The 281,091-nt window shown below is 50.7% G+C and overlaps 8 protein-coding genes, 4 long non-coding RNA genes and 1 pseudogene across 27 annotated transcripts in view; 6 read left to right on the forward strand and 7 right to left on the reverse strand.

Annotated features, from left to right (window-relative positions):
* Positions 1–13,471, reverse strand: part of Endou (endonuclease, poly(U) specific) — an 18,300-nt gene extending 4,829 nt beyond the window's left edge. Inside the window, exons 1-6 of the mRNA XM_048444735.3 lie at positions 13,281–13,471; positions 8,168–8,290; positions 4,335–4,397; positions 3,762–3,899; positions 3,152–3,323; positions 2,579–2,778 (exon numbers count right to left, since the gene is read on the reverse strand). Of these exons, the coding sequence (XP_048300692.3) occupies positions 2,579–2,778; positions 3,152–3,323; positions 3,762–3,899; positions 4,335–4,397; positions 8,168–8,290; positions 13,281–13,335 (751 nt within the window). The 5' untranslated portion in view covers positions 13,336–13,471. The remainder of the gene's footprint in view (positions 1–2,578; positions 2,779–3,151; positions 3,324–3,761; positions 3,900–4,334; positions 4,398–8,167; positions 8,291–13,280) is intronic.
* Positions 13,472–23,943: 10,472 nt separating this feature from the next.
* Rapgef3 (Rap guanine nucleotide exchange factor 3) lies at positions 23,944–47,247 on the reverse strand. The gene is made up of 28 exons (XM_087899215.1): positions 47,111–47,247; positions 46,479–46,691; positions 40,297–40,350; positions 40,096–40,202; positions 39,782–39,903; positions 39,436–39,604; positions 38,780–38,864; positions 37,697–37,757; positions 37,535–37,611; positions 37,215–37,361; positions 36,784–36,896; positions 36,436–36,524; positions 36,108–36,186; positions 35,743–35,902; positions 35,573–35,655; positions 34,972–35,011; positions 32,649–32,733; positions 32,220–32,366; positions 29,619–29,716; positions 29,123–29,248; positions 28,862–29,043; positions 28,511–28,601; positions 28,349–28,399; positions 27,541–27,628; positions 27,165–27,229; positions 25,996–26,050; positions 25,846–25,917; positions 23,944–24,587 (listed from the first exon to the last, which is right to left on the reverse strand). Exons 1-28 carry the CDS (start codon positions 47,114–47,116, stop codon positions 24,469–24,471), a joined length of 2,784 nt encoding a protein of 927 aa, XP_087755341.1. The 5' UTR covers positions 47,117–47,247; the 3' UTR covers positions 23,944–24,468.
* On the forward strand, positions 44,259–53,514 carry LOC125407283 (uncharacterized). 7 transcript variants are annotated; one of them, XR_015735694.1, is made up of 6 exons: positions 44,259–44,772; positions 44,920–45,044; positions 46,400–46,793; positions 47,139–47,318; positions 47,400–51,395; positions 52,730–53,514. XR_015735694.1 is itself a non-coding variant. In XM_087899217.1 (5 exons), exons 1-3 carry the CDS (start codon positions 46,495–46,497, stop codon positions 47,704–47,706), a joined length of 522 nt encoding a protein of 173 aa, XP_087755343.1. In that variant the 5' UTR covers positions 46,401–46,494; the 3' UTR covers positions 47,707–50,570; positions 51,137–51,395; positions 52,730–53,514. The 7 variants fall into 7 exon arrangements, 5 of the variants coding, with proteins under 5 accessions (XP_087755343.1, XP_087755344.1, XP_087755345.1 ...); XR_015735695.1 differs by lacking the exon at positions 44,920–45,044 and having other exon boundaries at positions 46,400–46,529; XM_087899217.1 differs by lacking the exons at positions 44,259–44,772; positions 44,920–45,044 and having other exon boundaries at positions 46,401–46,529; positions 47,400–50,570; positions 51,137–51,395.
* Positions 53,515–59,129: 5,615 nt separating this feature from the next.
* LOC148119010 (uncharacterized) lies at positions 59,130–63,958 on the reverse strand. The gene is made up of 2 exons (XR_015735696.1): positions 63,761–63,958; positions 59,130–60,030 (listed from the first exon to the last, which is right to left on the reverse strand). It is a non-coding gene; the product is annotated as an uncharacterized LOC148119010 (long non-coding RNA).
* Positions 63,959–66,210: 2,252 nt separating this feature from the next.
* Positions 66,211–75,343, forward strand: Slc48a1 (solute carrier family 48 member 1). Its single transcript, XM_087899222.1, has 3 exons — positions 66,211–66,454; positions 72,481–72,648; positions 73,291–75,343. The coding sequence occupies exons 1-3, from the start codon at positions 66,319–66,321 to the stop codon at positions 73,425–73,427; spliced, it is 441 nt and encodes a 146-aa protein (XP_087755348.1). The 5' UTR covers positions 66,211–66,318; the 3' UTR covers positions 73,428–75,343.
* On the reverse strand, positions 75,315–111,084 carry Hdac7 (histone deacetylase 7). 9 transcript variants are annotated; one of them, XM_085678750.2, is made up of 25 exons: positions 110,915–111,084; positions 91,959–92,149; positions 91,771–91,861; positions 91,358–91,469; positions 90,733–90,848; positions 90,245–90,370; positions 89,787–89,878; positions 89,487–89,597; positions 89,176–89,356; positions 88,789–88,985; positions 88,404–88,577; positions 87,269–87,470; positions 85,302–85,435; positions 85,048–85,168; positions 84,511–84,560; positions 83,146–83,253; positions 82,367–82,422; positions 82,164–82,251; positions 80,983–81,102; positions 80,696–80,793; positions 79,399–79,517; positions 78,655–78,788; positions 78,353–78,437; positions 76,545–76,680; positions 75,315–76,388 (listed from the first exon to the last, which is right to left on the reverse strand). In XM_085678750.2, exons 1-25 carry the CDS (start codon positions 110,931–110,933, stop codon positions 76,343–76,345), a joined length of 2,907 nt encoding a protein of 968 aa, XP_085534876.2. In that variant the 5' UTR covers positions 110,934–111,084; the 3' UTR covers positions 75,315–76,342. The 9 variants fall into 9 exon arrangements, with proteins under 9 accessions (XP_085534876.2, XP_085534875.2, XP_085534878.2 ...); XM_085678749.2 differs by having other exon boundaries at positions 88,404–88,598; XM_085678752.2 differs by having other exon boundaries at positions 88,488–88,577; positions 110,915–111,082.
* An 8,477-nt stretch (positions 111,085–119,561) lies between these two features.
* Positions 119,562–123,658, forward strand: LOC146891016 (uncharacterized). Its single transcript, XR_014998156.2, has 2 exons — positions 119,562–120,077; positions 123,530–123,658. It is a non-coding gene; the product is annotated as an uncharacterized LOC146891016 (long non-coding RNA).
* A 9,948-nt stretch (positions 123,659–133,606) lies between these two features.
* On the reverse strand, positions 133,607–168,734 carry Vdr (vitamin D receptor). The gene is made up of 9 exons (XM_087899223.1): positions 168,659–168,734; positions 165,239–165,481; positions 156,371–156,501; positions 149,375–149,559; positions 149,057–149,165; positions 145,776–145,947; positions 138,367–138,518; positions 138,037–138,153; positions 133,607–136,665 (listed from the first exon to the last, which is right to left on the reverse strand). The coding sequence occupies exons 2-9, from the start codon at positions 165,454–165,456 to the stop codon at positions 136,406–136,408; spliced, it is 1,344 nt and encodes a 447-aa protein (XP_087755349.1). The 5' UTR covers positions 165,457–165,481; positions 168,659–168,734; the 3' UTR covers positions 133,607–136,405.
* Positions 150,113–153,353, forward strand: LOC146891015 (uncharacterized). The gene is made up of 3 exons (XR_014997947.2): positions 150,113–150,267; positions 151,752–151,911; positions 152,220–153,353. It is a non-coding gene; the product is annotated as an uncharacterized LOC146891015 (long non-coding RNA).
* Positions 168,735–228,717: 59,983 nt separating the features above from the next.
* On the reverse strand, positions 228,718–236,360 carry LOC125407278 (uncharacterized). Its single transcript, XR_007234162.3, has 3 exons — positions 236,077–236,360; positions 232,500–232,660; positions 228,718–231,853 (listed from the first exon to the last, which is right to left on the reverse strand). It is a non-coding gene; the product is annotated as an uncharacterized LOC125407278 (long non-coding RNA).
* Tmem106c (transmembrane protein 106C) lies at positions 235,154–241,108 on the forward strand. Of its 2 annotated transcripts, none has more exons than XM_048444716.2 (8): positions 235,154–235,280; positions 235,783–235,976; positions 237,417–237,480; positions 238,081–238,240; positions 238,332–238,472; positions 238,825–238,874; positions 239,323–239,376; positions 240,372–241,108. In XM_048444716.2, the coding sequence occupies exons 2-8, from the start codon at positions 235,793–235,795 to the stop codon at positions 240,466–240,468; spliced, it is 750 nt and encodes a 249-aa protein (XP_048300673.1). In that variant the 5' UTR covers positions 235,154–235,280; positions 235,783–235,792; the 3' UTR covers positions 240,469–241,108. The 2 variants fall into 2 exon arrangements, with proteins under 2 accessions (XP_048300673.1, XP_048300674.1); XM_048444717.2 differs by lacking the exon at positions 235,154–235,280 and adding an exon at positions 235,281–235,419.
* Positions 241,109–242,159: 1,051 nt separating this feature from the next.
* LOC125407174 (large ribosomal subunit protein uL5 pseudogene) lies at positions 242,160–242,730 on the forward strand (annotated as a pseudogene).
* Positions 242,731–244,901: 2,171 nt separating this feature from the next.
* On the reverse strand, positions 244,902–274,108 carry Col2a1 (collagen type II alpha 1 chain). The gene is made up of 54 exons (XM_087899224.1): positions 273,843–274,108; positions 269,941–270,144; positions 268,579–268,595; positions 268,176–268,208; positions 268,053–268,085; positions 267,895–267,948; positions 267,672–267,773; positions 266,682–266,759; positions 266,008–266,052; positions 265,852–265,905; positions 265,439–265,492; positions 264,714–264,767; positions 264,339–264,392; positions 264,160–264,213; positions 263,826–263,870; positions 263,244–263,297; positions 260,617–260,661; positions 260,176–260,229; positions 258,621–258,719; positions 258,276–258,320; positions 258,087–258,185; positions 257,897–257,950; positions 257,430–257,537; positions 257,009–257,062; positions 256,825–256,923; positions 256,619–256,672; positions 256,031–256,129; positions 255,647–255,700; positions 255,231–255,284; positions 254,880–254,933; positions 254,588–254,641; positions 254,335–254,379; positions 254,063–254,161; positions 253,616–253,723; positions 253,212–253,265; positions 252,849–252,902; positions 252,438–252,491; positions 252,078–252,131; positions 251,691–251,798; positions 251,140–251,193; positions 250,741–250,794; positions 249,926–250,087; positions 249,648–249,755; positions 249,331–249,438; positions 249,060–249,113; positions 248,834–248,941; positions 248,606–248,659; positions 248,410–248,517; positions 248,116–248,169; positions 247,590–247,697; positions 247,002–247,290; positions 246,489–246,676; positions 245,927–246,169; positions 244,902–245,480 (listed from the first exon to the last, which is right to left on the reverse strand). The coding sequence occupies exons 1-54, from the start codon at positions 273,925–273,927 to the stop codon at positions 245,334–245,336; spliced, it is 4,461 nt and encodes a 1,486-aa protein (XP_087755350.1). The 5' UTR covers positions 273,928–274,108; the 3' UTR covers positions 244,902–245,333.
* Between the last annotated feature and the right edge of the window lie 6,983 nt (positions 274,109–281,091).

The following is a 281,091-nucleotide window of genomic DNA, read 5'->3' on the forward strand; positions in this document are numbered from 1 at the left end:
CAGACATATACACAGACACACACATACATACTTACAGAGACACCACACACACATACACACATACAGACACATAGACACATACATGTAGAGGCACACACACATACACAAACATAAACACACAGAGACACACACATAAGCGTACACACAGAGACTCACATAAAGAAAACTCTCACAGACGCACACATACACATCCACACACATACAAAGACATACACACATAGACGCAAACATACACACAGACACACACATACACACTCACAGAGACCCACACATACACACAGACATATACACACAGGCACACACAGGCACACACACACACACACACACACCCCTAACTCCTGGGCTTTAGCATGAGAACTGAATGAATTGTGGTGATGATCAGGAGATGAGGCGACCCAGAGAGGAGCAGGTCTGGGGAAGAGGAGGAACAGTGAGTTCTCTATGCTGTGTTATGTAAATAACAGATAGCCAAGTGGAGCTGTTGAAAAGGCCACTGGGCCCCAAGGGAAAAGTCAGAGCTGAAGTTTTAAATCAGGGACTTCCAGAATTGTGTGGAGGATCCAAAACAGATACCAGGAATATTCTCTCCTTTCAAGGACTTAAAACACTGTTGGAAAACAAGACTGAGTAGACATGAACAGAATGGTTTCACAGCCCAAATAGTTACCCTTATTAGTACTTGCTGGGTGTCCCCTTTTGATGTTTTGCAAGCATCAACCTTCCAAGACCTTAAGGCACAGATAAGACCAGGAGAGGTCACAACGGCACTGTGCAGGTGTTTAGCTTGCCTCGTGTTGCTAAAATCAAATCCCTGTAGCCGCACAGTTTATAATTAATAAAAGTTTAGCTACCTCGCGTTCTGGAGTCTAGGAAATCAAGCAAGTCCTGGCATGTGAGAAGGGCCAGGCAAAGCAAGCATACTACAGAGAGTCAAATTCTCTAATAGAGTACTCTCAGTGATCCTCGGATCCACAGTGGGAGTCAGCTCCCAAAGTTCTCACCTCTAGATATCACTAACATATGGCACATATTTTTAATATGTGAAATTAGGGAGATGCCCTTAAACTATAACACCAGAATCACACCAGTGGTAACAGAACCAAGTGTCAAACGAAGTCTGTCTGGCTGAGCTATTCTGGGCTCTATTCTGATCTCTCAAAGGCTGGAGAGATGTGGCATGAGCCGTTGGTGCCTTTGTAAATGCAGCAGGCTAGGGGGACCTGGAATGCGGGAGCTGGGGTGAGTGCCGGGAAGTCTGTTCTGAGTACTGGAAGGCTGCCTCTGGCTCCTTGCTCACTTAGGTCTTCCAGCCTGGCTAGATTTCTGATTCTCTTACTGGGAAAAAAACAAACAAACAAACAAACAAAAAAACCACGGGTTTAGTTCAGTGGTTCTCAACTGTGGGTCACAACCCCTTTGGCAAACCTCTTTCTCCAAAAATATTTACATTACGATTCATAACAGTAGCAAAATAACGGTTATGAAGTAGCAAGGAAAATAATTCTATGGTTGGGGGTCACCACTATGTGAGGAACTGTATTCAAGAGTCACAGCATTAGGAAGCCTGACAGAGCATTAGCATGTCTCTTGTCTCTCGTGTGTTTACCACAGAGCAGACACCAGGGGGCATCACAGGATTACACGTATCTTAGAGAACCCCTCAGTGTTTCACCTCTAACAAGAATTAGTAAGTTACTCTGCTGTTGTCTAAGGTTGCAGGCCAAAAGCAGCAGGTCTGCCTGGACATGGTCCCCAGGGACAGCAAAGGAGACCTGTACGGATCCGTCTCTGAGACCGTACAGCTTGCCAGAGTTCAGAAAAGGAATCTGGAGGATACTAACAAACAGAACCAGAGCCAAGAAATCCCGAAGCCAAAACCTTTTTTGGTCTGATTTGCATGTATCTGTTTCTGGAGGTGGTCCAGTCAGACCACTTCCTAGTAGAACAGTGCTCCCTCAGCCTTTGCTGATTTTCCGTTGCCATCCAGGAGAAGTAGGTATGGAGAATTCCGCATACCCAAATGTAAGGCTTCTGACGTGACTCTGAAATGCATGAGGTGGCTGAAAAGTGCCCAGAGTCTGGATAGAGTTGGGGTGGGGAGCTCATTCCCTTCAGAAGGTAGGAAACTCATAAGATAACTGGTGTTTAGTCTAAAGATGGGGATCTAAGTCACAAGCCAGTCAGAAGGTCATCCAGCTACTGCTAGGGTACTCAGTCTCTATAGATTCTTTCTAGCCTTGTCTTTGATGCCTTCAGGCTGATGCTGGCCTCCATGCAGTGTCTCTTTGTTCTAGTACCCGCTCTCACACCACCACCACTACTACCACCACTACCGCCACCACCACCACTGCCCCTGTAGCCACCACCACCACCATCACTGCCACTGCAGCCGCCGCCACCACCACCACTGCCACTGCCACCGCCGCCGCCGCCACCACCACCACCACCACCACCACCACCACCACCGCCACTACCGCCACCACCACCACCACCGCCACTGCAGCCGCCACCAGAGACCTCAGCAGCGTCTGGCTCTCCTGGAGACACACCTCATCCCACAGCCTTGTGGCTCACTCACTTTGGTGATGGAGAAAACCATAGAGTTCCTTCATGACAGCGGTCTTCATGACCTCCCTGAGGAAGAGAGCCTGCTCCTCCAGCTCTTGGGCACCGAAGTGCTCGCCATGGCCGGTGGCCCGCTGGTAATTGTTGAGTAGGTTGATGAAAGCTGCATAGGTAGGCTTGGTGAACAGCTGCTCGTTGACGTAAGTGAAAAGCCTGCGGCAAGTGGATGGAGACCCATTAGGAGGCCTGAACATGCCGTAAACACTCTCCCAGGATCTTCCCACCAGGCCAGGGGCAGCACATAGAGGTGGATGGGTTCAGGGTTCAAGAACAAAGGCAACGTGAGGGGCTTTGAAAGGCAACTCTGAGGTCTGTCTTCTACCTCACTGATTGTAAGGTCAGCACTATCTTAGCCCGGCCAGTCACAGAAACCTTTTGGCTATCCACCCACCTACCCTCAAGGTGATTTCTTTGTTTCTGGAAATTAAATTGTCCCCCTCTCCTTTGAACTTGCTTGACTTGCGGAGCAAGATCTGAGGGTGGAGGCCAGACAGACTGAGGGTTGTGAGGGATGAGGGGCACTCACGGCTCTGGACAGCGGTCCACTTGGTTCCCTGTCTCTGATGGGGAGACACGGTTTTGACTGTTGAGGATAATGTCTTCCTTGTGGGCTTTATTGGTGTCCACCCTGTAGATGGTCTCAGAGATACTCTGAAGGTCCTCTTTGGTTACAGCATCGCTGCGGTGGGAGAAGCCCTCTAAGAGGAATTGGGAGAGGGGTGGTCTGAGAGCTGGAGGAAGGCAGGGCACTGTCTGAAGATCAATAGCATCCCCCTCTTGGCCCCTTCCGGAAGGAAGCTTGCTCTAGTGAGAGGGAACACCACCCAATACTCTGCAGTTAGAGGGCAAGATAGTAACAGACCGTTAAGGTCAGCCCGTATCATTGCCATCGTGTGCACAGAAAGCCCACATCAGGTTCCAAACTGAGGCAGGCATCAGAACCCCCTGGAAGATTTAATCAGAGTGCTGAACCCAGTCCAGAGTTTCTGAGCAGTTGATCTGGGGCACAGGCCTAGCGCTGGCCGCCTTGCCTAAGGGTTCTCAGATGCTCCTGATGTCATGGGTCCAAGGACCACACTGGGAGAACTCTAGAGAGTTCCCGTGTGTCTGGGGCTATGCTGCTGGAGCAAACTGACCATGGTCACCGCACAGGCTGTAAAAATCTTCACAGCAGTTCCCAAACTCTAGGCATCGGTCATTGCAGTGGCAAGGATGGTGCTTGTCGTAGGCTTCCCGGCAGCGGCCCTGGCAGGAGTTTGGTGCAGCGTACAGGTCTAAGAGGACAGAGAAGAGGGTGTGTGTGTGTGTGTGTGTCCCTAGCCACCTCCGGAGGGTGTGCTAGGAGCCGAAGGACCAATTCTCCTACCCACACCCGTAGCTGGGCTCCTTGCTAAAGGTCTCCTGGGGGCAGGGGACTAATCGCTTGCACACCCTGCAGTCAGGAAGTCCTTTGCTTTCTGATGCAGGACTCTACTCTCTGGCCTGTTGTTTTTATAATCTTCCCACCCTAAAAATAAAACCTCTTCTACTTCCCTCCCCAGGCCTCAGACGTTTTTCCTGGCCACCCTCCCCCTTGGCTGCTTGGATCACACCAGGGTCTCCTCTGGTCAGATGCAGCCTCATTCTTCTGGCTTGGGCCTGGGTCCTGGCCTCTGCTGTGGCACCCTCTCCCCTTGTCACCCCGTGTACTATCTGGAGTTCATTCTTACGGCTGACTGGGATCTCATCTTCTGGATCCAGGAACGCCTTTGGCTCTGGGGGGTCTTCTTCAGCTGTAATGCAGGAAAACAACGTCACCAACCATTCTGGGTTCTGGGTTCCCAGCCTCAAGGCAATCGTGTGTAGACAAACCCCTGACACTAAAGGCTCAGGACTGGGAATGTGAGGTATTTCCAAGGTCAGATTACTGAAAACTTAGGAAAAACAAAACTATTTCCCCCAGGTGACAAACGTCCTCCCATTTTGGCATTTGGGGCCCACTGTGCTCAGAAGGACTAAAAAGCAAAGTCCATAAAAAGCGGAGGAAGAGGCGGGCGAGTCCCGCCTGGACTGCAACCCAATTTGAGTTACCACATATGAATAGAGCGGTTCAGCATTCTCCAAATGACAAGGCTGTGTTCAGAACATCCTGTTCCTATTAAGAGAGCTGGGGAGGGGAGGGGAGGGACCCACGACTCCCTGGGGGTGGGCTGGGCAGGTGTTAAGTATTGTTGAAGCACTGTTAAAATCTGTTTAGAATCAGTTAATGGTAGGGATATGTTCTTCTAGTTCTTACTGTAAGCACTCCTTCGGATGTTTTCCTGTAAGCCAGCGGGGGATGGGCAGTTTGCCTCCCTAACTGCCAGCTATTGGACTCTCTTGCTGTCTCAGATGCTCAGGTTAAACCGCTAGCCATTCTAGCCACGTGCCAGCTCCAGCGTGGGACAGAAACTACTTGATGGTGGCAGCTGCTTACTCCACAGTCCCAGGCACGACCATTTCAAAGAGTTTACACCACAACTCGGTGCAATCACCAGCGTCTGTGAACTCTAGCTGACTCTGCCACAATTTCCACCCAAGCCAGAGGCCGAGCATTTCCCCTGCAGACCTAACCAAGCTTAACTGTGGGTCCCAGCCTCATAGGGGGTCGTATAACTGAATGTGTCATGAAGAATTTGCCAACAGTAAAATGTTTCTGAACTGGAAATGGCTGAAAATTAAACCCCCAGACCAAGCATAATGAATCTGAGGTGTTTCTGGCAGGATCCAATCATGTGTCATGTGACCTCTTTGCATCTTTGGTTCTGAACATACAACACACATTGCACATGTCATCACACTACCCAAAGCCGCCAATCACACAGGTCTGCTCTGGGGCAGGACTGCAGTATGTTGTGAATTACAATGTCCTTCGTTTGTTTTAATGCTATGTGAGACAGATCCTCAGGTAGCCCAGGCAGGCTCTGAACTCACTATGTAGCTGAGGGTGGTCTTGAACTACTAGACCTTCTGCTTCTATTTCCCAAGTGCTAAGGGTTACAGGCATGCATCACCATATGTGGTTATAACAGTAACAGTTTGATATGCATACCTGTTTTATATAGCTTTGTGCCCAGAGTCACATAGGCATAGTCTCTTGGCATAAAGGAGTCCCAAGCAGAGGGAGGAGTGATTGTAAGAATCTCAAAAGACAAAGCAATGACTGGAGTTAAACACCAAGTTTCGCGGTGTGGGCGGTTTGCTGTGCCTAGACACCTCTTCTCCTCCAGCTACATCAGGCTTAGGGAGCTGGGGAGAGACAGTCGCCCATCCTGCTGTTGTGATTAAACCCAACAAAACGTCTCTCCTGAGCATTTTCTTTTCCACTTTCAGGGGAGTGGGCTGAGCTGAACCCAAATTAAAAAGGCAACAACTGGACTGGAAAAAGAAGCCATCTGCTGCTGCGGCCGCTGCCGCAGCACCGCAGCAGCAGCAGGCAGCAGCAAGAGAACAGGTAAGCTGCAAGAGAACAGGTGGTGGGAAGAAGGGAATCATGGGAAATGTTCAACCCTTGACACAGGCATTAGCTCCCGGAGGTAAGGGCAGGGCCCACTGTGGATGGTGAGACCTGTGACCATTCCTTTGACTGGACCATTAACACAAGATTACCTTTCCTGTGGAGCCAAAGAGCCATGCATAAGGTATGTGAACTTCTCGCTGGCTAGCCAGCCCTGCCATGTGCTCAGCATTATCAGTCTTAATAAAAATGACCTCAGTTCAAAGTTAGTTCCCACCCTAAGTCTCATAGAACATCACCAATAGGGCCACTCGGCAACCTGGCAGTATCCTTGATCCTTGGAATCCCTCCCACTTTCTAGATCCTTTCTCGCCTTTCCTTAATAAATCCACATTGATTTAATTTAATAAGTCCACATTAATTTACGGTGCTGGCTCCTTCTCAGCCTTTCCTTACTCTTATTAGATGTGAAACAATGAACTAAGCAAGGATTCTATTAAAAAGTGGTTTTTCAAGGTCTGGAGAGGTGGCTCAACAGTGAAGAGCAATGGCACTTCCACGGGAAGTTGGATTTTTCCCTCACATGCGTCAGGTGGTCTCAACTGCCATGACTCTAGCTCCAGGGGACCCAAGGCCTTCTTCAGGCCTCCCTAGCTACAAGGACAAACACACACAGACACAGACACACACAGACACACACACGCACGCATGCAAACATGTGCACATGCACACAAATAAATATTTAAAAAAAGATTTGTCAAGAAGTATTTCTGTAGCTGAGCCTGGGCATAAGGGTTTGCAATTCTAGCTACTTAGCAGACTGAAGTAGGAGAATCACAAGTTCAAGGCCAACTTGTGCTACATAGTGAGTTCAAAGCTTACCTTGGACACTTCTTATCCTGTCTCAGAATAAAAAGTAGAAAATGAGCTGAGAATACAGTTCAGTGGATGAGTACCTGTCTCATATATCTGAGATCTGTGATTCGATCCTAGTACAGAGGGAGAAATGCCTTTAAATTTGTATCGGTAAAGAAACAAATGACCCGTTGGGGACGGGCATATGTTGTGGGAATTTCTTTCTGCCAACAGTTTTAGGGTACCAGTCTTAGTGGCTTCTTATGTGTGGACATGATCTCTTATGAGGGAGAAGAAAGGTCTCACTCTCTTGTGTGGTGATCAGATATCCGATTGTAGCTTCCAGCTGCCCTTCAGGGCAGAGGCCACAGTGGCTCCAGGGGCCCTCTACCTTGTTATTTGTGAATGTTCCCCAGTAAATATTTCATATCCCTTTATTTCGGACTCTCATGGACTCACCCACGCTTCCAGGCATGCCTTTGTTTTTTGTTTCGTTTTGTTGCTATTTTGAGACAGGTTCTCACTCTGTAGCCCTGGCTCCTGGAACTCTAAAGCAGGGGTTCACACCCTGGAGAAGAGTGGTCTGTGCTTTGACAGCCACAGAGGGAAACAGTCTTCCTCATGTCATGTAGATTGTGAGTGCTGCCTGCCACTTATGTGTGCGCTTTCCAGTGTGACTAACAGTGAACAAGATCATTTATACTAAGTGTTGTTTTATGGCTTAAACTTTCAAGACTCTGTTTTTTGGGTTTTTGTTTATTTGGTTTTTTTTAAGATTTATTTATTTATTATGTATACAATGTTCTGCCTGCGTGTATGCCTACAGACCAGAAGAGGGCACCGGATCTCATATAGATGGTTGTGAGGCACCATATGATTACTGGGAATTGAACTCAGGACCTCTGGAAGAGCTGCCGATGCTCGACCGCTGAGTCGTCTCTCCAGGCTCCCCTACCCCAAGATATTGTTAATCCTGATTGTTCCCTCAGATCTTCCAGGTGCCCTACTTTAATTTAGGAACTTCCTAGAAAACCCGAGACTAGAGACGAGCCGATCTCTGACCCTTGTCCCTGCCCTCCACACTCCGCTCCTCTGCCCTGAAACCCTCTCCTCGGTCTCCAGCCTTGCTCTGGACTTCTGGACACTAGCCCAGACTTGCACACAGGCTGATCTGCCATGTGCCCCAACCCTTCATCCCACATGCCGCCTCACCAGTGCACAGATGTCCATAGTCTTCACAGCAGTCATCATGTTGGGGACACTGACGATCACACTGGCAGGCTGCATCCCGGTTAAATTTCTCGTTACAACGAGAAGCACACGACTCCAGGTTTCCTACAACAGTCAAGATCACCAGTTCGGTGCTTCAGGGATCCTGTGCTTTTCCTAAATTGTCCCTGAAGGAGGGCTCAGGGAGGAACAAAAAAGGCCATCGCTGCCTACAGGACAGGCAGGTTTACAGGCTCCTAGCTCGGTATAGGCCTTTCCCACTCTTAGGTGCCCAGCATGACCTAGGCTCAGAGCACCAACCAGGGGCTCAGACTCAGGTGCCTGTTGGAGGAACCAGTGACAGAAACAAGCAAAGAAGCAGTGTGTGAGAAGTAAGATTGTCACAGACTCAACAGGGAGAGCCTGACTGGAGTCCACAGTCCCTTTCCAGCCGCAGGAGACATAGCCGGAGCCTCCAGGTTGCTGAAAGAAAACTTCATTCGGGAATGAAAATGTCTCAGATTTTAAACTTCCAGCAGGCTGAAGAAAGATGTCAGTAGCCAAGACGAGCTTCGTGGCCTATCCTGTGGCTGAGGGAGAGTCGCCACGGCTACAGTGGTGCCTCCTGCCCCTCCTGAGCCACCCCTCACTCTGCTCCTACCCTGTTTCTATTCTTTGTTCTCCCCTCCTTCAGCCTCTCTTCTGTACCCTATTTCTCCGTGTCACTCTTTGCTTCTTCCAGCCTCTGGAATGCGTTCTGTGCTTGGGTGGGGAATGAGGCCAATGTGGGTGAGAATTAGGCTTTGGGACAGGATTCTGTTATGCAACCACAGACCGCATCCCTTGCTCCAGACAAACCGTTTACAGAAGCAAGCTTTTGGTCACAAGGGGCATATGACCAGAACTTCTGTTTTGTTTTGTTTTGTTTTCTGAGGCAGGATTTCTCTGTGTAGCTCTGGCTGTCCTGGAACTTGCTCTGTAGACCAGGCTGTCTTCACACTCGGAGATCCTGCCTCTGTCTCCCAAGTGCTGGAATTAAAGGAGTGTGCCACCATGCCTGGCAATGACCAGAACTTTTGCAAAGAACAATACAAATACGCTGCTACTATGAAAGAGAAACCAGGTCCCACCATGCCCACAACAGCTAAGAGTGCAGGGTGGAGGGTAGGAGAGGAGTCTTTTCACACTTGACTTAGGGGTATTTTCATGGGGGCTTCTGAGGCCTGGGTGTCAGAAACACTGGGTTTTGGAGTCAGGCTGATGGCTACACAGAAGTCAGGGCCAGAGTCAGAGGTCAGGCACGTTGGTAATGCCAAGATTTGTGAGGTAGAAGCAGGAGGATCAGGTGTTCAAAGCCAGCTTTGGTAGAAAAACAAGTTCAAAGTCAGCCTGGGCTACATCAAATTTTGTCTCAAAAGAAGCAAAAACAAAACAGCCACAAGAAGCCAGGCAGTGGTGGCACATGCCTTTAATTCTAGCCCTGGGGAGATAGAGACAAGCAGTGAGTGAGTTCGAGGCCAACTTGGTCTACAGAGTGAGTTCCAGGACAGCCAGGGTGTTACACAGAGAAACCCTGTCTCGAAAAAACAAACAATCACAAAAGTCAGAGTTGCCATGAGCATCTGGATAGGGCCAGTGAGGAAATATAACCCTCACTTAGACCAGGGCTGCTACTGGCCTTGAACTTAGAGCTACAGTGAGGAGGAGCTTGCACTAAGTTGATTGATAAACAGCTTTGTATTGCTATTGTGTAGGGAATGGACTAAGATTAAACTTGATTTAGGGCTGAGCATGTACCAGCTCTAGAAAGGGAGAAATAATCCGAGTTTTGTCTCAGGTTAGACTTGGGGTTGGGATTACATCACACCTAATGAGGGGTACATAGCAGAACGATGCTGGACTCTGGTACCCAGCTGTCTGAGTTGGAATCCTAGCCATGATGCTTCCCAGCTGTGTGATCTTGGGCAGGTTATTTCACTTTCTATGCCTCTGTTCGCTTATCTGTAAAAATAAGAAAAAATCAGAGTCTATTTCATAGAATGTGCATAAGAAGTAAATTAGTTAACCTTGGCAAAGTGCTTCCTGGGGCGTATGACACAGAATAGAGCCACTTCAGTCTTTGTTATATAAATAAACAATGACCACATTCCATGTCCATACCAGAGACCGCAAATATCCAGACTGGTTTCAGCAGTCATCCCTGGTTAGGGAACCTGCCCACAAATGGCTTGCCTGACTCCCTTCCCCAGTTCAGCTGGGCCATGCTGTGAGGAGCTGAGGTGTTAGCAGGTGTGCGTTCTGGGATGTTTTACCAGCTGATGTCATTGCCACTATGAGTTTATTTGCAGCAGAGAGGTGTCAGGTCAAGGTTAAATCAGGTTCTGAGGCCATTGCATATTATGTGCAGGGCCTTGAACACATCCAAGAAGGCAGGGTATTGGTCCAGTGGATTGTCCTAAAGAAGGCCAAGCCCAAGGCCACTTTTCCATCCGAGCACACAGGGAACCCTTCATGAATCTTAAGTCATCTCACTTGGCACCTAAATGCTAAGGTCTTAAGAAAAAGTGTTTAGCTCAGGAGGAAGGCTGGGCCAGCTGCTTGCCCCACCAGCCTGGCAGAACACCCAGAGTCCAGAGGGAGAGAAAGTAAGCAAGTGGGGGCCTTGCTCTTAATGGGCCACTGAGACAGAGTCCAAGGGTGGAATTCACTGTTCTAGGGCTGGCAGGAGCTGAGAGAGAGAGAGTGAATAGTTGGCTGTGGAACTCAGGAGAGCACTCCCACTGTCTCCTGCTGTGTGGATTTGTCTTCTGCTTCAGAACTTTGTCCCCAATAAGAGCTCGATGCCACCAGGTCTCACATTCCTCTGTGAGTGTCTTTTGCTTCAGGGTAACCTTGGGACATGGGGGTGGCTGGCGTGGAGTTTTTCCTACAGGAACCTCACTGTGCTGTCCTGAGGACACTAGATGACTCCTCGTTCTGACTCCAGGTCCCCACCCTTTGACAAAAAGTCTTTATATAAGTCTCGCTCACCAAGCTAGGGCCCGGACCACTACTCCAGCAGCCTCTGCCTGTTGCTTCTCTGCCCAATCTCTCCCTCTCCTCGGCATTTCTTCATTTTACCTTGTCTCTCAGCCTCAGATTTTCCTACCACTCCTCATTTGGAATTCTGATTCCTTCCCCTGTTAAAAGCTAGGTTTCTCTGCCTCTTCGAAGACCGTAAGCCTGATACAACCTTCATACTCTTTCCCCACTGACCATCAAAAGCTTAGCACCAAGCCTGGATGGATACAGGATCCCTGCATGTCAGCCCTCAGGCCCTTTGACAACTGAAACATCCTCACACATTTTCTCTCCGGGAAGCCCAGATGTTATTTCCAGGGAAACCTGGTGAGCCAAAATCCTTCACCTCCAAGACCAACTGGAGTGAACTGCCTCTGTTCACTTGAAATAGCCAAGGCCTTGGAAGGCACCTGGCTGATAGGCCATGACCTGTGCCCCCATGACTCCTGGTGTGGCTCATACTTGGGTACCCAAGTCTGAAAATGCTGGATGCTAGGGCAGAACTAACAGGAGTGTGTTTTTAACAAAATTTCAATCATTCAGTTTTTATCAATAAAGACTCGGCAGTCAGATGTTGGGGTGAAAGCCTGCTAGCTTGTAGAAGCAGATAAAGCACCCAGCTGACCTCCCTCCTCCACCAACATGCCAGAAGCCTTCCCTTTCCTTCTATTTCATCTCAAACAAGACTTCTTACACTGAACTGGCTCCCAGGTCTTTATCGACAAAAACAAACGACTGAGATTTTGGTTAAAACAACACAGGAGTAGAGACTTGCCCCTACCTTCTGGTGTCTCTCCACTGTACTCTTGCTTCCCATCCGTCTACAGCAGAGGCTAACCAATATTTTCACCCAAGGCAGTCCAAAGCTGCCTGCACCTCTGAAACCACAAAAGCTGTGCCCTCAGGGACCTCCTGCAAGGACCAGATGTCTCCTGTGCCATCTTTTCCTGGGGCAGGCGTGTCCCAACCCTCTGATCACCCTAACACTGGTTAGTCCCACACGCCCTCTTTCATCCCTACAATGATCAGACCTGAGGTGAGGTCCCGTGCCTACCTACCCTTCCCTCTCCTTCTCTCCCTCTCCAGCCCCAGGACCCAGGCTGAGCGGAGTCCTCAACGAGGAACATGTAGTGTCATGGGAACAGCTTTTCTCATCCATGGCTCTTGTGTTTAGGAATCACACTTAGGGTCCCCCCTCTACACACCCGCATGGGGAATGACACCAAAAGTCAGCTCCTCCTGGAAATATCCATGCTAAAACCCTGACACGTTCCAAGGGGCTCGCTTGCTTGGTCCTGCTGCTCTGGCTTATCTGATCATGTAGATAGTCTGAGGCAGGAACACCCTGGGAGGGTGGAACTGCAGGAACTCTGGCTCTCCTGGGGCAGAGGAGGATGCTGCCCACACCCCTTAGCTCAGCCCCCTCCCTTGGCCCTCCTCCCTACCACCCACTAATCACTAATTAATACAGCAGCAACAGCTTTTTGCACAGCTACCCGACAGGAAAGCACTCCTTTCCTTTTCCAGCGGCCGCCTCCTTTCCCGGAACAACCTGCAAGTGCAGGGCACATCCCTTGTCTTTACTATTTAGCTCCCCTAACCTGGGGCGGGGGGGACTCTAATCATTTGTGTAGTCCCAAGTGGGACCGACCTCACCTCTGAGTCAGGGACTTAAGTTTCCTCCCAAGACCACCCACCTTCTAATGCCCACCTATCACCAGGCGCCAGAGGAGGGAGTGACCCGAGACAATCAGGAAATCCCAACTCAGCAACCTCCTTCCCTTTAACACCATGTAGTGGCCACGGGAAAATAAAACCTGGGCCAAGTATGGAGTCTGGTTATCCTAGTGATGGTAGAGGTGATCCCGGAAGGCTTCAGCTCTGCAATTCCTCCACATCACCAGCCGACTTCAGAGACACAGATCCCGTAACCTCAACCAAGGACAGGTCAAAGTGGCCCAACGAGTTAGGACAGCGTTAACCTCTGTCAAGTGCCAACCCTCTCTATTCTCTAAGCAACCCATCCAACTCCCATGCCCACCAGAGTATGACTTACCGGCCCAGGCCAAGCCACAGAGCATGGTCACTATCAGGGAGACACAGGCCTTCATGATGCCAGCTGCGGCAGACTGACCACTGGCCTTGCCACTACAATCAAAGTGAATGTCACAGTCCTCAGATGAGCCTTGGTCCCCAGGCAGATCCTTTTAAAGACACCAGGACTTGTGGATCTGGTGTGTCTAGATCCTTCCAGGAAGGAGAGAGGGAGGGAATGGATCACAGATGGACGGGAGGTGGAAAGGAGGTGGGGCCCCACAGCTGTTTGAAGCCAGAGAGAAGGTGACTAAGCAGACAGGTCACGTCAGATGTTTGAAACAGGTAATGCTGGCTATCTGTAGCTAGAAAATAGGCCACACTAGCAGACGCAGCAAGATGAACCTAGTTTGGCAGGTTCTTTACTCAAGTTAGGGACACCGATGTGCTCATCTTCAGGTGACCTACACCCACCGACCTGCAGTCACAGACCTGGCCTGCCTGGAACTGCAAGGCTAGACCCAAGCTGGGATTCAAGGGACGACTGCGGTCACATAGTTTCATTTCACATACATGTAGAAACCCCTTCCATGATGCCAAGTGCTTGTTGATCTTACACTTGAATGCCTCGCCGCTGGCAAGGTTGGGGCACATCCTCTTTGGACAGCTCACCTCCTCTCACAGATCCTATTCCCAACCCTTCCGACTTTTATAACCTAAGACGTGCTGGTAGACATAAAAATCGGTAAGGAATATGGGTGCGGGATATCAAGTCTCTAAGGGAGCTTTCATCAACCCATTCACGACTGGTGGAGGAGCTTAGATTCTGTGCTGGCTAGTTTTTATGTCAACTTGACACAAGCTGAGGTCACCCGGGAAGAAGGAATCTTAATTAAGAAAATGGCACCCTAGGATTGGCCTGTAGGCAAGTCTGTAGGGCATTTTTCTTGGTTGATGATTGGTGTGGGAGGGTCCTGCCCACTGTGGGCAGTGTCACACTTGGGAAAGTGGTCTTGGTTTGTATAAGAAAGCGGGCTGAAGCTGGGTGGTGGTGGCTCATGCCTTTAATCCCAGCACTCAGGAGGCAGAGACAGGTGGATCTTTATGGGTTTGAGGCCAGCCTGGTCTACAGAGCAAGTTCCAGGCCAGGCTCAAAAGCTACAGAGAAACCCTGCCTTGAAAAAAAAAAGAAAGAAGGAAGGAAGGAAGGAAGGAAGGAAGGAAGGAAGGAAGGAAGGAAGGAAGGAAACAGACTGAAAAAGTCATGGAGCGCAAGCCAATGAGCAGTGTTCCTCCATGGCTTCTGCTTCAGTTCCAACCTTCAGGTTCCTACTTGAGTTTCTGTCCTGACTTCCCTCAAAGATGAAACCTGAGAATCTTAAGATGAAATAAACCCTTCCCTCTTCAAGTTGCTTCTGGTTGTGGCATTTTATCATAGCAATGGAAACCATAACTAATCCTATACAAGCACGCAGAAAAAGCAGAACGTGTCTCCAACACTTTATCTGCTGGCCCATCTAGACACGAACCCCAGTGTTCCCCGTCTTTGACTCTCCTTCGAATCGATGCTAACGTAGGCTTCCATCTTGACGAGTTCTTTCCAGGGAGCCCTCATGGAAACTTGAGAAGACTGGGATCAAAGTGGGGAAGGAGCGCAGGAAGATACATGATGGAGGGTGATGGGAAAAGGGAGCCGACAGAGATGCTGAAGTCGGAGGTGGCGGACTGTGGCCTTTGTGACGATGTAGAAGAGGAGGAAGAGGCTGAGTCTGCTAGGGCCAGTGCCAGGGGCCAGCCAGCTGTAGGGATGTGGGAAGTGGGTGTTCTGCCAAGTGATTTTTTTAGATTTATTTATTTTTATCTTATATGCATTGGTGGTTTGCTATGAATGTCGGGTCCCCTGGAACTGGAGTTACAAACAGTTGTGAGTTGCCATGTAGGTGCTGGGAATTGACCCCCGGTCCTCTGGAAGAACAGTCAGTGCTCTTAGCCACTGAGTCATTTCTCCAGCCCCATGTATTTATTGAGCTGCCATTTTATGCTAAGAGCTATGTTGTAACTGGGTTTAGGCCTTAGAAAATTCTGTATCATCCATCCACCCAGCCACCCATCATTCATCCATCCACCCACCCACCCACCTATCTATCTATCTATCTATCTATCTATCTATCTATCTATCTATCTCTGATTCTGTTTCTCTTTCTGTGTATGTGTGTGTATGTTTTCATGTATAAATGCCAGCACATGCATGCCACAGTACACATGTGTAGTCAGAGGACAACCTGGGAGCTGGTTTTTGTCTTGTAGTTTCCCACTGTGTTCGCCAGGATGACCAGTCCATGAGCTTCCAGGGATTTCCTGTCTGCACCACCTCCCAATATCCTCAGAGGAGTTCTGGAACTGCAAACTCAGGTACTATGCTTGGCCTTTACATGCATTCTGGGGATCCGAACTAAGGTTCTCATGTTCCCACAGCAAGCCATCTCCCCAGTCCATGGGCTCGGGCCTTCCTGAAACTATTGATTTCTGCTGGTGCAGAGGACACACGATCTCAGAAGTAGTTCCCTTGTCGTTAGACTCATTGAGCTAGCACTGGGAGCCATGGCCTGCCAGGACCAGAGCATTGAGAGAGACTGGCTCCAGGAACAGAAAGGAGATACATGCTCCTAGGCCCGCCTACTCCACCATGTTGGTCCTGTGAAACCAAGACCAAATAATGTCAACAGGGAGCAGAGCCTAGAAGAACTCTCAGGTGGCCCAGCTCCAGGAGATCTGGATTACGTTTTTAAGGACACTCCAGATTCAGCTTCCAGAGGGATCCAAATACCTAAAGATGCTGGCTTTCTAAGCTGCAGTCCGAGAGCGCCCTGGCCCTAGAGGAAGGCCCAGCACAGCCATCCACATCTGGTCCCACTATGGCTCACAACTGGGCACATGTGGTTTCTCTCCTCCAGCAGTTTGAATGTTACACAGCACTCTCGGCTTCCCACTTTTCCCTTTGAAGTTTGGGGGCAGCCTGACTTTCCGCAGCATGCTTATAGGCTGGACACACACATCTCAGAGTCCTGGGCTGTGCATGCAGCTTAACCAACCACACCCACAAGTGACCTCTGTCTAAAACGCCCTCTGCCCGCTGGCGGTCCATCTACCACTCATCCTCCAGTCTCCAGGAACCCTCCTGCCACAGACTCTGTCCCAGATACCATCCCGTGCCTTTGGCACATCCTAGTCCCCTCTTCCAGGTACCAGTTAACCTCTGTAGTACCACTTAACCCTTTACCCACCCCACTGTTTCTGTAGCTCATCTCTGCAAGTCCTTCAGATGGGACTCCCACATCTCCTCGGCTGTTGTATTAGAGAACTGTCAACACATGTCAGGAATTAACATAAGAACGCAGGAGGGGACTGGGCCACCTTCCACCTTGACCCTTGTCACTAAGGACTTGAGGGAAGACACTGGGAAAACAGAGGTAGCAGATGGATTGTCCTGTGCCGTGAATTCAACAGAGTTTGTCCTGGAAGGGATTAGGTGGAAGTGGGGTCCAGGGATCCTTGCTGAAGTTCTATTTTTATAAAAGAAAGAACTGTTTTTCGCTATTGTGTGTACATTTGTGTCTTTGTTTGCTTTTGACACAGAGTCTCTTGTAGCCCAGACTGACCTTGAACTCACTATGAAGTCAAGGGTGACCTTGAATTCCTGATCTCCCATCTCCCAAGTGCTGGGTTATATATGCCAGATGAGAGCCTCCTGGCATATGTATTTATGACCAATGGAAACTGTGAGTGGGATCTAAGCTCTCAAGCACCCCCATACACACTGCCCCCCACGATGGCTGGGTTGTGATGTGTCCCTTGAGGGCTTATGGTTTGGAGGTTTCTTCCAGGTGTGTTGATGGGGAGGTGGTGGGCCTTTGAGAGGCAGAGCATGGGAGGTCACTGGGTTGATGTCAGCTGTCAGCAGAAGGGACTAAGGAGTTCCCAGAGGACCCCCACGGTTATTCTCCCTAGGGCCCTGTGATGCAGAAGGCAAGCGCGGCCTTTCCTCCTCATCTAGAGCACAAGTGTCTGGTTCCTACAAGCACTTCCTTATGATACCAAATGCCACAGGGTCCCCCGCAAAGACTGAAGCAACAGAACCACTCCATCTTGCACGTCTAGCCTCCAGCTTTTTTCCTAAGCCAGACATAGCATGCCTAAAATCCCAGTACTCTAGAGGGTGAAGCAAGAAAATATACGTGTCAAGATGAATGTTTGTTAAACGATTCATAGCAAAACCAATAACGACAGCAAAAAAAAAAAAGCCACTTTTTTTCTTTACAAACATATTCATTGTCCAGTGCTTTGCTGGAGCAGCATGAAACCAACACACCATCAGGGCATTAGTTTTGGCACTACGACTTCAAGAAGTGGTCAACACAGGGATAGACAGAACCCAGGATTCTATCAGCTTCTAAATTTATGACATAGCCTCGTACTCTTTTGGGTTCCAGAGTAATGACTTGAAACACTTGCAGAATGGTAGGCAACTGTGCCAATGTTTTTTTTTTTTTTCTGCTCCTCAACAGTGATGATGAAGTAAAATTACTATTGCAGGCTCCACCCGCTTTGGAAAGCACCTAGGCTCAGCAACACACAAAGACGTGGATGGGCCTGGCAGACAGAGATAAGGAGCCTCCAGGAGCCAGCAGGGCTGTGAGCAAAGGTGAGACAAAGAGAGAAATAGACGTGCCCCGGGCTGACCAGGAGCCAGGTGCTGGCAGGAGCCACCTTACCAGCTTCTTGCCCCAGGTGTGTTGGCACAGTAGACCTGCTCTGGCTTCTAGAGGATGGTGACGGCACACAGGACTGGCAGGAGCGGTTCCTGACCCACACATGAAGACTTACTCTGTTAAAATGACCGTGATTATTATGCTAGGGAGTCAGGTTATGAAGAATCTCGCCTCTCTCATGGATTCATTCATTCATTCATTCACGCATGAATAAGGTAAGAATAAAGTGTCACTGTGCCAGACATGACAACATAAAAGCTACAAGGTGAGCTCGCTGGCATCCGAGTGACAGAGGACACACTCTGAGATAGTCATATCTGAAGCTCTGGTTTGGGCCACTGGGGGCACAGTACGAGGACACTGGTCCCGAAGCTGAAACACCTCTGCAATCCAGCTCTGCCGCCGTTCACCACCTTGTCCTACGCAGCTTTCCTCATCTTCCCATCCTCAGTTTCCCTTACAGATGCAAAATAAAGGAAGCAAGAGACCCCGGCAAGGCTGCCATAAAGACTGAGGGACTTCATACTTGAACCTATAGAACAGTGCCTCACGCGTAACTAAACTAGGTTAAGTAATTTTATTTATTTATTTATTATGTATACAGTGTTCAGCCTCCATGTATGCCTGCAGGCCAGAAGAGGGCACCAGATCTCATTACAGATGGTTGTGAGCCACCATATGGTTGTTGGGAATTGACCTCAGGACCTCCAGAAGAGCAGTCAGTGCTCTTAATCTCTGAGCTATCTCTCCAGCCCTAGATTAAGTAAAATTAAAGAATAAAGTAGGGTCAAAGATGTAGCTCCTTAGGCACATGAGTCCTAGAGCCTGCCCTAAGCACTTCTTAAGCTGAGCACAAGGTGAGTGCCTGTGAGTCCAGCACTCTGGAGGCAGCGGCAGGAGAATCAGAAGTTCTTAGTGGAAGTAAGAGGGGAACAAGACAGGTAATGAGGGTGATTATTATTTTTTTAAAAAAAAATATATATGAATGAAAATTCCACAATGAAACCAATTGTGTATAATTAATGTATGCTAAGAAAAATGTTAAAAAAAAAAAAAGAGCGCTTACTGATCTTGCAAAGGACCTGGGCTTGGTTCAGGGTCCTCACAACTGCCCATGACTCACCCCAGTTCCAGGGGATCTGATGACCTCTTCTAACCTCGATGAGTTCCACACAAACAAATCAATCCTTAAAAGAAATTTGAAATCATCTTCAGCTATGTATCAAGTTCAAGGCCAGTCTAGAACATATGAGATCTAGTCTTAAGTGAGAGGAGGCTCAATTTAGACAGGATGACTAGAGAAAACCTCCTTTTGAGAGAGGTAGAGATAGACAGACAGACAGACAGACAGATAGATAGGCAGACAGAAAGACAGATGGATAGATGGATAGATAGAAGATGGATGGATAGATAGATAGATAGATAGATAGATAGACAGATAGATAGGAGAGAGATTTAAAATAGAGACATAAAGCATGATCTGTATTAAAAATAAATGTGAATTTTAAATGTAAAACAAGGACCCTCCATAATTGATGTTGGGGTTCAATGGCCCTTCAGTGAGTCGCACTGCCTAACTCTCCTGGTTAGAGCCTTCCTTCTGACTTCTGAGGTGCAGCCTGCAGCCATTGCTTACTCCTTGGAAGCCCAAAGTCCCTAACACTGCTGTGACAGCATTGACTGTCTTCACCTGCAGCTGCTCGGTGTGAAGACAGGACACAGGAGACACACGAGGGGCCTTTCCACCCATGGGCTCTCCATGCAGGATGCTGGGTGCATCTCAGGTCTTCCTGGCAGAGTCAGATGAGACTGGCTCTGCCTTGTCCCACCCCCACCCCATCCTGTTAGTCCCCAGAGCTGCTGAAGCACTCCATCTCTCCAAGTAACACCCTGGGCTTTGTCCCAGGACCCCTCTACTGCTATTGCCTAGTTGCTATTGCAACTCTGTTTGTCCCCAAATGACCACTGGAAATATTCATTAGAATGTTCCTAGGCTAAATATCTATATACTAAGTCTTTCTCTAGACAACCTGATCAAAGAGTAGAAAAGCAAGCAAACAGTCATCCACCCCTGCACACAGGCAGACTCAGAGACCTGCCCACTAATGCAGGCTTTGGGAAATGACAATTCCTAAGAGGTAGCAAAGGGTGAGGGCTCTTTAAATACTATATCTTACAGGAGACAAATAACAGTTTGCTTATCAACTGCATCACTTTTAAGTTAGCATATCGTGTATGAATGTGAAGCTGGGGGCTGGAGAGATGGCTCAGAGGTTAAGAGCATTGCCTGCTCTTCCAGAGGTCCTGAGTTCAATTCCTAGCAACCACATGGTGGCTCACTACTCTCTATGATGAGATCTGATACCCTCTTCTGATGTGCAAACAAACATGCAGACAGAACACTGTATACATAATAAATAAAATAAATCTTTAAAAAACTGTCTTGGCTTTTAAAAAAAGAATGTGAGGCTGAGCTCTGAGAGAAAGGTGCAGGATCCCTTTCTGGGAACAAAAACTCAGCAGGACTCTTACTCAGAGTGCTCACAAGCTTGATGTGGGGCTATGCAGGCTTCTGTACAAGTATACCATTTTCTCTTTGCCGAGTACTTTGAATTATGTGGTCACTGTTCTGAGACCCCCAATCCATGTCTACCAACTGATCTGAGGGCCACACTGGCCAGCCTCCATCTGTACAGCAACCAGAATACTTAGCACCCGGCACACCAAGCTATCTTCCTGCTTCCAGGGGTCCCAAAGCCCCACATTCTGTGTTCCCTCCACCCCTTTTGCCCTATCAAGGCTCCTGTGAGGAAGTCTCCTCAGGCCTAGGAGAGAAAGTGCTCCTGAGCAGCTGAGCCAGTGTGGCTTCCCACCACAGTCCAATTTCATCACCAGTACAAGGGACACAACCACCTGCCCTGGGTTGCAAGCCCTTCAACCTCAGGTGCCACCAAACTAGGCTAGGGAAGAACTACAGTTCACAGGGAGGGTCCAGGATCTGAAAGAGGGATCCCTGATTCAATTGGCGTACAGACAGGTCTGGTTGAACAGGTCCACGGTCCCAGCAAACATGAGACCAAGTCTTTGTCTGTGGGGCAGAACTTTAAAATACGTAAGTGCTTTCAGGTCTGTGGACGTGCGCAAGAGGGGACTTATGAACAACAAGATCAGAGCTGGCACCAGTCACCGACAGCCACACCTGTCTGAAATTCGGGCAGATCCCACTAGTGGTGAAGTGGGAGCATCTTCAGCAAGAGGCAGGGCTCTGCAGGCTGATGCGGGGAGGGTTTCCATGCTAGAGTAGTTTTGGGCCTCCAGTCTTCTGGTGGGCGAGAGGCGAACTAGGCAGTATAGGGCTTTTATTACCCCCTAAGTTCCTCTTCTGATAGGCGTTGGGGAATCAATCTGTGAAGGTAAGGGCAACTGACCCCACTCACAGGCCCCCACTCCAGCCTTGAAAACCAGATCCTAGCAACAGAGCCGGGAGAAAGGGCTCTACCTCTGGGCTACTCCTACAGAAGACAATGGGATCCAGGGAGGCGGCACTGGACACGCCAAGGACATGGCTGATACTTATGCAGTTGCTTGCTGCAGCCACCCTGTCATTAAGCCGTTAGGTGACCTTAGGCAAATCTCTCCGTGCCTCAGTTCCTCTGACTATGAAACAAGGTAAAAAAAAAAAAAATAAATAACCCGTAGTTCCTATTCTGTCATCAGGATAAAAATAAGACCGTAGATGTGAAAGTGTGATGGAGAGAGGCCAGAGGCACTATTCAAATCTCAGACTATTATTACCCTGACAAATCTTACCGACAGCAGCAGCGACATCAAAATGTCTAATTTTTGCTACCTGGGAAGCAGAGTGCTCTTCAGTTCAGGACTGTTGGGGACACAGAGCCAACAAGCCTGTGGAAGCAGGCCCGTTCCCACCCAGCTGAATTCTGAGCTGGCTCACAGGTGTGTGCCAATCCTCCTGTGATGGGCAATAAGGTTTGAAGGACAGGGGAGGGCTGGCTCCAACCCCTCTGCCCTCTCACCAGGCACTGTGCACGGCTGGAGAAGCATAACCTCCCCTGGTGAAGTCCAAGCCTGGCCTAGCCCATGGCTGTAGCCCTTACAGGGAACCATGCGGGAGAGGGGGAGGGCCACAGGCATGTGCAATGTCCACTCATGCTGTTCTCCCTCACAAGAAACACAGACACACACACACAGACACACAGACAGACACACACACACACACGCCTATGTTCTACCTCTTTAGGTAACAAGTTTTTTTTAAAGGCTAGATCTCAGGTCCCCTCCCTGTTCAGTCTCTCTTAAGCAGCCTGTGATCTTCCTCTCCTATTTTGGCCTCAGGTGCCTCCACCACCCACATATACACACAGTCTGGGAAGCCAGAGAGCAGGAGCGGTTTCCCACCCTCTGCCCGAACATCAGTCCCCTGTGCCCTAGGCGGTGACCTGGCTCATACATCCACTCCCAAGTCTGTTGTCCTGTGTGTCCGGGGCATTGTTCTCCTGCCAGAATCCTTTCCCAGCAGTGTCAAAGAGGTCCAGACTGAGGTAGATTGGCTGGATGCCTCAGTTGGAAGACCCATATGGAGCCCAGGATGTTGGAGCCCAGAAGGTAAGTGTGATCAGGGAGAAGAAGTGAAAGCAGGTGAAGGAGGCTGGGTTGGTTCGCCCTGCAGTCTGTGGAGATGGCGAAGGGCTGAGACTGACTGATGGCCTCCATAGAAAACTCTGACAATGGTCTTAGGAGACAGGAACGCTTCAGGGACTCCTGACTCACGGAGGCTTGGGCTCGGAATCACGATTGCTCAGTTCAGGATGCTTCCCTCAGAGTCTCCCTCCCTGCCCACGGGCAACGGAACTGGTTTGGTCATCCCACCAGTTGGTTCTAACCCGAGAGCTGTCTTGGATTCCACTCCCGGAGATGCGGCTTGTCCTCCCGGTCACAGACACAGAACTGTGACAGTCACTCTGGAGGAGGTGAGGCCTGCTGCCTTGTTTGTCACTGGTGATTCTATCACGTCCACCTTACAGCTGGGCAAATGAAGGCAAAGAATGCGCACTGGTGCATTCTTTGGGGGCAATGTCCCTGCGCTGTCTGTCTCCTTGCCAACAGCTTGGACCTCTCCTGGGATCAGCTGACATAGCCTCTGTGGCCTCCGGCTGAAGAGTCTGGCAGTGTGTGGAGGCCAGGGGGAGGTGGAGTATGTCAAGTCTGAACAGGCTGCTACACTACAGGATAAGCATGGGACTGCCCTAGCAGCCTCCGGCCCTTCTTCTGTAAGCACACCTCCTCCAGATGCCTGAGAGTCCTGGCTGCCCTAGAGTTTACTCAGGGTCATGGTGGAGGCTGTGGGGTTTCTTTCAGATTGGCCTACCACTTCCAGGCTCCCAACAAGGAGAGCAGAGAGGGCAGCATCCTGCAATGGAGTTTCCAGGCATGAACCTTTGCCTAGGCAGGTGCTGAAGAGGCATGGGAAAGAGATCCTTAACCATCATAGAATGTGCACCTGTGGGGGGGGGGGGCACTCAACATATCACCAAGGATAAATTTGTATTTCCTGGAAATCGGTTATGCCTTCATGTCTTCTGCCTGTGTCTCTTCCCTTGCCCCCGTGAGGCCTCTGCTCAGCACACACAGCACCCAACAGGATCAAGGGCAGATGAGGGAGCAGAGCTGGGAAGAAGGAGGTAGAGGATGCTAGCTGCATCTGGACTTTTATAGTCTTTTTTGGCAGAGAGCTGATGATCCCCAGAGTGCCGGGGACAGCACCGTAGCCCATCTGGGTAACAGTCGGCTTTCCTGGAGCCCAGCCCGAGGTGGTGGGGCTGCTTTCTGTACCCAGGGAACAAATTCCTCCTCCACCGGCTTTCCCTGTCACACGCCCAGGCCACAGAACACACATTATCTTTGTTAATTTATGGGAACAAGGCTGCTCCACAGGGACCACCACTCTAGGCCACCGCCCTGCCTACACCTCAGATGTATGGAGAGAAAAGCCAAACTCCCCCACCCTCTTCTAGGCAAGACCCCACCCAGTGCACACACATCTACAGATGTGAGCTCTCTGACCCCTGTGAAAAACAAGCGTGGGGCCTGGCGGCACAGCTGCATGTACAGATGGTGTAAAAAGCCTGGTGGGAGAGCTTTCTATTGAACCTTGGAGTCCTTGCACCTCCCAGCTCCCCTGCCCACTCCAGGGCCTCCATGTCCCCTTTTCCTTGGCCTTGTGGCCAGCTCAGTTCCACATCAAAGATCTCCTTAGCTGACAGTCCTCACAGGGGCCAGCTGCCTCTAGACTGCCCACTCCAGGGCCTTCAGTCCGCTCCACGGAGAGCCCTGCCCAGCTGTGGCTGGCCTCTGAGCCTCTCAGGGCCCCACAGGCTCTGGCGTTCTCTGAGAGAAGTGCCCGCTCCGTCCAGTCCCTCCTCATGGCTCCAGCTCCCGGGAGAGGCGGGACAGTTCCCGCTGGTTGTCGATGACCTTCAGCTGCTGGACGTAAGCCCAGGTGCTGGCTGGACTCCGGGTGCTCAGGGACTGCTCAGAGCCTAGGGGAAAGGAGAGCCATCAGGAGGGCACCATCGCCACCTCACCAAACCCACCGTTGCCCTCTCCAGCGAGCAGCCTCAGCTCTCAGGCTCCCATTCCCAACCCTGTATCCTCTTAACACTAGTCCTCACCACCACCATTGGATTCCAAGGACACAGTATCTGTTCTCTAGTTCAAAGGGAACTAAAACAGGTTGAATGTGGTGGTGCATGTTTATAATCCCAAGCTTCAGAAGCTGAGGCAGGAGGATGGACAGTTCCAGGCCCTGTTTCAAAAAGATAAGAAAAAAAAAAAAAGGCCACGAATAGTGGTGTGTGCCTTACTCCAGAACCAAGGAGGTAGAGACAAGGGGATCTTTATGAGTTTGAAGTCAACCTGGGCTACATAGCATGCGCTAGGCCAGCAGAGACTTTGCCTCAAAAAGGTCAAGAAAACAAAAACAAATCAACCAAGGGCTGGATGGATAGCTCAGGGTGTGAACTGTTTGTCTTGCAAGCATGAAGATATGAGTCCAAACCTCAGAACCGGCAAGAGTCTATGATCCCCATGCTGGTAAGGTAGAAGAAAGCAGATCTCTGGGGCCAGTTAGCCAGCCTAGACTACTTGGTAAATCCCAGGCCAGTGAGAGAGCTTGTCTCACAAAAAGGAGAGGGTGGGTACCTGAGGAACAACCCCCAAGGCTGTCCTCTGACCACTGCATACGTATGTACACATATACATGTGCATGTATGCATACATGAACAAATAAAATAAAACCTGAACAAAGTTTATTGTAATATGTATGAAGCATGTGGGTATGAGATAAGGCTATTTAAAAAAAAACAAAAAAACACAGGTTATGGCACAAACTTGGAATCCTGGCCTGGGCTACGAGGTAAGACTGTCTCAAATATCAATCGATCAATCAACAAACAAAATATAAAATACAAGACAGAGAGAGTAACTTCAAATTCACCAGAGTGGCAGCTGTAGGGGGAGAGAGAGTGGACAGTGGAAACCAAGCTGTCATCTGTGTTCTACCTGGACTGAGCCACAGGCTCAATTTATTATCAGCAGGAGTATCTGTGAACATGGGATGGGCATTGTGATACAAACCGTATGCTATGACTATTCTTTAACCACATACAACGCATATCAGATAAATACACAGGCTGGAGGTAGCACCTGTCCCATACAGTGCCAATGGACTGTACAAAAGCACCCGGCTCCACCCCTGGCTATGCCAACTACTGCCAGTACCCCTGTCCCATCACTTACAAGTGGAAATCCTTGATGCCTGGCTGTCCTCGTGGATGTGGGAAACTCGACTTCTGAGTGGTGACAGAGGCACTGGGTAGGGTGAAAGGGAAGAGTCAGGGAGAGAGCCATGCTGAGCCTCCCTGGGAGCACTGAGGGACCAGTTCTTACCTGTGCTGTGGCTCCGGCAGTGGTGGAGCATCCGCATGGCTCTGGCCATCATTCGCTGTGGGTGATACAAAGACATGAGATCTGCCTGTGAGCCCAGAGCGTGGCCTGCATATGGGAAGCTGGGAGTCAAGCCCCCTTTAAACTGTGTTAGGGACTAAGGGTCTATAAAAGACAGGGTGAAGGCTGCTTCAACCCAGCACACCCAGATGCTCAAAAGCAACAAGGCAGTAGCTGGAAGACAGGGAAGCAGCTGGCAATTAGGGAAGACTAAGAGATAAGGGTTCTTACTGAACAGTGTGATGCTTGGGACTGTCATTCCAGTAGTTCCAATAGGAAGGCAGACCCTCCCTCCCATGTGCAGTAGAATAAGGGAGGAGTGATTTAATAATAAATATTCTGTTCTAAGAAAACCAGCCTACAATTCACAATCCCAGAGAACCTAGACAATAATGAGGACCCTAAGAGAGACATACATGGATCTAATCTACATGGGATATAGAAAAAGACAAGATCTCCTAAGTAAATTGGGAACATGGGGACCATGGGAGAGGGTAGAAGGGGAGGGGAGCAGAGAAATATGTATAGCTCAATAAAATCAATTTGAAAAGTTTAAAGATAAATATTCTGTTCTAATTTATTTTTTTGAGACAGGATTTCTCTGTGTAACAAATCTTGGCTGTCCTGGAACTCTTTTGGTAGCCCAGTCTGGTCTCGAACTCATGAAGATCTGCCTGCCTCTGCCTCCCAAATGCTGGGATTAAAGGCATGCGCCAGCACCTGCCTGGCAAAGATTTATTTATTATGTATACAGTGTTCTGTCTGCATGTATGCCTACACACCAGAAGAAGGCACCAAATCACATTATAGATGGCTGTGAGCCACCATGTGGTTGCTGAGAATTGAACTCTGGACCTCTGGAAGAGTAGCCAGTGCTCTTAACCACTGAGCCATCTCTCTGGCCCCTTTAATTTTTTTTTGAAACAAGGTCTCTCTACAGCCCGGGCTATTCTTAAACACAGAATCCCCCTACCTCAGCCTCCTGTATCACTTGCATGCACACCGGGGTTCATATTCTATCAGCTGACCCCTACCCTACCCTGACCCTTCTTGGGCAATTGTCATGCTGACAACCTACACTGGAAGCGGAAGCCCACTTTCTTTGCACTCACCATCTTCTCAAAGTTGATGAGGTTCTCTACGAGTGTGTGGTTTCCCTCGTGGATGAAGGTCATATCTGCAAAGGGATGACTTCACTTACAGGTTCCCCCAGGAAAGGTGAGGGGCCAACCACAAGGACCACAGGGATCACAGGGCCTGTCCCACCCACATTCTCGGCCTCCAGCAACCTCCACGTCATTCCAATGCGCTGACGTCTCTTGGGATTTCAACCACAGCTCTCGGCGCAGCCCTACTATGCTCCTGTCCTAACTCCTAACTTAGCTCAGTGCTCCCTGAATACCAGCCCCTCAGCTGTCATCACCAGAGAGTGCTGAGGGAACATGAATCTTCCCAGGATGGAAGCAGAGAAGGGAGCACGGGTCCTACCTTTGAGTAGCAGGGGCATGAAGGGGATGACGGGAGGGGAGAGCTTGGTGAGTGCCAACCGATATACTCGGTGGTTCCACGATGGGTCCTGTGAGGAGAAAAAGCTTCCCTGAGGGAGATCTGCACACGAGAGCCTACCACAGACCCATCCTCTCCTGGGTCACAGGCCACTTAGGAGAGGCTTTAAGCCAGCTTCCCCCTCCTACAGGGTCTCACTGAGGCAGGGTCTGTGTCTCTCTGGTGGCTGTACTCTTCTGAACCCCCTGGATTCCAAGAGATGACCAGTTTTCTAGAGAACTCGTAAGACTGAAAACACCTTGGCGCTCTTCTCTCTAGACTCTACAAAACCTTCAAAGGTTCCAAGAAGCTCAGCTGCCGCCATTCCTCACTTTTGTCTTAATGGTTCAGCCTGCAAGCCCTTCAAGGGTCCTCAAGGGGACAACGACCCTCCTATCTGACGTACAATGGGTCTCCTGCTCACAGCCTCAAGGAACAGAAGACCACAGCCCTGTCTTGGCTGTCATGCTTGGCCATCAGCCTGAACCCTTGGACAGAGGAGCTAGTCACACCTGAATCTTAGACCCAGGACATCCCTGTACCTGCCGTGGTCTCAGATCCAGGGCAAATATCCCTTACATGAATACCAAGGGGTACAGTATACCACAAGGCCCCCCATCACTACGCCACACACCCTCCGCCAGCTTCTACAACCACAGGCCAGAGGGATCCAGGCCCTAGGTGGGCACTGAAAGCTGTGGAAGGCCAAGACTCAGTGTTCAGAAATGGCAGAGATGGGCCCAGCACTTACCAGCAGCCTCTCCAAGGCAGAGTACAGCTTCCGTACTTTATGGGGTAGGCGCTGTAAAGGTAAGACAGATGAGGGGCCATGACTGGGAAGAGAGAGTCACCCTAGACATCCCCCAGGAGGGCAGAGGCCTGGCTTTGGCACTGAATCCTCCTGGGCACCTACCTCCCAGGTGTGGGCCAGGCGGCTGATGGCAGAGTTGCTGAGGCCAAACATGACCGCAAAGAAAGAGTTGAGATTCTTCTGCTCCTTGAGGCTGTGAGCACAAGACCCAGGTACCCTCAGAGGAAACAGCCATGTCCCCAGCGCTGCCTTTGCAGAGTGGCTTAGGAAGCAAAGGCTCTTGGGGACCCGGGAACAAAGAGAAGGCAGATTGGGCAACACAGTGGGCAGGGAAGGGGGTTAGGGCGGTCGGCCACAGGGCTGGCAACACAGGGCCACTGTTTCCACACATCCCATTATCCCTCTATACCCCATCATCTCTCCGCAGAGCACACTGTCCCAACAGGCACTCACTGGGCAGCCAGCTTGATGAACTTCCGGAGCAGCTGAGCCCGGGGCCCAGGAACTGAGCAGAGACAGAGCTCGGTGGCCACCCAGTACTGCAACTCATTGAAGCGGCGCATGAAGCGCTCCAGGTTTGCGGTGGTGACATCCCGCAGGTGCTGGGGACCCAGCACATAATGGATCAGCTCCACCTGGATGGGGCAGAGACCTGGTCAGCGTGCTAGGCCTGGAGTCCTGGCCACGCCCCCTCCTGGTCTCCACCTCCTGCACCTGGTGGATCCTGTTGAAGAGGCTCCAGTCAAGCTCTGTCAGCTGCCCTGCCAGGTCCTTGGCGCTCACTAGGTCCAGCATCTCGGAAGAACCCAGAGTGGGCCCCAGCTGCTCGGGGTGTGGGGTCTGCCGGAGAAAGAGTGCTCAGATACGGGGAGGACCTGGGACAAAGGCTCTACCTGTGGTCAGAAGGGCAGTGGACAGACAAGGCACTTGAAGTGGAGGGGCTTCTTGGGTCTGGAAAATGTGCTCTCCTGAGGGGTACTGACGACTCCCTCGTGCTGGAACTCCAGTTTGAACCCCTGCGGTTCTGGAGTTAGGGTAGCCCCTCTTCTCCTCAGCCTCTCCACAGATGCTGAGGCCTTCCTTCTCTCTTCCCCGCGATGACACGGGAGCAGCCAGAGCCGAACACGCCCCTCTCTCCTCTGTGGCCCTCCCCCAGAACCCACCCTGCCTCCCACAGCTCCCCAGGCTCTGGCAACCTGCCAGTCCCTACCAGCTCATGAACTTCCTGTGGGTCGACAACAAAGAGCCGCTCGTTGAGCCCCAGGGATGTGGCCACACCGCGGGCATCTGGCTGCAGGCCAACGACATCTGCCAAGGCAAGAGGCAGTGTTGAGAGGAGGCGGTTGGGAGGGAGGCCAGGGGCCAGCTGGAGGCCCCTGCCTATCTGAGAGTTTTCTTCTGGCAGTGGCTGAGTAGAGACTCCAGACGTACAGGTGCACAAGCCTACACCTCAACACTGCCTGCAGCACCAGAGACTGGTCAGTCTTAGGGAAGACTTCAACTTCCCTGACCCTCTGCTTCTTCTTTCCTTAATCAAAGATGGTAGGACTCACTCCAGCAACGCCCTAGGTCACTTTTTTTTTAATTATTTTTATTTTATTTGCATTGGTGTTTTGCCTGCATGTATGTCTGTGTAAGGGTGTCAGATCTTGGAGTTACAGAGTTGTTAGTGTGGGTGCTGGGAATCGAACCTGGTCCTCTGTAGAGCAATTAGTGCTCTTAGTCACTGAGCCATCTCTCCAGCCCCCTGGGTCACTTTTAGAAGCATGGCTACTGCAAGTAAATGATGTGCATAAAAGGCCCTCCAACAATTAGGAAAAGCCCTATACACCTCTTGGTGTTGCTTTCATCAGTTGTGGACTGGACAAGGTGTTGAGTCTTCGAGTCTCCGGGCCCTTGGCCAGTGGCTTCCCAAGTCCAGCATACAAGACTACCCATGTGTCCAGAGAAGAAGCAGCTCCTCTATTTGATTAATCCATTTTCTCACCTGATCTGCATTTCTAGTTTCTGTATAGTTTTATAATCACATGTCAACAATGCGGTTTTTATATGTAACTTATAAGCAAATGTACACTTAGGGAGGTTTGTAATAGAACATTGGTTACTGGATAGGTGTTCATCAGTGATCTGAAAATGACTGCCACACAGTAGGGTCTCAATAAACTAGACTTTGGCCAGCGGTAATTCACCAGGTAACCACGAGGGGGCAGTGCTTCCTAGAGCTGAGCAGACAGGTGTGCTACAGAGTCTGCTCACTCTGGAAGGGAGAGAGGGCTTTTATCTTCGCCTGAGGCCCTGTGAACTTCAATTCCTGACTGCTGGGCTCTGGCCATGAGGCCCAGGATACATTTTTCAAGGATAACAGTGGCTTTTTAACATACCAAATTCTTCAAGAGCAGGTCCTGATAACCTAGATGATCGTCTAGGCAGAAATGCACTAGGTTCTGGGTGACATGCCTTGCAGGTATCTGTAGTCTAACAACTCCAGCTGTCTCTCATAACAGTACAGGGATAGTGCCCACTGGACAGACAAGGAATGGAGACTCAGAGAGGCCCAGGGTCCCCCAGCTGATTAGAGGTTAAATTGGAATTCTCATATAGCTCTGAGAGTCCAGTCTGTTGTCACCATCCAGCTGATCCATTGTAGTTTCTGTAGTAATCCAAGCACCTAACACATTGTGGCTACATAGCTGAGCCTCAATAATGTTTGTTGTGGTGGCTGAAGAGGAGGCTCAGTGGTTAAACACACTGGTTACTCTTCCAGAGGACCTGGGTTCGATTCCCAGCACCTGCTTGGTGTCTCAGAACTGTCTGTACCTCCATCTTCAGGAGATCCAACCCTCTCTTCTTACTTTCATGGGACTCAAACACATGTATGGTGGTGCACAGACCATACATATAGGCAAAACACCCATACACATAAAATAAAAATTATAAAAAAGAAACCAATTTTTAAAGTGTTTGCTATGCTAGTTGGTTCGTCAACCTGACACAAGCTAGGCCCATCATGGAGAGGGAACCCCATTTGGGAAAATGCCTACATCAGAGTGGCCTGTAGCAAGTCTGTGGGGGCATTTTCTTGATTAACGATTGATCTGGGAGAATCCAGCCTGCTGTGGGCAGTGCTACCCTGGGCAGGTGGTTCTGAGTGGTGTAAGAAAGGATGAGCAAGCTAGGGGGAGCAAGCCAGTAAGCAGCACCCCTCCAGGCCTCTGCTTTGGTTCCTGCCTTGAATCTCTTCATTTCCCTTCACGATGGGCTGTAAAATGAAGTGTGTGTTTGCCTCCCTAAATTTATTTTGATCATACTCTTTATTGCAAAAAGAAAGGAAGGAAGGAAGGAAGAAAGAAAGAAAAGAAAAAAAACGAAAAGCAAACCAGGAAATCTGCTGAAGGACTTAATGAATGAGGACGATCTAAAACCAAAGACTAGCCACATGCTCGCTAATGCTATTAGCTCAGGGAATATGCCAGATTCTCTGAACTCTGGTTTCCATGGTTAAAAAATGGGATGAAATTTCCCCTCGAGAGACGGTGATTAGGGATAAATGATTGTCTGAGAGTGACACGTATCAGACACCGTTCTAAACACGTTCCTCATTCAAGCCTCACAGATGCTCTGAGAGGCACAGCATCTCATTATCTGGGCATTCCAGGTGATGAGCTCAAACAGAGGGCTCGCACTCCCAGTTCAGGGAGTCACAGCCAGAGGAGATGTGGTAATCTTACCACAGGGCATGAATGCAAGGGTGTCGGTGTGGATCTGAGGGCGCCCTCCCAGGATGGAGTGTCGATCCAGAGACACAACTTACCGCCTGCGGAATTGACCTTTACCAGAACCTGCCCCTTGGTCCAATGGTCCTCACGGGCCAGAGCCGCCATCACCTCTCTCACGGAGGCCGTCACAGGCAGCTGCAGAGTCAGCACCGAGTGGTCAGGTCTGCAGATATCGTAGGGGACTGGAGAAGAGGAAGGGCTGAGATGAGGAGCAGGGCCATAGATCAGTAGCAGGACTCCCATAGAGGTCAGAAAAGAGAATTTAAGGAGAAGTCCACCAGGTCGGTGGGAGGGTCCAGTGGGGAGCCCCGGGCCTAGGGAAGGAGCAGAGGTCCCCACCTGCTTGGCAGCTATAGCAAAGGCCCTGAAGAAAACCACATTCCTCGCCACCCCTCATGCTGGGCAAGGGAGGCAGAGACAGCAATGCTGACGTCAGTCCACGCTTGGCTTGCTCAGTCACCCACCTTTGTCCCCAACTCGAATGGCACCACCAGTGCTGCTTGGGAGGGGTTCCTCCTGGCCAGGGAGCCAAACAGGTGCATTCCGGGCCTGAGACAAAAAAAGGACAAGGCTCCAGCATTCAGAAACAAGGCAGGGAGAGACAGGGAGGGCCTTTGTCACCACCTGCAGCGACCCCAAAGCGTCCTAAGGCCAAGGGACTCTGCTGCTTGGTCATCTGAATCCAAGCACAGGGAGGGCAGGGAGCCAGACTGGAAGAGACACAGAGGTCAGATGCAGGCCAGTCATCCGTGGGGCGGGGCAGGGGAGGGGGACGGTTCAGCCACCTCCACAAACAGGGCCAGAGCTGTTCTGGGATAAAAATGCCTGGACCCAGTTTCTTCTCTCCTTTCCTCACTTAGCATCTGCTACAAAGTGGGCATTGTTCTGGGCACTGAAACAGTCACAGTAGCCCTTGGAGAAAAGTATTTTTAATCCTCATTTTATGGACGTGATAAACGAGACTCAGAGAAGTTAAGTGGTACATCAGAGGCCACACAGCAACTGTTACGGGGCTAGAAACTTGCTATGCTCCCTCTGTGCCCTTGTCCTCCAAGTGCTGTCCTGACAGAGTGGGCTGCCAAGACCAGACACCTTTCCTGACGGCTGGCCTACTTACGGTGGGTCTTGTTGCCCCAAACTTCTTGCACCCTTCTCACAACCTGCTTTCACTACTTTTTGCAATTCTGGGTTCAGGCTCCTCCCTGCTCCCCAGACCTTGTCACTTCCTTCTGGGTTCCTCATTTAAATGAGCCCCCAGTGCCCTCTCTCCCACCCAGTATTTATTTAATGTATGTGAGTGCTCCACCTGCATGCATGCCTGCACACCAAGAGAGGGCATCAGATCTCACTACAGATAGTTGAGCTGCTATGTGGTTGCTGGGAATTGAACTCTGGACCTCTGGAAGAGCAGTCAGAGCTCTTAATCACTGAGCCATCTCTCCAGCTCCTAGGATGGTCTCTGAACTTCTACAGTAGTTCACTAAACCCCACCCCCACCCCTCAGGCCCAGCCACTCACTCCCTCTCATCCCCCCTGAGCCGAGAGAGGTACGCTGAGCCAGGGACAGAAGGCATCACTGTCTCCTCCAACCTCTCAACGGTTCACGCCGGGACCCTGGGAGGAGACAATCTGGCCCCTGCCCACCATCCTGGCCTCCTCTCTACCTCCAATGCTGCCCTGGGGCCCGATCTGTCCTCAGCTCAGCTCCCGGGACACTTCTCTAAGCCCTCATGGTAAGTCAGTAAGTCGGCTTTCTCCTCTTGCCTTCTCAGGCTCCATTGACTTCACACATCGGGAGACTATTTCACAGCTCTGGCCCACAAGTGACTGTGAACCCATGGCCACACCACCCAGCATCTAGCATAGTATCTGACATGCTGGCTGACCGACATTGATTCCCGGGTGTCAGTCACACGCAGTACGTAAAACAAGTAGAGATCCTGACAGGATGTGACAGACAGGAACGTACAACACACCCCGAGCTCTGCCGTGTGGGAGGAGCCTAGTAAAGAGCAGGATGAGGGGACCCCTGGGTATAAGGAGTTTGAGGTAACAGTCAAGGTCCCTTAGCAAACAAAGGAAACAGTCCGCAGGTAAGAATACTTGGAAGGAACCAGAGAGGACACACGGGGATGCTTCAGATGGGTAACGGGAGGGCCTCTCGGGAAGTCACCTTCTGACTCTGTTCAGAACAAAGAGCGAGAAAGCAAAGGAGCAACCAAAGAGAAGTTTGTGCAAAGGCTAAATGCAAAGGTCCTGAGGTGAGGCCAACTTTGACTAGAGCAGACAGGAGCCAGTGAGAGCCTCCAGCTGACAGGGCTGACTGAAGCCAAGGTACTGACTTGGTTCTCTTCCAATGCATCATTCCCACCCTACCTTCTCCTCAGACCTTTCTCCCACTAGTCTTCAACCAAATCTTAGCACCAGACACAGCTTCTCATCCCTCCCCAGCCCCAGCTAGGAGTGGGCTGGCCACCTGGACCCCAGAACGGGCCATCTTACTTTCTAAGCTCCTACAGTACCACCCACCAGAAACCCTTGTGTCCCAGGGTGAACCCAACCATCCGTCTCGTCTCCCAGCTACAAACGCAGGCACAAACCATCTCCCAAAGGAATAAAAGCCCCTTAGGGAAGGGATGAAAGTGTCCCCTAAAGCTTGTAGCTCTCGAAGAGGACCTCCCCTGATGCACCCATCACAGATCAAGGACCCTTTGGGCATGGAGGCAGGAGGGGCAGAGGGAAGAGGTTGGACCAGGCAGAGGGAAAAACAAGAGGCAGGGCAGGCACCTTGATTTGAGGAGACGCATTCCCACAGCCATTCTCCAACCTGCAGAGAGGGGTGAGAGAGGAGGTGAGAGGGCCCCTAAGAACCCCTCAGGCAGGACGCCTCTCAGGGTCAGTGGCCACAATGGTCTGGGTCCCATCTCGCCCTCCCCAGAAGCTCAGAGGGATGCAGAGGGGAGGGTACACAGGGCAGGGGGCAAGATGCACTTAAGACCTGGACTGGCTTTTGTGATTTCCAGGAGAGAGGGGGAGGTAGGAGGAGACACAGGCTCCAGGATTCTGAATGAGCTCTTGCCCTTGAACCCCAGTTGTCCCCATAGATGTCCAGGGAGGCATGATAAATGCAAAGGAGTCGATGGGCAGGGTGGGTGGAAATCGGTGCCATAGTCCATACCAGCTGGTCAAATGGAAGACGTGAACATGTGGGTGCATTCAACGTATAGATGAGCCTATGAATGACTGTAGCATGTGCGGGAATGGAATGGGGCTGACAAGAACACCTGAGTAAGCTAGGTGGCCTAGACTGAAGGCCCGGATGGACCAGTGCCAGCTGCTCAGCCCATGCTGCACAAAGAGGACAGATGAACTTCAGTCAGAGGGTCACCTGTGATGCCGCCTCCTCTCTGGCCACTGCTCCCTCAGCAAGTTGCTAAGTCGGGCATCCCTGCTCACCAGGTCTGAGAGTCTCTGTGAAAAGCTGAGCGTTAGCCCCTGGGGTGGCTGCTGCTGTATCTTCATGGGCACCCCAGCCAGCCCATCTGTACTCCCAGGTACCTGGAGGAAGCTGGTGGCCACGGGGTCTGAGTGGAGCATGGGGCCGTACAGGGCCACCCACCGGCTGACTAGCCGCAGAATCTGCTGCCTCTTGTTGCAGACGTAGGTGCTTCGTTCCTGTTCACCACCTCCAGCAGGCTCTGCTGGCTCCACGTGGAAGGTGGGCACCAGTCAAGGGAACCGCACCATGCCACTAAGGCCACCCACCACCCCTGAGCAGAGCAGAGTCAGGGACAGACTGGGCCAGGTGTGTGCAGGGCGTCGGGGAGGGGTTACAACAGCCACTTGGATGGGGATTCCTTCCCTCACCTCCTCCACACACCATCCCATCCGCTACCCACATCGCCCCGGGGCTGAAAGGATATTGATGCAAGAGAGCCGTGAAGAGCTGGGTGCTGGGCATGAAGACACTGTGGGTCAGCAGGAAGTCACTGAGGAATGTCTCTGTTGGGCAGGGTTAGGGATGGGAAGGGACTTCAGAAGCCAAGTCATAGCACAGCAATACAAGCAGTTGAAGCACACACCCCCAAGTATGGCACAAGCAAGGGGATCAATGCCCAGCCTGATGTGTTCTCCACCCCGACCAAGAGCACTTCCTGCCAACTTCCTACATGGACCAATCCAGCCCCGGATGAGGTCAGGCCACAGTGACCTCCTGATGACTCAGAGAAAGGTAGTGTCTTCTGACTCTACCTGTTGGGTCATGAGCACTGGAATCTGGCCGCATAGCTTCCAGCAGGAGTTCTAGGATCTTCTCTGGGGTGCCAGACATTACTGTATACCTAGAGGAAAACTAGTCCAACTATGGCACGTGCCCTTCCGCCATCACTCCTGTCCGCATAGACATCAATCACTGATCCCATCCTGCCTCCCGATTGGCCAGCCCTAATCCACCTTGGAGAGGGGGCATGGATACACCCCCCCCCCCAGTCCTTCAGTGCCTCCTACCCCCAGAACACAGCATGAGAAAGAAGCAAAGGCTGAAAGTGGGGGAGGTGTGTAAGTGGAGAGGTGTAGGGGGAGATACGGCGGGCTTGTTACCGATTTCTGCCTGGGGTCGGGGGGCGGGAAGGGCCGGTGCTCTGAGAGCTCCTCTCCAGAACCAGCACCACTTTCCCATGCTCTTCCAGCCTCATGGTTTTCGCTTCCACATCCTGGAGGAGCCACACAGGTGTTCAATGTCCTAGGCTCCTGTTCCGACCTCCTGTACCACCTCCCTTCCGAACCCCGAGCCTGTAGGCTTCTGGGGCTCCTCAGCTCTTCTCAAGACTCTCCTTCATCAGGCTTCCCAGCCTCAACCCCTCCACAGACCCAAATCCCAGCCTCTGCAACCCACCAGTCCCTGGTCTTTCACACCAAACTGAGGGTGTCCACTCCCAGCCAGATCCTAAGTCCGCTTACAAGCTCTCGCGCAGACATCAGTGACCCTGGGCCACACCACACCGTGTCCTCACCGCCCCCCACCATGGCACCTTGATGATGCGGTTGAAGTCCTGCTTATCCACACGCAGAAAATGACAGTTATTTTCTCGGAGGATGATGGTGGCTGCCCGAGGTGCGTCGTTCACCAGAGCCAGCTGTCCAAAGTCATCTCCCTCGTGCAATGTGGTCACCAGCCCCTAAAGCCAGCACTCAGTCACAGCCCACCCTCCCTCCAGCCCCTGCTGGGACAGACTCAGACAAATCTGTGGGAGCAGCAGCCCTGGGACTCTCAAGAGGCGCGTCCATGAGGACCTGAAGCAAGGAGCACTGACACTCCGGGGGACTGTGGTGGGAGGGAGGGAGAACTTACCTTGCCGTGGGTCACCACATTGACAGATCCCTTCCAGATAATGTACCACGAGGTGCCCTTGTCCCCCTGGCTGAACACTGACAGAAGCACAGATCACATCAGTCCTCTTCTGTCACCCACCCCTGCCCCCCGGGCCCTGACCCTGTGGCCAACCTGACTTACGCACAGTCCCTGCCTTGCTGTGTGGTTCAAAGAGCAGAACGGCAGCTAATTCCCGCTTCACCTAGGGGTGGGAAAAGGAAGATCAATAGTGTCAACCTGGGGAGAAGAGAGACAGACTGAGAAAGAGAGGGCAAGTCCAAAGACAAGGGACTGACGGATGGCGTGTGGCCAGGCTGCTTATCTCTGGGATGTGCCAGAGACAACGTCAAGAAAAAAAAGTGGCCAAGGAGGTGGGAAAAGATTCAGACTGAAGGCTAACAGTAAGAAATTAGGTAGAGAAACTGGAGGGACGGCTCAATGGTTAAGAGCACTGGATGCTCTTCCAGAGGATCTGTGTTCAAGTCCCAGCATCCAGATGGCAGCTCACAACCATCTGTAACCAGTCATTTCCAGGGAATCCAATGCTCTTTTCTAGACTCCATAGGCACCAGGCATGCAAAGTTTATACAGACATACATGAGAGCAAAATATCCATACACATAAAACAGTAAAATAATTTAAAATTGTAATAAAAAAAAGAAAGAAGAAAGAAAGAAAAAGAAGCCAAGGTGTGTGGCGCATGCCTGTTATCCAAACACTCTGAGTTGGAGGCCAGGCTGGTCTACAAAACGAGTTCCAGGACAACCAGAGCTGTTACACAGAGAAACTCTGACAAAAAAAATGGGGGGAATTTAAAAAAAGAAAAAAAGAAGCCAGGAGGTGGTAGTGCACACCTTTAATCCCAGCACTTAGGAGGCAGAGGCAGGCGGATCTCTGTGAGTTTGAGGCCAGTCTGGTCTACAGAGCGAGTTCCAGGTCAGTCTCCAAAGCTACAGAGAAACCCTGTCTCAAAAAAATCAAAACCAACCAACCAACCAAATAAATAAAATGAGAGAGAGAGAGAGAGAGAGAGAGAGAGAGAGAGAGAGAGAGAGAAATTAGCTGGAAATCTTCAAGACACAGACTTGAAAAGGTGGGAACTGTTCTTATACACACACACACATACACACACACACACCATCTAGCAGTAGGAGTAGGAGGTAAGAGCCCGGGGGCTCCCAGAGGAAGAGGTCTAGCAAAGGGCAAGCCCATGTGTGTACTGACGGAGTTGGAGAGGTGGGCCACTGCCTTGATGTGCAGTAGCTCTTCGAAGATGAGGTCCAGCTCTTCATCTGTCCGCTGACCTGGGCTGAAGGAGCAGAGGAAGTCCTGAGAACTGGGGCCGGAACCAGAGAGGAGCCACCCCACCTGCCTGCTGGGGCCGGGGACCTGGAGCCAGATGGCAACTCCGCAACTATCAGTCAATCCACTGTTATCAATAACAGGCTTTGTGGGTGAGGCCAGATCCCGGGCACTGTGCTAAGCACCTTTCACGCACTATTTCATTCCATGCTCAAACTATGATGGGGGCACTGTTATCCTCACTTGACAGAAGAGGAAGCTGGCTGAAGAGGCCCAAGGTCACCCGGTGAAAAGCTGGTTGGGCTAGAAGTTGAACCCTGACTCAGTCAAAAATCCACACCCTCTGTCAGTGGGGAGGGGGGTCTTTAGACCCTCTGATCCAACACCCACAGGAATAGAAGAAGAAACAGCCTGGGATGTGGGGGCTGAGGTCACATGGCAAGTCCAAGACAGAATGAGAGCTGAGCTCAGGCTTCTACTCCTGCCCAGGTTCTCTCCCCCAAATGAAAGTGAGCGCCTTTGGGGTATAACTGAAGGCCACATGAAAGTGGGGACAGAGGGCAGGGCTCTTCACTCACGGCTTCCGGAGGGCCACGGTGAGTAAGGCATCAGGCCCTCGCTGCGAGAGTAGAGCCATTGCCTCGACAAGCTCCTCTTCCACATCATGAGTCCCCGCAGGTTCTGACTCTGGTCCAGGGAACCTATAGAATTGGGCATCTCGGTCCTGGAAGGTCCAGTCATGTTTCACTGGGAAGCCGAGACCCAGGCAAGGCAGAGAAGAGAAAATGAGGCCAGGTATTGGACTTCATACTAAAACCCTCACCATGCCTTAAAGCCCCTTCAGAGTTCCCAACAGAGTCCAGTCCTCAGGTCAACCCTCCCTACCCCCACCCAGTCCTAGTGCCCAATCTGAGCTCAGCTCACCATGGCAAAGGGCACCCTCATCCAGCAACACCTGGCAGACACCCACAGCTTGGCTCCGTGAATGGATGCCAAGCCCCAGAGACAAGATCGCATCCACCAGCTCCCGGCCAGAGCAGCACTGCCTGCGGAAAGTGGAAGGAGGCCAGAAAATCAAAGTGAGAGTGAGCAGGATCCCTATCCAAAGTCACCGTCCGGGCCCAAGCCCAGTTCTTCCCCTACAAAGCAGGGCTGGGCCCCAATGCGTGGAGGAGAGCAGGGACGGAAAGCTGCCAGGGTAACCATCAAGGGCGGCAGGAGCCACACTTGCCACTCACCGATACAGTCGGAGATGGTATTTTCTGTCTCGGATGAGGCTAGGGTAGGTGGCCAGGAGGTGACGGTGGAGGAGCTTCCCTGCCTTGAGCACGCGCTCTGTCGTGGCCTGGGATGAAGGGGGGGTGGTGGTGGTGGCAAACTTAGGCCTGAACCCCGCAGCCTGTTGCCCCCCTCCCAGTTCTGCTTTTCTCTGCTCGTACCTGCTCCAGGCTCACACTGAAGTCCAGGGATTCCTCGCTGTTGGTGAGGGGTGTCTGAGGGCAGCAGGGAGAATTTGCAGATCAGGGAGTGGGAAGTGGGACCCGTCCCTGCCTTACTCCCTTCTTCCCTTGCCTGAGTCTCGGCCTCAATGCATCCAAGAGCCTTCACACCATAAACACACAGGTGTTGCTTGCCCAGTGTGAAAGACACTGCCTGTTCCCCATGCTGCTGCCCCTCTCAGACGACGGTTTTATCCCACACTGGTGTGCTGCGGGTGATAGCCCCCAAGACCCCCTATGCTGCTCACCCAGGGTCCCCCCATGCTCAGGCTACCAGGCAAACAGGCCCTGTGTGTGGTTGGTGGGAGTGGCGCTGGAGGAAGTTGGAACACATGATACAAGATTCATGAGAGGCCAGGGCACGAACATCTTGGGAGGCCTGGGAACATCAGCTTCCAGCTGGGACTGTAGGCTTGACCCCAAGATCAGCTCTGTGCCCAAACACAGGGCACTCTGGAGGGCTGTGGCTCACTTAATGAACACATAAACCCTGGAGCCAGACTCTGCACTGATGGTACAGTCCTGAACAACAGCTCTATGTACGAAATCTCTAAAGAGCAAGTCACAGAAACCCACGAGCTTTCGGCAGGCCCCGTCAGTCGTCACAGACTGCTTGTTTAACCATTGCTATGCCTACGGCTGTGTGTATGGTAGCTTCCATTATTCAGTGAGGCGCAGGTGGGGCTGTGGCTGGAAGGCTTGTTTCTTTCTAGGAGATACTGCAAGCCACAGCTCTCTAAGGGTGGGGAAAGCCTTGGCAGCTCATAAGACTGCTTTACCATGGAAACATAGGTTAACAAGGGTCTTGGTAGCAATGTTGCCACCAGGGACTCCAGGGCACCTGTGCCCTGGCATATCGCCACAAAGACCCCTCACAACCCTCTTTTCCAACCATCTGAAAATGGAGAGTTTATGAACAGCTCTGTGCAGGCTGCCCCGCTCTCTATGAGCCCTCCAAAGGCACCATTTACAGCTCACAGAGCACATCTACCTCCCTGATAGCACTGCATCCTAGGCGTGGTAGGCAGAGTAGGGATTGTCTGCTCCCTGTGAATTATGGGTAAACAAGTCTTGAGGTGAATTCGAGTACCCCACATAAGGCAGCCATGCACTCACAGGACTGCTAGCCAGTCACGGGTAGGCTGGAGCTCCCACCCAAATGGTTTCCTTACCAGTCCCACTCTAGCCACCTTACCTGCCAGCCAAGGACCTGGAAAAGCACTGGCTAGGGAGCTGGAATCCAAGTCCTCTCCTCGAGACTGGCAGGTCTTGGGCATAGGCATTTTGTCACTAGACCCAGGCAAAGACCTGGAGGTCTGGCATGGGCGCCTAGCCCAGCATGGAGCGGAAGTCACTAGGTGTCCCAAGGGTAGCCCTGCCCGGGTCATGGGGCCCAGGCCAGTGCCAGACACACAGCCCTAGAGACTTAAGGACAGGAAATGAGGAGGAGGAGCCAGGAAGGGAGGAAGGGCAGGAATGCTATCCAGCCAGGCCCTGTGTTGGAACAAACAGTGCCCGAGTGCTAATGACTTCTTGTTATTCATCTCAAAATGCCCAAGTCACCCTAGTTCCTGCCCCAGCTCCCTTTGGTGCCTACAGTCCAGGCTCTAGCGTGAGCTCCGTTACTGTTGTTAGATTTATTTGTGTGTGTGCGTGAGTGTATGTGTTGTGTATGTGTACGCATGTGCCCATAGAAGGTAGAAGAGGATATTCGAGTCCCTGGAACTAACTGGAGTTACAGTAATTATGAGATGCCTGACATGGTTACTGGGGATCAAACTCAGGACTTCAGCATGATGATGCTCTCATTCACAGAGCCATCTCTTCAGTCTCCGGTGGTTATTGTTGTATCTCTTCAGTCTCTGGTTGTTGTTGTTGTTGTATCTCTTCAGTCTCCGGTGGTTGTTGTTGTATCTCTTCAGTCTCTGGTGGTTGTTGTTGTTGTTGTATCTCTTCAGTCTCTTGTTGTTGTTTTGAGGCAAGGTCGCTTGCAGCCCAGGCTGAAGTCACTAAGTCTCTGTGGATAACCTTGAACTTCTGATTGCCTCGCCTCACTTCCTCAGTGCTAGGATATCAAGAATTGCCCCTATATAGGCTCCCGGCATGCGAAGCTCGCACTCTACCCACTAAACTCCATCCCTTAGCCAACCCTTCCTGGAATTATCCTGACCTAGGAGGCCACATGACCAAGCTGGTCACTTCCTGCCCTACCCCAAGGGATGGGCATGGGAGTCTGAGGGCAGTAGCCTGAGAGTGCAACCATAAATAAGGCATGTTATCTTACTTTAAAAAGCTGAAGCCCTCAGAGCCAAAGTCACTGCCTAGGGTCACACAGTTGCTCAGAAAGCGGTGATTCAGGTGTCGTCTCCATGTGAAGCAGGTGTTTGCATTCTATTTCACAGCCAGAAAAAGGTTGCATAACCCACGCTAACAGGTGGCAAACAGCATTCACACCAGAGCCTGTCTGAGTCCACAGCCCCCCCCCCCCGCCCCCCTGCATAGCTCTACCGTAATCTCTCGTGAGCTCAACCCCTGGACTTCCTCAGCCACAGAAAGAAACGGCAGAGGCATTCTGCCTTCAGGAGCAAGGGACACTCTTGTTAACATAGTTCTTCTGTGCCCCTTCAATGTTCTTGTGAATGGAGACCTTGGGAACTTGGGAGAGGACTGTTAATGAGCAGTTGTGGGCACCTGTGTGGCCATTGGAGCCAGATGGCTGGGTTCAAACGCTGCTTTCTGAATGGCAGCCAGGGTGCATGTGACCTTATGCTGACTTAAGTTCTCTGTGGACCAACTTCTTGTCCATGAAGGAGAAACTTATCCCAGAGAGTTATTATTGAATTATTGAAATAGGCTAATAATCTCAAGGCCATGGGATGGTGCCTGCCTTGCAGCCACTGCTTAGCAAAAGTTAATGCAGTAATCCAGCATTCTACTTCTTCTGTATACCTTCCGACTAACGAGGGATTCCCCTCTGTATGCTGTGAATATGTTTTATTATCATTGGTTAATAAAGAAGCTGCTTTGGGCCTGTGGCAGGGTAGACTAGAGCTAGGCAGTAAAACTAAACTGAATACTGAGAGAAAGAAGGCAGAGTCAGAGAGATATCATGTAGCCGCTGAAGGAGAAAGATGCCAGACAGAACTTTACCTGGTAAGCCACAACCTTGTGGCGATACACAAAGTAATAGAAATGGCTTAATTTAAGATGTAAGAGTTAGCTAGAAGTATGCATTAGCTATTGGCCAAGCAGTGTTGTAATTAATATAGTTTCTGCATAATTATTTCGGGTCTGGGTGACCGGGAAACAAACAAGCAGCCTCTGACAACATCTTACTGCCTTGACATATGGGCTATGGCTGGCTCTGGTCTTGATCTTATGACCCTTGAGTATCATTTTAAGGTTCTCAGTTGGAAAGTAATGACTGGAGTGGGTCAAGTGATGACCCTCGGCCCTTGCCTATTAACGCTTCTCAGCTGAGAGCAGGAAGGATTTGAGATGGCAGAGGGGTGCTAGCACTAGTCTGATGGCCGGCCTTACCCTCCATCTCTGTCACTAAGATTCAGAACTTAACTGGAAGGATAGTCAGGGAACCAGACAGCATGGAAATCCACCAGACCAGTTCCTTTGGACATGTCTAAAGTCCTAGGCCAGGTGTGCATGGGGCAGGGACCGAGAGCGGGTCAGAGCTATTCTGTAGGTGTCTCTTGGGTACAAAGCCCAGTTCAGCCACTCAGCAGCTGTGCAGCCCTTCTCCTGCTGCTTGACCTCTCTGTGCCTCCCTTTTCACATCTGTAAGATGAAACCATTAGCATTGACCCCACCAGGCTGTTGTGAGCATATTGAATGCAACAAAGATGAGCTGTTAAAGTATTGTGATCTTACACTATATTTGGATGGATTTGTCTTGAGAATAGAGCCACTTACCCCCAAACTGTCATATGAATGGAAGAAACATTCCAGGCTTGCTTGAGTCTGTGGGGCACACCCAAGGTCACCCTGATCTTTCTCCTATTCCCACATCCAGTATAAGACCTCATCTCGCCCTCATATTTTTCAAAAGTGCTCTTTACCCCCTGGCTGTACTGACTTAGCCATAGTTGTTAAATCCTTTCTGCCTTAACCGTGGTCTGGTCTCTGATGAACTCTTCTTCAGGCTAACCCTCTTTCCCCTGGGCTTTTTGAAGAGGTGGGTGTAGCCTGAACAACCCAGCCCTGTCTTCTTGGGCTCTGGGCTCACCTTCTTCACCCCGTACACGCACACACCCTGCTGGGACTTGTTCCCTCAGAGGAACACTTCATGAGTCAAAGGGGCCTTAAAAGCGTCAAGAGGTGCAGCCGCGAAGACAGCCAGGAGCTCCTGAACACACGCGGTAGACTGGACCTACCTCACTCCACCCCTCAAGGGCGAGCACGGTAGGGAGCTGGGGGACAGCGGTCTCTAGTCCTAAACACTTTAGTCAACAGCCCTCCCGCACTTCTGCCGTGAATGGCAGAGGTGGGCCTGCTTCTGAACCTCTGACACTGTTTACAGTCCAGCAACCCTTATTTTTATGTTTCCAGCCTCCAGTGCAAGCTGGTCCTTTCTTTCTGAGGTCTTAGGGGAGCTAGGAGACTGACCGGCGTCTTCCTCCACCCTCTCCCTGACTTTGGATCCCAAGAGAGTCCGCAGTGACCTCATTGTCCTGGTAACTGACCTTTTCCTACCTCCTACCTAGCTTCTCCAAGCTGGGAAGGGGACAGGAAATGCACAAGTAATTATAGCCTGAAGGGGAAGGCCGGAGGGAGGTTCCAGAGGCTAGATCCCAGCAGGAACTCCCGCCCTGCAGTGACCCAGAGCCTGAGCTGGGACGTGGGGTAGAACCAGTGCCCCTCCCACCCTATTAGAAAAATCCAGGGAGAGATACAAGTAGGGACAGGGCTCCAGTGCAGGGGTCTTCTCCTCTAGACACACCTGTGGCTTTCTCAACCCGGCCCCCTTTATTAGAAATGACAGTAGTGTTTGGACAAGGTAGAGAAAGGGGGCAGTGGTTTTTTACTCAAAGGGACTTGTTGGTAAGAAATGATCTTTCCAAGTTTGTCACCCACTCCTGCTTTCTCTCTACCCTCCCCTCTGTACCCCTTGCCCCAACACACACACACACACACACACACACACACACGCACGCACACACCACCCTCCACTCAGTATCCTCTGCCCCTACACACACACACACACACACACACCACACTCCACCCAGTACCCTCTACCCCATGCACACACACACACACACACACACACACATGTACAACCTCCACCCAGTACCCTCTACCCCTACGCACACACACACACACACCACACTCCACCCAGTACCCTCTACCCCTATGCACATACACACACACACACACACACACACACATGTATAACCTCCACCCAGTACCATCTACCCCTACGCACACACACACACACGCACACACCACCCTCCACTCAGTACCCTCTGCTCCTACCTACCACCACCCCCGCACACACACAGGTATACACAGCTTACAGACAGGACTATCAAGCCTGGTGGTTGGGAAGACAGAAGAGTATCCTGGGGACTGGCTTCTCTACCATGCACCCCCTCCAGCCCCCATCCTCCCCACTCCCTTCCTTCAGCAGACATTCTCCACTCTGAAGCCTCTTCAGTCCCCTATGGCCAGGTGCCAAGCTTTAGCTACACAAATACCTCACCCTAGGAGCAAAAAGCAGAATCAGCCCGGTTCAATTGTTCACCAGAGGAGACCGTTGCCACAGTGATGTGTCAAGAACAGTAACCAAGCTAATTTCACCCCCACTTGACCTGGCCCCACATCTCCCACTGCCACACAGAAAGAAATCACAACACATAAGTCCATGCCTGAACAAGGAGGTGATGGATAAAGAATAAAGCCCTAATGGGGGGGGGGGCAGATCAGCACAGCACACCACACACACAGGCTCTGATTATGTGGTCTGCCACACATACCAACTCCAAGCTGCCCTGCCTTCTCTCTACCCAAATGTTTTACTCCGCACCCCTAGAGCAAGCTGCCTGGCCCACCAGCACTGCATTCCGGACTCTTCCAGTCCTGGTCTAGACTGGTTGATGGAGGGTACTCACCCAGCGAAGTCCCTGGATGCAGCTGGGCCGCCTGTGCTCGAACACCAGCTGGTAAGAGCAGCACCGGGGACGGTGCATTCTTTTCAGTACCATATTGAGCAGCGTGCCCTCTGGAACCACGTCAGGGAGACTTCCCACCTGCGGTGCCCCCACAGCTGGACTCTCCACCACAGCTGGACCCACCTGCCAGTGGTTCTCACCTGGCCAGCTGACCTGTGATGTGAGGAAAAAAGTGGACAGCCATCGGCTGGAGGAGCTGGATCTCCACACTACACCACGTTTAGCGTGCTCTGCACTTGGACTGGTCAGGCGGAGGTGCAGCACGTCTGCCAGGAGCCGGGGGAGGGACAGGAAGACCTGCCCCGGGTCCTGCTGGCTTGGCGCACCTAGGGGTCTCCAGCTGGCTCACAAAGATGGGGCCCTTCTCAGTCCTCGCCTCACTGCCCGTGTCCTGCAGCCTTGTCCACCTCTCCCGGCTTGAGGCTGTACACACACTAGATCCCCAGAAGCAGCTTAGCCTCAAACTCTCCTCCCCGCCACCTTCTCCCACCCAAACTCCCCACGTGTCGGCTTCCTCTCCCGCCCTTTCCAGCAGCTTTCCTTGGCCCTGACCCGGGCCCCACCTTACCCACCTTCATGTTTCTTCTCCTGCTCACACAGCGGGGCACGCTCTAGCAAGAGGCTGGAGGATCCCTGGCGCGCTCCAGGGCAGCTCCAACCTGGAATCCTGGAGGGGTGTGGGTGTGAGCGACACCCGGGCGGCAGCGAAGAGCCAGTTCCCAGCAGGACAGGATGTCTGGAGGAGCAAGATGCAGGGCTAGGCAAAGGGGCTCGACCTGGGTGAGTAGAAGTCTGAGGGGAGTGGGGAACCCCCACCCCTCCCCAAAGACTAAGAACTCTGAGCCTTTGCCTCTGTTCCAGATGTAAGCGCCAGCTGGCACAGGGCGCTCAAGCGAAGCTGCAGCTGGCACTGATCCGGGCGGGAGCTGTCACACCCCCTGCGCTGCCCGCCCCTTCCCCTCCCCTGGACAGGCCGAGGGGGCGGGGAAGAGGCACAGGCTTTACGGTAGGGGTGCTCATAGGGGAAGGGGCCGGACCCACAGTTGATGGAGTCCCTACCCGGGTTCAGTCAGTGGGTTCAGGTTCCGGACCCGAAGCCCCAGCGGGTAGGAAGTGCCATAGGGTGAATGCCCCAGTCTCAGCCCGGGCGCCGGGTCAGGGGCAGTAAAGGCTGCACCCGCCGCCACGTGGCCAGGAGGAGAAATGCAAACAAGGAAACTAGGGAAGGGGGAGAGAGTGAGTCATGGCCGCCCCACCCGAGAGGGAAATCCGGCCTGGGGCTGCTTCCTGACCAGGGGCATCCGGCCTCCCGTTTGGGTTCAGGGTCTCTAGCAATCTTCTTGTGGGGAATCCCGCTGTCTGGCTTCCCACCTTTGCCCTCCCAATCCCGCGGGTTGAGAAGTTGAGGCTGGAGGGGAAGGACCATATTCTAGATGGAGAGAGGGACGAGCAGATACATAGATTGGGCCAGGGTTTAGATTTATAGTAAAGTTTCAAAGACAGGCTGGACTTTAGAGGGTCACGCCTCTCACTCCCTACTCCGCCCCCGGGCTCCCCTGTGCCGGGCTAGGTAACAGCCGAGGCCCCACACCTCCCTGGGCCTCATTTCCAGTGCCACACAGATGGCGGGCACTTCGTCTCACTCATGCCTGCTTCCGAGTGGACAGAGACTGTGACCTGGGACGGCGATTTCAGTGGCGCCCGATAATTGCTCAAGACATTAATGAGGGTTTAGAAGGCACAGGCCCCGCCCCCAGAGTTCAAGGACTCTTCCCTTACTTAGCCCATTCTCTTCTCCTTTCCCACTGCTTGGGAGATTGGGGGGGGTGGGTGCTAAATCCAGCACAACTAAGTCCATTTCCACCCAGAACTGATTTCTTGATGCGAGAATTTTAATCATCATTAAAAAACCCGAATTTCACTGCGTGTGTGTCTCAACGGCTTTTCTCTCCCAGGGCCGTTTCAGCATGAACGTTTTAACTACTCCAATTCTGATACCATCTTACTGGCATGACACGGAAAATCCGAACTTTGAATAAGCACTCCAGGTCATCTGTGGCTCCCACTCTTTGAGACACGGTAGTGAAGCTTTCACTGCCCCCCTGAGGAAAGAAGGGAACCTGGGAAGGAGTCCTGCCCACCACTCACGTTCTTAGAACTTGGAACAATGACTTGGAAACTTGGCCTAGAAGGATAAGAAATAGTCTCAGGAATGTTGTGGGGACAGGAATTGTGGTTGGGGGTGCCGAGGTGGCACTCAGGATACCAGATCTGGCTTAGAAGGTCTTGCAGAAGAGTTCCCTGGAACTGGCTGTGGAGTGGGAAAGTCCCTGTTTCCTACTCCCGTTGCCCCCTCTTAGGGCAGGAGGGAGCGATGCTGAGGGATGAGGCAGGAGGACACCTGCTTATCTGTTGATCTAACCATGTGCCTGCCCCTGCTTCCTGTCTAGTGACGCTCCTGTCCAGGCTGTCTGGCTCTGCTTTACCTAAGGGGAAAAGCTCTGGGTGCCTTTGGAGGTATTTTAGAGACAAGATGCACCTTGAATGAGGACAGCATGATCCCCACAGACCACCGTCCCTCGGTGGATGAAAAGTCTAAGTGACCTGAGTGTCACATTCACCCTTCCTGACTGACATGCAATGTGACGGCTAATGCCCCTGTCGCCACACCTTCTCCTTGATGGCCTGGACCTTCAAACTGGGGCTCCAACCCTTTCCTACACTGCTTTTGTTAGTTAATACACAGGAAGCACCTGAGAAAGTCATTCAAACGTCAGCAACGACTGCCCCAAACTCACTGGCCCCATCTTGCTCTCATTCCCTCTGTCCTAGGAAGCCACAATGCTGGATTTTGTGCTTACCTCGTCACCAGCGACCTGAGCCACCAAAAGAATTAGATAGCCCTTCTTGGCAGGAGTCAGGTCTTCTACCACCTGCCCATGCAGTGGGTCTTCCCGGGATTGATAGACGGGACCTAGCCAGTGCAATTACTGCTTGTTAGATGTTTCACTGAGGCTGAGGGCCACGGGACAGGGAAGGATGTCTGAAGAAGACATCCAGGCAGATGGGCCATCTTGGAGGTGAGCATGCCAGGTCCTGTTGCAGTATCCACCCTCCCCAACTGCCATTACATGCCTGGTAGGTGTCTTAGACAGAGAAATAATAATTATACTTAACAGGCACTAGGTCCTGTTTTTAATATACTTCATTTATATTCTTTTAATTGTCACAACAACCCTGTGAAATGACATTACCATTATCCCATTTCTCAGATGAGGAAGCTGACGCTCTCCAAGATGTTACATAATGTGCTCAAGACCTTCCATCTCGAAAGTGCTGGAGCCCTGAGGGATTCTACCCAAAGGGCCATTGAATCTGTGTAGTCCTACTCTAGAAACATTAGGAAAGCTCCTACAAAGACAAAAGCCCACATCTGGAGCCATGCTCCCAACACTGCCATTCTGGCTCTGGTGGTCAGAGAGGACCAGACAAGGGATGTGAGAGGCACATCAAATCCACTTGATATAGGCTGTCCCTTAAAGTGAGCTTCTGCTGGAATACAAGTCCCCTAGGACCCGCTGTCTCTTGGGTATATGGTGGTTCTCCTGGTGACTAGGTGTGGAAGTAGGAAATCTGGGGTGGGCGGGGAGTGGCTGAGAACCAGGCTTTGACTCCGGACTGTGTCTCTTCCAGTTAGGCCTCTTGGTTGACTTTGCACACACTGAGCCCTCAGCTTCCTGGATTTCTGCTGGAACCTTAAACATGCCCAACACTCTCTTCCTGCCCCAGGGAGCTCCTCCTCCAGCTAGCTTTGCCTCTTGGCTCCGGGAGTCCTGCCAGCCGCTAAGCAAGAACGCTGTAAGGTAGTACCCTTCTCCTACAGCCAATCAGGCACCTAGGCGGTTGGTTTAGCCAATAGCACGCCTCTCCTTTCCCCACTCCTGCTGCTACCACCGTGAGTGGCAGCCCACTTATCTTAGCATTCGCTCTCTCAGGAAAACCACTCTGCTGAGGGAACTGGAACATAGAAAGGTGAAGTAATCTGCCCAAGGTCACACTGACAGCAAACTGTAGAGCCATACTTGGGCACGTAATGACAGCCCATGTTCCCATCTACTATCAACCACCTCTCCCATCCCTGATTGTTGCCTCTGCCTCACCTCCCATCATCCTCTCAGTGTGGTGCCTTAGCATCATTACTAACAATCTTGAATTCGTTTGACATTTGCTGGAGTTGTCAGGAACTGTGCTGTAAAACCGGGTAGCTGATGCCACCCCCAAACTCTGGGCACAGGCTGGTGGGGTCGCCCAGCTGATAGAGTGCTGGTCTGGCATGCACAAAGCTCCAGAAACCATCGCCAGCAGCAAATAAATGGTGGTGGTACATGCCTGTAATCCCAGCACTGGAGACGTGGGGCAATAGAATAAGGGGGCCAAAGTTGTCATCAGCTATAGAGCAAGTTCAAGGTCAACCTGGACTACAAGAGACTGCCAGAGAGAGGGTGGGGAAAACAGAGAGAGAGTCAGATAAAACCCAACCAACTAAGACTTTCGGAACATAACATCCAGTGGGGTTATCTTTCTGTCTCCCTCACCAGCACAGTATGTGGCATAAATAGTTGCTTGCGTCGTGATTCTGGAAGGAGATGAAGTCAAGGGGAACTCTGGAAATCAGATGCCGCCTGCCACGGACCTGCGCTGTGCAGATGTGGGTCGGTGAGAAGCGTTGATCCTGTCGGTTTATTTTCAAGGTGTTGCCTTCCTCCGCGTTCCTTACTCCTTCACAAGCCTTCGTCACAGCGGTGGAGGTGGAAGAAGCTGTTAACGCGTGGCCTTCAGTGGAACTGCAGAAAAGAGGTAGCTTGGAGAGTGACACTAAATAAGCAGCAGAGGAGTTCAGGTCCGATGCCAGCCCTCTCCCAGGGTCCCTGGGCTTCTACCTTGGCTAGAACTAAGCAGTCATGGGGAAAGATTAAGACAAGCACCCAGCCCGCCCCCTCCCTTGTCTGGACTCTGCCTCTGGACTCCGGAAAGTTCTCTGAATCTTTTCCTAGGCTGCTTCTCCAAGTAGTGGTTCCAGTTCAGTTACTCCTCTCCTCTCCTGCCCATTCCTGGGGTGGGGGCAGAGGCAGGGAGCTGGAATGTTGATGGGCACGAAGCCAAACCTTCCTAGGACTAACAGGTCAGAACCGGTCACTCATGAGCCACTTTGGACAGGGATGTGAGCAGAAGGCTGGTCCCTGCCTTCCCTAAGTTGGGGAAATGAGCAAGCCGGGTCTACAGGCAGGTCTGAGGACTAGCAGCGAGCTTGCTGGAACACGAACAGGGACACGCTTCCTGCTGGTGCTCAAGATCCCGGTGGGTGGCAGAGGGGCAAGGAAACACTCGCTGAAAAGACCTGAGGTGATGACCAAAGTGTGGAGAGCTGGTGGGAGAAGACAGGCTCACAGAAGGCATAAGGCTAAGTCTAGAGGGGCCTGCGGTGGAGAGCAGGCCAGTTGCTCAGAAAATGTGTGCTACACCAAAACACATCAGATAGCCTGGGCTCTGCTTCTCTGGGAGGAGGGGAGACAGGCAAAGGGACGGACACACATGTACACACGCACATGAGCGCGAGAGAGTGTCAAATGTCCTGGAGACATCCCATTTGACCTTGAATGGTCAGTACTCAGAAATGGCTATTCCAGTAGGGACTCACTTTCCCCTCCTTCCAGTACCTTATGCCTTCCTCAGCTAACATCTCCCCACAGAAGACCGCCTGGCCATCTGCAGATCACCACTCCTCCCAGGGGCCCTTTTCCAGAGTTCCCAGACTTTATTAACCTGTTCCCATCCTCACCTATGCTGAGCCTTTGGTCTCTGTCCAGCCCTCCCTGATACCTGCTTTTGGATACTGGCAAAGTGGTGGCTGCAGGAGCCCAGGAGAGAAGTCCTGTTGGGTCGGCCTCCTGTGTCCCAGGCCTGACTGCTGGCTTGCCCCAGCTGTCCTGAGTATTGTCTAGGGTGGAGGAGGGAGGAATAGGGGAAGGAGCACAGCTTTGCATTTAGGCCAGGAATAGACTCTCTTTCCAGCATCAGACCTGCCCCAGTCCTGCCCCCAAATCCTGCTCAGGAAATGCTGGGGCCAGAGAGGAAGCTGCACAGGCCAAGACTTCCTGGCACCAGATCCACTGCCCATTTCCTCCCTTCAGAGAGGCCCTGATCAGAGACCAGGGGAGGTGCAAGGATGGAAACCAGAGAAGGAAGCAGAGAACCAAAGGGATGTCCACAAATCCAACCGAGAGACCGCCACAGACGACTTTGCCTGGGAGGGAGAGCGGCCTCAGTTATTCAGACTTCACGTTAGGACAACAAGGACTGCCTCCTGCTCCCCAGCCCCTCCCTCTTCCTCCTTCTCTTCCTCAGGGTTTGTTACCTTCAGGGGAAGGGGTGGGCCAGTCAGATGCTCCCCGTAGACACATTGCAGGAGTGGCCAGAATTCTGGCCTGATCCCTTGACTACACAGACACTTCAAGCCTCCATGGAAGTGCACTCCCAAATGGGCCTGGGAGTCATTACAAACCGCAGCCACTGCCCAGGTGCTTCCCCTGCAGGTGTCCTACCTGAATCGGCGTTGGCACTAACTGGTTTTCCTGTGTCAGCTTGACACAAGCTGGAGTCATCAGAGAGGAGGGAGCCTCAGCTGAGGAAAGGCCTCCTTGAGATCCAGCCATAAAGCATTTTCTCAACTAGTGATCAATGGGAGAGGGCCCAGCCCATGTGAGTGGTGCCATCCCTGGGCTAGTGGTTCTGGGTTCCATAAGCATGAAGGTTTAGGAAGCCATGGGGAGCAAGCCAGTAAGTAGCATCCCTCCATGGCCTCTGCATTAGCTCCTTCCCTCCAGATTCCTGCCCTGTTTGAGTTCCTGTCCTGACTTCCTTCAGTGATGAACAGCAATTTAGAAGTGTAAGCTGAATAAACCCTTTCCTCCCCCAACTTGCTTTTCGGCCATGGTGTTTCGTCACGGCAATAGAAATCATAATTAAGCCAGACTTCCCTTGGAGTTCGGTATTCCCTGCCCCATTCCTGACAGTCACTGTGCTCACTATTCCAAGAGTCCTCTGTGGGAGAAATCCATGGCCACTGAGCAGGAAATGGTTTTGGAATCCCTGTAAACCTCTCACCCACTACACTGGCTGTGCTTCAATCAGGTTGTGTGCCTCCCATACTCAGGGCAGCCTGTGGGGGGGGGGGTCATGCCCTGAGGTGAGAGGGGTCAGTGAGGTTCCCCTGGCCTTCCACTGGTCCTTTTCCCCCTCCCTTTGGCTCCCGCAGAGATCTATCTTGGTGACTTTCCACCCTGCTCATGGCTTAGCTGCGCTTCTACTGCCTCCCCCATCGCTGATGCAACCCTTCCTCCTCCAGAAGTGGTCATCAAGCATGGCCACTTGACCTCCCTCGGGTGCCACGCTTGGGTCCCTACACTGGAAGAAACCAGAGATCAACCAGTATTTAGGCTTTACTCACCACTGCCCTCATGACCAGAGATCTGCCTGCTTTTGGAGGAAGCCTCCTGGGGAGTTCCTCACGTAAAGAACCCATCCCAAATTCCAGTCTCAGCGTGAGTCTTCATCATTCCTTGTGCCAGGCTTTAGTGGCTGCCCTTCCACCTCATAGTTGCAGCCTGACGCAGCCTGACTCTTCCTCCACCCGCTTCAGCGAGCAACTCACCCAAGTGAATCAGCGCCATAGGCCTGAGGCTGCAGTCCTGCTGAGGTAAACACAGGATTCACCTGCCCTCTGTTTCCCATATACCAACACTCCCCACTCCCGAGGAGTGGGGAAGGAGAGATTCAAATGTGTCCTATAACTGGGGCCTCACTGATGTAGGTGGGCCTAGCACCTCACCCTGCTCTTCCTGGGCTCTTACAGTGGTAACATCATTCCCTTCCTTCTAATACCCTTTTAGCTTTTGTCAAAATAGCTGTGGCTTCTGTCTGACATCTTCTCACTCATCATCCTGGCCTCTGAAAGAACCTCTAGGCCAGTGGTTCTCAACCTGTGGGTTGTGACCCTTTTGGGGGGTCAAATGACCGTTTCATAGGGGTCACCTAAAGAGCATCAGAAAACTGATATTTACATTAGGATTCATAACAGTAGCAAAATTGTAGTTTTGAAGAAACAATAAAAATAATTTTATGGTGGGGTCACCACAACATGAGGTTGTAACATTAGGAAGGTTGAGAACCACTGCTCTAGGCTCTCAGGTAGGCAGAGAAGTGGGGGCTAACTGTGAAGGGAGACTTCAAGTAATTCTATTCCAGTCCTAAGACCCTGTTCTAGGGGCAGAAGGTCCCCCCAGACCTGGGAGCAGATTTCTAGGACCAAGATACTCCCTGTGATGTGGAATTTCCCTCTGTATGCTATGAATATGTTTTATTACCATTGGTTAATAAAGAAGCTGCTTCGGCCTATGGCAGGGCAGAATTTAGCCAGACTGGAAAAGATATAGAGAGAGAGTAGGTAGAGTCAGAGAGAGACGCCATGTAGCTGCTGAAGGGGAAAGACGCCAGAATAGAAGCACCCTGTAAGCTACAGCCTCGTGACGATACACAGCTTAATAGAAATGGGTTAACTTAAGATGTAAGAGTTAGTTAAATAAGAAGCCTGAGCTAATAGGTCAAACAGTGATGTAATTAGTACAGTTTCTGTGTGATTATTTGGGTCTGGGCGGCTGGGAAATGAAGGAGCAGTCTCCTTCAACACCTTGAATTTGGAGCCTCAAAACCTCAGTGATTGGGGCCCTACTTGCAGCCAGCCTTCTAGATCAGTTCTTTCTGAAGTTTTCTAGTCCACAGACCTGACCTCAGGATAAAAATGGGGATGCAGAAGTAGAGAGAGATAGCTGGGCAGTGGTGTCCCACACCTTTAATCCCAGAATTTGGGAAGCAGAGACAGGCAGATCTCTGTGAGTTTAAGGCCAGCCTGGTCTACAGAGGGAGATCCAGGACAGCCAGGGCTACACAGAGAAACACTGTCTCAAACAACAGCTGGGGCTACACAGAGAAACACTGTCTCAAACAACAGCCGGTGCTACACAGAGAAACCCTGTCTCAAACAAAGAAACAAACAAAAACAGAAGTAGAGAGAGAAATTTAGGTCCTCTCTCCTGTGTCAGACACAGCCTTGGGCTGCCATTACCAAGGGTGTCAGTTTTGAACTCCTTGGGGAAGGAGAGGACAGGGTGATGAGGTAAGATCTGGGCAGAAGAATCTAAAGAAACTTACAAGCTAAATTTAGGTCTACAGGTTTTAGTGGACCTGCATAGCTGAAGACGAAGGTTCAAGGCTGGGGAAGGTTGCCCCCTAGAGCCAGGATGGAATAATTCTGTATGGACAGCTAGCTTTTCTTTCCCTTCATTATTGCTGAGTTCCTCCCCACTGGGTCACTGGGAAACAGGAGGACTAATCATATGACTTGCTCCCGACCAGTGGTTCTCAACCTTCCTAATGTTATAACTCTTTAATACAGTTCCTCATGCTGTGGCGACCCTCAACCATACAATTATTTTTGTTGCTACTTCATAACCATAATTTTGCTACTGTTATGAATCGTAATGTAAATATCTGTGTTTTCTGATGTTCTTAGGTGACCCTTGTGAAAAGCTGTTTGATGCCCCCCCCAAAGGGATGATGACCCACAGGTTGAGAACTGCCACTCTAGACTGAGGGGCTTCCTGGGTTGTATGGCTTTTACTTGTAAATCAGGAAAAGTCAGTCATCAAGATGGCTTACAGATTAAAGATATTTGCTGCCATGCCGCCTGATGACCAAAGTTCAATCCCTGGGACCCACACAATGAAAAGAGAGAACTAATTTGTTCTCTGATTTCGGTGTATGTGCCTAATCTCTCTCTCTCTCTCTCTCTCTCTCTCTCTCTCTCTCTCTCTCTCTCACACACACACACACACACACACACACACACACACACACACACACACACACGGTTAGACTGTATAAAAAGAACTTAATAGACTGGCAAGTGTTACGGGAATGTCCTGCTTTAGAGAGGGGGTCCGAAATAGCCTTTCTGAAGAAGAAACATTTGAGCTGAGACTTGCACACATTAATCCCAAAGATGGAAAAAGAAAGACCAATAACCCATGATGGCCAATTAACTAAAGGAAGCTTTTTATTATTCATGTACAAGGACTGCCTCCCCCTAAGGCAGGGTTGGAGAGGTCAGTATTGGATGTGAGGAAGACAAGGTTTTTCTAGCTCAGGGATAGGGGTTTCTGTTGAAGGAAGGCTGCTTGTTTGTCCCAGCTGCTTAGCTCCAAAATAATCACACAGAAACTGAATTAATTAAATCACTTGGCCTATTAGCTCTAGCTTCTTATTGGGTAACTCTTACATCTTAATTTAACCCATTTCTATTAATCTGCATATCACCACAAGATCGTGGCCTACCAGCAAAGTTTCAGCATGTCTATCTCTGGCAGTGGATCCATGGTGTCCCTGACTCCATCCCTCTTTCTCCCAGCCTTGAGTTCAGTCCTCCCCACCTACCTGAGTTCTGCCCTATCAACAGGCCAAGGCGGTTTCTTTATTCATTAATGGCAATCACAGCACACAGAGGGGACTCCCACATCAGGTTTCCAAATGGGTGGATTGGCCGGCAAAATAGGAGGGGTTACAGGAGCAGAACATAAGCATGGCAAGTGAGTCATAATGATCTCCTGAAACAAAGACAAAGACGTGGCTGCAAGGTGAGTATAGCAAGGTTGTCATGATAACAGGTAGTCATAGCAAGATAGTCATAGGTGGACAAATAATGTAAGCAAAGACATGTTAGCAAGATGGTTATAAACAACTTTTTGAAGCAAAGGTATGGTTATTATTCTTGGAAAAGGCAGTACAGAGCCATTCATAGTTAGGTTACAGGTGGGGCATAGCCCAGTCCTTGAGAAACAGATTTAATGATAAACAGGAATGAACATAGTTTTCCTTTACTATAAAATGGCTTTTAAACCTAAAATGGAAGCAGGTTGGTTCTTCAGCATGATGACAGAACAACCTTAGAAGCATTCAAAGAGCTTTCTGGATACACTGAGCAAAGGCTCATGCCTAGGAACAAACGCAATGCTTTAAAGAAACCTCAGTGAGCAAAGGAGGCTGGTAGGAGCTGACACGGGGCTAATTGGTTTATTTATAAGCTATGGGAAGCTATGCAAGGATTGAAGCTGGGAGGACTATCCTGTGGTGTGGGGTAGAAGCGGAGTTAAAGGGGAATGACCAAATGGGGTTAGCTAAGAAGTTGTGGTAGGTGATCAAGGGAGTGGCTGGGATGTGGACAGAGAACAAGGTGGATTCAACTGGATTTGCTAAGGTGTTACACAAGACGGGGAGGGGAAGGGAAGACTCAAGGTGTGGAACCTCAATAAACAAGGATGAGCCCTCAGAGAGCATCTGGGGTTCCTCTGAGGAACTAAGAAGCAAAGAAGAGGAGGTCCTCAGAAGACCGTTAACTCAGTAGTCTGGAAGATAGCTCAGTGGGTGTAGCCCTAGCTCTGTGGAGAATAAAAAATGTCTGGTATGTGCCTTGGGGGTGGGTAAGGAAGGAATTTCTTAGGAGGCAGGGATGTCTGCAAAAGGGAGTTGCCAACATTGGTGGGAAAGTTCAAAAGTGACTTTAGAGCCCGGGATCAAAACAAGTGTTCTTGGGGATGGCTGAAGTGTAATGATGATAAAGCTGGCGGTAAAGACAACCCCCCAATCTCAGAGATGTCACTCAGTAAAGATGCACCCCAGCCATTGTTAGGGTCCAGTGAAGACCTGGGGAGGCAGAGGGGCTGCATCTGCCTGATTTGTTTACTCCTGTCTGGCAGAGTCAGCCTTTTAACACTCCTCTTTCGCTTTCGCACAGCCTCTGGGCTCATCACAACAGAAGGAGGGCAGAGAGGAGATTTTTCTGAGTCTTGCCTAGAAATGACATGTGCTGTTTCTGCCTGAATTACATTGCTCAAGAATCCGTGGCGTTCATTGATTTAACTCAGTTGCATACAGCAGGTCGGGGTAGAAGGACCTTGGTGTGCCTGGAAATATAAACATGCCTTTACCAGAGTCAGCTGCAATGATTACTTTTAAAATTTAAATGTATATTTAAATATATATTTAATTAATATATAATATATTTAATAAATATATTAATGTATTTTAATATATTAGTTAAACTTATTTAGAAATATATTTTTAAATAGATAGGTAGATAGATAGATAGATAGATAGATAGATAGATAGATAGATAGATATTTAAGACAGTGTCTTTATGTATCCCTAGATGTCTTAGAACCTGTGATGTAGACCAGGCTGGCCTGGAACTCATAGAGACCTGCCTGCCTCTGCCTCCTGAGTTCTGGTATTAAAAAGCAGGTGATGTGTCCTGAAGAGGCATACAGGTATTGGTGGTCTCTGCTTTAGACAAGGAGAGTGACTGTCTTATAGGGGACCAGGGTATCCGTCCTAGTTGGGATTGGCATCTGCTCTCTGAATGACACAGAAAGTGTCCCGCGCTACCGTCTCGCCAGCAAGAACCATGCGGTACACATAGGATACTTCTGCAGTAAAGCTTTAATGCCCCTTGGGAGAGCGGGCATCAGCCAACATGGCGGAGACCCAGATAAGATGGAACCCATCCCTTATATAGGAAACAGACCCTGCTTTGGACGTGTCACTCTTGGATTGGTCAACTGCTCCCAGTCCCAGGTGATACCTTGGGAATAGTGGAAAAATACCAACACATGTGAGCTTTCTAGCTCACCTGGCAGTGCAGCGCCATCTATGGTGGAGAGTGTGGTTGCAGCCTTCTACATCTCCCCCTAATTTACTTCTTTGCAGAAAGGCAACTCCCTCAAAAGGTAAAGATAGAGGTCGCACTTCCCAAAATGAAAACATTAAAATGGGCTTACACGGAATCTGTCCCTAGGCTCATGACACCTGGAACCTATCCGGCCTGCCCTCTGCCATTTTTCTGGGAAAGGGACTATACGGCAGGAAAGCCTTATGCAGAGCGACTTATCTCTCAGAGAGGGCCATTCTCTGTGCGATGCTTTTTAGCTCGACAACCTTTAGGGCTAGCTAAGCCAAGCACTCCACCCTGTGCCATGGACCACAGTCCTAGGGGTGCAGGAGCTGGTTGGCTTAAACCTTACTGCTTTAACATAGATAACCACATATAAGCAGAGGCTCCCTATTCCAGGGCAGCCAGCGCTGTGCAAAAACCACTTTGTCCCTAAGACTTTGGGATTTGAGTCAGCAGACCATCCAGAGAAGAAACACTATTCCATAGCGTAGGACCGTTCCAAAACACTTCCACCCCCACCCATTCTTTGAAGTAGGGGATGAAGGACATAATTCAGGACTGGAATCCTTCGGCCAAGCTTATGTCCACTCGCGTGGAGTTGATTGTCATGATGGACCATCTCAAGGAGGACAGCAAATCATCAAAATTCTCCTGCAAGATACAAAGACAATTCTCGGGACAAGTTAGCCACTTTTATAAAGTTCTCATATGGTACACTGGTCACACAAAAGGCTGGAGTTTTTCATTTATAGCCCAATTGGGCAAGCTGCCATAAGATAGCCACCTGTTCTTTATTCTACCTCTAATAGATGTATCTATGGTAGCCTGCTGATCTAGGGCTGTAGCCACTGTGGTCGATAACTGATTGAGGGTCTTTGTTTTTTATGATATAGGCCGTGCTGCCCCAGTGGCGCCTAGGAAAATCCCAGGCCCTGTTTGTTGATATAAGGTTTAAGATTTATTGGCTCCCTTATTTCTTGCCGGTACGGTGGCCTTGGGTTCCAGAGCCCGCCCGCCATCCAAGGGTCCAAGGGCTGTGTGCGGCTGCACGGCTCCGTGTGTCCCAGGCCAGGAAGTGGCGGCTCCACCCCCAGGCGCCCCTGCCTTCCCCGCGGGGCTAGCCTAGTTCTCTGAGGCTGTGTTGGTGGCGGAGTGTGGCGGGAGCCGACACTCAGACCGAGGCGGCGCAGGCCGAAAACATCTCAAGGTCCGCGCCAGAGCCGCTGCGGCTCAAGGGGCCGATGGGAGAGGCGGCGAACAGGGCCGCTTCCCTACTAGCAAACTCTCAACACCTGTGCCATAGCAAAAGCGGCTGTAAACTCTCACAGATCCAGCCAACGACCTAATCACCCCAAAATCCAAGGGCCCTTCGCATCCATCTCCCTGTGGAACCCGAAACACCAGACAAGCCAAGCGTACACATAGCAATCTTTCAGGAGGACTTGAGTTCTTAAAAACTTAAGTTGCACTATGTAGATGTAATACGGTACTGCCTGTTTACTGCGTCTAAACCTTAATTGCGCTTTTATTATGATAAATACGACCAGCCCTGCCTGAAGTCAGCATAGTTTAGCGTAGCCAAATGGAATCAGAGCCATTTTACCCTCAGAGACCAGCACAGTTTTAGGTACATTGTAAGCCTTTTGGCCCGGCTGCCTGTGGCACGGCTGTGACATCCTCCAGGCCAGGCACCAACCGAGCCGCACCAATTGAGCCGGCGCAACGTGCTCCCCACCATAGCCACAGAGCAAAGCTCCGCTCCAGCCGCAGCTGCACCCACTCCGAGCCCAAACCTGTGTACGGAGCAAAGCGGAACTCAGAGAAGCAGGCTTGCAGATCTGCGATCACTGAAAGGACCTCATTTAATCTTTTAGGGAATTTGGGCGTCGTTAGTCTCTTTGACTGCTTCCTGCTGTTATTGGGCCGCTGAATTTTAGGGGTAAACATTATAACATTTCAGGAGGTCTCGGTGATTCAAACCACATAAATCCCAAGTACACCCTTAGGCTCTCCTTTTCTGTGGAGACGAAAACAGAACCTCTTTTCCAAAACATCATATCCTTAGCAGTTTCTAAGTTTAAATATCTTTTTCCTATCCAGTACACAACAGACAACACAAACAACATAACATAAAGCTTTTGACCTTGTAAATCAGCCTTCTCCCCCATTTTTACTTTTTTAAAATCATTGGGGGGTCCTTTTTAACTTATTTGGGTGCGCGCGCACAACCTCCCACTGCTGCTCAGTTTCTGATATGCTCTCTGGACTTTAGAGCGTACCTCTCTGAGTATGCATGCCTGCAGTTCTGAATCCTCCTTGTGTCCAAGGGGTCTCCGGCGGTGCAAAGTTCTTCTTCTTCCTCCCGGGTATGGCACCAGATGTCCCGCGCTACCGTCTCGCCAGCAAGAACCACGCGGTACACATAGGATACTTCTGCAGTAAAGCTTTAATGCCCCTTGGGAGAGCGGGCATCAGCCAACATGGCGGAGACCCAGATAAGATGGAACCCATCCCTTATATAGGAAACAGACCCTGCTTTGGACGTGTCACTCTTGGATTGGTCAACTGCTCCCAGTCCCAGGTGATACCTTGGGAATAGTGGAAAAATACCAACACGTGTGAGCTTTCTAGCTCACCTGGCGGTGCAGCGCCATCTATGGTGGAGAGTGTGGTTGCAGCCTTCTACAAAAAAGGAAGCTGATGTGGGAAATGTGTGTACATGTGAGTATGTATGTGTGCATGTGCGTGCATGCATGTGCGTGGCATGTGTGTGTGTGTGTGTGTGTGTCCCACCAACGTGCTCTGAGGCTCCACCGGCCTTCTTGTTTTCCTAGTTCATGGTCTCTCTCCAGAGCGGATCTCAATTATCCTACACTTTACTACTTGTCTTAGGGTTACTCTTGCTAGGACTAAACACCAGGACCAAAAGCAAGTTGGGGAGGAAAGGTTTATTTGGCTTACAATTACACATCACTGTTCATCACCGAAGAAAAATCAGGACAGGAACTAAAAACAGTACAGGAATCTGGAGGCAGGAGCTGATGTAGAGACCATGGAGGGGTGCTGCTTACTGGCTTGCTCATCAGGGCTTGCTCAGCCCACTTTCTTACGGAACCCAGGACCATCAGCCTAGGAATGGCTCCATGCACCATGGGCTGGACCCTCCCCATCAATCACGAACTAAGAAATTGCCCTGGAGCCGGGTCTTATGGAGACATTTTCTCAGTTGTGTTTCCCTTCTTTCAGATGGCTCTAGTTTGTGTCAAGTTAGCACAAAACTAGACAACACACCACTAGAAATAGCCATGCAAGTGTTTCTCCTCTACAAGAAGGCTTCTGTAATCTAGACATGATAGTCTAACTTATCTCCTCACAGCGCAGCGAATATCATGTGACTTTTTTTAAATAGTGACAATAGACAGTCTCTATGGCAGTATTAGTGACTTGCTAATGAGTGGAACTCCTGAATGAGTACTTAGGAGGGGTCATCGTTCCCTCTAGAAACACGGAGCCATGGGAGTCCTGAGTGTTACAAGCTGCGCTGTCTAAAGTTATGACCCCTTAGCCATATGCAGCTATTTTAATTAGACATAAGTAAGAAAAACTCAGCTGCGTATCACCCACTCAAAGGCAACATGTGACCAGGGCCCCAGTGCACAGCACAGAGAGAGACTGGCTTTCTTTGTGGCCAAAAGTTATTTTGGGGTAACTTTGAGTTATTCCAAGGACCTGGCTTGGAAACTGTGAAGCTAAACCTCTGACTCTACCAGAGTCTCCAGCCTTTTAACAGCCCCTTGCTTTCTCCACATTTCCCTATTCACACACGTACATTTCAGCCTAGCCTTGTCCCCTTTGGAGAGCCCGGGGCCCAGGACTCTGTTACATAATCATCTCGTTATTTTCTTGCACAACTCTCTCGACACAAGCTCCTCTCCAGCCCGATACTCACGGTACATTTGCCATCCTCACTTCTGCCTACCGTGTGAAAGAGTTAACACCTGATCGTTTACATGAAAATGACTTTAAATATTTCTAGAATGGTTCCTTCTTTCCCTTCTTCTCTGCCCGAACCAGCTCTTGCCAGGGCAGCTTTTGGCTGCTACTAATTACACTTTCTGGCTTTTACTGAGAACCCATGGTGTGCCAGGAAGTTAACCAAGCACCGGCTGCTCCTCAGAACTCTTTGAAGTGAGTATGGCGGCTGTCTGTCTCCATTTCACAGCCGCAGTAAGCACTGTACTGAAGTGGGAAGGACACATCCCACTGATCCTTCTGCTTCTAGGCTTTTCACAGGACTACCGGGCTGTATCACTCCAGGCCATGGGAAAGGAGGTAGATGCTGCAAGGCCCTGGATACTCAGACTCGAAGCTCAAAACCCACCTTCAAATCCAATTGTCCAACTGCTGCTGTTTTCAGAACATTCCCTTGTGCATGTTTCCCTAGGGCTGTCTTCACGCAGACTGCTCCTGATTCCTAGGATATTGGCCACCCCGGCCAGCCCTGTGGGTATTTACGGCGGTGCCCTGGACCTCTAGGCGTTGTTCCTCTGAGTGACTAGCACTTCATCTCCACCCGCCTTCCACAAGAGGACTGAAATGAACTCGTACGTCAAAATCACTCCTTGTTAAAAATATACGCCGAGCCAGGAATGATGGATCGCTCTAGCACTTTGGAGGCCAGGCTGGGGGTTTTGGCTTTGAAGCCAGCCTAGGCTACAAAGCAGTGTCAAACCCAGCCTCAGCTATATAGTGAGACCTCGCCCCAAAGTTCGAAAGGCACCTAAACCAATCAATCAAAACGAACAAACACTTCAGCATTCAGATCTGAGTAAGCAAGAGCGGCACTGGAATTAGTTCGGATATTTTTAAAGATGTGCAGCCCCCACCCCAGATTATTTAGAAGTAAGGCAAATGCGGTTTACACCACTTGCTTGGCAGTTGCGCAGTCCTGCTTAGGCTGCTTGCCGGTAATGCATCGCTCTTTAACGCTCACCTCCGACCTTCAGCATCATCTGTTCGACAGATGTTCATTAAGGGAGTTTGGGGATGTCTGACACTCCGCATGGTATTGATGCCGAGGAAACTGGCACCGCCGCTGCACGTGGAGTTGAGATTCTAGATGGGCGGGCGAATCAGGCAGATCAGCAGCCCTCGAGACATATCTGAGCCCCTGTGAGCGGCGAGTACCTTACAGGGGTTTTGCTGAAGTGAGGACGTTAAGGATCTTGAGATGGAGAGATTAGTTTGGATTACAGTGGTCCTTGCGGGAGAAAGGGAGAAGGCGGTCTGGAGTCTTAGCATGCCTGCACCACCCAGAAACTGGAATAGCAGGCAAATTGCCGCTCTCTGCAGCCTCCCTGGGGAGGCTGCCCTGGAGTCCCCTTGCTTTCCGTCCAGTGACACTACTCTTTGGACCTTTGACCTCTGGCTTGTAATACATTTGTGCTGCTTTAGACCTCAAATTTTGTGGTAATGATTGCAGTAGGTGAACGGAAATAAGCGCGCGGAATTCTAGTTACTGACATTGTGGGGGTGTGGTCGGCCCTGCCAGAGGATTCTGGGTCCTGGGGTGCAGAACCTGGCTTCGGTTTTCACGTTCCCTGTTAGCCGTTCACAAGTAGGAAGCTGGGCTAGTCGGAACAGTGAAACTCTGCCATGGATTCTCTGCAGAGACCGGGACAAGCTTGCAAGGGATTTGGGGGTGGGGAGGCGGAGGTGGACATGAAAGTGTGTGGCGCATCTTGTGTGAGGTGTATAACTCTTGGGGGAAGGAATTCACTGGTTAGGAATATGGGTAGAAAGAATTTTTTGGTTTTGTTTTGTTTTTCAAGACAGGGTTTCTCTGTATAGCCCTGGCTCTACTATAATTTATTCTATAGATCAGGCTAGCTTCCAACTCACACAGAGATCCACCTGCCTCTGACTCTTGAGTGCTGGGATTAAAGGCATGTGCTACCACCACCTGGTTCACGGTCAGAATTAATATATTAGTTGTATATTGTATTATTTTAGGTTTTTCTATCTTTTTGTTTTACTTAGCTAGTGTGGGGGGAGCCAGAGAATCAAACCAACTCTGTTCAGGTCCCCCCCCACCACCAATCTCCTTATCTTGGTCACTTCCCAAGTGCCAAGATTATATGTGTGGGTCATCATACCTAATTTCTGTTTTTCCCTTGTTTTTTTTTTTGTTGTTGTTTTGTTTTTGTTTTGTGACCGTATCTCATTGTCTAGCTTTGGTTGCCCTCAAACTCACTGTGAACTATCTGCCCGCCTCTGCCCTGCCTCTGCCCCGTCTCTGCCCCTGCCAGTTTAAAGGCATTTGCCACTACACCTAGCTAGATTTTGTGGTTGTAACTATAAATTTTAATTTTAAATTTTATATGCTGATGAGTTTCCCGTTCTAAATTTAATCCCGGAACTCAGGAGGCAGAGGCAGGAGGGTCTCTATGAGTTCCAAGCCAGCCTGCTGGTCTACATAGCGAACTCCAAGACAGCCAAGGCTACATAGAGAGACTCTACGTCAGAAAATTCAAAGATATTTTAAAATTTTAAAAATAACCATGGCAGTTACCTGGGGTGAAGATTGATTCCCAGGCACACCGAGGACCCACCAAGGTAGATGGAGTCTGGGGATGAGCTCATGACCCTGCCCTTCCACTAGGGGTCGCCCGCCTTTGCAAAGCCTCGGTGGCCGGGTCAAGCTTGTGTCGCGAGCGGCCTCCGGCCGAGGAGGGCGCTGTGCCGACGGCACCGGGGAGGGCGCTGTGCCGACGGCACCGGGGAGGGGGGGGCGGGAGGAGGACGGACTGGGGGCGGAGCGCGGGACGCCGGCGGCTCAAGCTCGGGCTCGGGCTGGGGCTGGGGCTTGGGCTCCAGCTCGGGCCCTGCACCTGTGACTCGGAGGCGGCGCTGGTCCTCCGCTGCCGCGCTTGCTGCCCCATGGCCCCGTCCCGGCTGCAGCTCGGCCTCCGCGCCGCCTACTCCGGCATCAGCTCGGTGGCCGGCTTCTCCATCTTCTTCGTCTGGACGGTGGTCTACCGACAGCCCGGGACAGCGGCAATGGGGGGTCTCGCAGGTATTCTGGGGGGCGCGGGGCGGGCGGGGGTGGGGTGGGGTGGAGCTGTCAGCTACTGCGCGCGGCGGCTGGGGCGGCGCTGTCTCCGGGGCGGGAGCGTTGTTTACCCCGAAGAGGCCACTGGCAGCGCAGGCCCGGGTTCCTGGGCATTGCTCGGGCCTCTGGGACCTGATGCCTTGTGAACGTGGCGCGACCTAGGGTGCCGACTGTCGGACTCCGTCGTTTGCACAGTTGTCGCGTCCCGGCACCCTGTCGATCTACCCTCTGCCCAGGGACACTACAGCGTCCTCAGCGCTCCCACTCCCTGGCCACCCTGGCTCCTGCAACAAACACACTGCTTCTGCGCCTCTTATAACAAGTGGGGGTTCGTGGGGAAGCCCATCCAGTCAGCCCCAGAGGCCCTCAGCGGAGGCCAGGACTGTGCTGTGGGACCTAGTGTTACTGGACGTTTCCTTTGCATCCGCGTCCATCTGCCGCGGTTCCTCTATAGGAATTTGGTAATCCCCCAAGGAGGGGACAAGAGGCATCAGTATCGAAAGGCCCAGTGTTAGCAGTGCTCTGTACTTGATGTGCGGTTTTGGTCATGCCATTTAGTCTCTGTGCCATAGAACTGGTGTGAAGGCCAAGTATATTACCTGTACTTATTAACATAATTTAATAAATTATGCTGCGCTAAGCAGTCTGCTTACTCCCTTATTTCACTTAATCCTTATATTAGTCCTCTGAAGTAGGCATCATTGTGCCCATTTTATGGTTAGAGAAATAGAGGCTTAAGGTAAATAATTTGTCCTAGGTTACAACAGTCACATGATGGGCTCCAAGGTGGCCTAGCCTTGAAAGCCTGTCCATCTGAGTTCAGAACTTTGAACTCAGGAGATTTGAATCCCCGAGAGTTGTAAAAGTCCAGCCTCCCTTGCTAAAGACATTAAAATTCCTGCTAAGAAAATTGACCCACCAAGTGGTGGTGGCACACACCTTTAATCCCAGCACTAATCCAGGAGGCAGAGGCAGGTGGATCTCTGTGTGTTTGAGGTCAGCCTGGTCTACAGAATGAATTTCAGGACTGGCCTCCATAAGAAAGAAAGAAAGGAAGGAAGGAAGGAAGGAGGGAAGGAAGGAAGGAGGGAAGGAAAGAAAGAAAGAAAATTAAGCCAAAATTAAGCCAATTGTACAATAGCTGCAAGAAACAATAGTATGGTTAAGGATAACATTTGAATACACAGTGATCATATTCCATGACTAAAATCCTTGACAAAAAAGATGCAGAAATGGAATAACTAAAAATAACTAGTTCACACCAGGTGTGCCAGTCCTCTTCTTTAATCCCAGCACTTGGGAGGCAGAGGCAGGTGGATCTCTGAGTTCAAGGACAGCCTGGTCTACAGAGTGAGTCCCAGGACAGCCAGTGTCACACAGAGAAACCCTGTCTCAGAAAAACAAAACAAAACCAAAAATCAAAAACCAAACAAACAAACCAACAACAACAAAAACCAAACCAAAAAAAAAAAAACCCACTCATTTCCCCTGTATACACTGAGTGCCATCCTGAGATAAAGGAACCATGAGTGTTTCTGTTTTATCAGAAGGCATGCATGACTACTAAGCTGAAGCCATGCCAAGCAAGGCATTGGGGTCACCAAGAAGGTTCAGTGTGATGCCCTGGCTAGGAGTTCCCAGGCCTGCCACCTGTGGCCTTCCGAGGACAGCCAACACTGCCAACTGGTTTGTGTACAGGGCCTTTCTCTGAGTTGCCCTCCTCCACACTTCCTATTGGCTCTGTTGCTCCTGGGTTTGGAAGGCACTGCCAGGGCCAGAGGCTGGATGCTGAGACTTGAGATAAGCTCTTTGGTTGTGGGGAGGAGGGAGGATATTCCTGGGATCAGCTGGCTAGGTAAGAGTCTGCCCTGTGGAAGCAGGGGTGATCTCTACCTAGCTGTGTGAGGCACGGCCATGCCTGCTGGATTTCGACTTCCTTTTCTAAGAGTTGGAGGAGATGCCACTTCTCCTCTAGGTCTGCAGGGCCGTGTGCTGATGTCCACTTTCTCAGGCTTTGTCTCTAGCTGCTTATTAAAGAGCAGGGGAAGGTTCCAGCCCCCACTCCAGGCAGCCACCGGGGCCTCCCTCCCACGCGTTTTCTCTCTTTAATGGCCTTTTCTCACCTTGATGGCCTTGCTTGACCTGAAGCAGGCTATCTGTGGAGCTGCCTTGAGAGACAGGCACTTGGCATCAGCTAGCTGGAGCAGAGGCTTATCTTCCAGCTAGTCTGGCCTCTGGCAACCACCGTCATGGAAGGGCCAAAACTGCTTGGTGTTAGTGGCTGGTGGGCGAAGAGTTGTCAAGCCAAGGCCATATTCTTTCCCCACCCAGTGTGGGTTGTACTGAAGGGGTCCACGGCCGACCATACTTCTTCCTCTTTTGGGGTGAAGTGTCAGCCGGCTTCTGACTTGCAAGCACTCCACTACTGACTCAGCATTTTGCAGCCCAGAAATTGCTGAGTCACAGAGGTCCATCCCAGTGGGTTTTGTACAAGTTGGTCAATTGTGGCTGTTGGGCATGCTGACTTCTGGAACAGGGTCTGTATGAGTGCGTGGGGTGGGGACATCCTTATCCTGGCAGGAATCTGAGAGGAAGTGACTTTGCAAAAAGGCAGTGACCTAAAAAAAGGATGGGTTCACCAGAGAGACCTCATTCAACCCCCCCAACTCTGCACTGGGAGCGCTAGCTAACATGCCTGTTCTATGTCTGGAAAACCATGGAAAATAGGGTATTCGTACCCCACATCCAAACAGTGCCATATTCTTTGAAATTGAATTCTGACAGAGAGGAGCTCTGGTGTCCTGCGTCTTTTCTGTCCTCTGGGCTGGGCAACAGGACTAGAGTGTGTCCTCAGAGTCACATACCAGTGTCTGTATTTATTCCACAGGCGTCCTTGGGTGCTGCCAAGCCTCGCATCCAACCCAGCATCTGGAGATGCTTTCCCTAACCAGGCCTATGAACACAGAGGCTAGACAGGCCTAGCCTTGCAGCGGAAGAGTGGAGCCAGGATGAGGCTGTGCTTGCTCCTGCAGCCGGGTGGGGCTGGGGACTGGTCCATACTGCTCCAAGTTGTATAGACCAGCATCCTGGAGCCCTTGAGTATCCTAGGAAAGGGAGCAGAGCAAGACACGGTAGAGTTGCTTTCCTGGAGTATAGGAAGAGACCGGGGAGGGACTCTTTGTTGGTCATCACTTGCAGAGGAAGCATCTTTCCCAGGAGGACCAGGGTGGGAAGTGGCCTCCCTCCTGAGCGTGTTTCACTGGCCTGAGTCCTGGAGCTGGGTTTGGAGGAAGGGTTTAGCTACCACCTGGGACACCTCAAGCCACCCGCTTCCTTCTCTTCTCGTTCCCAACACTTCTGAGCAGATGTGGGGGCGAGCATTTGGGGGAACCCCTGGGTCACGCTGGTGGTCTGAGATGACATCTATACACTTCCTAGTTCAGCATTTCCTAACCAGACATTGCTGAGTCACCGGAATTGCTTTGACCTTCTTTTCCTACTTTAAGCTGACTTCTAAAATCTTCAAGTGGGAAAGGATCGTAGAACTCAGTTATTGCATCTCCTTTCGTGAGAAGAGGAGGGAGGACAAGCCACTGGAAGGATCTGGTCTGTTTCCGAAATACTCAGTGACAAAGGCTTCATCTCTTGGGGCCATTTAAGAGACCACATGCAAGTTGTAGAGGTGGAGCAAACACTATGCCCAGTGCCCTGGGCTTTAATCCTTAGCGCCCTTATAGATAACCCAATCAACTCCCCGCAGGTGAAAACTTCGGAAGGAGTGGGGAGACTGGTGTGGAGGTTGCTGGGATAAAATCTGAACCACAAAGGGCAGAGCAGAGATTAGTATTCTGGCTACCTCTGGCCCGCTGCAGCTTCCTGCCAAGGCAGAGATGGGAGCATGTTTGTTTCCATTCACCCAGAGCCCAGGAGTTATGGGAACCCATTCCAAGGAGCAAGACTGAAGGCTAGATTGGGCTGAACCGAAAGAATGGGAGTAAAGTGGATGGGTGTCAGCTTGGCGGGGTTGGGGGGCGGGTAAGCAGGGTGAGATAGGTTAGTGGGCTCATTCATGCTCTCAAGGGAGGAGTCCAGGTTTCCCTGCTTAGCCAGGCTGCAGGACTGCAGGATTCAACCATTTTTACATTTGACAGCGTAACAGTGCCTGGCCCTAAGTCTCTTGGTTTGTACTATCCCGGTTTAGTTTTTGCCCTGATTGTGATAATTAAGCTGGTCACCGTAGCCCCACAATAACTAGATTGCTCTGCTTGCCGCCCCAAACCTATGTCTCATAACTTTAAAAAGTATAAAGCGTTTTAGGCATGCCAAGAGGAGGAACAATTTAACAAAGCCTTGTGCTCATTACCCAGCTTAAGAGATAAATGCTTGGTGACTGTCAAAGAGTCAGCGTCCCTTTGCTTCCCTCTGTCCCTGAGACCTCCTTCCCAGTCAGATGTCTGTCCCTCTGAGAGGCCACAGCACTTGTACTATAATGCAGCTGATGATTTGAAAGGGCTCCCACCTTTTGGATGCTGGCAGCCTGAGGGGCCTGCCTGCACCCCATGACTGTGCTGAGAGCTTACAGCTGGCCATCTCTCTTTTCTTTCATCCCTTGCCTGGCTTCACGGCCCTGCTCTACGTCCTTGCCAATGGAATTGGTATTTGTTTCATTCTTTTTCTGTACCAGCAGGCACTGCCTGGTACTGAGGGTTGTATTGTGTTCTATTGTATTGACTGTGTGTATCATAGGAGAGTTGCCCACCAAACCCAGAAGGGTCTGGGATGGTAGCCTGCCCTTTGCCTCAGCCTGGAGGGATGGCATCAGGCCTAGCCTAAAGCAAGTAGGGCACGTGGGTGCTGGGTGGCCTCGGGGGCCTCATGACAAGGCTTTCTTTTTCTTCAAGGCCAGTGTAGAGTTGCGAAGAGCCCTGCTGCCCAAGAGTTAAGCTGCAGGCTCCAGGACCCAGAGGATCAGACAGAGGAGGAGTGCGGGAGGGGGCATGCTTCTCCGCATCTATGCCTTTGGATAGGCATCAGGAAGTCTCATTTCAGGAGCCTTCAATGTAAAGTTCTCAGAGTGAATGCCAAGTAAACTCTGGGTAGATTCTACCTATGGACATGTGCCATATCAGAAACTAAAACTGAGAACCTTTTAAGCATTTTATTCATTTATTTTGGTTTATATAAATATATAAATTACTCCTTATTTGGGTTTTTTGAGACCCCTGTGTAGCCCTGGTTTCTCTGTGTAGCCCTCCCTGACTGTCCTGAAACTCATTCTGTAGAACCAGGCTGGCCTCGAACTCATATATTCGTGTGCATCTGCCTCCCAAGTGCTGGGATTAAAGGCATGCACCACCACTGCCCAGCTAATACAATATTTCCAAACTGAATATGGTGGTGCATGCTTGTAATCCTGGCACTGGGCAGGCTGAGGCAGAAGGATCACAAATTCAAGGCTAGCCTGGGCTATATAAGACTCTGTCTCAGCCTTATGGTGGTACACACCTTTAATCCCAGCACTCAGGAGACAGAGGCAGGTGGATCTCTGAGTTTGAGGTCAACCTGGTCTACGTAGAACCTGGACAGCCATGGCTATTCAAAGAAACCCTGTCTCAAAAATCCAAAAGGAAAATAAAAAAGGACCTTGTCCCCCTCAGAAGAAGTAGAAGAGGAGGAGAAAGGGGAAATGAGGAAAAGAAGGGGTTGACAAAGAGTGGCATGGTTTTGTTTTCCACAAATCTCTTCAATTCCTGGCTTTCTGGAAGGCAGCTTAGTCCTGTGCTTCCATGTTCAAGTGGTAACATCACATTCCATGGACATCACATCATCGCCACAAGGACCAGTCTTCTCGGCATCACGGTCTGAATAGATCTGGCCTGGTGGACCTAAGGGTCCTAGTCTCAGTGCCGCTAGGCTAGAGGCCAAGCAAGAGGGGGCTGCAATATGACAGGCAGGTGCCTGGGTCCTGCTGACCGAGTCTGTCCCCACAGGTGTCCTGGCACTGTGGGTCTTGGTGACTCATGTGATGTACCTGCAGGATTACTGGAGGACCTGGCTCAAAGGGCTGCGCGGCTTCTTCTTCGTGGGTGTTCTCTTCTCAGCCGTCTCCATCTCTGCCTTCTGCACCTTCCTGGCATTGGCCATCACCCAGCGCCAGAGTGAGGATGGTCCAGGGAAAGGAGGAAGGGAGAGGGCTAGGGGGTAGGGAGCAACCTGGGAATATAGCCTGCCTGGGACTTCTGTCCAGTTTCTACAAGAGTGATTCTGAAGGAATACAAGGACTGAAATGGGTCACTTGGCCTCCCCTGCCGGGCTTCCTTTCTGTTAAAGTGGGGAGAATGAGAGCCCCCACCTCCTCAGGGGCAGGAGGATTCCAGACGGGTATGAAGTATTTGACAAGCCTGGCCCACATGAACACCTCCCACCCCAGAGTTGCTGGGGTCCTTTAGTCTCTGCCTAGCTCCAGGAGGGCAGCACCCCCTGGTGGCTCTAGTAAGAAGTAGCCAGAGGCCATCCCTGTTTGATGCAGGCTGGAAGTGGCCTGTGTGTGTGTCACAAAAGGTGAGTGGATGTCACGGACCTGCTGGCCAACTCTGACCTCCTCTCGTGCCTCAGCTTTCTCACTACACATGCAGGAATGCTCTAAGCACGCTCCACACACCAGTCTTTGGTAGCACTGGTTCAGAGGCCCAGAGGCTATAGGGATGTGGAGTGGGAAGGAAGGGGCGGGGTCTAGTCTTGGCTGGTGGTGGTGATTTGGGTAGATCTCTCAAGTTATCATTGGTTCTGTTCCCCTGCAGGTCTCATAGATGCAACCAGCTACTACCTCTCCTGCGTCTGGAGCTTCATCTCTTTCAAGTGGGCCTTCCTGCTCAGCCTCTACGCCCACCGCTACCGGGCTGACTTCGCTGATATCAGCATTCTCAGCGATTTCTGACCCAGGGAATGAGGTCACTCCAGCCTGGGGGCCCTCAGGATCTGTACTCAGCTTCTGAGTCAGCATGTGAGCCTGCCCCAGACCCTGGGAACTCCAGAACCGTGGCAGAGCATATACTGCGGGGGCCAGTTCAGTTTCCCAGGAACTGTTGAAGGGGCACTGCCAACCCATCAGCCTGGCTGGAGGGCAGCTTAGCCCTTTCCAAATGGATCTATTTTCTTAGTACTCTGAGGAATCTTTGTAAGCAGGGCCATGATAATGAACTCAAGGTGTCAAGGGGTAGGGTCTGAACACATGACTAGTAGCAGGGTTAGGGACAGGCGTCCTTGCTGCCCCAGACTTCATTAAAGCCATGGTGGGGGGGAAGCATTTGGAAAGGTTTGATCAAATAAGGAATCTCTAATAGAGATCTCCAATTCCATCCCAACACCTCCATCCTGTTGTCCTCAAGGGTCAGGTATCTGAACTCAGCAGTCCCTGGGGAAGTGACAAGTTGGCTTCCCCCTCCCCCCCCCCCCCCCGAGCTGCAAAACTGAACAGAATCCAGTGTCTCTCCTCCTACCTTCCCATTCAGAGTTTGTTTCCCATGAGGGTGCTAGAGCCAGCCAACCATTCCTATGTGTCACACATGCACACATGACCACAGATTACCAGAGCCAGACTCCTCGGATGAGGCTGGACCTGAGGACCACAGGAAACACCCCTGCACCTAGAAGGGCTTTGGAAGAGGGGGCAAGCTGGTGGGAGCCAGAGAGCTCTCCCTTCTGTACTCCTGAGTCTCCAACTTTGCTCTTCACCTGCCCCTCACTGCACAAGACCACACCCGGCCATGAGGACCTCCCCCCACCCCCGTTGATCTTCTTTATCTCTCTGCTGAATGGACACTGGCCAAGGCCTTATCTAAGTAGAAAGGCAGGGCCGGGACTGCTACACATATCCTTTATGTTAGGTTGCCATTTTGCACGTCCACTCTTCCACCAGGGTCCTGCCCCTTGCTCTCTGACTTACCTATGTCACTGTCACGGTAGCAGAAATACAGCGGCCATTTTATCAGCCTCAGGGTGTTTCTTTGGGGGTGGGGGAGCTCTTGAGAAGGGACTGTAAGAGTGGGCAAGGAGGGGGCTCTACCTATCTGATTGTTTCTTTAAGGTAAGCTCTGGGCTAGCGGGCAGCCTGCCCTCTTGGCATGAGACCACTCACTCAGACCTTTCCTCTCCCAGCCCTGCCCTATGTGACTAGGATACCCACAGCCCCAGCAGCCCCTGCAATCCCATCTCCACCCCTTAGGCCGGAGAAAGGGATTTTTTTTCCTCCTAAGCCCAGACTGCTTGGGGCTCCAAGATATATGGTGACCAGGCTGGGCAGACTTTGAACCAGAAAGGCAGGAGCTGGTACCCCCTCCGCTTATGCTGGGGACACTTTTTCTGTCCGTTGCCTCGTCCAGCCTTTTTACCTTACAGTAATGCTCACGATGTCATGGTGCTTTAAAGCAGGAAGGAGCCAGAAACCATGTCCCCATCTAGAACCTGAAGGATACAGGGGGCAGCAGCGACTCAGCTGAGTCCCAGCTAGGACTTAAGCCCAGGTGTGTTTGCGTCAAGATCTTTTGGGGTGTCTTGGCAAATTGAGTCTGAGAACTTGTCCCCGTATCCCACGGGGCCCACTGTGTAGTGCTCAGCCCAGGGTCATCGCCCTTTTCTCCTTGGTTGGTAAGCTGTATCTGGAGTGGGCTCTTCCTGCATGCGGCAGCCATGGAAGGGCAAGGGACCGGAGGGCCTGAGTTCGGCCCACACTTGCCCCCTTTCTTAGCCCATCGCAGGGTGCTGGGTGCACACCCCCTGCACTGATGATCTCTCACTAACATCCAAGAGGCGTACTCACAAGGACTTTAAAGCAAATAAAACATTTATTGTTCAGTTTTTTTTCCATTTTTTTTTCTTTTTTACAAAAACATGCATACATACACAAGGTATGGCAGTCTTGGGGAAGACACACACGCACACACTCTTACACGCACGCACGCATACACACAAACACTTTCTTGGCCCCAGGCCTGACCTCAAAAGTCTTGAAGACTTCTGGGGCAGCCTCCCCTCCCCCATGTCTGTCTATTCTCCCACCTTACTCCCCTCAGCCAAGCTAGTCCTATGTGGGGCAGCAGTCATAGTTGAGGTGGGGGAACCCCAGAAACAGAAGGCAGGCTCATTCTGGGGGCAGTGACCAGGCATCCCTGGGCTTGTGTTGTGCTTCTAAGGGGAGATGAAGGTTTGGCACCATTGGGTCAGGAAGCACAGGACTCAGCACCTGTCTGCTGCACCAAGGCACTGAGATGGTCCACATAGGGTGGCCTCTGGCAGGGCAGTGACCAGATGGGAGGCTTGCTGGTGACTACTCACAGAGAGAGCAGCTCAGAGTGGCTCTCAGAGCCCGGGGCTGCCAGAAGACAACTGAGGAAGCAGGTGAGAGGAACTCTCCTGTCCCCTTGGCTCCTCCTACTCCCCTAGCCCTGCAGAACCTGGGAAGGGCCACCCTGGCTGAGGCCAAGTTCACATTTCTGTATGGAGCCTAGGGTGGTGTGCAAAATCTGGGGCCTTCGGAGTTAAGAATAGTGGTAGTTATGGGTCCACCTGAACCAGTCCTCTGCTATGCAGTCCTGAGGGCTGGAGGCCACAGCTACGGAACTGGGTCCATTCTGAAAGAGCCCAGCTGGACCCTAGTGCCCAGCCTGCCTCCTCCCAGAATCCTTCCTGGTCCCCATCCCAGACCCAGTGGCCTTCTCAGTTCCCTGGGGTAGCTGTCAGGGTAGTTGTGCTCTGGACCTGACTACCTGCCCAGAGGATCTCTGCAGACCCAGGAGCAGGGCTGACAGCAGAGGTGAGGAGACGTCTGAAGGGCAGGTGATCTGCTCTGAAGCCCTAGAGATTCATAGGTTCTTCCTCTTCCACCAGCTGCTCTGAGGGCCTGGGGGTGGGACAAGGGCAGGGTGTTGGAAAGCCAGAGGGCTGTGTCAGCGCTACCCTCACAGCATTCACTAGTTCCATGAGTCTGGGCTCCTCCAGTTGGGAGGATCCAAGGGGATTCGAAGGCATGGGCCTAGGATTGGGGGTCTGGTCGTACCTGTCTTCAGCCAGGATGCCTACAGAGAGGGATGCCAGTGCAGTCACGGCTTCCACTTCTGCATCAGCCCCTGGTACTCTGGGCAGCCAAGAGTCTGGACAGGAGGCCAAACGTTGCATGCAGCCCCAGTATTTCCCTAGGACAAGAAGCTGGGTCAGTAGGGGAAAGACAAGCTGTTTGAGCTATATCCTAGACTGATACCATGGCTAGGGACACAGGTCCAGAGCCCAAGAATAGTGGTCATGTCATCAGCCCCTTCCTGCCCTCACCTCCCAACTTACCCCTTCCCTACAGCCCTGGGTAACAGAGCAGATTCAACAAGGCTAGAGGACACCTTCACAGATAACCAGGCCCCTCTCTCATCCTTCTTGGCTAAAATTCCACTCTAGAGGGCTAGCGAGATAGATCAGCAGTGAAGAGCACAGGTTGCTCTTCCAGAGGACCTGGCCTTGATTCTCAGCATATAACAATCTGAAACTTGGGTTCCAGGGATTCTGATGCTGTCTTCTGGCCTATAAGAGCATTGTATGCTCACAAACATGGGGCATTGCCATACACATAAAAACAATTTAAAAAATAAACCAGACACCTTTCATCTTAGCACTCAGAACGCTGAGGCAGTTGGATCACTGAGTTCGAGGCCAGCCTAGTCTACATAATGAGTTCCAGGAGAGCCAGGGGTTACATAGACCCTGTCTCAAAAAATCAAAAATAAATAAAGACCACTCCATAGATGTGTGGATTCTAAAAGCACCAGGAGGGTCCACTCGTCCCTACATCATGTTTATGACAAGAATTGCTCACATATACTTTTGCCTTGGCTTCCTAGAGCAACAGGGTCCCCCTCATGTGACCTCCATATTGCTCAGCCTACCCCTAGGAGGCCAGGCATGGTAGTAAATTCCTGTAATTCTAGCAGACAGAGGCTGAGGTAGGAGGGTCACATATACGTTGGAAGGTAGCCTGGGCTACTCAGTGAGACCCTGTAAAACTAAATAACCCAAGAGTTGGGTTATTTAGCAGTAGATTGAGAGCCTAGCGTGTGCAAGACCCTGGGTTCAATCACCAATATGGAAAGGCAGGGGGAGGGGGGAGGGATTACCAGGAGGTAAGACAATCGTGGTACAGAGCCAGGGCAAGCAGCTCTGGTCCACGGAACACCCATCACCCTGCCGTTCTGAGACAGTGATGGACATGGACCAGCTCAGTGCAGAACCTGGTCCATGAGAGGTTCTACAGGCAGCTATGGCTGTGGTTATATGTCTGCTTCCCCAACCAAGGCCCGGATATGGGGAAATCTACTTTATTCATCTTTGTATATCAATGGAGATCCGGGGCCTTCACAGTAAGTGCTCAACCTAGTTGAAGTTGAATCTTTAACATGTTTTCCAAATGTGAGCTCTTCAATATGGTTATATTCTGAGACCCAGGTCAGCCCTCCCCCAGGTCTCCAGTCACTGGGACCAGTGCTGAGGGGGCCAAGCCAAGCCTTTATAGCAAACAAGGCCTGAGTGTTGTCAGCCTGGCCCCTGGCCCAAGGTTATAGCCAGAGATGGGAGGCCAGTCCCGACCATAAGGAAGCCACTGTTGTGTCCATGCTGGGTCTAAACTGGAGGGCTAAGAGGTCATCGACTCATGGGAATATGACCACCATTACTTCTGGTGTGGTTTCTGGGAATCCTATTTGAGACCGTCAGTGTGCCTCTGGCCTGGCGGGCACTGGGTCTCTGAGACTCTGCCAGTGGGATGGTGAACCCTGGAGGCATTCCCAGGTTTGGACCCAGCAAGTATCCCAGGTCAAAACTCACTGTGCACCCTGATCACAGCTTCCAGAGAGCGGAGGGCATTGAGGTTGGGCTTCTGTTTCCAGCCTTCTTCTGAAAGGGGATCCACCTACAGAAACATTCCATCAGGGACCCCAGGCTCAGCCTGCGTGAACAGGCATGCACTGCTGGCTTGCTAAGGTCGGAAGACACTGGCCCTAGACCTAACCCGAGAAGGTTTCCAGCCCCACCCCTTCCCCTCTTATCTACCTACTCTTTGTCCTGGAACTGTGAGAGCCAGGCGCACCTGCCCCATGGAAGTATAGACAGCTGGGGGTGGAGCTTACCTTGTTGCCCAGAAGAGCAGCCACACAGGCCTCAGAGGCGTCACAGATGGCTGTGAGGTCATGACCACCCTCTAAGGCCAACACCACGGCACCTCCTGCCAAGTTCATCAGCTGCTGTGTCATGTACCCAAAACCTACATGGTTGAGGTGGGAGAAACTGTAGAGGGCGAGAGGAGAGGGAGCCCCATTCCCTATGCTGTCATTTCCCTGCTTGCTTCCTCCTTCGTAGATAGTGTCTTAAAGATGAAAACCCCATCTATATGCTTCACTCCAAGCTCTGAAAAGTCAAGGGTCTTCTATACAAGGCCCCACAACTAGCAGGTGGCAGGGCTGAGACTTGAATCCCAGCATCACCTCCGGTCCGAGTCTCTCTCATTGGGCCACCAGCTCTTTGTTCCCAGGCCCCTTGGCATAGTAGACGGCACTGACATTCTGTTCTGAGAATGCTTCTCTTTGAACTTCCTCTGAAGCAGCCGATGGCTCAGCCTGGAAGCCTGGCTTCTACAACTGGCCTTCCATCTGGCAGACCTAAGTCTCCAGGGGCCTGGTCCTAGGAAGTAGGCTGTGCTGTGCTAGGCTGGGAGAATCCAGGGAATCCCAGAGCCTGCAGCCCTGCTCCAGACCTTTCACGTGGCCTGGACTGTGGTCACTGCTTCCTACCCTTTTCATTCTGGCAGTGCATTCCTGTCCCCACACAGCCTGCTCTTACTCCCCATGTCTCCCCCATATCTAGGGCCCCCTTACATTTGGCAGAAACATGGTAGCCACCCAGCGGGGCTGGGTGACCCTCGGCAGCATCAAATCCAGCGGACACCAGGACCAGGTCTGGAGCAAACTCTCTGGCAATGGGCATCACCACTATCCTGAAGTTGCAAGGAGAGGCGTTATCCACCTGGGGCTCAGCACAGTCCATCCTCGCCCCTCCTGCCAACTTCACTGAGGGCACCTATCCTTAGGGGATGCCCTGATTTCTTTCACCCTGGCTGTGGCTCTGGTCCACCAGCCTCAGAACTCAGCCATACAGAGTTAACTAGCATGGGGCAAAATGGAGGAAAGATCTTTTTTTTTAAAAGAAGATTTATTTATTTATTATGTATACAACATTCCTTCCGTGTTTGCCTGCATGCCAGAAGAGAGCACCAGATCTCATTATAGATGGTTGTGAGCCACCATGTGGTTGCTGGGAATTGAACTCAGGACCTCTGGAAGAGCAGTCAGTGCTCTTAACGTCTGAGCCATCTCTCCAGCCCTGGAGGAAAGATCTTATGATGGGACGAGAGAAGTGCGTGTGTGCACGCTTGGTGTGTGGTTCGCACAGCCAGCTGCATTTGAGCTCGCTCTGGTCACTAAGCCTCAGGGACTCTGACTAAAGTTGAGCACACTCACTATGTTTAGAGCTGACCTGGGCAACTTGCCCCCTAAGAGTGTACCAGGGTGACCAGACCTGAGGTCCTGGGCTGCCAAGCTCCATCCTTCACCTTCTTCCCCCTACCTGCCCCTAATGCCCCAACCCAATGCTGGTGTCCATTTAGGCATTTATCTGGGCACAGACACCAGGGAGTCCCACTCAGGGTTCCTGAAGAATTAATTCTCATGGGGGAACCTCCAGAAAAGGACTTCCAGGTTTAATTGTAGAGTTCCATTTTCCCTAGAAACAGACACAGGGGTCTGGAATGGAGGAGACAAGGACTCCTTACAAGGGTCCAGAGCTCTTCCAAGAGCAGTTTTCTAAAGTAAACCCATCCCTCCATGTGAACAGCACTTAAGGACACCAAGTTTCTACTCTCGCCAGAGACCCCACCACCTCCAGGCAGTCTTTGAGACTAAATATGGCAGCTTTGTTCTACCCAAATCTCTCCAAGACGTGTGACTCTGACTTTCTCATTCTTGTGTGTCCTATTTCCTTATGGGAGCTGGCTTACGATGTCTCGTAACCAGATGTGAACAGATTGACAACTGGTCGCTTCCAGCCTAGGGCTGTGGGAAAGGGAGGAGAGACAGTCTTGCAGGACTGACTTCTTCTAGACCTCAGAGTGCTTACCTGAAGGCAGCGAGGTACTCAGGATCCCCCATGGGTGGATCTAAGCCCCCAGCCCAAGCCACATTGACATTGAAGCCTTCACCATTGCCAGTCCCCACCTGGAAAACAAGCCGCAAGGAAGACATGAGAAGAACAGAGTCCCAAGCTCATCTAGGTTCTTCACTTCCAGACAGGGGAGCTGAGGCTCAGAAAGGATAAGCCACTGCTAAGAACCACACAAGACGGGGCAGAGAGTGTCCAGGAGGAAAGTCAGTACGTGCCGGAAGATGCTGAGCCAGCACAGTTACCTCATCCACAGCCCCACTGCCTGGGAAGAAGTTGCCGTCATCATGGCGGTGCAGGGAAATGTACAGCACGCTGGGGTCCTGGTAGAACGTTTGCTGTGTGCCGTTGCCATGGTGAACATCCTGCACAACACAGCAGACGGCTGGTTAGGGTGGTCCACAAGCAGAAGGACTTCAAGGTCGGTGACCATTCTGAGACCTGGCATGCTAGACTGGTGGGGTCAGGAAACTACAGTTTCTAGGCTCAGATGACTGAGTTGCCCCGAGTAATCTACTGTCCGGCAGTGATCTCCATCTCCACATGGAAAGACTTCCCGTCTTGAGATAGGATCTCAATATTCAGACCAGGCTGGCCTTGAGTTAACAGAGACCCACCGGCCTCAGCCTCCTGAATGCTGGGATTACTGTGCCATCATACTTGGCAAAAACTCTACATATAGATTGTGTGTGTGTGTGTGTGTGTGTGTGTGTGTGTGTGTGTATGAAAGTGGGGGAGTAGAGGTAGAAATTATCTCTGTGGATGTAAACTCTTCCCACTATGCCTTGTGAGTGTGTGTGTGTGTGTGTGTGTGTGTATGTGTATGAAAGTGTGGGGGAGAGGTAGAAATCATCTCTGTGAACATAAACTCTTCCCACTGTATCTTGCACAAAGTCATGAGGCATAGCATGTGGCCAGCGATCAAGTTTAAAGGGACCCAGGCCTCTAGGAAGTGCTGGACTCTGCCTTGACTCACAAGACTACACGCATGTTCTCACATGCAAAATCCCCCCACTGTTCTCAATGTCTGCTTAGGAACGCTCCATTCACACCTGTCCATGCAGCTGAGACATGGTAGTTAGAGATGTACACTGAGAGCTAACTGGCCTGGGCTCCATTTCTGGTCTCACATCTCCTGAGGTGAGTGACTATTAAAGGCAGTAATCTCTGTATGTACTTTCCTCATCTGTGAAATGGGCTGCAGTCAGGACCCATTGCAGATAGAAAAGAGTCAGCTTCTAGATATGACTGATGATATGCTGATGCCATCAGATATGGCTGCTATGGTTACAGTGTGGAGAGGAAAAGGCTCACTCTGCCAAAAAGAAGCCAACAACAAATTCAGCCATGCAGCCCCATCTCTAATGCAAGGTTCAGGGTTCTGCTGGCAGGCGTGGGTCCGGTGACACCAGGAACCAGGACCTACCCAGTCAACAATGAGGATCTTGCTGGCCTTGCCTTGTTGCTGCAGCTGTCGGCAGGCGATGGCCACGGAGTTGAAGAAGCAAAAGCCCCTGGAGGAAGGAGAGACGGTTCTGCTAGCCCAAACCCACCCTTCTCGGCCTACAGGGAGGCTCTGGAGGCGGCCCCCACCTCACCCCACATAGGCCCGCCTCACCAACGCCTTACATGGCTGTGGAATGATCCGCGTGGTGTCCTGGGGGCCGCACCACAGCAAAACCGTTCTGAAAGGGCAAAGACACTTATCACTCCAACAGCCATCTCTAGCCTACATCTGCCTGAGCCCGTTCTCATCCTGGCCTCTTTCTCGAAGGAGTGAAAGGGGTGAGTGCCAACATGTCGCATCAAAGTGTCCAGACGCTTCATATACACGGCAGGCCTCTCACAGTGACTCTAGATCATAAGCGTCATCACTCCCCAATTTATAGATGAGAAATCAAACGACAGTGAATTAACCCAAGTTACATGGCTACAAACGGTGGTGCCGGGAGCCCTTATGAAGCCAAGGGCACACTGACTGCCTTGGGCTATAAGCGCTCAGACACCGAAGCTGCGTGCTTCAGGCAGATCACCCCGAGGCACCTGTCTGAGAGCAGTGAGCATAACCCTAACCTAATATGCAGGATCCCATCACTAAAATGAGTCAACAGGCCTGTGGTACTCCGGGTGGGCATGATGCACCCACAGCTATAAAACAGGTGTTAAGTGGTATTGGATGGTCAGGACTGTCTAAGACACCAAGGTTCTAGTGCGCGGTGGCTTGATTACCTGTGACATAAACTTAGGGGTCAAGCCTTACCTTGGTTTCAGCCCTGATTTCCCTTTCAAATCCTTGTAGCAGTATCCACAAGGAATGAGAGGTCTGAGGCTGGGATCTAGAAGCCCCACCCCACCATCACCCGGGCATCTCCTCCGGAGTTTAGCAGCCTCTGATCTAAACGTCCTACCTTCAGTTCCCTGGAAGCCACTCTGAAGGCGAGGTCGGTGACGCTGCCTGCGGCCCAGCGGGCTGCATTGGAGGAATGCAGCTCATTCCAGATGGTGTCAGTATCTACCTGTGGGGGCCAGGGTCGGGGACTGCATCATCCTATGCTTTCCACGGGAGACAGGGCCCCCTGAGGCAGTGCCCACCCCATGGCCAGGACCCCAGGGGCAGGGAGCTGGGCAGACAAAGCTGCCTCCCCAGTGCCCCACCGCCCAAAGGCAAGGCCTCCTGTGTCCCCAGTCCCAGCAGGACTTCTTCCCAGCACCAACTCGTGTGTGGCCAGCACTCTGCCTCCCCAGTCAGGGGAGGGGGCACGGCGTTACCTGGGCGGGATTGGGGTATGGGCCGGGAGGGGTTTTAAGCCCCAGCTGACTCTGCTCAGGCCCCGCGGGACGGTCGGAGCTGGAGGGGCCGTCTGCACCACTGTCTTCCACTCAGGGCCCCTAGCCCAGGCTGGGAGGCCCCCCAAACCCAGTCCCTGGGCCTCAAGGCTAGGGAGGGGCCGGGGGCCATGATGGGGAGATGGGAAGGGCGAGGCGGACCGAGAGAGGCGAGGAAGGCAGAAAGAGTCGCAAGAGGCTGGAGAAAGAGAGAGAGAAAGGACAGAGAGGGAGAGGAGGGAAGGGAGAAGAGAAGCAACAACAGTTGGAAAAACCAGAAAGTGGCAAGAAATGGGGAGTTGTGAACAGGGCTCTGACTGTCTCCCCAACAGCCCCCCTGGCAGTTCCCACTGCCCTCCTTGCTCAGCCTCCGCTTTATTTCTCCACACCTTGCCTGGCACCATGACAGGGGCATTCTGAGGCAGGGAGGCCATGCCAGAGGAAGCAGAAAGACCTCCGACAGGTGAGGGAGAGACGAGCAAAGCTGGGGGCTGGAAGGCTGTGTCCTGGGCAGGGACGTTCTAAACCTCTGATTACATGGGAGGCAGCCCACAGCCCCACACTAGGCAGTCCAAAATCTGGAGGTCAAGTAGGGGGACACCTGGAGCAAGCACCTGAGAGAGACCCACTCCTGGGCAGGCAGAGCTGCCAACTCTTGGAACACAATCTCAAGCCCCAATGTGACCCTGTCTCGAGCCTCACTCAACATCTACCAAATACCTTCTGTGAGGCGCTGGGCTCCACACTCACGGGGCACTAACAGGACTGGGGTATATCTATCACATGGAGCTTCCAGCCAGCAGAACATACTGGGAAAGGCCCTGACCTACCCAGTCTGGCAGAACCACAAGTCCCAGGTGGCAGAGGGGTGGGAGAGGGCCAAGAGAACCGAACGGAAGGCTGAAAACCCTTGGCAATGCCCACTTGAGATCTCTGGGCATACTTACCCCAACCCCGCCACAGGGTAGCATCACAAACATCCGCTGTGCCAGGAGGCCTGTGGGGGAGAGGGTCCAGGTCACATGAGTGAGGAGCACAGAGGCCTTAAGAGTAAATATGGAGGGGGCTGGAGAGATGGCTCAGCAATTAAGAGCATTGCCTGCTCTTCCAAAGGTCCTGAGTTCAATTCCCAGCAACCACATGGTGGCTCACAACCATCTATAATGAGGTCTGGTGCCCTCTTCTGGCCTTCAGGCATACATGCAGACAGAATATTGTATACATAATAAATAAATAAATATCTTTTAAAAAAGAGTAAATATGGAGGGAAAAGCAATACAGGGAGATATGGAGATGGGCAGTGGGGTGGGGGCAGCGGGGTGGGGGATTGGCAGGCAGATGACACACGGACAAGAGCAGGGCAGAACACTGGCATGGGGGTAGCTAGGCGGCTGGGCATACAGCTGGGGCACGAGTGCAGAACTGGGTGAGATGGGTAAGCTTGGGATGATTCGGGGCCGACATCACCTGTCTCCTTCTCCTACCTGTCAGCTTTCCATTATCCAGTTTGAGGCGGCTGAGGGGGTTGGTGCCATAGAGGAGCACATGCCTTTCAGAATGGACTGATTGCAGCTCCTCTAGAGAGGCCTTTCGACCCCGGAGACACTGAGGGAGGGTCCACAGAGTTCCTGAGGTTTGCTCACCCCGCCCTTCCACCACCCCCAGACCGCCCACTCCCTCATCCCTTGCTGACCTCAAGGCCTCTCGCCCCTTCCCGCGCACAGCCCCACCGCCTCACCTCACACTGGCTGCGGAGACCCCGCTCCTGCAGCCGGGACCAGATGCTCTGGATGCGGCCTGCATGCTCAGGGTGCTTGCTGTTGTCTCCACAGGAGCATTGGTGCTTCAGCATCACTGAGTCATACACCAGCCCTGCAAGAAACAGCTGTCAGGGCCGGCAGCGGGGGAGGGGCGGTCCACCATGGCTACAGATGGAGAAGAGCCCATTCCCACAGAGCCAGGCATGTACACATCCCTTCCTGCCACACGTGTGCATTCCCCGCCCAGCTCTTCTGTGGAGAGCCAGCCCTGTTTCCCCACGCACATGTCTAAATGCCTCAGACAGCCTGATGTACACACCAGGGCAATACTAGCCTACCTTGCTCTGTATGATCCCTGCCTTCTTGGTACTCTTACTCCTTCCTCACAAGGCCCAACATATCTCCTGTGCACTGGAGAGTTCATGCTCTAAACTGGAGACTTAACACAGGGCATCTCCCTCTCAGTGTCCCGACACAGAGAGGAAAAGCAATTCCAAGGAAACCTCAAGACTGGGAGAGGGGATACCCACAATGCTACTGGCCATGTGGCCAGTCTCCCAACTGCATATGGAAAACACTCAAAAAACTGGTTTACCTTGTAAGCAATATGCAAACAGCGTGAAAACTATTTACATAGCATCTACATTGTACGAGGTATTAAAAGCAAAACAGAAGTGATTTAAATATGTGGAAAGATATGCAGAGGTTAAACGCAAATGCCATTTTACATGACAAACTTGAGCATCTTTACAAGGTGGGCTGGGGTCCTAGAATCACCTCTCTGAGGGACTAAGAAACTGTATTTCAGCCTGTGCCAAGGGAAGTCTCCAGAAACAGACTTTGTCCATGCACACTGCTGTGGGACGGTCGGTGTCTGCACATCTCAGGATACCAGAGACTTTCAAAATGCTCACACCATTTGACCCAGGAATGCTACTCCTTAAGAATGACCCTTGAGAGATAATCCCAGACAGAAGTCTTAAGAAATTAAAGATCAGGTGTGGTGGCACACACCTTTAATCCTAGCACTCAGGAGGCAGAGGCAGGTGGATCTTGTGAGTTCCAGGCCAGACAGAACTTCATAGTAAGAGTCTATTTCAAAAACTAACAAGCAAAAGCAAATTAAAACTACAGCCAGGTGGTGATGGCACGCGCCTTTGATCACAGCACTCAAGAGGCAGAGGAAGGCGAATCTCTATGAGTTCAAGGCCAGCCTGGTTTGGACAGCCAGGGCAACACAGAGAAACCCCGTCTCAAAAAGAAAACAGAAAACAAAAAAACAACCAAAAAAGAAAAAGAAAAAAAGAAAAGAAGAAAGAAAAAGAAAAAAGGAAAAAAAGCCAAAAAAAGAGAAAGAATTAAAACAAAAAAATTAAAATTAACACTGAACTGAGCATGGTGATTCACACCTGCAATTCTAGTACGTGAATACCTGGCACCATTAGCAAAAAATAAAAAGGACTCAGTCAAACAGGATGCAAAACACAGCTGGAACGTCTGTGACATTAGACAGGTACGGAGGCTAACTTAAACCTATAATGAAATACACAGAGTTTAGGGCAACAAGACTCTTGGTGGTTTTTTTATTCCTATATTTCCTTGAATTTCTCAAAATGCTTGAAATACTTTTGAGCTCTTTTTACAAGTACAGCAATGGTAAGCGATGTTTCAGCTTTTGTTTTAAAAGGGCTGGTCATGGTAGACGGAGACTCAAATTCCTTCCTGGCCCGACTGCTGGTTCTGTCACTTAACCATAAGCCAGACACTGTCAACTTAGATTTCCTGGGTCGTGATGTCCTCACCTGCCTCACGGGCACCACGGAGCTCAAACAAGTTTAAGGCATGCTCTAAGGTCTCTGGAACCGTCCTGAAAACTGGCTACAGACATGGACTCACGCCGCAGCCTCTTCCTTTTGCCTCCCCGAGAGTCCCCTCTCGGTCTTACCTGTGGCAGGCGTCTCTGCGCTGTTGAGGACTTGGGTCTGACAGGTGGGTTCCGGGCTCAGCAGGGAGACAGGAGCTGCTGGGGAAGACTGGGTTCTGGACAGGGGCCGGTGTCCGACCTGGGCCAGAGGTAGCAACACAGAGTCGCCGGAGCTTCCCTGGGAGAGCCGCCCAGTTAGATGCTGCTGCTCCCAGAGCGGCACCTGAAAGAAACATGGCCACGGTTTCCAATTTCTCAGATTTGACCACATAAGGACTAAGGACTCTGCAGAGAGACCCCCTTTCTAGAAAAATTCCAGATATGCACTCTGGCCTTTCAACTCTCCAGCTCCCTGAAGACCAGCAAGCAGACTGATGCCCTCATTTCACAAGAATTCCTTGGCTCTGAGTCTATGCTGACCGAGATCACCTCTCCTGGACTGTGCTACTAACCACAAGGAGACCTGCCTGAGACACTAAATGTGTGTGAACTGTGATGACAGTGCCGCAAGTGCCGCTGGTAGAATCCCATTTCCCAAATTCATGAAGTCTTTAAGCCCCCATCTTTGGAAGTAAGGTCTTTGCAGGGGGAATCAAGTCATCACTGAAGAGGCTTGCCATCCCTCTAAGGAGGAAATCTGAGCAAAGGCCTACAGACAAGCCCTCCTCCACAGCTCAGAGCACACACTCCCACCCCACCCAACACATACACCTTGATTTCACCCTGTCAGCCTTCAGAGCTTCAAGGTGATCAGTATCTGCCTTTCAAAAAAACCTGTGTGTGTAGCTCCTGCTGCAGTGGTTCCCGCAAATGAACACTGCCTTGACCCCCATGCTATTAATCTAAAGCCCAGAGGACTACTGTTGTCCACATTTTGCCCCAGCTACCTTTGGATAAAAGACAGCCAGTTGTGGGGAGAAGTGTGAAGGGGGAGTATATGTGGTTCTGTGAAGAGCCAAGAAGCAGGCAAAAGAAGAGGGTCTACTTGAGAAAGCGGGATGCTGGTGTATATGTGCACTCGAACACACACGTGTGCACACACATGCATGCATGTGGGCATCTGCGCCTTGGTGTGGGTCTTATGCTATCCCCCTTCCTTCACCATTATGTCAAGCCTTCTGACTGAGCTTTGCAGAGTCCCTGGGCCCAGCCATACCTGCTGGTGCTGCTGCAGAGAAACAGGGCCTCTGCCCTCGGGAGGCCCGTGGCCTGACTCCCTATGTTCCAGGACATCACTCACCACGGGTCCCACGCCCCCACCATCTGTCTCTAGGTCCTCAGCTGAGGGTATCTGCCGCAGTCGGGGCTTCTCACTTGGCTTGGCAGGCCTCTGGGGAGAGGAGATGGCTGGCTGAGAAGTGGGATAAAGAGGCAGGTGGGTGGCGGGGCATGGGTTGGGTGAGGTCACATTCATCTTGCTAGGTCTCCAGCAGCCACCTCTCTTGTCTGCCAGGCCTTTCCTCCTCCTAAGCATCCTTCTTCCAACCCACAGGGGCTCACTTAGGCAGGCCCCTAGCATTCCCCTACCCAGTTCCTCTCACCTTGATCAGCTGGACGTGAGGTTTGAGCCGATCCTGGCGGGGTTGCAGGGGGCCCAGCAGAGGAGAGGCAGTGGCGCTGGGGGGCAAGGGCTCTGAGCGGGTCCGGTTAAGTGGCCGGTGGAGGCCTGAGCCGGAGAGCCGCTCGGTGGTCAGTAAGGGCTGGGCAAATTGGAAGGGCAAGGGCCCAAGCCCAGGCACTGGAAAGAATGAGATGTGTGTAAGGAAGGGATTCTGGGAGCCAGGAAAGAGACAGGGGCATAGAGTGGAAGTAGGGCTTGTCAAGGGGATATAGACAATAAGGGACTAGAAGGTGGGTCTTTCCCAGAACTTGGCCCCTTGGCAGGGTGCACAAATCCTGCCCATTCTGGGAGAAGCAGCAAGACTCACCAGTCCACAGTGGAGTGTGGGAGACTGAGGGATCCAGCAGGAGAATGGGCTGCAGGCGAGAGGGTAAGGTCCCCCCAGCCTCTGGCTCCAGACCATGGTGCAGGAAGAGGGGAGCATGGGGGTTCCCCAGGACAGGACCCCGAGGGCCCAAAGTCGAATGGGTCCTGCGGTCACCATCAGCCTGAAAGAAAGGAACGAAGTCAGAGTTGGACAGGATTCTGGGAAAGGAAGGTAAAGGAGAGGCAACAGGACACAGGCAGGAAAGAGGCTGGAGAAGCGCGGAGTGGGGGCAGGTCGCCCCAGCCACTCACCCTGGCAGGGGCAGGCAGCCCCAGTGTGATTGCGGGCAGCAAGGACATTGTCGGCAAAGCGAACGGGGCCAGAGAAGTCTCCTGCAGCCGCAGCCGCTGGCCCAAGAGCGCCTGCCATGGGGAGCAGGGTGACGGGTCACCAGTCCTGGAACTCTACCCCTGGTCTGCCTGTCCCCAGAACACCCAAGAGGTCCTGCTAGGGACTCCCCAGACCCTGAAGCCTCAGGCTAGGCCACATGCTGGAAAAAGGCCAAGACTCAGAACTGCCCCCAGGAAAGCCCAGTCCCAGTAAGGCCTTACCTCTGAGCCCAGGGCAGGGTTGGGGCCATGCTCGCTGTCATTGGGGGAGCTGCACCCTGAGGCAGGTGTGCTGCTACTACCGGGGGAGGAGTCTGAGGGGAGAGGAAAAAGAAAGGCATAGTCAGGGTCAGGATTCCTGGCCACAGTTCCTCCCTTCTGGGATGCGATTCTGCTTTCTTCCTGGAGGAACAGAAAGCCGCCAGATAGCCACCAGCCTGCGGCATCTCTGGGCAGTTGTTTTCACGCAGCTCCCAATTCCCCTGCAAATGCCCACTTAGCAGACCCAACAAGGTCAGGGCTTAGCTTCAACGCGCCCTCTCCCAGGCAGGTGTGTGGGATACACCCTGGACAACACTTAGCAGGCCCACGTGGCAACTTCCATCTAGGTGGAACCTGGCCCAAAGGAAGAACACCACGGGTAAGGGGAGGGCAACTCCACGGCCCCGATTGGACACTACCTCCAAGGGTCTCCGCAGGCCGCCTCCGAAGGCTGGGCGGGGCACTCTCCTTTCTGAGCAGGGGATTCTTGCGCCGCTCCAGGGACTTCTTGGGCTTATAGCGCAGCTTCAGGTTGGGCTCAGACACTGGCAGAGGAACGGGGCATCACTCCATCGCTACGCCAGCGACCCTGCTCCTCTCCACTTTTCTTTTTCTTAAAGGACCTCACTACATAGATCAGGCTGGCCTCAAACTCACAGAGCTCTGCCTGCCTCTGCCTACTGAGTACAGGGACCAATGGCATGCACTACCGACAGGCCTGCCTTTTCTGTGCCCTTTAATTTCCCTCCCGGCCACCTCTATGGGTTAAAGAGAAAAAAGGTAAAGCCAGAAAGGGGGGGGGGGAAGTAGTGTGTTAACTGCCCCAGCCCTCCCTCAACCCCATACTCCTGACCTAAATCTAAGGCCCTTTGCCTACTCTGATCCCCACGGAGGTCTGACTGCTCACCTGTTTTACGCAGGGGAAAGTGTTCTGGGGCTTCGGTGGGCAGGCTGGGGACCGCAGGCAGGAAGCTGCTAAGCACGGAGCGGGCCGCACCCTCTGGGTCCAAGGGCTCAAGAGTTCTGCAGGGTGAGCATCAAGGCTACTTCAGAAGCCCAGGATGCCCAAAGGCCCTGACATCTCACTGCACAGATGCCTTCCTGAGCACAGCTGCCAGGAGAGCAACCACCAAGAGTTGGGCAGTGTGGAGCCAGCAGGACAGGCGTCATCTCCAGGTGGCAGTAGTGGGTCACCCATGCTAATGTAGCCGGTCCGCTCCAGGGATAAAACCCAGGCCTTGGAGCTTAGGGCCCCCTGGAGACTCTGCCTCCTATGGTAGGAACCTTTTCTAGGAACCAGGGCTTCTGTGCAGAGCAAGGGCCTCAGGTGAGACACGGGGAGAAAACTGAAGTGGAGAGGAGGACAGGTCCTCGTTGAGGGGGATTTGGGGGGATCATGTTAGGGGCGGAGTAAGAAGCAGGTGGTAGGTGTTAGGGAGGAAGGGGCTATAAGCACGTGGGCAGGTAACTCACAGGTGAGTATGTAGGGCAGAGGGGGTACGAAAAGGACCTGGGGGGCAGTGAGCTGCTACCTGTAGGGAATACTGGGGCTGCTGGGATGGACTGTTCTCTCAAGGGCTGCCTGCTGTTTTTTCAGGATCACCTCAGCCAGCTTCTGCTTGACCACACTGCTGGCTACAGCACCTGCAGAGGCAGATGAACAAGAAGACTGGCAATGGGTAGACTGGAAGCCTCTCGGGGACATTCTCTGCCCGCTGTCCAGGCCACACTTTCAGCACACGTCTCAGGGGCTCCACAGGCAAGAAAGATAGGTCCGAGCCCCCACCCCTTGTGTGAAGCCTCTAGACACTTCTGCCCCCACTTCTGTTCACAGGCAGAGCAGAGGGCAGCTTAGAAAATGGTGACCCTTCCACGCACCCCTTCCAGACCCATGGCGGATCCTGAACAGCAACCAGAGCACAGGGGAGACAAGCCCCACTCTTACTTCGCTTGCTCTTGTCTTTATTGAGGAGTTGCCGAAGTTCTTGTTCCTGCTGTCCCCCCTGCAGCTCTGGCACTGGCGCGTCCATTGAGAGCTGTGAACGGAGTGGAGCCGGCAGCTCAGGGAGGGTGGAGTAAAGGACAGAGCTATGGTCCGGGAGGCTGGGATGTGTCTAGGGAGTCTGTCTTTACCCTCATGGGCTCCGCTGAGCGCTGTTGCTGTTGCAGGCCTGCCAGGAAGAGATGGCGGTGCAGACGCTGGGGGTGCTGCAGGGCCAATAGTGCAGGTTCTGGTACGGGCTCCACTGTGGGCCGCTGGCCCACGCGCAGATCCATGGGCTGAGACTGGCAGCCTGGTGTGTCTGGCTGGAGGGCAGGGCAGCCTGGGGACACACAGCAGTGTCAGGTGGATGGTTAGTCTGCAGGAACACGGTCACAGACGACTGAACCCTCGGGGGTGGATTCGACATCAGTAAAAACACCCTTAGGGCCCTTTCCCTCACAGAAGCCTGTCCGTGAGTTACAGGTGGGACCTGGATTCCAATCTACCTATGAGGAAAGAGGTCTACAAACTAGAGACACTCCTTCCGATTGCTGATTGCTTGCATTGAGCCATAGGACTGCAAGCACGGTGTCTTCCCCCTTGAACGCTTTTCCACTGGCTTGGAGCAGAAGCTATAGTGTTTTCTGAGATGACGACGCAGTTCTAGGCTCTATACTCTGCTTCCCTTTGTCTTTCTAGGAATGAGGCCAGGCCGGCTCAGGATAGGAGAGACCAGGCAGGTAACCAGGTCCACTCACTCAGTCTCTTCAACCCTCAGCTGCCACTCTTTCATCCCCATGCTCTCTCTGTACCACGCCGGTCCTTGGGATCCAGACATAGTGCCTGGAGCTCCCAAGCAGCCCTGGCTGGTTCCTCCGCTCACCAGGCCCCTGAGCTGTGGTGTAGACTCCGGCCTCCCACTGGAGCCAGCTGTGGGCCTGGCGAGGCCAGCAGGCTCAGCTGCTGCTTCTCCAGTGTCCTCTGCACCCACGCCAGGAGCACCTTGCCAAGACCGTGGGTGCAGGAGCTATTTATAGCTCGCCAGCAGACCAGGGACTGTGCCAGCATAGCCAGCTGGCCAGGCTGGGCTAAGCAGGCAGGGGTGCTGAGATGCGGGGAGGTGGGGCTGCCGCAGGGGAAGGGGTCCTAGGGAAGGGAAGGATGAGAGCACAAGAGAGGGGGACTCTCCCCACAGGGGCCTTCTTCAGGCATCCCCGCGCAGAGCAGCCACAGCTATCCTCAGGGTTTGGCACTGAGGAGGCATGGGGAGATCTCCAGGGAAACACCAAGGGGAAAGTCAGGAAATGTAGTCTGTGGTCTGATGCAGCCAGAGGCATCATAACCTTAACATCTGTGATGCATGCATGCAACAAGACCCACTCAGCTCTGAGGCCACCTGCCCCGGATGCTAGCTATTGCTAGCCTTTATCCCAGAGGAGCCAAGTGAGGTCCCGGTGTGAGGGGGACATCAAGGGGCAGAGAGAGGCTGGAGTTCAGTCCTGCTAAGGTCAATGCCTATTGTGGCCCTCCAGTTACTTAGCGATTTGAGAGGGTGGCTGTGCCTCCAGATGCCACCCACAGTCAACAAGCGCCAGGATTTGGTGCCCTCACTCCTGTTCACGTGGCTACCCAAGAAGTCATTCCGGTTGAGTATGGACCTCCATTGGCAACTATTCCTGACCCATGAGAGGCCTGTCTTCTCAGGTTCTGGTGTACTGGCTTCCCGAGACCACTCCCTTGATGGTGTAGGGATCAGGAGCACCCGAGGTGGGGCACTATACCTGAGGCGTGTGGCTTCAGCCACAGCAAATTAGGAACAGTTACCTAAGAGCCACCACCATCTTCACTCAGCATTACTTCCACCAGTGCAAAAGGATGCCAGGACAGAGGCTGGACTCTGGTCAGAACTTTGGGAATGCCTTAGCATTGTGGGGGGATGCGCCATATGGTAGCGCCAAGACAGGGAAAGTTCTCTGGGAAGCCTCCTTCAGGCATTTCCCAATGAACACCCACCTCAACTTGGTCTCTTCCATGTCACCAAAGCCACCGAGTAAGACAGTGACTCCCACCACCCCATAATAGACCCAGAACTTCTTATCCCCCGTCTTTGGCTCACAATGTCTCCTGCCGGTGCTGTCCTCTACATCCCACTGTCCCAAACCAACTGCTCAAAGTCCAGCTGGACCTAGGTCAGCGCACAGCCCCCCTTCCTCCTGGACTCCATGTTGGCTGCTCATAGCATTGTAAGCTGTCCAAGGGCAAGCCTGGGTTAAGCTCCAGAGGTTGGCTTTGGTTTGTCATTACACATCATCCCGGGACTTAGGATGCTGTAACCGGGCATAAGGTAGAAAATAAACACCGACTCGTAGGGAAATCTTGGTATTTCTCCTCAGTGGCTTAGGATGGTGGTTCACATTTAGGCAGTTAATTAATAATTCGGAGCGATAGAATAAACTCATGAATCAAGTTCTCTCATTTAGCATAGGTCATGTGTTACTACCTACCTCCCCTCCCCCACCTCTCTTTTCTGTCTTGTTTCATTTTGTGTGTCCTGTCTTCCCAAGCTTTGGGCCAGCTGAGCTAAGATCCTCTGGTCCCTTCCAGTTCTCCCTGCTATGTGCTACGTGGTGGACTCACTATACACATCATTACCCATGGCAAGCCAGGGAAAGGACAGCTTCAGACCTCCATTCGAGACCTAGGTAGCAACAGGAAGGCCACTGCAACCCAGGCTTCCAGGAAGAGTGAGTGACAGAAGAGGCAATCCAGGCCAGCAGGGAGGACCCAGAAAGTCATCTAACCAATAAGAGACCCCACTCTTCCCTGAAGGGCCCATGAGAGGACTAAAAGACTTGAAGCCATGGGCTGGAGAGATGGCTCAGCGGTTAAGAGCATTGCCTGCTCTTCCAAGGGTCCTGAGTTCAATTCCCAGCAACCACATGGTGGCTCACAACCATCTGTAATGAGGTCTGGTGCCCTCTTCTGGCCTGCAGGTATACATGCAGACAGAATATTGTATAATTAATAAATATTAAAAAAAAAGACTTGAAAACAAGAACACAACTCTCCTAACCTGGATCCAAAGACACCTCTCCTTAGGACCCCCATCTTCCAAATCCCTGGCCCAGCAACATCCCCACTTGTTCACGCCCTTGGGGTCTCACCTTTCCCAGGTAGTTTCTATTCCTCTTCCTCATCTCCCACCAACCCATCTCTCTCAGGCCTGACTTTTACCTGTGCCAGGGTGACTGGCAGGTACCCAGGCTTACCTGGGACCCACCTGTAGAAAGGAGAGAGCTGAAGGTGTAGGGGGGCAAGGGAAGAGGGCTACTGCCCCTGGAGAGGGCAAGTTCCCTGCTGTTCCAGGCCGGCCAAGTGGGATCTCCAGGTTCTGAAGCCAGCTACCGAGCGTCTTAGCCAGCTACTCTACTGCTTGGGCACAGTGCACAACAAGTTCACCCAGCAATGCCCTCAGCCCTCCCTGATGTGGTCAGATACCATCTTCCCTGGGCAGCCAAAACACATCCCAAACAGCCTGAGGGGAAAAAAGCAGGTTGGAGGGGGTGCGGGACCAGACGTGGGAGCATATGGCTGGGGAGGGCAAGAGAGAGCTGGGGAGAGCAGGCCGTGAGAAGCAGAAAGCAAATGTCAGGAACAGGAAGAATCTTCAAAGCGGGAAAGGACTGAACTGTGAGTGCAGGCAAGGGAGAGCTGGTAGGAGCTGTGAAGTAGGGGAGACAGGCACCCCAAGGACCCCAGTGTAGGGCCCCTCATCTAAACTGCCCCATTCTTGATTGTCCAAGAAAAAGTCCCATTAAACCTTTCTGAGATAACCTGGGTTAGAAATCTTTTCTTTGGAAATGGCGACCTCTCCCAGGCTCCCAAGCTCACTCAGAATCCACAAAACCACAATAGAACCTGGGATTGGTTGATACAGAAAAGACCCAGACAGGCTAGCAGGGGTAAGCAGGCTTGAGTTCTCACACCACCTGTCCACAGCGCCATCCCAGCTAGGGGCCAAGGGACTGAAGGCCCTCCCAGAGGAGTCAAGGAAACCGAGGGCTTTCTACAGGCGGTATTTAGTGGCTACACTCCTCAGACCAGACCTAGCGCATCAGGTTGCTTCCTGGAGGGAGATAGGTGCTGCTCTCTGCCCATGCTTAGCAGGCAGCTCCAGGCATAAGGGACTCAAACTAACGGCCCATTAGGCCTTATCATTCATGCCTTGGTATACAGTTCTGTGAGGACATGCTGCCCCACCCATTAGTTCAGTCACCTCTGGAGGTCTGTCCAAGCCCCCTTGTCGGGGCGGGACTGGTTCTATCTGCTCTCCTCACTTCTCATTACTCCCAGTGTCCCCACACCTCAGCACAGCATTGATCATGGGATCAATGGTGGCGTTTATCAGCCATCCTCACCTGCAGTAACACCTTCTAAGGCACAGGAGGCCCTGCTGGTACTGATGAATCACACAGTGATCCTCTCCAGACTTCCTACCTAAAACATAAATATTTCTCAAGTTTTGTAATCCCCAAGAAACAACTACCCCAGAAGCTGCTTCCTCTTTCTAGGGCTTCATTCTTGACGTCTTAGGACCCCCTTCTTCTGGGGTCTCTGGTCCTGGGAGGTTTCTGCACTGCCTCTTAGTGTGTTCCTTGTATAACAGTTAACCTTGGGTGTCAACCTGGCATATGGGAAGAGACACCTCAGCAGAAGAATTACCGCCATCAGACTGGCCTGATCTGCTCTATGAGGCTTTTTTTTTTTTTTTAAATTGCTAACTGACAGAGGGGAGCAGTGATGCCCCAGGCAGGTGGTCCTGAGTTGAACAAGGAAGGTAGCTGAGAGAGGCAGAGAGAGCAAGCCGGGAACCAGCACTCCTCCATGGTCCTGCTTGAACTCCTTCCCTGACTTCCCTCAATGACAGATGTACTATGATGTGGAACCATAATCCAAACAAACCTTTTCCTCCTCCAAGTTGCTTTGGGTCATGGTGTTTACCACATTGCTGAAGCCAGATTTTTTTCTTTTTCCTTTTTTTTTTTTTTTTTTTTTTTTTTTTGGACAGGGTTTCTTTGTGTATCTTCGGAGCCTGGAGCCTGTCCTGGATCTCACTCTATAGACCAGGCTGGCCTCAAACTCAGAGAGATCTGCCTGTTCCTGCCTCCCGAGTGCTGGGATTAAAGGTGTGCACCACCAGAACCCAACTCAGAAACCAGATTTGAACATGCTGTCAGGTCCAGAAATTCCTGTATCCTGGGAATTAACTTGCACTTCCCCTCGGTCCTTGCCTTCACACTTACGAGCAGTGAGACCTTCCATGCCTTATGCCCCTGGTAACCACAGGTCTGGACACCATGCACTCTGTGGAAAGGAGAAGAACTAATAACCTTGGGCCTTGTGGCTTGTGACGATGACTACGGGAATAGTTTGTGGTGGTGACCTATGACATAAGCTCTGTTCAGAAGAGCCACATGGATGTGTGTGCACGCATGTGGGCAGGGAGGCTGAATCCAAAAGCACTTTCTAGAAAAAAACTCTCTATTCCCTAACTCTCTCTGCTAAGAGCCATGAAGTTCAAAACACCTGGGATAGTACTCTGAGTGAAGATGGATGGCATCTCATGGTGCCATGAAGAAGCCTGAACTGAGACGAGAAAGGGGACATCCTGCACCCCAATTCTTGCCTGAATTTGGGGACCCCCCCCGTCAGTGACCTCACTACCTTTCTCAGAGGCTGGCTATAGGGTCAAACCACATGAAGAAACAAGGAGAATATTGACCCGAGGGACCAAGAACACTGTCCAGGGCTGGACCCTTTATAAGGCTCTTAGTTGGGAGCTCCTTAGGATCCAGTCGTCCCCCCGCCACCTACACCACTGTTTCCACCTTTTGGGGAAACAATCGTAATCAGGATTAAGCAGTTCACTCAGTGTGGGGAACTTGGACTAATAAGTTTCCTTCCTGATCCAGAGCATCTAATCTCACCCAGAACCAAGAGCCTCAGCTACCCTGCTCCTATGGGCACATCACAACCCTGAGCATCTAATCTCACCCAGAACCAAGAGCCTCAGCTACCCTGCTCCTGTGGGCACATCACAACCCTGAGCATCTAATCTCACCCAGAACCAAGAGCCTCTGCTACCTGCTCCTATGGGCACATCACAACCCTGAGCAATTTCCAGACTAGGCCTGAACACTGTGAGGTTCCACCCTGGGCCCCCCGGGACAAGCTGGGTTTCTGGGCCTTACATCACTATCTCAGGCCCCAGATTTGACCTCATCTGTCCCACAAGGTGACAAGAAGCCTGAGCCCAGGTTACTCTCAGCTCCTGGTCCCCTGCTATTGGCTAGAAAGGAAGCTGCAGGAAGACCAGGCCTTAGCTGCAAGGGGAAAGCAGGTAGAGGCAGCAGGCCAAGGTCCTGGGTTCCAGGCTGAACCCCCTACACTCCAGGTTGCAGCCTCAGAGTCTCTGGCCATGACACAGGAAGAGCAAAGCCTGAGTATTTGTAGGGACTGGCAGAGGAGGGAAGATGACCTCAAGAGAGTACAAAATTACAAGGAGAAGGCCCATGGTGTCAGGCCAGTGAGAGCCAAGGGAAGATAGTTCTTCTTCCAGGCATCTGACTAAACCTAGGACTGCTCAGGCTGAGGCTGTGGTGGCAGAGGGAGGTGACAGGGGCACTAGATCACCAGCAGAGGCCCAGATGGACCAAACAGGTGCTGACACCCTTCAGAGACCACCGAGCTGGGGGGCTCAGGGGGGCATAGCGTCTGAGCGCCCTGTTTCCTGCTTTCAAACAGTGAGCAGGGTAAACAAGAGGACACGAGCTGACTCGCCAGCATCCGTGTGAGAAACTGGGTATAAGAGATGGCTCCATGGATGAAAACATTGGCTGCTCTTTCAGAGTACCCGGGTTGAATTCTCAGCACCCACAGACTGGCTTAACTGTAAGTGTTTCAGGGGATTAGACTCCTTCTTCTGGCCTCTGGAGGCACGGGACACACATGGTACATACATGCCAAACATTCATACGTGTAAAATAATATAAAAATTTAAAAAGCCGGCTGGGCACAGTGGCATGCGTTTACAGCTCAGCAGTAGGGAGGCAGAGACAAGAGGATCCCTGGGACTCACTGGCCAGCCAGTCTGGCCTAACCATCCCCAAGTCCTAGTAAGAGACTGTCTCAAAATGACACCCAAGTTGGCTCTCACCTCTACGCACATTTGCACCCCCCACACATGAAAACACTCACACACCTGCACATGCACACACACATACCATCATGTGTACACACACATGAATACATACACACCTGCATATGCACACACAATTTTTTTTTTTCTGAGACAGGGTTTCTCTGTGTAGCCTTGGCTGTCTTGGAATTCGTGCTGTAGACCAGGCTAACCTTGAACTCACAGAGATCCCTCTGACTCTGCCTCCTGAGTGCTGGGATTAAAGGAGTGCACCACCACTACCCAGCATACACACACTTTTTTTTAAAAAAAAATGTATTACTACTCTATAATCTAAAATATACTCTATAATCTAAAATATAATCTAAAAAATTTAAAATGTATACGTTATAGTTACTAAAAAATTCAAACAGCCTAAAAATGTGTGACAGAATATAAATTTTTAATTCACCCCAGACTCCCTAAAAATTCCCTTGAATCAGACCTTTGTTAAACAGTTTCTTGTCTCCACCCCCCATCCTTTCAAAACTTTACAGTTTTGGCTCTGATCTGCTTCTTGCTCAGATTTGTTCAGAGCCTAGAGACAGACAGTGGGCTCTTACACGAAGCCTATGAAGTGAGTGAGGGTCCCTAGCATTAAGGACCTTGGCTAGGAGGTCAGGTGGGGAGAGCCAGCTACATGACAACATCTGGTAGTGTTTCACCTGCCCCATCTGCGATCAAAGAAAGGCCAGCTGTGGTCAGCCATACACCGTCACAGCGGCCCACTATTCCCGTCCGCTCCGAACCTGGAAGAGCCCCATCCTGGCACTAACAAATCGGTATCTGATCCCAGTGCACCCTTCCTCTTCAACCACAGGCATCTGCCTTGTAGGCATCCTCAGCTCCATTACTTTTCCCTACCGGTCCCAACAACAGAGACTTCCCTTTCCCTTCCACCCAAACTGTTGTGAGGGAGCACTAGTTGCTTCAACTGCCTTTCATCTGCTAACTGACCCAGAGCTCATACGAAGCCCCATGAGGTTACTGCTTTTATCTCTAGTATAAAGAGGGGTAGACTAAGACCCAGCAACACTAAACATCCCGAGGTTAGGGACTGGAGGGATGGCTCAGGGACTAGGAGCGCTGACTGCTCCTGCAGAGGACCAAGGTTCAGTTCCCAGCACCCACACGGCAGCTCACCACTATCTGGAACACCAGTTCCAGGGGATCCCATGCCTCTTCTGACCTCCACGGGTTCCTATACTCACACTGTGCATACATACACTCAGGCACATTTTGCGTGTGAAAAACACCTGAGGACACATAGCGTGATGACTCTAAAATTCTGCTCTCAAACACACACCTCTCAGCGGGCCAGCGCAGGGCAAACATAAGGCAAAGAAAGCTCTTCGTCTCCAGGATGGGCCAGAGGCAATCCCAGCCCTGTGCAGGCCAGAGGCCAGAGGCAGTCTCATCTACCTGTGGGTACCCATGAAGACAGTCCCAAAGAGTCACCTGCAGGAACTGAGCTTGGCAGAAGCCATAACAGGACTGTTAGCCATGGGTTTGGGGGCTCAGGGGGAACCCTGCCCCATCACATTTCTTCTCGAGAGCAGCGGTTCTCAACCTTCCTCATGCTGTGATCTCTTAATACAGCTCCTCATGCTGTGGTGACCCCCCCAACCATAAAACGATTTTCACTACGACGTCACAATGGTAACTCTGTCACTGTTATGAATGCTATTATGATGCAGTTATCTGTGTCTGCCAATGGTATTAGGTGACCCCTGTGAAAGGGGTCGTGACCCACAGGTTGAGAACCCCTGCTCTAGAGGCTCCTAAGCCCTCCTATAGCTTCTTACAGGAAGCCCCAAACAAACCGCGCAGATCCTTTGAGGACACAGGCTCAGTTGGCAGAGCGGCAGCTTGGGATGGGTGCCTACCCAGATGGAGGTCTGGGGGTAGCTGCAAGGGGGCAGGGAGATGGCGGTGGCTGGCATGGCAGCTGGACACCCAGAGATCAGAAGGCTTGAAATGCAGGGTTTGGGCTGCCTCTGCCCCCGAAGTGAACAGGCCCCTTCCCCTCCATCTCTGGGTGGCTGGGGCTCTAGGGCAGTTATTTTTAGCTCTTGACACCTGGGTATTTTGCAGCCACAGGATGTCCGGTTTGGAGTCCCTTTCTGGGAATCCCACATGAGGCTGTTGTAAACAGCCCCACACAGTGGTAGCCTGAGCTAGGAGCCAGCGTTCCCCCCCCCACCACTGACACCCCCGTTTGAAAATAATCAAACAGGAAGTAGATATAACCATGTCATTGGCAGCTCAAGCATCCCAGGAGTGGCAGTGTCCCCCCCCCCCCCCGGCTCTCGGTCACCTACCCAACTCTTCATCCCACCTCTGGTGGCCTCTCTCACAAATCCTGAGGCGGGGTCCAGGGTCATTTCTGGGAAGGCACGGCACTCTTTAGAGCCTTGCTGCCCCCTGCTAGAGAACAGGGAGATCCTGCAGCCTCTGCTACCTCCCAGGGCCTCCTGGTCCACTCCTTAGCCTTTCTGAACTCCCTTTGTGGAGCAAGAGCACGCACCTCCTCAGGGTGGCTCTTTCGGCTTGCCACCACCCCCTATTTTCAGGGCTGTCTTGCAGCCTGGCCTGCTCTGAAATGACCTGTCCACCTAGGGAATTCCCGAGCAGACAGGTTGCCCAGTCCGGCCTGCCCTGGCATTTCTAGGCACGGACAGCCCTCAGGCATGTAAGTTCCACGTTCACCCACAACTCCCTTGATCCGGTAGCTCTAATCTGACTGGCAGTTCACTAGAAAGTCTCCTCACTTCTTATTTTGTTCTATCTAGGCCGGCAAGATTTGGGGCTACAATGTGGAGGCTACGAGTTTAGGGTTTGTCTGCCTCTGCCTTGTCCTCCCCCCGCACCCCCACCCTGTGCCCACTTCACCCAGCAGCCAATCCCAGGCAGCCTTTCTCAACTGCTTGCCCCAACAGGAAGTACAGTCACCACCCCAGTACTGCCTCTGGGGGCGGTGACTTGTCCCCCTTGAGGGTTGCTGTTGGGTTGCGGCTATCTGTGCACCCCACTCCTGCTTGCTACTAAGTCCTGCTTTTCCTTGCTGTTCCTATGCTTGGAGAAGGGCTTTCTTAGAACTCCCACCTGGGCCACCCAAAGGTCTCCCATTCTAGTCCTGAGAGGGCAGGGGCAAGGTCCAAGCTATTTAATATACGATTCTAACCATTAATACTAATAATTTTAACCACTGATATTAATAAGGGCCAGCAGGCATATATCAATGCTGACAATGCATTCCTACCACAGCCTTATAAAGTCAGTGCTATTCCAAAAGACGCCGAGGCTTCAAGAGGTGAAGAAAGGCAGTGTGGCTTAGCCACAGAGAGCTTGCCTACCAGGGGAGAGGCCCTGGACTTATCTCCAACACCTCAAAAGACAGAAGAGAAAGGAGAGAGAGAGAGAGAGAGAGAGAGAGAGAGAGCAAAAGAGAGGGGAGGGGGAGAAGGGGAGGGAGGGAAGAGGGGAGAAAAGAAACTTGCCTGCGCTTGCAAAACCTAAGCTCATGATCAGCACACTGGCACGGACGCCTCCTGATAGGTGGTGAAGGGAGGCCACCAAGGGACACACAGGACAGTAGAGTGGCTCCCAGCATTGGCATGCTTCCACAAAACATGAGATGCTTTATCCAAAACATACCAAATAACAAACACCATCTCTGCCAAGTCCCTCCCGCGCCTTGTCTCTAGGAGGCTCATCTTCACTTCCTTGTTCATCTGATATTTCCCCAGTTCCTTGAATGTGCATTTTACCATTTTATTGGCTTCCTGTAAGCTGCCTCCAGCGGGGTACAACTGAACAAGCAGACCTCTCAGGGTGCCTTGGAGGATCACATGCTGTGAGAGCACTCTGGAAACTGTCAAGTCCTGTAGAAAATTCCAGTTGCATAACCAGAGCAAGTCACCCTAAGACTGGTACTCAGAAGAAATTCTTTTGGAAGGATACAGCCTCTCCTGTAATTCCAAGCCTCTGCTCTGGGCAGACCTCGGCAGGTGGAAGGGTGGAGGCACCCACTAGGGCAGAGAGAAGCACCCTCACTCAGGACAGCCAGATGAACCCCAGCTTTGGGCAAGGTGGAGTACATTGGTCAGAGACCCTGTGCTCCCACTGGCCTAGGGGTAGGCTCTTAGTACAAACCAAGCAAATGGGAGGCATCTGGAGTCTGTGAATAGCAACAAGCTATGAATGCTGGCACTCACTGAGATGCCACATTAATATTAATGACCGTAAATATCCCAGACATCCCCAAATCCAGTCATGCCGTAGTAGTCTCCTTTAGCTGTTATTTTTAGAAAATGGCAGAAGTCTATCAGGCAGATTCTCCTGGTGATCTCCATTCCCTTCTGTGGCCAGGACTGCCCTTGACACTTATCAAAGATCTTTCCAGACCACAAATCCAGCTAGGGTGCTTACACAGCCTTCACGGAGCTCAACAGCCAGATGTATGGTCCTGAGCAACTGGTGTGAACAAAGTCATTTCAAGGGCAATTTCTAGCTAAATGGGGACTGGATGAAATGAGGGTAGCACACAGGGAGGTAGAGATGGCTGACCGAAAAACCCAGCATGTGTGGTGCCATCTCATGTCAGAAAAAAAAAAAAAGACAGCTTTAATGTATGTGCTGAGGGCCCAGGGCCACCTCATGTAGAGCTTACACCATGTGCTACTGTCCATTAACGCTGCCGTCCTGTATTGTCTATTTCTGCAGGAGCACATTGCATGCACACATACATGTGCACACCCTGGAAGCAAAGTCTACACATGACCAAGGGCCCCCTGGGAACTAGGCTACGGGGCTTTCAAGAATGCCTCATATTCTCGGGCCCCATATTCTCAAGGAATCCATGTGATCTACACGCTCTGGGCATCTGCCTCTTGTGAATCACGCCGAGGGCCTAGCCCAGGCTAGGCAAAGTCAGGCCTTACTTAGCGAATGCCTGTTGGCTGAATAATGATATTTCCTGAAAGCAATGCCTCATGTCTCCTCCAGGCCCAGTGCACTGGGAATACTGCTGATGTCACTGACCTGCCCACCCCTCCTCTGCTTCACCCTCCTCCTAAGGGCTGCCAGGGAGGAGCTAAGGGAAAGGTCACCAACAGCAGATGTTGGCAAGGTACTCACAGAGGAGGTTATTAAAGGGCCTATCTGCCCAGCATGGCAGGGCAGTCCCTTTGGCAAGCAGCTGGCTTTGAAGCCTGGGGTCCTCTCTAACCCTGCTTCTCTGTGAAGGGAGTGAATGACAGAAGCAGGGGTCCACCCTGTGACTGTTGGCTATAGACGCCTGCTGTTCCAGGCCCACAAGGGTGGAGGAATCTAGAGCAGGGAATTTGGCCTGGTTTTTCATGTGAATTGGGGCCGGGCCCCGCTCTGTCATGTCTCCAACATTCTCTATTTCTGACCTTCAAAAATATGAACAATAACAATAATACGGATGAGTATTCAGCGTGCACTGGTTTCCTACCAGACATGGCATAAGTCACGTACATTATCTCCTTTAATCTCTATAGCAACTCTGTGAGACTGAAAACATAATTATCTTCACACAGCAATAAAGAAACTGAGTCTCAGAGAAGGAGGTGCCCAAGCTTAGCCTGTTGCGGGAGAGTCAGCCCAAACTACCCGTTCTTTCCTCTTGTCCCTACTGGAAGCATCTCTTGCTGGGTTTTGTCACTGGCACAGGGCGATAGGAACTGACATCTGGGGGATGCTTTAGACTCGGGGAGTTTACACCCCAGGTGATGTCGACTCCGGAACAGACAGGAGGAAACAGACCTCGTCACACTAGCCCTCACAGCTACCCCATTAGCACTCAAACGCAGATCTTGGGCTTCAGTTTTTCTCCATTTCATACAACCCTCTGGCCCAGAGCCTTATCTCCTCTGAGCTCTGGGCTCCCTGCGTGCAACCCTGTGCTGAGCGCCGGGCGAGGGTGCTCAGTCTGCTGCCTCACCAGCTCTCAGCGGTGACTCACTTCGGGACCCAGGGGAAGCACAGCCCGGTTTGCCGCGCCTCCAGCTCCCCGCCTCCACATTTGCTAACCGAAACCCGACTGCTGCTATTTTTAACCCTCCAGCTCCCCCTTGCCTGGGGCTCCCCCCTTTACCCCCACCCCCTTGCCCCAACCCGGTGGCACCAGTCTGTCATTCTGAGAGCACTTCTACTACCTGAAGGCCCCGGAGGGCGCAGCGGATGCCCCGGACGTGCAGGTTTGTGGGGCAAGCAAAACAAGTCGGTTACAGCCCAGTCTCCCGAATTCCCCCACCCCGACTCTTTCCGAACCTGTACCTCCCAAGACTGCCCTACTCCTTCCTACCATCCATCCAGAGGGCTGCAGAAGGGGAACCGGACTTCTGGGTTGAGGGCTACTGTAGGAAAAAGGATGGGATCCAGCTCCGCCGGGAGCGAAGCTGAAGGCAAGAGCAATGGGAGTTCCCTGGTTAGTTCCAGCTTTTGAAGCCGAGGGTTTCGGACCGCCAGAGTTTCCCATCTCGGCGTGGCAATGTAAGGGCAAGGAAAGTGGCCTGGGGATAGGGTAGGGACACTGAGTCCGATCTGCCTCCTCCACTCCCCCACCCCCAACAGGAGCCTGCAGATGGGGCAGGCAACGGCTGGGAGGCAAGGGCTAAGGAATGAAGGCACTTGAGGCGCCTGAAGAGAGGACTAAGCCAAAGGGGGAGGGAAGCAGACCTCTTCTCTTTCTTCTAGGCTCCTCCAATCCCTCGGGGGCTGCACTTTCTTGTGCCAGCTGCCAGTGGGAAGCTCTGGGTCTCCCAGGGAAAACCCTCTACTGAGGAGACAGAAGAGATCTGAAGGCTACCAGCCGAGAGCAGGAAGGTGAAAGCTAACCTCCAGAGAGAGGGGTGCAGGGGCAGGCCTGCAGGTGGACCCAAGAGGGTACTTCCTTCTGGCGGAAGTAGAGCAGGTGGCTTGAACCAGACCCCTCTGCCCCTCTGGTCGAAGAGTCATCCAGCTTAGGGTGCAGATGTGAGGGCACAGATGAACCTCCTAAACTCAGGTCTTCTACACACTCTTCTGGACTGAGTGCCTCCTAAGTGTCTTCCCTGCACATGGCCTCTCCCCTCATCCCCTCCCTTTATTTCTAGTTCTGTTATCTCCCAGGACCCAGGTTGTCTCTGAGCGTTGACCGGCCCCCTCTCCTTGGTGACCCTGAACTAGATAAATAAATCCCAGTGGCCACAGAGGCAACCAGCTACGCCCACAGGGGAGGGACCTGGCACAGTGGTTCCCCAGGTTGGGAAGGTAGGAAGAGAAGGAGGTTGGAGGAAAGTGAAGCAGGAGGGTCAGGAATGGACGGTGCTTGGGAGCTCCTGACAGTCTGCCATGTTCTTAACCTTAACCTGAGCCCTATTTGGCTGCTCCTGTTTCTCTGCCCCTCTGTCAACCTGTGTGTGTGTGGGGGGGCTGTATGAGGAAAGAGTCTGTTCGTCCAGCTCCAGCCCTCAGCTAGAGCTCAGTCCAGATCCCTCGCCTGGCTCCAGGGAGCTTCCATGTATGGTTTAGCAGACAGTGGACTCACTTCTAGTCTGGGGAGAAAAGGTGTCAACGTTGCTCAGGCCTCCCAAGGCCACCCTATCTGAGGAAGTCCCACCTTGTTGTTTGTTATTGCTTCACCCAGTTCATTTCCTTCACAGGACTTATCAGCCCAGGCTTTTTCACTCTCCAGCGGAGTGGTGGCTCCCTGAGGTCAGATGCGCTCACCTTTGTGCTCACTGCACGGCTGTGTCCAGTGCACGGCACAGAACTCCGCAAGTCTGTGACAGATGGATGCACTGTTGAGTGACCAGCTTGGCAAATGAACTTCCCTGGCTGTCAGTGTGATTCTTGAGGGTTTCAAAGTAACAAGAACAAGGTCAGAAAGGCTGGAACCCCGAAGGAAAAGTCAGTGCCCCTCTGAGGCAGCATCGACACCAGACGGCACTACCCGGTTCCCTTTACCATGCCAGGCATGAGTGTACACACACAGGTGCCCACATTAACCATGGACCAGTCTTAGGAGGCTTGCACTGTGTCTGAGTTCTTCCTCTAAATATCCCGGTGACCTCAGACATGCCGCACACCTGCACGTCTATCTCCTCCACAGAAATAAATGAAAGGGTTGGCCCAGGTCTGTGCCTGAAGAGAGCACAGCTTGGCACCCGAATCACCCAGCACACAAACAGAATGCAGGTTCCTCACCCCACTCTGCAGACTCTGACAGATGGTGGGAATGGGCCGGTGGATGTTCTTAACATATTCATCACATGATCCTGTCACACCTGGTCCAGTAACCAGCATTTAATGACCAACCATGGATGGACGGGAGACCAGACATGGTGGCACATGCCTTTAATCCCAGCACTCAGGAAGCAGAGGCAGGCAGATCTCTGTGAGTTAGAGGCAAGCCTGGTTTACAGAGCTAGTTCCAGGACAGCCAAGGTTACAGAGAACAACCCTGTCTTGAAGGAAGGAAGGAAGGAAGGAAGGAAGGAAGGAAGGAAGGAAGGAAGGAAGGAAGGAAGGAAAAGATACAGAGAGAAAGGAGAAAAGCCATGGACAGTGCTCTGTAGGTTAACATCTGGACACTTGTGAAAAAAGCAGCTCCTACATAGGTCTGCATCCCCTAAAACCTGTCCATAGGCTCTATATACCCCCACACAGTGCCATAACTCACAAAGGTGCACAAGACACAGAAGACACACATCTGTGCCACATGTGTGCATACCCCCAAACAGCCAGTGGAGCCAGCACATGGATCACAGATTTGCTACAGAACCACCACATCGACATATACGGCCCTTGGGCAAACACAGACACCCACCACACACCCAGTGCATACACACATATCACATGGAGACTCACACTAAACAGATGCTATCCTGAATTTATTTTGCCTCTGGGAACAAGTCCAGAACCAAAGGAGCTATGCTCTGCTGATGAAAACATCCCCCCTGCCTCTGCCACCCCCACCCCTTGCCTGCCCCAGGCAGATTGCTGTCCACCACCCCTGGAATGACTGGAGGAGGGCAGTGGCGAGAAAGAGCCCCATGAGAGGAGGCAATGCTGAAGTCAGTGTTTTCAGTCTGCTTGGAGCCCTCCCCAAGTCCACCCTACTTCTCTTTCCCTGCCTGTCAAGAGATACGGTGGGACCTCTACTCAGCCCCCCAGTCAGTGCTTGGTCAGGCCACTTGTCTGGATTCCCAGGCCCTGGTCTTACAAAGCCAAAAGGATTAGGGAGTAGCTAGACCAGGGGACTCCCAGTACGTGGGCCACTAAGGAAAGGTCTGTCTGGAGCGCCTTCCTGAAGCCCTAAGGCCTAAGGCCCTCATGGAACGTTACCACAGAAACAGGGAAAATATTATAAGGAACACAATACCCGGCAGGGTCACCTGCTGACCATGCTTCCTGCTGGGCTACCCACCCCCATCTCGTGGCACTCGGAGCCTTCTCCAGCCTCAGTCTGGGCCTCCTAGCCAGACCTCTCCTTCCTGCTGCCCCTGGAGGAGGGAAACAGCCTCGAGCGAAAGCTCTGCCCTCCTGAGGTTCCCAACATCAGGGATGGCTCGGTGGGCCCCCCACTCCTAGTCCCTACCCCCCCCACAGGAAATCAAGGCTTCCTGCCCCAGAGGAAGTGCCCCATCTAGTGAACAAATCCAACATATACAAATTTGCAATCCTGGAGCTGGTTCCTCCAGGGAGGACATGCCCTGGAGCCTTGCAATACCCCATACACCTCTAGAGGCTCCTGACCACATCTGAAGAAGGAAGAACTTGGGCAAGAATAGGCACTGGCAGGGGCAGAAGGTCTGGTTGGTGCCATTCCCTGGCTGGGTGGCCCTGGGTCTTGCTCATCTTTCTCTCAGGCCTCTGCCAGCTTCAAACTACCAGTTCTCAAAGAAAGGCCACGGGGAAGAGGGCAGAAGGGATGATGGGTTTCAAAGGTTTCGTCTCCCCAGTCCTGGGATGTATGCCTATAAAAGGTTCCTCATTCTCTATCCCATCGCAACCAAGCCACCAGTCACTATAGGTGACAACCATTATTCCCGAGGCAAGGATATAATACTCCCACCTGTCCCCCTACTCCCTAAAGGTCACTGACTGGTTACTTGGGGTTTGTCCCTCTGGTTCTGAGCTCTGGAAAGGGGACTCAGGATTCTCTCCACCCACCATGATGTGAATTGTGGGGGACAGTGAGCTTAGGTGGGGTGACCAGCTTAGGTGCAAAACCTTCTTCGCTTCAAAACCTCAGCTTATCCCGATATGCAGACAGTGCCCATCCAAGGCTGAATGAGCAACTGAGGATACAGGTACACACTTCCCAACCTTTTCAAAGCACAGCTCTGAGCGCCTAGCTTGGGAAGGACATCAGAGGACGAAAGGCAGGGAGACAAGCCCCAGTGGGTCCAGGACTTGGTTCAATCTCACTTATTTGGGTACCACACAGTGGAACTGCTCCGAGCCTCAGTTTCCCTCAGGAGTGAGTGTAAAGAAGAAAACGAGTTACAGAGGGGAGTGGGCAGGGGAACGAGAGAGCAAGGGGTGCGAGCAAAGGCAAGATTTGCAGCAGTTGAAGAAGCTGGGAAGGGTTGCCATAGAAGGAGGCATGGATGACATCCTTCTGGGGTCCTCTTGGGAAGAAATGGGTCACTTAAATACAAGCTAGAGGGTAGGAACCAACCAGAGTTCTAGTCTCCAATGGTTGGGCAAGGAATTTGAGCAAAGTCCCATAAGTCTGCGTAAAAGTCTGGGAGACTAGCTTCCTGATTCCAGATGTTGAGCTCCCATCAGGGCCACGGAGGGCCAATGTCCTATTATCACCCTAAAAATTGGCAGGCAGAGCTCAAATTGGGCCTCAAGCAGATGATGAGCTGGGATGTGGGAAGGGATAGTAGCAGCAAGCCAGCCAATTCCAGATGCAGGAGGCTTTTTGGGAATGTTGGACAGCCAGCAAGGACAGTTAAGGGCCACAGCGGCCGGCCCAGGGTCGATCCCAAACTGGCAGCCATTGGGAAGGAAGTGGGGCACAGTAGGTGACCTGCAGGACCCAGGTTTTCTTCCAACTTACTGGCTGAGAAATTGTGGCAGTGGAAAGACAGCTCAGATTTACCCGAGTTCTCATACTTCTCGGCACTAACAGACCTGAGTTGGGGGGGGGGCGCACATTCAACTTTCCACCTCCCTAAGGCTCAGTACACAGCCTGCAGCCCCCACTTTCCCACACCTTAAGGGCACTGTCCTCACAGCTCAGTTGGGCACAGGTGTCTCTTCACTCCAATGGGTGATCAAGGATAAGGGTTGATGCTCAGAGAAATCTCCCAGCCCAATACCCCTTCAGGGGTCATTTTCTCTGGTCACTGGATTTGAGGAGGGCCCTGCCCGGCTACGCGAGATGGGGGCGATGATGTCCAGCCTCACAAACACGGCCCAAGTTCAGTGGGTCCTACCATTCGCCCTCCCGCTTCCAAACCTTCCGCCACGGAGCACCGCCTCCTGTCCGGGCCTCGGCGGCCGTCCGTGCCTCCCGGATCCCCGGGAGGAGGGTGACGGGACGCCCGGCCCATGCACAGGCGGCCCCAGGCCTCCCACTGCCTCCCCAAGGCCTGTCGCTGCCCCGAAGCAGGCGGATGTGGGCACCCCGCAGGAGGCCGGAGTTCTGTGGCCCCGGAACCAGCTCGGGGTTCCCGAGCGGGCCAGAGCCCCGCCGAGCGGACGCGGTGGAGCGCGCACGGAGGACCCGGGCAACCGGACCAGCCGGAGACCCAGCCGCAGCCGCTGCCGGAGCTGGGGCGGGCGGCGCAGGGTGCCGCGCGCAGGGCGGGGCGGGCGGGGCGGGGGCGGCCGCCCGGTACTCACCCGCGCCGGGGCTGTGCATCCAGGGGCCGGGGCCCTCAGAGCCGGGGGCTCATGGCGGGCGGGGGGCCGGGGCGCCGGCCTCACATCCCCCCGGTCGCCGGAGGCTGCAGAGCGACTGTGAGACGGCGAGAGGAAGGGAGGGGGCCGGGAGGGGGAGGGCCCTGGCAGCCTGGCCGGCCGGGTAGGATGACAATGGAAGGAAATGCTTTATCTGAGTCTGAGAGCGGGCCAAGGGGGAGGGGAGGGAGGGGGCCGGCGCTCGCGGCCCTGGGACACACCACCCCGGCAGGCTTTGCTCAGCGGCTCACAGGCTGGCTGCAGACACCGATCGCGGCGGGGCGCGGCACACCGCCCCGGGAGGCAGCGCCGAACCCGGAACGCGGGACGCTGCCGGACCCGCGCGCGGTCGCCGAGCCCCAGCCACCGCGCGGCGCTGCGCCCAGCGCACAATTCCCGGAAACCCAGATACCTGAGTGCACGCACCCGTGCATACACAGCGTACACGAGCGTGCATCCATGTTTACACAGGCAAGGGTGATTTACACTTCGGGAAAGGACTCCCGTGCACACATCTACACAATAAGAAGTCCTCGAGAAGAGAGCTACACATAGAAGAACAGGACACACTTAGAGTCCCAATCAAGGAATCCCAGACGACACCCCCCCACACCCGCGCGCCGCCCCATTCCACTCCTCACACACACAAGCAGGACTCGCCTCAGGAAAGCTTCAGGATCTGATTTGAATCACTGCCCAGTCCAACCCCAGTGGCACCCCCCCCATGCCTGCTGAGGGGAGCAGAAGGGTCCAGCCTGTTCCTATTAAAAGAAAAAAAAAGGGGGGGTGGGGTGGTGCAGTTTTTGAAAGTTTTCTTTTTTCGAACACATTTCTCATGGGATTTCCTTCCATCCTCTCCTCTTCCTCTCTTCCATTCCTCTTCCTCCACAATAACCCCCTTGCTCCCCCCCCCCAGTCCCTATGAGTCAAACTTCAGCAATGTGCCCAGTGTCCCCCAGTGCATTACAGTGGATCACAGAAATGTTCCAGTCTGTGAGTCGGAATGCAGACGCCTCCAGCCCTCCCTCAGCTAATAAACTCAGCTGAGGACTGGCTTTGCAGCCCTCCCTGCATCTCCCCCAATCTCTTAGACGACGATGATGGAGGTCAGATGCAAGGGTCAGGGGCTGAGGACCTTCCCACTGGGCTGCCTGCCTTGGCCTATCGGTCCGTTGCCTCCAGCAGTCTGTTGGGTCAGAACACTGGGGCAGTAGAGGTCATCCACCAGGAACACTGGACTCCCCTTCGTCTGAGGTACCCAGCCATTGACAAGCAGCTTCCTTTTGACCACAAGTCCTAGGAACTTGCAGAATCTTTAGAAACGTACAGCGCTAGAGCTGTGTTGTCCTGGAAGCCAGAGTCTTGAGTGGTCTAGAAGGTCTTTCACCACGCTGCCAAACACCCTCAGTGACAGGTCAGGTCTCACAGGTCAGGTCTCCCTACCTGTGGCTCCCTTGATTTCAGCCGCTGACTTTAACCCCTCTGTACCTGTTAATGTGTACCACAGACGCTTTCTCTAGCATCGATGGCCTCTTGCGTGGTACCACATGCATCCCTGCCCCTACTACTTTTCTCCCCAGCAGTTTCTATTGGTACTGCTTCAACCAGCCCTGGCTGCTGGCTGTTCCCCATCATGTCCTCTGACGTACCCACTTCCTAGCCTTGGCCTAAGACACTCTCTACAGAGCAAATGCCCTCAAGCCCCCTTTCTCCCGTGCCGAGAATCCCAATGCTTCTCAGTACCACCTCCTTTGAAATGTTTCATGGTTCCCATAGCCGGAAGGATTTTTCCCATTCCTTGAAGGACCCCAACACTGTAGGTTTTTCTCTACACACTGACCTTCACCCATCTAGCCTACTAGTCGTGACCTCATCTTCCTCACAGGCACTCCAGAAAAGACGCCAAGCTTGAAAGCACCACCTCAGCCGTGGCTGCATTTCTCATAGCGCTTTGCACAGAATTCAAACTCAGTACGTGCTTTGTTGAATTAGGACAGATATTCATGGCCTTCAAGGATCCTCCTGCTGGACATCTCGAATACACCCTCAGTCCGTTACCCCATCAGCTCTGAAAGACATTCTTGTCTTTCTGCAGAGCCCTCTTTCCAAAGCAGATCTCCCTCCTTCCAAATCCTGCCTTGAGGCCGGTAGCCCTTCAGAAAAGCCACCAGTGGTTGCAGCAGACCGCCAGTCTCCTTGTTGTACCCATACATTGCCCCATGCTCCTGTCTCCCTTTGCTGTAGCTGTGGCAAGGCTGAATGTGAGCCCTAGTTTGATGATTTCTACAGGTGCAGCATTCGTGGATTGGTTTGTGAATCTGCCTTTTCTCTTTAATCTAACCACTCATTGCTGGGTGATTGGAATAAAGCCGTGTGGCTGCCTGGCAATGCACACACCAGGACTTACTGCCTTCTACTCTCTGTAGGCAGAGAAGAAAACAACCTGTACAGCATGTGTCTGGGATGCTGAACTGGGCCCCTCCTTCTGCTGCCGTTTACCTGTGGCACTAACAGTCCCTGTCCCACAGTGGATTCCCAAGCCAGTTTCTAAGCTCCAGGTTCCCTAGTGGTCTATGTTAGCCTCCAGGATCCCTAGAAATATGAGACAGAAGAATGCAGGCTACCTCCTTCTTATTGTGCTGGGTGGTTCCCAGGGGAGGTTTCTAAAGAACTTGAGTCTAAACTTCTCATAACCTGCTCAATGGATACCTGGTGTAAGAGATTGGTCCCATAGGATCTGCCTTGGGTTCTCCCAAACTCCCCTATGTCTCCGGACAACATAAAGCCTGCAGGTGCCCATTTCTGCTTTCCTGTGATTTAGGGTCTACACATCCTCTTCTTTTTATCCCTTCCTTTTCTTCTAGCCTTGGTGAACTACCTTTTACCAAGTGTTTGCCAAAGATCAGCCCTATTCTAGCCTTTGGACAAATATCAAATTCCTGATTTTTTTTAAGGTTTATTTTATCTTATGTGTATGAGTGTTTGGTCTGCCTGCATGCATGCTACCTGTGTCCTGGTGTCCACAGAAGCCAGTAGAGGTTGTCACCTCTCCTGGAGCCACGTGACTTTTTCAGATAACTGGAGTTAATCTACCACTGGTGGTGAACTGCCCTGTGGGTACTGGGAACTGAACCCAGGTCCTCTGCAAGAACAGCAAGTGCTCTTAACCACTGAGCCATCTCTCCAGCCTCTAGATCTTAATAATTCTTAATAATAATTAATATTATTATATTAATAGATTCTTAATAATCTTTGTTATACTCATGAAGGGAATATGGGCCATAAACCTCAAGAAACCTGACTGAATTTGCTCAACAAGTTTCAGGCCATTTGCCCTTTCAACAAATACTCCTGGGAGCCTGCTTGAGACAAGGGTTCAAGGATGCAGAAGGGCTATGAGTCTAAGTGTCAGGACCCACACTATGGACCACCCCGGTTCCAGCCGTCTACACGTGCTGACTGCAGCTACAAGTCTTCCCCCAGACTGCACTGACTTTCACATGTCTCATAAAGTCAACCAGAGTGTGCTCATTTCCCCAAACTCCCATGAGACCTCAGGGGACAGCACTGCGTGGAATTGGGATTGAGACTAGGATCAAATGTCAACTATTTTTGGGCTTTCAGATTAGCAGAGGAGGTTAAACCCTCAACTCCAAATAAAGGGTTTCCTGAAACTAAAAATAAGAAATAGAAAGAACAGGAAGAGCAATTAAGAAAGACATTTGTGCCAACCTCAAGCCTCCGCATGCACCTGCGCATGTGTATCATGGCACCTGCGTCCATGTGCACCCGAACGCCAAGCACAGATACACATACATGCCCAAAACAAAATACAAAGAATTCGGGGCCGGCTCACAACTACCGGGCCCAGGGGCTCAGACGCCTTCCTTTGGCCTCTGAGGGTACCCTACACATCCATACACACACAAATAAAAATAAACCTCAAAGGGAAGGAGCAAAGGAGGGGGAAAGAAAGTGATTTAGGCTTTGTGGAGCACCTTCTGTGTTTCTTGTACTCTTCAGGGCCTTTTTGCTTACATCTCACTATCACACCATTGTTTAGTGAGCAAACTGAGTTCAGAGAAAGGAAATGACTTTCCTAAATCCGTAGAGCCAGCAAGTGGATTATTCTAGTGTACCTGATTTGAAGTTGACGTAATTTCTCTAGCAGGTCCAAACAGTAGAAGAGCTACGCCAGGGTCTTACACTCTGGTCTAGGTTTCTGTTGATCTCTGTATACCACTCCAGATGACCAGTTCCTGGCCTCACTGGACTCAGTCATACGGACTCAGCTCCGTCTCCACCTTTCTCTGTCACATTGCACAGGCAGGATCAGCAGGTGTGTGAGTGTTCTGGGTAAAGTTAGGAGGTGTGGCTTTGAGGTGCAAGCACACAGGCAGATCACACTCTAGGAGTTCCAGAAGTCTAAAACAAGAAATGTTATGTGTTTCTAGACTGGAGTTGAGTGGATGAATTAGGAAGACACCACAGCCATGGCTACCAGTCCAGATAGCCCAGGCTGGGAGGGCTGATGATGGGGGAATAGGCAGGTTGAGAACTACCCAAGTCTCTTCCCTCATCCCCTTCACCTCCCTCCAGAGTCAACAAAGGTGATGTGGTTTCTCTTGTGGTCTGTTGCCCTAGACACCTGCAGTTCTGAATATACGTGTGTGTCTGTGTGCCAGCAATGCGGTGGGGAGACACAGGGAGAAAGTACTGGGACAGGATGGGGAGGGGCAGGAAGCCAGGGACAGAGTTTCTTCAGCTCAAGATGAAGGTGAAATGAATAAAAATGTTGGCAGAGGTCACCCCTTGATTACCCCAAGAAAGAGCAGAAGGAACCTTTATTCCCAGCATCCGGGAGACAGAGGCAGGTGGATCTCTGTGAGTCAAGGTCAATCTGGTCTAAAACTTGAGTTCCAGGACAGCCAGGGCTACACAGAGAAATCCTGTCTCAAAAAACAAACAAACAAACAAAAAACCAAACAAATAAATAAATAAATAAAGCGAGAAACAAAAAGAGCCCTGGAAGAGAAGCATTGTGGGTATTAGGACCATCGGCTGAGAGTAGGGAAGCTAAAGTTTTAGGTGAGCACAGTCAGAAACTTTTTGGATGCTGCCTAGGTCTCAGAAAACAGAAAAATCTTGGCTACCTACTTCATACAGATTGTCAGAAATCACGTGAATAAAAGGTTCACACTACCATCTCGCAATTTATGTCCTTGGGTGGCTTGAACAGTACCACCGTACGCTTTAGAGTCTTTGTCACCATAGACACCATAGTGTATGAGCAACAGTAATTGTTTACTGAAGTTCCTGGATAAACCACACACACACACACACACACACACACACACACACACAGAGAGAGAGAGAGAGAGAGAGAGAGAGAGAGAGAGAGAGAGAGAGAGATGTGGAGCTAACATTAAAAATAAAAACAAAACCATCCCTGCGCTTATATTGACTACAACGTGTTGAGGAAACCAAACGAACCCAGCGTACTTGAAAGCCTCTTACAAAGTCAACTATTTGAAATATCTCTTGGTCTGCATGATCTTGGATCAGTCACGGCCTCTTTGGCCTCAGTTTCCTCCTGTATCACATGAGTGGGTTGCCTCGGATCACTGCTCCTTTTCTCTGAGTCTAAGGTCATTTTCCAATTCTGTTATTCCAAGTGTAAATGAGTACGTGGCAGAGAGGAGAGGCTTGAGGAGATCAGAGCTAAAAAGCAGCCTGGAAAAAAGAAACCAGCCCTGAGCGGAGTTGGGTTATGATGGAGCCCAGAAGTGTGAATCAGTGCAGGAGAGCAGGGCGGGGTGGAGGGTGGGAGATGTTGGGGGGGGTGACATTCCAGGTAGGGAGAATGGCATGTGCAAGGGCGAGGCTAGGAGGCTGAGGGGTGGCAAACAGATTAGCAAGGCTCAAGAATGAGGTTGGCAAGAGCTGGAGGGAGCCTAGGGAGGAAGTCGGGAAGGGGCAGTCCCCAAATTGAACAGCTAAGCTGGGAAAGTGGGGGAGGAAGGTGGGTGGGGGAAGAGGCTCTCTCAGCCCAGAAATTGGTGCCAAAGCGCATCTAGCCAAACTCCAGTCACCCCTGCCAAGAGGACCCACCCACCAGGGAAGGCCCTTCCCACCCCTCCCTGCTCTGCTCCACTTCCCCCACCTCCAACCTTGAGGTGAGCCAGGACCCCTGAGGCCAGGGCCTCCTTCACCAAGAAGCAGATGAGGCACCACCCCATCCTCAAGGCAATAATGCAGCAATAAAATACTAATCGTGGGTAAGAATAATGACAGAATAAATTATCTCCTAGCCGCCCTCTGATAAAGTCAGTCCCAGAGCAGCAAAACCTCATAGTGTTGACTCTTGTGTTTACTAGGATCTGCTTCTCTGAGTTACAGGAGATTTATAAGGTCATCTAACCTACAAAGTCCCCTGATTGGACACGACCTTAAAGCTGTGAAATACTCCTAGGCCCCCCTGTATGGCCTGAAACTCTCACGTCACTGTAAGTATGGCTCAGTTTGGGGTTCCCTGAACTAATCCACGACACTTCGTGCAGATGAAGAAACTGAGGTACAGGGGAAGAGAGCTTGCCAGCAGTGACGTGGTTAACTAGTGATGGGGCAGACTGAGGAATCCTGCTTCTGCCTTCTAGGTCAGTACTCCTTCCACCCGGCCAGCGGCTCAGCCCCAGCTGCCGGTGCCAGCAGCGATTACGGTCAGAGAAGCAGTCACTGGGCCATACTCTAATCATGAGAAGTAATTTATCTGAGTTGCAAAATGCCTTTCTGCATCCAGTTTGCAATTACTCGCTCCAGTGGCCCCTACAGGGACACTGTGGTCCACCCACTGGCCTGCTTGACATTGGCCTTTTCATATCTCCCAGCATGACCCTCCGTTGCTAGTGGGTGCATTGGCTGGAGAAGGGGGCCATCCTGTACAGACCTCTTCTTTGGGGGCCATGGATTTCAAGGCTCAAAATGTTAGGAGAGAGGAAAGAAGACCCTGGCCCGGGCTCCATTCTCTTTTCCCCCTAGGAGTGTCTTCTAAAATGAATTTGAGTTGTGTTCGTGTACGCCAGTGGAGTGGAGACGGCAAAGGGAGCATGAAGTTAAAGTCATGGGTAAATGGGCTGATGATGACCAAGCTAGGATGGAAATAAGGGTGTCCATGCTAAGTTCGTACGCTACCTCACCCAAGTAGACACCCCCTCATTCTCCTCTCCATCTGCTCACAGGAGCACCCAGCGTGGCACACCCCTCCAGTACACCCTCCAGGCTCTTCCACGCAGAGACAGGATGACTGCCATCCACACCAGAGGAGAGTACAGTACTGACTAGAAAGAGCGCCCAACAAGGGACACCAACAACATGGGTGACTTATAGAGACCCCAGAGTTCCCTGTTGGAAAGGGCTCTACCAGGTTATTATGCCATCGTGGGCTGGATCAGTGAGGGGTTTCTGTTTCCACCAAGCCCCTGAGCCTGGTTATTGGAGGGTGGCTTTAATAATGAAGCTAGCAGTCTCTGCCCTTCTAGATCTCTCTCTCCTGCTGGGCCTAGGGAGTCAGGGTAAGAGGGCTGGGAAGGCTGGGTATAGACAACACCTCTTCCCTTCAGGGGCCCTGTAGTCAGGACTCTAGAGTCCCCCTACCCCCGAGTGTTTGAAGACATAGAGGGCTAGAAAGACAAGGAGGTGTTGCACTGTGCCTAAGAGTAAAGATTTGGAGTCCTGGGCTAGAGCTGGTCTCTTCCCCAGCATGTAGGGCATATTGTTTAACTGGAGGAGGCTTAGCTCCCTCTCTGCAGCCCAGGGCCAGTGGTGCTGCCATATTAGGGCTGCTGGGAGGCTGCGAGATCAGGACATGCAGTGCTCAGCACAGTGCCTGCCGCAGGCCGAGCTCCGCTAGGGCTGGAGCGTGGATGAGAGCATCGGGAACAGAAGAGAGCCTCTGGTCCCCTCATCTCCCTCAGCTGGGTTTTCCTGCAGACCCAGTCTCCGACGGGTACTGACCTAATTTTTGCAAGTGAATCCAGTTGGGTATGTAGGGTCTGTGCTCCTAACACCCTTCTGGGGGACACAGGGTAGCCTAGCAAGGCTAGGGGAATCGAAAAAAAATGGTACATCACTTCTCACCCCCCTGAGATACGCAGGGCTTTTCTTGGCCTTGAGGGGACCCTGGTCCAGACTCAGGGGACACTGTATGAACTGCAGAAGGGGCCTGGCCTCTTCTCCAAAATGTGGCACTGCACATCTGTAGTGATCTTCCCATCTGGCTGCATCCCTGGGGCGATGGCCACAGCTGCTGACATTTGAGGGAGGAGAGGGCCAGTTCCTCAGTGGGGCCTGGGGGGGCTATAAATAACCAGCTAAGAGGGCCAAGGGAACCAGGTTGACCTTTGGGGGGCAGGAGCTACAGGCCATGTCCCCCTCCCCCTTGGGTCCAGAGCCAGAGTTTTAGCAAAACAGGAAGAGGCAGTGGCAGTTGCTGGGAAAGTAGGAGTGGTTCCCCTTCCCCCCACTTGCCTGGAGCCTTAGGATCCCAGCCAGGACCTGAGAAAGGTGGAGTCAGCTAGGCTGGAGGGAGGGGCAGGCAGGGCAGGCAGATGGGCCTAGTCTCTGCCCTCCTGTGGCTCAGCTGGGCACAGGCAGAGGGAGAGCTGACAGATAAGGGCATCCTGATAGGGTGCACCCATGAACCTCACTGCCCCCTCCTCCTCCCTTTCTGTTCCCCTTCAGAGGAGGAGAAGGTTAGGCGTGGAGCACAAAAGGCACTGCAGAAACAAGTAGTGTATTTGGAGGCTGAAGGTCAAGGTGAGCCCACCTCCATCTCTCAACCCCAAGCAGCCTGAGACTAGAGAACACGAGGCAGGAGGAAAGACGCCGCCTGCCTTCTGGAGAGGAGGCGAAAGCAGGGCCAGGATCTGGCCCAAGAGGAACGGCAGAGAACTGACCTGTGAGCTGTGAGGAGATCAGAAGCTGGGTGGACCTTAGAGCTGTGCACAGGACGGACGCCTGCAGAAGCAACTCAGGCTTGGAGGAGTTCTCCAGCGAATGTGGTGCTCTGCCTGGAGGAGGCTGGCCACCGAGAACCTACAGACATCTAGTAGGTGCTTTGGCCCCTATTTCCAGGGAGCTTGGTATCCATATCCACTAGCTCCTCAGCCTACAGCCTGGGTGTTGTGGAATATTTAACTACATAAAGATGTGATACGTTTGTTTATGTTGCAGAATATTACTGAAACTGGGTGAAGGTGTGTTACACTTGTTTATGCTGCATGTGTTTAGTTATGAAAAGATATCTTGCTGTTTCACCTTGCCTGCACTTGATTGGTTTAATAAAGAGCTTAATGGCCAATAGCTAGGCAGGAGAGGGATAGGCGGGGCTGCCAGGCAGAGAGAATAATAGAGAAGATGAACTAGACGAAGGAGAAGGAGAAGATGCCCAGTACTAGCTATCTAGACAGACATGGGAAAGGAAGGAAAAATAGGTCATACAGAAAGAAAAGGCAGATAAACATGTTAATTTAAGTTAAAAGAGTTAGCCAGAAATAAACTTAAGCTAAACTGAGCATTCAAAACTAAGAAGTCTCCATGTCATGATTTGGGAGCTGGTTGGTGGCCCAAAAGAAAAAGCCTGCTATACCGTGTTTCCCTGCTGGACAGTCTAGACCAGAACTGTCCAGTAGACGCAGAATAAGGACAGTACTTTCAACCTTACATATTCTGGTTGCCAGACCAACAACTTCAGAACATAGATGAGTAAGTAGTATATTTACTTAATATATTGAAAATATTTCATATATAATCAAAATATAAAATTATCATCTTCCTTTTTCATATCAAGTCCTTGGAATCCAAAGTGTACATTCCACTTACAGCATATTTCAGTTCTGACTGGCTGCTATGGCTGGGCTATGGCGCTATGGCTGGGGCTATGTCTGCTATGGCTGTGGCTCCTGTGGGGACAGCACAGATTTATGATTTTGATCTTAAGCCCTTTGTCTCTTCTTAGTAAGAACCCAGGAGGAAGCCAGCAAGGTCAGCGTCATGGGTGGGTTTACTTTAGGGGAATGGCTGCTCATCTGGGGTTCAAGTGTGTCTTCTCTCTAGACCCGAAATCAGTTCTAAAACATATGTAAGCCAGGAAACTGAGTCAGTCAGCAGTGAGGATTCTCATTCCCTTCCTAGGCCTCTTCCTGGGCTGATGGTAGATAGGATCTTACTTCCTCTTTAAGGACACCAGCCTGGGGCTGGAGAGAAGGCTCATTGGTTAAGAGCTCTTGCTGCTCTTCCAGAGGACCCTCGTTTGGTTCCCAGCACCCACAGGGCAGCTAACAAACACCTATAAAACTCCAGTTCCACGGCATGCAACATCCTCCCTCTCTCTCTCTCTCTCTCTCTCTCTCTCTCTCTCTCTCTCTCTCTCTCTCGGTTTGTTTTTCAAGACAGGGATTCTCTGTGTAGCCCTGACTGTCCTGGATCTCATTGCATAGACCAGGCTGGCCTCGAACTCACAGAGATCCGCCAGCTTCTGCTTTCTGAGTGCTGGGACCAAAGGCTTATGCTACCACTGCCCAGCCGAATATTCTCATCATAACCTCACAGGTGCCAAACACACATGTGTTGCACTTACATATACACAGGCAAGCTAATACAAACAAAAACAAACCTTTAACGAGAACAATACTAGCCTCTCCTTCCTCTTTCCCTTCTCCAAACAATCTAAAACCAAGGGCACTCAGGTGGAGTTAGGAACTTTGGGGTTGGGGAGACACATTTGCAGGGAAATCAAGCTAGGTACAAGCACTAGGAAGACAACCAGAGGACACAGAGAGGACAGTTGTTCTGGAACTCAGAAGAGAAGGGGAGACTAAATAAACCAAAGGTCAAAGAATGGAAGCAGGAGGAGGCTGAAACTGAAAGAAAGCAAGTTGTACCAGGTCAGCATCTGGGGGGGATGCACAGGAGAGATTCACAGGTCAGCATGGGGGGGGGGGGAAGCACAGGAGAGACTAGTAGGTCAGCATCTGGGGGGGATGCACAGGAGAGATTCACAGGTCAGCATGTGGGGGTGGGGGGATGTACAGGAGAGATTGCAGCTCAGCTGACATCTCTTAAAGCCTTTCCCACAGAGAGCGCACACAAACTGACAGGCAGCCCCAAAGCATCAGTAGAGTGAAGTTCAAAGCATAGAAAAAGACTCTCCAGGGAAAGAGGAAACACAAAGTTAGGGGGATGTTTAGCCTGAAGGTGCTCACACACACACACACACACACACACACACACACACACACACACAGAGAGAGAGAGAGAGAGAGAGAGAGAGAGAAACAAATGCCAATCAGAGAGAAGACAGATGCCATTTCAAACACCAGTGAGAATGGTGACAAGTGCATGCTGCCGGCGGTGGCAGACCGCTTTTGAAGTCAGCTTGGCAGTAGAAGGTGAGAGCTATGAATGTTTTCCCCCATTGCTGTTACCCCACCCAGTGTACTCTGAAGCAAACAGCTATGGTCAGAAGTCAGGCCTGGAGGTAAAATATGTGTATAATGGTGTTCACCATCAAGCCACTTGTCATACGGAAAATTAGACATAATTTGAATACCTACAATTGGAAAATGATGAGGTAGAGTATGGCCTTTCCACTTAGCAGAAAATGATCAAGCAGTTAAAAAGATGTTTATGAATGTAATACAGCATCATGGGAGAAGACAGTTCGAGGCCAGCCTGGTCTACAGAGCAAGTTCCAGGGCAGACTCCAAAGCTACAGAGAAACCCTGTCTTGAAAAACAAAACAAAACAACAACAACAAAAAGAGGTTATGAAATCATCCATCCAGAAAGTCTGTTTCTTCAGCTCAGTTCTCTTGTCCTAGCACGTGGACATGCGCTTCACTTTTTCTTTCTTTCTTTCTTTCTTTCTTTCTTTCTTTCTTTCTTTCTTTCTTTCTTCCTTCCTTCCTTCCTTCCTTCCTTCCTTCCTTCCTTCCTTCCTTCCTTTCTTCCTTTCGTTTACTGAGACAGGGTTTCTCTGTGTATAACCCTGGCTCTCCTGAAACTCTCTCTGTAAACCAGGCTGGCCTTGGGTTCACAGAGATCCACCTGCCTCTGCCTCCCGAGCGCTGGAATTAAAGGTGTGCACCACTACCACCTGGCTGAACTTCACTCTCTTGATGGCAGAAAGCCCACAGCAAAGGGAATGGCCCAGGACTCACCTAGAGTCCCTGCCTGGTGCTAGGATGCTCTGATCATAGGCAGGAAATGGAACTTCACTGTCCCTTCTGCCACTGCTGAGGACAAGGCCATGGGCTGAGCTTCGAGGGACAGGGCAGAGGATTCTCTAGAGGAGGTACTGAGGACCGGTGTCTTGTGTCTGTAGTTGTGGCCACAGCAAGACCGGGGAAGGACTGGGGGACTCACCGAGGAGCTGAGTGGCTAGGAGGGCTACAGTGCTCTGGGGGAAGGGTGGATGGTTGTGGTTGACCACCTGCTGTTTCACATCGCCCTGAAGGTGACAAGAGATGTGTATGAACCATCACCTCTCTGTTCCCCACAGGAACTCTACCTGGGCCCCCACCTACAGACGCCATCCGGCCTGAGAAGCCTCGGGTTCCTCCCTGCTCACCCGCCTCCTTATGACAGAGAGACGGGGCCTTGAAATAACACATCTTTATTTTCACCATCATTTCCACATCATTTGCCTATGATTCATTTGTTGTTAAGAGGCATTAAAACCTCCAACCCCCAGCTCCCAGGCACCCACTAGTCCCTGTCCCTTTTTCCTATGTCCCAGCACTCTCTTCTTACAGATATGGCCTCCACTGGGGGTTAGGGTGAGGGAGCTGAGGGGTTACCTTCACCTACTTCCCTAACCAAAATTCTGGCCTTAACCTTGGTCTCAGGTAGCTCTGGTGGGAAGGTTGGGCTCGAGACTACTCATGAATGCAAAGAGCCCTGGGAAAGATAGTAACAAATTGTCTATCTCGTGTAGACACCCCCCCCCACTACCCCCAGCTCCAGAGACTGTGCTTTTCTGAGAATCCCCACCCCCTCACTTTATCTGACTGGGTTTTCTTCATACCTTAAGGCTTGGACTGGGGTCCCTTCCCCATCATTGTTTCCAACCGGTCCAGAGCACATTTCCACCCTCACTGTGCCTGCACATGCTGAGACGGACCGGGGTTGACTCTCACACTGGCTTTTCCCATTGGGGCTTTAGTCTCCTGGACCTACTCTAGGGGCTACCTAGGTGCACCAGAAGGTAGAAGAGCCGGGGGAGGAAGAGGGTGAGGGGTGAGGAGAGGGTGGGAGTAGGTCGGGTGAGGGGAGCTACTGTGGTTGGGTTATCTGATGTGGGAGCCAGGTGTGCAGCTTCAGGGCTCCAGGGTGGGGGAAGCGCAGTCTGAGACAGGCGACATTGCAGAAGCAGCAGTAGCAGCAGCAGCAGCAGCAGCAGCAAGGCAGAGCAGAGAAGACTGGGTGGGGGGAGAAATGGGAGCAAGACGCCTCCTGTCAGAACCTCCTGCCATCCTGGTCCTCTGTCTCCTAGACACTGGGGTGTCCCCTTCCTTCCTGTCTTCTTCACTCCCAGAGAGACAGTTAGCACATTCTCAGTACATGTGGCAGAGGGAGGGGTGGCCATGACGTGTGTGGCAGTGAGGCCAGGGTCTAACCTTATCCTGAATCAGAGCAGTTGGAGACAGTTGCTGGGCTGTCATCTCGGTTGGGGGTTATGGGTGGAGAGGGCTTTGCAGGAGGAGATAATGACGCTGAGATAATAGTGCCCAGGGCCAGATACCCCTCAGCAAGTTCCCCACCGCCAAGTCCTCCAGCCTCTGCCGGGGCTGCCCTGGCTTCACCCTGATTCTGGGACACATGGCGTGGCACTGGGTGTGCCCAGCTTCCGGGCCTGGTTGAGTATCCACTTAGCTCTTGACGAGAGCGTCCTGGAGAGTGGACCTCGTGAGTGCCAGCTCCTGCCCCCTCCAACCCTGGTTTGGGGAGGAGCTTGTGGGAGGTGGTTGGAAGGAAGACATAACTGGGTACAAGAGAACAGGCCGACATTTCTCGGGCGCTTGTGACGGATTGGGCGCAATCGTAGAACTCTTCCTTTCGCCATCACAGCGCCTTCCTCCAGAGAACAATGACTCTCGACAGAAGTCAGGGAATGTGCCCGAGTGCAGGTGGGGCTGGGTCCCATCCTGCCCCTGGATGCTGTTTCTGCTGCCTTAGACAAAGCCCTACCAGGCACCATGCCACAATCCTTTCTTACGCCGTCTTTCTGTCTTTATAAAGACTCTGTGTTGCCATTCATAGGTAAAGAAAATTAGGCTCAGACAGCCCAAGCCACTTCCCCCAAGGTTACCTGAATGCTACCAAGATGACCACCTCTTTTCATCATCATCATCATCATCATCATCATCATCATCATCACCATCTAGTTTTTATGAAACAGGGTCTCACTGTAGCCTGGAGCTCGATATGTAGACAGTTTGACCTGGAACTCACAATGATCCCGCTGCCTGACAAGTGCTGGGATTTATTTGTGTGGGGGTGGAAGAGAGTTGTGTGTGTTTGGGGGAGGGGGGGGTAACAGGCAAGCGTGCTACAATGCAAGTGTGGCAGAGAACAACCTTTGAGAGTCTGTTCTCGCCTTCTTCCATGTAGTTCCCGGGCACTGACCTCGTCAGGCTTGATGGTCATCTCACAGGCCTAGGAAGACCAGCCCTTGAAGCCCATGCCCTGATTCACTAATTGTCTTTTCTGCCAAAGACAATAGGAGGAGGGGCTGATAAGAGCACGAAGCTCATCTGCCTAAGTGGTCCACACGTCCTGGTACCACATTCCATCTCCTGTAGGAAGAGCTGTAGTGAGCATTTACCAAGTAAATCAGCAAATAACCAAATGGCTAATGACCGGTGATTTTCCAGGAAAGAACTGTGCAGGTGTTACCTATCAATCTCCTCTAAGATGAGAACATCCCAACCTGAAGGCGAGTGAGTGCCTTAAGCAGGGAGGTAAACAACAACAACCAAAGAGTTTCAGCAAGTCCCTGAAACCGACCAGCTTCACTATGCCCCGCCCTGCCAGAGCAAACAGAACCCAGCTACAAAGAGTACTCTCAGACAAGAAAGGCTGCCAGGAAGAGAAACAAGCACAGCGCTGCTTGCATGGCATGAGATTTAGACCATTTGAGGCATCCGACAAGGACACTCTCCGACCTGTTGAGCGCCCGCAGGTTGCACAGTGTGCACCAGGTTCTCAGCTTTGTGAACTGTCACCTATACCGGGGTGGGCTTACATGATGCAGCTATTTTTGAGTCGTTCTTGCTCCTATAAGTGATCCCTCACCCACACTCCTATAAACTAACTCCAATTGAGTTGGACTTTGGTGGTGTCTGTACTTTGGTTTGTCGTGGGTTCCCTATCTGGGGTGAGTAGACACGTGTGTTGCATCTCCCCAGGAGAAAGAAGTTTTGTCACACAACAGCAAGAGCCACCAATATCCCCGTCTGCCTCCCCTTTGTTCTCTGCTCCAGCACCTCAAGCCCTTCCTGTAAACACAGCAAAAAGCAGGGAGTCCCTGAGGGTGGGGTTTCTATCAGAGAGGAAATGGAGTTGGCTTCCCCCTATCTCTCTCTCTCTCCTCTCTCTCTCTCTCTCTCTCTCTCTCTCTCTCTCTCTCTCTCTCTCTCTTTCTCTCTCTCTCTCTCTCTCTCTCTCTCTCTCTTATCGTTTCCCCCATCCCCTTTTTATCACCCAGGGCTGATTCAGAATCCACTCCCTTGTGCCTCCAGGGCTCCTGGGTGGGAGAGGGCTCCGCACTGAAGTCAGCTCGACTGCGCAGGAGTGCACTAAAGGACAGCAGCTTCCCATGCCTGCTCAGTTCTCAGACCTCACCAGGACAGGCTTGCCAGGGTCCACTCTCAGGATCATGTCATCTATCCGGTCATGCTAGAAAGGCAGTGGGGGAAACGGTGATCAGGAGCCGACTGAGGGGACCGCTTGCCCTGTCAGCTGCCCAGTTGCCACAGGTGTTCACAGATGGCTGCAAGGATTTTAATTAAACGGCTTTGGGTGAGGGTGGGGTGGGCCTTTGCAGAGTCCTAGGACTAAATACCAGTGAAAAGGGAAGAAGGGAGAACTCTCTCCTTCTCCAAATCAAAATAAGAACTGTCAAGTTGGTCGCTCCCCTCCGGGTTCTGGAGTACAAAAGAAAGCTCTGCCACGAGCCTCAGGGCTGCCTGGGATCCCCTCCAGCTTCTTTTGATCAGCGGTGAGGGCCTAGCAGGCTGTACCTTTCTTTCTAGACCCGCTCAAAGGAGATTTGCAGCTTGGGATTTGATAGTTGATTTTTCCCTTCTTGAGTGTCTTGTATCCAATAACTCTGGGTCCTGGACCCTCAGTTCAAATCTGATCTAGTTAGGTATCTGTGTAGACTTAGGGTATAATGGTTGGGCCCCGAGAGCATGGACAAGCTCCCCACATTCCTGCAAGGATCTAATCTTTCCAAACATTCTCTTTACCTGAGAAGCCACCTCTCCTTACCCACTCTTTCCTCACCAGTACTGTCTTCAACACTGAACCGAAGAGTTCCCAACTAAGGCATAAAGGTTGGCTTTCAGGAGGGTTGGCCTTGGCTCCATCTCCTTCAACAATGACCTAAGTTTTGGAAGATTCAAGGCCTGGAGAAGTGTCACGAGCTTTAGATGGGACTAGAGAAATAGATTAGTGGTTAAGAACACTTGTTCTTGCATAGGACCCATGTTTGATTTCTAGGACCCACATGATGACTCAGAGAAATTTGTAACTCCAGTCATAGAGGATCTAATGTCCACATCTGATTTCCCTGGGCACTAGGCAAGCACATGGTACACATGGGTACATGCAGACAAAATACTTAATTTTTTTTCTTAAAAAAATTAAGAAAAAAGCAACAGAGAATACTGGATGACAAAAGGAGGAGTCAGAAGATTCAAGCAGCCTAACACGGGATATATTGTCAGATTGATGTGAATATCTGAATGCTGAGTCCTCAGTTGGTACAAAACCCAATCAGGTCAAATAGAAAAGGAGAGAGAAACAATGGAGGTTTTATAGAGAGGTAGTTGGTGTATGGGTTTTGAAGCCACATGGACTTAACTGTTCAGTTTCCCAAGTTCAAGGGAAGGGTTTGCATTTGCATCCGCATTTCCATTTCATTTTCTTTCAGGGACCCCAGCAAAATGGTTGGTTGGTTGTTTCGAAAAAAGTTTCTTGATACAAAGCTCCGGTTGGCCTGGTCCTTGGAATCCTCCTGCCCCTGCCTCTGGAGCACTGGAATTACCAGACCTGTGACACCCTGCTGGTTTCCAGGAAAACTCTATAAAAGTGATGCTTATTGTGAAAAATAGATCTTCCAAGGCTCACAGAAGCGGGAGGCACATTGTGTTATGCTCATCCATCCGCATGTTCAGTTGGCTCTATGGAAGCTTTACTTTGTTCCAGTCTGGTAAACATGCTGTGTGTTTTGCACACATGGGGCAACTGGGATGGGAGTATGGATGGTGAGGGGCAGAGATGGGAGTGCAGGATGGTGAGGGGCAGGGAGGGGAGAACAGGATGGCGAGGGGAAGAGATGAGAGTTTGGATGGCGAGGGGAAGAGATGGGAGTATGGATGGTGAGGGGCAGGGATGATCTGGGAAAGCCATGAAGTCTGAGCTGGAGATTTAAGGAGCAAAGGGAACTTGTCTTATTGGGGAACTATGAGGGTAAAGACAAGGGGGATTCTGTGGGGGGGCAGTGTACAGAAGGCATACAGCAGGGGCCCCAAAGTGTAGTCTGGGGTCTCTGTGAGTCTTGGAGATCCTGCAAAAGCAAATGTTGCAACTCTTTCATAAGAGCACTACCAAGACAGTATTTACCTTTTTTATCCCTGTTCCCAAATTTACAGTGCCTCCCCTTTCCCCAAAGTTCCATGATGGCCATGATACCATGATACCACACCAGGCTGATCACAGAACCCGATAAAGAACAAAGCTGGCTTCTGTTAAGGCCAGCATTAAAGAACTTTGAGAAACAGTCTTAAATAATAATTGTTTAATATTAATGTCTAAGATTCATTTTTATTGTATTTAAAACTTCATAAATATGTACTTTAAATTCTTCAGTTTTGATTTCTAACATCATAAATATTGCCAGATTTTATTTATTTATTTATTTTGAAACAGCATCTCATGCAGTCCTCCTTGGTCTCAAACTCTCACTGTAGCCTAGGTCGACCTTAAACTCTTGATCCTTTTGCTTTTGTCTTATAAGTGCCTCGATTACAGCTATATACCATCATACCATAGCAGCTAGGTATAGTTTACATAAGTAAAAGTTCCCAGGGTTCCTTGTTTTTAAGAGGCAAGGGAGTCCTGAGAAAAGCCGAGAGCTTCTGAACTGGCAGGCTCTGAGACATGTGGAGAGCTGGAACCTGTTGGATACAGCAGTGGCCTAAGTCTCAACATCTGGCCCAGGGACCCAAGGACCCTGGAGAGATAGAGGTGGGGGATACCCCACCCTGGGATACGTGAGCGAGAGAAAATGGCCTAAATACAGACGACAGATCAAATCTGATTCCTGACCCTTGTGCAGTCTCCTCTAAGCACCTGTCCCTGTTCACCTCGGTTATGGGTGTATTCCACACTTCATGAAATCAGGAGATAAGAGGTACTGGTTTTGGTTTTGGTTTTCCTTTGTTTGTTGGTTTGTGTGGATGAAGTTGTAAAAGAAAGGATATAACTGAAAGAAGTTGGGGTGGCAGTAACCATAATTCTTTGTATCCCAACTTAGATTCCATCCCTCCTGCCCCGACAATCTGGTTCTGTTGGGTCCAATTTGGCTCATTAAACAACTCACCTGCCCTCTGGTGGTCAGATGGGCTAATGACACCTTCTTTAGATGCTGATAATCAGGGAACAGAAGCCCCTACCAAGAGGCTGAAGAAGAGGCCATGGACAGAAGTCTGGGGACATTCAAGAGACCCAGAAAGAATCAGTGGTCAGAGCATGGGAACAGTGTCACCTTCTTAGTACATATTTATTTGACCACCCTGCAGCACAACTATGATGCTGGCAGGCCTTTCTGATTGATGGCTATGTGCCAGATACTGTGACGAATTCTTTACACAGGATGACCTATAGCAACAGTAACCTATCAAGGTGGTTACTGTTACAGCTGCCATTTTATAGAGGAAGAAACCAAGGCTCAAAAACATCATGTGACAACCTCAGGACAGGGTGTAGTTTCCACCCTTAACTGTTACTCTGTGGCTTTCGCTGCTACTGTCTCCAAAGGCCTGTTTGTGGGCCTGTACTTGGATCCTTCAGAAAGAACACACAATCAGACTTGTAGACAACCCCAGGCTTCTCACCCTCAGCACAGATGGGGCTCAGAGGCAACAAGATCTGGACCTTGGGAGACCCCTGTTTGAGGTGTCCAATGTACTGGTGTAGGAGGGAAACACCAGCAGGTGACTTCAGCAGCAGGACCCTAGGGCCTTGGTGTAGGGTAGTAACTCCCCCTAGTGGTGAGGCACAAGATGAGCCTCCAGCTGAGATTTCACTGCTGGAAGAGGCTCAAAGAATCAGCAGCTTGGTTGGGTGGTGGTGGTGTAGGGGGAGTTGAGGAGATGGAGGGATGGGGGTGGGGGATGTTTCCTTCCCCAGAACTACAAGGAAGCCACTGGAATACTTCTAGCTTCTTCCCAAGCTAGAGCAGTCTTCTGAAAAAGGTCCTGCTTGTCATATCTCAAGGTCACATCAAGGTCACCCTTCATTCTGGGTACAGGCTCTCTAATGTAAAAGTAGAAAATCGGGGATGGGGGTGAGGAGACAGGAGCAGTGGAGGGAGGGAGGGAAACCTGCAATTGGGGTGTAAAATAAATGAATACATTTAATTAATTTTGAAAAAACAAAACAAACCTATCTTCCTCAACAGGAGGCCATTCGAAGTCCAGCCCAGCTCCAGGCTCCCGTTGAGCGGCACTAAGACTTTCATTGGGATTGTTATGCTCAGATCACAGAGTTCTCCCAAAGCCAACAAGGAGACCTGTATGTAAAAGCAATGAACCTTTGTTCTTACACAAGTTTGTAAACTCGGACTTTCTGTGTGTCCATTGTATTAGAGAGATCAGAGAGCCTCAAGTTCAGTTGGGGGTTGGGTTTTTGTAGGAGCAAAGGTGGGGGGTGAGGGATTTCTAAGGTTCAGGACCCCTGTTTGACTGACATTTGTCTAGGGGTGTCCTGGTGAAAAGCAATGGGCGTGTGCTGGCAGTGATCCTATCTACAGTGGTTGGAACATTAGGAATTTCCTTTGGACGGTCTGGTCCTGGCTGGTGCCTGGGTGGTCTCAGTTTGTGGTCTTTCTTGGAGCCAGGTGTTGTCTTAGGGTAAACTGTTGACACTTGGTCCCTGCTGAGCTTGTCAGGGCTGGGTCCTGTAGGGATGTTTCTCGGTCCAGCTCCTCTGTCTCATGCTATTTCACATAAAGTCTCCCCAGTAAAACTCTGGCCTTCAAACTCCATTTTAGGGTCTGCTTCCTTTGAACCACCCTCACAACACTGTCCAGAATATGACGCATGTGTAGGGCCACTCGGAGCATACGATGTGTGTATACAGCCACTCAGAGCATAAGACATGTGTGTACGGCCACTCAGAGCATATGACATATGTGTACGCCCACTCAGAGCATATGACATATGTGGATGGCCACTCAGAGCATATGACATGTGTGGATGGCCACTCAGAGCATATGATGCGTGTGGACGGGTATGACCACTCAGAGCATATAACACGTGTGGACGGCCACTCAGAGCATATGACGCGTGTATGTGGTGACTCCGAGAAGTTGTCTGCAGCCGTGAGCCCTGTCCCACAACATCCCTTCTCTCATCCTACCAGGAACATTGAGTTTGAAATTAGTCCGTGATATGTAGTAAGTTCCAGGCCAGCCTGTGCTATATGGTAAGAGTATATCTCCAAAACAAAAGCACCAGGAACGGCTGTTTGGGGTAGACCACCCTATGACTATAAAAATGCTCTGATGCACGTTGTCCCTAACTGCTAACTGTAGTTCTGAGGCCGCTGAGCACTGGAAACTCTGGGAACTGTGGCTTGTTCAGTTGCAGAACTGAACGCTTTTTTTTTTTTTTGGTAATGCCTAGTAGAAATGGTTTGTTTGTTTTGTTTTGTTTTTTGAGACAGGCTCTGTCTACATGATCATTGCCATTCTGGAACTCCCTCTGTAGACCAGGCTGGCCCTGAATCCACAGAGATTTGCTTGTTTCTGCCTCTCAAATGCTGGGATTAAAGGTGTACACCACCATGTTCCACTGTTGGTTTGATTTTAGTGATTTTAAATTTAAGAGGTTTAGCGGGGCATGGTGACACATCTTTAATCACAGCACTCAGGAGGCAGTGGCAGGTCAATTTCTGAGTTCAAGACCAGCCTGGTCTACAAGGATGGCTAGGGATACACAGAGAAAATCTTTCTTTCTTCTTTCCTTCCTTCCTTCCTTCCTTTCTTTCTTTCTTATTTCTTTCTGAATTTCGAGACAGGATTTCTCTGTAGCTTTTGGAGCCTGTTCTGGAACTAGTTCTTGTAGACCAGGTTGGCCTCGAACTCACGGAGATCCACCTGCTCTGCCTCCCAGATGCTGGGATTAAAGGCGTGCGTCACCACTGCCCAGCTGAGAAAACCTATCTTGAAAAACCAGTAAATAAATAAAACAAAATAAAACTAAGCGGTTCAACAGTGAGGTATAGACCAACACCTTGGCGTGTGAGAACGCAACACTTTGGTCTGATTTTAGTGTTTCCTGGATTGAGTGCTCGTCTGGACCGCCTCTGAGAACACCGAGGACTTGTGGAGCTGGCACTCAGTTTCCCACTCCCACAGGTGGGCCTGCCGTAGGTAGCCATGCGTTCCTTTCTCTAGGAAAACCCTCCAACCTCTGTCCAGCTCCTCTCTCCGGTTCACTCCACTGGGATATCTTAGCTTGTGGCTTGAGATCTTTTCAGATGTTTCTGTAGATTAAGGTAAATCATGCCCCAGGTTTCTGAACCCACTTAAAAAAAAAAATACGTGTGTGGGGCTTAGCAGTGCCGTCTGCAATTCCCAGAGCTGAGTCCTTGGCTGGACATTTTTATTCACTATGCTGCCTTACTCCTCTGGGCCCCTAAAGAGTCGTATTTATGCACAGCGGGTACTTGTAACACTCTGAGGCGCTGGTCTAACAGATGTCCCCAGCGTCCCTTGGTTTCCCGGTGATGTTCTTTGGCAAGTGCCACACCTGACTGCGGCCAACACATTAGGCCAGATGCTCCTTGGGGAGAGAGCACTCTGTGACTCAGCACCTCCCGTTTCGCCATCTCTGAATGGAAACCTCCCTCATGTCCTCCCTAGGGTGGCAGCAAGACTACCCCATCATCTGTCACAGGGCTTAACTCCGTAGGGGGCAGTAGAACATTGCAATTAATTAAAGGTTCCCAGAGATGGCTGCCCAGGTCTGAACCTCACCTCTCCCTCACCACCAGTGTAGCTGTGGGCAGTTGACCCCCTCCGCCATGTGAGGGTAACCTTCATGGGTCCTTATGAAGAGCAAGCAAGTTGGTTTTCATGAGGCCTTTATTTACAGCGGTGCTTGTCAGAGTCAGCGCTGCGCAAGCGTGAGCTGTCTGGTACCCTCGGCAAAGCCTTTTCACGGTTTATTTGACAAGATCTTAGAAAACATTTTTTTTCTTTATGGGAATCTCTAGAGGCTCTTTAGATGTCTAATGTCCACCAGATTTGTCACGTATGTCCACCACCACTGTTGACCCGGCTTGGACTCCTGACTTCCCTCCTCTTAGGCAGCAGGAGGATTCTCCTATCTCAGGAAATCTTGCTGCTTTTCCATTTTGGTGTCTGTCTAGTTCCCTTCATGTCTAGTAATACCTATCAGAAGTGCAAGCTCTTCTTCGTGTGTTCAGAATAAACAAACTAGACATGCTTCTCAACCTTTCTTGGCCAGTTTGGTTTTCTCCTGCTCCTAGGATTCCCTTTGGGCGCTGCCTCAGTGGTGGGTCCTTGGGCTGATTAACTGGCCTGCTCTGGAGGCCTGTGGAGTTTCGTGGAGAAAGCAGAAAAGGAAGAGGACAGAGGGAAGTTTTCCAAAGACCGACACATGTTATTGACAAGACAACAGTAGCACACAGGGCTGAAGTGGAGAGTCCAAAAGCGAGGCCTTTGCACAGGTGGGTGGGTTATTAGGGGTGGGGGGGAGAAGAAGGAAGTCCCAGATGTCGGTTTGCTCTAAAATCCAGGGCTTCCTCAAACCCTGGGCCATCTACCAGAGCAGTGGAAACAGGCTCAATATAAAACGGCCCAGGGCCATAAGTTTAGAGTTTCTCCTGGCCTGGGGACATTTCTGACTATAAAAGCCCCAGTAAACCATGCTCTTCTCTAATGGCAGGTTCTTGTTATAAAGGCGCTGAAGTCCTTAGCAATTTTCAGACGTTCCCTCCCATTGAACAGCGAGCTGGATCAATGTGTTCTGCAGCTAAAATCAAGTCTCTCTGTAGTTTTTTTAAGCAGTAACAATAATCATTAATGTACAATATTTTCACACACACACACACACACACACACTGCTGATTCAGGTGCTGCCACCTCAGTGGTAGAACACAGTCTAGGTGGGGTCTAATTCTGAAAGCAACCCTGATCTAAGAAAATTAAAATGAAACCTTCTGTACGTCATTTTGCAATATGGGAATGTGGCCCCAGATGCTTTCCACTTGAATTCTGGGACACGCCAGGCAAGGTGGATACTAATGGTTCTTGCAGTGATAAATCTGTCTTGTCCCAGGGTTTCCGGGGAATACAAAAAAGTGTCACTATGTTCCCACCGACCTTAGCACTGTGTTGCTGCTTTCAATGTGGCCGTGTTCCCCAAATCAAGCATTTACCTAAGGACCTTCTATGAGTCCCCTTATGAGAACCTCTTCTGTATGGGTCCCACACACCTACAACCCATGATCAGAAAGGGGTGTGCTTGGTGTGAGCGGGATCAGGGCTCCAAGCTCCTGGGCGGGGCTGCTACAGAGGAGTGGAATTTGAAGATGTGCACCTAGCCCATCGCCTGTCCGTTCCATAGGCCTCCCTTGACTTTGGGTGGTGGGTGGGAATCAGGAAACTGGTCCCATATCTTTGCACTCCACACGTTCTGATCACCCCTACCTATCTCCGGAGGTGAAGAGTGCTCCTGTCTGGTTTTTTATCTGGATAGCAGGCTTGGAGCTCCACTCGGGCAGCTCTTGGCTTCCCCCCATCTCCTTCCAACAGGAAGAAAAGGTAGCTCCCCCTAGGCAAGCGAGGGGAGATACTGCTGCTCCAAATGGGGGTGACGGGGAAGCTGAGATGACTTCTGGGACATCCTTGGTGAACTCCCGGAAAGCTAGAGAAAGAGGTGCTGTTCTAGGTAGGTGATAAGGCACTGGCAGGGTAAGGGGTGAAGACAGGACTGGGGAGCTTCTGGAAGTTGGGGACATTTGGTCCTGACACGTGTGTAGGTAAGAGGAGAGGTCCCAATATCTCCAGGTTGAAGGACCCTCAGCTTGATGACAAGGACAGAGGGGTCTCATTCATTGTCCCGTGGAAAGAACAGGCTGGCTCTGTTCCTCTTTACTTGGCCTGTGTCCCATCCCCTGGGTCCTATCCTTAGGTGCTTTTCTAGGTCAGTGGTTCTGGGATGGGGAAGAAGCCCCCTGGTTCCAGAGGTCCTGGTCCCGGGGAATTCCTCAAAGGTGGGAACTCTGGAGCTAGGTGAGTACTTGTTGGTTAGTGTGGTAGTGTATTTGGTCATCTTGGCAGTGAACAAGTCCATGAGTATAATGGCAGAGGAAGGAGGCCCCACATTGGGTCCTGGGGTGAAATAGCACACACTGGCAGCAGGATGAGATGGGATGCAGAGGATTGTGGGTAAGTGGGTACCCTTTTTGGCAGGGGTAGGGGATTTCCCATTAGGCATTGGGAAGGTGGGGAGGTACAGGTACCTGTCCCTGAGACATGGGCACATTTCTCCTGCCTGCCTCCCTTGGCACAAGCAGTGGTCCCTTATAATGGGAGCCTCCCCAGACAGAGCTCTGCCTTCAGCCTCTGCCCGCTCTGCCCGCTTGAGTTTCTTTGTCAATTGAGTAGCAGTCTCTCCTTAACTGAAGTCTCAAGGGACAGGGCCAACCTGCAATCTACAGGAAAGGGGGACAGGCTGGGCAGGAGGAAAGGATGGGCCAGACAGACATGGGCAATGGCAGAGGAAGGACTGAACTCCAGAAGGGGGCAGGAGTCACTGCTGGACCTCAACCTGCCCAGAGCCTGGGCACAGGGCCTGAAGGAGCGGCCCCACCCAGGCACCACTGCAGGTTACCCTGGTCAGGAGATCTCATTGCCAAACACCTCCAGGACAAGGGGTGTGAGCTTCATGCTATTCTCGGGCTGGAAGGAGATGGAGCGATACTGTTTGGAGTGTTCCTCGTTGAGGCTTCTCAGGTCAGCCAACTTCTGGATCATTTTAGCATAGAGCTGGTGGCTGCCTGGCGGTGGGTGGCGGCAGCGGATATAGGTCTGCAGTGTGTTGGATAGGCGGTCCTGAATGGCTTCAACCAGCTTGGCGTCTTGTACCCCGGGTCGGTCTGTGTCACAGGGGATGGAGGGAGACACAGGGACACTCAGCTGAGTTTCTTGCTTCTCAGTTTCACAGTTATCCATCCACACAGATACCCATGTCAGTGTTCCCCCCACGACGTCCCTCTGTATTTGGGACCAAGTCCTTCCATGGGCTCCTCTGGTCCCGCCCCACATCACCTCACTCCTTCTGTCTCTAGGTTCAGTCTTTGGTATTCAGATCTTCCACACTGGCCTCTTCCCTCTGCCTGGAAGGCAGCTCTCGACTCTGCCTGCCTGATTGCTCATCAGGGAACATACTCAAAGCCCTTCCCGAAGAAGGCTGTCCTGATACCCCTTACCTCCCTCAGGATCTCTCTTGTAGTATCACATCATCTTCATATCCAAAACTCCCATCATAATGAAAATGAGTAGATACTAGCATTCATTTCCCCACTAATCTTCTTTTTTTAAAAAAATTTTTTATTTATTTATTATGTATACAACATTCTGTCTGCATGTATGCCTGCAGGCCAGAAGAGGGCACCAGACCTCATTACAGATGGGTGTGAGCCACCATGTGGTTGCTGGGAATTGAACTCAGGACCTCTGGAAGAGCAGCCAGTGCTCTTAACCTCTGAGCCATCTCTCCAGCCCCCCACTAATCTTCTTGAGGGAAAAGTCTATCCTGTTTGCTGCGACGCCCCGAGCCTTGCCTAGTGCCTAGCCATAGTACGTACTCAGTAAATCATTACCGAGCATGTGAGTGAGTGAGTACATGCTAGCTGGGCACCAGGAGGGAAACCTATGCCTATTCCCTGGCCCTTCAGCCTGGGAAGTATTCCTGGGCACAGGCCACTAGTTTTCCCCTGTGCACACATGGTCCAGCCTGAGCTGACACTGTATCCCTTGGACTTTATCACCAATATAACATCTCTAAGACCGCGACAACTCCCTTCTTAGTCTTTCCCCACCTTGGGTCACGGCTCACAGCCTCCAAAGCCAACTCAGGCTGAAGCACCCATTGCTCCACAAGGGTTTGTGCCCTGCCTCCCAAGAACCTCGGGTGACAGGAAAGTTCATCCCAGTTCAGACAAGAACAGAACCTGAGTACTGGCAACACCCAAGCCCTATGCGTGGCCTATGTGGAACCCTGCTTATCTGGTTCCTCAAAGTCCTATGAATCACCCCTGGCCTCCATGAGACCAACTCACGTGTGCTGAAGGACCCCTCCACATGCCATATGGGCTATGCAAACTCAGCAAAGTGAGTGTTTCCTTATTTGCCTTTCTTATTCCTTTCTCCCCCAGACTGCCCCACTGACTCTGAGCAGGGCTTTACCATGTGACCGTCCCCACCATGTCTCAGGTCTCTCCGTTCCTCCCTGCTCGGCTCCCTACCTGGGGAGACGATGCAAATGGCCATGAGCAGGACGTGTTCCTCCTCGTGTAAGTTCAGCTTCTTCAGCCCCACCTGGAACTTTACGAGGGGCTCAAGCAGCTCCAGGGTGTGCCCAGCTGTGTGTGTGAGAGAGAGAGCGCGCAGCCAGTGTGAGAGCAGAAGCACCCACCCTACCTGAATCCACTCCTGGGCATCCCCCCCCCCCCCCGCCCATCTCTCCCTGTTGTTGCCCGCTCTTCTTCCAGGCGCCTGGTCACCACCCCAAGAGTTCAGAGACTATAGAGTCAGAGTCTGGGCACTGGGGAAACAGAGGAGGAGTCTAAGCGCACCTTTGGAGACATCAGCGATGTCATACTTGTAGTCCTGGCTGCCACAGTCCCAAGTCATATCATCCATGGTGAAAGACTGGTTGGAGCGCAACATGATAACCTCAATGGCGCTTGACTTGAGCAGTACAATCTGGTCTTCAGAGGTGAGATCCCTGTTGGGGAAGGCGGGAAGGGAGAAGTCAGGCAGCCAGTAAAAATCTGCAAGTCACAGGCACCTGTTTAGTGTTTGGACAGGGATATCCCGGAAGGTAGAAGAGTTTGTCTGGGAGGCGAGAAGAGACCAAGGCTTTCCCAGTAGCTCAATGACCCACGGCAGAGGCTACTATGGTCAGAAGGAAGGGACAGCCAAATAAAGCTCCCTGTGTTGTGGTATGTAACACAGGTTTGCAGAAGGCATTGGCAGGGTCACCATCAACACCGCTGCGCTTCCTTCCCAGTTGTCCATCTCTGTAGCAAGCTTAGCCACCTCTGTCTCCAAGACATCTGTTGAGCCGTGACTTTGTTCTTGCTCTCACTAGGACAGCTCTGGCTCAGAACGCCATTGTTTTTGTTCTTGGTCTGTGTGTCTGTGGTGGCCAGAGGTTGATGTCCAATGTCTTCTATTGAATGTTGTGTCTGGAGATCGGATCACTTGCTGCTTCAGATTGACTGCCTGGCTAGTGAGCCATAGGGATCCACTCGTCTCCCTTCCCTAGCACTGGGGTTACAGATGCATACTGCACATCCAGCTTTCATGTGCATGTTGAGGATCCGAACTCAGGTCCTGAAGCTTGCATAGCTGGCAGCTGATCTCCTGAGCTGTCTCCTTTGCTGTGGTGGTTTGAATGAGGACGGCCCTCATAGGCTCATATATTTGAATGCTTAGTTACTAAAGAGTAGAGTTGTTTGGGAAGGATTAGGGGGTTTGACCTTGCTGGAGTAAGTGTGCTCATATTGGAGGAAGTGTGTTATTGGAGGTGGGTGGGCTTTGATGTTTATAGAGCCCAAACCAGGCTCAGTGGTCCTCTCTCTGCCTGCTGCCTGTGGATCAGCATGCAAAGCTCTCTACTACTGCAGCGCCATGCCTTTCTGCTTCCTGCCATGGTGATCATGGACTAACCCTCCAAAACTATAAGCAAGGCCCCAGTTAAAATGCAAGTGTTACGTTGGTCATTGAGTCTCTTCACAGCAATAGAACACTAAGACAATGGCTCTCTCCATGGTTTGTGCAAGGGCCTCCTACTAGAAACCCAGAGTCTCACGTCTCTCATTCATCTTTCCTATTGCTGCTACAGGGCAGTCTTTCTTGTGCACGAGATGCTCCCTAGGATCAAGTCCAGACTCCACAGTTTGGCTCTGCTTTCCAGGCCTCTTTCCCATTACAAATGCCACCATCCCTCCGTTCTTGCAACACGACACTACTCTGCATTCAATTGCTATGCTCTCCTACACAGCATGCCTTTGAGGATGCACAGTTTCAGCTAGGAGCAACTCTTCCTTTCAATTTTTTAAACTGCATTAATTTATCTTGTGTACATGAGCCACAGTGCAGGGGTGGAGGTCAAAAAGAGTAACTTCAGAGAATGTCTACTCTCCTTCTACCAAGTGGGTCCCAGGGATGGAACTTGAGAGCAAGAGCCTCTGCCTTTTGCATCATCCCGCCAGGTTCAGAAACACCTTCCTTTAAGGTTCCATCACACCTTTCTGGTCTCAAAACCAAGTGTGATCTCTCGTGGAGTCTGGCCGGATCAGCAGAGTCGGTTCTTTCTCAGTCACCAGTACATACTGATGGTGCTCGCTTTCCCTCCTCCCTTCCTGTGCTTGCCTCTGCCTCTGCTAGTTTTGTGTTCTGGACTCCGGGGTTCTCCATAGCCCAGGCTGGCATTCTCTCTGCCTCCTGAGAGCTGGAATTACCCCTCCCAGCTCTAAGCTTTGTTTATAGTTACTTGAGAGCCAACACCATCTCTTAATTGCGCTATTGTTTCCCACAGAATCATCACTGAACCCTGGGTACAAGAGGATCAATAAACACGTTGATGTGACAAGAGGCCAACCATTGCAGGCTTCTGAGTCAAGAACTGGGCTTGTCTGAGCAGCGACAGAGAAAGACAGTGGATAGGCCGACTCACTTCTGGCTTTCCCTGCTTTCTTTTCCTGACTGTCTAGACGCCTCTATAGGAGTCTTCTGTATACAGGCTAAGACATTTTCTGCAGCACTCTAGTGTGTAAGTGCAGGAAACGGACGGACGATAGATGATGGGAAATGGAAGGGTTCCACAGTTAGGCGGCAGGCCAAGGATCAGGACTGAGAACTCCAGAGGCACTCCAGGTGGGAGGTTCCCACTGGAGACTGCGTGGCCAGCTCGGCTCCAGCACGCTTGATAATGGTGGTGACGTGGCGGCTGCAGGTTTCTCCAAGAGCCACGCTCACAGCCTCTGGATCCAGCTGTGAGGGTCCAGCTCCTATATCAATTGCCTCTTCTTCTACTGAGCTATAACCAATAGGGCCATATACTTGTGCATGTCCTAACGGCACCCAGAACCAGCAGACTGCTCTATTAGCTGTGAGGACCCTTAACCAGAGCTAATTGAATGCTTTTATTTTAAAATTTTATTATTACTATTATTTATTATTATGTCATATTATTATTATTGTTGTGGGGGGGTGCATGTGTGCTATGACATACTTGTGAAGGTCAGTGAACAATTCTGGAGAATCAGTTTTCTCTCCTCTTCCTCCACCATGGATTCAGGGAAATTTGAACTCAGGGCATCAGGCTGAGGCTGGCAAGCACTTTCAGCTGCTGAGGCACCTCACCAGTCCTGGCATTTTGCTTTTTAAAGGGAACCACTGTATCCTTCTTTTGTCCTTTTAATCTCCAACAAATAGGTTAACAACATGGTATCTTCTAAGTATAAATACTCAATGCATGTCAAAAAAGCAAAAACTAACCAGGTGTAGTGATTTATGTCTATGATAACATTTAGCAGACTGTAGCTGGGGAGATTATTGTGAGTTTGAGTCCAGCCTGGGCTCCATAGTAAGTTCCTGACCTCCCTGAGCTTCAAAGTGAGACCCGGTGTCAAAAACAAACAAATGCCAGCACCGCCTCTATCTGAGTTTTAGCTCACTATTAAATCTTTGGAAAGTACAGAAAAAGTATAAAGAAAATAAAAATTCTTAAAAAAAAAAAAAAGAAGAAGAAAAGAAAACCCAGCTTGGTTCTCAGTGGGCTGTGTAATGCTGCACCACGGCAATGGACAAGGCGTCTGGTCACTTCTCACTCCGGGTACTCCCTGTGGCTGTGAGGGAGGGCTGTGCTCTACTCAGAACAGGTGTCTGGAGGTGAGCAATCATGCCTGCTGCTTTGAGGATCGGTGTTTACTGTGGTCCAGATGTCCAGCTGCCGTGAGGAAAGCTACAATGGCCCCGCACGCACTCTACCCACAGCGGAGAAATGCGGAGCCTTCTAAGATGGTTCCCAGGAAACTGGGAAGGGGGCTTGTTCTGCTAAAGCGAGTACCAGCCCAGGGCCTGGCCAAGTGTCGTCTCTCCCAGCCTAGTCAGTCACTATTCACACCTGGGATCACGTCTAGGCACCCGAGGTGTGCCTTGGAACTAAGCTGCTGCCTGGGGAGCCCCTCCCTGCCTGTCTTCCCACGGTGTCTCCAGCAGGTTTCCAGCAGCGTTCTTATCTCTGGGCAGCTATTGTTTACATGCTTATCTCTTCTATCAGACACCCAGTCCCCGGAGGCCAGAGATGGTGTCCTAATCAACTTCCATCCCTCACAGTTTAGGCAAGAAAGCTGCCCGGTGGAAAGATGCCTAGTTGTGCGGGAGAGGGTGAGGGGAGCCTCTAGGGCCTGTGACTGGAGGCCCTGGAAATGGAAGGACAGCAAGGCTGCAGGCAGTTAGCTCCTGAAGCTGGGCTTGAGCGGCTGTGGCCTTGTAGCCTACCTCCCTGGGTACGGCAGCCTGCGTGCGCTCAGCCCTGGTAGCCACAACTGCTCCCGACCATTTAGAAGCTGCTCCTGACCCGACCTCCTCCATGCACTTCTGCAGTGCAAAGAGAGAGGTTTGTGGGTGAGCTGCAGCAGAGGAGGGAGAGGAGGTGGGAGGAGGGAGCAGAGCCAAGGGAGCACTGCTGTGCTGCGCACGCCCAGAGGAGCCCAGGAACTGCTGCCCTGGGCTGGTTCCGTGCCCATGCTGGTGTCTCATCCCAACCCTGGTCCCCTCACCCACACAGACATCTCCTCCTGCCTTCCCCACCTGTCTCCCTCGCCTTCGGGCAGCAAGATCAAAGCTGCCAGGGACATAAGTACTGTTCTCAGGGGAACACAGCCCCTTAGTGTGGAAATCACAGACCCAGAGAGCTACTGGGCTGGCTCCCATCCAGGTGTGGCACCCCTTCTGTCTAGTCAGGGTATCCATATTAGCATACTTCCAGAGCTCTGGCAAAGGCCTGGCCCATTTTTCTTATAAAACAATCTGCTGCCAGGCAGTGGTGGTGCACGCCTTTAATCCCAACACTCGGGAGGCAGAGGTAGGCAGATCTTTGTGAGTTCAAGGCCAGCCTGGTCTACAAGAGCTAGTTACAGGACAGGCTCTAAAGCTACAGAGAATGATCTATCTCAGGCCATGCTGAAGAAAGAAACGCCAACCTGAGGGTGTTCATCATCAACGTAACCCATTTTGCAGCAATACCGGAGTGGTTCTCATGTCTGCTCATGCGCATCTCTCTTTAGCCGTGACAACAGAGCTAGGCTAGTGAACCCTGTGGAGAAATGGAGCCCGAAAGGAAAGGAAGGAGTAGATCGTCTCAGCCTTGGAGAAAGAAGTGGAGGACAGAGTAATAATAAGAGCTAAAAAATAAACAATAAGATATGGGGGCGGGGGACAGAAGCTGAGGTACTCAAGGTGGGGGTGTTAGGTGGTCTGGGTGCATGATGGCTTTTTATGTATTCAATGAAAGTTGCCTCTGCCTCCTCTAAACACCAAACTTCAGCACATAGAGGGGGCTCAGGGGCCACCTGTTCAACCCTGCCCCTACTAGAGTGAGGAAAAAAACGAGATTGCTTCTCAGATTCAGGTGGAAGCCAGCTGCTGCCAGGACTTCAGTTCCTTGGGGTGTTTTGTTTTGTCTTGTTTCTAGTTGTTTACACAAAACAAGACTTTGGAAGGCGTGGAGCTACCAAACAGCAGCCTGTAGCACGGTAGAAGGAGTTGGAACTTGTACTAAACAAAATGTGTTGCCAGTTCCACGGCCAAACTCTGAGGGTGAAGCAGGCCTCATTCCATACAGGAGATCAGTGTGCCCACCTGGCTGATAGAAGAGTCCGTCCCTGGCCTTCTCAGCCACAGCTGAAGGTGCAGCGCGGTGGGGGTGGAGAGGGGGTCTCAACACCGCCTGTCATGTTGCTCTTCTACATGTTAGCCACACTGACTCTGTCAGAGCTGGTGAGGCTATCGGGCAATACACAGGCAGCTGTCTCCTGGCAGAAACCAACCTGGAGGTGCTGTGTTAGCCCCGTGGACACCAAGGATCGTGTGAAATTTCGACAATAACTAATTGCTTTCCTTCACAGAGAAAAGTTGACAAATCCACGAAAAACACCTCATGTTAGCTTTTATCCAAAGGTGGCCAATGTTAAAGTCACTTCAGCTCCCAGGACTCAGCACCGGACCCTAGTTCAGCACCTGGAAGCAGTCTGGCCTCAGTTATTGCTAGCATGAGAAGGGATGACAACATTGCTTTGTGCTGACTGACTTCTTTCTATTTCTTGACCATGTTATATACAGGTTTTATGGAATGTACCCAGTGAACTTTTGGAAACAATGAAGAGATTGAATATTCATAAATACAGATCTAACCATATATATATATATACATATATATATAAATATATAAAGTGACAATATTGTATTGAGAATATTTAAGGTGTAGTGACACACGCTTTTAATCCCAGTACTTGGGAGGAAGACAGATGCAGGCAGATCACTGTGAGTTCGAGGCCAGCCTGGTCTACAAAGCTAATTCCAGGACAGTTAGGGCTATTACACAGATAAACCCTGCCTCAAAAAACAAAACAAAACAAAAAAGAAATATTTAACACTGCATGGATATTCAGATATAAGTATTATACATGCCTATATATACACACGCACACACACACGTGTGTGTATGTGTGTGCATGTTCAAATGTGTACAGATGTATGTGCCAGCGTGTGTGTGGAGGTCAGAGGTTGGCAATGGGCAACCTGCTTGATCTCTCATTACTTTATATTTTGAGGCAAGGTCTCCCTGAGTCCTAGAGCTGGCGAATGTGATTAGTCTAGATAGCCAACTTGCTCTGGGGATCCCCTCTCCCTCTAAATGCTGGGGTTACAGGACTACTAGTTATGCTAGCCTGGATTTTTTTTTAATCTTCACTTTTATTTTATATGTATGGGTGTTTTGCCTGTGTATGTCTGCATAGCATATGGATGCAGTACTTGTGGAGGCCAGAAGAGGGTGTTAGATGCCCTGAAACTGGAGTTACAGACAACTGTGGGCTACCATGTTGATACTGGGAATAGACTTGGGTCCTATGGAAGAGCAGCCAGTGCTTTTAACTGCTGAGCCAGCTCTCCAGTCCTGGCCTGGATTTCTTATGTGAGTACTAAGGATCTGAACTCTGCTCTTCACACTTGTACAAGTGCTCTTAACCCCTGAGCTACAACTCCACATGTAATTATTAAAACAAATTTGACATGAGTGAGCAAAATCTGTATGAAGGAGTCTGTAAGGCAGGACGCTCACTCTAGTAGAACTCTCTGTCTCCACCTATTTGGTCACGTATGCCAGTGAACCTGTCTCCAGTTTTCTAGGATTCCTGGATTATTTCACAAGTCCGGAAGTCCTGATGTCCTCCTCGCAGTCCCTTCATCCTGGCCTGGGAACTGGATATGCAGGAACCTTCTAGGCTGAATCTAAAGGGTTCATGTGAGGACTAGTTTCGAGCCAGCAGGGCTCTAGTGGGAGCCAGTGGTACAGAACTAGAGCCCCTTGACCTACTTCTGACGCCCCGAGAGGATCCTAGCTGGTCACGAAACCTGGGTGGGATGTCATTTCATCATCCAGAAAGTGAGCAGTGGAGTTGCTCTCAGAACTGTCTCTCCACGCAATGCTGGGCAGCTACATGGGCTAAAGGACAGTCCCGCCGGAGCTGGAGAGATGGCTCAGTGGTTAAGAGCATTGCCTGCTCTTCCAAAGATTCTGAGTTCAATTCCCAGCAGCCACATGGTGGCTCACAACCATCTATAATGAGGTCTGGTCCTGCAGGGGAGGGAGGGCAGGCTCTGTGATGGGGGAGGTTTAGAAGATTGCTGAGTATCATCTAGTTCCACACAGAATTCTGACAGTTTCCCACACATTGCAAGAGCTTCTTACTTGAATCCTGGGATCATCTTGGCAAAGCCGATGACCTTTTGGATGCTGTAGCTGACCAGATCCGCCAGGTGCGGCAGCATGGAGAGCTGCGAGAGATCCAGGCTCACGGCGGGGTCGTCAGAGTCCTCTTCACTCAGATCCAGGTTGGAAAAGTTGGATGGTTCCATCATGTCTGGGGAAGATGGTGAAAAAGAGGGAGCTACTTAAGGACACCCCGGCAGGCCTTTCTGTGAGGACCTCATTGCGTGACCCCATAGTGACTGCCTTTCCCAGGGTTGCTCTCCCTCCCTAGACTCTCTCTGGGTCTCTCCCCATCTCTTATTTCAGGTTTTTGAGACTTTAAATCCAAGAAGCCAGAGACACTATGGGGCGGGGTTGGGGGAGTCCTTCTTAGCTGTGATTTTGCAAAGCAAGAAGTCTTTCTAAGAACTCAGTTAAAACCATAGGGCAAAATCTCACTTCCTCAACCCATGGGGCAAAAAGCTCGTGTCTGTTATGATCAATGAATTACAAGGCCGAGAATATTTACATTTTCCAACTATACACTGGAGACAAACATAAAGTCGATGCTGGTAATTGTAAAGTCTGAAGCATTGAGGACGCTCTTACACAGCGATGGGTTCTGCAGGACCGGTGAGGTTGTGCAGGGAATCTAAAGCTTTCTGAAACTAGGAACGAAAAGCCTTCAGTTGCCGAGTGTGGTCATGTGCACCTGTAATACCAGCTCTCAAGAGGTGGAGACAAGAGGAGTGAGACAAGGTCTCGCTATGTAGCTCTGGCTGGCCTGGAAATCACCACCTGCCTCTACTTATAGCACCTGAGTAGAGTGATTGAGGGTGTCTCCCCTGCCCCCCAGAGAGACGCAGAGAGAGAGAGAGATCGCTTATCATTACGTATGTAGTGATGCAACTTGCATACATCCATTATAAGTAAAAAATTAGAATAAGTATAAATATTTTTACCCAGGAGAAAAACTAAAAAACAAGGAACCAATATAGAGATCCAACGGTCGGAGGTTTTGATATGTTATATGTAATTATATTTCAGGACACTATTTCGTCTTTAAAAACTTTAGTCTTAAGTTTTTAAAACTTTATCATTCGTGGGTGGTGGTGGTGGTGGTGGTGTGTGTGTATGTGTGTGTGTGTATGTATGTGTACATGCGTGTGCACACTGTGGCTGCACGCAGAGGATAGAGAACAATTTTGTAGAGTTGCTTCCTTCCATTTGTTTAAAATATTTTTTAAAAAATATTTATTTATTTATTATGTATATAATATTCTGTCTGTGTGTATGCCTGCAGGCCAGAAGAGGGCACCAGAACCCATTACAGATGGTTGTTAGCCACCATGTGGTTGCTGGGAATTGAACTCAGGACCTTTGGAAGAGCAGGCAATGTTCTTAACATCTGAGCCATCTCTCCAGCCCCCTTCCTTCCATTTTTACATGAGTTCCAGGGGTTAAACTCAGGTTGTGGGGCATAGCAAGTGCTTTGTCTACTGAGTCACTCTGTGGTCCTCAAGCCACCATCTGATACATACTGAATGATGTAGAAACTTAATACAGCATAATATAGAGAAATTTTAGATGTACTCATTCTATTTAACTTGTATGACTGTTTTGCCTGTGTGTACATATGTGTCCACATGCATGCCTGGCGCCTGTGGAGGCCGGAAGACACTGGAGCCCCTGAAAGTGGAGTTGTGGGCAGTTGTGAGCACCATGTGGGTGCTGGAAACCACACTTGGGTTCTCTGCAAGAGCAACTGGTGTTCTGACCAGAGCCTCCTTTCCAGCCTCCATGATATACGGCTAAGAGAAGAGAAGCAAAGCATTAGGCTACACCACAAAGTTCCACTTCTGAAGGGAATTAGAAAGGCATGTCCAGGTGAGCAGTCACTTCCTTCGAGCAGCAGGGGCGAAGATCATGCTATGCGACCAAATGTATTCATCTCTATTTTCTAAGTATCAATGCTGAATGTGTGTGACTTTTGTATAGTAACTTCTCTAAATGGCCTCATTTTACCTGTCTGAATCTGTAAACATACTATACTGAACATACCAATGGTGGGTGTAAGGACCTTGAAGCAATGAAGTTATGAAAAGTTTAAAATCACCAGCACCCAGGAGGCAGAGGCAGGTGATTTTTCTCTGAGTTCCAGGCCAGCCTGGTCTACATAGTAAGCTCCAAGACAGCCAATGTTACATAGTAAGACTCTGCCTCAAAGTAAATTTTTTTAAAAAAAATATTTATTTATTTATTATGTATACAGTATTCTGTCTGTGTGTATGCCTGCAGGCCAGAAGAGGGCACCAGACCCCATTACAGATGGTTGTGAGCCACCATGTGGTTGCTGGGAATTGAACTCAGGACCTTTGACAGAGCAAGCAATGCTCTTAACCTCTGAGCCATCTCTCCAGCCCCTCAAAGTAAAATTTAAAAAAATAATAAAACTACCTAAAGGACATAAGTGATTATTAAAAGCTGAAGTACTACTTGTCCCTAACTGGGACAATGACTATGTTGTCAGATGGAATGCAGAATGGGTACTTGGGGTGGGGGTGGAGAATCCCAATGAGGGGGAGGGGAGGGAGCGCCAGTCACAAGTCATGCCCAGTGCTTTTCTCTTAAGTCTGACCACCTCGCTCCTTTCACTTCTGGTGGGTAGGCACTGTCCTGTGCTGTTATCTCAGAGCACTCGGCACTAGCACCCCATCTCCGTCCGTGCACCCAGGAGGTGTGTACACGTGGTTGTGGGGGTTCCATCCCCACCTTCTTCCAGAAGGTGGGACACCAGAACTGGGTGAGAGATAGAGGCAGAGAGGACAGGGCACCGTGAGGTAGGGACGGATGGTACAGGAATGTATATGAGAGCCCAAAGAGAGAAGTACAGCCTCCCAGACTCTGAGGAGGTGAAGGCGACGGGTGTTCCAGGTCACAGTGCTTGCTTCCCCCAGTGCTCAGGTTAGAGCCCTTCCCACATCGTAGATCATCTTCCCACATCAATTCCACCTTTCAAAGAGTCCAAGACTGAAAGATCGGGTAGTGACCTCCAGGTCAAGGACAGAGCTTGGCTCAGAGGCTGAGCTTGTACAGATTTGTACAGCCAGAACCCCAGCTTGGCTCTTCCCAGCATGCATCTTGCACAAGACAGCCCCTTTTCTGTGAAAGAAGGGCTGTGTCCCACGCACAGTATGCAAATGGAAGATTTCTGTCCCTTCCCCCTCAGGGCCACGAGGTGGATGCTTTCCCCCAGTATGCTTGGTGGAAGGGCTTCTTACCTAGTGAGGTGGTGTACAGATCGGAGCTGGAGGAGGAGGACACCCTGGAGAAGCTGAGTGTGGGCCTTTCAGGATAGCTCTCCTCACTCCTATCCGCACGAACTGGAGGCTGGAAGGCAAAGATGAATTCTCAGAGGTCCCTATTTTGGGGGGTCACTCTCCTGCCTCTGAGAGCAACAGCTGCCAGGGGAAGGGCTCACAGGGCGCAGCACGGTCTCCATCCTTTCCCAGATCCCTGACCCCCATTCCTGCTCCCCACGCCTAGGCTGTATCTGAGTCTCCACTACCCTGGCTCAAGCCCTGGACCAGCGGACGTACCCGGAAATCCCTGAAGTAAGCATAGGTGGGGTCATAGGTCTTGTGGTGGGCATCCAGCAGGATGGCTATGATGCCTTGCTGCTCCTCCGATAACTTCGGCCTCAGACTGTCCTTCAAGGCTTCTTCCTCTTTTCTCTTCATGATCATCTCCCGCTTACGCTGCACCTCCTCGTCTGTTAGGATGACTGTGGGGCGAGAAAGGGAACCCAAGGGATGGCCCAAAATTCCTCCCGGAACCCTTCCTCCACAGCTGAAGGGCTGGCACGGGAGGGGCTAGTCCCTGGGACCCAGCCATCATGTTAGCTCCAATGCCATGACGTGGAGGAAGCTGGATTTTCTACGGTGAAAAGGCAGTTGCACGTGGGAGGAGTGGAGGTTTGTCTGGCAATGGGAAGTCCATATTCTCAGGGACCTTGGGAAAACGGCAGACTCTCTGGCTTCATAAAAAACAAGCAGTTTTGGGCTGGAGAGAGGGGCTCAGAGGTTAAGAGCACTGGCTGTTCTTCCAAAGGTCCTAAGTTCAATTCCCAGCACCCACATGGTGGCTCACAGACCATCTGTAATGGAATCTGGTGCTCTCTTCTGGCCTGCAGGCATACATGCAGGCAGAACACTGTACACACAATAAATAATAAAGAAAAAAAAAGAGCAGTTTGAAGCGTATGGTCTCAAGAGCACCACCCCCTCCAAGCTACCTGTTTTGAGAACTGGATGTGACTGGCACAGTTAGATGCTAGTCCTTGCTCATGCCTCAGGTTCCACGGCTGTGTGGGCCTTTCCTTTCCTTCTGTGTGGAAGCTAGGGAATGCCGAGAAGAACCCCTTGAAGAGGCCATTTCCACATTCTCATTTCCTGACGTGGAACTCAGCCGCCCGCTCCACTCTAAACAACATGTGAGTCTCTGTTCTTTGGCCCCTCTGCATAACAACATCTCGGTCTTTGAATCTGGAAACGCTTGGGACTTCTGCTCAAGGAATGTTTTGAGACCTCTTGGAAATCTCTGAAGACTGGAGCCGGATAGCTGGGGCCTGGGGCGCTCCTTCCAGTTGGCAGGAGATGACTGGTCATGGGAGATACTTTGTCACCTGCAGGCTGGTACGGGGCGTCGGCAGTGACCCCTGCCACCCTGTGTTGGGGCAGCTGCCTGCAAGGACAGGTTGGGAGCAGGGATCCCTGGCACAACAGCCAGGCAAACAGACTGCCTGGCCAGGGCTTGCGGAGCCTGGTGGTAGGAGTGGGCACTAGGGCCTCAGCCTGTACCTACTTGCTCTGTGCTCAAACTGCCAGGGCTGCCAGGGCATCTGCCCACAGAAGTTTCACAAGAGCTGGGGAAGGAACCAGAACCAGAGAGTAAATGGGTTCTGGGCTTCAAGAGAAGTCCATTGACCTGAGCCTGTCGTGAAGGGTAGGGATGAGAGAGGTCAGTGGGGTTGAGAAAGTACCTATGGGAGGCAGGAATGGAGAATCAGAGCCACAGGCATAGCAGGAAGGGGAAATCTTAGAGAAAGATGGTGCCTTCTTCCCACAACCAAGGTGTACAGCCCAAAGAACAGTGCTGGAAGGAAGCCACGCCCAGGTGGCTGACTCATCTGCCCAAAGAGCTGCCAGCCCTCCTCTCACAGAGGTTGTCTTTCTGCTGAGCCCCTAGGAGATCAGGCGGGGTGGGGGGGCAAAGGAGCTAGGAGCATCCCAAGGAAAGAAAGGGCCAAGGAAAGGCCTGTGGAACCATGGCCAGGTGTCCCGTCTCTCCTGTCCCATGTGAAGGGTGGGCAGAGTGAGAGATGGGAGCTCAGGAGGCAGGGCTCTTCCTGCCCCACTGTGGGCGTCCACAGGCATGTTGATCAGCCTGGCAGATTTTGGTAGCCCTCCCAGGATTCCGTGGTGTTATTCTCCTGCTTAGGAGCTTCTGCATCTTTCCTGCTTGCCAGGACCAAACCAAAGGAAAGGCCTTTCATAATCTGCCTTAACTCTTTACAGCCTCATTCCTCAGCACCCTAGGACACGGTTCCTGTTCTAGGCACGTCAGCATCGCCGAGCCGTAAACACAACCTGCTTACACTTGTGCCGGATGTCCGTCCCTGCATCTTCTCTACCTAACACCTACACACAGTCTCATCTTCCCTCAGTGGCTAGCTCTCGGTCTCTTTTCCACGAAGCCTGTCTTGATTGCCCTGATCTGCTCTGAGCTCTTGTTCTCATCCTTCCTGCGTAATTCGTGTTTTCCACACGCATTGGCACCTGAGTATCCCACTCTTTGAGACCCATTGCTGACACAGGTTTTAATAACCGTTGCCCGAGAAACTTGAGAGGTTCAAGGCCTCCTTTCCTAGCCCCAAGGACAGGGGCTATGGCTTACAATTCTTGTGTTCCCTCACAGAGGTCAGTCGGGGGATTCCTGCCACGGAGTGTGATGACACCAGCTATCAAGAACATCAGCACAGAGTGTGTCTACTATGTAAGCCATCTTCATGGGCACCGAGAGGCCTGCACCGGGCCGTCTGCATTCTAGTGTCAGGAATGGCTCTCAAAGCACACAGGTGAGTAACCCACCGAAGCCGACCTCTTTGATTTAAATAATTGTGATTGAAATGCTTCTAAGACAGACCAATCTGTACGGGACCACCCGAACAACACAGGGTTTTCTCAGACCATGCCTTCAGACTCTGCAAGCTCAGGGAGAACTCCAGAACTGTACACTTTGGGGTCCTTGTGTGAGATGGCACAGCTTCGGTTGACACCTCTGCCAAGTTATGTTATGTGTGTGTTGTTGGTGCTTGTCTCTAGAGGTATGGCTTTCTTGCTCTTTTAAATTTATTTTATTTTATTTCATTTTATTTTATTTTAGGAGTATTTTCGCCTGCATTGTGTACCATATGAATGTCTGGTGCACGCCAAGGCCAGAAGAGGGCATCAGATCCCCTGGGACTGGAGTTACACATGTTTCTGGTGCCGGGATTCAAACCCAGATCTTCTGGAAGAGCGCACAGTGTTCTTACCCCTGAGCCATGGCTCCAGCCCTACCTGTCGTTTGCTTGGCTTTTTTCTTTCTCTCTCTCTCTCTCTCTCTCTCTCTTTCTCTTTTTCTCTCTTTCTCTCTCTCTTTCTTTCTTTCTTTTTTTGACAGGGTCTCACTATGTATCTCTGGATGTTCCAGTACTTGTTATGTAGACCAGGCTGGTCTCAAACTCAGAGATCCACCTTCTTCTGCCTCCCAAGTGCTGGGTAAGTACCACCACATCCAGCCTTAAGATTACTTTTGAACTTTTGGGACCTAGAATTTCTGGTGATCAAGTTTGGCATCATAAGAAGATAAGATTAATGGATGACTTAATTGGTTTTTAAATGTATGGAGCATTATTATAAGTATCTTTTGGGCCTGGCAGTGGTGGCACACGCATGCCTTTAATTCCAGCACTTGGGAAGCAGAGGCAGGAGAATCTCTGTGTGTTTGAGGCCAGCCTGGTCAACAAAGCAGGTTCTAGGGCAGTCAGAGCTGTTACACAGAGAAACCTGTCTCAAAAAACGAAAAATAAAGAGGACCTTTTGCATACTGGCTCACTAAAACAACCCTTTAATGTAAATATCATCATTATTCCCATTTTGTAGAAGAAGAAACTGAGGCCCAGAGAGGTTGTGTAGCTTGCTCATGGTAAGACAGCTAACAACAGTAGAGCCAGCATTCAGACTTGAGCAGTCTGGTTCTGGGATGAATGGTCATGCCCACAAGTCCATCTGTCTCTGATTGTATTGAGCTGTAACTGATCAGTAGGATGCTGTCTCTTAGACATGGAGTCCGGACATAAACTGTCCCAAGTAAAGCTAACGAGTGGGAACAACTAAACAAACAAAGTTCATTGGTGATTTACTTGAAAAAAACAAAGAAGATTCAAAATTAACTTCAGAGACAAGCAACGTAGTTCAGTAGGGAAAGCCGCAGTGGGTAGAGTGCTGGCTTGCCAAGCTCACGACTTGAGCTCAATCTTGGGGCCGCCTTGTGGGAGGAGAGAACTTTCCCACAAACTGTCCTCTGACCTCCGCAGGTGAGCGATGACACACGCCCCAGCCTGAATAGATAAACAAATAATTTAAAGTTCAGCGTCAACCTTTACCACCTCTCTTCCCAACTGCTTGTGTTGAATAGCAGTCACAGCTCAGAAGGACTGGTGAAATTTGAGACTCGCTGGTCGCTGTCCAGAGCTTCCAGGAAGCAACACTAACTAGGGACAACCATACCTCATTCACATATCTACATACACTGTTGTGATTTGTGAAATAATTAGCTCAGAGGACTTATTAACCTCTTAGGAATTTTAAAAATAATTTTCTTGGTGAATTGATATTTAGACGCTACTTCTACGCTATAAGGTCAGGGGACACGCTTATGAGATACAGCCAGCAGCCTGGTAACTGGGTTCTGGGGAACTCTGCAATGGACGAGATTGAACGTCAGTAGTTGGCTTTGGTAACCTGTCCAACCCCAAGTCGCTTTCTCCACTTCCTTGCAAATCCCTTGAGGGAAAGACGAAGCAGTTTGGCGTAAGTGATTTGCATGTAAAATATGTCTCCTGTCCAACAAAGCCTAGACCTGAGTTGGAAAGCCAAGATCTGCAAACATGAACAGTTTTAAGACGTGAAGATGTCACTAGTGACCTCAGAACATCAAGGGAGAGGATGTAACTCTTCCCCTCAAATGAATGACTCAGACAATATCAGATTTAGGCTAAACTTACTGATCTCTATAGACTGATGAGGATCTAGAAGAAGCATGTGGAGAGCTGATATTCATTCACTTAACACATTTACTGGGCACCTCCTATGACCCAGGTGCTGTGCAATCGCAAGGAAACTGGGGAGGAAAGATTCATCTCTATGAAAACATTGAAGTTATCACAAGGGGGTTGGTTCTGTGCAGGACAGATGTAGCGCAATGTAAGAACTCAACTCCACAGTCAAGACCTTGAAGTAGAGGGTTGAGGCCAGCCTGTGCTTTCATAGCAAGGTCCTACATCAAAAACAACAACAAGAAGAAACAAACTTCAAATATGAACCGCCTAGGACTTGAGGACAGAGGAAAGGACTCTTTGGAGGGACAAAGCTCTCTTCAGTCTATTTATTCCTTAGGGCTCCAGGCAGAGTGTGGGGATGGACTAAGCGCTGACTCACTGGGAGTGCCTGTGGGGTTTCCCTAGCTGGAGCCCGTAGGCCGGACCTAGGGCAGAATAGACGCAGATAGCATGCTAGGTCAGAGGCATAACAGGGTCATTCTCTTCGACTTTTCTTATCTGCTAAAAAAAAAAAGTAATATTCACATGCTTAGGGGTTGTTGTGAGAATTTAGGAAAAAAAACACGTATTCTCTGTGCAGAATTTGGCACCCGCAGGTTGTCAACAGACACTGGTCCCTGCCTTTGTCACCTTTCCATGAGCCTTCCCTCCCCTGCTTTCCTATGAAGGCCAGCTCCCTGCTCCGACTAGAAGGAAGACTGAGTAGTTCCTAGTCTCTTCCTAGTAGTCTGAAAATAGTGAGATACTTGATCGTCTCTGAGAGGAGAGGCGAGGCCACTGCAGGGGGTCGGCTCTGGAGGGTTCTAAGGCAGGGACTTAAGCCTGGATGTGCAAAGCTGGGTGACCCAAGACAGGAATTGCATCTCTTGGAAACAAGCTTCCCTCCAGAGCACTGAAACGTGGCTCCATTCTAGCTGGAACTCTGCCTGCTCCCCCCTCCCATCCCTCAGCTCTGCACAGTTTCCCACTGGGAGCACCAGGACGAGAGCAAGACAAGGCTTGTGAGACTCCACAGAGGACCAAGATGAGACCCAAAGCTGCTTTGGAGGAGACCATCTCCGGGATGGATGGATATTGCACCACCGTGTGATATCACGTATGGGGGCGATCTTAATTCAGCATCTCATTGAGGGCTGGCGCGCTCCTTGTGGGGCTCCTGTGGGTTCTAGAATGGGATCTGAGCTGAGTTGTAGTCCCAGATCACCAACCAGCTTGCTTTTGGATTTCAATCCTGATGTTTTGTCCTTTTTGGGTCTGAGAGGGTCTTCAAGTGTATGCAACTGTGTCTTATTGAATCCCAACAATGGAACTCACAGCCGTTCTTGGATGGCAGAAACCTTAGGACCCTAAGGAACCTTAATAAAGAGGCATCTTGTTCCACAGAGGCAGGGCACTCCTGTGTGCTCACTTGAGCACAAGGCACAGAACAGGCTCCATTAAGAATGTCTGAGAGCACCTCGCCAGCCTTGGGCCTCTGCGTCTCACTCTCCAGTACAAACACAGGAGGCGGGGTGGGGCGGCGACTAGGTTGCACCGTGGCATGCCCAGACCTGCACATTCCTGTGGTGTGAGCAGCAACCAAGTCTGGAAACTCCTTCCAGGGCTGCCTGTGCTGGCTGGGAGCTGGGATCAGGATCAAGGAGCCTTGGTGAAGGCCCTAGAAGGAGGCCAAGGTGACTCTCCTCTACTTTGACCACCAGTGCATTTTATGTCCCTCATGAAAGACCCTCGCTTCCCGAGTCCTCCTGTTCTAGGACTTGTGTTCATTCCTGACTTGTCTTCCTGGTTCCTCTCCTTTGCCCCTTTCCTCACATTCCCATAGCCCAGGCTTCCCAGGGTGACAGCAGGCCCTAAGCTTGGCAAGGCAAGGGCTCTTTTCTAGAGCGAGGGTTTGGGCTCTGGATGTAAATGCTGGCGGCACTGTCCAAAGGGAAGCGGGGCTTCTGTGAGGACCCAGTGCCCATGCTCCAGCCCAGGAGGCCCAGATGAGCCCTTCCCCAGCATCTGCTGAATTATATGGGTTTCTTCTTTAAGCACAACCCCTTGATATACTCCAAACTGCAGCCTCAACAGCTTTGCTTCACACAGACCCTTGTCCCTGGTCCAGGATCCGGCAGAAGCAGGCCTTGGTGGAGGAACCTGCGTGACAGTGACTGCAGCTATTGTGTGACGGCAGCCTAGCCCTCACTCCCACCTGTCCCCGGTCACTCACACTCCTTCATCATGCCAATGTCCACACAGCGTTTGAGCCGGCAGGCCTGGCAGTGGCGGCGGTTGTCCTTGGTGATTCGGCAGTCTCCGTTGAAGGGACAGGTGAACAGTGCCTTCCTCTTCATACTCCGCCTGCCGAAAGAACACAACTCTGCATTGAGTCACTGGCCTGGCTCCCTCGCCCTGCCTGAGAACAGCCTTCAGGGGCTGTCTCTATGGAGACCTGGCCACAAGGCCAGGTTTTCTATTCCCTTGGGCCATTCTCGGTGACCCTGAGCCCTGCCCTGAGCTAGGTTTACCAACCAAAGGCTCGCAGTTCACATTCACTGGAACATGGGGATTGAGACAATGACAGTCTTCAGACAACCAGACTGACTTGGCCCAAGGATGGGGAAAAGATACCAGAGTGAGGCTCCGCAGCCACCACAAACAGTCACAGACCGTTGGGTCACCGAGGTTAAGAACAGTTCGGTAAGAAATTGAGGCTTCAGATCTAAGAGTTGTAGGGATCCAAGGCTCAGCTTCTAGCTCCTTGGACAGCTTTCAATCCTAGAACTCAAAGTGTTCAACAAAGCTGAGCCCTCAACTAAATAGATCCGGACAGTTGGCCTTTGAGCATAGCTCAGTACCAGACGGGTCCAGGATGAAGGGCCATCTGTCGCCTCTGGATTTTGGCTCTGGTACCCTCCACTGATGACACTTCATACCCAAGGGGGCAACAGCAGACCTAGGGTTGTAATGACAGTAGGCAGTGCCAGGCTGTTAGGGGCAGTGTTGCCCTAAGGTTAGGCCACCCTGTAGGTCCTCTAAATGCTCAGGAAGAGACTGGGTGGTGGGCCGATGTCCACTTCTGTGGGGACAAAGAGCTTTCAACTTTTGCCTTTATACCTCTACTGCAGGGACAGTGTTTTCCTAGGGGACAGAAAATACACAAGCAGTTTGGGAGCCGTCAGGGTTACCCAGGAATGATGAGATCATCATTGCCACATTGGTCTATTCTAGGCTGTGAGCCATGTGTCTCTCTCTTTCTCCTTCCTCTCTTTCCCGTCATGGTTCTTGAGGCTTCACCTGTTACCACAAATGACCACGGCTCTCTAAGCCTACTCGAAGACCGGATGTTTCTAATTCAGAGCAAATTCTCATTTCCTTTTTGTTCATACCTAGGTATTTTGTCCCAGGTCTGAGTGGGGACGCTTCCTTTTCCACCCACTGTCTTGTCTAGCTTAGGAGTTCTTGCTGTGAATCCTCCATGTGTACCTCGGGGACCAAAAAGGCCTCCTATGTGTGCCCTTTACTGTGGCACAGCAAAGCCTCAGCCAGCCTCTGGAGGGGCCAGAGCTTCCCAGACACCCGGTGGAGTAGCCAGAGCCCTTCAGAGGCCTGCCTGTACTCCCTCAGGCTCTAGGGTCTTGCCTACGACCTGTGACTGAGGGACTGTCTTAGTTTCTTTCCTGTCACCAAGAGGGAACACTGTCAACAGCACGGAAGCCACGCCAGAGAGAAAGGGTTTATTTCAGCTTGCAGTTCATCAGAACAGGGAGTCACAGCGGCAGGAGCTGAAAGAACAGGTCACACCACCTCGATCCCTGAGTGTCGACACCGTTTACAAAATGCAAGAAGTGGCCCATAAATGTGTAAGGCTTTTAAATTATAGTTATTATTTTAAAGTATGACACCCAGTTCTTAGACCTGAGTTTCTCTAAATGTGGAACCGGGGGGAAGGAATGGTGTCCGGGAAGACACAATTTGGACTTTATGCTTTAGGAGCGGCAGAAAACTCACTAGCTGGTCACTGGCTCATTCTCAGAACAAGACCCAGATCTGGAGCTGGATGTTCGCTGGACTGCAGGCTCTGTTGGCTTGGAGGCCAATCTATTCTCTGTCCTGCTGCCTTCTAAGGGTACTTCCACACGTGGCTGTCATCTAGCATCTGCCCTCAAGGAGTCAGGGCAGCCAGCCCGGGCCACATGCTTTGTCCTGAAGACCCACACCCTCCCCTGCCTTCCTCCCGAAGCTAATTGCCTAGGCGTTAGTTTTGTTTTGAGAAACAAGAGCCTGCCCATTCCACGGGAGCCCAGTGTCTCTCTCTGCTGCTTCTGAGTCTGAACCCTGTCATTCTCTGGCTTGCTGGCAATTATACCCTAGTTCAGGAAGGGGAACAGGGGTGGTGCAACTAGGCTAAATAAAGAGGCAGTTTCTAGAAAGCCAGGGGTTATAGAGGACATTGAGCAGGTCTCGTGCCAGAGACCAATTCATCAAAACATGGAGAAGACAAGGAGTTCACAAAAGTATCATGTGCCAGGGGCTAGGGCCTCAGGCTGGCATGTGGGTAGCTTCTGTCAATAGCATGGTGTCAAGTGCCTTCTGAGTTTTGTCTGTGACTGTGTTTTAGAGAACTCAGTGTCTGCGCAGGACACAGGGGCTGCATGGAGTCCTAGACAGGGAAGATCCGTGTGAGATCCGTGAGAGAGCAGTGTGAGGTCCGTGTGAGATCAGTGTGAGAGCAGTGTGAGATCCGTGAAGATCAGTGTGAGATCCGTGAGAGATCCGTGTGAGATCCGTGAGAGATCCGTGTGAGAGCAGTGTGAGGTCTGTGTGAGATCTGTGTGAGAGCAGTGTGATATCCAAGTGAGATCAGGGACTCATTATCTAGGCTGATTGTTTTTATCACCCCAGATTATGGTGTATGTGTGTGCGTGCATGTGTGTGTATGTGTGTGTGTGTGTGTGTGTGTGTGTGTGTGTGTGTGTGAGAGAGAGAGAGAGAGCGAGAGAGAGAGAGAGAGAGAGAGAGAGAGAGAGAGAGATTGCATTGTGTTCCTTAAATATAGATCAGTTCTCCTTGTCAAATAGAGTCCAGTAAACTGGAGCCAAGGTGGCATGTTAATGTCACTGACATGGATGTTCTCAGCAGATGCTCTACAAAACTCTAAGGAAGCTTAACAGTGGTCAAGACTGCAGTGCTGCTTTCTGGAGGACATGGACCCTTAAATGCCTGGGCTGTGGATCTATCCTGGGGGTAGGTCAGGAGTGTGAAAACCAGAGGGTAGGTTCATTACGTCAGGACTGCCACACGATCTATGACCCGGAAAGTCAGGGGGCAGTCAGAAAGGGGAATGGGCTCTCGCAGATAAAGATACAGAATCAATATGGTGTCATCTATTCACATGTGCACTCTTGTGCATGCACATATACCAACATGTGAACACACACACACGCATGGACACAGACTTACTTTCATACACATATTTTACAAGTGAGTAGATGGAGCTAGTGACATTAATTTCTGCCAGGAAGAAATGGAGCCTGAAAAAGAGGGTTGAACGGGAGACTTTGTTTGTTTTGTTTATATATTCTTTTTTTAAAAAAGATATTTATTTATTTATATTTTACGTACATTGGTGTTTTGCCATGAGTGTTGGGTCTCCTGGAACTAGAATTACAGACAGTTGTGAGCTGCCATGTGGGTGCTGGGAATTGAACCCGGGTCCTCTGGAAGAGCAGTCAGTGCTCTTAACCACTGAACCATCTCCCTAGCCCCCTTGTTTATATATTCTTTTGAACTATTTGCTTTTTGGGTTATTTTTGTTATAGTTCTCTGAGTTTTTGTCTTGTTGATTTTTTTTTGAGCCAGGATCTCATGTAGCCTAGGCTAGCCTTAACCTTGCTTTGTAGCTGAGGTGTGCCTTGAACTCCTGATCTTCCTGCCTCCATCTCCTGAGTGCTGAGGTGACAAGGGTGGGCCACCCCATTCAGCAATCTGGTTTTTCAGAAAATCAGCTTCGTTATAATTTTAGAAGTATTTATCTAACACAACTATCTAAAATCAAAAAATTAAGTACAATCTTTGGCTAGGTTGGTCTATTAGGGTTCAAATATTAACACATACAACCCCGGTCAAGTTAGTTAACCTCCCATGCCTCAGTTTCCACATCTCAGAAGTGGAAGCAACAGGTGCAGTCATTGTTAGGCTTAACTAAAGAAAGGGGACGAGAACATAAGCAGATGAAGGGAAGGAGAGAAGCTGCTAGGGAGGGACCACCAAAGGAGAGGAGAGGCTGTCAATTTCACCTGTTCCCAGGAGACCCTGATGCCCTGGGCATCAGGCCTCACTCTTCAAGTGCCCAGCGTAGGGCTCAGCATACAGCAGAGGCCAAAACATTGCAAGCCACAGACATGACAGTCACCACAGAGCAGTTCCAGGGCCTTTGATGTTTGGAAGGTTCCCCCAGAGTCCGTTGGCCCAGCATTCCTTTTCCATCTGATGCTTAGTTCTTTCTATCCTGAGACCACCCCCTTACCCCCCAGAGACCCCTGCTAACACATATTCACATCACATCCAAGTCAACACAGTAAAGACAGAGAGGAAACGGTTCTCTATCTTCAGAAGGGAGGCATTACAAGGGAGCAACATTAGCTTTATCACCAAGAGTCGTCCATGCCAGCATTTCACGGTTATCTCCAATACCCTTAGTACTTTTGAGGAATACATAATACCTTTGTTCTACAAGCAGTTCCAGAAGGCATAGTGAAGTCGGATAGCTTGCTTACTGCCCTGCAGTTAATAAGTATGACAGGGTAATATAATTAAGATCTATTGGATTCCAAAATTTCTAGAGTTCTTACACTCAAAGCTCTTCATCATGAATCTATCACCTTTCATTTCAAAATAAAGCAGCAAAGACATGCCTTCCCAGCACCCAGGAATGGAAGCAGAGACCGTCTGAAGGTCTCCTCTGGGGTGAAAAAGGTTGGCGGTCCCTAGCTGGATGTATTGGAAGTATGGAGTAATACCTGGTCATACAATCCTGCTGAGAGCGAATTCATGCAAATAGCTCATATTAGAGCACCAATTCTTTTTTTTAAAAATCTTTTAAAAAATATTTATTTATTTATTTATTTATTTATTTATTTATTTATTTATTTATTTATTATGTATACAATAGTCTGTCTGTGTGTGTATGCCTGCAGGCCAGAAGAGGGCACCAGACCCCATTACAGATTGTTGTGAGCCACCATGTGGTTGCTGGGAATTGAACTCAGGACCTTTGGAAGAGCAAGCAATGTTCTTAACCTCTGAGCCATCTCTCCAGCCCCCGCACCAATTCTTAAAGACATACAAACCACGACCAAAAGGAAGTGGAAGCATCTTTTTATATCTTTGCAGCTGTCTTCCTTGACAGTCCTACTGCCCTTCCCTTCCATGTTCTGGCCTCCTCTCTCTAGCACATGACTCTTGGGTCATCAATCAACAACCACACTGACATTCTTCCTTCCACACCCTACGGCATGGCTAGAGACAGCTGCCCTGGACAAAGCTTTCTTCAGCAGCACTGACTATCTAGTAAGCCATCTCCTTGTGTCCATAGAAGACCCATGAGTTCTTTCCACCCATATTTTCTATTCTTTGACTTCCTTTAAGTACTTGGTGTTTGGACATTTCCCCATTTCTCTGCTTCCTTCACGGCAAATTCTTAGAAGAACTATAAACGTCAGACAAGTGAACTTCCTGAAAGCAGAATGTTTCTCTTGTTCCTGGACTCTCACTAGCCTGCTTTTCACTTCTGTACGCTGGAAGACCTGTAATTAACAAGGCCACTGAGGACCTTGGGGCCAGCAAGTGAAAACACAGTTCTCCATGTTGGTTTTTTTTGTCTTGGAACAGACAGCACTCAGCTTTATGGTGTATTTAATTGATTACAGAATCAGGGTTCAATCTAGGGCCTCAGACAAGGCATGCAAGCCCTCTACCACTGAGCTACAGCCTCCAGCCCACAAGGCTTTAGCTAGCAGGTATTAATCTGGTAGGAGAAGGCAAAAATGAGATAAACAATGAACTGTTTCTCAATCTAGTTTCCAGGACCTCTGTTAGATTTCCTTATCAACCTTGATCTCCTCATCAGTGGACCCCTGGATCATTCTTCTCTGTTTTTACACCTTTCTTTTTAGATCAGACCTTAGACAGAGCCACTCATGATAAAAAATTCATCCACATCCACCTATAGGTCATCCATTTTATGTATGTCCTATAAAGTATCTATATGTTTTCTCCTTCTGGTCCTTACTAGGACTCTGTTTGTTAATACATAGTCAAGCGGCTTTGGACATTCACAAGTTAGCTTTGAAGGGCTTTAATCTACACCGTATATCATCTTTGCTGTTCCTGTGCTTCAGAAGGGCAGGAAGCACATAGAACATGGAACAGGCTATAGGAGGACCTGGCCAGCACTGGACTCTAACTCCTGACTACAGATAACGAAACCATTTCAAACTTCAAAATCACCCTTGGACTTGAGTCTTGGCCTGCCTGGGCTCACCAAAACTACCATCTCTGCAGTTAGAAGCCAAACCGCTAATGGCTGAAGTGGACAACCAGTTCCAGGGCTTGGGAGCATCCTGTGAGCCAAGACCAGGGCAAAGGTCTTCCCTGTAACTGCCATGATGGGGCAGGGGAAGCTTCTGAAGAGCTGCAACTTGGTCACATCATCTGTGTAGACCCAGTGAGACGGTGTCTGAGAAGGGGACAGTACTAGTCGCTGCTTAGGGTGTAAACAGATGTGTGACTATGGGGTACTCAAGCAGCATCTGAACTGAACTGTACTGGAAAAATCCCAAAGGAAATTTAGGTGAGTCAAAGAAAGCAAAGAAGGTGGCGGGAGACCAAGGAGAGGAGAAAGGATGTAGATGCAGACAATTCTTGTTACTGCAGGACACGTGATTTATCTCTGACGTCACCGTGAACACTGGAGTCCTGAATGCTATACTGTCCCCCGGGGGAATTCCAGGGTCGGGTTCCTGTGAACCTTGAATTGCAGCATTTCTCATCACCTTGACTCATGTACGTTTGTTCTTTAAAGTCTTCTTGTTTAAAATATAGTGTTGATGCATTAGCATTGTCCCAACAACAGCCTCATTGCTCAGAGAGGAAACTGCGCTATCGCACACATTTAGTCTCTCCAGAAGGCACGCCGTGGCTTCTTGAATTGAACAGCCCACAACACTTCAGTACTAAACTTAAGAACCATTTTAAGTAACAAAACCACCGGTAACTATAACCACCACCCCCCAAACCCCTCAACAAGAACAACAACAGACAACCTAGAAGTAAGTCAGCAGACTGCTAAAGGAACGCTGTCTACCGTGGCTAGAGGGGCAGTGTAGCGGTAGAGCCCTTGCCTAGCGTGCCCTCCAAGTCGAAGGTTCAGCACCACAGAGCGGGCAGCAAAAACACAAAGACGCTTGTTTAGAGTGACAGCTGGAAGCCGAGGCAGCTTTTGCTCAGCGTGTGCATCAGGATGACTCAGCTTGGCATAGCTCCGCATCATCCACAGACGACAACTCAGGTGTGGCGAGGATTAATTCTGGTAAACTTTAGCAGCAGCTGGGAACAACTTCAGATACGGGACTCGTACACATTTTGTGTACGAAATTCATTTGTGAATGAAAGTTAAATGCATTTCAACTGTATGAATATGAATTCATTTACAGATCAAGCATAAGCCAAAGAAAACCACAGTGGTCTCTCTGGGAGCATCGACCGCAAACACATCTGAGTTCAGGTTCCTTGAGTGAGAAAGCGACCTTCACTATTTCATGATCAACCAAGTAGCCATCTAAGGGCCCATTTTCCATAGCTGGGTCCCGGGGGAAAGACAGATAAGGAGAGCAAGGTGATTTGGGGTATGGGCTCCATCGCTGAACAAAACAGTTTCAAGAGCTGATGATGGAACATTGTGGTTACAGATAGTGATATATAATCTTTGGTGAGAATACCAACTTTAGCATCTCCTGGCTTTATGTTCATTCAAATTTGGTGAGTGGGTGTGTAAAAGAAAACGTACCAGGAGGGGTATTGGGAAATGGCTACAGAAACTTCTACTAGGGCAGAGTTACACCAAGGGCATCAGCATTGGCCTGTGTGGCCAAAAAGTAATACGTCACATTGTACTGTATACCTTCCAAATCTCTCTTTTGATACATCGTCTCATTAAATCTCCAATTAACACTGCACAGTATCGAGGTGAACAGTTGGTTAGCTGAAACTCAGGGATGCTCAGGATGAAGTGAGGCTGCAGGGTAAATTGATGCCATGGTCAATACTTTAGACCATGTACTTCTGAGTAGCTTTATGACAGGGCTGGTCCCCTTGTGCACCAAGACTCTCTTTATCTCTCTGAAGATGGCTGCCCCACCTGCCCTGGCAGAAGAGTCCAGGTGGCACTTGGTACAAAGGATTTGAGATCCGGAAGGTCCGTTCCCCGGCAGTATGGACTTCATGTAGCCACGGGGACTGATCAATGGGACTACAAGACTATAGCCGGGGACATTGTTGGTCTAGTTCATTAGGGAGCAGTTTGGTAATAAGCCAAGAGGGCAGCCTGTGCCAGGCCAAATAGGCAATTAGCACCAACAGAAACCCTAATGTCCAGAGATCAAATTTGCTCCAGGCCATGGCACCGCCTTGTGGCTCCTGAGTAAAGGGTCAGTGAGCCGGAAGTCTCTGAGATTGAGGACTGTCCCACACCGGGGACCTGCCTACAGGTTCACTTCTTCCATAGGCCTAACTTTTAAATGAGGAAGCTGCAATCCTTAGCGAGGAGGAGGTTCACTCTCAAGGGCAGACATGAGACTCAGTACAGCAGGTCAAGGGCTAGTGAGAAGAAAAGAAAATTCCACCTCAGGAAAGCAGTTTCTGAGGGTCAGAGGACACAGGTGGAACTGAGAGGGTGCAGGGAGAAAAAAAAAATGTCACCAAGCCCCTATTGCTTGCAGTAATTGGGAGAGCAGCAACATTCCATAGAAAGCATAGGGGTCCTCTTGAGGGAAAGGCTTGCTTCTCTCTTTCCCATCCCTCTGGAGGGGAGGCTCACCTGAAGAAGCCTTTGCAGCCTTCACAGGTCATAGCATTGAAGTGGAAGCCCGTGGCTCGGTCTCCGCATACTCCACAGATGCGAGGCACATTCCGGTCAAAGTCACCTGGGTCAGGCAGGGAAGTGCTGGCTGCCATGGCTTCCATCCCTGTAGGAACAGCAGGCAGGTCACAGCCAGGGTGAGAGTCAGTGCCAGATAGGGCTGGCACCCTTAGCATAGCCACCGGCCTAGGAGGGCCCTTCCTGCAGACAGAACATAGAGAAAATTCCTTAGAGCTCTTGCTACATGACTGTCTTCACCAAGACAACACGAACAAGGCTCAGGATCACACTACATTCAAATCCTACACCTTCCAGCTCCTTTGCAGGAGGCAGTGGGCCTCTCTGTCCCCCACTTCCTCATCAGAAGAAATGGTCTACTTCTGGGGGTGATCTGAACAAATGTGTGCACACACACCCCCTCAGCCCAGGCTCTAGCTCAGCCGACTTGAACAGGTCAGTGCCACTGTCCAAGAAGAAAGTGGGGGACACAATGGTGTGCCAACCCAGGCTCTTGCTACTCTAGAGCCTGGCCCTTGCAGCCGTGTCTTCAGCGGTACCATTTCTATTTTTGCCCCTGATGCACTTTGTGTAATTTTGGATGTCCTTCTGAGTAATGTGAGTCATAGGCATTCGGCTGATTTTGCTTTTGGAGATGGTTTTCATAAGTAGGCATTATCATCTGGCCATGGCTTTCACACCTGAGGAAAAGGGACAGGGGACAAAGTGTGTTGGCACTGGTACGCCCTTCTCCAGAAATGACTGGTCTTTCTCTTCCATGAGGTAAATTCGGCCATGGGCTTTGCTTGCTGCCTCTAACTGTTGTCAGGCCCAGAGTTTACTCCGGAACACCTCAGGTCTCCCCAAAATGTTCTTGGACTCAATCTCGTCATTCTTTGCATGTCTGAGTGGCCTCTTTGACCCAAGACAAGTGGGTCACCTGGGTCAGGAGGAAAACAGCAGAGAGACAGGGATGAGGGGTGTGCACCTGCTTTTGCCTCAGACTCAGGTACAGTGTGTGAGAGAGCTAGGTCTGGGCACATGGAACCTCAAAGCCCATTAATCAGTTTTGGGGTGTGGGTTTCCAGATGGTTTCTCTGAGTAGCCTTGTCTACCCTGGAACTTGCTCTGTAGTCCAGGCTGGAGTCGAACTCAGATTTCTCTGCCTCTGCCTCTGCCTCTGCCTCTCAAGGACTGGGATTAAAGGTGTGCACCACCACCACCCAGAGCTTTAGCTGGATTTGACTGTATCCTCACACCAGCCCCTTCAACGCTAACCTTAACAGTGTGGATGTGAAACTGCTCACAAAGGAAGCCTAGGGAAGCCCCAGCCTTGATGAACTCTCATAGCCACTATTGGCAAATGGATGGCACAAAAACTAATCTTTTTAAATATTTTATAAAGAGCTTCATGACATAGGAAAAATGGGGAGCAGGTAAGCAAGGACATGGCATTGTCAGCCCCCAAAGACAAGGGTGTGTCCACTACACAGATGACTTCTCTTTGGCGCTCTATTCCAGGGAACTTTAATATAATAATGGTGGCATAACTGGTCTTCCATTTGCAGGTAGTTTTAGACTTGTGAATTATGACACACACACACATAAATATAACATAATACATAATTTGATTAAAAAAACTTCTGAAGAGACAAAGCTGTTGGGGGACAGGAATGTATAGCATTATGTAGGAGCACTGTTGTTTCTTTGAGTGGCAGGTATATATCTCATTTCTATTAAAATACAATGTTTCATGTGCACTTCTATATATATCTGAAAGTTTTTTTTAAGGATTTTTGTTCGTTTTTTGTTTTTTATTTTGTTTTTGATGTTTTTGTACTGGTTTCTGCTATTTTGTTTTTGCTTTCTTTTCAAGACAAGATTTTTCTGTGTAGCTTTGACTATCCTGGAACTCACTCTGTAGAGCAAGGTGGCCTCAAACTCATAGAAATCCATATGCTTCTGTCTCCCGGGTGCTGGGATTAAAGGTGTGTGCCATGACTTCCTGACCCCTTTTCCAAGATTTTAAAATTACATTTACGTACTTATTTTGTGTGTCTCTGTGTGGAGGTTATGTTTGGCGCACGTGTGCTATGACATACTTGTGGAGGTCAGGGGACAACTTGAGGGATTGTCCTGTCTTCCTCCAGGTGGGTTCAAGATACTGTATCTGATTGTCAGCCATCCCAACAGCTCCCGAAATACTTTTTAATCTCAAAACAATCAAAAATAAAGGGAAAGGAGCCCATGTCTGGCAACACTATCTCTACACAGATGTGTCCAACCTATTGCCCACGCACCACATATGGCCAAAGATAGTTATAAATGTAGCTTAACACAAAAATGTAAACTTACTTAAAATACAAGGTGTGGGTGTGGGTGTCTAATTTTTTTATTTTTGTTTGTTTTGTTTTGATTTTTTTTTGGTTTGTTTCTTAATTGTGTGGCTCTCAAGCATGAACCTTGTAGCTGACAATGTCATGTTGCAATGTCAAAAGGCTGAACACGCCTGTGGGATGGATCCTAAGTCCAAGGTGACTCCTCTGCGTTTCTAGAACAGAGCCGGCATCCAAGATGTGGGCATGGATCCCAGGGCCCAGCATCCTGGCGGGGTATTAGGAGAAGTTGTTTAGGGTGCATCTGGCTTCACCCCAGGCCCTCCGAGACACCGTTGCTCTGAGTCATCATCAGGTTGCTACAGAGCTGGGGTCAGTCCGGCTCCCAGCGTCTTGTGGGGCTGCTGGGAAAAGAGAATTCTCATGGGAGATGGGGAAGAATAGTAGTCAGTTCAGTCCAGCAAGATGAGCCCAGCATCACATGACCTCACTGCAGAGGCTGTGATGCAAGTCAGTTGGAGCCGTGGAGCCACAGCATGAAATAATGCAGGGGAGAACTGCCTTCCCCTCAGGGAGTCTCCTGGCATAGGGCTGGGAGCCATTGCACTAGGCTGGACAGGAAGGCTAGATCTGGCTGCAAGAGACACAGAGTGAATAGGATCCTTACAGGAGAGCATACCCAGCTCTGCTTGGGGTTATTAGGTGGCACTAAAAAGTCACCAGGATCCAGACAGAGAGAGGAGGCTCAGGACTCAAGGACTTGAAAGCAAAAAGTTCCAGGAGGCACTGACAGAGAACAAGGTGGGCAGAAGGAAGAAAGAGAAGGCAGGACACACGTCTGGGAAAGACCAAGCTCGCTGGAGTACCCCACCGACCAGCTCTAGCTCCCACCCTACCCCACGCACCAGAGTCGCAGTCACAGATTTTGCTGTTATGGGACTCACGTGTGCAAAGGCAGGGCAGCATTTCCGCCCTTCCTCTGCCTGCTTTGCAATGGCCCCTCCTTGCCTCTCAAACACAGAGAGCAGGCTGAGGACACACCCACCTGAAGGAGCAGGGGTGAGCAGGGTCCAAGGATGTTCTCCTGGGAAGTCTTGCAGATATGTCCAACCAGCAGAACTCTGAAGTGAACAAGGAGAGACATCTTATTTAGAGAGTCTTTTATCTCCCAGCCAGTCCTTTAGGGAGCCTAATATGTCGTACAAGACTTGCCAGGGGAATTAGGTCCTGAGCCAAAACCAGGAAAAAAGTGACTTTGGGGGCATGAGGGTTGTTGCTGGTGCGGAGGAGGAGGAGGGAACCGGGCAGCAGTCAGAATGGCTGTCCCTCAAGGCAGAGGGCAAGCATCCTGAACAGTGAGAAGTGAAGGTCGCAGCTAGAACAGGGTAGGTGCAAACAGCTTCCTCCTGCAAGGCCTCCTCTTCCTCTTGCAGAGCCCTGATACTCTACTGACCTCCCTCCAGATTTGGGGGGATACTCTGGGAAGTGGAACACAGGGCAACAAAGAACGTGGCTCAGGACTGGAGCAGACCTCAGTCTGGGGCCCTGGCCTCTCGGGTGCCTTCACAGGCAGGCGTCTGTGACCTGTCTATGCAGAGTGGGAGTAGGTATAAGGTGCTGTGGGGGTTAAATACAGAACACACAGCTCTCAAACCGGATGTTTCCTGCCACTTTTAGCTCTTTTCCAGACATGCAAAGCCTGAGGAGGTCTGGCCCAGGGGCTAGACTCTGGGTCTTAGTGGTATGACTGGTTACCAAGGTGGGGCTGGCAAAAGTTCACTCCTCCTACATCTGTCCACACGACAGATAGGCAGAGAGACAGACAGACAGAGAGACAGACAGACAGACAGACACACACACACACATACATGTGTCCTCCCTGATACCAATAGGAGGCAAATGTGGACATACGTAGATGTGAGGGTACTGGAACCTGAACCCTGAAAAAAGCCAATCAGGCAAACCCCAAGGGGAGCGGATCCAGTCACCCCCCCCATTATTGATGCTTTCCAGAGATCTCTGCTCCATTGTGGCCTAACTAGGTAGGAAAGGGAACCACTAAGGAGCCTCTAAGACCTGAGCCCGGCCTGAGAGTTGCCAGCCCCCGAGCCCTTTGCCACCCTTGGGTACCACCAGGTCCTAGGAATAACAGAGGGAGTGTGGAGCAAGGCTTGTTCACTGCAGGCTGTGAGTGGTGGGAGCTGTAGCACTGGGGAACCAGGCCACTTGCCCCCAGGTAGGTGCTCCCTCTGTTCCCCTGGCTCATGGCCTGCTGGCCACACTGCCCAGCAATATATGGATTTGCTAGGCTTCCTCCCTGCTTCTTAGGCTGGGATGAGAATGCGGCTAAGAAGGGGCCATTGCTTTCCTGTCTTCAACTCAAAGGTCATCCAGGTAGCCCTTCGCTCTTGAAAAGTTTGGAGACTATCTAACATTTCCTAGACCTGCTAAGTGATACACACTTAATTTCATTTAATCTTCACAGTGGTCTGCAAGTCAGGGAGCACCCCCAGTTTACAGATGCCAAAATCAAAGTTCGGAGCTTCCTGAGTGACTTGCCACTCAGGCAGTGGGTGGTACCAAGCGAGGGCAAATGAGGGCAGACTGCTTCCGGTGCCCAGGTTGCCTTCTGCAGACTCCTTCCATCCCCAGTGACGTCATCAGAGCAGACACCTATTGCTCTGTACTGGGCTGCGCTCCAGGACCCTCATAGTACTCACTCATTTAAGTCTCGCCACACCCTCGTTAGTCAGGCCTTGTCATTATTCCCGGCTTAGAGATGGGAAAACCAACCGAGGGACGCTGATTGTGTTTGGAGCTAAAGCTGAGTCTCCATTCACCCTACTACACTCCCTGTGGGAAATCTCTCAATCATTTCCCCAACCATAAGCATGTCTACTAAGCCAGAAGGTGATGCAGAAAAACAACAACAAGCAAACAAACTGAAAAACAAAACCCAGGGCCATAAAAGATGATGCTGATGCTAAAGCCCTCAAGCCCTCATCCGGGCAACTGTCCAGCACACAGGCCTTTGTCACCCGTGCAACCACAGGACGGTCCTTTCAGGAGAAATTCTGCTCGAGTCAGCCGCTGTGTCCAAGTGCAAGCTGGTAGGAAAGTGGGTCAAAGACACGGGCTTAAAATGGGGAGCAGTGGAAAAACTACTTCATGTCTCCACACACCCACCAGCAATTGTGTTCTGAGCACAGAGAATGTTCTACCGCTTCTGCTGGGGCTGTCCCCAGAGCAACCTACTCCTGATCCTGACCTAGCCATGACCTTGTCTTAGCAAGAAATGAGATAACTCAGTTCCTGTCCGACACCGGTGTCACAATCATTGCTCCCCTCCACCCCCACTTGCCCAGTTCAGACCACGGGTGCCATATTCCAGCAGCAAAGACCCTGAGCTCAGACTAAGTCCAGGACACAGCACACACCCCCAGAGCCTCCTGGGGTTCTGAGAGCGACTGAGCTGAGAGGGTGTGGATGGACGGCCTGGAACCAGGAAGAGACTGGCCACGGATGTCTTCTCCCGTTCTGAGAAAGTCCCGCCCTGGTGAGAATGTCACTGAAATTAACCCCTGATCCTTTAGATAAACCCAAACATGCATGCCTTAGATGACACACTATTCTTCCGATGAGCAGGAAGAACGTAATGCCCTGTGAACTATGGCCCCCAAACACCCACAAATGTTGGATGAGTACTCAGGAGAGGTGCCTTCAGCCAGTGTGGGAACCACAGTGACCAAAGTTGGCTTTTTAGTGATTGACATTGGCTCAAAACCCCTGCTCTTTTCTAGAAGAAAATGGGAAACCAAGGTATTCCCCCACGGGGGAGAGAATTCTTCCTAACACACACCCACAGAGAACCTCACATCGGGCTCCTCTGGGGTAAGTAGGCCTATGTGACTGCCAAAAGCCCTGCATGCGGACTTGTGTGCACATGCCCACTTCTTGCTGTTTCTTTAATGTTTACCATCTTCCCGTGCCCAGGATGAGCTCTGCATGACCCTTCTGACGTTTCCCTTGTCGTCTTGTGTCAGTTGGGCTGGCCACAGTGACACACGTCCTTCCGTCCACACCATTCCCGCTCTATACCCACTATCTTTGTTCAGAACAGCGTTATCTCCCAGAAGAAGCTGGGGCGGGAGGGGGCAGTGTGCAGAGTGAGAGTGAGGGAGGGGAGAAGGTGAGTTGTACAAGTAAATTGCATCTAAATTTCCCCCGGCCTCACTGTCCGGGCCGCGTGCAGCTCAGCATTGAAAGGTGACCTATCACGACCTGACCCAACCAACCTCGTTCCTGTCTAGAATATTCTGATCAGTTTTCCTGATAGAGAGCCATTGCTCATGGCAATCCACTCTCTTTGGATGAATCCCTGCTTGGAAAGTTCATTATGCAAAGAGGCTTCCGATTGCCCTGCTGGGCCAGATCCTTTCAGAGGAGCCCAGTAAGCCATTCCCTCTGGGTCTTTTGGGGGGAGGGTTTGGAGAGGTTGCCACATGGGGTCATTGTGCAATTTAAAGAGATTTTTCTGCCACCAATCAGCAAAGTGTCATAAAATAAAAAGACCTACAATGTTATCGTGTGAAAGGGGCAGGAGGGGAGGCCGAAGGAAGGGAACTCGAGGTGCATCTAATTCCTGATTGATCCCAGGTATGCTCACGATTTGTACAAGGGCCTTCCCAAGGGAAGAAAGGACTGGTGGAACCCTGCTGTGGCTGCCTGTACTCCAGCCAGGACTGTCTGCTGCCCCTGTGCCCGGCACTACAGCACTGTGCACAGTTATTACGCTTACCAAACATATTTAGTCACTCACTGAATAATAATAAATTCTGTGACTGACGGCCCTGGCAGTTGACAGGAAGGAGTTTACACTTTGGGGTGGTTCTTAATCAGCCATTTGGCAAGTACACATCTCTGAGAACCTGTAAAAGTCATAGACTGGTACCCCATAACATCAGGGGTAGAGGGTCATGCCATAGAAACTGGGCCACAAATTCCCATTTTTTTTCAAGAATCTCTTGGATGACAGTCCTATCATCTTTGGGTGTACAAGCAGTGTCTTAACGCTGGGCAAAATTCAGAGTTATGAGCCCCAGGCAATGGGAAGGACACGTGGCTGGCTCAGATGGATCCCCACTTCTTATCAGCAACAATAATTCCTGCAAGCTGCTTTTTTTCCAGTGGAAACGCTGGCCTCAGCTTTGTCAACAAGATTTCTGGGCTGATTACTGCTCTCCAGGTAACAGGCAGGAGGCCCCATCATTGCTGGAAAGCGTGGGCAGCCATGGTGGCTGGCGGAGCACACAGGGAATCAGCCCTGTCACAAGACACAAAGCCAATCTCTCAGGTTCAACATCCGAGGAAACCGAGACCCTCAGGAAAGTAACTTATCTGAGGCTACCTAGCAAGAAAGTGTGCTTCATCTCCACCACCCTGGCCAAGTCCTCAGAAATCTAAGTGCCAGCCTGAGCATCCAGAGGAGACTGTGCAGTAGTGAGCAATGAGCCCTTAGGGTGGGTTCATCATTGAAGGTGGTTGTGGGGCAGCTACTGTAAAAGCCCTGATAGAATGTTGTGGTCATTGAAAGTCAATCCCTCTTGTACAGCAAATACAGGGAAACAGAAGGGTGGATGAGGTCTACTCTCTTGCTACATGTCCAGTTCTGGGATTCAGCCTTCATAGCCAGTAAACAGGGAGTTGATATGACTAGAAGACATTTAGATGGATGTGGGGTACATCTGGCCGGATCTTTTGATACTCTAGCTGGGCCTTTCTAGAATATTAGGATGGGTCATTGCGTAGCGGTGTCAGGTATATATAAATGTTGGTGGAACAAGGATTGTTTGCCCAGTGACTTGGAGACCAAGAAATTAAAATTGGGATAACCCCAAAAATATAGGGAAATTGAGACTTCTGTGAGGATCCAACCCCAATATTGCTGATAGCTAAATGGAGCTTTGTTTTTTGAAAAGTCCCAATAGACACAATGTGTTTCTTCTTGTAAGGCACCCCTGAGTGCAGCTTCCGGTGCCCTCCACACCGCTCTCTGGATAGAATCATCTGGGGCTGGGACACTTGCAGGAGTTCTGGAGGCTGGTTCACCAGAGCTCAGAGAATGTTCTGAGGCCCACCTCTCCCTGCCCTAGCTGAACCTGGTCAGGTTTCTTTTCCTCCTGAGACCAATGTCATCTCAGTCACTCAGATCCTACCTGCATCAGGGGACAGGTCAATACTCCATGTCCTGTGATCCCTAAGACATTGATGGTCGTGGTGGTCCTTGGCGTCAGATCTCTTGTTTGCATCCAGCCTCTAACGCCAGCTGGATGGCTGCCCAATCACTGTCCCTGGTTCTGCATCCACAAATAGTGACATGGATTGAACGTTGGGGCTGCTGTGATGAGCAAAAGAGACCCCTAAGAAGCCATCATCACAGAACTGTGTGTGTTAGATCAGCCAGAAGAGCGAGAAGAGCTGCAGACTCTAGGCTGGGGAGGGCAGGAAGCCTGTGCTCCATCTTAAATTCTCCATGCCAGATATTGTTCAGGGTGTCGTGCATTTGCAGGGCTGAGAAAATAGCTAGCTGGTCTGTCCATTCACACAGCTTGCAAAACATTGGCTGCTCTGAGTGGAAGAAAATGAATCATTCTCCTCTCTCCATGTAAGCAGAGAAACTGGCCTACACATCTAGACTCCCTCCATAAGGAAGACAAAGCCTGTGGCTTCCCATTTTCACTACTTACTAACCCTTGATCATCTAGCACATGTCCCCTTGTGTGCCTTTGCTCTAACCACAGAAGGACTGAAATCACTGCAATCTCCAGTTGCCTCCCCCCCATTAGGCAGCCCACTACTGCATATAGGAGCACAGGAGAAGGCAGGTGTCAAGGGTTGGAGCTGGGAGGTGGCAGTGAGAGGCACCCTGAAACCCTGGCTGCCTCTGCTCCTGAGATATCCTGTAAGAGGACCTGATCCAGGCTGTGGTGGAACCTTCACTGGCTTTTCCATTCATTTTGGGGATCAGTGAAGGGCTCTGGACTTCTCTGAGATAAGCAGGCTTGGCAAGGTCCAGTTCTATGAGTAACCAATTTACCGTAAGGTGTCTTCTGTATCTTCTGGGTCCTTAGTGAGGAGAGATGGCCCCATGTGTCCATGGATCTCCTAAAGGCCTAGGCCAAGTGGGGGGAATCTCAGTCTTAGAGGGTACCAACAGTTACCCCAGTGGGAGAATCTCAGTCTTAGAGGGTACCAACAGTTACCTCAGTGGGAGAGTCTCAGTCTTAGAGGGTACCACAGTCATCCCAAGCAACACTGGCTGCTCCCCAGCTTTTGATAAGTGTGATTGCTCCCTAGAAGCCTTCCCCATACCTTTGATTTGCTCAGGCTTTTGTCTTCCCTTTGTGTAGATTTGTACAGATCCCTCTGGGGGACCTATTAGAGGGCAAGGGGGCAATAGCATTTCCTCTCAATCTCACAGTGGTGGACAATGGTGTTGTTTTCTGCTACCTAATGTTTGTACCAAGGACTGAATCTCGATCCTTGAGCATGCGAGGCAAGCACTCTACCACTGAGCCACCTCCCCAGCTGCTACCTGAGCTTTGGTGGTGACCTCTGCCTTGCCCTAACACCGACTCCAAGGCAAAGCTGGAACTAGAAGCTGGAGGCATATGGTGAGCGAGATGTAGCTCTGGCCTCCTTGAAGCTTACAGTACACAGGAGACGGCAAACAGGATCCCTTGATTCTGTGTGACACTTGTTAGGATGCAGGCAAGCACAAGAAAGGACAAAAACATGTAGGGGAGCTCCTGTTTGCATCCCCATGGGATGTGGTATAGACCCTGAGTCATAGGGGAATTCACATAGAGCCCTTAGTCACTGGGCTACAAGAGTGAGGCAGAGGAGAGAGGGTTCTAGAACATTTCAGCCCAGTTTAAGTGGCCAACACACACACGCACACACACACACACACACACACACACACACACACACACACACACCCCAAAGCTTTCATGGGAGAAGATGGAAGAACAAATGATTTAACCAGGGCGGAAGGGAGCTGATGAACAAGGCAGCTCTCACGTCACCGGTCAATCCTCCTCTTCATCAAGGTTCCTAGGGCGGTGAGATATGGTTGCCGGGCACAGGAAGAGCAGATACACCCAGTTTCTAGATCTCCAAATCTGCTGTTGCCAGGTCACTCAGCCTACCCTGGCCCTCCTGACCAACAAGTCACTTCCTTGTTGCCAGGAGTCACTTTAAGGAAGGGGACCGGGTGCAAAAATACGGCGCTCACAAGCAGCTTGCATCGTGGATGGGGTGGTGAGTATTGTCTTTGAAGAGGCATATGCCAAAGCACATTGAGGCCAGTGTCCAAATTCACTAGTGCCCATACGCAAGCCTCACCTAACCCTAAATCTCTAATGGATAGTAATGCTTGAATTCAATGTATCAGGCCAATTCTATTGCCAGGTTCTCCCCCAGGACCACAGAGGCGTAGGGAAGGTCAGCCTTTCCAAGCCGTTGCCCACGCTGCCCAGCTCCTGCCCACTGCCGGTCATTCTCTTCTTTGTTTTCTTTAGGTACCCTGGGCAGAGGGAGATGGAGCGGATTTAAACCCTAGCACAGCTTTTGATAAATGCCGTCTCAGGACAAAGGAGTTAATCTGTGGCTGTCTAGAGGGATGGATTCTCTCTCCTGGTAGACAGCAACTGTGGCCCTCAAGCAGGGACCTAAGCAGAAGGTAGCCCATGACCATCTTCCTCCCTGAGTCCTAGGCCCCCTGTACTACACAGAACTCCCCTTTGTCTTTCAACTTGCCAGCAAAAGTAGATATCCTGCAGAAGGGGTTGAAGAGGCAGTTCAAAGCTTGACTCTATAAAGACTTTCAGGAAGAGACTTCTGTGTTTAAGCCCACTCCCCATGCCTGTTGTCCCTTGGAGCCAGGCTTTGCAGAGAGGTGCGGACCGTGATCAACGGCGCTCACTCATTACTGTCTTTCCTACCCAGGCTGGCTTTACTGAATCAGCTGGAGCTGCCACCAGCTGAGCAGGCAGTGTGTAGTTCTCCAGGCGAGACCAGTGGCCATGGTCCTTCCTGCCCCTGGGAGTAGAGGTGGTGACCCCTCCACCCACTGTTTCCCCTTCTCTCCCAGAACTCCTCCTGACCTGAAAAACATCTCTGTAGCCAGTTCTTCAGGAGCTCTGGATTGAAGTTTAACAGAGACAAAAATAATTCTCTTGAGTGAGCTATTTTCTGCTTCACTTTTGGAATAATAGCTCATGGCGACAGGCAGTGGGGGTGGAAACTGGCCATGGGCCACCATCCTCTTAGGTCCTTCCACAAGCCCTCTGCCGACCCTCCCACCCCGGAACCAGGCTTTGAAGAGACAGTCAGTACCACTGTCTATCACCACCTGCTGCCACTTACCCCCACCTGTGGGAAGTGAAGGTCAGCCCTTGTGGGAGCCAGGGGTGGGAAGTCTTCATGCACAGCTCTCTTTGAATGGGAAGAGGAAAAACAAGGCCCCTTCATTGAGCCTCAAGTTAAACTATAAACATCTCACAAGACCGTTGAATCAGCTGAGATGAAACATTTCCAAACGTGTTTTAAAAATTGTCCCACTCCATAGAAACGTTAGCTGTTACGTTACTATGATTCTCCCAGGTATTGAAGAGGGGGAGAAGGAATAAATTCAAGGAGAAGGCAGAAGCTAAGAAAGGCATATTTAAGGATTTGAGGCTCATGACCGGCTCTCTGCTGGCACGTCGAAGCACCAAGTTCAGCATGGCAGAACTGGGTGTAGAGCGGGGGTTGGGATGTAGCTCAGTGGTAGACCACCGAGGCCCAGGTTCAATTCCCAGTACTGCACACAGGCACAGAGGTCGTTTGTAGTATATGCTGAGCACCGGCTTTTTAACAAAGCTCCACTGTTTTCATGGGATTGTTTTGTTTTGCCTAGAGACCCTTTCTTTAACTGTCCGCTCCTTGTGGTTTTGTTTGCTTGTTTTGTTTGGTTGAGACAGTGTCTTATGTAGCCCCTCCTGGCCTCAAAGTCTCTACATAACCTAGGAAGATCTTGAACTTCTGATCCTCCTGCTTTTGTTTCCCGAGTGTTGGGATTGCAGGTACAGATCGCCAAGCCCATGCCATGTTGGGGTGTCAAACCCAGGGCTTTGAGGCAAGCGCTCTGCCAACTGAACCACACCTAGCCTTAGTAGCTTCTTTCTTAACTTCTTTTGGTGACTTTCCCTCTAACGCTCATGGGAGAATCACTGACTGGAGAGACAACGTTTGGGAGGTTGAAAGAGAGGGAGGGGGAAACTGGAGGAAAGGAGGGACCTCGGGGGTCAGCTGAATGCTTTCTGGATCACTCACCACAGACAGTGGTTCTATGGAAGGGCCAAGTAAAGACTCTTCTAGTGGGAGGCTTTCCTGTCTTCTATGCAGTACTCACCCACTAAAATAAAGTAGCAGAGGATTCCTTAGAGAGCTGAGGGCCTCAGGAGGCCACGTGTTGTGTTGCCTACCCCATCTCCAACAGAGTACACAAAGGTTTGCTTGTTTGTTTTTTGGTTTTTGAGACGGGGTTTCTTTGGGTAGCCTTGGTTATCCTAGAACTCGCTCTGTAGACCAGGCTGACCTCAAACTCACAGAGTTCCACCTGCAATCACTGCCACCCGACAAGAGTACAAGTCTTTTTTTTTTAATTAATATTTATTTATTTATTATGTATACAATATTCTGTCTGTGTGTATGCCTGCAGGCCAGAAGAGGGCACCAGATCCCATTACAGATGGTTGTGAGCCACCATGTGGTTGCTGGGAATTGAACTCAGGACCTTTGGAAGAGCAGGCAATGCTCTTAACCTCTGAGCCATCTCTCCAGCCCCAAGAGTACAAGTCTTAAAAATTCATTATCAGTATTGAACAACAGAGCGATTTACTCTGATATAAAGTGCTTGTCATGCCTAAGGACCTGGGTTTGGATTCTCAGCACCCATGTAAAAGCCAGCATGGTAAATTGTACCTATAATCCCAGTGCTGGAGAGAGACAGGAGGATCCTGGGGCTTTCTGGTCAACCAGCTGGTCTGGCCAAACTGATGAGTTCCAGGTTCAGTAAGAGATAATGTCTCATCAGAACAGGTATATGGAGCATGGCCATGCTGCAGTACACCCTTAATTCCAGTCTGGTCTACAGAGAGAATTCCAGCATAGCCAGGAACATACAGAGAAACCCTGTCTCAAAAAAACCAAACCAAACAAACAAAAGATGTAGAAACAACGGAGAAAGACACCCGAGACTGACTTCTGGCCTACACCGGTGTTCACACACAACCCCATTCCTAACACTCACAGCCCCAGCCCTCACACACACAACCCCATTCCTAAAACACACAGCCCCACCTCTCTCTCACACACACAGCCCCATCCCTCACACTCACACACAGCCCCATCCCTCACACACACACAGCCCCATCCCTCACACACACACACACAGCCCCATCCCTCACATGCACTGGAGATAAAAAGAGAGAGGAGGGGCAGGAAGTGAAAGGGGGATTGTACTATATACAAACAAAACAAAACAAAACAAAAACAACCAGAATATATGTCTAGCATATTTAGCTTGCTTGCTATAAAAATGTAATTGGATCATGAGGCCACACTGGACTGTAGCACCAACAGCATTCTTGCTGGCCTGAGTGGAGCCCTCTGGTCCATCTAATGCCATCCCTCCAGCTTTATTCTCTGTCTTTGGCCCCTGCACCAGACCACTACAACAGCAAAGCCCTGTGGTCAGAAGACACAGCTGGAAGGGGAGCTCTGGAGCCAGCCTGCACAGCTGGAAGGGGAACTCTGGGACCAGCCTGCACAGCTGGAAGGGGAACTCTGGGACCAGCCTGCACAGCTGGAAGGGAAGCTCTGGGGCCAGCCTGCACAGCTGGAAGGGAAGTTCTGGGGCCAGCCTGCACAGCTGGAAGGGGAACTCTGGGGCCAGCCTGCACAGCTGGAAGAGAGCTCTGGAGCCAGCCTGCACAGCTGGAAGGGGAGCTCTGGGACCAGCCTGCACAGCTGGAAGGGGAGTTCTGGAGCCAGCCTGCACAGCTGGAAGGGGAGTTCTGGAGCCAGCCTGCACAGCTGGAAGGGGAGCTCTGGAACCAGCCAACCTGGCCGGTTCAGGCTAGCAATTGCCTACACTCTCTCAGCTTCTGTTCCTTTATCTGTGAAAGGGGAAAAATAACAACACACACCTCCTCAACCTGTGCGACAATTCATGCCAATCGCTGAGTTCCACATCTGGCACACAGCACCTGCTCAATCAATTTTGGTGCTGGTAACTGTGCCCAAATGGTATAATCACTGGGGAAAATTCACCCAAACTTCAGTCTGGTTTTTAAAGATAATTTAACCGCGAAAACACTGCCCCTCACCATTTCTTTTTACTTCAACCTGCTCAATCTATCCGCATACAAAGGAATTTTTATTCAATAAAAGGCCTCTGAAGGACTCTGTGATGCATTTGGACTCCGTTGTTAAACCGGGACTTTTTGATGATGGGATTCTGTTCTTGGGGCTCAAATGGAGTGGGGATAGTGGGGGACTGACCACACATCATGGTACTGTCAGGTCTAGGATCTCCTCCCCCCAGCCAGTCCTCAACTCTTCAGGCATTTGATATTCAAAGAGGTTCTGCTGCAGATTTGACTGTTTCTCCTCCCAGGATCAGAAAACCTTAGGTCCTCCTTGGGAGATCCCTGACTTTAAATGCTCCCCCTTCATCTCCAGCTTCTCGGGCTGCACATGGGATTGTAACAAAGGCGTCAGATCTCAAATGGAGTTCACTAGGATGGAATTTTACCTGAGGCAGCCCCTCCTCCACTTCTTAACATCATGGCACCCAAGATGTGCATGTGCTTGCCAAATAGGCTGGGCAGAGGTAACTTCCCATCCCTGGCACAAGGCCGGAAATTCAGAACCATTTGGAACAAAGAACTCTGCCCTGAAGGTGTTTTCCAGCACCTCCGGGCCAGCTTGGAGCTGCCCAGCTACCCCTGGCCAGGCCTCACCAATCATCTCATTTCCAGCCCTCGTGAACAAGAAGGGGAGGGGGCACTGAGCTGAAGACCTCCACTAAAGAAGAGAGAGCCACCACGTGAAGAGGGCTCCTCTCGGTCCTGGAAAGACCATAACTGAGTACTGGTTCTTTCCCAGTAACTTAATGTCTTTGAGCAGAAGAACCAACCTTTTAATCCCTTTGAACCTCCGTTTCCTCTTCATAAATCAGGGAGAGGCTTAAGTGAGAAAACATATAAGAAACATTTAATAGAGTGCCTGGAACATGGTAAGTCTTAAAACCTTTGGTTAATATGACTTTCAGCTATTATATAATATGGTAACCTCCTAAGGGTCAAAGGTTGCTGCAGGGAGAGACACTGGATGGAGCTGGCACTGTGGGCAGCATGGGGGAGAAGATAGGCAGGGCTTGGCGATGAAGCCCTGCTTGGACCTGGCAGCCAAGGTGAGTGAGGCTTGAGGCAGAGGTACTTGTCTGCCCTTGGAGCTGACAGGCACAGACTGGCTAGGGTAATTATAGAGTTGATGGCTAGGGTGGCCCATGCAACTGCCCAGCCAGCCACATTCTTTAGTCGGGTGGGTGGGCAGCTGAGCGTTTATGTGGCTACCAAGTGCTGAGCATCCCCAGGCAGGCTCCTCTCCCCATGGCAACTTCTCTGTAGCCCATCTCAACCCTGCAGCTGCTTCCCAGACAAGTCAGAAAGCTAAAGAGACAGGTCAGACTGAACAATTGACCAAGTATCCTAGAAGTATCCTCGAAGACCTGTAAGAGTCTCATCACAGCCCAGCCTCAGAGCTGTGATTAACTAATGCTCATGGCTCACATATTTTAATTCTTTTTTTTTTGGAAAATGTACATCCAAGGAAGAAGTGTACTTCTCCCGAACCATTTGACAAAAATGCAACCCAGTAGGTGTTAATTGATCATCTAAGCATATATGCTCTGGGGAGAAGTGAAGGGTTGTGAAATTTTGGCAAGCTTGTAGACTTGGGTCCCTCATCCACTGCTGGTAGAAAGCTAGAAAGATAAAATGTCAGCCACACCCAGAGGTTGGGCACAGAGGTCTCAGAATGAGGGTCGTCCTGTCCACAGTGCCTCAGACTAGCACACCTACCAGCCAGAAACCAGGTCTCTGGGCCCTGACAATACCACGGTAGCTAAAAGGGGCTGCAGAAGCATGTCTAGCATGACTCTATCATTTTAGAGATGAAGTTGGTATTAAGTTAAAAAATATGAGGAAGAATGGAACTTCCATGCACAGCCAAAGGGAGAATATTGGACTTTAAAAAACATTATCAATGCCAAACCTGGAATTCTGTGTGTATCAGCAATGATGAGCTAGGAAGCAAGCATGCTGTCATCTCATAGGAGCTCCAAACTGGAAACAACCCAGATGACTGCCCACAAGAGGGAGGACATACAATGCATGGCATTTTCACGTTGGAATACTCGATCACGGCGTTAGCTAAAGTGTGTCCGTGTGGAGGAGCCTCAGAAATAGAGCTCCCGTGAAGGAACACGTGGCAGACAGTGATGCGTGAAACCTCAACGCCGTGCAACCCAGCACCGCACACTGCTTCAGAAGCACACTGCTTCAGAAGCACACTTAGATGAGCCCTTAGAAAGAAAAGCAAGGAATAATAAGCCCAAATTTCCCTTGTGCTGGGGAGTGAGAGGGGTGCCGGTAAACAGGGCAAGGTCAAGGGTCCGGAGAGAAGGCACAGTGGGTAAAGTGCTTGCCCCTCAAAGCATGAGGACCTCAGTTTGATCCCCGAGTGGCAGGGAGTTTGTAATCCCAAACTGAGCGGTGTGGACAGGCAAATCCCCAAGACTCACTGTCTGCCATTCTAGTCTTGTGTGAGAGGTGGTCATGTTCCAGAAGCTGACACCTGAGGTTGTCTTTTGACCTGCATGCCTGCCTGCCTATGTGCGCGCGCCTGCGTGTACACACAGTGAGCAAGAGAGAGAGACAGAGAGAGAGAGAGAGAGAGAGAGAGAGAGAGAGATGAACACCCACACGCATGTGCACGCATTAAGATTTTTTACATTTATTCATTTATTATGTGTGCATGTGTGTGTTCGCATGTGCGGGCACCACAGTATGGACACGGGTGTCAGAGGACAACTTGTAGGAATCAACTCTCCCCTCCTACCATGTGGGTTCCGAGGACTGAATGCATCTTGTCAGTTCTGGCAACAAGGGCCTTTACCCACTGAGTCTGTAAGCCAGACACACATGTACTCTACAAAGCTTAATGAATTACTATAAATGCTCTACTCCTAACGGGTGATTAACTCCTAACAGTTGCACAACATCTGTAAGCATGTTATATACTCTTATATGCTGTATTATTTCTCAATAAAAAACCAAAACAAAATAGAAAAACGGCTAAAGAGCCTGAATCACACAGAACGCTCCCTCAGAATCACACCCAGCAATGCTCCCGGGTTCCTTGTCTAACACATGGCAGGATGAGAAATCAGTTTACCAAATCTGTGTTCAGTCAGGCACTAGGACGGCCATCTCTGGGTTCCCACAGAAACTTTCACAACGCCTAGGTTTCTGTGCTATCAAATTGGAGACGGCATGATAATCTTTCTTTTTGCTGTTAAATTCCTGCTGTCTTAGCTCATGTCCACCAAATGACTGTGAGTCTTTCAAGAGCCTACTCTGTGCCAGGCACTTGACTCTGCTCAGCTAATCCTCAACAATCGCGCCATCTACCATCACCCCCAATTTATAGAGAGGGAATCAGGAATTTGGAGGGATTAAGAAATCTGCCTAAGGTTTCTAACTAGAAAGTGTCAAAGCCAGAAACCCTGACTATGTTTCTCCTGCTCCTCCCAGCTGCTTACCCAACCTCGAACCCTCTAGCCACACACTAGAGAACATTGTAGCACGTACTGCCAAGGGGAAGCATGCACACGAAAGGGTTTAGGTGTTCAACACAGGACCTAACTGGAGGCCATCAGAACAGACGAGAGTCCATTTCTCCAGGTAAGAGAGCTGGGGCCAGGAGCCTAAAAGGGAGAGTCAGGGTCAGGGTAGTTAGAGGGGTAGTTAGAGGTGAAGAGCTCTGATGGCTGGCGGGATGGTGGCCTCTAACCTGCTCACTTGGTACGGCGCGGAGATTTGTTTCGAAATGAAAGAAGATTTCTGACTTCATTGCCTTCTAGGCCATCCACGTCTTGCTGGATCCTGTGCAACTTCTGCACAATGTTACGTTTCTCAGGTTCTTTGAAGCCTCTGAAACATGGTGTGTATCTCAGACCACAACAGAGGCGTAAACGTTTAAAGGAGCCTTTTGAGACACCACCATCCCCAGAGCAACCTTTGGCCAAAGAGAATGTACTCTCAGGTCAGCTTGTTCAAACTAGTTAGTAAATCTAACCCCACAGCTCACAAACATGTATTACGGGCCTATAACACGCCAGCCACAGCTCTAAGTGTCTGAGACTGCCCTGGGAGTGCAGAGGTGTAGCCTCTGCCTGGGAGCTGCTAGTGTGGTTTCAGCGTCCTACAGACTCGGGTATCAGTCCTGACTCTCTTTTTCATGTTGCAACCTCATTAAGCCTCAGTTTCCCCCATTACAGACTGGGCACAGGAGTCGCTCCTTCGTAACAAGGTAGAGCGGCAGGGCCAGGAGGCTGTGCTTGTTAAGGACACAGAATAGCATCCGGTGTCTAGTGCTCAGCAAGCTACTGCTGCTGGAGTTAGGACTCCGGCTCCAGCAGGTGGCACACACCAGACCTGTCACCAGCAAAGGCTGGAGGGCTCCACCGTGCCTGGACTGTCACACTGCGCAGAGCACCTCAAGGCTTCAGCTTGGCATCAGAAGGCCAGTGAGAGGCGGTAGCTTCCCAGGAACTGGTACTAGGTCCTGCCCAAACTCCACTTTCCCGCTGGTACAGCTGCTCACACCCTGCTAAGGACCAGGACTCTCCCCTGTGCAGAATGAGGACTTTGTGTGGCATCTGGTTCTGGGAACATTGCTTAGTCTATTCTTTGGCGTGAGACCTGCAGGGCAGGTTTGTAGAAGCACGGTGCACACTCAGCCTCTCACAGTTCCCTCGGCTCCTGCCTCTAGCCTCTGCCGTTGGCCCGCCAGCCACCCTGTTCTCCCTCAGCCAGGCTACACACGAGCAGGTGGGATTTCCAAAGAGGTCCTACTCGCTCTTTTCCTTTGCGATGATGAGAAGGGATGACTTTCTGCTTGCCAGAGTAGACAGTCATTCCACAGTCACGGAGGCTCCGCCCCCTCAGGTCTTTCACCATAATCACTCAGATGCTCAGTCTCTGGGGACTCTCCAGAGAGGCTGCCCAGAGTATTGGGACCACAAGGCCCAGGACTCAGAACGGAGGGCAGTTTCTCTTCCACATGTCACTACCACAGGATGCTGTTACTGCCACCAACGCCTATCGCTTAGGTTGAGCAAGACGTGTCTGTCCCCACCCTGGACCATTTCTCCAACAGTCGGGACACACAAATGCTAGCATCCAAGGGCATCAGTTCCATGCCTTGCTCAGCAGCTTCTCCCAGGCTCTTCTTCCTATCTTGATTGTCATTTCCCTAGATCTTGATTCCAAGTGACCTGTGTTCTTTATCTACATGGACAAGGTCTGACTGCTGTTGCCTTCCTGGCTGTGTACTCACTTCAGACGGGACTTCTATGTGGGACGTTAGAGTCCCCACAGATCTGAGAAACTGGAAGGACAGGGAAGAGTCTAAAGGAAAGGGGGGAGAGGAAGCACAAGGCAGAGTCTTTGCTTCACTAAGTTCCACACACCCCACACCCCCCAGTTCCCCTGGGGAAGCTGAAGAGTTCACAGGTCTTCGTATCCCTGTCTGAGGTGGGGTGACATGGGAAAATCCAAAGTCAAGGCCAGCCACAAGTGAAAGATGAAAGAATGTCACTTCAGTGGTAGGCTGCGTCTTGGGACAGGGTGACTAGGAGCAATTCTACCCTTGAGGAAGGGACTGGAAATGGCTGACTAGGCCAGAGGGTAGGCTGGGGTGTTGGGGTTGCCTGAGAATTATGTGGCCTCACCCTCTCACCTCAGCATTAAGTCTCTCCCACCCTCCTGTCCCTTAATCACTCTGTGTGACCTCTCCTTGGTTTGGATGATGAGGTCCTCAGCTCGCCCTGGTTTGGGTTTATGTCTCTACATGGCCATGCACAAACCTCCCCTTTAACTCATGAGCATCTCAGTTTGGACAGTAAATCATACAGTCACTAAGAACACATCAGAAAGAAGCAGCTAGAAGCAATAGGTCCTGGTGGTCTAGAGCAGCTGCTGGGCTGGCTTCAGTCCCATCCACAGGACAGCAGTGGAGATAGTGCCAGGCTGCTGCTCCCCATGGGGCTCTTTTTGGAGGCTGAAGCCTGGTTTGCTGGGATCTGCTTGCTGACATCCCTTGGCAGCCTGGCACCACACTAGGGCACACACGAGGCTCTTAATCAAATCTGGTTACGTCTTTATTCCCTCTACCTGCATCCTGAATGGACTCTCAGCAGTGACAAGCGGAAGCTTGAGCCCTCTAATCCACGATCCAGCTACAAATTAGAATGTGCCCCAGGTACCTTGGCATTGCTATTCAGTATAGACAGCAGCAAACCAGAGACTGGTCTTAGCCAATTCCTAGGATATAGGGTGAAAAACTGAACAACAGAATTATCCTATCTTGGATAATTTCTTGGTCTAGCCCACCAGGCCCTAGGCCAGTGGTTCTCAACCTATGGGTCAGGACCCCCACATATCAGATATTCAGATATTTGTACTACAAGTCATAACAGCATCACAATTATAGTTAAGCAGTAGCAATGAAATAATTTCATGGTTGGGGTCACCACAACATGAGGAACTATATTAAAGGATCACAACATTAGGAAATTTAAGAACCACTCCCTAGGCCTTCCTCTATTGGAGGCCCAGGCTTTGGATACCTGCAATCCATGCTGAAGCCCTTTGTGGGCTTCCTAAGTGACTCGGTCCATCAGAGAGAACAGGTCAGAGACAGACGGGCAGGGAGACTGAGAAACCACATTACGGGTAAGTGGAGCATCCCAAAGCACAGGCACATTCAGGGCCTCCAGAATATCCAGTCTTATGATTGTATCTGGAGAAGCGTGAGGGGTCAGCTGGGCTGCCTGGCTCTCTTCCTTTCTCTCCTTTCCTAGTCCTTCCTCCCTCTTGGTCAGGAACCAAGTCACGGCTACTCAAGCACAGCCAAACCTAAAGCCATGAGACTCTGCCAGAACACAGAATGTGGACTCCTTCTTTTTGCAGTTTGAGTCAATGTCACAGTGTTGGTCTCCCTGGGTTCTTCTCAAACAAGAAGTCTTTTGGATACAAGGGTCTCTTGTATCCAAAACAAAGCCAGCAGAGACTTTGACTCTTACTACCTGTTCTGGCTGCTTGCCGGTGCTGAAAATTATTCCAGAGAGATCCACACAGTTCTCTCCAGTCTTCAGCTGGGGGAAGGAATAGAGACAGTCCCCCAAATGGAAAATACCCTTAGCTCACAGAGTTGAGGATCCTGGGTCCAGACAACCCCTCTCTGCCTCTCAGAAATCCATTCTTACTCCCTTGCCTGGGGAAAGCATTCCTTGCCTTTTCTGTTCGCAAAACCTTCTGATTTCTCGTGTATGCCTGCCTTACTAGGCAAGATGGGTAGCTTACACCGTAGAAAAGAAATCAGTAGCCGGTAAGTCCACAGTATTGGGATGTACCTTCCATTCCAGAGACTAGTCACAGTTTCTTCGTGGCCATCAGTAATCACCCCATGGTCATAAAACAACCATTGCTGGCACTCCCTCACCTCTGATGTCCAGGAATATGACAGAGCAATTGGGCAGAGCTGAACCCTGTCCAAGGGAACTTCTAGAATTCTCAGAAAATGCCTGCCCAACTGCTTGCCTGGGCTCTGGCCCTTCTGCTGCTCCTGAGCCCAGACAGGAGGCTGACTCACTCACCACAAGGAGGAGCAGGAGGAGGAGCAGGAGGAGGAAGAGGAGTGTGGCCTAGGATCAGGGAACCAAGGCTCCCCCCCAGGACAGCAAGGCAACCTCAGGTGGGTGACAGTGGTAGTGGAGACCGTGGACCTGGAGATCACAGGCAGTTCCCTCCGGTTCTCACTCACCACGGAATTCAAGGTCCCTCACTCTCCAAACAGAACCTGTTTCTTAAAACCCCTCCCTCAATTTCCACGTCGGTCCCCGAGTTCCTCGGGACATCCGTGGACAGGCTCTTCTGAAAAAGAAATCCAGTACACTAGGTCTCAAAGCGCCGGCGGTTTTAGAAAGTCAAGAAAGGAAAACTCCATTTAACAGGTTTCACTTCGTTCTTATAGGTGATCACACAGGAGCCCTACGTGGGAATAAACAGGCTACACACACTCCACCCCCAGAGACCTTAGCTCCATTGACAGTCAATCACTCCCTTTCTCACTCCTCCACTCCACGCCAAAGCGCCGGTCCTAGGAAGGAAACAAACGCTTGTTGTCCAGTGCCGAGAACCGTCTTAGCGAAGGACTCGTGCGCTGAGCCGTCGGAGCATCACGGAGGTGGCTACCTCCTCGCCAGGCTCACATGAATTTCAGCTTTCTCAGACCTGGGTGCCCTCTCAGAGACCCAACCTCATGGCACCACAGTCCGGATCTCAGACACCAACTTTGCTCCCGAGACTTTGACTCTAGTGCTTACGCCCGGGCACTCAGACCTCTGGATCCCAGACGCTCGCCCTCGAGTTTATCCCTCACCCAGGACCCACTTCCCAATGCTCTCCGATCCTCACCTGGTCTGGCGGGTGGACACGCTGCTTGGCGCTCCCGGCGTTTGGGGCTCGGCAGCCGCCTTTTGACAAGCAGAGACGGCTCAGCACCTGGCCCCGCCCCATAAGGCCCCGCCCCTACAAGGGACCGCCCCAATAAGGCCACGCCCCGGGCCACCCTTGCCTTAGCCACGCCAGCCAGATCCAGCCCTCTCTTGCCTTGAAACCTTCTTGACTTGGAATCAACCACTGCGCTGTCGCCTAGGAGACCCAACCTTATGAAAGGGTCCAAGACCTGCGGCCCCAGCTAGGCGCAGGCTTCTGACCTCCGTGGGGCAGTCTTCCATGATCTCGTGTGTACAGATCCACATTTCTGCCTGCGGTGATCCGTGATGTATCCGCCACCCCTGCCGCCGCTGTGGTTCTACCCAGTCGGCTGCAGACGCCTCCGCCAGGTGCGTCACCCGCACCTGAGTTGACCCGAGACCCCGACGCCCGCGGCGAGCTGCGGGGAGCGGTTCTCGGCGCGCCGTTGGGAAATCGCCGGCAAGTTTCTGCTGCAGCCGGACTGTGCTCAGCCGGACTCCACCAGTTAGGATAAGCACAGGGGGACAGGAGAGGCTGGAATTGCGTCCTCTCTCCTACCCAGTGTTCCGCTTAACCACCGCAAAAGAGCACGTTCCTGGCTAATTGCGATCTCATGCCAGCTGGCTTTGCCTTAGCTTCTGTAGTCTCTGCACCCCCAGATCCTCCCTTGCCAGCGAGACTCTGATGTGAAGGAATGAAACAGGCACAAAGTACACCCCCAAGAACTGAAACTGTGGGTGGCTAGTGAGAACTCACTATAGAAAAATGTGGATAAAACTTACTCTCTACCATAACACATGCTCCAAACTGCACCAGATGCTGCAAGATGATGGGGGTCGATAGGGATTCTTCCTTTGAGTGGGAGGATGTTTGAATAAATAAATGTAAGAGTGCTCAGAACACAAATACCCACAACGTCACCCAACAGTAGTCAGGGAAAGTAAGGTTGAGGAAGTTCGGGAAGGGACCGGGAGGTCAGGAGCCAAGGCTCAGGGAGGATAAATAAGATCTAGTGATTTGCCCATGAAGACCCAGACAGACGATCAGTGAAGGACGAGAGTCCAGTTATCATCTCTCAGTTAGAGCGTTAGAACGGGAGAAATTCAATCCCTTTCTTCCTGATGACTGACCCTAAGAAACCGACAGGGGCTAAACAGAAGGGAGAGCTTCCAGACAGTGGGACTCTGAAGGCGAGCCGTGAAGGGTCTGTCATGGGAACGCTCTGGGTAGGCTTTCAAATTTCAGAAAATAAGATACCCGTTGTTTGAGTTCGGGGATGGACAATCTATGTCAAATGAATGAATGGAAGCCGTTCTTTGAAAGCCTTATCAGTCAGGTGGAGGGGTTTTCTATTCTAAATGAATCACTTTTCAGAGCATCATGGAAAAGCTGACTCTCATGGAAAAAAAAAAGCTTAAGAGGAAATCTCAACACCCTACACCTTAGGGCATTCTGAAGTCCCATGAGCCTCTGGAAGAGGTTATGGAAGATGAAAGCCTACATACTCCATAGGGATCAGCTGTGGCTTTTCTCATAGCAGTGACGCTGGAAGTTAACATATGTAACATATTGTATAAAAAGAATTTTCTGGAGCAGGATGGTGGTGGAGCAAACCTTTAATCCCAGCACTGGGGAGGCAGAGGCAGGCAGATTTTTTTGAGTTAGAGGCCAGCCTGGTCTACAGAGTGAACTCCAGGACAGCCAGAGCTGTTACACAGAGAGACCCTGTCTCAAAAAACAAAAACAAAACAAAAATTTCCTGGAATGTTTCATTCGATCTACAAGTCAACCTTTTAAGACAGAGTAGCAAAACTTGTTGACATCTTACAGCTGGGGAATGACAGTCACTTGAACACCTACCTAGTCTTCTCTCTGAACAACCTCCGTTGCTCATACTGCCCCTCCAAAAAAAAAAAAAAATTCCACGGCCACATTGGATCACAGTCTAGAAAAACCAGCCACGAAGAACTCAGAGGTTCTACATTTAGCAAATTTGCCTGGTTATAGATGTCATCGCTGTGTTTAACACACTGTGATTGACCTTATCATCACACCCCCATGGATGTCCTCCTCATCTCCCCCAATCCCTGGACCACCACCTCCCATCTGGCCCTCCAGACTCTGTTCCCTCCTTTATTTCTCTGGCCGTCTCATCAAATCTCTGCCACCATCTCCAGGCAACAATGATCCACCATAGTGTGCACCACTCTATCATATGGTTTGTTACCTGATAACAAGACATTTTAAGTTTATATTGAACCAGGATTTTTCCTGCCCCAGCTTTATTTCCAGAACAGTCACTTTATAACAGTGACAAAAAGCAAGATTCCTTTCTCCTCTTGTTCTTCTAGAACCTCCTGCCTCCTGATTCCACATCTCCCTGGGTAGGTCCTGGAATAGAGGTGACTTTCTTATACTCCCTTCTCCAGAAACCTTGAGGCCAGGAAGCAGTGTTTGGTAACTCAACTTCAGAGCTAATATCCTTAAACTCGTCTAGACTAGCTAGGTGGTGGAGCACACCTTTAATCCCAGCACTCAGGAGGAAGAGGTAGGTGGATTTCTGTGAGTTCAAGGCCAGCCTGGTCTGCAGAGTAAGTCATGGCTGCACAGAGAAACCCTGTCTTGAAAAACAAAACTCCTCTAAGCTGATGCAGGAGCTACACACCAGAACTTCTACATGCATAAGATGTGAATTTCCTTTTTTTTTTCTCTCTAAAGATAGCATTTCTTGAATTCTCTGCTGTCCCCAGGAAGGGTGGTATTGGTCACTTGGTCAGACTGCCTCTGCTCATTGTTTTTCTCTGATCAGTTTTCCCAGGAATATCTATGCATTCCCCCCCCCCACAAGATGCTACATTAAAGCTGTTACTCAGCCATTTATATACTAACAAAAGATTCCTGCCAGGTGCATATTCTGCCAAGGATTCCAGGGCCCGGAGGCCACCTTGTGCATTCTGTAAGGGAAAGCCTGGTCTCTAGGCATCTCTCCCAGGCCCTGGGTGCCTGTGTGAGGCTTGGGCAAATGTGGCCTGTCTTCAGTCTTTGAACCCCTTTTCCTGCATCCTGGGCAATCAATGTCTCTGAGATTGGTTGGCCCTCTCTTAGCCCCTGGCCACAGTGTTAGAATCCAAGCGGATCACTTGGTCTCTTTGACGTTCCCACAGACCCTGCTCTTGGGACAGAGGGTTTCCAGGTAAGAAAGTGCCCTTGAGCTCTCAATGGAACCCTGCTCTCTGACTGTTTGCCATCTCCCTTTTTAGGTCTCTTCCTCATTCCTTAATATTTTGTTGTTACAGGCATAGGAACATTGACAGCAAACCTCTTACTCAACAGATGCCCGAAACATACTCCAGCTTCAGGAGCCACGGGGGGTCATGGAGGCCTCAGCAATGAGAGCATCTTCTCACTTAGTTCCTCTTGTAGATGCTTTTAAGAGATTAAGTTCTGGAAAGTGAACTTGTCCATCTTTTAGGACAAAAAGGACCTGGGACTATTCTTGTTTGTGTTTAGGTGGAGGAAGCTGCAAGCAATGAAAACAAATCAATTGAAAGGGGCCCTTCCAGGACAATGGCTTCTGCGTTCTTGATTGCTGTCCAGCAAAAATGAGTATTCACCATGACCAAGAATCCATGCATAAGTTCTCATGAAACAAGAGATTCCCTAAAATAGGTTCTCTCTCTCTCTCTCTCTCTCTCTCTCTCTCTCTCTTTCTCTCTCTCTTTCTCTCTCTCTCTCCTCCTCCTCCTCCTCCTCCTCCTCCTCCTCCTCCTCCTCCTCCTCCTCCCTATCCTAGCTTCTGTGACCTTAAGTCAGGTGTTATAATTCTCCTGCCTTTTCTAGTTTTGGGTCTGCCAGTCACAGGCAGCTCCAGCATCTTGACTTGCTTAACACAGGACAGCTTTGGGGAGTCATGAGTGAGAGTCACAGACTTAGCCTGGTCTAGAAAGAGTTGGGCACTGCCAGGTATCCACTTGAAATCTTCCTGGCTCCACTTCTCCATTCGCAGCAGCCCAGCCCATGTCTCTCTCCGTGGGTTTGGGGTACTTGTTTCCCATCTGCTCCCATATCCTCGAGCACAAATTGCCCATGCACTGGCCCGCACACAGTGTCGGTTGGCATGGTGATGAAGAGCCTCGGGGGCCAGATGGAGAGATGTAGACTTCCACCTACAACTCCAAGCAGAGGCAGCCCAGAGTTCTCCCAGCTCTCAGGTATTTACTAGGCTCCTGTCCAAAAATGCAGCAGACAGTGATGACTGCTCCCCAACCCCCACATCCAGCCATTACGACCATTGGAGCAAATCAGAGGCTCAGACGCCTCTCCCATCCTGTCCTGTCTGAGGGTTTTGCAAGGATCATGAATAGTCTTGCAGGAGACGAAGAGAATCTCATTTACAGTCCACTTGGGAATTTGCAGTTTGTTCCTCTAAGGAAGAGAGTCTTGAGGAAAAGCCTAGAGTTGGGGAGGCTGTGTGGTTTAGGACTGAGCCACTTGGAAGCAGGTGACGGTGGAGTTACTGTCATAGGACTGCTGGAAAAGTCAGTAGGGATAGCTGGCTGCTTTCAAATCCCCCTTCTGTAGAAGAGAGTCTCCAGGGAAGGTGGTTAGGCAATCATCCCCCTTCCTTCATTCCAGTGAGCAAAAGCCCCAGAACCCAGGTCCTGGGCACGCCTCGTGTTTCTCCCAAAGAAGGACATGCCGTCAGCATGCCCAGGAATGCATCAAACATCTCTCCCCTGGGACCCCCGACTCCAGAAAGATGCAGTAGTTGACAGTTCTTCTCTTTCGCCTTTGGCCTTTAGCCTGGGACAAGCACACCACAAATCCTGGCTGCCCCAATCTGTGTAGCATTCACTTTATTGTTCTCGGTTGTCAAAGACGTCAGTGTGGTTCACGCTTGTGTTTCTGCTGCCTACCTCCCCTTCCAACCGGACTTACTATGGACAGGGTGGCTGTGGTGTCTCGTGCTGTGCGCTGTCGAAACGTCCTACAACCGAGACATGATCTCGAGATGCTTTAATTGTGAAAATCTATTGGCAGAGGAGAAACTGTCGTGCCTGCGTGAGAAACAAAAAGGAAAAGGAAAGGGCACAACTGGTCCTGGGTTTCAGAACCAGATGAATTAAAAAAAAAAGGCAGACAAAAAGAAAGAAAGAGAGAGAGAGAGAGGAAGGGAGGGAGGGAAGGAGGGAGGAAGGAAGGAAGGAAACAGGAAGGTCATGATTGTCCCTAGGTGTGGTAGAGGAAGGAAGTTTATTGTAGGTGTATGAGAGAGAATAGCCAGAGAGACATCTGGGAGACCCCAGAGTGGACACGACCCTAAGTCATGTGAGGGGAAGGGGCAGGGAGAGAGGAACCAGGTACGTCAGCCAGGAGGTCCAAAAGAAGAGTAGGCGAAGAGCCAGGTAACCAAAATGGTTGGATCATATAGGGAAGGACAGCGGGGAGGAAGGTCAGCTCAGACCCCGGGCTGAAGAACTTAGGGTAGGGGATGAGTATGTCAGCCAGGAGGGCCCTGTAACAGGGAAGGACTGAGGAATGCAGGGAGAAGCTAGCCACCAGGTTCACTTCGATATGCTAAATATGGCACCTCAGCTGCTTGTTGGAAAACTATTACCAGTAGCTGTAACTCTGGGTGGAACCCATCTTCAACTGACAAATATCAGCTCTCAGTTAGAATGGTATACTTACTTATCAGCTATTATTTCGAATTTGTATGTCTTGAGGCTTTTGTTCTGATGCCCCTGGTATCTATTTTTTGCGCTCAGATATTTCACAGAACAGATATAACACTTGGCTCTTGGGGGTGGGGGAGAGGTCAGAAGATGGTATTGATGTCCCTCTAATGTAACCAACATATTAAAACTTCATTTTTTTTTGGTGATTTAAAAACAAAAATTAAAGCCAGTCTTGGTGGTGCAAACCTCTAATTCCAGGAACTCAGAATTGGAAGGCGAAGCATTGGGAGTTCAAGGCCATATTCAGCTACCTAGAAAGTTTAGGGCCAGCTACACGAACCCCATCTTAAACAAACCACAAGGCAAAACTCAAAGACAATTCAAAAAAGTAGCTAGAATATTGCCTCTCTCTGCCCAGAGGACCACATAGAACATCTCTTCTTAGAGGCAACAGCTTTTGAGAAGGAGCAGCATCGAGACCCAGAAGCCTCCTGTGAGACGTGCGGTCGTCTGTCATGTTAGATGATGCGTTGTCAAAGCTTGTTCTTCGTGAGCAACCAAGCGCGAACTCACAGGCTGAGCCTGCTGCCCATCTTTTGTTTTGGGGTTTTTTGTTGCTGTTGTTGTTTGTTTGTTTCTGCACTGCTCTGTCCCTCTTCCTGCTGCTGTTGGGAGCAACGGCAACCCTGGTTTTAGGAGAGGGACCTAGATGCACAGCCTTCAATTCTCTTCCTGTTTGGACAGTCTCTCTCTCTCTCTCTCTCTCTCTCTCTCTCTCTCTCTCTCTCTCTCTTTCTCTCTGGAAGTTAAGTTTCTACACGTAGGATGATCTTGCTGGAGTCTTAATTTGGGCCATTTTCAGGCAAGTCTGAAATGGTCTTACCTTTGGAAAACACAGGAACTTAGATTTGTGATGTCTACAATGCCAAGGGATCTCTGCGATACACTCCTATAAGGTCCTAAGGACTGGGAATGAAGGGAGAGTCAAGGAGGCACCTCTCTCATTGGCTGAGTGACTTGGGGTAATTGCCAAGGCTTTCTGAGCATCTGATTGCCAGCGACAGAGTGAGACGAAATCCCAGTCACAGGGCTGTTGACTCCAGGAGGCTGCAGGTGGATACATGGAATATTAACCTAGTAGCTAACTGCAGTCATTAGCAGAACTGCTTAAAATTGTGATGGTCTCTGGAGATTCAGCTATATATCTCCTTGATCTTTGTTTTTAGACAGAATCAAGGCTGATCTGGAACTATGTAGGCCAGACTGGCTTCAGACTCAAGATCCTCCATCTTAAACTCCCAAATGCTAGGATTATGTGCTTTCTTGAACAACAACAACAACAACAACAACAACAACATTATCATTATCACTGTTGAATTATTTTGAGCCAGGCATTCTCCATGAAGTCCTAGCTGTCATGGAACTTGCTATGTACACAAAGCTGGCCTCAAACTCACAGAGATCTGACTGTCTCTGCCTCCCAAGTGCTTGAATTATTTTGTTAACTTAATTTTACTTGTTACGACTGTGTCTGTGGTGGGAGTGGGAGTGCAGGCCACAGCTCACATGTACAGGTCATGGAATAATTGGCAGAATGAGTTCTTTCTTGCACCATACATAGGCTCTGGGGATCAAACACTGGTTACCATTTTGTGGGGCAAGACTATTGCCTCCTGAGGCATCTTGCCAGCCCTTTGATCTTTCTTATCTCATAGATTAAAAATAAAGGAGGGAGGAAAGAAAGGAAACAATATGGAGAAGAAATCGGAGTGCTTGATCTTACACAATTTAAAAAAAAGTCTGTAACTGTCTCATCAACACTGCCCCCAACCTCAAAGCCGAGGCTACAGTAAGTACTGCTTAACGAGGCGTCGTGTTACCAGACACAGGGTTTTAGCTTATTTTTACCTGTTACCTAATATGCTCTAAAGTTAGGCTAACTTAGGGATCTTTGGCTTGAGGCAGTCAGCTGTGATCAACGAGAAACTAGCAGACCTCCGATGGATGGTTTGCGGGAGGGAGGGAGGGGACAGTGACCTGAAGAATCCTTTGCTGATCACCTCCAACAGGTTGCTCCTACCTTGTGACACACGGGGAACGAGCCCAGAGAACCAGCTGGAGAGAACTGCCCGGAGTGCTGCCCATGTTCGCCTTCGGAGGAGAGCACACTGATCCAGCCCACGCTGGCTGCCTGATGTTACTGTAGGAATGACAAGCTCAGAAATAAGAGCTGCTTGTACCAGTGCAGGAACAAGAACATTTAGGATCATTGAGTAAATCATGTAAACTCATAGTTGCTTTTGCTTTGTGCCGATTGTCTAGAAAGATTTGGCACTTTGGAGGAATTCGTCTCTTGGTCTCAAGAAGTAAATAGCATTTTGTAGTCTGCTTCTCACAGGTGAAGGGGAGGCTAATGCAGAAGATGAAGGTTGAATTGGAGAAAAACTTTTCTGGCCTGTGAATGACTGCTGTGCTTGCTTTGGGTAAGCGGTTTATGAGTCCCCACTAGGGCTTTATGAGGCGTGTTCTCAGACTGCCAAGCTCAGAACAGTTAGCATCAAGCCTGAGACTACCTTATTCCCAAGAATGGCCCTATTCATGCAGTGGGAGACCATCTGCTTGATACCAGGGCTGTTTGTCAAAGCCTGGACGTATCATAGCGCAGACTGTAAGCTTTGATTTCCCAGCCCCTCAAGAAGATATATTGAATCTCTAAACAAGAGTAGGCAGCAAGCTAGTGGGCCCACCAGGCTCAAAAGGAGTTCCTGCTGGTGTGCTGCATGGGCCCAGGCCGTGAGGATCTTAGTGGAAGGCACGATGCTGGCATCCATGATGCTACAGAGATGGCAGGACTCTCCATCCCATATTATCGCCCTCAGGGACTTAAGATACTTGGAAGGATGCCTAACAAATGCCCAAAGTACTCTAGAAGCATCTGTTTGACCTTTAACCCCAGAAAAGAGATCTCAGCAGGTTAGGCCTCTGCGCCTTGTGTGGCTTGTGACAGTTCGAACTGCCGTATAGGTTCATCTGGAAGCCTGGGGTGTGCCTCACTGGGTCAAAGCTAGAACAGGAAATACGCTGGGAAGGAGGTGAGAGGTCATGACCAGGACAATCTATTAGGGGACTTCTATGGCATAGGTCTTGGTTATTTATTGGCCTGGGTACCAATTATTTGCATGCATTGCCTTTATGGGGACTCACCCCATTCTTCACTTGAGATCTGTGATCTTTCCTCTGTGCATGCTATATAGCTCAATAGAAAGCTCATCTGAAGCCAAGTTCCTGTGGCATTTTTTAAAAAATATTTATCTGTGTGTATGCCTGCAGGCCAGAAGAGGGCACCAGACCTCATTACAGATGGTTGTGAGCCACCATGTGGTTGCTGGGAACTGAACTCAGGACCTTTGGAAGAGCAGGCAGTGCTTTTAACCACTGAGCCATCTCTCCAGCCCCTCCTGTGGTGTTCTTAAGAGACCATCTCCGCAGTGTCCTTCAGTGCTCTCCTTTTGCAGGTGGGGATTTGATGTTCAGAGTGACTCTGTGCCCGGCCACGGTTATGAAGACCAGAGATCCTTCCCATAAATGCCACCGAAAGGTAACTGACAGTAATCTACACTGGGACCAGGACTTCTTTTGGGGCAAAGCACCACATCCTTGTGTGCTCTAGGGCCTGGAGCAGTGCCGACAGTCTAGAACCAAAGGGCCTGATCAGACCGAACCAGAGGCGACAGATAGGATCCCAGGAGATGGTGTGGTGGCCTCCTGAGCACCATCAGAGCAGGAGAGGAGTCATTCCATTCTTAGCTTGGCCACTGCCAAGGACCTTTCTTTAACCCACCTACATTCTGGAGGGCAAATGTCACTTAATTGGGGTTGTTGACCTCAGAAGAGGGGGTGTCCAGCTTGTCTGGCCTCTGAGTGGTAGCTACTACGTTAGGAAATAATTCAGTGACGAGGGGTTTGCAATCCTTCATGGGTTCCTGACACGTAAACTCTTTCCCCACCCTCTTCTCCTTCCCATTTGCTGACCTGCTCTCCCTCCACTCTGGGTTTACCTCACGCACCGCTCCTCATCAGTCAAGTGGTGTCCCAGGCACCGTCAGAGCCAATAGTCAGTGATTCCAGGACTCAGACCTAGCTGGGTAGGACAATAATATCCCGGTCACCATATTCTCCTGCCTTTCCCTGCTCTAAACCACAGGTGGAGAGACGGGACAGAGCACATTCATACAAGCTGCTCGGGTTTCTAGAAGAATACAGCCTGTGGGTTTCCTAAAGAGCTGGGATGGAGGGGCCAGGAGGGGTGGCTCAGGGATTAAGAACATTGGCTGTTCTTGCAGAAGACGTGAGCTTGATTCCCAGTATCCACACGGCAGATCTTAACTGTCTGTAAGTCTAGTTTCACCCAGTTTCAGGGATCTGGAATCCTCTGCTGGCCTCTATGACACCTTCTTGTGGTGCACTTCCATACACGCAGGCAAAGCAGCCATTCACATAAAACAGAAATAAGTAAACCTTTTAAAAGAGCTGGGGGAGGTTCCGAATAGGACACCCGACCAAGAGCAATGAACCCCAACAGCTGAATCCTTCATGTGATTTTTCTTGCTCTCCACAGGAATTAGAAGTAAAACCCAAAGGGGGAAAGAAAGCAAAGAACCCCTGTGCTTTCTAAAGATGACTGAATTAACGCTCTCATCTGTGCTGGGTGCTGAGACTCAATGGAACCCAGGGTGTTTCTGTCACCCGAACCATCACCTTTCCCCTGATTCCTTGGCTCTTAGACTTTGGAGTGATCCGGTACGTCCCGCAGCTGCACGAGGCACTCTGGCCCAATAGTCAGGCTCCTTCGGTGTTCACAGCGAGTTTTATCTCCTTTTCAGAACTCTTCGGGGCAGAGATACAATCCCTGCCTTGTGCTGAGTAACAGTCTCCTCTGTTATCTTACTGCATTGGATGATTGATTGACATTTGATCCCCAGCAATTAAGGATTTATTGCTGTGTTTCTTTCTTCCAAACAGTACCTTCCCTTAAAGGGCAGAACATCTGGGAGGAAGCAGCCACAAACAACTGCACGTGCCAAGGGTGAAAAGGCTCATTTCTAATAGCAGAACGAGTTAGGCATCCTGGATGGTTGTCCTGATTGAGAAACAGCAATCTTCGAAATCCCTAGTGTCACCAAACTGACACTAAAAACAGATATCTGTGGAGCTCAAAATGAAGTGAGCCCGTGGTCCCAGGGTTCAAAAGGAGCCTGACTATTGGGCCAGAGTGACTGGGGCAGCTGCGGGGCGTACCGGATCACTCCAAAGTCTAAGAGCCAAGGAATCAGGAGAAAGGTGGCAGAAACACACTGGTTACCATCGAGTCTCAGTACCCAGCACAGATGAAAGAATTAATTCAATTATCTTGAGAAAGTACAGGGGTTCTTTGAGATGATTCACTTCTAATTCCTGTGGAGACCAAGAAAAAAATCACAGACGGGCACTAAAGAAAGACATCTGTGGAGTTCAGAATAAAGTGAGTCTGTGGTCCCAGGTATTCAGGAGGCTGAGGCAGGAAGGTGAGAGGATCAAGGGCAACCCAGATAACTTAGCAAGAGCCTACTTCAAAAGAGATTAAATAAATAAATTAAAAGGGCTAGAGGTGTAACTCAGTGGTAAACACTTGCCTAGCATGCATGAGGCTGTGGACCAGATCCTTAGTACTGTAAAATAAAAAGATAAAATAAAAACTTCAGAATCCTTGAGTTTTCATTTTGATGACCTCACAGGACATGGTGATGAGGAATAAAGCCCAAGAACTGCCTGGTGTCAAAAGGGGCCCTCAAAGTGGACACCACAGCTTTCTATAAGGAGAAGGGGCCGTGAGCCTCTGCAGAGATGGGGAGACTGGCTTTGGCTGTTCTGAATGGTAGGAAATAACACCCCCTTAAATCCATCATCAGAACCCAAATCAAAGCACTTCTTTGAGTTTACAATTCAGAATCACAACCCAGTGGCACAGGTATGTAACCCAGCTGCTGAAACGGAGGACGGAGGATCAAACGCTCAGCGTCAGCCTGGTCTACAGACTGAGGTCAAGGGCACAGTGGGCAATGAAGTGAGGTTGCCTCAAAATAAAAAAATAGAAAGAAGTCTGGGGGTAGAGCTGAGTGGTAGAGTGCTTGCTTAGCAAGCATGAAGCCCTAAGTCCAATCCTTATTAGTGCCCCCCAAAAGAATTAATGAAAGGACTGGTGGCGCACACCTTTTATTGCAGGATTTGGGGGGGGGGGCAGAAGCAGGCAGATCTCTGAGTTCAAAGCTAGCCTGGTGAGTTTCAGGAAAGCCAGGGTGGCACAGAGAAACCCTGTTTTCAAAAATATGAAATGAATAGAAACACAGTGATCCTGTGTTGCTACTGGCGTGACCCAACAGAACCAGCCTCTGAGGAATCTCAGTCTGATGCCAAGCTCTCAAATACTGGCCACTGGTGGATTCCAAGATGTCATCATTCACTGTCAAAAACACAAAACCCACAGATACAAATCACAGTAAAAAAACAAAAAAACAAAAAACCCAAAAAAACAAAACAAAAAACTCCAAGAACTTCCAGTGTTGTGATTTTCAGACATAGTACAAAGTAAGTTTAAATAAATAAAAAAGAAATAAAACATCAGGTAAAAAGCAATTATAAATAAGAAAAACTGGAAAAGAACCAAGATAAATTTCTAGAAAGAGAAAAAAAAACACTGTGTTGAATCTTAAAATTCTTTGGGTAAATTAAGTAGCAGTTTTGATATCACTTCAGAGAAAAACAAGCAAACTGGAAGCTATAGTCCCCAAAATGACTTGGAATGCAAAACAGAAAGGCACAGGCATGGAAACGTGAGGCTTTAAAAGATGAGGAGAGAATGAGGAAACTGGACTGTGCTCAGTCAGGACTGGGGTTCTAGAAATGAGGGGTCATTTTAAAAGAGACAATGGCTAAGGTGGCTCCACAACTAGGGAAAAGCGGCGTTCAGGGGATGTCACGAGGAGAACGGCCTTTTACAGTTCACGGCTCGGAAAACCACGAGGTACAGAGGAGACCGTGAAAGCTGCGGGAGAAAGGGCCCCCTAACACGGTATACTGACTGGGACAAAGGCAGGATAAAGCACTTAATAAGGCGGTAGCAGCAAGTCAAGATATGCCAATAACCACAGCTGTTGGCCATTCAAGAGACATTCGAATGAAGGATGAAGATTGAGTTAAAATTCTAGATGTGTATGAAGAGTCTCAAATCTAGGCAGAGATCTCAAATGATTCCATGCTGGTGTACACTCAGTGACAGAGCCACAAATACAGACGATCTCAGATGATTCCACGTGGGTGGACACTCTGACAGAGCCACAATACAGACAACAAAAGGAAGGGTTTTGGTCTTTTCAGACGAGACAGACAGCCACCGAGAAATGTGTCCCTCAATGCCAGGGAAATTGAGGGGGCAGAAGAATAAGAAAGGAGGCCACAGAGATGCTTCTTCTCAATCATGAGGATGGTAGTTCAGGCCCAGGACCAACATCGGGCAGTTCACACCCACCGTAACTCCAGATCCAAGGTCCCACACCTCCTTCTGGTCTCTGTGCATACATATGCTCACTCTGACGTGTAAATAAAGCAAAATAAAAATAAATTTTAAAATAGGTGAAGTTAAAGAAGACAGTTGACAAACAAGTTAAGAATGTTACAAGTACAGAATGTTCCATCCATTAGTTAAGAGACTAGGTTTTTTTGTTTTTTTTTTTTTTTGCACTGGTAGGATGTTTGTGAAAATTGGCCATGTTAGGACATAAATGTAGCCCTAAGATTTAAGGGATCACTTTCATTCTAATTGCATTTTCTGACCACAATCCAACTAACAAGAAGCAAGACCAAGCAGGATAGGATAGGTTGCTCTGGGAACACGAAATGAGTAATTAAACTGGGCATAGTGGGGTGTGCTTGTGGCAGCCCTTGGGAGACGGAGACGGGAGGGTCAAGGTCGAGGCTGCGAGGACATCTTAGGGAGTCAAAGGGCTCGCTGTGCAGGCGTGGGACCTGATTGGCATCTCCTCCCCTGGAAGCGTCCATAGCCCTGAGTGCTGTGGGAAGTGGAGGCAAGAGGATCACCGGGACTTACTGGCTGAAAGCCTAGCTCCAGGTTTACTGAGGGACAGGAGTAAGACAGAACACTTGGTTTTCTCCTCTGGCACCGGTGAAGACACACGACACACATACCCACCCCACCCCCCACCCCAAGTTCAAAGTCAACCATAGCTTCATAAGGAGTTGGAGGCTGGCCTTAAGATACAAGAGGCACGCGCAAAGCAACAGCAACAAGCAAACAGGAGAGATGACTCCGCCTTTAGGAGAATGGGCAGACTTGAGTTTGGTTCTCGGCACTTACATCTGGTGGCTCACAACCACTGGTAACTCTGGCTTCAGGCGATTTGACACCCCTGGCCTCAGACCTGACATATGTGCACACACCCAATCCCTTCACCATACATCATATAATTAAAAATTAATCTCAAAAAAACCCCAAACACCTAAGAGGAACAACAAAAAGCTCTAAACTACCTTGGATCATTTGACCCAGGCAAAGTTTCTTCTTTTGTTTTATCTTTCTGTTCCCATGTTTGCAGACAGCCCTGCAGACCACCATTGTCTATCCAGGCCGAGGTTCTGGATTGTCGTGATTTGTATTTTGTCTGTTTTGGGGCAAGAATCAAATACTATTTTATTCTTACTTATTTAATTTTATTTTATGTGTGTACTCTGCCTACATGTATACATGTGCAATGCACGTGTGCCTGGTGCGCTGGGGAGGTCAGAAAAAGCCATCAGATCCCCTGGAACTGGAATGACGGACAGTTTGTAAGTTGCCATGTGAGTGTCAGGAGCCGAGCCTGGGCCCCCTGCAAGAGCAGCAACTGCTCTTAACTGCTGGGCCATCTCTCCAGTCCCATAAGCTATATTTTAAAAGTATGTTATACTTACGGGTCAAAACAAGTCACATGACCACGACCAACTTCTGGCCTCTTTACAATATAATCCTCCCCCAGGCCCAGGAAAGAGGGAGGATGGAAACAGCCATGGACACCACGCCAGGCAACACCAAAGGTGGACGCAGCCACGGACACCACACCAGGCAACACCAAAGGTGGACGCAGCCACGGACACCACGCCAGGCAACACCAAAGGTGGACGCAGCCACGGACACCACGCCAGGCAACACCAAAGGTGGACGCAGCCACGGACACCACGCCAGGCAACACCAAAGGTGGACGCAGCCACGGACACCACGCCAGGCAACACCAAAGGTGGACGCAGCCACGGACACCACACCAGGCAACACCAAAGGTGGACGCAGCCACGAACACCACACTAAGTGATAGTGTACAAAAAGAGTACAAGAGAAATGCTGTAGTGTGTAAAGTTCTAAGACACACTTTTGAAAAATAAACCATGATGAAAAAAGAGAAAATATTTATATCAATATGTACATTACCATACTTGAAATTTGTGAATGCAGCTAACATAAGACTTGCATGAAAACATAGAAGACTGACAGTTGCTTGGCTCGTGCTTTGTGGTGGGCACTATTTTATGGATTTTGTGTATTGTACTCTTGTGACAACCCACGAAGCCGGTACAAATGGTGTGCAGGCTACTTTTATATCAGCTTGGCACACGTTAGGCTTGTTTTGAAGGGGGAACCTCAGTTGAAAGATAGCTTCACCAGATGTGGGCAAGCCTGTAGTGCTTTTTCTTGACTGATGGGGGATGGGGGAGGGACCAGCCCATTGTTGATAGGGCCATCCTTGGGCTGTGGTCTTGGGACCTATAAGAAAGCAGGCTTGGCAAGCCATGAGGAGCAAGTCAGTAAACAGTGCTTCTCTATGGTCTCTACATCAACTCCTGTCTCCAGGTTCCTGCCCCAAGTTCCTTTCACAAAGACAGTGTTTGGGATGTGGAAGATGAAATAAACCCTTTCCTCCCCAAGTTGCTATGGTCACGATGTTTTGTCACAGCAATGGGAGCCCCAACAAGGAGGCAGGCTGAATTTAAAGCAGTTGGCTCCAGTCTTGTAGACGGTGATGGCCGAGATAGGAAATGGTTTCTCGCACCAGCTCTGTAGTCCAGGGGCTACAGCTGAAACAGTTGCATTAACATATTTCTAAATTTCAAAATTAATGATGAGTTTCCTGTATAAAATGTGTGTGTGTTGGGGGTGGGAGTAACGGATCATAAATTGAAAAAATTTAAGCTATGTAACACAGAAATTTAAAAACTGGATCTTAAAAAAAATAATATAGGTAAGCCTATGGCAAGATTAACTGATGTAGGAAGAAAGAAGAAACAATTTTTTTAGGAGTTTGACAGGATCTAACTAAAGATGTTATAGAAATTAAATGGTTGAAAACTAGAATAAACTTTATGTCAATACATTATAAAAATGGATGCATTCTAGGGAATGGAATTTATTAATGCCAACTAAGACAACAGTCTGAAGGGTCTTAGGTCTAGACTGGAGAAAGAAACAGAATTGACTTGTCAACTGCTCAAACAGCTCAATAAAAGGTAAAGGATTGTAGCCAGGTGCTCCTGGGAGCAGACCCTGAGTCAAGGGCTTGGGGGCAGGTGATCTATTTGGGAAAGTAAACTGTTTTATATGGGAACAGTATGAACCAGGAAAAAAATGAAAAAATAGAGACAACACAATTAAGACTGAGCAACCTGGGTAGGGTGTTCCTCTGCATCCTGTGTGCACGGAGCGAGAGAGGAGAATACGGACCACATTTCGGTTCTTTCTTGGCCAAGAGTTACCCTGTGGGCTATTAACTGTCTTGAACTTTTAGATTTCCAAACCCTTGAGCACCAGGCCTTGAAACTGGGGCTGAGAGAGGCAGATGTGGGAGCTGAGGAACATGCCTTGAGGTTACACCTGTTCAAAGCTGGTGGACAGAGCAATGGCTCCAGTAAATGAGATGATAAGAGGGTGGGAGCTCACCTCCCAAGGGAGCACAGGAGGTGATAATTTTATATACATATTACAATGATAATACATATTACAGCAAATACCCAAGACACCCTTCACTTTACTTTTAATTAATAAAAATCTTTAGCAAAAGTATTAGCAAACTAAATTCAGTAGCAAAAAATATTAGCAAATTCAAGAGGAGAGAGGACCCCATAATTATCTTAAACAGGTACCATTTGTTTTGGTTTTGTTTTTAAGATGGAGGTCTCACCAACCTGACTTGGAACTCACTCTGCAGACCAGGCTGGCCTTGAACTCACAGAGTTCAGCCGGCCTCTGCCTTTTGAGTGCTGGGATTTCAGATGGCTGCCACAGTTGCTTGGCATTTACAGGGGTTCTAGGTTATGAGCGCATGTCATCAAGCTTGTGTTGCAAGTGCTTAATCCGCTGAAGCATCTTCTCAGTCCAGGTACCATGAAGAGTAAAATAATGCATTTAAGGAAGCTGAGGTAGGAGGATTTGTGTTTGAGGTCAGCCTTAGATACATACCGTAAGAGCCATCACAATATATAATAGTAGTCAGAACATAGTGCACAGAAAGGACTAGAAGGCTGTGGAAATGGAGGACACACTTGTGAGCATCAGTCATTATTTTCTTCTTTCTCTCACACTGACTCTGATGGTTGAGCTTGCCATGAGGTGAAACTATTTCCTAGCTTTCCTAGACTCGGAAATGGTCCTTCCCCCAAATGTCTTACTCACTGACTTTCACTTCCGCTGCCTTGAATGAAAATGAGATTCCAGGGCTGGAGAGATGGCTCAGAGGTTAGGAGCACTGACTGCTCTTCCAGAGGTCCTGAGTTCAGTTCCCTGCACCCACATGGTGGCTCACAACCATCTGTATTGAGATCTGATGCCTTCTTCTGGTGTGCGTGAAGACAGAGCACTGTATACATAAAATGAATAAGCAAGTCTTTAAAGAAGATGAGACCCCAGGATTTAACTGAAGATTTCCTGAAGAGAGGAAGACTTGCCCATGTCCTAAGTGACCAGAACATTCTTTTTTTTTTTAATTTAAAATTTTTATTCATTTTACATACCAATTACAGTTTCCCCTCATCCCCCTTTCCACCACCTCCTCCCCAACCCACTCCTCACCCACTCCTCAGAAAGGGTAAGGTCTCCTCTGAGGAGTCAACAAAGGCCATTCTATACCATTTTTTCCCACACTCACTCACAATGCCACATTCCTCTGATAGTCTTAAGGCTTCTTCCTGCTTTATGATTTCAGTTTCTTTTACGAGGACCCTGCCCATTCACTCATGCAAATAAAGACTAACCTTTAGCTCTTGATCAGTTGCTGAAAACGCTTGCCCTGTATAAACTGAGGATAAGATAACCCCAAGGTATGGTTAAGGGGGAGGTTTTCATTGTAGAGATGAAGGGGCATCTAAGAGAGTCCGGAGGAGGGTTGGCTGGACGAGGACAGCAGATGGGACCTGGCTATGAGAAGAGAGAGGTGGAGAGTGAGAGAGGGGACCAGGAAAGAATGCATAGACAAATAGCAGGGTTGTAAGAAAAGTGAGAAGCTGGGGGAGGGGGAGGTGAAGGAGCCAGGCAGGAAGAGCCTGGATACCAACATGAACTCTGAAATGTACAACAGGGAATCCCGGAGGCTAGCATGCACTTGGCTGTGCTGATAGCCACCATCATAGCCATGTGTCCCTTCTGCCAGTGCTAAGGGAGAAATGGCTCCCTTGGGTTGGACACACCCCTCTTATCCCTTTAGTTATATAGAAGGATCTTCGTTTTATTGACTATTCTATCACTCAATCCCACTGATTTTCAAACTATCTAGGAAGTAATAAAAAAAATCCAACAGTCAAGAAGCAGTTGGGCAATAAAATACTTAGAACTTTCAAAAATAATCTACGTGAATAACTTTTATAAACATTGGAAGTAACCGTTGACTGCCAGCACATATTTTATCATTAAAAATAAAAATCTGCATAAGAAGGGAAGTACTTTCCCACTTGCTAGCAGAAGCCTACAGCTCTCTGTTAGAGTTCCAATCCACCAAACCACTATTAGGACACAAATACCTCCCAAAAGAAGCCAATAACCTGAGGAGAGAAACCCTTAGGGTTCAGGGCTTTTTATTTAGTTATTTTTGTTATTTTATGTGTATGGGTATTCTTTCTGTATGTAACTATACCACATGTTTCCCCGGCATTCACGAAGGCTAGAAGAGGGTGTTGGATCTCCTGGAACTAGAGTTGTAACTATAAAACAGTTGTGAGCTGCTATGTGGGTGCTGGGAATTGAACCCAGGTCCTCCAGAAGAGCAGTCAATGCTCTTAACCACTAAGGCATCTCTCCAGTCCCAGGGTCTGTGTTTTGCAAACCATGTGGCATTGCATTCTCGTAACATGGAGCACATGGCAAATGTCCTACCCTGAGCGTTACTTTTCCTTCTGCTTTTATTGTGAATCTAGATTGATCATGCTGGCCTTGAACTCACTAGGTGGCCCAGGAAGGCCGTGAACTTGTCACCCTCCTGCCACAGGCTCTGAGAGGCTGGGATTATAGGCACACATAACCAGATCTGGCTAGGAGAGTTTTATGCTGGAGAAAATGCCTATGTTAAGACCTGGGGAGGCTGAAGAAAGTAAACATCTCGCACTAGCCAACAAAGTCTTGAGTGAGCCTGCACCTTCCCCCTTTTCAGATCTCAACGTACATGCACACGCACACACACACACACACACAGACACACGTGCGCGCGCGCACACACACACATGCCTTCTCTAGCCTCAGCCCTTTGGCATTTGCTGATTTCTCAGGTGTGACGCCCTTGCCTTTCTCATTCAGGTTTCATATCAGATGTCTTCGCCCAGAGAGGCCTCTCCAGTCTACCCCCATCTAAAGTGTGTCCCTGACGTATTGCTCTCTAGTTTTTAATTTTATGTGCTTGGGTGTTTTATGTGTAGGTAGTCAGTGCACCATATGCCTACATGGCCTTCAGATGTTAAAAGAGGACATCAGATTCCTGGAACTGGAGTTACAGATGCTTGTGAGCTACCGTGTGGGTGCTGGGAATCTACCCAGGGCACTTAACCACTGAACCATCTCTCCATTCCACCATCGCTCTTTATAACAATCATTTCATTTGTGAATTCTCTTCTCTGCTCATTACAACTGAACTGCAGGTATCTAGCCTACACACCGGCACCACTCTGGTACTTAGGATAATATGTGGTATGTGGTAGGAACTCAACAACCATGCCAGTAAGAGAAATTACACGAATCGGAGAATTTTTAGGACCTTTAACGCGCGGGTCTACTAAAACTCTACAACTGAAAGAAATAGTACATAGTGTTTTCCAAACCCAGCGGAAGTATGCTCTGAAGCATCCTGTGGGAAATTTTGTAGTTCCCATACTTCTGGAGACACGATCTTAGGCCACACAACTAAGTGAATCTTAGATGCTGTCTGGACCCTAGTGTGGCGAATCGGAGAGTCAGGAGTGTAGGTGAAGATGTGTGACTCAGCGGTGGCCGCGGGAAACGATCCACAGTAACCAGTAGCTGAAGACCTCTGCCCAAGGGTGTCCCTAATTCAGAAGAGTCACAGGATATCTCTGAATTACAGTCTTTTTCAGCCCCCCTGTTCCACACATTGGACTTACTACCTCTGTTGAGGCTTTCTAATAAACAGAAGTTATTGCCATCAATACACACACACACACACACACACACACACACACACACACACACACAGAGAGAGAGAGAGAGAGAGAGACAGACAGACAGACAGACACACACACACACACACACACTCACAGAGTATACAATTCCAATAAATGCTCCAAAGTTCATTCTAACAGGTAAATTACAATGTAACTAACTACTTAGAATGTTATTTTGTAACTAGCAAAGGTTCCTAGGCTTGGGCACTGTGGCTGTCTCCTATCTGAATGACTCAGTAATTGTCATCTTGCTGTATCCATTAAGGACCAAAGCTGGAGCAGGTTGGAAGAGTGCCAAGGAGGCTGTTTTGTCCACTCACTATCTTCCCAGGGGAGATAGGGACAGGAGTTCGCAGGAGTCTTCTGGAACCTCTGGACTGCTTTCATGCAGAATGGTGAACTGGGAAGGCAGGAGGGCAGGTGGAGGGAGGAAGAAAGGGAGCCACTGTTTGGGGGATGGCAGTGGGGAGGGGAGAAGAGGGGGAGTTAAAGTAACTAACTTCTCATCTTCTTGGATGCACTGCAAACAAGTTCAACAATTTACTTAGTTTTTCTAAATGCTCCTAAACTGGCTTGATAGTTCATAGGAAAGAGAAATGGAAATAAGGCCCCAATTAAACTGTGTTCTAGCTGCAGAAGTACTGATTGTGCTCAAAATTCAGGCTCCGTAAAAACTGTGCTCTGTAAAGTGGGATAAAAAACTGTCAACAGTGAGAAGAGTTAGTGGAACTTTGCAAAAGGACTTTCACTTTTCATCTCTAGCAAACAGGGTGGGATGCAGGCTTGGGGCCACTTGCTTTCCCAAAGGTGCACAGGTTAACATGTCTTCCTGCTAAAGAAGGAGAAGGATGAGAGGCGCCCACTCTTCGGTCAGTGGAATCAAAGCAAACCATCAGGTACTGTGTGGAACCACCTGATTTCCCAGAGATGAAGAGATGGGATTGCCCTTGGTCCTCTCAAAGCCTGATGTTGTACTGACAGCACCCAGTTCCTATCTCACACAGGAAGTATTCCCACACTCTCCATAACTGATTCTTCCTGGTCTTTCCTTCTGGTATCTGCCCTGTGGGTGAGGGGATGACTTTGAATCTTGCACTCTTAAGGATGGGTGTCCTCGATGGGTTCTTTCCGTGACTAGATCATGCATTTTGCTAGGGACTGAAGGTGTGGAGCATAAACTCTTGCTTCTAGGCTGGTGAATAGGGCTGAGTCGGAAAATGTTCCAAATAAACCTTGAAGAAGGAATGAACAAAGAGAGTGAGAAAAAGGAGGAGGAAGAGGAGGGAAGGAATAAGGATTTATAAAAGCCCCAAGGACTCTAAGTATCTTTGTAGTCATGTGGGCATTCATACCAGGCTTAGGCATTAGAGTCGAGTCCGGGAAGGTGCATCAGTCTGGGAAGCACCTGCTGGGCAAGCATAAGGACTTGAGTTTATATCCCTAGGACCCATGTGAAAATCTGGGTGCAGCAGAGGCATCTGTATCCCCAGCCCTGGGGGAGGAGATGGTGGATCCTGGTGACTTATACAACAAACTCCAGCTTGGGTTCAGGGAGAGATCATGTCTCAAAAATCCAGGCAGGGAGTGAGAGTAGAAGACACAAGATGCCGACCTCTGGTCTCTATACATACACACACAGGCAAACACACCCACACATACATGTGGGAACCCACACACACACACACACACACACACACACACACACACACACACGAGACTGAATTCTGCCTTCTCCCTATGTCCCCTCTTCCTGCTTCTGTCCTTCCCTCCCTTTGCTTTCCTTCCCTCCGCCTTCTTTCCTTCCTTCCTTCCTTCTTTTCTTCCTTCCTTCCTTTCTTTCTTTCTTCCTTCCTTTCTTTCTATTAAGTGTGTACAACTGCAGACCTGGGTAAAACACTGCTTATGTCCCCAGAGCTCATTAATACAAGACAAAACACCACATAGAGTGTCATCGGAGGGTAAAGAGCGCTCCTACAGTCCAGTGAAGGCTTAAATGGCCAAGGGACAGAAGGTGTGCTGAGCAAGAGATCAGGGTGATCCTTTTAACCTCTGATGCTGCCCTCATCCCATGGCGCTTCCAAACACAGCCTTTTACCTGGCTGGTGACAGAAGAACAAGTCAGAGAGACTGGGGACATGAGAAGAGCCCAATGTGCCCTTTCTTGAAGGGAACACATGGGAAAGAAGGTGACTAATCTTAAGATCTGGGGACAGAGAGCTGGCAGACAGTCAGGAAATAAAGCAGGGACTTCACCTGAATCCTGCCCTCAGCCCAAGTGAGCAGGAAGGCAGATTCCGTCCCCGCGCCTTCCAATAAGAGCCCCCCTGGTTGTTGATTTTTTGGGGGTGGGGGCAGGGGGCTTGATGAGAACTACACAAAGAGCCCATGGCAACCTGCCCATTCTCCTGAACTCCAGAGCAGGGATATAGCAAGGGGAGTTGTTTTCTGTAGTCTGTGTGTAGTGACTCGGGGCAGGCAACGGAAACCAAGGCAGGAGGGTTCTCTGTTTAGAAGAGCATGAACCTGGTGTTACCGAGAGCTCAGAGACCTTGGGGATGACAAGTAGTTCAGTAATTTGGGGGTGCCTGGGTGTGAGGGGATTGAGACAGCGTACAAACAGGAGCTTAGAAAAGACATCAATTTCACACATGCCAAGGAATCTGGCCTTGATTTCTTTTGTCTGTTTTTGAAACAGGATCTGCTATGGCTCAGGTTGGCTTTCAACTTCATCTCTCTGTAGTCAAGGATGATCTTTATTTTATTTATTTATTTATTTATTATTTTGGTTTTTTTTTTCTTTTTTTGAGACAGGTTATCTTGGAACTTGCTTTTTAGAGCAGGTTGGCCTCAAACTCAATGAGATCTACTTGCCTCTGCCTCCCAAGTGCTAGGATTAAAGGTGTGCACCACCACCGCCCAGCCCTTGATTTATTTTTTTGAGACAGGGTCTCACTATGTAGCCTTGGCTGACTTGTGCCTAACAATGCAGACCAGGCTGGCCTTGAACTAATAGAAATCCTCCTGTCTCTGCCTCCTGACTGCTGGGATTAAGAACACTCACTTTTGTTCATCTTGTCTTAGCCTCCTGCGTTCTGGGATCACAGGCATAACACCACAGTGCCTGCTTTATGTTTTTCTTTTGAGACGGGGTCTCATGTAACTCAGCTTGACCTTGAATTCATTGTAACCAAGGATGAACATGAACTTCTGATCCTACTGCCTCCACTTCTCTTGATGACAAATGCCCATCAAGGATATAGGGATGAAAATGGAGTGTGGAACAACATGAAGACTCTACCATACTGGCCTGCATGGCCTGAGGGGTGAGGACCAGACAGGTAACCAGAGCCTAGTGGGTGTTAGAAGCAGAGGAAAACATGGTACTCACGGGGGCTATAGCTGCAGCCGTGGAGACCGGCCACGAAGCAGGAGAAGCAAGGCACATGCTTCTTCTGCTCTCGGATCCCAATTCAAGTGTCTTTGCTCCAAGACCTACTCAATCTATGCAGCTCAAGTAGATCCAGCTTGGGAACACCTGCTACAGTTCAGAAAGGACAGGAAAAGGTGTGGTGTGGACCTCCGCAAAGCATATATGAGGATCAGAATAACCAGTGTTTAAGCAGCACATGCACTTCGCCATAATGTAACAAGACCTGCCCATGCGTGAACTCAACCAGGACCATGTTTAAGCCTGGAACGGTCACTGTGGCTGTCCCCATGCTGGGGAGTGCCAACGAAGGGACAATCTGATTAGGGAACGCATTCCTTGACAGCAAAGCTCACCTACTGACCCCTCAGCTCAAGGACCCTCCTTGTGCACCTCCTGAGTCACAAGAAGGACTGGGAAAATGAACTTAGGGGTCTCATGTCATTGTGGAAGCTTCTAGCCAGGAACGTTAGGGGCTTCCCAGAGATGAGAGCGTGGGCCTACATCAGCACGACGGGAAACCATGCCATGAATTGCGGGCCACCCAGCCACTTCTGCCAGGGCTGTGAGGCTGGGTTCAGAGCGAACGGGGCAGGAAAGAGACTGTGTAGGGGAAGGATGTGGTTGAGTTTTCTTTTAGAGGACAGCGTGTTATCTTTTGGGTCGAGGAAATTATAGGGGATTGATAAATTTACTAGAACAGCAAGAATCATGCTGGGTTTTTTTTTCAGCTTTAAATAAGGACATTCTTATCCCAAAATATTCTCCTTAGCCGTAAAGGACCTCGGGGAAGCTTGGGGCCAACCAGATACTGAGAAGTGACTTCTGGCAAGAGCTAATAGCTATTAGGATGGCGGCAGTCCTTGGGTGACTGCAGTGACAGCTTATGAGAACACCTGTCTGCTCCCGGGCCCCAAGAGAGGGTTTCTTTCTCACCTGTAGCCCAGACCCACAGCTGCCCCAGACCAGAGGGTACTAGAATGAGGATTCCCCAGCTTGTGGGACTTTAAGGGCCATATCACCATTTGGGGGCAAGGAGGCGGATTCAATTCCAAAGGCCGGGGACCACATCTTTTGGCAGAAGATCAGTCTCCAGACAACTCTGTGGGGCCTGGCCAAGGACACTGGGCCCTCGCCTTCAACCTCACACCACTGGTAAACATAGTTCTTCTCAGAGATTCTACTTGTTTACATACCCTGTGGCCTACATGTCCCCTTGACCTAGAGGAACAGCCCCCCCCCCCACACACACACTTCCGAAGAAATCTGTCCCCAAAATTGCGCCGTAAGTGTCTCTGGTCTCTACAGGAAGAACCAAACCACGATGGGGTTAGAGACCCAGGTCAGTGTGACCATATGGAGGCGAGGGATGTTGAACTCAACACCCCATAGACTCTGCTTGTGCCCGCAGGCTAGAGGGACACAGGAAAGATGGGCCCAGGCATCCCGGGCCCAAGCTGTCCAGTTCCCTCCTGACTTCCTAGGGACTTCTGGAGCCCGTGAGTCTGGCATGAAGACTTTGGTCAGACCTTTGCCCCACTCGTGTAAGCAGGAGAGAATGGTGACCTTAGGCAGGGGCCTAAGTGCAGATGGGTAGCTACCATCCGGTCCTCCCTAGCTCGATATCCAGAGACACTCCAAGCTCGGCCTGGAGTTTGTTAGCAATCCCGGTCAGCAGAGAAATCCACAGTAAACAAGTAACGTGAATTTAGAGATTCCGACCCAATGCCAGCTCCGCCTAAACCCAGTTCCAGATGTTCCTGTTGCAGACACTGCTGCCCAGAGGCACCAGGTGCAGGAGAACCGTCGGCGTTCAGTTTCCTAGACTCGCCGGGGTAGATTTAGGTCTGCCTCCCACCCCACCCCGGGTGCAATTACACAGCCTCACCTGCCATAGTGGTAATCAGTAATCGGCCCAATTAGTCTAACTGCTGGTGCTGACAGGAAGGAACCCACCCACACAACACTGCTGTGAAACTTTCTTCCACAGCTGTTTACCTATCTACACCGAGTGTCCCCGTTGCCTGGCGCACTGGGAGAACTCTGTGCATCCCGCTCCTGGTGACCCTGATCCCCATTCCCAGCGGAGGAGATAGATAGAACTGTGGAAAGTCGGGCAGAGTGCGCTTGTGGTCTCTACTGGGCTCCAGTTCCGCCTCAGCGCTGTTCTCAAGCAACGAGTGATGCGGGTAATAGCGATATGGCAGGGGAAGGTCTAGACTGAGCTCTGCAGCCCCCAGAGATCTGAGGTCCAGTAAAATAAAGGGTCTTGAAATTCAGTCATATGCCTCCGGTGCTGAGGACAGGGTGGGGGTGAGGAGTAAGGGTGGGGGCAGCTCATCATTCCTGCTGTCTTGCTCCCTGTGGGGAATGTGCCACCTGTAACCTTCAAAGTCCCTCTAGGCTTGCTTATAGCAGGACAGGCTGTAGGGTTAGCTAAAGTGAGGGATGAGGTCACCTCAAGGGAAGATGTGCCTGGTTGCTGTTTTAGGAGGCTGAGGCAGGAGGATGTGAGGCCAGTCTGAGTTAGTAGTTAGTTCTAAGCAAGTCTGGTTTATATAACAAGATCTTGTATCAAGCACACACACACACACACACACACACACACACACACACACACACACACACTATAAAATTGTAGCTACTATAAAAACTCTTTTTTTTTGTTGTTTCTGTTTTTGTTTTTTGTTTTTCAAGACAGGGTTTCTTTATGTAGCCCTGGCTATCTTGGAATGTGCTCTGTAGACCAGGCTGGCCTTGTCACACAAATCCACCTGCCTCTATCTCCCAAGTGCTGAGATTAAATGCGTGTGCCACCACTACCCAGCTGGAAACTACTTTTAAATACATTTTAAAATGTGTTTATGTTAAGTATAAATAGGGGTAAATCCTAGTGCACATCAAAGAGTCAGAAAAGATAATAAGAAACTCCAAACTTTAAGATAAACTTTAAAAAGCAGCAAGGTTTGTTTAGGAAGGAAAAGAAAGACATGGAGGGAGACACTCAGCCAAGGAGGGGGTCTTAGTCAGGGTTTCTACGTCTGTGATGGAACACTATGACCAAAAAGCAAGTTGGGGAGGAAAGGGTTTATTTGGCTTATACTTCCACATGATGTTTATCACTGAAGGAAGTCAAAACAGGAACTCAAACAGGGCAGGAACTTGGAGGCAGGAGCTGATGCAGAGGCCATGGAGGGGTGCTGCTTACTAACTTGCTCCCCATGGCTTGCTTAGCCTGCTCTCTCATAGAACCAAGCACCACCCACTATGGATCACTAATTGAGAAAATGCCTTACAGCTGGATCTCATAGAGACCTTTCCTCGGCTAAGGATCCTTCCTCTGATGACTCTAGCTTGTGTAAAGTTGACACATGAAACCAGCCAGTACAGCAGGCTACCATCAGAGGGAGACAGTCAAGGATGGCTGCCATCGGATACCAGCTGCCATCAGATACTGGCTGCCTTTTCTTTGTGCATCAGGACTCTGTCTTAACCTGAGAGCTTCAAGGCTGGAAGCCTGGCACACAACAGGTACTCTGTGAGTTTGTCTCACAAAAGCAACAACCCTTCATGAGCAGGCAGTCCATGACCCTAAGACTGGAGTACACAAACTGCATTGCTGCTACTCATATTTGCAAAGGGCCAAAGTTCAAGGACAGTTAAAAATGATAATCAGTCTTCTCCTTATAGTAGTATTTTCCTTTTACCTGGGTGAGATTTGCTTGAATTGGAGAGAAGAAGGGGGGGGGGCTATAACTGCAGAGGGAGAGTGGTTATTTCCCAGTATGTACATACACACTTTAGTCTGTATGATATTTAATATGTATAGTAAATCCATTTCCCCTAAGTGTCCCTAGGAATATCTGATGGGCCTGGAGCTTGGCTTGTGTCTCTTCCAGTCACAGCAGGGGTTCTCTGTCCCACACATGAGCATCACTATCCACTGTGGTTAGTGACATGAAGGAGATTGCAGATAATGACGGCTGTGCCCAAACTTCTAAATGGTCAATAAAGGCAGAGTTGCCTCATTTTCACTTCAGCCTATGAAAATCAAAAGAACTGGTCCCAGTTTTCACGAACACACCCAAGTAGGTCGAGAACAAGCTCCGGAGTCAGCAGAGCTGGCAAGGGCCTGCTGAGAAAAGAAGTGGCAGACGAGGAGGCCTCAGTTGTTGGGGCTCCTCGCTTCACTTTGTCCTCTCAGGTGAGATTTCTCAAGTTCATACAGGAGTTGTGTTCCTAAAATAAGAAGTTACTAAGGGTGGGTTGACCGGGCAGAGGGCACTGGGGCATGAGGGTACTGGACATCCTTGGACTGAAACAGAAGAAAAACTAACTACACACCACAAGGTTCCACTGGGCCAGCCCCCAGCCTGTGGTGAGCAAAAGGGAGAAGCCACAGTTGGGAGAGGGAGGAATGTGTCCTGGTGTCCCAGCACAGCTGGGAGCCATGTGGCGTCTCTGGGCCAGGGCCAGCAGCATAGGCAGACTAGCAATCAGAGGGTGGAGGGAGAGACACAGAGCATCTGGCTTCTGCAAATAACAGCTTCCCGGAAACTGCTTTCCATGAGCATCTCCAGAACAAAAGCAAGGATGCAAGCTGCCATCCTTCCATCAGTCCCTTCCATCTGCCTGGTCAGCATCACCTGCCGTGAGCCTTTGAAGGTAAAGCCCAGCAACCCCCGGACAACACTAACAAACACGTATGAGTAGTTTACAGTGTCAGGGCTTTCAGATATGCTGTCTCCCGTGAACCTTATGAGAACCACTAGGAAGTGTGTATTTAAAACTTTCTGTTTTGCAGAAGAATGAAGTGTGGCTCAGAAAAGATAAACAGCGGCTGGACTGGGGACTTCTAACCCAGACCCACCTTGCTTCCAGTCTTTGCTTCTTGAGGTGTGGTCTATGCCTCAGCAACACTGGCCCGCCCTGGGGTCTTGTGAGAAAGACAGAGTCTTAGAACATGTGAACCAAAATCTGTGTTTTAACAAGATCCCCGAGAAGCTGTGTTTTCTATGCATTTTGATGTTTGAGAGCGGTATTTGCTCATATCAGGTCTCTGCACGTTAGCACTCAGTGATCTACTTGGGTAGATCCCAACTTGCTAGAGCTCCTCCCAAGAGTACCTACTCTACTCCATCGTGGCACAAATGAAGCCTGGCAGAACGAGACAAATCCTGTCTCTCTGTCACTCACAGGGCTTGCACCTGTCTTCTAGGTTTTTTATGCTTCTATTTTCTGTGTGAGACTCAGCTCACAAGCAGATTTTCCTTGGTATTGCAATTCAGTCTGATAGTAAACATGGCAACCCTTACAGGGTACATATTAATAGAGAAGGAAACAATAGTAGATGTGACAACAGCCTTTTCCAGCCAGCCCACCTTTCTATTTTCTTCTTCTTCTTCTTCTTCGTCTTCGTCTTCGTCTTCTCCTTCCCCTTCCCCTTCCCCTTCTTCTTTTTCTCCTTCCCCTTCTTCTTCTTCCCCTTCCCCTTCCCCTTCCCCTTCCCCTTCCCCTTCCCCTTCCCCTTCCCCTTCCCCTTCCCCTTCCCCTTCCCCTTCCCCTTCTTCTTCTTCTTCTTCTTCTTCTTCTTCTTCTTCTTCTTCTTCTTCTTCTTCTTCTTCTTCTTCTTCTGATAGTTTTTATTGAGCTATATATTTTTCTCTGCTGCTTCCCTTGACCTTCCTGTCTTCTAAATCCGTGGTGAGATCACATGGCAACCAACCTGGTATGAGAGATGAAGCTGATAATCTGAGGACAATCACTGAGTTGTTTATAAATATGTATTAGATGTAATAATATGTGGGGTGTTATACTTAATAGTAAGGTATGGAGAGAGTGATATCTTCAAATCTGTAAGGAGATGAACATGATAAAAAACATGCCTGTCCACCTCACGTCCAGGGCTTCAGCCATCTTCAGCTTGATTTTCTAACTATAGGTGGCCAAGACAAGTAATTCAAGCTATGATAGAATTCTATTCCTACATATTCTGCTTTGGGTGCCTTCGTTTACAGAGTTAACCAGACACTTGCCCAATCACTCTCATTCATGTCTTATATAGGGGAAATATTTGCTGGTGTGTAAACACATACTTCCGTATTACAGTATTTAGTATGTATAGAAAGTCCCTGCAGCGTCCCTGGAGTGTCTGAGAGGACTGGAACTTGGTCTGTCTCTCTAGCAGTTACTTCTGGATGTAACTTCTGCTTCCATGAAAACTTCTCTTCTATGTGTCTTGCCTCTCGGGCTAGCTCCTCTCTGCACTTGCTTTGGTTCAAATGTGCGATTCATCCATTATCTTGGAAGCATCATTGACTCGGGTAGATGGATGTCTATTGCCTGTGGAAGCAACCGAGGGTGATTTCTGGCTGCATGGAACAGATCAAAATTCTTTGTCATCAGAATCTTTATCCTTGGAACTCTTTGCATGTTCCCCCCACATTCTTCTACCGGTGCTCAAGCCTTCATCCACGAGGGACCCCTTCCAATCCCTCCCCCAGTTCCTATCCCAATCATCTTATAATCTCAGTCAAACCCAGCCCACTCAAAGTCACCTTCTCCAACCAGAATGGCTGTCATAATATCCATTCAACAATGTGCTCAAGGGTGAACTTTCTCCACCAGAAGGCAACGGATCTTTGTCTGACTGTATTAGGGTTTTCTGATGGAACAGAAGTGATAGAATGAGCATGTGTGTGTGTGTGTGTGTGTGTGTGTGTGTGTGTGTGTGTGTTGGTTTGAACAAGAATGATCCCATAGGCTCATAGAATCATAGTTATAGCCACCAAGGAATGGCACTATTTGAAAGGACTGGGAGGTGTGGCTTTATTGGTGTGGGTGTGGCCTTGTTGCAGGAAGTGTGTCACTGGAGGGGGAGGGTGGCTTTGAAGTTTCAAGGGCTCAAACCAGGTCCAGTGTTCCTGGACCTTTGCCTGTGGATCCAGATATGGACCTCTCAGGTACTTTTCTGGCGTTGTGTCTGCCTGTGTGCTGCATACTTCCTGCCATGCTGATAATGGACTAAACTTATAAAACTTTAAGCAAGCTGCAGTTTGATGTTTTCTTTAAAGAGTTGCCGTGGGCACGGTGTCCCCTCATGCAACAGAACACTAAGACTGTGTGTGTTAAAGGGGATTTATTAGACCGACTTTTACAATACCATCCAGGTAATCCAGCAATGCCTGTCTCACACTGGGAAGGCTGAGAATCCAGGAGCTGTGCAGTTGAATATCTGAGCAGTCCCACTTTGGCGCTGACGGCCTGAAGGACTTCTGGAGAGGGGCTGGCCTTCGGTCTGTGTTGGGAGCACAGAAGCTAGTTCTGGTATCAGTGAAGGATGCTGCCCCAGAAGGACAGAAGACCTTGCCTGTAAGAGTGAGGGAAAGCAGAAAGAAAGCAAAAGTTTCTTCCTTCAATGTCCTTTTATCTGGGTTGTCACTGGTGCCCAGACACTTCTTTTCAGTTTATTTCAGATCCAGTCAGACTGATAATCAAAATTAGCTATCATGCCAAGCAATAGCCCAATGTCTTCAGCTCCAGGATGGATGGACAGTATGTTATAGTATGTGTGAATGCATGTGCAAGCGTGGATGAAAGCATATGTACAGAAGCCAGGTTGTGGTGGCGCACACCTTTAATCCCAAGATTTGGGAGGCAGAGGCAGGTGGATGTCTGTGAGCTCAAGGCTAGCCTGGTCTATGGAGCAAGTTCCAGGACTGCCAGAACTGTTACACAGAGTAACCCTGTCTCAAAAAAAAAAAAAAAAAAAAAAAAAAAAAACAATGAACAGAAAAAAGAAAAGTCATCTTGGTTCTCCAGGACTTAGGCCGTGGCACCTTGCTACAAATGTCACTAAGGGGTGGGAACACAAAACCTGATGGAGCTTTTATACTTCAGTATGGGAGACCCTAGGGAAGGTGAAAGAAGAACCACGTGGCTCCCCTGAGGGTGCAGGCAACAGAAGAGGGACCTGGCCTTCCTGGAGTGGGAAGAAGTTGAGGATGACCTCTGGAGGCCCAGTCTAACTCCAGAGATTTACGGGGAAAAGAGACTGCAGCCAGCTGTAGCCCAGGAGGCAGAAGGACAGAGCCCTTAGGCTGGAGAGCTGCTAGGCCACGGCTGCCATTTCCACAGTCCCGTCTCCCCCCAAGGCTGATACCACCACAGAAAACGTTTACGTCAGGTGTGTGCTGACGCCCTCACCTACCAAACGTCTGTGGAGCTCTGCCAGATGTGATTGCAAAGCAATCTTTCTCCCATTTGGCCCCTCTGTCCCCACCAGAAAATGACAGTTGTGAGCGTGAGCCTAGGAACCGAACGAGCTCTCCATCCTTGCTCTTCCGCTGACTACCTAGGCAACCATTGCTAAGTTACAGCTCACCTGTGCATCCATTTCTTCCCTTGGGAACGTTGGTTATAATTTCTATCACAGGGTTGTTCTGGGGCTAATAGAGATTAAGTCATAGGAGGTACCCAACTCCTATGTCTGGGGGCCATGGAGTCAGTAATGGGACCATGTCCAGAGCTCCGACACTGAAGACCTGAGGACCGTGACAAGTGGCACTTGTCTCTGTACCTGTACAGTAGCATCACCCTGTTGTAGGGCCTCCAATAAGTCTGTAATGAAATGAACTACACTTATGAACTAGAAGACCATGGGAAGGTGGCGTCTGACAGCTTCCTCCGTAACCTTACAAGGACAGGGACCTTAGTTCTCAGCCCCAGGATCAAGCTCCCTCCATACCCAGGTCTTTGGCTGTCAGAGCTTGCTTGTGTTAGTTCCTTTGCTGTGAGCAAATACCTGTAAGGAATAGTTTATTTTGCCCCACAGTTCGGGGAGAGAGTCCAGTGTGAAGGGGAAGGTGAGGAATGGGAGGCAGCTGGTCCCCGTGTCTTTCTCCAATCAGGAAGCAGAGAGAGAGGTGGGGGGGGGGGAATGAATGCTAATGCTCAGCTGGTTTTCTCCTTTTAATTCAGTTCAGGACCTCAGCCCATGGGATGGTACCACTCACAGGCAGGCTGGGTCCTCCCACTCAGTTAAATCCCTCTGGAAGCATCCTCACAGACACATGCCGAGGTGTCTCTCCCAGATGATTTTAAATCCAGTCAAATTGACAATGAATATGACCCATTTCTCTTCCCTCACTTCTCGTGGGCTGGACACATTCTCAGAGTGCCACGTTTAAGCTGAGAACCAGGGGAGGGGGTACCTCAGGATGAAGGATAGCTTGGAGCTGGGGAGGGGGTTAAGTGAGGCAGAGAAGCAGTCTTGGTGTGGTTTCTGGGAATAGAATCCAGCACGGGGTCTGGGGAAAAATGGCTGAGAAAGCAAACAAACAAACAAACAAAGCAGCGAGGACACTCTCCTTCATCAGGAGACAGCAGTGAATGTCCAGGGTAACACAGACAGGGCTGGCGCAGGCCTCGGAGGGGATGACTTTTAAGACAAAGGGTAGAGCTTGCTGCCTGCTGCTAAAGATGGCTGGGAGGCAGCAGGATCGTGGTGACATAAAGGAGAACGGAGTTCACCCTCTCCCCTGCACGCCCTGCTCACCTTGGACCTGGGCTAGGTCCCAGTCTTTGGTTCTGCCCCTCCCCAGACTGAATGGAGGGGAAGTACCAGGCGGGTGTGTGGAGGAGGAACCTGCCTTTGCTCTGGAAACAGAAAACCGGCACTGTAACTGAGTAACTTCCGGAGAAGAGGGCAAGGCCTTGGCAGGATCTGCAGTAAAGAAAATAATCTATCCTGCTTGGGGAGAGAGGTAGATGGGAGGTGGGGGTGGAGGCCTGGTCTGCAGGGCCAAGCCGGGAGCTTCGCAGTCTCACCCACCCACTAGACAACAGCAATGATTCCCAGAAGGTACAAGGCTTTGCCGTGGGGCACTCAGAACCACAGACCTAGATATGGAGCAAGGAGCTTGGTCCTGGGGCTGGGAACTGAGGTCCCTGTCCTTGTAAGGTCACAGAAGAAGCCGCCAGATGCTACCTTCTCCATGACCTTCTGTTAAGTGTAGTTCATTTCAGCATGGGCTTATTGGAGGCCCTACAACAGGGTGATGCTACCGTACAGGTACAGAGACAAGCGACACTTGTCATGGTCCTCAGGTCTTCAGTGTCGGAGCTCTGGACATGGTCCCAAGGCCAGCAAGATCAGCAAGATCATAGCTCGTGCTTGCTCCAAACTGCAGCCACGCCCACAACACACAGACAGGCAGGTGGCAGAATGGGGCCAGGTCCCAGCTAGCCTGAGAGAGACAGAGTAGGCCTATCCACCAAGATCCAGAAGGAACTTTCCAACTCCTTAACCCCACTTCCCTTTCAACTCTGACCACACCCACCAGGCAGCCTCCCTCACTCCCAGCCTGCCCAGCAGGTCCTGGCTGCTCCAGCTCCTCTAACTTCTCTCCTGAAGGCTTGAAGCACACCGACCCCAACACGCACACCCCACACTCTACATCGCAGGCCCCTCCACCCTGAAATGTCAGTTTTTAGAATCTTTAAAAAATATACCTGGGCTGGAGAGATGGCTCAGTGGTTAAGAGCACTGGCTGCTCTTCCAGAGGTTCTGAGTTCAATTCCCAGCAACCACATGGTGGCTCACAACCATCTGTAATGAGATCTGGCGCCCTCTTCTGGTGTACGGGCATACATGGAGGCAGAATGTTATGTACATAAGAAATAAATAAATAAATCTTTAAAAAAAAAGTTTGAAAAAAAAATATACCTTATCCTATTATCATTGCATGTAGGCATGACACAGCCCACACGCGAAGGTCAGAGGGCAGGGTTTGAAGGAAGCGACTCCTCTCTGTCTCTACCACGAAGGTTCGGGGAATCAACCTCCGGCTGTCAGCCTTGGCCGTGAGCGCTTTTAACTCTCAGGCTCTCTCACTGGCCTGAGTTCAGTTTTCTCACAAAACTTAAGAGTTTGAGTCATCGAATGGATCTTCCTAATTGTGCATGTGGTGTGGAGGTGTGGACAGGAATTGAACCTAAGGTCTCTGCTTGGCATGTACCACTTAGTCATATTTTTTTAACTTTACATTCCAAGACAACACAATGTCTCCCTGAGTTCCCGGGATAGCCTTAAACTAGCTCTACAGCTCTGGCTGGCCTCGAAGCCTGTGGCGCTCTTGCTTCAGCCTCCTAAGTAGTAAGATGGCAGGGAGCAGAGGCTGTACTCCAGCAAGTCTCTCCGGGCCATGCCAGGAGCTAGAGCAGGCCCTGTTCTGGGTTCAGTCCCAGCTGCATTTATGTCTTCTGGGCAGGGTTGTGAGGGAAAGAAGGTACCAGACTGAAAGAGGGAAGAAAGGTGAGAGCTACTGACCCAAGAAGTTTCCATGAATGTGGAGCAAACCTTCAGGAGCAAACCGGTGAGAGGCAGAGGGAGTGAGCGCCCTCACAAAGTAGCTTCCTAGCCATAAACTCGAAATTAAATCCTGTGGTAAACAGAAACCAGAACTGCCCAGGAGGAGGAGAAGGGCTGGGAACCTATTGTCACCAGGTGTTAGAGGGATAGGCGGCAGCCCTGGTAACAAGGGATCAACTCAGGGCACGAGAAGCCAGCTTGCCTAGGAAGGGCAGCCAGGACCGTACAGTACCCATCCCTGCTCCCAGGGCCTCTGGCACGGAAGGGCAGGCTGTTGGTAGATGAACTGTATGAGTTGTGGATGTGTGAGAGAGTAGGGGTCATACTGGTCCAAGGAAGTACCAAGTTCTTACACCAGCTGCCCACTCAGCCTCCTCCCTCCCTCCCCCTTCACTCCTCCCTCCCAAGCCGATGGGAACAAAGATGCCGAGAAAGATTCCAGCTATAAAAACCGGAGAGAACAATCAAGAACAAAGATCAAGGCTTCAGATTTTCCATGACATTGGCACAGGGGCGGGGACACCATGCCTACCTGGCACAGTCCCCACCCCCAGTGCCTTCTGGGAAACAGGAAGCTGTCATGTGCAGGTGGCCATGCCTGCCTCCCTCAGGACAACCTGGAAGGAAGTGTGTGCCCTAGACTTCTGAGTGGATCTTCCTATTTCAAGGTCATTCAGCCCCAACTCTTTCTGTCTCTTTGAAGTCAGGTGCAGGGGCCAGGGAGCCTGTCCAGAAGACCCTTACAGGCAGTAGGGTGCAGAGGTCGAGAGGGGAGAAGGAAGGGAACAGAAGACCCAGGACAGGGGGAGGAGGCATGGACTTTGGGTAGGTGGAGTTGTAAGAATTTTAAGAAAGGCAGAACTGGACTCTGTAAGAGGTCAAAGGGCAGCTGGAGCATGACTGCTTCTGGGGTGGGGTGGACACTCTCAAGTCAATCTACTGGTCCTCTCTCAGGCACGGGGAGGCGTACCCTCCCCGCCAAAAGCACACGGTGGCACATCCATTAGTGACACTCTTCTGCTATTCAGAGTGAGACAAACTCGCTTGTCAACAAGGTCTAACCCATAGAAGAACACACTGAGTCCGGTGTGGTGGCACTTGCCTTTAATTCCAGTACCCGGGAGGCAGAGACAGAGGCAGGGGAATCTCTTTGAGTTCAAGGCCTGATCTGTAGAGTAAGTTCCTGGACAGCCATGGCTACACAGAGAATATCTCTCTCTCTCTCTCTCTCTCTCTCTCTCTCTCTCTCACACACACACACACACCCCACAAATAAATAACCCTAATTCTACTACATTTGGTTATAAGTTCCCAAGCAATGTAACTATAGCTCTAAATAGCAGAGGAAGAAATACAGAAAGATAAATGGTAAAGTCTTGTAGCAGAGAAGCAGATTCAGATTAGAAGAGAGGATTTTATACTTGAATCTTTTATCAGCCCCGGGCGCTCAGTGCACACCCTCAGCCCTGGGTGCTCAGGGCACACACACAGCCCTGGGGCATAGCCCTGGGCACTCAGTGCACACACACAGCCCCGGGCACTCATTGCACACCCACAGCCCCAGGCGCTCAGTGCACACATGCGCGCGCACGCACACACACACACACACACACACACACACACACACACACACACACACAGAGCCCTGGGCATTCAGTGCACACACACAGCCCTGGGGCACAGCCCTGGGTGCTCAATGCACACACACAGCCCCAGACACTCAGTGCAAACACACAGCCCTGGACATTCTTTGCTGTTTCAGCCTCTACCCAAAGCATTCTCAAGTACTAATCCCATTCCTGATCAACCCCAACTTCTCTTGTTTCCTAGCCTCCATTGCCTCTTCCCTAGGCCTCCATCCTTTCTTACTAGGTGCTCACCAAGCAGGAGAATTGACTGTTTTGGGTGGGCTAAGGGTAACTGTGTCCAGAGCCCGGCCTGCCCTGGAGCTAACTATAGACTTTTGTTTGACAGACAAGGTGTCCTAGGACACCAGTCAATGCTAACTATGACTCGCTCCTGCCACTTACTTCGTGGTTGGCCTTATTTTAATTTAAGCCTCAGTTTCCTCATCTAGAAGATGGGAATAATAAGGCCATTGTGAAACCCAAAGATGACAATATCTAAGAAACTCTAAATGTTTTGAAAGATAAACAAGGAAATGACAATCTCCAGTCAGAGTGTGCATATGGGATAAGGGGAACAAAGACAGGACTCCCGGGATGAGGTAATGGTTGATCTTGACCTGGGTGGTAGAGCATAGGTGTTTCATTTGTGATGCTTTTAAAACTATACATATCATACACACGTGTTCTGTTTTCAAAGTGAACAAGAAAACGTACATTCTTTGGAAATTTCACACGTGAAGTCTAAGTGCAAAATAGTATCAGGAAGCAAACAGTCCCTTGTTTGTTTCCTCTGCGAGTCTCTAGGATGCTTGATTTTTGCCCAGCTTCCCAGGGTGGAGAGTCGCAGGGTTGTAGCCTGAATTAGCTGAGTGACAAGGGTCAGCTGAGTTAAGCTGTTTCAAATTCAAAGGCTGTTGTTTTCCTTGTTGGGTCTTGCCCAGCGAGGTAGTGGGGCCTAAGGGGTATAGACCACGTGGGGAGAGACTAAGAAGGCTGTCAATCTGCTCAAATTTGGGTCACTTTCCCCTCGGTTAGTCCCCAGGGCAGACTGCTGGGCATCCCTCTTCCACCCTGACTGGCTGGCTGAGCTTGTCCTGCTGCCCACTGCCTGACCTAGATAACGTTCTTATCACACCTGCCCACCACCCCAGGTCTTCTAATAGCCCCCCTCCCCGCTCTGTCCTCAGGGTCAGCATTTCTTGCATCCCCTCTTTTTGCCAGGGGTTCTCAGACGAAGATCCCCAGCCTCCCCATATTAGGTTGCCCTAGACTGTGAAGAACTCACGATTCAAAGCTTCTCAAGGCTTCTAAAGTTTGGTTGTACAAGGTCCACACCCACTTTCTCCACCCTAGCCAACAGGCTTTCTCCAGCCAAGGGAGGCTGTCCCTAGGAGACTCAAAATGTAGAGGGCAGGCCCTCCTGCCACCCTGGCCAGGGACCCCATGCTGGGCCCCCCACACTGGCACCAAGGAGCCCTCAGGGCTGAGCCCACCCTGCCATCAGAGGCCACAGGAATGTCCATGTGGGCCAGCCAGGGCCTGCTTGGTGACTGTCCTCTCCCTCCCCCACAGTTGACTCCCGCTCTGTTTCTCCCTGACTCTGCTTCTGTTTGACTGTGTGATTTGGTTTCTCTCCCATCCTGGGTTTTCTGTGGAGCTCTGTGTCCGTCCACGGTCCATCCCAGCCATCCTCCTGCGGGGTGGCCAGGGATTCTGATCCAGGCCCTTGGCCCGTGTCCCTGCTGGCTCATTAAGTCTGCCCCTTAGAAGTGACTGAGGAAAAGGTTTCCTCAGACAACCCCAAAGTCCAGCGCTGCGATGAAGAGCAAGGTAAAGAGGGAAGAGAAAATCTTGTCTACTTCTAATATCCAGGAGGATAACTATATGATTTTCTTCAGGTTCACCTTCTTATTTAGCTTCTCTAGGATCACGAATTATAGGCTCAAAGACCTTTAACTATGGCTAGAATCCACTTAGCTCACCTTCCTGGACCTGGAGGGAGGGGGGAGGAACTTGGACTTCCCACAGGGCGGGAAACCCTGACTGCTCTTGGGACTGGAGGGGGTGGAGGAGAGGGAGTGGGGGGAGCAAGAGGGTATTGGGATGAGGGGAGGAAGTGGAAATCCTTATAAATAAATAAATAAATAAATAAATAAATAAATAAATAAATAAAGAGGGAAGAGGAAGCCGATCAGCCTGAGGGAGGAGGATGGAGAGCAGGGGGAGCTGAGGGGAAGTTTTGCGAGCCTGAAGAGCCACTGAGCCAGGTGGGGGTTGCCTGAGGCCTTACAGAATGTGAGTAGACAAGGAAGTTGAGTTCTGGGGAAAGACAGGGTCTTGGGTAAATACCTGTGGTTTGAGGCCTAGATTCTGACAATCAGTTCTCCCCAGTGTCTAACCTCAATCTCGTCTACCTTTTCCCTCACATACTCCAAGTACAAATACTTCGCTTCACAATCAACCCCACAAAGTGTTTGCAGAAGGCCCAGAGTCTTTCCCCTGGCCTGGGAAGCCACCAGTGTCCCCTCTATCACCACCAGGGACCAAGCTGCGGGCCGAGACAGCTCGAGCCATGCAGACAATCGTCCTTTCCCATGCTCATTTGTGATTCTCTTCCCGCCTCTCCACCCCTTCCCCACCAGCTGCTTAAAATATTTCTCAAATAGAAAAATCTAACCGCAGCTGGAAACAAACCCCAGAGTTAGTCTGGGACGTGGGAGCTGGCAAGGCAAGTTGCCTGGGCTTTAGCTGGCTGTGGGAGGAAGGGCCTCTGCCTTGGAGACAGGCCTCCTGCAGTGCTGTGCAGGTGGTACCCAGGCCAGAAAGGGCAAACGACCCATCTCTAGTTCCACAAATAGACAGCAGAGATGTCATGTGACAGGTCCTGTACCAGGCTGCAGAGGACACAGCTGGTTTAATAAGAGCAATGGGCATGACAAGGAGGTTAGGACTTAGCTGGAGACTCTTTGATGGCAGCTGGCATTAGGGAGTGTTCACAACCCAGGAGACCTTGGCCTAAGCATTCCTAAATATAATGGTTCACTTTAAGTCCTGGTGTGATAGAGACAGGCAAATCCTCGGAGCTCACTGGCCAGCCAATCCAGCCCATCAGTGAGCTACAGGATCAATGAAGTCTCTATCCCTAGAAATAAATGCAGTATGATAGAGAAGGATACCAATATTGGCCTCTGTTGACCTCTGTCACTCACAGAGAGGTGTGACTCACACCTACTCGTGTGCTTGGACACTGACACATACAAGGAAATAGCAAAACCTTATCTATGGCTGGTTGGATCCTCAAACCCACTGAAATCGAGGATCAACCACATTTGAAACAAAGTTCTTGTTATTATTCCCCCCGAGCAATACAGTATAACAATTACTTAGATTGCAGTATATATTATATACAGTCTAGAGATAGTTACAAGTATACATAGGATACGCGTGGGCTATAAGCAATGACCATACCGTTTTACATAAAGGACACGAGCATCCTCGGGTTTTGCTGCCTGCAACCCTGACACCAACCCTGAGCATGCTGAGGGCCCACTGTACAAGCAGCCTGAGATCTCGGAGTGACATGATCCCCAGGGAAGGCCTGTACTAAGCTTTCTTTGGGGCCGTCAACCGGCTCCCAATTCAAGACATGGACACCTCTTTTTTTGTTTGTTTGTTTTGTTTTTGTTTTTGTTTTCTGAAACAGGGTTTCTCTGTAGCTTTGGAGCCTGTCCTGGAACTAGCTCTTGTAGACCAGGTTTGTTTTGAACTCACAGAGATCTGCCTGCCTCTGCCTCCTGAGTTCTGGGATTAAAGACGTGCGCCACCACCACCTGGCTTGACATGGAGACTTCTTATTAGTTTTGCATGCTCTGCCTAGCTTAGACTTGTTTCTGGCTAGTTGTTTTTAATTTAAATTAACCTGTTTCTCTCTATCTATCTTCTGCCTCTGGGCTTTTTACCTTTCTTCTGTATATCTTACTTTCACTGCTTCTCTGTGGCTGGCTGGGGGCTGCCTGACTTCTTGCACTGGGTAAGTCTCTCATTCTCTCCTTCTCTTGTTCTTCCTTCCAACCCTAGATTTCTCCTATTTATTCTCTCTGCCCACCAGTCTTGCCTATCCTTTCTTCTGCCTAGCTATTGGCCATTCAGCTCTTTATTAGACCATATCAGCTCTTTATTCACCTTAGGCAGGCAAGGTGAAACAAATGCACGACATTTTACATAATTAAACACACATCCTCGCATCGTTAAACAGTCGCAGCATAAACAAAACTAACACGTCTTTTACACAGTTAAAGTCATATTCTGCGGCATAAACAAATTGAGCACATCTTTGCCCGATTAAAATAATATTCCACGATAAGGATCAGCGTCCTTCCCTAGGTCTTCGTGGAGAAAGTAACAGCTGCATCCAGCCGCACAGCGAGTCTTCTGAGCTCTGCCCACAGCAGATTTAGAGAGATGAAGCGGAGACAGGACCCGAAGGGCATTTCCAATGCATGGTGTCAAGCAATAGGAGCGCCATCCTCACAATGCCCCAGGGCCCATAAAGGATGCTGGTCCGAGGAAGATGCCCAGGTGAGTGGAGCCTAGTCATGGCAGTGCAGCCCCTGGCATTTGTACCCCCTTTCTCTGGTGTCCTGGCCTTTTCTCACCTCCTAAAGCCTCAGCTTGTCTTGTTTGGGATGGCTGGGCCAGCAGGATAGCCACACAGCTCTAAACCTCAGGACCCAGGAGAGAGTGTCCTGGGCCAGGAGCGAGAGTCCACCCCCAGCCCCACAGGTATTCCTCTTCTGTCCCCCGTGACCTTTCTTGGGATCTCTAGAACCTCTGGACACATACCCTTTTAGATCTGAAACCTCCAGGAACTCCGGATGGGCAGTGTCCTGAGACACCTGAGAGCCAGCCGCAAATGCTCTACCTGATGGATACCCAAGACTAACCCCAAAATTGTGGCAGAACTGTCAGGATGCTAGCCTGGCTGACTTTGTGGGTGCCTTAGATCCGAATTTCTATGGACCTGTTGGTGGACAATTAACAGGGTGAAAATAGTTGGCCTTTTTCTCATGCCTACTGAGGGGCAGGCACTGCTCTAAAAGCTTTTGTGGATTAATTTTTTATGGTTTCAACAATTGTCCCCAAGAGGATATCAAGGTATGGAAAGGGTTAAGGACAGTGAGGGCCAAGCAGCTGGTGACTTGCTGGGCCAGCACTCACATCCAGGTCTCCAGGCTCCGGAGCCTGCACTTGTGATGCTGGCAGAGTTCTGTCTGCTGCCTTTGTTGTTGCTGGTTTTGCTTTGTTTTGTCTTCCAAGACAGGGTTTTTTTTTTGGGGGGGGGGGTTGGGGTTTTTTTTTGAGACAGTGTTTCTCTGTGTATGTAACCTGTACTCTGTGTAGCTGTCCTGGAACTAGCTCTGTAGACCAGGCTGGCCTTGAACTCGCAGAGATCCACCTGCCTCTGCCCAAATGCAGGGATTAAAGGTGTGCGCCACCACTGCCACTGCCTTTTGAGTGAGGTGCCTGGAGGGCAGGATGTGTCCTGTTCCTCACTGTGTCCCAGGGCCTAACGTAAGACTGGTTCTCAGAACGAGAGCCAGAGCTGGGGGTGGGTGGGGGCTGGCCTTGACTAGTTCAAGGTAGAAGGTGTACGTGGTAGGGGTGGATTTACAGAACTCTGTGTGAATAACCTTCCCATGGCTCATGACATCATGGGTGAAGGAATTCAAGCCAGTTCTGGATTGACTAGACCCCAGCAGTTGCCTCTGGCTGCAAGAATCAACCTGTTTCAAGGTAGACTTGCCAATGGCACCAAAATCCCTTCCTACCCCACTGTGCCAGACAGATGAAGCCAGACTGCGACCTGCAGCTGCAGGCAAGTCTGTGTTGTGTGCTTCCTCTCTCGGACTACGCAGCTTCCTTTCTGTGGAGGGGTACACTGCCAATCCTCTTGAGGATTTTGTGGGAGTCTCAAGGTGCAGTCTACTAGCCTCCTGCGCCCCCTGGTGGAAGAACAAGGAACGACGGGTCCTCCTCTTCTCTGCAGTCTTGATTCCCTTCTTCCCTCAGTCCCATCTCTTTTTACTTCCATTCAGTTACCCTTGATTCACTTCCTGTTCAGTGGCTTCCAAGAACACAACATGCGATGGGGATTCTGTGTGTAAGTGTGACACTCTGTCCATGTTCCAAGATTCTCTTTCTTACACACACACACACACACACACACACACACAGACTTATTCATTCCTTTTCTTTGCCATGCTCTTCAGGAGATTCAAGGGCCGTCATCCCAGGCCTTAAAGACACACAGCCTGGCTGACTAACAGGATGCCACAGGAGCTAGAGGTCCTAGAGGGCCAGGATCCAACATGGACTGACCAGATGTCACAACAGCAACCCCAGACGGAAAGTTCAGTGTGCCCCAGGCTGAACAAGAGGTCTTTCTGTGGCCTGCCTCCTGGAGTCTAAAAAAAAAAAAAAAGCCCAGAATTTGAGTGATCTTGGGAAAGGAGAGTTGACCTCAAATAATCAAGGAGTTTTAAACTCCAGGCTACACTTGGGGGTGGTTCTGAATTGGACTTCTAGTTAAATATGATTTTTTTCTGGGTTCCCGAGGTTGGGGAGGGATTTCTAACAGCCCTTGCAGCTAGGATACTCAGGGGACACCCTGAGCTAGATCTGTGACAGCATTTGCAAGTGGGGCCTCCTTCTTAGTGCCCAGCGGAACCTGGTGGCAGACTGACTCAGAGCTTGGCTTGGGGTGGGGGCTTGGATGTGTTATCAGTTCCTTAGCATTCCTTCCTTTCCTACCACTGCAGTTGGGACATCAGCTTCCCTGTTCCTCAGCTGCTTCCCACCCCATGTCTAAGTATGCAGAGTTCTTAAGTACAAAGGATTCTTCTCTCCCTCTCTCTCTCTCTCTCTTTCTCTCTCTCTCTCTCCCTCCCCCCCCCCTCTCTCTTTCTTTCTCTCTCTCCCCCCCTTCCTTGCCTTAAAGAGTTGGTCTTCACTTAAAGAGTGTCTTCACTCTAGAGACACACGAGCCCAGGCCTCAGAGAGCTCTGGTTCATGTGAGAAAAATGACAGCACAAACAATTTCAAAGAACTTACGTGCCCCTTCAGTCTGTGTTCAGTCTGTGTGTGCCACAGTGGCTTCAGCAGAGGCGCTAAGGCTGCCGAGTAGGCAGGCCCCTCTGTAAGGCTCACCGGCGAGGAAGCAGCGGTCCTATTGTTTTCTCTGACTGTCATTTAATCTTCCACGGGTTTCCCATCTATGGATAAACAAGAGGGGCAGAATGAAGTACCCTGAAGGACGCGTCTGAGTGAAAGTCCTTAGCTTCCATCAGTACAGGGGAACATTAACAGCTCAGAACTCTGCAGCATCCTGCTTGAGTAGTGGGGATAGGGGAGGGGGAGGGGGCCGGGGCTGTGCCCTCCCTCTTCTAGGGCCTCCAGAAAGAGCAGCATTATGGGCTCTCGCTATCCTCAGTCTGTAGGGCTAGGTCCCATGATGATTGTGGAGAAACTGGGAAGGCTGGGAGCTCAGAGATGCTCGGGTGCCCCCACTCAGCCCTGGCCACCCGAGAGCCCCAGTGAGCTCACGTCTACAGCTACTCCCCTATGCATAAATCGGATGGTGAGACAAATCTGGAAGCTAGACACAGGTGAGAAGCGATGGCTGTCTCCTCAGGAATGTGCTGGCCAATTAAGGTTCTTCCACAGAGGGCTCAAGAAGATACAGGGACTACTCCCTCAGGCCATGCTGGCCAGCCTCCAGGCTGGGGAGTTGTGCAAGGATTTACTAAGGGCCTCCTGCACACCTGGATTCCAGGTGTGAGTTACCATTGACCCAGGTGTGTGGTCTCTCTGCCCAAGCCACACTTTTAGGAGCAGACAGTCAAAGAGCCTCAGGGCTCTACTGGTGATGTCCCAAGTTCCCTTTCTTGCCCACTAATCCAAGCCCTGCCTCTTCCCGACCATAGGTTTTCTGCTCTCAGCCTTTCTCCCCCATTGTGGAGCAGCCCCAGGTCTCAGTGTTCTAGGTTCTTCCTCTCTAGCTGGCAGGTCCAGTTGGTACCGTCTGCTTCTCCCTGCTTCCACCACAATGCCCACCCACGGTGTGAACGTCAGGTTTATCTGCAAGTTAGCACCAGCAGGGTGTCCAGTAGAGGGTACCATTTGATCTCTTGGTAGAGAACAGGGTTATTCTACAGGTGAATTACTTGCCAGAGTCTTCTTCATGTAGGAAAGCCTAGGCCAGACAGGTCTGGATTACTCTCTCTTGGGGGGCAGGTGTTCTAAGAACGGAAGCTGGCAGAGCTTAGAAACTAAGTGGCCTACACTGTGTGGCTAAGGCAGTCTGTACATACCCAGTCTTTGGCTGGGTATGGTGATGCACACCTTTAACCCCAGCATTAGGGAGGCAGAGGCAGGGGGATCTCTGAGTTTGAGGCCAGTCTGGTCTACAGAGCAAGATCCAGGACAGCCAGGGGTACAAGAGAAATCCTGTCTGGAAAAACAAAACAGTAAACAAAACAGAAGAGAACAAAATAAACAAACAAAAAACCTGAAACCCAAAGCCAGCCATCCAAACAAACCAAGACTTTGCTATTTATTTGCAAAGTTTCTGCATTTGTTAGGATTGCATCCCACTGTGAAGATGTGAAGACCCAGTAGCCAGGTATTCTTTCAGGGACTAGATTTCTTTTATCCTTTTGTGGGACTCTCCTCACGGCCTCATAGTCACAATACGGCTGTTCTAATCTCTAATATCAAGCTCTAAGTGCAAGTAGGAACTGTCAGAGGATCCCTTGAGTCTCCACCTCCTTTAAGGGTGTTTCCTAAATTCTACACTCTTACCCCTCATTGGCCAGAACAGCAATACATGATCAGCCAACTGCAAATGGGAACTGAGCAGTGTATTTTTAGCTGAGTGTTTATTTCTCCCAACTTACTGAAGTAAGAAACATATAGTGCCATAAAAATTTCGAAGAAAGAGCTGTGTAAAAAGACATTTCAGGGGATGGCTGAGGACCAAAGGTGGCTCTTGTTTTCACACTACAGGCCTAGACTAATGGTGGTCAACAGATAAGGTCTAGACAGTTACAAGAACCATCCACAGTTCCCATAGTATGGAAGACGGAGTCTCTATTCATCCAGTTCTAGAATATCAAAACAAGTCTTCTCTTTCTACGTTTTGGTTTAAATAGAATCTCACTTTACTGGTGGCCTCCAACTCTGGCAAGCTAGTCTTGAACTTGTGGCGATCCTGCCACATCTTTAGCCCTCTTCACCTGTTGCATTCGCTGCTGTGGCACTTGAGTTTTGGGGAGCTCTCTTGAACCCTCTATGTCCATCACCTTTTTTTTTTTTTTTGTGGATGGTAGTCCTGAAATAGGTCTGGGGCCCCTGTCACAGTGGGTCTGCATATGCTCCAAGGCACTCAGATCCTCTGCCAGAACCGGAACGGAACCTAGGGCAGGATCTGGGTGTTAGGTTTCTTTACTCTTTGAGTCCCTGTGGGAATGGCTTTGGACACAGGAGACGCCGTCCTCCTCCTATACAGAAGCGCTCGGATCCGGAAGCTCTAGTGAGCCTTCCCTAGTGTTTCTTGGGTTACTGAGGAGCATCGCCCCTCCCACGGCCGCCCACGAGCGACTCTACTGTTCTCTGCCGCTCTCTACCGGCAGCTAGATGCACTGCAGCTGCGCTGCAGGAGGGGGCGCACCAGAGCTCAGAGCGCAGGCGCAGACGCTCGCCTGCGTCCTCCTGCCACCGGCTTTGTCATTTGTGCGCCTGCGCACGGGGGAGGCGTGCGGAAGAGTCGCTGGAGAGGGCAGGTGGAGGGAGGAGTGGTCCAGACAGTAACTGCCCGGAGTTGGTGCGCCTCAGGTCCGGGGGCTCCCGCGTTCCCCCGGCCTGGGAGACCTGAACGCGTTCGGAACTTGGCTTTTTGCGGGGGGCGTGACCTGAGCCTGCCTTCTCAGCTGGGAGTGGAGGAGAGGGATCGCTGGGGCCTTTTATTAATTTGGTGCCTGTTGTTTTGTTTATCCGGAATGCAGCCTGTTAGCCCTTCAGAGTTTGCAAACAGGGAGGAAGGCGGCGAGGCTGTACCACTGGGGAGCTGGGTTTCCCAGGCAGTGAGGGGTGGCCTGGTCCAGCGAGGGCCGGTCCCAGTTCCTAGCTACCTGGGGGGGTGGGGAGGAAAGGAGGGTGGACAGCACCGGACACTTGCAAAATGAGGGCCGCAGTAGGAATTACAGGCCACACTTAGAATAGCAACTTGTCACTTAGTATTTTACATTTCTTGTAGAAGTGATTTTCTTTTTCCTATAGTGACCGGGTATAGACACTAATACACGCTCATTTACTGCTCACCCCTCCCCCCATGTAGGAAATGACACATGGGGTCTCAGCATTCCTCCTCTGCCCGTACATTTTGTCAACGAAAGAAGGATGGCAATCCGGAGGACTTGCAGGCTGAGAGAGAGCAGGAGGAAGCCATCGCTCAGTTCCCCTATGTGGAATTCACTGGGAGAAATAGCGTCACCTGTCACACCTGCCAAGGCGCGGGCTACGTCCCAGCAGGTGAGACCTGTCAACTATCCTGGAGAGCTCTGGTGTCTGCTTCAGCCAGCCCTCCCTCTATAGTCACAGACTGCTCCGAATTGTCGCCAGCCCGACTGACCTGATACTCTTGGGCAGATTGCAGGCTTCTCTTGATCATATAGTTGGAACATTCTTCACTTCTATTATATAATTACTTCCTTGGTTTCTTTTCCGGTAACTGTGATAAAATGCCCTAACGGAGCAGTTTAGGGGAGGAAGGGTTTTTTCTGCTTCATAGCTCCAGGTCATAGTCCATCACTGAGGGGAAGTCAGGACAGCGGAATTTAAGATTGCCCGTCACATTGTAGTCATAGGAAGCCAAGAACAAGGAATGCTTGTATTCAGTTTTCCCCTTCCTTTTCATCCAGTAGAAGATCCAGCCTATGAAACGGGTGCCACCCACGTTTAGGGAGGGTCCTTCCGATTTCAGTAACCCCGTTAAGAAAATCACTCACAGACGTGCCTGCTGGCCAACCTAATCTAGTCTAGGTAGTGCCTCACTGAGACTTCCCAGATTCCTAACACAGATGGACACTATCATCCTGGCCTCTCTCTGGCTTCATACATTTACTTCTCTGCTGTGGGCTATGTTGACAAGGCTGTTTTTCTATTGCTCTTATTAATAAGGAGTGGCACAGTATTGTGGAGGAGCAGTCCTGAAAGCTTCTTTACAAAAAAAAAAAAAAAAAAAAAGGCAGGGTGGCTCAGTAGCCCGAGGTCAACAGAATGCCAGGAGGTGGGGAGAGAGGACAGGCTCAGGAGTGGAGCCTGGGTTATCTCTAGAAACAGCTGTTACTAAATTGACCCTGGGGGTTGGGAGTCCCTGATGTAGAGCTATTAAGAACCTTGGAAGCCATGTACTCCCGAGCGCCAAATGAAAAGTGAAGAAACGGTGGTTTAAGACATTCTGTGAAGGGCTGGAGAGATGGCTCGGTGGTTAAGAGCATTGCCTGCTCTTCCAAAGGTCCTGAGTTCAATTCCCGGCAACCACATGGTGGCTCACAACCATCTGTAATGAGGTCTGTTGCCCTCTTCTGGCCTGCAGACATAGACACAGACAGAATATTGTATCCATAATAAATAAATAAATATTTTAAAAAAAAAAGACATTCTGTGACTGCCAAAGACCTAAGGCCAGAATACAATCCAGGATCCACAGCCCTGGCAACACTGATTAAAGTGTTATAATTTGTGCCATTCCCTATAGGTTTATGTTTATTTTTCCCATATTTCTTTCCTTTTTCTTCTTTTTCCTTTTTTAAAATTTCTACATTTATCAGTTTCTTGTTCCTGCAATCAGAAGTGTATGTCTTAGTGTCTGGTCCCCACACGAGCCTTTGCTGTGGCCATTTGAAGCACGTGTGAAGGAAGGGCACCAATATGTGGGCTTTACAGAACGCGTCTTTGCTGCTTTTTTAGAGCAACTCAATGAGTTGGTGGCTCTGATCCCCCACAGTGACCAGAGGCTGCGTCCTCAGAGAACGTGAGTTGACCTGCTCTCGTCCGCTAGCACCTCTTTCTGTCCCCGACTCCTTTTTAGGAAAGGCTACCAGCTAATTATTTGAAAAAGATGTCTGTCCTTGTATCAAGTACTTGTTTAATGTCACTACGTGTGTGTGTGTGTGCGTGTCATGCTGGGACTTGAATCCAGACTCGCTTGTTAGACAAGCAGCCTTCAGCTGCGCTGTACCCTAGCGCCCTCCCGCTGCCCCCCCCCCCATTTCCTTTGGTGCTTTTGCTTAAGTGAAATGTCCCTGTCTCTGTTACAGTCTTGTGTAACAGAAATGTGAGTCTAGAAATATGTTGAGGGTCAAATGGAAGGATGGGATTGGAAGGAATCGGGGAAGCAGGGTGTCCTGGGAGAGGAGCAGATGCTTTAGGAAGTAAAATGACCCGTTCCTCTTCTCAGAGTAAACAGTGTTGAAATGGGTTAAAAGTCTTCTCCAGCTTCCTTCTTTCTTGCCTAGTGAGTGGTTCTGGGGTCTTTGTACTTCCCCTTCATGCCCTCCCATTTTGCATTAATTATGACCATTGAGAGTTTGATATCCAACAGTCCAACCTTGCCCTGTGCTATCATTTACAGTAAACAGTATGTCCTCCTGTCGGTCCTGCTCTGTCTCCTGGCATCTGGCTTGGTCTTTTTCTTCCTGTTTCCACATTCAGTCCGCGTGGATGATAGTGGCATCAAAGTGGTGAAAGTCACATTTAATAAACAGGACTCCCTGGTAGTGCTCCATGTCATGGTAAGACGTAGGGCCTCACTTCCTGGGTTGTGCATTTGCCAACCTCGAGACCAGGAAGCTCAACATCGATCTCCTCTCTTGCCCCTTCCAGGCCACCTTGAAAATCAGAAACTCCAACTTCTACTCCGTGTCAGTGACCAACCTGTTCAGCCAGGTTCAATACATGAACGCCGTGGTTGGCACATACATGACCACTAACGTCTCGGTCATTCCCCCTCGGAGTGAGCACCTGGTATGTTGTTCTTCAAGGGCCTCTCTGCTCACATACCAAGGAGGAGGACAGGTGCTGTGGGAACACTGTGAGCAACGGGAAAGAGACAGAAACAGCTAGCGTTTAAGTACGTGGGCAGTAAAGTAATTGATGAGAGAGGGGCAGTTACCAAGTCTGGAAGAGGTGGAGTTACAGCCTGGAGCCCAGAGGCTTGGAAAGGGACGGGGTGGGAAGTACTTCCTTGGGCTCCCTGTCTAGGGAAGGTGCTTTGGATGTGATGGAAGAACCTCCAGGTCTGTAGGTTGCCAGCAGTAATGCTGTGATGTCAAGCTTGCTTGTTCCAGGCTGATGCCAGGTCTTGTCTCGTTTTCAGGTGAATTTTACAGTGAAGGCTGAGGTGGGAGGACCATCTTCGTATTTGTAGTAAGGACAGAGTTCTCTGCTGTGCTGTCTGCCTGGAGGGACGCGGAGCCCTCCTTGATTGGCTCTTTCCCTGGCTCTGCCTTAAGCCCCAGTTTTGGCCTGCAAACTCCTGAGCTCCGGCTTCCTGGAGAGCTTGGGGGAGGAGATAGCAGTTGACGTGTGACTGAAGTGCTGGGATGTCTAAAGAGAAACATTAGCAACTCTAGCATTTAAATACGCCATGGCTTCGGAAAACCAGGAGCCCAATCTGGGACATTGAGAATGACACTCTGAGGGTCTCGGTCCTTGGCAGTACTTCGGTCTGAAGGGGAAGCATAGGGAAGAGAAGGCACCCCCAAATGGTTTGACAGTGTAACTCCACACTGTCCTGCTGGGTCTCCTGGGAGATTGTGTTGTTCCTGGTTTACTGTTTCCAGCCTAGTGACCGTGTCCATATTTGTGGTTGCAGCTTCTTCTGCACGGTACCTGCCATCCTGGTGCACAACATCATGATCTTCATGAGGTATGTCCCCTTTCCTATCTCCTGCTGGCTTTTCACCAAGCCTCCTGGGAGCTTCCAGCACTCACTAGAGGCACGTGGCTAAAAGAGCCATCACCTGCCTCGCAGCACGGACCCGGCAGACGCGTGATGTCCTTTAGAGGTGAAGTCCAGAACCCCGCACAGGTTGCCAGGTTCCTGACAAACAGTTAAACATCATGTGCCGGGGTCTGGAGAGAGGGCTCAGCTATCAGGAGCTCTTAGCTGCTCTTCTAGAGGATCCAGGTTTGATTCCCAGGCTCCATCCACATGGTGGCTCACAATTGTCTATGTTTCAGGGGATCCGATATGTTCTTCTAGCCTCTGTGGGTACCGCACATACATGTAGTGCACAGACGTACATGTAGGCAAAACGCCTACGTACATAAAATAAGATTTTTTTTAAAAAAAAATTAAAAGAAATGTTGCCTGAAATAGGGTCTGGTTTAACTAAGTGTGTGGCCCTGTCAGAATCCTCGAGAGTAAAGAACAGACCGGCTTTCTCAAAGTGTGAGTACTACGTATTTGACCAGTTTCCTCTCTGGTGACAGAGTCACCAGTCTTGAAACTGTGACAGGCATCTGAAATCCGAGGATTTGAGTGAGGTTTCTCAGCTTTGGCACAGTTGGCATTTGGGCCGGGGAGTTCTTCCTTATCAGTGACTGTGGGTGCTTAGAGTGACCTCCCTGTCTCTGTGTGCTGCTGGGAACGCTCACCCCCTCCACCTCACTCAGTTGTAACTACCCAGAGATACCCAGATGTTGCCAAAAGCTCCGTGGGGTAAAATCATCCCCGGTTAATAGCTGCCGATCCGGAAAGTGACCTCGTGACACAGCATTTTTGGACATAGGTCCGCTGGCCTCCTAGTTACGTAACCATGGAGATAGTGCCTGGGACCCAGATGACCGTTATCCCTTCGACTTGGAAGAAAAGAAGTTTTTCCTGTTTAGTCAGCCTCTTCTTGGTTTTCTTCTGGCTAGGACCTCTGTGCAGCTTGCATACATTGGCCACACATCCCAGAGCGCCACGGAAGCACAGCACTATGTGGACTGCGGGGCGGATTCCACGGTTGTCTAGAGCCTGCCGTCGGTTCTTCTGTGGCTGCGCCTGTCGAAGGAAGCTGACGTCTGTCCTCACAGCCCAGCGTCTGTTCGTGCTTGACCCTGCTTGGTGTCGGTGGAGGGAGTGGTTCTCCTAACCCACGAAAGCATCCTTCCGCACTCAGGGGAGAGCCGTCTTCGCAGCAGCACCATGTGCTCCTCTTGGAATCAGCAAAATCACTGCCCAGTGCCTAGTCTGTGCCTAGCAAATGGCACTCAGTTACAGTTTGAAGAACTGAACACAGATATTTTTGGCTGTTATTGAGTCTTTATAAGTTGGGAGGAGCCAGGGTTCTAGCTTTTCAGACCAGAGTGACATGAAGGTAGGATGTTGGTGCAGCTGTAGATATATGGATGCCCCCTTCATGTGCACAGAAGCATCAGCAAGAGGGGCGTCCAGAGGACCTTCAGGGAGCCCCTTAGTGGCTGCATTGATTTCCATCTGCTCCCTAATACCCAGGGGCTTTGCAGAAAGGTTTTAGTGCCCCCCCTTTCCCTGACAAAGTTTTTATGTCCCCACCCCACCCTGGTCTATTTTAGGACTTCATGTACCTTTGATCCACTGGCTAGACATGGATTGGGGATTTGATAGAAAAATAAACCATGCTTTTAATTGATGTGCACTGTCTCTGATTGCCTGTGTGCCTTTGCAGGCACCCAGGAGAGAAACTTGGAAGAGTTGTTTCCTAAGGGGACACCACAGGGTTTGCTGAGGGAAGGAAAGAGAAGGCACCTCAACTGTGTGTCCTCCTTGGCCCCAGGAGTGCCTTCAGAGCAACCTCATCGTTCTATGTGCAGAGAGGCAGGTTGCACTTCCAGATCAGAGCACACAGCGCTCGCTCTCTGGAGGTCGGAAATGACCCAGCAGTGATGCCTGAGGAATGAGCCTAGTATGAAGACCTGGTTTGAGGTTGGAGGTTTCTCCTTCTAGTCCCAGACGGTAATTGCCTAGATAGCTTTGTGGCAGGAGGTGGCCAGGCCCAAAGCTCAGCTAAGGTGAACTCCAGCCTCCCACTGCATACCAGCTAAGCAGCAGATGGTGACGGGGCTTCAGACTAGGTTTTACTCCCCTTCTCTTGGCTTCACTTTCAGCTAATAACCCTCACCTTTGAATCTTCAAACTACGATAACTGGTTTGCTAATAGCCATGATCTAGTGAACAAATGCAGGGTTTAGCCCAGCAATTGTGCTAATTAGGTTGCCGGCATGTCCACGGTGCTGGTGACAATGACCTAAAGAGTGAGCACACTGTTTTAAAAACTGATGCCCTCAAAATGAGGCCCTTAAACAGAACGCGCCCCATGTATAAGAAAATGTTCACGCCATTTCCCTTTCTAGATTACGTGTGTCTCTCTGTCTGTCTGTATATATGTGTGTGTGTGTGTGTGTGTGTAGAGGTCTGGAAATCACAGTTGCCTAGACTGCCTGGTCAGAAAGCTCCAGGCGTCCACCTGTCTCTGTGTCCTAGAGCTGGGTTATAGTGGGTCCGCTCCACCATGACCGAAGTTCAGAGAATCCAAGCCTATTCCTGCTCCTTCAAGGATATGACAGGAGGTTTGACCCAGGGAGTAACTGCCTAAAAATGTTTAGTCTAAGGTGTGGTTGTTTCAAGTCCTGCCTAAACAGAATACCTGGCTAAAGGATATAGTTGCTTGATGCTTCCGGTATCGAAGAGGTAATTGCTGTTTGTCCTGTTCTCCAACATGTCGCAAGATCAAGGTGAAAAGGAGAACCCCATGCGGGAACTTCGTATCCGCAAGCTGTGCCTCAATATCTGTGTTGGGGAGAGTGGGGACAGACTCACCCGGGCAGCCAAGGTGTTGGAGCAGCTCACAGGCCAGACACCTGTCTTTTCCAAAGCTAGGTACACCGTCAGGTCCTTCGGCATCAGGAGAAACGAAAAGATTGCTGTTTACTGTACTGTCCGTGGAGCCAAGGCAGAAGGTGCGGGAGTATGAGTTACGGAAAAATAACTTCTCAGATACTGGGAACTTCGGCTTTGGGATTCAAGAACACATTGACCTGGGCATCAAATATGACCCAAGCATTGGGATCTATGGCCTGGACTTCTATGTGGTGCTGGGCAGGCCAGGTTTCAGCATCGCAGACAAGAAGCGCAGGACAGGCTGCATTGGTGCCAAACACAGAATCAGCAAAGAGGAAGCCATGCGCTGGTTCCAGCAGAAGTATGATGGGATCATCCTTCCTGGCAAATAAATTTTATCCAAAAGGCCAATAATCTCTCTTTATAAATGAAACTCTTCTCTACTTTGAAGATACCATGTTCCTTTGGTTATCTAAGAGGAAACTCTCCAGGAAGTGTCTTTCAGGAAGTAAGAACCGAGGGACTTCAAGTAGCTCCAAAGTCTGCTAATGGCAGTTGCTTCCAGAAAGAAGAACTGCAAGATGGGAAAATAACCCGATGGAGCCCTGGCCACAGTGGGTCACTCTGCCCAGCCCTGCTGGCTAGGGGATTTATTGATGCATTATTCTGTCTGGAGAGACCTCCTGCTTTCCCTGGGGCATCAGGGATCCAGGACTTAATAATAAGCCCACTTGTCCTCGCTTTCCTCCCTGGGCCGGATCGGGATGCAGAACAAGAGGCCAAGCAGGGCGTTTTCAGTTGGCTTTTGATCCTCACTGCACTCCCCACCTAACCCCTAGCTGCTTCTCTCCATCCCCTGGGGAGCAGTTGTATTTATGTCTGAGTTTCCCTGGGCTGCAATGAATGACCCAGGTACTCCACGGCTTCCCCTAGAGCTTTAAGCTAACCGTCAGGGTCTGCTGGACATTTTATTCAAAGTGGTCACTGTTGAGGGTAGTGGAATGAGCCGGGAAGTTCTGATTCTCAACCCAGGGCAGCTCTTCACCGCCACCTGCTGTCTGAGACAAGTTTCACATGTTCCCAGTAGCTGTCAATTTACACTGATGTAAGTTGCTAATTTTTCTTAGGAAGTAGTCTAGTTACATGGGAGGGTGTGTATGACATTGGGACTCAAACCCAGGCAGGGGTTTGCATCATGCTAGGGAAACATTCTACCACCAGGCTACACTCCCAGCACCAATCGTGTGTTTTTAAATATCAGGTTGTCGTTTTGCTTCCTTGGTTGCCATGAGTTAGCCCTGTATACATCACAAGTTGAATATTAATGCAAATAATTTCCCTCCCAATTCTCTGATTTGTTTTTCTTATTTCTCTAAAAGAAAAGCTGCCAAAGGGACCAAGATGGTTAGAAAACAGCATGACTGTGATGTTTATGAGATGCTTTGAAATTTGTTTCCCAAATCCTGCTGTCATGGAATTTATCTCCTGCCCAATTCACCCATGACCATCGTCACGGCCCTCTAGTGGAGAGGGGACCAGCGTGCTCATTTCTGCTGTGCACACCCAAGGCATTGGAAAGCAGAGGATGCCCGGCCTGTAGGGCAAGGCTTCCCCCTCCTAATCTGGAATTCAGAGGTCTGTAGACGCTTTCAGTGAGGATCTAGAGAATGGCGAATGGGCATGGAGTGAGGGGGGACGGGACAGAGAACTGTATTTTCCTCTCCTTGCTCCAGAATCTTACAGAAAAGATGCAGGTAGCCATCCAGACCATTTGCATCAGTGGCCCCCAGGGGTTTGGTCTCCTGCCTACTGTTCCCCCATCCACCCCACTTCCCACGTCTCCCATCCAGCAGGGCATAACCACACACACTAAGATCCCAGCACACCGTAGCTTTGCTCCAGCACGCTGGAGAGATGTGGCCCATGTTTAAGAACAAGGTCATCCCTCTGGTTCCCCAAACTTCCCAACAGTGGATCTAAAGTTCTAGTACAGGGTCCCTGAGAGTTGTGTGTGCTGAGCTTTGGTCCTCAGGGTGGTCCTCTTGGCTGGAAGCTTGAGAAGTGGAGCCTAGTGGAGGTCCTCAGGTCACCTCAAAGGGCTCTGTGGGGCCTCTTCCCCTCACTCTGCTTCCTGGCTGAAGGCATGAGTCATGGCTTTGATTGTGCCCTGCTATGACAACTCTGTCAAAATCAATATGATTGCCTGATTTTGTAAACAAACCTAACAAATGAATCATTTTCTAATCCTACTTTGTATTTTTATCATTTTGAGACTCAAAACTGTGAACCAAAATGAATCTTGCTTTATTTCTTGGGCAGTCCATGTTAGTTTTGTTTCAGTAGCATGGGGCTAACTAATTCAATTTCGTCTCTGGTCTCGGGTCACCCTGGATTCCACAAAGTGCCAAAGTTTACAAAAGAGGTGTGTGTGTGTGTGTGTGTGTGTGTGTGTGTGTGTGTGTGCAGTGTGGTATCAGCGACCTGGATTGAAAGGTCAACAGACAGTCCTGGGACTATATTTCTGCATACCTGCCAGATCAAGGATTAGTAGAAGCAAACAGAAGAACAAAACACAAGTCAATGTGTCCTTTCCAATAATTTTTTGGTTTTTTTTAATATCAATTGATGTTTTAAAAAATACAGAGGTGTTTGACACAGAATAGCACCATTGTGTAGGACACACAGTTCCTACGCCCAGCCCCTGTGGGGGGTCTGCTGGCTGGGCTGGGGGCAGTCACTCAGGGGGCGTTTGACTCACACCAGTTAGTTCCCTGCCTCTGCCTTGACCCAAAGGTCTTACAGGAAGACAATAAATAAATAGAACACCGAGATTTTATTTTGCAGTCTGCCCAGTTCAGGTCTCTTAGAAAGGGGAAAATAGTCCGAGCTGTGAGGGTCGGATGAATGGACGTCAGGTCAGGTCAGCCATTCAGTGCAGATCCTAGAGTGACTGGGGTTGGAAGGTCCTTGGGTCCTTTGGGTTCGCAATGGATTGTGTTGTTTTTGGGTTCAGGGTTTTACAAGAAGCAGACAGGCCCTATGTCCACACCAAACTCCTGTTCAGGGCCTCCTATGTCCATGGGTGCAATGTCAACAATGGGAAGGCGTGAGGTCTTCTGTGACCGGTACTCGATGACAGTCTTGCCCCACTTACCGGTGTGTTTCTAGGGAGGAAGGGGGGAGATGTTATTCAGTAGATGTTTTGTAACCAAGGACAATTGCCCAATACCCGCAAACAAAGTGTGAACTATGCTAGGGGGTTCCTTAAGACTTTTCCTGGTTGCCCAAGTCCTCTCCAATGTTTTCCTTAATGACAGAGCCCTCCTCTACCTTCTTGCCCCCCTCTCCTATTTTCACAAAGGGCTTCCCATCTGTGATGGCCTCTTCCCTCTCGTTGTTACTCCCATACACTTTTTAGGAATACTTTGCTCAGTGTCCCTGAGCATGTGGGCCTTTATTCCCTCTGAACGAGGAAGTGGACAAGCTGATACAATATCTCTCTCCCTCCTCTGCCGCTCAGCGTGTCCCCTCACATGTCCCCTCGACTCCAGCCTCTGCTGAGCCATCACTCTGGGACCACGACACTTGCCACAGCCTCAGCCCCACTCACCGTGCAGCCGTCCTTCAGGGCTGTGTACGTGAACCTGCTGTTGCCCTCAGCCCTCATCTCCACATCATTGGAGCCCTGGATGAGCAGGGCCTTCTTGAGGTTGCCGGCGGCTTCGTCCAGGTAGGCGATGCTGTTCTTACAGTGGTAAGTGATGTTCTGAGAGCCCTCGGTGGACAGTAGACGAAGGAAGGTCATCTGGACGTTAGCGGTGTTGGGAGCCAGGTTGCCATCACCATAGCTGAACTGTAGTAGGCAGAGGGGTCCGGGTGTGAGATCTGAGGACTGGCATTTGCTGGGATAGGGGGCTGATGAGAACCCAACTGTTGGGGGCTCAGAGCATCTGTCAGGGTGCTAGAGTGGTGTGGAGGACTCTAGGGAGTGGGGCAAGCTCAGAGAGCCTCTTCTCCAGCTACAATAAAGAAATGCTCTTTTTTTCCCCCCTCTTTCCTCTAAAGCCCGGAGAACACTGGTGGAGAATGTGGGGAAGGTGCTAAAATATCTGAGGAGAAAGAAGAGCAAACGTGAGGGAGGGCCAGCCTGGCCTAGAGCACCGGGCACTCACGTGGAAGCCTCCGTTCATGGTTTCTCCAAACCAGACATGCTTCTTCTCCTTGCCCTTGCTGCTCCACCAGTTCTTCTTAGGCACCGTCGCTGGGTTGGGGTAGACGCAAGTCTCGCCTGTCTCCATGTTGCAGAAAACTTTCATAGCGTCCAAGGTGCAGCCCTGGTTGGGGTCAATCCAGTAGTCTCCTGTGGGAAAGGAGGCGGCACCCATCAGGCAACTCAAAGCTGAGGGCCAGGCTGGCTGCTAACAGCAGGGAGCCTACTGGGAAGCTAGGTCAGGGGAGACAGAAGGACCAGGGACAGATGCACATGGGGAAACCTAGTGCCAAAGAGGGGGCCAAGAATCGGGCAGAAGCAGTGCTGGCCTGGAGTCTCTTCTGTCACTGTCATTCACCAGAACCTTCCAGATCTGATCCTGTCCCACACTAAGATACAATGGCTACCAAAGGTAGCCATACTGGTGGGCTAACTCCCTGCTCTCTGGGGCAGGGGACCTGTGCTCCAGGCTCACCGCTCTTCCACTCGGGGTGGCACAGTTTCAGGTCCTGGCAGGTTCGAGCGGGATTCTTGCGGGAGCCGTCAGGGCTGCGGATGCTCTCAATCTGGTTATTGAGTGACTTGAGGGTGGCATCCACCTCCACGTCGTGCTGACGCAGGGAGCTGGCTGCCTCGTCGGCCCGCATGTACTGCAGGGGATCAGGGCCCTTCTCTCTCTGGCCTAAGCCGGCGAAGGCTGACATGTCGATGCCGGGACCGGGAGGACCTGGAGGGCCAGGGGGACCAGGATTTCCAGGAGGACCCTGCAGCAGGAAACAGAGATGTCAGCAAGGAACCATGGGGAGAAGTCTACCTATGTATCTGACCTTGTGGTGGGGACAAAGGGCAGCAGGACCAAGAAACCCACAGCAGCTTCCCCTTTCCTCCCTGGCCCTTCTTTCCTACTTCCCAGAATTCATCATGGGCCATGTGACCCTCTTAAGGGCCCTCAGCCTCTAGGATGCCATCACCACTAGCTGCCTGCTGATGCTTCAAAGATGTCCTAAGCACCTATAACATGCTAGGAATACTTTCGGTGGCAGGGAGGGGTCAGGAAACTTACAGCAGGGCCTGTTTCGCCTGAACGTCCACGGGGACCAGGAGGCCCAATGGGGCCAGGGATTCCATTAGAGCCATCTTTGCCAGAGGGACCAACGGGGCCAGGTGGACCCTGCAGTCCAAGAAAGAGGAGACCGTGAGAAAGCTGTCCAGCTGCAGACCAGCCACAACAGTGTAGGTGGCCACCACTGGTCATGCCACTCTGCTCGGGTGCTATGAAACGCTCGGCCATGTACCCTAAATCCATCTCCATTTAGCCAAGAACCAGCAGGCATCTCCATGTTTCTCTGACCCTCCTAAGTCACATTTATGAGATCTTTTTATCAGTTTGTCTTCCGGTCACTGTGACTTCAGGTGCTTGGGTCCATGGTCATGGTAAGAAAGTCCTTTTCTCAGGGTACCTCTTGAGTGAGGACGGCTCAGTCCAAGACTCCCCAGAGAAGCAATGGCCACCGCCACCTATCCCCTGACCAAGGCCTTGGCCCACCAGCAGAAAGGCTTACTCCTTCCCCCAGAACTATCTCACTTACTCTAGGGCCAGAGGGACCAGCTGGGCCAGAAGCACCTTGATCTCCAGAGGGACCCTGTGGATAAGAAGAACATAGTCAGTGTAAACACAGCTGGATGTAGAAATCTGTCTCCTGCAGAACAGGGAGCAAGCATGTGCCTCCTGCCCCTCTCTCCCACCCCTTCCACCTGACAGAACTCAGGGGCTTCTGAGGAAGACCCCAAGCCTTTTTAGTAACAAGGGAAGCTCAGTGGACCTGAAAAATGGAAGGCCTTGGGCTGTCCCCTCGGGGACAATGACATGCAGTGATACCCACCGGAGGGCCAGGCAGACCCTGAAGTCCAGTGAAGCCTCGGTGTCCCTTCAATCCCCTCTCGCCAGGTTCTCCAGATTCTCCTTTGTCACCTCGGGGGCCTTGAGGGCCCTGTGAACAAGGAAAACATTGATTCAGTCAAGTCTGGGTCCGTATGGACCTAGTGTCCCTTCTCAGTTCAAGATGCTCCAATACTCACTGGGATTCCACGGGCTCCAGCAGGTCCTGAGGGGCCCATAGGACCTTGTGCACCCTGTGAGGGGAGAGTGCAGACAACATCAGGGAAAGATCAGGACATGAAGCCTCTTCTTCACACCTGCCTAGGGGCCCAGAGGCTCCCCAGAGCCAGGTGCTACCTCTAGGTGCTCAACACGGGGGGAAGCAAACACGAAACACCCCCTGCCATGTCTGAACTCTGTATACTCACAGACTCTCCTCTGTCTCCTTGTTTGCCAGTTGGGCCAGCAGGGCCAGGAGAACCTGGGGGCCCGGGAGCTCCAGGAGCACCCAGTGCACCAGTCTCTCCGCGATCACCCTGTAGGAGCAACGTATCAGGTTCAGCCAAGAAGATTTCAGAAGAGGTGGGAGGAGTTCCACTGGCACATTAGCACAGTCTCCCAGCCCCCGTCCCAGGATAGACACCTGTCACTCACCTTGACTCCAGCTGCACCATCTCTGCCAGGGGGTCCATCAGCACCAGGGCTGCCCTAGACAAGGGACGTAAGAATTTACTTAGATCTTCTCCCTGTTTGCTCTCTCACTCCTATCTGAAGCCTAGGCCCATTTGTGTCTGCCCAGCTAAGGCTTTGGGGCTCACACATCCGCTGTGAGCTTCCATTCCCTTCTCCTTGTACACATCCTAGTCTCTGTGTGTGTCCTTCCCTCCAGATCCTCCCACGGGTGACACCAAGCTCCGGGGCTCACCTCTCGTCCAGGTTCACCTGCAGGACCTGTCAGGCCAGGAGGCCCCACGGGGCCAGGAGGACCTCTGTCTCCAGATGCACCAGGTGCACCCTGCTTGCCAGGCTCACCCTGAAATGATAGAGACAAGGACCATGAGTATCCATGCTCAGCACCCCTGCCAAGACTCTACCATTCCCTTCAGAGGGTACAGCTGACAGAGGGATGTTTCCAAGGATACTGAGTCAAAGGAAGACTTCGGGTGCCACTATGACAACTGAGCCTGAGCCTGACCCAGGCCTGGCCTAGCAGGTCTGGAGGGGAAAGTGTTCTTCACTCACCGATGGGCCAGGAAGGCCAGGGAATCCTCTCTCACCACGCTGTCCAGGCAGACCAACAATGCCCCTTTGACCAGCCAACCCCTGGGGACCTGGAGGACCATCAGAACCCTAGGAGAAGGAGAAAGTACTGACACAGAGGCTTGCCCTGGCCCTGACCCTTCCCATCCACTGCGTGCATTCTGTGTGGCTTCCCTTCCCACAATTCCCACAGCACTCCACCTTCCTCCTCGTGTTTAAAGGAGCCTGGGTGCCTCTCATGGGCCGGGTAGGGTACTTACAGGGGGACCATCATCTCCAGGTTCTCCTTTCTCGCCAGAAGGTCCTGCAGGGCCTTGAAGTCCAGGGTCACCAGCTCGGCCAGGGGAACCTGGGTCTCCTCGAGCACCTTTGGGGCCATCTTTTCCAGAAGGACCAGGGGGACCGGGGGGTCCAGGGTTGCCCTAGGAGGAGCAGATATGGAAAGTGATGACTTTCTCATTCAAGGAATGACTTCTCCTCATTCAAGCTATGGAAGCCATGTGGCTCGGAGGCCAGGCATTCCAAACTGCCCACTTGTGCTTTTCTCTCCCCTGTGACAGCTCTGGGCGGGCAACTGTGGCTCCATCACCCTGCTTTGCCTTTGCTCCCCCATGTAGGGTTCCTCCTGCTGGATCATCTGCACCCTGTATAACAGGTTCCCCCTGAAACAGCTCCAGCACTGCCCCTCTGACCCTAGCCTCCTGTTCGCCCAGTGATGGCGCATGGAGTTTTTCCTTCCTTATCTCCCACCTCACTGAAGACCCTCCACCCCAAGTATCTGGTCTGGGGCTCATGGGCTTCTTTACAGAGTGTGGGTCGAACATGCTTAGGACGTGTGTCCCAGACAAAAAAAAGGCATCATGCCAACCCTCCCAGCATGCCAAATGGTCCCCCACATTGCTCCCAGCTGCCAAAGGTCAGTCAGCCGTGCCTCCCATTGGTAGGAATGGAGAAAAGGAGTCAGGGCTATAGGCTTCTGACGTCTGTGTTTGGTGAACTACTCCAGATGGTGCTGATCCTAGCTGGGTCTCCCATGCCAGCAATAAGAAAGATCTAAACCAGGAATGACACTTACATTAGAGCCTGGTGGTCCAACACGGCCAGCAGCTCCGGGGAATCCGGTGGCTCCCTGTGGGCACGGAGGGGTGGGGAGGCTCTCAGCAAGGAAGAGAATCAAGTTGGTAGGTCTAGAGCATATGTCTCAGGTGGGGAGTCAAGAAAGGGTCAGGGGCTACAAAGCAGCAAGTGAGTAACTAGAGGGAAACGGGGTCCCATCCAGCCTTCAGGGAACTGAGTGGCAGAGCTGAGAGTTGGGGACTTTGGGAGACTAAGCACACAGCAGAGTGAGATGCCCTCTCCTGCCAGGCTTAGACTCAGGCCTGGTTAGGGCTGGGGAAGGAGGATACGGAGGTTCCTGAAGCTAGTCCACTGTAGAAATCATGGGTCAGAACTCTTTTACAGGGGATTCACTCACTGGGGGGCCTTGTGCGCCTCGGGCTCCCTTCGGACCAGTCACTCCAGTAGGACCCTGGGAAGAAAAGAAGGCAATGGTGGGTTCTGGTGGAGCTGGGGAAGGCAGTAAGCCTTTTCTGAACTTTAATACAGGACTCCTGAGAGCCAGGATGTCAAGAGTTCAGCTTCTCGACACTAGGACCCCAGTCTACAAAAGCTATCATAGGCAGTCTCTGTGCCACAGCACCCGGAGACTCCAGGGCCTGACTCGGCAAGGCTCTTAGAGACAGCCCCCGAGCTCCAGCCCCTGGGAAACCTGCTCTCTGCTCCCCCAGGGAACCAGCAGCTTTGTCGCCTGTGGTCAGGGGACACAGCCTATGCTTGGTGCTGGCGACCTAATACCCCACCTGTGTGCCTCCGACCTCGCACCTAACCTAACAAAAGCCCCTCCCTACACAGCTGACTTCCTCCAGGCTCCCGGTTCTCCCCCAGCTCCAAATTCTGCTTGCCCCATCTACCAGGGCCCTTCTCCTGGCCTGGCAGCCTCCACTTCATGAACTCAGCAATACTCACCTGTGGCCCAGGAGCTCCAGAGGGGCCTTGGGGGCCGGGGGCACCAGCATCCCCTTTCTGTCCAGCCTCTCCTTGATCACCCTTGGCACCAGGTTGGCCATCAGCACCCTGTAATAGAAAGAAGGGATAGATGAAGGAGAGGCAAGCTGACTACTCCAGGTTCTGCCACAAGGTTAGACAGGACATGTGCATGCACCTCCCTACCAGGGGCCTGGAAATTGGGTTTAAGATGGTGTTGTGAAGGGAGGAGAAGAAAAAGTCCATTTTCTCCTCTATTACCTTCTTGCCCTCCATTCCTCTCTCCCGCATCAGAAGAGGCCCCTGAGTTCCGGCATAGAGCCAGACTGTATGCAGTTAGGTGGGGGTAGGATAGACAGAGGTACTTACAGGAGGCCCAGCGAATCCAGCAGGTCCAGGTGGCCCAGTTTCTCCACGTTCACCCTGTGAGGGGACCAGGAGGTGTCAGGTCCTGTTGCCCTGCCCCTGTGCTCTTCTTAGAGCCAGAGCCCAGCTTCGTGTCCAGCCTCTCCCAGACAGAAGGTGTCTGAGGCCCAGGGACCCAGAACAGGAAGTCTGTCTAGGCTCAAAGGTCCTGAGAACTGGCTGCGCCTGGGTCTCTGTGACTTCCCTTGGGTCTCCTCTCTCCTTTCATCCCCTAACCCCACAGCACAGGGCCAGGCGGCAGGGCATGGCTGGCTTCCTCACTGCTAGGGCCAGGGAGAGCCTGATCAAGAGGGACATGCTCACCGGAGCACCGCGAGCACCAGTACTTCCTGAAGGGCCAGGAGGTCCAACTTCCCCCTAGGAGTTGAGAAGGCAAAGGTCAGGGTGGGCCCCCGAGGTACCAACTGCACAGGAAGCCCTGATGTAGAAGGGCACTCTGGGTCCCTAGACCCCTCCCCAATTCCAGCTCTCTTCTGGGCTCAGCTGCCCCATCAGCCTCTTCAAGACCTTGGCTGAGGGTACTTGTCTACCGGGCTGGCTGCCCCATGTTAAGGACCACACAAGTCATACGCTAACAGGATTCCCCCCCCCCCACCCATTTCACTCCATTGAGGAAGGTGATGGTTGATGAGGAAGATTTGGCTGTGTCTGGGAAGAGGTAAGAAAACATTCCGAAAGAGGTGGAGAGAGGGAGGAAGACCAGTCACAACTCACCTTCTCGCCATTGGCACCTGCCGGGCCTGGGGGCCCAATGGGCCCAGTCAAACCCTGGAGAGAGAAAGAAGGAGGTAAGGGAAACAGGCAGGGTCAGGCCAGTATCGTGAGGTTCCTCAAGGATTCTGGGAACCCCGTACCCAGTAGACTTTGGCGGACCTTCCCATGGTCTCAGAGCCTCCCACTCACTGCCTGGTCCCCAACACTAGAAGGAAAAGGAAATCTCCATGGTTTCCCAGAATCCCCTTTTTTTGAGTGCTAGAGACTAATGGGAATGCCTGTATCTGTCCCCATGCAGGCCCCTAAGTCCCCATGCTGGCCCCTAAGTCTCCATGCCCCAGTGCTAAACCAGTATTCACTTACTCGTCCACCATCCTTTCCAGGAGCCCCCTCTGGGCCTTTCTCACCAACGTCGCCCTGCGAGAGAGAAAATCAAGTGTTTTAGGGGGCCCTTTGGGACCAGCTGCCAGTTCAGCTCTACCTGGTTGAGGTTCTGGAACCCAGTCTTAGCCTAAGAGTTGTTTTCTGTGGCCTTAGGGCTGGTGACAAAGTAGCAAGTAGTGAAAGAACACAGAACACAGAATGGCTGTCACCATAGCAGAGAGGAGTGTGTGTGTGTGTGTGTGTGTGTGTGTGTGTGTGTGTGTGTGTGTGTAGGACTTCTAGTTTCTCAATGAGCAACCAGGACTCTTGTCTTCAGAAGGACAAGGAATGCGTGTGAGGGGCAGAAGTGTAGCATTGTGGCTTTGGGTGAGCCCAGTACTTACTCTGTCTCCCTTGGGCCCAGCAATACCAGCTGCTCCCCTCTCGCCAGGCATGCCTTGTAGACCTGGAGGACCCTGAGCCCCAGGGGGGCCATCTGGGCCAGGTGCACCCTAGAGTAGAAGACAAGAGGAGTCTGTAGTGAGCAAGACCTCTCTCATGGCCCCACTGTGCACAGCCTGGGAAACCAGTGTCCCAAACCCCTTTCCCTTTCTTCTGTCTCCTTCCCAGCATCACCTCCCTCAAATCCCTCCTGGTCCTCCTTCCTTCTGGGCTCCCTCTCTTCCCTCCATCCCTCCTCTCAGTCCTCCTTCCTTCTGGGCTCCCTCTCCTCCCTCCATCCCTCCTCTTGGTCCTCCTTCCTTCTGTCCTCCCTCTCCTCCCTCCATCCCTCCTCTCAGCAGGTCTCCCCAGGCTGGATGGAAGACCCCTGCAGGACTTGCATCACTTACTTTGGGACCATCAGTACCAGGAGTGCCAGGAAGACCACGGGCACCCTGGAGGCCTTGTGCACCAGGAGATCCACGTTCACCTGGGAAACCTCGTTCACCCTGTGAGAGGGACACCGGGCAGCACTCAGGCCAAAGCGATGGGGAAGATGAGATGGGGAGAGGGGCATATCCCCCCAAACCCTAGGCAGGCTGCAGATCTGAGAGGCAAGGGCAACTGAACGGGGAGAAGGCAGGCCCAAGACGACCACAGCAGTGGCTGGCAGGACACTTACCCTGGGACCCACAAGGCCAGGAGCTCCAGCTTCACCAGGAATACCCTAGAGAACAAAAACGTATGGAAGAGTGAAGACTGCCTGCCCCAGACCCCAGAGCATCCCTTCCATAGTGGCTGCAACAGCTCTGACGGTGGTTGGGAGAGCCAGGAACCAGGCCTGGGACACTCCCAGACTTAGTGGGGCTCTTCGTGCACCCGTTCCCTTGGTTCCTGGATGTCAGCTAAACAAGTTCAAAGAGCTCCACACTCACCTGGTCACCTTGTTTTCCGCCTTCACCTGGGGGACCCGGAGGGCCAGGAAGTCCCTGGAAGTCAAAGTGACATGGATTAGCAAAGAGTTAAGTTTGCTGCTTCAGCCTCCAGGGAGGCACAGCACAGGACAAACCGTAAGGAGATAGATGACAATGAGGGCCAGACAGGGAGAGCCTCATCCCCTGGCTCCCCATGAGCAGAGTGGGCTTGCTACCCACAGTGCATACCCAGAGAGTCCTAGACACGGGGAAGGATTACATAGACAGTCTGGCCCAGCCACCAGCCACCTACCTGAAACCCTGATGGCCCAGGAGCACCCTGCTCGCCTCGTTCACCAGCAGGTCCCTGCAGAAAGAAAGAAAAGGTGAGCCAGGTCAGGAGTCTGGAGAACCGAAGGCCCTGGGGAGTAGATTAGAGAAGTCTTCCTGGATTGACCAGCCAAAATGTGGGTGGACACTTCACCTCCCTCGTCTACCCACACTTCCCTCCTCTAGGCAGACCCCACTGCCTCCAGGACATCCTCTCTCATCTGGGGATGGTTCAGCTCAGGTCCATGTCTGTCACCTCCATTACTCAAAGGATGTTAGGTTCTTTGTTTTAGCTCCCAACAAAGACACCCGGAGAAACTGGGTAGGTACTTACAGCAGGGCCAGGGGGTCCTGCGGCTCCTGTCTCACCATCTTTGCCAGGCAGACCCTACAGAGCAGAGGAAAAGGAATTGTAATGACTTATGTCCTGTGATGTCACCTAAGACCAGCAGATGTACTTTTGGGTTAAGGTCCCCGATGAAACTCCACTTTTACCCCCCCCTCCCTGTACCTCTTGCTGCATCCACCATTTCCCTTGCCTTTCTCTACACACATCTACCTGCCCCTGAGCCTTGTTTCTGTAAGCACTCAGCAGCCAGCAGTTTCTCTGGGTGGATCCCAGAAGGCATAACCTAGCACGTGCCCAGCCACAGGAATCAACTCTTGATTACCAAGGCTCTGAGGACCATGTCTGGGGCTCACACCTCCCATTCCTGACACCAAGCCATAGGCAGTAAGGAAAACACTTACTCTTAGACCAGGAGCACCAGCCAGTCCCTTCTCACCCGCTTTGCCAGGCTCGCCCTAAAAGAAGGGAAGAAAAAATGTGAGGTGCATGGTTAAGGGTTGACCGAGGAGCCTGGAGTCTGAAGCCTCATCCTGGTGCACAACAGAAGGAACATCAAGCATCAGCCCCTTCTCTTATATTCAGAGGCGTCCAGGTCACCAGGTTCTATGGCATAATGTCAGAGAGATGATGTCCTGAGGTTCTAAGGCACACCACTCTCTCCATGGTAGGACATGGAGGACAGAGCTGTCCATGACACCGAGAGCCCATTGGTCACTTGCCCTGGGTTAACTGTTCAGAAACCAGCCCTTTCGCCAAAGGACAGAGAAGACAAAGGAGATACTTACATTGGCACCTTTGGGGCCAGGGAAACCCATAACACCAGGCTGCCCACGAGCTCCCTGAGGACCAGGAGGTCCAGGACGACCGTCTTCACCAGGGGCTCCCTGAAAGACAGGATGCCATTCTCTGAACATTGCCCCTCTAATCGTCTTTCCCCATCAGTATCTAACTGCCTGATGTGTGGCAGACATGGGACAAAGTACTTGCGTGCACATACACCTAGGGTTGACCAACCCCACACAGATGGACCCATCTACTGGAAGATGCTCTTAGCTCAGAAGTCTTCCCTGAATCTCTAATCTTTGTCCCCACTCTTCCCCCTAGAAGATGCTCAAATGCATTGTGTGTGCATGCATGCTGTATGTGTGTACGTGTGTGTGTGTGTGTGTGTGTGTGTGTGTGTGTGTGTGTGTGATTTTCAGAGTTCACAGTACAAGTCGCATCTGGCCATAAAACCTACCATCACTCTCATGCCATTCTCAAAATGTACTGAATCCTGGCTGCCTTCGCCCAGACTCCTTCCTCTCTTCCCATCGTCTCCCGAAGGATACCCCCTACTCTCCCAGGAACCCCACTCACGATGACTGACTTACAGAAGGACCGACTTTGCCTTGAGGACCAGCATCACCAGGGCGGCCCGTGAGACCCTTTGTTTGGGAGAGAGAAGAGACGGATGTAAGTCAGGGGCAGACCCCAATCTCCAATCCTAGCAGCACAACTTAGATGATGTGGGTGGGAAGGGTGTGAGGATCTGTGTAGCATCCAAAATCAAGGACAACAGCAGTGCCCTCCTCCTTACCCGGGCTCCAGGAAGGCCAGGTTCTCCAGGACGACCAGGGTCACCATTGGCTCCCTTGGGACCAGCCAGGCCACTAGGCCCTCGTTCTCCAGGGGCACCCTACACCAGAGGAGAAAGAAAGTCAGTGAAATGCTTCATAACCAGGGAAATGGGGAGAGACCAAGCCCCCTCCCTCTCTACTCACCTTGGGACCTGCCAGACCATCTTGGCCAGGGAAACCACGGTTGCCAGGGGCACCCTAGGGAGAAGTAGGCAAGAGGCAGAGGGTGAGGATGGCAGCTCACCAGCATGCCTGGAAGGTGTCCCACCAGGCTCCAAGGGGCCATCCATCCACCTCCTGCCACGGTATCTGTGGGGCAGTAGCCATAGCCTGCAAGACCCTGAGAACCTAATCTAGATCTAGAATCTGTTCCTGTCCCTCTAGGAAGAAGCTCACTGTTTTGTGCCACCCTTGGGACAGGGGGCACAGACAGGTTAAAGATGCCTGTGTCCCTGGCATTGAAGGGAGCAGAGAAGGGAACATTATCCAGAGACGTCATTAGGCATGGCCAAATCAGAGAGCCCCAGGACTGGACTTGTGAACCCGAGACCCCTAGCTTACTTACTCTTTCTCCAGGGGGACCGATGGGCCCAGCACCACCTGGTTCTCCTCGAGCGCCTCTTTTACCTTCCTCACCAGCAGGACCAGGGGCTCCCTGGGGCCCAGCAGGACCCTGATAATAAGCACAAGAGAAACAGGGTAAGGTTCTCACCTTACCTTGAGAAAAGCACTGGCCCAGTGTGCAGAGGAAGTGGCCTTGGGATTGTTCTTTTGGTGCGGGGAAGGGCTAGGGCAAAGAGGGGCCAGGTAGGATCAGCCACGGAGGAGCAGAAGTCCCAAGTGGAACTCAAGCTATTCAGACTGGTAGAGGAAGCCATAGCAAGGTCTCCTCTATTGTATTTTTCTCCCTTCTCCAGGAATACCAGTAGAAGACCTAGGATGGGGAACGGCTTGGGGCAAGGGGTCGTGGACCAAAAGGGTGATCTGCGGGGCAGAACTACAGTAAGGACAGACTTGAAGGCAGATACTCACAGTTTCTCCCTTGGGGCCTTGTTCACCTTTGAAGCCAGCAATGCCAGGCTCACCCTAAATGAGAGAAAGAAAAGTGCTCACACTGGGTTCTCTCCTCCCACCCCCGAAATCTACCGTGGTGAGCCAGGGAAGGAGGGCACAGAAAAGAGGGACACGTGGGTAGGACATGGGGATCATTTCAGGCTCTTACCATCTGACCTTTGGGGCCCAGAGGACCAGTTGCACCTTGGGGACCAGGAGGACCACGGGGCCCAGGGAAACCAGGGGCACCAGCAATTCCAGGAGCGCCCTGTCAGTACGAGCAGAAGAGAGGAACGTGAGGAAAGAAGATGAGGAAGACCTGAGCATCCTGAGGACTCAGCCTAGGGGCAGTACTTACAGCAGATCCTTTGGCTCCGGGAATGCCATCGGTTCCTGGGTTACCCTGGTGAGGAGATGGTATTGCCTTATAATAAACAGCCAAGAACCAACCCAACCATCCCACCCACCAGGCCAGCTGCAATCTCGGGGTCAGGGAGGAGTGCTGTCGATCAGCAGCATTCCCGCTGCGTGTCTCAGCAGGTGGACTTTGGGTGGAAGGAGACAAATCTAGGGGCCAATGGGAGGTGCCTTGACAGCATGAAGATTTAGCAGTTGGGCCCCAGGACCCCTTCAAGGGACACATGCACTCAAGACAGCCAGAGCCACAGATGTCAGGCCTTCCAGGCTAAAGAGATGAACTTACAGAAGCACCTGCGGGCCCAGGGGACCCGGGATTGCCAGGCTCGCCACGAGGACCTTGAGCACCTTCAGGACCACGAGCACCAGTGGGGCCAGCTTCTCCCTGGGAAGAGAGTGGGAGGGTGAAGGGAGGCAGGGGCAGCAGGCCAACTGTGTGCACAACTCTTGCACGCGCTCACACACCTGCAAGTGGGCAGCTGTGCTCGCCTGGGAGTCTGTCATTTCTGCTCCCACCCGGCCAAGCAGCATGGTGAGATGACACCCCGCACCTGCCTTCTCTACTCTGCCCTTCACCTCTGCCCTGTGAGCCCCACGCAACTACGCAGATGCCTAGTGGGTTCCAGCAGCAGGCAGCTTGTTGGTCCTGTCAGCCTCTGTCGAAAAGCCCAGGTTAGGAAAGATGAGGGCCATGGGATGATGGACAGGTGGGAAGTTCCTTCCTGGCTCCCTTTGTGTTCTCTCTGATGGAGGAACAGAAGTCAGAGGGCGATTCCCAGGCCTTCTGTTTTCTTCGGCATCTCAACCCAGAAGTGGCTGCGTTTCTGTCTGACCAGGGTGATCAGGGCTGCTCCTGGATTCGGCCTCGGCTTGTTTGAAGTGCCAGTAAGACAGGGCAGAAGCAAGCTGGGGCAGGCTCCCCGGCTCTACTTTTCTCTAAGTTAACTGGCAGGCCTCTCCCATATAAAACCTCTCCTTTTAATTTCATTTTTTCCTAAAAGTCACAGCGTGCTACGATCTGTTCCCTGGACTGGAGTCCCTGGCGAAGGCTGCTGACCTGGAGAGAGGTCAGAAACTCCTCAGGTTTCTTTGCACAGCATTCTTGCTTCACTTTGGCGATTATTATTTTCTAAAGGTCAGGCCCTCTCACCTTCCGCTGTCCCTCCTCACAATGGGTCTCCTTCACCAGGCTCCCAGAGGCCTCAAACACTGTCTGGTTGCCATGGAAACCCCCAGGAGTGGAAAAGCAACCTGATGCCAGTGACACAGGGAGGCTCCTTATTTATTCCCAGGAACGTTCACACTGGAATCCCTCCTGGGCCACGGGGGCCTTCCCCTGAACTGGCTGGCCTCCCACTGGCCTCTAATAATCCTTAGAAGAGCCATATTAACAAGAGCCCAGAACCCAAGTGAAGTAGAAATAGGAAGAGGGTAGAGTGCACAGAACTGAACTGTCTCCTTGCCTCTGTCCCTCCTCTCTACCTCAAGCTCCCTCTGGGTATGTCAGCTTTGGACATTTGGACACTCCAGGCTCTTTTGTTTTTCTTTCCTTTCCTCCCCAGTCTTCTCCCACAGATCCCTAGGTCCCCCTCTTTATCTACAAGGCGGACCTCCAGCCTCTATTGTCAAACCTTGCTCTGTCAGAGAGAGAGAGAGAGAGAGAGAGAGAGAGAGAGAGAGAGAGAGAGAGAGAGACTGTGGAAATACCCACAGAGGCTAGGAAGGAGGTGTGACAAGGGACCTTAGCAAGGGCTATGGGTGAGAAAGTGCCTTGACTGTCTGAGATTTTCAGTTTGACCAGCACATCACACACTCATCCAGCCATGCATGTGCGCACGCACCTTGGCACCAGGAGCTCCAGGGAAGCCGGGACCACCTGCAGGACCGACAGGACCCTGGAGAGAAGAAGAGGATAAAGGTTGAACGCTGTCAGACCTCAAAGAAAGACACCCCATCTCACACTCCTTCCTCGCTTTGGATTAATTTAATTTTTGCTCTCGCCCACTGTGACTAGAAGAAACCGTCCCAGCTGTTGCCCCAGGGACTTCAGAGAGATGCCTAGCTCTGCCTGGCAAGTTTCTAAGTCTACATATCATAAGAAGCCACAAGGCTTTAACCTCTTCACAGAAGAGACTGCTGAGGGCAGCCGGGGACGCAAGCTGCTTGTGGTCTTTCCAAAACTCTTAAGGGATGGGCCACCTCCTTCCTGACAAGTACAGACCTCAGGGTTGCTCCTTGGGCTACACAGGTACCGTCATCTGCTAAGGATGAGGGGAACTTACCGGAGGCCCAGCAGGACCTGGCTGGCCATCATTGCCCCGAGCACCCTGTGTATGAGAAAAAAGGAGCCAATGGAAGAGGTGCCCACAGATCCAGCTGTGCCCACTTCAACCCACCTTCACATAAAATGTGGGAACATGGTGTTGGGGTGCCTCAGGCTGAGCATAGGCAAGGTGTGTGTCTACAGCAGGGGACTCCCTATGGGACAGCTGCATGACTTGGTGAACAGAGGACAGGAGGGGGCTTGTTCTTGTGGGTAATGAAGCTTGGGCAACTTCCAGGTAGCCCAGTTACTTCTAAAACTTCAGCTAGGTCCCAAGTGTCCCTGACTTGAAGCTGAGTGACCATTCAGAAAGCCACGAACAGGGCGAAAGGAAAACATCAGAGGCAGAGCCTCCTCTCCATGAACTCTGGGGTAACTTCTGGCCCCTCCCAGACAACTGCAGTTCAGGACAGTAGCCACACCCACAGGATGCCTACTCCTGGCCAGGAGCCTGCTCCCTGAGGAGGACAGGCCACTAACTCTAGCTCTTATCTCTAAGAGACTTGTCTTTGCCAAGCAATCAAAGCTGTTCCTTCTCGGCAGAACTTGGGCTCTGAGAGTTCCGCTAGTTTGGGAGCCTCAAGGGTTCTCTCTCATAGAATTCTATGAAGAATTCTACTCTGACTCCAGGAGCCATTACCCTGGGTACAGCCAGGCCTAGAACCTAGCAGGGGTTCTCAACCCTCCTGATGCTATGGCTGTTCAGTACAGTTCCTCATGTTGTGCTGACCCCCAACCATAAAATTATTTTTGTTGCTACTTCATAACTATAGCGTTGCTACTGTTATGAATCATAACAGCTTTTAGAGATAGAAATTTGCTGGTGGTCGTGGCCCACAGGTTGAGAACCACTGGGCTAAAGGGGAGCCTTTCTGCAAGCCTCTGTTTCTCCTCAGAAGCTTGAGGGAAGGATGCTCTGTGGGACTCAGCCTCCTTCCTGGTGTGGGCCCCTCTCCTCACAGAGCCTCCAGCCTGGCAGTCAGGGGACAGGGGCAGGAAAGCAAGGCTCAGTGGACGAAATGGTAGAGGGATGGCAGAGTCTGCTCCCCGGCAGTGCCTTCTGGCTGAGCCAACTGCTCTGGCAACCTTAGAGTACCTTCCCTCAGGAGTCAGACAGCAAGGCCTGCAGGAACACCTAGGCTCACAAGGCCCCTGGAGAGACCAAGGCAGAGTGAGGAGGGCCAGAGAAAGCGTCAGCACAATGCAGAGAATGTTCTAAACAGAATCTCATAATCACGCTGCCAGTATGACCGCTGTGTGGACAAGAACCACCAAAGAGAACCAAGACCCGGACCTGCTGCATCAGGTAAGAAGGAAGGAAACAGAGAAGTGGTGGGCTCTCTTGACTCCTTCACAAGGAAGACACTCTAGTTTTGAGTCTCATTAGAAGCCCCAGGCTAGGGTTCCCTGACTCTGCAGAAGCAACAGGCCCAAGCCTCCTCCTCCTCATACAAAATGACCCTGGGGCGAGGGCCTTGGGCAGCTCTTGTTGACAGTAGGGGTCACGGCTGCTCAGTTCACAGACCTGCTACTGAGAGACGCCCCTCTGGAAAGCAGCAGCATGCAGTGAAGCTGATTTATTTCAGCTGCCCTGCAAGGACCTAGGAGGAGGGGCCTCTGAGTCTGGCTGACTGGGGTGCAGACCAACAGAAAACCGAAATCTTTCCTCAACACGCTTTTCATCACATCACTCGCCTGACCAAGCACCCACAAGGGCTCTCTATTGCCTGAAGATCCGAGCTCACTGCTTCATCTGGCACCTAGACCTGCCATCGCCCGCCAGTCCCCTAGCCCATGGTTTCCCACATTAGCTGGAGGCAGCAGAGACTGGGCCCTCCGTGTGATCTGCTTATTCTTCCTGGGTCTCGATTCCTTCTTCTCTAAGATGAGAATAACAGATCCCACCTCTCAAGAAGAGGGGAAGATTGGATGAAGAAAAGCATGCTAGGTCCTCAACCAAGGAAGGGCCACAAGGTGGAGGCCACTGCTGCTGTATGGCCACACAGCTCAGGGCAACATCCAGCATGGAGGCCTGTGAGCCAAGGCTAGCCTCTTTTCTCTTTTTCTAGGGTACTGTCATGCAAATCAAGAGAAAGGGCAGAATCATAGCTTAGACAGCTACCAGGAGCTAAGGCTGTTCCTGAACTCCAGCTGCATGAATTGGGAAGAGGCAAAGGCTACTAAAAGGGATGACCCGAAGAATACAGACTGCTGAAGAGAACCTTACTCTTACACCCCACTCTCCTGTAGCAAACCCTCCTTCTGCTCTGCCGGCCCCACCCCACCTGAAGCTCGGGAGCGGGAAGACCTGGGATGGAAACTCCTGGTACAACAATGCTCACTATACCACACCAAGCTGGATTTTCTTTGTTAGGAGTTGGGGAGGGTTGAGAAAGGTCTCACTGAGTGGCCCAAGGTGGCCTCAAACTTGTGATTCTCCTGCCTCGGTTTCTCAGGTAGTAGGATCATAGGTCGGTACCTCCTAGCCCAGCTTATCACAGAGTTGTTTTGAGAGTCAAGAGAAATCTATTGGTAAACGGTAAAGTGTTCAACGTATGGTGGCAGCTGACTTTGGAGGTTACTCACGGCAGCACCAGCAGGACCAGTCCGTCCTCTCTCACCAGGCAGGCCTCGGGGACCCTGTAACCAACATGGTTCCAGCATTAGTTGGCACAATGATAGGCTGCGTGATAACTTCGACAGGACGGCCCTTCCCACCCACAGTGGCCCTGCCTGCTGCACCAGGAAGCAAAGCTGAGCAACCTTGGTGGTACTGTCCTGTCCCTGGGTCCTATTCCAGGGGCACAGCAAAGCCGAGCTTCCTGCAGGCAGACCTATGGGTGTTCCTGTTGCTGCCTGGGCTCATTTCTTGAGACAGATGAGTGCCCTCAAAACACTGAAGACAAACAGATTTAAAAAAAAAAAAAACTGAAATATACTTTAAGTATGTCTAACAGTTCTTGTTTCAAGGAAGTGCAGGCAGGTGAAATTCTGAACAACCTTTCTCCTGCAAGTTGGTTTTGCTCATAATCAGATAAATCTGCAAAGGCATATATCTGCTCTGCATGAATGCATGAAGGGATGCTGTGGTTTGCGATGTGGCCCTCTGACAGCTGGTGGGGGTCTGAAGAGCTTGTGGTGGCTTTCCCATGGGCGACTCAGACTCACCATTGGGCCCGGGGAACCATTCTCACCGGGAGAACCACTCTCGCCCTGGGAGAAAAAAACGCATAGGGTCAATGCTTGAAGTCATAGCTCCCAGAAACTTCCCAGGTAAGTCATTGAGAGATCGGTGTGATTCGGTGAGGGCTGAAACATGCCAGTTTCACTTCTAGGGGAGTCAATCCCCTCAGGCTCCACGGCCTGCTGTTCATCTACCAAGATGTAGACTTGGGTGTTCCCAATTACGTTCCAGTTCCCTGAGCCCTTCAACATCTCCTCGACTGGACAGAACGTCTTCTGTCCTTTATCGCCAACCCCTGTGTGTCTCCTGGTTCTTTACCTTCACACCTGGAGCACCAGCTTCTCCCTTAGCACCATCGAGCCCTGGGTAACCCTGGGAAACAAGAGAAAGCTACCATCACACATCTGGGAACCCACACAGAAAATAACATGCATACCCCCAAATGTTTCCTCTTCAGGTAGCCCCTGCTCTCCAACACCCTTACCCCTGATACTTACTCTGTGACCTTTGACACCAGGAAGGCCTGGGGTTCCGGGGAATCCGCGAGCACCCTGCAATGCAACGGGGAAATACTCAGGGGAAAGAAGAAATTGGGCGAAGGCTGCTATTGGCTGCTGGAGAGCCCGCAGGTGCAGCTCCCTCAGGCCACCAGTAAGAAGCAGGCATCCAGGCATCTCCACAGCTTCCTCAGTCAAACCCAGACCATCATCTTGTGTTCACACAACTATGATCGCCAACTTGAAGGCAGGATATACGAAGGAACCATTAGTACCTAATTTCACACCGAGTTAATCAAGCTAAGTGAGCTGTATGGTCACTGTATGGAGGGAGGCTGGAAAAGCCTTGTGAGGTTAGGAAAGGTGGGGCTTTACCTGAGGGCCAGGAAGGCCTCTTTCCCCAGCTTTTCCAGGTTTCCCAGCTTCACCCTGCACAAAAAGAGATCTCGTTTTTCTTGGTAGTCCCATGAGCATAACTGGTGGGTTCCAGGGCCGAGCATCCACCCACCTCCTGCAAGTGCCCCTTCCCTGGATGCCTGTCCCTGGTCACAGTTTATTCTCTGGCACATTCCTCAGTCCTCACTAGTCCTCAACTTCTCCAGCAAGCTTTTGCTCTCCTGCCCAGAGCTCTGGCCTGTATGTCCTGACTGCAGGAGGTTTTACTGTGCGATGACAGTAGTGAAAAGAGTTCAAGAAAGCTGGCTCCTGTCTCCACATTTTTTTCATCCTCTGTAGACATCTTGGCTCAGGCTGAGCTCTCCTACCTCATTACCAATTGAGATGATGTGCGGGTGTTTGGGGAATGATTCTTTCTTTGTTTTTCTACTCTACAGCTTTGTACCTTTAAGCCTTACGTTTTCCTGTCCCTTCTCTGGCTTCTCAATTTCTCTTCTTGAAGTTAATGATGTTTTAATTATTCTTCTTTTCATAAGATCTGAAACAGTCCCCAGAGACCTGGCAGGCTAAATCGCAAGTGGGTGTGTGGGTGGTAGACAGCTGGAATTTAGGACTGGCCAGCCTTGCTCCTCAGGAAGTCTCTCTACCCAGAAGCCTCAGCACGCACCCTCCCTGAGGTATGGGGGCTTTTCAGGCCTACTCACATCATCGCCAGGTTTTCCAGCAGGGCCTGGAGGACCACGGGGACCCATGGGACCCTGCAAACAGAGAGTTTAAGAGATCATTGGAAGGGAAACACAAGGAACAAAAATCAGGATGGTTGTTTTGGAAGCTAGTTATCCTTTGAGGAAGAAAGGCCAAAAGGTCAGGACAAAATGGTAAAGGAGATCATGGTGGGAGGAGGGGACAGCACAGGCTGGTGGTCCCCAGAGGGGGAAGTGTCATGATGTTCCTTGCCATACTGGTTCTCTAGAAGGGCGCTCCGTAGGTGGGGAGTAACATCTACATCTGGATTTTCTATGACCCTCCAATTGTGGGAAAGAGCTGACAGAGTGTGGAAGTGGGTTGGTAGACTGTCCCCAGAAACCCCCGAGAGAGGGTAGCCTATGGTACTCACAGAGACACCAGGCTCGCCAGGTTCACCAGGATTGCCTTGAAATCCTTGAGGGCCCTAGAAGGAAAAGTAACGACACCGTGTTGATGCCCCAAACTGCGCCATCGGAGCTTGATGGGCATCTGTAATGCCACCAAAAGGAAAAGGAGGAACACTTACAGGGGCACCGGCAGGGCCTGGGGGTCCTCGAGGTCCCATGGGGCCCTGCATTGGAACAGAAAAACAGGAGGCTTACTGAGTCTGCGGTAGCATCAGCTTCAGGGTTGCATCTTCTCCCACCCAGCAGCCAGACAAAGGACAAGAAGATGCTGTGGGGGCAGGGGCCAAAGGCCTCCGTGACTGCTCCCTCTTCTTTCCCACTCCCCACTCAAACGTCTAATTTTTATTTATAGGCACCGTTTGAACCGAGAAGCTGGCCTTGCTTTCTCCTGGATGGCAGCCATGTTTACTAAAGTCTGAATTTCATTTAGCATGTGCCAAGCCAGCGCTGCAGGGCGAGAGCTCCTGCTGGAAGCCTTGTGGATGCTGGAGAACAGTAGCTGCTGTCTGCATTCTTCAGTTCTCATTCCAAAAGCAATAGCAACTGGCCTTCTACTACTACATCAGCTCCACGCATCTCTCCATCCTCATCCTTCCTACACACTCCAGAGCGTCATTCAAACCAACATCCATCACCGTTAAAAACCGGCGAACTCCTCGGCTAACTAGATGAGAGGTTTTACAGAACCGATGGAGATGCTCTGGACAGTTATCCACCAGGCAGAGGGCGTTGGTCTCTGGCTTCGCCAAGGATGTCCCCCTCCCGTCTGGGCAGCTAAGAACGACTGTCTTACCATCGGACCTTGCATCACTCCCATCTGGGCACCACCAGCCTTCTCATCAAAGCCTCCGGCCATTTGGGCGGCAAAGTTCTGCAAACCAACACAACAGTGTTAGGAGGCTGCGAGGCCAGGGAGCTTTATGTGGAGAGAAAGAATTCAGCATCATCTCTAGTTATCAGAAACTAGCTGCGTATTGATCAGAATTACCAAAGAGACACTGACAAAGTTTCAGGACTGTGTTCTGGCCGCAGTGGCGGAATCACTTCCCTGGAGAATCAAGTGTTATTTGTAGTAGTCCCAGACCATCCCACTCTGTAAACTTTTATATTCTAAAATGCTACATAAATAAAACACCAATTTTAAAAGGCATTCTTTGTTCTCCATAAAGTTGATGTCTGGCAAAGACCTGAAATCTGGTCTTGAAATATTTCAGGAGGGGCTGTAGTAGGCGTCTGTGAGCCCACTTAGATTGAAGAATTTAAAACTTAGCAAACTTCCAAATGGCACACCTACAAAAGCTGGGCAGTCATATAATTTGTTGATTGGTGTGATTCCAAACATGACAGTAGCCACACACCTTCACTCAGTGGGGCTCTTTCATGAGAGTGAATAGTGGCTTGGAATGTACTTGGCAAGGACCATGGACAAATGCCTTCCAAGGACAGTGGTCACTGCTCTTCCAGAGAAATACAAGTGCCCAGTTATTCTTTTCCCACACCCCTACACCCACTCCCAAGACTCAACCGCATGATGGACGCCAGGAAGCCAGGTAGCTGAAGGCCTTCTTTAGAGAAACCACTGAGAAGAAAATCTAGCCTTTAGAGCCACAGCCTCAAGCCTCATCTGTGATCCCACTCAATTACAGGCCTGAGGCAAAGCCTATGAACAGACTGTGTACATATTGCTGGCAGTCCTGGGGCCAGTCAGGTAAGTGAAAGTAGCAATTTAGAAGCCACAGTTCTGGAGGGACTGCCAGGAGAAAGGAGACATGAGGACACTTACTCCAGTAAGGCCAGGGGGACCAGGGGGGCCTGGAGGGCCAGGGGGACCGGGATTTCCAGGGGTACCAGGCTCTCCATCTCGGCCACGAGGTCCAGGGGCACCCTTGCCAGGAAGAGAAAAAGGCATCAGTGGAAGGATGCTTTTAGAACCATGCTCCCCAGGCAGCTCCCACGAGGCGATCAGGGAATACAGAGGGTACATTTCATTGAGGGCGGCTACTCACCTTTTCTCCCTTGTCACCACGATCACCTCTGGGTCCTTGTTCACCAGCAGGTCCCTGAAGGTGAGGAGGAGCACGGTGTGATGCCATGAGACCAGAGACCACGATGGCTCCGTTGCAGTAAGGGAAGAATGGAGTAAGGGGGTCTTTCCCTTTCTTACCTGGGGGCCAGGAGGTCCTTTGGGTCCTACGATCTGTGTGAGAGAGAGCCACAGACTGTTGGTTAGAGGGGTACATTTCAGACAGCAGATGTGTGAGTTGTGGTGGGGAGAATGTATACTTACATCCTTGATGTCTCCAGGTTCTCCTTTCTGGCCCTGCAACACGAAACGTTGACGGGAGGAAGCTGAGTGGAACTGATTTGCCCCAACAAGAACCCCACCCTGTCACCCGAGCCTGCACTTGTCCTCTAGACTGACATCTTCTGAGGTCTGAAGAGCCACAGACCTGACTAGCATCTCTGCTTCTGAAGAAGAACATGGGAAAGCAGAACACGGAGCCAGTGAAATGGCCCAGTGGCTAGAAGTTCTTGTAGCCTGATGATCCATGGTGGAAGGAGAGAACCAGCCAGCTCCTCAGGGCTGTCCTCCTGCGGCCACACATGCACAACTGTGGCCACACTCACACATACGTCACATGGGGGAGGGGATGTAATAACTAAATTAAATTAAAAACAGTGTGTCTTACCTTTGGCCCTAGTTGTCCTGCAAGGGAAAAGAGAGGAGAAAGTGAGACAGGAACAATTTCTGTCATTCAAACTCTCTTTGGAGGATCAAACAAAGGAAAGAACCACAACCAAGGAAGGGAGCAGATTCCTCTGCCGCTCCCCCAATCCCTCTCTGGGGGGCTTAGGGTCCCAGAGCCCTTTTGTTGCTGAGGACTCACAAGGAATGGAGGTGTCTCTAACTTTATTAGTCAAAAAGCATGCACAGTGTCGAGGAATGGTTGAGAGCAAGAAAGAGGCCGCGGGAGCAAAGCAGAGTGGACCCGGAAGTCAGGCCCCTTCCCAACCCACACCCTCCCAGAGAAGAGTTACAGCTGAAGAAGCCTTACGTTAGCGTGGAGTCTCCTTGAAGCAAGCACAAAAAAGAGCAGGACACAGAAGTTACAAAGAGCATTGCAGCCAGGGCTATCCCAAACTAACACGTCCCTACCCCACCATAGCAGCAAAGGCCTATGGGCCATCAACACTGCACTGGCATGGGCTCCTCAGACACTTGAGGGTGTCTGAGAGTCTGCAGCCATACAAGGCATCAGTGTTGGGGAAGTATTCAGGAAAGGCAAGTTCTCAATTCTCGATTTTTTGATTCTCTGATTCTCTGGTTCAACTCTCCTCTACTTGAGTAGGAAGGGAGCAACAATGAGCCATCCAAAAGGCTTGTGCTGGTGTTCCCACCTTCCCCGTAGGGGGCTGGGACACGGTGTGAGTGCTGGGAGGCAGTCAACTGTACTCCTGGTCAGCACTGGTTCTAGCTGGGAGTTAATAACTAGCTTAATAATCAACTCCCAGAGCGCAGGGGGCGCCTTCAGCTTTTCTGCTTCTTAAATGGTGGTCAACACCAAGCGGTGATCAATGCAAAGAGGGAATACCACCATTTTACTCTACTCCAAAGTAGGAGCCCACTCTGTGCCCCTGCTTCCTGACAGAGGTTTCTCCACATTGACAACCATGTCCTTGAAGGTTTTCTATGGAGAAGACAAGATGTGGGTGTCACTGGATGAGTTAACTCATACTGTAGCTAGACAGAGCCTGATTTCCACCATGTGGGTCTGGTCATTAGCAGGCTTGACTCACGAGGGGGAACTTTTGTGGAACCATATCCGTAAATGTCAAAGGCATACTCCTGAGGTGTCAGGTGCGGGGAGGGTCTCTCTGGTGACTCAGTCTCACCAGGTTTCAGCCTGCAATCGAGAAGCGGCCTTGCCTTCCTGCCCCTGCTGCTGGGATCAAATGGATGAGCAGCTTCTCAAGAGAAAACCACCATCCATGGAAAGCTAGCTGCTGCGAGTAATTTATTTATGTTGAATAATAAATAAATAAATTACGACCACTGGCAGGGGTGAGGTCAGCTGGGCAGATGGGGCAGCACTCTCCGAAGGGGACCTCGGCGTCGAGGCAGTCCTTTTCTTCACAGTGTATGTCGTCGCAGAGGATTGTCCCAGTGTCACACACACAGATGCGGCAGGGTGTGGGCTTCCATACATCCTTATCTTTATACATTTGCCCATTCTGAAAGCAGCTGCCAGCATCCTCTGCACCGAGTGGGGTGGGAGTGGCGGGTGCCAGAGCAGGGAGGGAGTGGAGCCAGGGAGAAAGAGAGAGAGGTTGCCATCAACTTGACATGATTCAGATGCTAAGGGATGGTGGCAGTCAGACCACACCAGACAGGCTAAACTTACACATTAGTTTTGGAAAACATAATTCACCTTTCTGCGTATTCCAGGATATCTCTTATGTGTCTTGTACTGGGCAAGATGGGTATGTTGGGGGGCAGGGTGGGAATCATGACCCACCAATAAAGGAGGGCTGTTACTCTACTATACTCTTTTCACCTGTCCAGCATGGGAGGAGGGGTGCTGGAGATAGAGAGGGTGAGTTGGAAGGTGAAAGTGGGTGGTAGGAGGAGGTGACATTCCAAGCAGGAACCTAGGGGCAGTAAAGATGGAGAGAAGAAATGGGGAAACACTCTGGCTGAAGAAGAAAAAGTCATATTGTTTTGTTGGGTTTTTTTTTGTCGTCCTCTAGGAATAATGAGATTTTCTAAATACAGCTGGCAGCTAAAACGCAGAGGAAGTGCGTGAAAATTCTACCCACAAACTTTAGAAGACATGAACAGTATATAAACAATAACTTAAAAAGCAAGCTGGACCCTCCTGCACTGACACTCCTACCAGAAGTCTTGCCTTAGTCTGAAGATGGCAACTCAAATCCGAGGGGCAGGAGGCTCTAAATGCCTGGCCTTGGCTAAGAGCGACCAGTCTAGACCTGCGTCCTTCAAGAATGCAAAGGAACAGCTGGAACTGGACCCTCTCCACCAGTGCCCTGCTGTCTGGAATTCGCCCTGCACTTGTAAACTCTGCTGACAAGAGAGCTTCTCAGAGAGCCAGGGCCTGAAGAGCCCGCACCACGTGCTAGGCAGCGCCCAGCGCTGTTTTTCTCATTAAAATCTCAAAAGCAATGGCAAAAGCTGAGGATGAATAAAGCGAAGAGCCACAAACCCAAGGGACGTGGAGAGAAACGGGCCTGCCTTCTGCTCTTCAGAAGAGCGACAATCCAAAGATCAAAGTCTCCCTTTTCTTTTCCACTGGAAGAAACCCTTCTAACCTTTAGGCAAGACTATCAAGCGGAAGGTGAGGGGATCCCAGGGGGAAAAAAATGAAGCTGCTAGATTACCCCGCCCCCTCACCAGCAGGCACTAAACTAGCTGGAGGTGACGAGTGCGTAGAGTCGCTAATGATGTCCAGTCCTGACTAAGAAAGAGCACTCTATAGCCCAAGACTGCCTAGAGGAGCCCGAGGAAGATCAGGGGAGGGTGCACCGTGAAAGCTGATCGGGTTCCCCAGGAAGGGTATCCCGGGGCCCCCGCGAGGGCCAGGGGAGGTGCGGGCCGCGCTGGGTGTGAGAGCCGCTGCCTGACTCTTTGTGGCTGGGGTTCGGGACACTGCCCTTCGGCAGACAGACACCCGGAGAGTAAAAAGTGGGATTAAATGACTGCCCCCAGAAAGGAGCCAACACCGTAACCAGATCCCGTAGGTGCGGTTGGAGGAAGCCAGCACCACCCTAATTGTGGCACGAAAGGGACTACAGATAGCATCCTGGCCGCCAGATCGGGTTCCCCTAGTTACCGCCGCGCGGCATAAGTGATTCTTTGTGGCTAGCCAATTAAAAAGCTACCTCTTTCGGGGAACTGTTTTGCTTCGTCGCCGCTGCGCGCGCGGGGCCGGAGCCCGGGAGGTGGCGGCAGGCGGGCACAGGGGGGCATTGTGGGAGAGGGGGTCGGGGAGTGCGGGGGGGGGGGGGGGAGCCACCGGGCCTCGCCTCTTATGAATGGGGCTTTTCTCGAGCGCATACAGAGCCCGATTCACGGGTCTCCGCGAGGAACCAGTTTAAATAAATACGGGCAGGGTTTCAGCCCATCTGGAAGCCATCGCTGCCAATCCCCCAACGTAAACACGCTTCACAAAGGAGGACTGAGGTTCCCCCCACCCCAGCTAGCAGCACTTTTGGAAGCTAGGGCTGAGAAATGCAGATGTGGGTCAAAATCTCCGTGGCCAAAAAGTTTCCCAAACTCGTGGAAAGATGGAGCGGAGGAGCGTGGTGGACTCTAGGTTTCTGACACTGCTGACGTCCATGCAGGCTACGCCTTTCCCCACATCAGGTTCTGCGAAACCCTGGAGTGTGGGGGTGTTTGCATAGATGGGACAACCTGGGGTGCAAAATCAACCGATCAGATGCAGAATCTATTTCTCCTAGAAGGAGGAGACTGGAAGTTTTAGATTTCCTCCAAAGTTGCAGAATTCACTCTGCCAAGAAGGATGCACCGGAGAGAGCTCTCGGCCACTTAAGCGAGAACCTTTACTATCCGATGGAGAATTAGGGAAGTAGTTTAGACAGTTCACACCATTGCTCGTTATAGAGAACACCAGTCAATGCCACAACTTTGTGGATGTATGCTTTTACATTTAGGACAAAAATATAGTCAGACAGAGCGAATGAACATTCGACATTCCCCTAGAGCTCCAGCGCACGACCCCGGCTTCACTTGCCACTCTGAGCAGCGGCAGGGCCGGAAAATGCTATCCTGGGGCTCCACATTGCTGCGCTCTCGGCTCCAGCCCTGTCCCCGCTACGGATAAGAAGAAAGTCCGCCAGGGCCCGCCGCCTTCCAAAGCATCCCTCGAGACAGCCTAGTGGCAGGGAAAGCGCACAGTCTGAGATAGAAGGTCTTTGATACCCACCCACTACCCAAACAGTTTCACCTGCAATTGATTTACAGTCTGTAACATAAAAAGACAAGGCTGGAAGCCTAGCCGTCGGAAACGTGCCCAAGCACGTGGAAGAAAATTTTCTCTACCTAATACACTTTCCAGGCTTCGTTTGTCCTGAATATAATCCCAGACAGTGGATCTTACCCAGGGAGGAGGTGGAAAGGTGCGGGGAACCGCCCTTGGACCAGGACTGAAAGGCTGCAGCTATAACCATAAGCAGCTCTTCGACCTCACCACCCTCCATCCATGGCTACACACACATTGTAGACCCTCAGGAGGTAGGAGTTAGACAGGGGAGGGGGTGCTCTTGGGGGGCCATTTGGAAAGCAGGTCTGGTTGGAGTGTCAACTTTTTTCGGAGTCTCAACGTTTTTCAGACGTCAAGTTCCTGCAGCCCAAGGGAAGCGAGGGGAGAGCGTAGTTTTAGAGAAAGGCCGGCTGGTGGCACTTTACCCTGGGCCAGCCTGGAGGGGGAGGGAACTGAGAGCGGCGCTGAGGTCGCCGAGAACCTCTTTTCCTTTGTGACCTCAGATTTCAACCCTTCAGTGTCAGAGTTAGTCCTTTGTCTAGCGCCTCTTTGAGCCCCGCAGCCTCTAACTCCTAGACTAGGCTGAGAAGTCAGCCCGTAGGCGTCTCACGATCGCTCTCCTCCTGTTAAGTATGGGGCTTCTTTTGCCTCCTGATCAAAACTGGTGGAAAGGGTCGCGTTTACATCTGTGTTTAAACCTGTCGCATCCAACACTTTGCAAGTTCATGTCCTTCCTTAACGCAGGGACCTGCAAATGTCTCCACTCACAACTCTCACGGAGGATGCTGCGACAGAGTTTCTCACTCGCAGAATTCGGCTCAGTGGACTTCCGTGTACTGCGCGCCTGGGTCTCGGCGCCCTAACCCGGACCGGCGCTGGGAAGGAGGAGAAGGGACACACGTCAGGAAAACAGGTAGGGGATGTGGGCGACTTACCGGCGTTCTGGCCTTGACACCGAAGGACCGCGGCGATGAGCAGCGTCAGCAGCACCAGCGACTGGGGAGCCCCGAGGCGGATCATGGCTCACCGCGGGGCCTGGCAGAGCCTGGCCCGGGCGAAGCTCAACGAGGCGGCAGAGCACGGAGCGGGTCCGGGTCTCTACCGTGCCCTCATGCAGGAGGCCCTAGGTTCAGGAGGAAGAGGCAGGAGACCCGGCAGCCCAGCAGCTCTCTGCGTCTTCTCCCTGCAGAGGCTCCGGTTATATGCGCCCGGTCGCTCCTAAGGCTGGCAAACTGGCCCAAACCGCGGGCCGCCCCCAGCCCCCTGCGGGGCTGTAACCTGAGTCCCCGCCCCCGGAGCCCGCCCAGGCAGGATCAGAGCCCACACCTGCCAAGACCAGACTCCCCTCTCGTGAGCTCAGCTTCCCGCCCCCCATGTGCCCAGTGGCCTGATCGGGCGGGGCATCGAGACCGTACGGTCGCCCCCATTGGGACTGCTGGACAGCCCCCTCAACCACAGGCGGGAAGGGGGGCCTCCGGCCCCTCCCTTCGAAGTTCTACTGGGGTTACAGGGGAGGGGGTTGTTTGCAGAGGCTGGAGCTCTAGACCTGGGTCTGCAAAGACGTGGGGAAGACGGGGCGACAGAAAGGGGCAAGGAAGGTGGGGATGGAAGTGAGTCGGGGGATCCTAGAATGAGCCATGAAAGTTGTTCGGAAGGAATCCTAAATCTGGGGGACAGTTGTCTAGATCTGCCTTCTAGCCCCTTTGCAGAGTACCTGACCCTGGACTCCCACCTGGAGGCTCACAACGACATCCTCCCTCACCCATCACCCCCCCCCCCCCACACACACACACACACACACATTCAAGTAGCTATGAAAGGGCCTCCTCTGCAGCCTAGGCAGACGCCGGACTGAGAGGATGGCTAGGACAGGGTCTGGTGTATTCCTGCACAGAGGCAGACCTGTGTGGTGGGGGAGGAGGACGGAGCAGGCCAGGGAAGGGACTTTAGAAACCGCAGAGAACCAAGGCAGCAGGGACAAAACGGTGCACGCAACAGGATTGGAGACACTGTCTAGGTCGGCTCTTTCTGGCCCAGATCCAGGAGTCTCCAGGGAAGTGGGCGCTCTTAGCCTAGATGGAGCAGCGCTGGCCAGGGACTGTTGGCAACTCTGAGGCCGTAGCCAAGAGTCTGGACGCAGATCCAGCTGGACTCGGTTTAGTGAGGGGCAGAAAACACGCCAGAGTTTCCTAGTTGTCCCCACCTCACTCACTCCCCCACGTAGTCTCCCCACCCCTGGGCTTCCAGCCTCACTCACCTTTCCTCCCCGCCCCTCCCCCCACCTTAGCCCGAACTGCCAGGGTCCCAAGCTCAACCCAGCCCCTTTCTTTTGTATATTTTTCATTTTCTCCCTTATATCCACTGAATTTGCTTCACCGAGCAGCGTGGAAGGTCTGAGAACACAACTGGACCGCGCAGTTTTCAGCACAAAGGAGACAATTTTGGTGAGCTCTTGTGGACTACGTTGTTTAGTTTAAAACACAGATTTTATTTTGTGTTTATTTTTTCATGTGTGTGTATACTGGTTCTCTCCTTCTAACTAACACACAAGTTCCGAGGACGGAAGGTGGGAAGGGTCCTTATGCCCGAGCAATCTCACCAGCCCCTGCAAAACAGAATTTTATAATAGAGTAACACATAGGACAGCTAGCCATTCAAACAACTGGTCTCGATGCACATGATGACAAAAACTCGACAGGAAAGTTCTGAAGGAAATGCTAAAGCAGATGAAGAAAATGGAAACCCATATGAAAATGATCTAGGTCAGGAAGAAAGAAAAGCGGGATATTCTTGATTTCTCCTCTAACTCGGATTCATTCTGACCAAAGAGCAGCATCTACGTTTAAGAACTCTGGATCAAGTTCTCTGTTTCCTTTAATTAAAAACAGAATTATCAGAGATGGGAACGAACTGAAGTAAAATCAAGTTAAAGTTTAAACTGACAAAGCCAGAATAAGTAGAAATTATTTAAATTCCACAGCCAACTATAGAATCTCATTATGCAGAGCATAGCAATGGGACCGCAAAGCATGGAAAGGCAAGCACCTAAGTAGCGGGAAGTTATGCATCCTTCTTACTGGGTGTCCCTCGGTTCACATTGACACACTGCACCGAAGGGAGTGTCACCTGACCTCACCAATTTGATACACACAAATAAAGAAACTCTTTCTAGACAGCACAGTGAATCCAGCAAGAAAGCTGGGAATGTGGTTCAGAGGTAGAGTCTGCCTAGCATACATGAGGTCCTAAGTTCTGTCCCTAACACTAGAAGGTGGAAAGAACCATTGCTGATAAAAAAAAAACAAACAAACCAAACAACAACAACAAAAACACTTAGCAAATGGAGCCAAGACAAGACAGAGAAGCAATGTGACATTGACAAGAAGATTATAAAAGATGAATGCCTAGGACCAGCAAGGAAGAGGGTTGATGGAGCTACAGTGGCAAAGGCTCTAGAGAACATCCTGATGTATAGTCTCCTGCCTTTTCTTACCATGGAGACTGACCTTAAGGCCTCATTCCTGGGAGCTAGCTTTCATGGTAACAGAAGGCACAGGGCAAGTTTCCAGAAAAGAGAGCCACCAAGAGTCCTGAACATAGCTGTGATGGCTATGAACACAATGACCAGTTGGCATCATAACCCTAAAGGTGCAATATGACAAGAACACCTTGGCAGTAACCAGCAGCTAAGAGGATTTAAGACCTTCTTAAAAAGAGGGAAATCATGCCTGGTACTGGAAACCTAGGGCTAATGAAATCATGGATCTTGGAGGAGAGCCTACAACCACCACTTCACTAAACCAGCGTAATTCCTCACTACATTCTAAATATTTGTCCTTACACTCACAGATAAGTGCAGTCTCCACCCCTCATCGAGGAAACTTCTCTTTGCAAGAGACAGAGACCATTACAGAAAACCAGAGTCAATCAAAATGCAGACCTGTAGAGCCCAGTCCCAATGGACACATCTACTACACAGCTCCTCTAAGACTCACCTAAGATCATTGCAGAAGAGGGGGCCTGAAAGACTAAGACTCAGAGGACTAGGGAGTCGACTGTGAGACTGTGTGTCCTGAGAATGTCAGAAGCGAAGCTCAAAAAGTCTCACCAACATAGCTAATTCAAGTTAAGCTGAAGGAACAATGATAGGCAGGCTAATAAGAGTGTGGGGGTAGGGCGAGGGAGGGTGAGGGAGGGTGGGTGGGGTAGAGCCCAGGAAACCCCAGCCTCCCACAAAAACCTACAGAACAATAAGGAATCTTGAGAGTGGGAGAAATAGTCTTCCCCAGAGAACACACAAATGGTTATTCAATCAAATGGCCAGTCCTAAAAACATAACAAGCAAGTAACGTTATACAGACTAAGCAAGCTATAATTATGTGCTTAAGATATACATTCCTAATACATATACACACTGTTTGTTTGTTTGTTTGTTGAGGCAGGGTTTCTCTGCGTAGCCCTGGCTGTCCTGGAACTCACTCTGTAGACGAATCTGGACTCAAACTCATAGAGATCTGCTTGCCTCTGCCTCTGGAGTGCTGGGATTAAAGGTGTGTGTGCCACCACCGCCCAGTTTACACACATTTTCTTGATTAAAAAAAAACAAACTTTTATGCCAACATCAGATAGATGAGGAGATGTCACGATCTCTAGATGGAGCTGGAACAAAGAATTTGTCTTCCCCATCTGGGAGGAAAAAGGACCTGATTGTCGGAGAGTGAGGGTTCCATGTGACATCATCATTTGCTTACACCTTAGGAAGAGTGCACACTATAGGAGTCCGGAAGTTAAAGAGTAAGCAGACACAGTTAGTATCTGCCCTAACTCAGACAACCCAGCCAAGTAGACAATCAAGTCGGTGGCTTTGCGTTGCATAGACAAAATAAGCAGCTCACTATTTTTTATTTCTTTTATGAGGATATTAATTTAGACTTTTCTGTGGTGCTGGAGATTGAACTTGGGGCCTCACACATACTAGACAAGCGTTCTACCACTGAGCTATATTCTTCTACCAAATTTAGACTTATGTAGACACTACCTTATTGGGAAAGATATTAATAGGAATACTGTAAAGAAAAGATCTCTTTCTCTTCCTCTACCTAAACCCACTTAAAAATAGTGATAAAGTAAGGAAGGACCCACATTCTGAAGAGGTAAGCCCACCCCAAATATGGCAGGTGGTGAATGACATGCTTCACACAGCCTTGGAGGAGAAGTGGGCCTGGCTCACCCGACACTCAGCCTCTGTTGGTTGGGCTCCGTTCAGACAGCCTTTCAAGGCGTGTTTATGTTTTCTTTTGGCATTTTTGGGCCAGTGTAACAGGATCATGACTGTCCAGGATAGGGTTTTTCCAGATTTATGGCGTACATTCCATTCCATAGGAGCATAAATGAGCTACTATGTGTTCTCAAATACAAATAGCATTAGGAATCCCACCCAAACTCGGGTCTGTCCCAGTGCCACACAAATCCAGTTGAAGACTTACACTAGGCCCCTACTTCTCCACAACACAGAGAGGCAGAGTAAATTTAGATGCTACCTCTGAATCCAAGGGGACACAAGAGAAAGAAGATGATTAAAAATATAGGAAAGAAGGTCTATGTCAAAGGGAGGGAAGGGGGGAGAGAAGGGACACTGTCGCCAAGGCAGTGAGAAGCGGAGGGGTGGGAAAGGAGGGGTCAAAGGAAGGGAAGTATTGCAGGAAACAAGGAGTAAGCAGAGCCAGTTTCCTGGGGGAAGGGAGCTTGAGGAAACCCGGGCTTGGAAATGCAGATGTCGGATGAGAGTAAAGTCCTGTGTGAAAGCAAAGTAGGATGGGGCGAGCCAGAGGACGCAGCAGGGGGACCAGAACAGTGTGAACGACAAAGGACGCGTGGGGGATAAGACATAGACGTAAGGGAGGAAATTCTATTTTACCCACTTCTATTTATCTCATGAGAGCCAGACCTTTGGATGGAGTTGGGAGAATAAAGATGGAGATATAAAGATGTTTGGTATTTTAGACTTCCTTTTTTTGAGGGGAAAAAAAGGGCCATTTTGCCATTTTTTTTTATCTGTAAGGATTTCCCCATGCTATTCATTTACTTATTTTTATTTATTTTAAACGAAACACTTCCATACCAAACCTTGCACTTTCTTAAAGTAGGTGGCCTTCTGGCTTTAGGAATATGTAGCTCTCATTAACTCTAGATGGTTCCAGGGACACAAGGAAAAATACAAAAGCCTCAAAGAGGAGACTCCCAACAGAAGCTGGACATGAAGGAATTGGTTCTGCATAAAATGCAGTTGGTTCCTAGAGCCAGAGAGCATCAAGCAACCACATAGCATGGTGGATCCAGGACATACCTCTGAAGGGACTAAATAGGCGTCTACTTCCCTTCTCTCCAGCTCCTTTGGACTCTTCATGACTTGCGCAGAGCAAGCACCATGGTGCTGTGCTTTAGTTGGCCCCTCTCCCTCTGGTTAGTAAAATGCTTGCTACACAGCATGAAGACTTAAGCTCAGTGCTCTGCACCCATGTAAGAGCTGGGTCAGGAGCTGAGCAGTGGTGGCACACAACTTTAAACCCAGCGCTCAGGAGGCAGGTGAATCTCTGTGAGTTTGAGGCCAGCCTGGTCTACAAGAGCCAGTTTCAGGATAGGCTTCAAAGCTACAGAAAAACCCTGTCTCAAAAAAGCAACACACACACACACACACACACACATACACACACACACACACACACACACACACACACACACACACACACACACGCAAAGCTGGGTTGGGCGGCAGCAGTGTCTATAATCCCAGTACAGAACCTAGTGAGATCCAAGTTCAGCAAGCAACCCTATCTCAAACAATAAGATGGAGAGAGATCAGTGATTAAGGAAGGAACTTGACATTAACCTCTGGCTTTAACACACACAGTGCTTATACTCTTTATAAGCACATCTGCACATCCACACATGCATGCGCACGCGCGCACACACGCGCGCACACACACACACCCCAACACCATGAGAAATAAATCCTGGAAGATAGGTAGCTATGTGTAGCCCTGGAAACAGAGAAGATATGGTCAGGATGGCCAGCAATTACAGATCCCCGGGTACATGTGTCCTGGATGCAAACCGGTCAGAGGGGAAGCCTGGGAGCTGAGCTAACACTGCAGAGAGGAGCTCAGGCGAGTGCTGTGGTTTGAATACTTCTTTACCTGAAGCTCATGGAGTCTGCCCTTGCGGCATGTTTGGAAATGGGGTGACCCCTTAGGACAGGGTAACGGTATGAGTTTATTCTCCCAGGAGTAAGCCATCACAAAGAGAGGATGCCTGTCATGTTCTGTCTCCCATACCACCTGCTTGCCTTCCTCTTTTCTGCTAAGGGTTGCAGCCATAGGAAGCCCTTGCTGGTACCACACACTGACTTCCCGGTCTTCAGAGCTGTGAGCCAAAACAGCTTTCCTGAGAACATCTCAGGAATTTTGTTATAGCAACAGAAAATGATTGGACAGAGAGTGTTGAAGACAAGGCCCATTTCAGAGGTGTGGCTGTGACACATCTCGACATTCCCTCCTTTATAAGTAGGTGACACGTCATTTCCGGGCTCCATTTCTTCAGAGGGAAAGGAGAGGTCAATGCGGAAGAAGGAGGAAGAGACAAGATTCTGCTACAGTACCCCCTTCCCACTTTGGCCAGCTCCCCACAAATCATGTTCATCCCACTCCAGGGTGGGGCTGACCTTCCAGGAAGTCCCTAAAAAGCTCAAGGGAACATTTGGTAAGTGTCTAGTAGATTCTATTGCCAAAAACAACATAGAAAAGGAATAGAAGGACACAGTGTCACAAACTCAGGAGGGGCCCTTGACTGTTGTTACCCCAGGCACCTGTTTGGGGCAGCCAATGTGTCTTCTATGTCCCCCACACCCCCACACCCCGTGCTAGCGCTCACAACCCCCACTGTTCTGAGCCTGTCCCTCCTTGACTGTGTCTCTCACTCTGCCTTCCTCCCTGCCACCCCCACCCCCATACACATCAGGCTTCACTGGACAAGAGTACTAGCCATGTGGCAGTATGGGACACAAGAAGTGATCTATTACGAGTGGATCCTTCCTGGAAGCCAATAGCCCTCTCAGGAGAGGGGAGAGAGTCGTATGAGTCGAACTCGGTGGCGAATGAGTTGTAATGTTCCTTTCTGTGAGGCGGC

This window comes from Myodes glareolus, chromosome 19 (genome assembly GCF_982192425.1).
Source record: "Myodes glareolus chromosome 19, mMyoGla1.1, whole genome shotgun sequence".
Lineage (NCBI taxonomy): Eukaryota > Metazoa > Chordata > Mammalia > Rodentia > Cricetidae > Myodes > Myodes glareolus.

Excerpts from the sequence above, each read along its gene's own strand:
- Slc48a1 (XM_087899222.1), top strand. The coding sequence starts at position 66,319 with ATGGCCCCGTCCCGGCTGCAGCTCGGCCTCCGCGCCGCCTACTCCGGC. Across the intron at positions 66,455-72,480 it reads GGCAATGGGGGGTCTCGCAG|GTGTCCTGGCACTGTGGGTC; the intron begins GTATTCTGGGGG and ends CTGTCCCCACAG. Across the intron at positions 72,649-73,290 it reads GGCCATCACCCAGCGCCAGA|GTCTCATAGATGCAACCAGC; the intron begins GTGAGGATGGTC and ends GTTCCCCTGCAG.
- Vdr (XM_087899223.1), bottom strand. The coding sequence starts at position 165,456 with ATGCTAAGGGTGCCAGCCCTATCTGGCACTGACTCTCACCCTGGCTGT. Across the intron at positions 156,502-165,238 it reads GGCTGCAAAGGCTTCTTCAG|GCGGAGTATGAAGAGGAAGG; the intron begins GTGAGCCTCCCC and ends TTCTTTCGGCAG. Across the intron at positions 149,560-156,370 it reads CATTGGCATGATGAAGGAGT|TCATCCTAACAGACGAGGAG; the intron begins GTGAGTGACCGG and ends CTCGCCCCACAG.
- LOC125407283 (XM_087899216.1), top strand. The coding sequence starts at position 46,495 with ATGCAGCTGGGCCGCCTGTGCTCGAACACCAGCTG. Across the intron at positions 46,530-47,138 it reads CTGTGCTCGAACACCAGCTG|CGGGGCACGCTCTAGCAAGA; the intron begins GTAAGAGCAGCA and ends CTGCTCACACAG. Across the intron at positions 47,319-47,399 it reads GGCAAAGGGGCTCGACCTGG|ATGTAAGCGCCAGCTGGCAC; the intron begins GTGAGTAGAAGT and ends CCTCTGTTCCAG.
- Hdac7 (XM_085678749.2), bottom strand. Across the intron at positions 89,879-90,244 it reads GCCTGCGGAGACCCTTGGAG|ACTCCTCCCCCGGTAGTAGC; the intron begins GTAGTGTCCAAT and ends CTCTCCCCTCAG. Across the intron at positions 89,357-89,486 it reads GGCTGCCTGCCCCTGCCAGG|GCTGATGGTGACCGCAGGAC; the intron begins GTGAGTGGCTGG and ends CCTTTCTTTCAG.
- Tmem106c (XM_048444716.2), top strand. The coding sequence starts at position 235,793 with ATGGGGTCTCAGCATTCCTCCTCTGCCCGTACATTTTGTCAACGAAAG. Across the intron at positions 238,473-238,824 it reads CCCCTCGGAGTGAGCACCTG|GTGAATTTTACAGTGAAGGC; the intron begins GTATGTTGTTCT and ends TCTCGTTTTCAG. Across the intron at positions 238,875-239,322 it reads GGACCATCTTCGTATTTGTA|CTTCTTCTGCACGGTACCTG; the intron begins GTAAGGACAGAG and ends TTGTGGTTGCAG.
- Rapgef3 (XM_087899215.1), bottom strand. Across the intron at positions 27,629-28,348 it reads CTGCCTTGGAGAGGCTGCTG|GACCCATCGTGGAACCACCG; the intron begins GTAAGTGCTGGG and ends TTCTCCTCACAG. Across the intron at positions 24,588-25,845 it reads GGCATCAAGGATTTCCACTT|GCTCTGAGCAGTCCCTGAGC; the intron begins GTAAGTGATGGG and ends CCTTTCCCCTAG.
- Col2a1 (XM_087899224.1), bottom strand. The coding sequence starts at position 273,927 with ATGATCCGCCTCGGGGCTCCCCAGTCGCTGGTGCTGCTGACGCTGCTC. Across the intron at positions 270,145-273,842 it reads GTGTCAAGGCCAGAACGCCG|AGGATGCTGGCAGCTGCTTT; the intron begins GTAAGTCGCCCA and ends CACTCGGTGCAG. Across the intron at positions 264,214-264,338 it reads CTGGTGTCAAAGGTCACAGA|GGTTACCCAGGGCTCGATGG; the intron begins GTAAGTATCAGG and ends CTTGTTTCCCAG.